At 31.8% G+C, this 288358-nt stretch overlaps 9 protein-coding genes across 12 annotated transcripts; 2 read left to right on the top strand and 7 right to left on the bottom strand.

Annotated features, from left to right (window-relative positions):
* Positions 1-12429: 12429 nt before the first annotated feature.
* LOC134706455 (uncharacterized) lies at positions 12430-15889 on the bottom strand. Its single transcript, XM_063565407.1, has 3 exons — positions 15758-15889; positions 13943-14262; positions 12430-12671 (listed from the first exon to the last, which is right to left on the bottom strand). The coding sequence occupies exons 2-3, from the start codon at positions 14260-14262 to the stop codon at positions 12524-12526; spliced, it is 468 nt and encodes a 155-aa protein (XP_063421477.1). The 5' UTR covers positions 15758-15889; the 3' UTR covers positions 12430-12523.
* Positions 15890-21520: 5631 nt separating this feature from the next.
* Positions 21521-33861, bottom strand: LOC134713350 (uncharacterized). Its single transcript, XM_063574935.1, has 8 exons — positions 33296-33861; positions 32322-32465; positions 31093-31295; positions 30464-30561; positions 27832-28048; positions 27001-27126; positions 24208-24394; positions 21521-22913 (listed from the first exon to the last, which is right to left on the bottom strand). Exons 1-8 carry the CDS (start codon positions 33579-33581, stop codon positions 22798-22800), a joined length of 1377 nt encoding a protein of 458 aa, XP_063431005.1. The 5' UTR covers positions 33582-33861; the 3' UTR covers positions 21521-22797.
* An 11877-nt stretch (positions 33862-45738) lies between these two features.
* Positions 45739-50352, top strand: LOC134713324 (small ribosomal subunit protein eS21-like). Of its 2 annotated transcripts, none has more exons than XM_063574933.1 (6): positions 45739-45791; positions 47063-47133; positions 47731-47794; positions 48545-48616; positions 49478-49533; positions 50290-50352. In XM_063574933.1, exons 2-6 carry the CDS (start codon positions 47084-47086, stop codon positions 50297-50299), a joined length of 252 nt encoding a protein of 83 aa, XP_063431003.1. In that variant the 5' UTR covers positions 45739-45791; positions 47063-47083; the 3' UTR covers positions 50300-50352. The 2 variants fall into 2 exon arrangements, with proteins under 2 accessions (XP_063431003.1, XP_063431004.1); XM_063574934.1 differs by having other exon boundaries at positions 45751-45795.
* Positions 50353-53804: 3452 nt separating this feature from the next.
* On the bottom strand, positions 53805-55720 carry LOC134699085 (uncharacterized). Its single transcript, XM_063560774.1, has one exon. The coding sequence runs from the start codon at positions 55718-55720 to the stop codon at positions 54482-54484; it is 1239 nt and encodes a 412-aa protein (XP_063416844.1). The 3' UTR covers positions 53805-54481.
* A 2005-nt stretch (positions 55721-57725) lies between these two features.
* On the bottom strand, positions 57726-59208 carry LOC134706447 (uncharacterized). Its single transcript, XM_063565399.1, has one exon. It carries the CDS (start codon positions 59171-59173, stop codon positions 57800-57802), a length of 1374 nt encoding a protein of 457 aa, XP_063421469.1. The 5' UTR covers positions 59174-59208; the 3' UTR covers positions 57726-57799.
* A 9641-nt stretch (positions 59209-68849) lies between these two features.
* On the bottom strand, positions 68850-102224 carry LOC134713298 (uncharacterized oxidoreductase YjmC-like). 2 transcript variants are annotated; one of them, XM_063574931.1, is made up of 11 exons: positions 101929-102224; positions 101539-101727; positions 97832-97893; positions 97119-97172; positions 89881-89979; positions 77345-77410; positions 74995-75064; positions 74200-74318; positions 72624-72719; positions 70522-70635; positions 68850-69399 (listed from the first exon to the last, which is right to left on the bottom strand). In XM_063574931.1, exons 1-11 carry the CDS (start codon positions 102179-102181, stop codon positions 69346-69348), a joined length of 1176 nt encoding a protein of 391 aa, XP_063431001.1. In that variant the 5' UTR covers positions 102182-102224; the 3' UTR covers positions 68850-69345. The 2 variants fall into 2 exon arrangements, with proteins under 2 accessions (XP_063431001.1, XP_063431002.1); XM_063574932.1 differs by lacking the exons at positions 68850-69399; positions 70522-70635 and adding an exon at positions 70660-70749.
* A 4988-nt stretch (positions 102225-107212) lies between these two features.
* Positions 107213-111642, bottom strand: LOC134706443 (C-type lectin BpLec-like). The gene is made up of 4 exons (XM_063565386.1): positions 111015-111642; positions 109578-109660; positions 108176-108284; positions 107213-107671 (listed from the first exon to the last, which is right to left on the bottom strand). Exons 1-4 carry the CDS (start codon positions 111313-111315, stop codon positions 107445-107447), a joined length of 720 nt encoding a protein of 239 aa, XP_063421456.1. The 5' UTR covers positions 111316-111642; the 3' UTR covers positions 107213-107444.
* A 1093-nt stretch (positions 111643-112735) lies between these two features.
* Positions 112736-114260, bottom strand: LOC134706439 (uncharacterized). The gene is made up of 4 exons (XM_063565372.1): positions 114121-114260; positions 113736-113853; positions 113159-113238; positions 112736-112841 (listed from the first exon to the last, which is right to left on the bottom strand). The coding sequence occupies exons 1-4, from the start codon at positions 114201-114203 to the stop codon at positions 112796-112798; spliced, it is 327 nt and encodes a 108-aa protein (XP_063421442.1). The 5' UTR covers positions 114204-114260; the 3' UTR covers positions 112736-112795.
* A 2424-nt stretch (positions 114261-116684) lies between these two features.
* LOC134713272 (tyrosine-protein phosphatase Lar-like) lies at positions 116685-284731 on the top strand. Of its 2 annotated transcripts, XM_063574929.1 has the most exons (41): positions 116685-116759; positions 122708-122739; positions 125668-125878; positions 152412-152634; positions 164832-164878; positions 194146-194191; positions 197534-197625; positions 212329-212370; positions 214500-214805; positions 218839-218853; positions 219458-219487; positions 220525-220716; positions 221757-221867; positions 228113-228382; positions 246821-246921; positions 247596-247803; positions 254238-254522; positions 255327-255356; positions 256676-256984; positions 260880-261191; positions 262422-262616; positions 263056-263148; positions 263873-264163; positions 267349-267630; positions 268056-268165; positions 269811-270027; positions 270925-271097; positions 271531-271719; positions 272805-273049; positions 274694-274812; positions 275317-275714; positions 275949-276068; positions 276461-276615; positions 277155-277440; positions 277756-277849; positions 278324-278400; positions 278848-278982; positions 279517-279642; positions 280232-280386; positions 280779-280914; positions 281305-284731. In XM_063574929.1, exons 7-41 carry the CDS (start codon positions 197559-197561, stop codon positions 281371-281373), a joined length of 5943 nt encoding a protein of 1980 aa, XP_063430999.1. In that variant the 5' UTR covers positions 116685-116759; positions 122708-122739; positions 125668-125878; positions 152412-152634; positions 164832-164878; positions 194146-194191; positions 197534-197558; the 3' UTR covers positions 281374-284731. The 2 variants fall into 2 exon arrangements, with proteins under 2 accessions (XP_063430999.1, XP_063431000.1); XM_063574930.1 differs by lacking the exons at positions 116685-116759; positions 122708-122739; positions 125668-125878; ... (9 more) ...; positions 221757-221867; positions 228113-228382 and adding an exon at positions 231256-231838.
* The last annotated feature ends 3627 nt before the right edge of the window (positions 284732-288358 follow it).

Below are 288358 nucleotides of genomic sequence, written 5' to 3'. Positions count from 1 at the left end.
GAACATTATCATTAAGATGTCTTGTCGACTTGATTCTATATTCATATGAGTCTGATTTCATACAGGAACTTATTAGGGGAAAAAATCAGTATCCTTTACTTCACTTTCCGCTATAAAAATGATGTTATCTCACTAAACATGTCAACATTTGGTGACTATGTTGAACGTATGTATGCCATCGATCTTCTAGAAATTGCCAATGAAGGTTTGGTGGAAAAATACTACGATAAAAAACAGTTGTTCAGCTTCCAAATTGTGATTTTCAATTTCTATGTAGCATCATTGCAGTATGCATGCGGCGGTTATATCTCCAAGTTGATACGATGTTCCATGGCTTGTATTTAAAGATGAATTAGCATTACTATATATCATTGATCCAATATCTGAACCATGTCGTATTCCATTAGTAAGATTTAAGTATTTTTCTATAAACGTAAGCCAATAGCAATCAAAACCAAGGATTAAACAAAGACTCAAAAAAAACACATTTACATTAACAGTTATAAATAATGAATAAGAAACAACACGAACTCCACAAAAAACGGGGAGCGAAATCAGGTGCTCCGGAAGGGTAAGCATTTCCTGCACCGTATACGGCACCCGTCGTGTTATTTTATTGTTCTGTTCGGTAATGATGGAAGGTTATTATGACTGAGAAAGAATATCAAATATGATTTCTGACACACTTTTGTCATAATGGTCAATCAGTTCATGATGGCGACCGTAATATTTCTTGAGTGATGACCTTGATTTGATTGTTTCATAGCCCTGTCTTAGCAACTTTTGAGAAAGTAGAATTTCTAGTTCAACAAAAATCAACGTACTGTGAGCTAGCTCTAGAGTAACGTTTCAATTGAGACACATATACTCCATATGCTGGTGCCGCTGGGAAGTTGCTACACAGAAAAGTAAAGTTGACTATAGGAAAATTAAAATCATCGGGTTTGTCAAAAAATTTGGTATTCAATCTACCATCAGTAGTTACTTCGAGAAAAAGGTCTAAATATGAAGCAGATTTATCTATGTCGGTAGTATCTTTAATTTTAAGTTCACTTGGATATATATGTATCTCCCTCATGCAAAGCTCTGATTCCTTTCATGGATTTGGCTATACTTTTTGGACCTTTCGGATTATAGCTCTTCATCTTTTATATAAGCTTTGGATTTCAAATATTTTGGCCACGAGCATCACTGAAGAGACATGTATTGTCGAAATGCGCATCTGGTGCAGGAAAATTGGTACCGTTAATGTTATTAAATGTAAGTGATCACTAAATCTATTATTATTAAGAGACAGTACATCATTTATATATCGAAAGGTGAAATTAAAAGACGGGGCTAATTTGTTTTCTCTTATCTGTACAAACCTTTCCATAAATTCTGCTTCATAGGAATACAAAAACAAGTCTGCAAGTAGAGGAGCGCAATTGATAGACATTGGGGTTCCAATAGTCTGTTGGAAGACCAAACCTCCAAATTCAACAAATATTTTGTCAATAAAAAGTCCAGCTTGGCAGTTATATCCTCTTCGGAGTATTTTTTCATTTACTCCTTAGGCTTTTTCACAAAGTAAGCTGACTTTCTGCCCAAAACAAGATATTGTTTGACTAAGATACTTTAGACACGTTTTAATATATCATCAAATCAATTAATTCAATTATTTCTACATTATTTTTTTTTTAAAATGATCCAGTTTTTCTTTGTTTATTTTCAAATGATGTGAAGCTGTTCATCATGAAAAAATACTCCATAAAAAAAACCTAAAATGTATTTCAATTCAATTTAATTATTCATTTATTTTTTTTAAACAATAAAACATTTAATTAATGTTCAATAAAGATATAACATAAAGAGGAATTCTTTATGGATTGGTGTGAGACAATGATATGACAGCATTACAGCTAATGTTTCTGCTATAAAACATGTAAATAACGGTAACAGTAGTATAACGCTGTTGAAGAGTCACGAATTGATCAAATGAAAACAAATCTAAAACCGAGAAGAAAACACAGGCAACTATAAATCATCGGGGAATAAAACATTTCTCCATGGTTTTTTTTATTAAAAGACTTCAAATTGTTATGAAAATGCGCATGCTCTTCTCCGAAAAATAAAGTTTGTCTAAAATCGTCATACGATCGGAGTTTAGTATTTTTGTGGTTTTACTCTTTTCTTAATGTACGTTTTTGAATTTCTCTGTTTTGAATTTAAAGGTTGCCATCCAAGATCGAAAGTTTTTTGCAATGATCAAGTCATGAATATTGCAGTTGTCAAGTTCTGTGAAGTGATACTGTTTGATTTCGTCAGTTTTTACGGACGGTCCTTATTTCTTATTTGCATGAAGAAATACCTGTACCAAAGGAGGAATATGACATTTGTTGTTTGATTCGTTTGATGTGTTTAAACTTTTCATTTCGTCATTTGATCAGTTAATTCTTGTTTTAAACCTTCCTTGGAGTGTTACTTCAGTTTTCAATACATTTGTTTAAATTTACATTAGTATTCCTCATTGTACTAAAAAAATGCTTCTCAAACAGTCTCTTTTTTATACACTTGATGGTTTTACTTTAATACATTTTTTTGGTTTACCGTGAAGACTTCAGTTGTTGAATTGGCATCATAATCGTATGAAACATTCATGTTATTTTTGAAAGATCAGAAATCAGACGATGTTTTACTACTGAAGTACAAAAGATCAACATTAAATTCCTAGTTATCGATATAAGTACCATTGATGTTTAAAACACGACTTGTCATTATTATTTTTTGCGATATAGTAAAAGTACTCCTGGAGATTGTAATTCCGGTTTTGCAATTAGTCTTGGACTACAACGTAACACTAAATCGAGTGAAAACTTGCAAAGTTTAAGTTGGGAAGCATTGGCTGTTTGTAGTAGGGAAGTTGAAATTTTTTGGCTTTTTTTATTTTTGTTTGAAGTTGTTTTTGTGTTACAAACATTAATTATCACTTAGGAAATAATGGCTCTATTAGTGTATTATTCTGAAATATTCTGTATGGTGCATTAAACTGAGTAGAACAAAACACGAAAGATACCATCCTTATATCATAATATTGAAAATATTGTATTTCTCATATTTCGCTGAGGGGGGTATTGTAATCCAGTTCGATCACATCAATATAAGCATTGTTTGCCTCATAAACGTCTATTATACGGAACATGTCGTGACCGGAAATGATACAGTATTTGTCATTTTTCTGAACAGTCTATAATCAAGCTTGTGCGAATTGACCAGTCGCATAGACACCTACATATATGCCATTTTAATAATTGAAAATGCAAGAAGGAATGGAAAATCACGATATAATATTTTTTTCTATGAAACGTCGCACGAAACTGGTGTCACCTAACGTTACACACTCAAAGACGTAAGACAAAATAAAAACGTTGGAATGCATGTTGTTTAGATGGGTTTTTACAATAAATTTTAAAGGATTGATTTGTTTTCCTAAGAAAGGATTTTTTCTTAGAGAAAAGAGGTTAAGCTTTAGTTTTATTAACAAATTAAAAATAAAAAAGTAACTTGAATTGGAACCATTTAATTCTATACATTTTAATTATACAGAAAGGGCAATCGATTTCTTTTTTTATGGATAAACTATGCAGTTGTAAATGCATTCATTTTTGCACTTCAGAATGTCAAGGCAAAGGGACTAAGGCATATCTAGCATGGAAGTTCTGCACAACTTGAATATATGCAAGGGAATTAGCGGGAACAATTATTATACCTGGGTTTTTTTCTATTAATTTGTTTTATAGCGGATCCGACTATTAAAGTCCGGAAAACACTTCAGTTCCGCGAGGAAATCTCTCTCCCCACCCTTTCTTTTTGAATCGGTAGAGCTTCAAAATAAAACATTTTTAAAATCTTAAAATTTTCTTATTAAGCAACAAAATAAAATAGCCGTATTCCAAATCGTCTGTGAAAACTGCAATCATGAAAATAAAACGGAACGTTAGAAGCATATTTTATTAAATAACGTCAAAATCGTATGTGGGGACATTGTATCGGACATTTTAGTTTTATCTGATATCTTGTATATTAGATTTAATTTATGGGAATTTAATATTAAAATAGAGATAAATGTTTGTACTTTTATCCATTATAAAAAAAAATGTAGCGAATGGCACTGTATTAAATAAATATCATGAAAACACAGAAAACGTAACCCTACGTTTAATTTGGTTTGAAGGTGACAGAGTGTCGGACATTGCGAATCAACTCGAATAAAAAGAATTTGTTTTAAAATTTCCTGATTATTGCATGAGGTAAAAGTGTGAACTTTGTACAAAATACTAGTATAAGAAATATTTACTTTCGACATGGGGATTGCTCTGGAATTCCCTTTTTGGGACAATTTCAAAAGAAAAGGCAATCTTTCTTGCATGGGACACATAATTTGTATCATCTTGATCCCTTTTTCTTATATTTTCGTCTTTTCGAGAGAGAAAAATCGACATTACGTCATCGCCCACTTATAAATTGCTTGTTCTAGACAAACTTTTATATCGTTTGGAAAAAAAGATTATATGTTTTTTACGGTATTCAGAAACTCACAAAGTAAAAGTGTAACGCGGGACAAGGAAATCATATTGCAAAATAAAGGTTTTATTGAGTTTAAATTAATGAAAATGGTCTGTTACATCTACAAAATTGCAATAATCTGAAAGAAGAGTTTAAGAGCTTTAAAATGATATACAGCACTTTATAATATCATTGTTTATGTTTAAAAATTAACAAGATGAATGTGTCTTGTCTGTGATTTCACCAAAGTAACACCAGTAGCGTGCGACGTTTCTATATATTCTCAACTTAAAAAACACAACATTTAAATAAAACAATTTTCAACTCAAGGTTTAACAGTAATACTTTGTATAATGCCTAATCATCATGTCTAAAAAAAAATTGCAATCTAATTCTCCTCAACAATATTTGTCATTTAAAGGCATGAATTAATTCAATATATCCCTTGAGATCTGATGCCTTGTGTGGGTTCTGCTAGTCTTTTTGACCTTTTTGGTATCATCTCATCAACGTTTGTTCGAACAGCGCATATACTACTGTTGCCTTTATGTATCATGTATTCCGAGTATAATTACACAGTTTTTTAGAAATGTATCTCGAGTATCCAGATAAAACAAAAATCATGACAAACATAATGTTCTCCGCTTTGGTTTTTTATGAAATATATTGTTGTACAGCGTATTTGATGCAAAGGTGATATGAAATATTAATATGTATTTTGTAAGATTTATGTATACATTGTACGACATTTCTCCTTTGGGTTTATAGAAGATCCCCGAGATGTTTAGATGAAATAAATATAAGGCGACAAGCCTATGAAGATAAGTTATACCCTTAATTCTGATTAGAACGTCATCTTTATAGAATTGATATACGTAGTGTACTCTTTTTCTGTTACAAATAATGGTCAGCAGTAATGCAACTGAAAGAGACAAACAGCTCTATGGTCAATAATTACCCTGATAATGGACGGAAAACAATAAATCTTTGACCATAATGGAATGTCAGTTTGATAAAATGTAATAGCCATCATTAATAACTAATACAGAAATTGATAATCGTAGATTAGTGATAAATATGAATAAATATGTTATGATAGCATTATAAGCCCAGTCATGATTCCTCTCAGCAACAAAGGACGATTTGGTATTAATAAGTAAAATCAAAAGCTCAAACACATCAAACGAAGGGATAGCAACTTTCATATTCCTGACTTGGTATAGACATTTTCAAAATAATTACAATATATTCTTCATTAAATTTATGAATATATGAAATTTGCTACTACGATTAAAACCATCATAACATGATCATTGGTAAGTTGTTCGATTTTTTTATATATATAATAGTGTTATTGGTCAGTCAACACCATTTTAAAATATTTAACAGTTCACGTCAACTGTAATATATAGTAGGGTTAGTTGTACTTAATAGCGTGACAGGAAACTGTATGTGTAAGAAAATGGGACGAACTTCCTGTTATATGGTGTGCCCCAGAAATCAATTACAGCTATTTGAAATTAAATGCTTTAGTATTTTGTGATAATAATTGACCTATGCTATGTCACACAACATTGCCATCGTAAAATGATTAATGTTTTTCTTTAGATCCTATTTTTTTGTCGTGATCATTAAGTATATCAAGAATTTTAGACAAAGTTATTGTTTTCTAAACACAATTAACAGCATGTTACTCTTATTACAAAAAAAGATCCCTCTAACAAAAAGTTATAGAATAATGAATAATGTATTTTTCAAAATGTTGCTTCAAATGTCTAAAACATGAACAACCATTTTGAGAAAGTTTAATTAGTAATATTAAGAAGGGTTATCAAAGCTACCAGTATTGCTATAAAAAGGAATTTAACCAGACTGTATTCAAATGATAAACAGTACTAATATCATTGACACTTTAGGAAAAAAATAAAAACAATCATAGCTTCGTTCTGGTAACTTTATTTTTATCACAAAGTTACTGTCCATATTTTTTAAAAAATACACATGTTTAAAATTTGACTTTGATATTGCTACTTAATATTGATAAGAATTCTGTTAACGTTTCGTTACGTCAACAAAGGATTGACAAAGTAGGTGAAACCGAAACCGCACTTAAACTTTAGAAAATATCTAAATTTTTGCCTGCGAAACAAAATTTAATACACCTATCAGTAAAATACCGCAGATTTACAATAACGTTTCTAAATGCTGTTCCGGAAATGAATGAAGCTGCTGCTAAAATTCTGTTTAACTCCGTTAAGTTTTTCCAAAGTTTTGGTTTAGTGAACCACAAAAAGTGTTATAAAAATACTAATTATCAAAATGTAATACAACATGTAAGCTGATAAAAATCAAACATTGGTTCAGCATGCTGTTAATTACAGCTGACAATCTACTGCTTTTCAAATGTGGCGCAGGTATATTATACCAAACAATGAGTAAATTGAATAATAAAACAAACTCGGCTAAAGAGTTTAAGAATCTGACGGTTTTTGTGTCAGTAATTCCATTATTCTATTGTTTATTCAATGCTCATCAATGTTGTTCGCCTTCTCAATATACATCTTTACTCTGTTCATATCATAATTCTTCTCAAAGGTGGCGAGTCTCTCACATCACGTTCATTCCGTCTTTGTACCGGAAAATATTGTCATAACCACAATGCCTCGTCAGCTCCAGCGGAAGCTACTACAAGAGATTGGTCATCCGAATTAAAACCTATTATAATGGAATGTTGTAACTTGACCACTGGGATGAAGTTAGCGTGGGCTAAATGATGTTTTCTGTTTGGACATTTTTGCGATTTACTATTGATATTAATGATTTTGTATATGTCTTATCAAATATGACGACAGCGTATTTAAATTAAGGAAAGGCGTGAAAAAAAGTCTGAAAAAATCCCTATTAACCTTACCATCAATTAGTTATCAATTACGCATCGTTTATGGTATTACAAATAACGCCAGTGCAAATTACCACACAGTTAGTACCTATATTTCTGTGTTGCAATTCATTTTGTCGTTTGAATAATATGAATTTTGATATACGAGTTTTAAAAAATCACACAAAAAACAATGTCATATTTGAGTAAACTCAGTAACAACGGAATCACGTTCCATCAATCAGTATTATAAACGAGAAAAAATCGACAATATAACCCCATATCCAAATTATTGATTGTTTAAAAGTAAAAGACCAAAAATACTCCGAGGAAAATTCAAAATGGAAAGTCCCTAATCATGTGGCAAAATCGAATTATAAAACACATCAAACGAATATTCTAGAGTTGTTACAAGCATTCTCAAATGTTGAAAATGGAGGATTGAACCTGGTTTTATAGCGCTAAACCTCCCACTTGAATGACAGTCGCATCAAATTTCTCTAAAACGATAGGTGACAAATCAGACATAATAGGTAAAGTTGTCAAAATAGAGATACAGCCATCCTCACCATGTCATAATCTCAATTAGAACCCCAAAAATTCGGTCCAAAATACACAGAAGAAGATATGCTTTAGATGTTCTGTTTGTTATATGAAGTTCAAAAACTTCCGTCCAATTTTGTCAGACTATCGGTTGAAATTGGCCAATAAAATCAGATTGCCTTCCTCAGCCATGTTAATCGTCAGATAAAAATGAAAATGGTAAAGACTAAAAAATATCATTCCTTCTCATAGGGATTCAAAATTGCTTTTTACGAATTGGATGATGTGGTTTGATTATCAACTATCAATATGAAGTCCATATTATGATCAACTACAGGTCAATAAGCGACGTGCAACAAAGAGCAAAATCGTACCATATGCAAAGCTATTAATAGCACCGATGTGAAAACCAATTTAAAAGACAAAACCAATTTTGTTTCTATACAACAATGAACGAAATCCACATATGACAGACATGGAATTATCATATACAAAGATTGAAGCTGGGTTGAACGTGCTTTTGAGACCCAAAGCCGATTGAATAAGTTTGACCCAATATATTCGAATTCAATATTATGCAACACCACCCATTCTTGCCACAAAATAAATATTTATAGAGAGTTACATAATCAATACGTTCCTTCACAAAAACATAGGTAGTTACAATGAATTTTTCGGAACATGTCAACATATCATCATCGTAGATTGCTTGTGGATACAAAGTGATACAAAATCATTATAAATAAAAAGTAAAATAACAAAATTACTGAACTTAGAGGAAAATCAATGCCCTTAATCGCATGGCAAAATCAAATGACAAAATACATCTAAAACGAATGGAGAACAACAGTCATATTCCTGACTTGGTACAGACATTCATTTTACATATGAGAAGTGTTCGGTAATAAGATAAATTTTAAAGCGCAGTAACTGTAAAAAGCTATCAAAGAGGGACAAATGTACCAATCTTATAATTTCATTTGCCAGACGCGCGTTTCTTTCATATAAGACTCATCAGTGACGCACAGATCAGAATAGTTAGAAAGCCAAAAAAGCACAAACAAGAACAAAATTGAAGAGCATTAATGACCCAAAATTCCAAAATGTTGTACCAAATACGGTTAAGGATATCTATTCCTGGGATAAGAACATCCTTAGTACATCGAAGAATTCCTATTTTTGCAAACAGTAAAGTTATAAAAAATGACCATATAATTGATATTCATGTCAACACCGAAGTGCTGGCTACTGGGCTGGTAAGATATGCTCTTCATCGTATCTTACCGATATGTTGTGAAACAAAAAGTAATTTTAAGAAATAATATCGACTTGACAATACAGTACATGTCACATATGGACAAAGGGGAACAACTACAACTTATATCATTTCTAAATACTGCTTTTAAATAGACAATATCTCTATTCAGTATAATTACCAATACAGTAATCATATATATCCCACAGTATTTAAAATAATCTATTATCATTAACATTTCCATATTCTTTGATTGTATCTTTTGTTTACATTTTTTGTTAACTATATTTATTTATAGTGGTTTGGAAACAAGTTCTTATGACTTATATCAATCCCTTTCTACTTTGCGGATGCGAGTGCTGCCTTGTAGCTCTTAAATCACGTTACTGTGAATTCATTTATTTTCGTGGCTACCAATTTTCGTGGATTAGGGAAAACTTGCATGTTCGTGGATATTTGATTTTGTGGTTTTGATGAAGTCTACATACAAGTCTTTAGAAAATTTGTCATTCGTTGAATATTTAATTTCGTGGTTCAACAGTAACCACGAAATCAATTAAAATTGGTATCCAACGAAAATTAATGAATCCACAGTATCTTTATCCTATTGATCAACTTACAACACTCATTTACAAAAGGTAATATTCAGATGAACAATCTCATTTTGATGAGGCATTGTCTTATATCTGTGTACTGTAAACCAACTTATTTTCGCGGATACTTTATTTTGCGTTTGTTCCCAGCTAGTCAACTTCACGGCGATTTAATTTCGCGATTTTCTTATTAACTTAATGTAGTTTGATAAGGAAAGATCCAAGTTATTCCTTTTTGCGACGATTTAATTTCGCGTTATTTTTCTACTCGCGAAAATAAATCGCTCGCGAAATTAAGTTGGTTTACAGTATTTGGCACAAAGGCGAAATGGACGTATTTGGAGAGACTCGTCACCGTGGGCATTAGGATAAAATTTAAGATAAACGGTGGATGGATATAAAGGAAAATAAAACAACCTTAGAGAGACATAAAGAAGAAATGGAAGAATGGAAATGTTGACAAGTTTATATAGTTGTTAATGTCTGTGTCATTTTGGTCTTTTGTGGATAGTTGTATCATTGGAAATCATACCAAATCTTTTTTTTAAATGAACTTGTATTTATATTCTTTTCCAGACGAATTATTTCCCTTTTCTTGGTTTTGCTGGGAAACAATTGTCTAGAAAAAAATATAATCTAAAATATCAATAATCAATACGCTGGTAAGTTTTTTCAAAATTGATGTTTTGGAAGATGACTAAATCCACTGTAAGAGCCAAGTACGAAAGTCTGATGTACTGGAAACAAGAAATGGTAAGGAAAATGATTGACTCACTCTATATTTATTCAGCCCCGTAAGTCTTCATTTGAAATCAAATGGGCCTGTCAAATTACCTTAGCTGTATTTGGCAAAACTTTTCGGATTTTTTGGTCTTCAATGCTCTTCAACCTTGTACTTTCTTTTTCTCATTTTTTTATTCGAGCGTCACTGATGAGTCTTTTGTAGATGAAACGTGCGTCTGACGTAAATATAAAATTTCACTCCTGGTATCTATGATGAGTTTATTTACAGATGGTTTTGCATTATGATGTCTCCATGTTTTCTAAGGGACATTCACAATCTGCTGTAGTGTATATTCAACAAAGATGGCACTTACGGAGCATGAATAATGAACCCTTCTTCAGGAGCATCTTAGTTTACTTTCGGTCTTGGTTGGGCTCTTGTTGATGTTTGTGGACTTCTGTTGTTTGTCTCCTGGACGAAGGGGTTGTATTTATTTTTTTTATTGGATTTTTGTTAGCGTATGCTAATATGTGTATCTTTTTTAAAATTTTCTTGTATATCAATGATTACACTGTGTGCCAATAAAATATGATAATTGTATGATTCTTAGAAACATTTTCTTGATATTGTATTATTATGTTTATTTATCTTGGCCTAATTTGTTTTGTTTGGCCTTATGGAAGTTTACAAAACAAAATTAATTCGGTTTTTGTATTCATAACTTCATCTGTATTTTGAAAACTTCCCTTCTCTTTCTTATGATCTCCCCTTCTATGGTGTTCTAGAGGTCATACATACCGAAACCGAAATTGGAGATATCAGACATTTCAAAATACACTTAGATTCTCATATCAGGCGTTCTCTGAGTGTGTTGAATTGACATTTTTTTTACGTTGACTACTAGATTGTCAACTAGTGGGCTTATTCGATTACAGTTTAAGAGTAAGTTTAAGATAGAGAAAATACATAGGATTGGACTTATGATTTATCAGTTAAGTTGACACTACAATATAAAGATTATTTATGATCGTAACAATATACACTTTGATTCCGTCTGATTTTTTATAGAACTTATCGTCAAAACAACAGTCGCACTCCCGACCTGGCGCAAGCATCCTCCCATAGCATGTACAAAATGGTTAGCATAACTTTGTTCCTCAGCCAGCAATCAACTTTTCCGCACGATATTCGCACAAAACTCTACCAGACCGGCTATGATGCGTCAACAAGAAATGCAGAAAAAAACAAATTATATCGGTCAAAACTTGGACACAACAGTCAAAATAAAGATTACAAAAATACCGAATGCCGATGACAATTGAACAATGAAAAACCGTATTCAAATGGTCCATACGCATCACACGAATGAATAACAACTGTCATATTCCTGTTTGGTAAAGTCATTTTCGAATGTAGATAATGATGGATTAAAACTGGTTTTATATTGAGTCGCAATCATAATCACTTCAAAAACAATTAAGTATGCATCAAAGACAGATTAAAAGGCACAACAACACAATACATAAGCAAAAACGAAAGAAAAGAATACAAAAAACTCACCACAGTCCATCAACACAACAACGAGACGTACAAGCACCGCGCCAGGTTGAATTAACAACACAAAAAACATACAAAACTTCTAAAGCAATGTTGAAAAAGATAAACAAAAGAATGCTGTAACTCGAAACTTAAATGGTAAAAATATCACGTACCCTGATTTTATACTTCTAGACCATCGTTTAAATATTTGTGAAGTTGACACGCAATATTTATCAACAAGATATTGGCAACTTCAAAATAGATTTTTTTAGAAAAATGACGAGACATTTGTTGACATACCGCTGGTTCATCAACTTTCTGCTTTAATACTATAATAATATATTTACACAGATCAATGCAGGTTTGTTTATTTTATTTTAAAATTGAATACATTCTGATTATGCAATCAGCACCTTTATCTGTTAATGAAATGTAATCAGAGTCAACTATTTTTCTTTGTCGAATTCTTCCAGAGTGATTATCCCATCTTTATCTTCGTCCATGATTGACCAATGATGAAACATCGTTGTGTTGTCCGTTATTTCAATCTGTTCCAAGGCTTTAATGAACTCAAACTGTTCAATCAATCCATCACTTGAAGGTAAAGAAATAGTAAGATAATTTATCTTGATATATTTTGCAATTATGAGGATAATAAAACTTTTCAGAACATTAATTATTTACATACACGAAGCATTTTTTAACCGTAGTCAAGGATCATTAATCTCCTCGAGGAATACGACCTAATATTCATTTTCGATCAAATGAACCAAACATAAAAGAAAAAAGATGTGGTATGATTGCCAATGAGACAACTGTCCTAAAGAGACCAAAATTACACAGAAATTAACTATAGGTCACCGTATGGCCTTCAACAACGAGCAAAGCCAATACCGCATTGTCAGTATAAAAGGACCAAACATAGGTAAACATAAAGTGATAAACATAAGTAAATATAATGTTGTGTACATTACGAGAAGTCATGATCCTACATCCCATACCTATAGTTTATATATTATTATTTTCCTTGTGATTACAGTTCAATTCTCCATGTTGTCAAAACCATTATCGTTATCTATATTTCAAGACACAATTTTACACACAAGTTCTTAAGGCTTATATTCTGTTTGTGAGTAAATACCCTAGTTTACACATCAATAATTTCTAGAAAGAGGTGTTTAATCTTATAATAAGTTTTTTTCTATTTTTTTTAAAAACCTAGGTAAATAACAAATGTACAAATTTTGCAAAAAGTGTACAACACATGATTTTTGAAACTCAACACACCAGCAACATAATTCCTACTACAAATTACCATTAAAATTCATCCTCTCTGGCTGTATAAGAAAACGAAATCTTGTTCATATACTTATGATTAAAAAAAATATTTATACAATTAATAAAACATTAGATGGACTTTCGAATATGAATTATTACATACTGCAGCTTTTGCATTTGAGTAAAACTTTCCTTTTCTTCGTATCATTTGACGACCGTGATCTCAATGTTAAGAAGTGTGGAGTAGGAGTTAATCTTTTATATATTTTATCATACTTGATGAGTAATTTAGGATATACATATAATGCAATGTTTGTTCTTGTTTATTTGTGAAATATATATGTAAATTGTGTATATCTATAATAGTTATGTTAAATGAATAATCATCAATATATATATACGCTTTAGTTTATTTGTAAAGCGTCCTTCGTATGAGTAAATGGAATTATGAGATAAATAAAAATGTGATAGCAAAAATCAACGACAAAAAAATATTGTAATTGTTTACGTTGTAGTCTTATCAATATATTTTTTCTTTGTGATTTTTCAAATTATTTAATCTAGAAATATTTGTAGTCAGTACTAACCTGTTGATATCTAGACTGGCAAACTTTATGTCTGCAGACGTCGATATGACGTCATCAAACGACACGCCACGGCGTTTCCTTTTGTCATTGTCACAATAACATCGTGCCCTCCATACATAACAATATTTACCAGATGGTTCTCTTCGGCAAGTGCAGTTACAACCGAATATGTTACATGAATAATATCCACATCTCGGTGTAGAAAGCGTGCAGTCTGCACAAAATCTTCCATGAGGTGGGTTACAGCAAGCCCCGTATGCCATTTCCATGATGATACAACATAGTACAAACGAAAGCGTCATTCGTATTATTAAAGACATCTACAATAAAAAAAAATAAAAAAAGTGAATTATTTTAAACACGTAATTTAGTTGACTTTTCTACTGCTGTTATTACTAGAAATGACATATATTTCCGTTATGCAAAATGTTTCTAAAATATCATAAAGAAAAGCAGAAGACAAAAGTAGAACGTCCGAATTATTAAAAATGATAAAAGATACCAGCCCTATAATTTGGTCAACATTTTAGTCCTACACACTTTTATGAAAAAATGGAATCGTCTGTAATGAAATATTGATTTTTTAAGAACAAAACACTCATCTAAGAAGAGATGTTTGTTCTTAACTACTCGAGTAGTTTCAGTGAAGAAATTAAACTATTTTAAGGAAAAAATATTTATTTACTTGTTGACCTAATTTTTTTCATTGTGATTTCATTATCAATGTGATTGGAAATACTAATATACATATCTGAAACTTAAATAAATCATTAGACGCAGCGGTCATGCTTTCGACTTATAAAAATGAGAAAATGTGAAAAAAATTAGACGTTGTATTATTCATATGATGTATTAGTTTACCTAAAGCCGAACGTTTTAACAGTAGATGAATAACAACGAATGTAAAGACAAACGCATTCCTGGCATTGACTGATATCAATAGCCAATATTGCCTTACATGAGTCACACGAAATAAACAAACTAAAAACTGATAGATACCATAAATAAAATGATTACATACATCTATACTTCTGAAATAACGAGGTCCAAATTGTTAGCCGGCATGACCTAAAAACGACGAATCAGGCATTTCATGCCTCTTTCGTTTTCTTCATAATTATTTTTTACAAATAATAATGAACAATGTTGAAAGCTTTTGTGATCAGCTTGACTTTATTTATTAGCCATACGAATACAGACCAAAACATGCGCAGATACTTGAATTCAGTCACGAACCAGCGAATGTGTTCCAGTCATACCTAAAGTACTAGTAATGATATTGAAAACTGGAACTTATTATCCCTTAATTGAATGGATTCGATAGAACTTTATATTAATAAAAAAAAACAATGCAGCGACTGTGAAAATATAACATATATTGACGATAACGTTATAGAATAAAGCCTTCAGTTTTAAAAAAATCAGCTTAGATCACAGATTTAAGACTGTATTTTCAGCATGGAGCATATAACGTTGCATGGTGTCATTATGCTTAAATCATGTTAGAATCAACAAACAAACAAATATTTTATTTGCCAATCATGCTGCTCAAAAATAGAAGAATTATAATTCTCAATATAAAGTAAATAAAACATAGGTTAAACACAGTATACAATATGGTTGATTTTGATTTAATTGATTAATATTAACTATCAAAGTAAATGAAGTAAGAAATTTGTAATAATAAAAATATATAATATGACCCATCGTCTGTTACCTGGACACTTTATTGTACAACACAGTATATGTTTAAATAGAAACTTTTCCTGGTCAATTCTTGTATGTTAATATAACAATGAAATATATTTCACTTACGTTTTCGATTCACTGGTTCAAGAAATGCGCAACAGTTAAAAATGAAAACTAGTATTTATACCGCTCTGTAGTAACTACAAGGTCAAAAGTTAATCATACACTTTGTATGCAAGTGGAAAATTTGAATCATATGCTCCCAACATTTTCTAATTGTTCTGTGCGTAGGTTTTGTCGTTAGTTGTTTATTTAATCATTGACCCAATTTACAAATTTAAGCTATTAGGTAACACTTTATAAAGATTTCTCAGAACTCTTCAAATACTTAGCTGTTGAGAAAATATTATAAATAAAATCAAACACTTTATGCTCTTCAACTTCGTACTTTATTTGGCCTTTTTAACTTTTTAGGATTCGAGCGTCACTGATGAGTCTTTTGTAGACGAAAAACGCGTCTGGCGAATATACAAAATTTAGTCCTGGTATCTATGATAAGTTTATTTACTACCACTGGGTCGATGCCACTGCTTGTGGAGATTTATTTCCCCGATGGTATCACCAGCCTAGTAGTCAGCACTTGTGTGCTGACATGAATTATCATTGATATGGTTATATTATATAGATGTTTACACAATGTACTATTTTACATGTTTTTAAAATTAATTAGTGAGAGTTGTTATCAATATGGATCTTCCAAAGTAAACTCAATGAATAGGAATTCTATGTGACTTTCATACAAGTGATAGTTTTAGCTAGCTTTTGAGCATGGTTTGATCAACCCATGTTTTCATGAGGTAATGCCTGGACCAACTCAGAAATATGATAGTTGGTTTCCATTTGCATGATGTGTTTTAATTTGATTTTGCCATGTGATAAGGGACTTTCCGTTTTGAATTTTTACTATGAGTTCGGTATATCTGTTATTTCACTTTTTTTGGTAGTCGGATATTTGCCTGATTTTATTTTTATCATATGTAACAATGGTTATTTGTTGATTTATATCTTAGACTGATAGATATTTTAATCTTTAATAAAACAAGAAAAGAATATTTAGTTGGAACGAATTATTTTTAATTTAAGGACAGCTTTTATAATTTTTTCATAAAGTTTTTTAATACTTAATGTAAACATACAGACTAGAGTCAAACCTAAGTGGAAGTAAAACAAGAGATGTTTCTTCGTATTCGAAATACAGTATTCAGAGAAAAAGTTAATTTGTTTAGTAAGTAACTAGTTTACCGTCAAGATTGCACGTATACACTGATATCAGTAATCGTGGAAAAGTCATTTGGTTTTGTTGAAACCATTACAAACTTATCTTTTCGGAAACATTCTGGAAACAGATCACTTAAAGCATACCACATCCTATTGAACATACCATTAAAAGGTTTTTGTTATGATAATTTGATCGATGACGTTAGGTGTCATTATATCATCACGTGCAATAATACTGAAGTAATTGATTTCAAATAACTGAAAATGATTTTTAGGCGCACCGTAACAACAGAAAATTTATCCCATTTTCGTACAGAAACTTCTTCTTATCATGCTCATAGTTACATACAAAACTTATATTATACCTGAGGTTAATGCCTAATGAAGTAATTTATTGGAATAAAAAATAACAAAAGTCGTCCATTGAATCAAGCCATTTTTTTCAATGGATAAGCAATACTAGTGGTTTTAATTGTAGTAAGTATCTTTCATATAATCTCTAATCAAAGAAAATTGGCTCCTTGTACCTAAGTAGCTGTAGAGAAAGGTATATTTAACATAACTGTCATTTAAATTTAAGACTTGTCATAAGGAATACATTTTTAGAATTCCAGAAACTGACCATAGAAAAAACAAAGCATCATCTCGTATTTCCGGTGTTGATTTTTTCCAAGAGTTTGGTATTTTTGTATTTTTGTAATTTTTATTTTGAATGTTGTGACCTAGTTTTCTTGTTTGCTATGTGCTTTGTCCATTCGTTTTTATGTTTCTTTGTTACATATCTGACGTGGCTCTGTACTTAAACATCAGTCATTGTGTTATTATGCTGTGGTAAAATTTGTGTATTTTTGTGTTAAATTTTGCTGATGTGCTTGGTTTATATTCCATTTTGGTCTTCTTTGTTACATATTTGTTTGCCTTATTTGATAAAAATTCTAATAGATAGATGGAAATTTTTTAAAAACAATTGATCTGATCTGAATTTTTTATTAGATTTATAATAATTCGTTGTTCTTGTTTTACTAAAAGTTAAAATACAAAGGGCAAACAAAATGTGTTAGTCTAAGACGACATATAACCATAGAGACATCAGCTAACACATACGAACAGGCAACTATCAGATTACAAAAAAGTTTTTAAAAAAATTGTAAGTCTCGGTGTTGACATGAATATCAATTATGTGGTCATTTTTATAAAATTTCCTGTATACAAAACTTTGAATTTTTCGAAAAACTAAGGATTTTCTTATCCCAGGCATAGATTCCCTTAGCAGTATTTGGCACAACTTTTTGGAATTTTGGATCCTCAATGCTCTTCAACTTTGTATTTGTTTGGTTTATAAATATTTCGATATGAGCGTCACTGATGAGTCTTATGTAGACGAAACGCGCGTCTGGCGTCCTAAATTATAATCCTGGTACCTTTGATAACTTTTCCAAGTAAAAGTGATGATTTTGTAATATACTCTTTACGACCTTTCATTTTTGAGAATTTACTTTTTGATATACGACAAGCATGCCTTCTGATTTTTTTTACTGTTTACCCTTATTGGCCCAAGCCACTTAAATGTTTGGAGATCGGAAGTATGATATATTTTTATATCGACTTGAGTACCATTCATTTGATATGCGACAACGCCATATTCCAGAAAGTTTGTTTTTTTGCACTTAATAACCCTATCCACCCTATTTTTGGAGGTCAAGAATGTTTGACCTTTTATTTGATAAACAAAAACCTTTACTTAGAAGTTTGGGGGACGTTAATTCGATATTTAAAATGTACGCTTGATAGACTTTCATTAGACATGCGACAACCTTATCATCTATAGAGTTTGGGTTTTTTGCACTAATGACCACAACTTTCCCACTGGGATGAAAAAGTTTTTTTGAATTTTCATTTTTGAGTAGAACTCATTAAAACATTAAAACCATTAATTTGATATATCAAATGATCCCATTTGACAAATGTAGAAAATGATGCAATAAATATAGAAATAGAACTTATGATATTAACAAAGTCAATGCAAAACATGAAAAAGTTGGGGTTGTTTTGTTTTCTATTAAATCTTTTTGGTATTTGATCAAACATATAACCATGTTAAACTCTTCAATGTCTGACAAATCAGGTGAAAATCTGACAAAGATTCAGAAATACACATGCGTCCGCTTTTCTCTTAAACGACAATATACATGTATATCTCAAATCTGTTTAAAATGGAAAATGATCTGAATGATCATTAGAAAAAAATGGAACAATTCGAAAGTTTATCAAGTGCACAATGACTAAATATATGATGCAATACCAAACTTGAAAACCGGACGTGATAGAGCATGGGACTACCACCAGTCAACTCAGGACAATTTGACCATTCAAATGTCACAAGGTCAAGGTTATAGTACACATTGAATGTAAAGATTAAATTTCGTCATGCATTGACCTCAAATTGAAGATATTGAAATACTTTTTTGCCATTCATAGTAGATTGATATCTGTTAAATGTATAAATGTAGAGTTCTTTACATTTTAGATATTCACTGTATGTATGCAGCATTTCTTTATCATTTAATAAATATGCAAGCAAACTAAAACATACAGCATGATTGTGTGGCACTCGGTGACCTTTGACCTTGGGTGCACATTAAATGTTATATACATGAAGGTTATTATCCCAAGTATCTACGACTTCCGGATATCGAAATTACATTTTTCAAAAATTGTTTAAAATTTTTAAAGAGGAATTACTCTTTTCACAAGGGTTGGTAACAAAGTAATTGATAATATATTTATTAACATTGCAATTTATGCTCGTACATGCTGCCATTTGCAAATAAACTCATCATAGATACCAGGACTAAGTTTAGTATATACGCCAGACGCGCGTTTCGTCTACAAAAGACTAATCAGTGACGCTTGAATCAAAAAAAAAATAAAAAGGCCAAATAAAGTACGAAATTGAAGAGCATTGAGGACCAAAATTTCTTAAAGTTTTGCCAAGTTCAGCTAAGGTAATCTATGCCTGACGTATAGAACCTTTGGGGTTTTTTTTAAATTAAAAAATTAGTAAACAGTAAATTTATAAACATAACCATATCAATGACAATTCATGTCAGCACAAAAAGTGCTGACTACTTGGCTTGTGATACCCTCGGGAATTAAATCTCCACCAGCAGTGGCATCGACCCACAGGTTGTAAATAAACTCATCATAGATACCAGGACTAAATTTAGTATATACGCCAGACGCGCGTTTCGTCTACAAAAGACTCATCAGTGACGCTTGAATCCAAAAAAGTTAAAAAGGCCAAATAAAGTACGAAGTTGAAGAGCATTAAGGACCAATATTCCAAAAAGTTTTGTCAAATACAGCTAAGGTTATATATGCCTGAGGTAGAAAAACCTTAGTTTTTCACAAAATTCAAAAATTTGTAAACAGTACATTTCTAAACATTACCATATCAATGAAACTTCATTTTTGTGCTGACTACTGCGCTTATCATCTACTTAAATGATAAGCCCAGTGGAGGGATGATAAGCCGAGTAGCTTAAATCGATTCTATTTCTTATACTTTTTAAGAAAAATGCAAATAAAAGAAATTGTTTTAAGGGGATATAACTTTCATTGGGGATGATGAAATCTTATGCAGTCTCATATGGTTATACATCATGAAAAGATATTTTTACATGTAAGCATGTGAATGCATCTCCAAAGTGTTGTTCTGACCTTGTTCATTGGAGGGATGATAATAAGTTACAAAGGTCACAAATAAATCATGAACTTTGAATAATGAAACTTGTAAAATAAAAGATACCAGATTGCTCTTAAAATTTTCTTTATACATGTATTTGAAGAGTATTTATTTCCGTTTTGCGTAGGTTATGTTGGTACACTTGCACGATTTACAAATTTAAGCCGCAACTTAACACTTTAAAAGGTTTTCTAAGAACTCTTCAAATTGTTAGATTTTTAGAAAGAAGAAAACAACACTTCATAAACTAGGTCATAATAATTCGTTGAACTTTATAGAAAGCCTCTGTTTCAGATAACACAGGATATGATACTCAAAAGACATTATTTTTAATCATTTAATGCAATTTGTAACCGATATGTTTCTCAAAAGAAAAAAAAACACGTAGATTTGGTACTGCTGATCAATCAACTGCACACAAATTGTATAAAAGGTTTTCAGTGTTTCGTATGTGCTTTGACTATATGGCATTTTGTTTTTCTTTGTTGACATATTTGTCCGTCTGTTTCCATTTCTAAATATGTTACTATTTAGGTTCTTTTTAGGGCATCGAGCTCTCTATCTGTTTCGATTCCTAACATCCTTGGTTTTCACCTATTGGCCTCGAGCGTTTCTGGTGAAGATATATCCAGAGAAAAAAGTGATTTCATGAGAAATCTGTGGAAAATTCTAAACGAAAAATTCTAATAAAATGGCAATATTAAAAGTTCAAACACATCATACGCATAAGAAAGCGCTTCGGACACATGAAATTTATATTGTCTTTTTTTCTTCTAACTTTTTTTTATTTCATGATTTGGCGAGACAAAGACAATAAAGTAATGCATTACTTTTAATATTTTTATTTCGAAAACGTATAGAAAAAGGAAACAGCCAACATAAAGTAAAAAAAATTACCACATAACAATTGTAAAATATACTTAGTAAATATATCATATATATAATCATTGAAACATTGCAAAATCAGTTGTAATGTTAATAAAATAACAGTATACATATAATTCTAAATAAATTACATGGTACTTGATTCGTTGGTTATTACTTGCTTAATGTCACGTGGCAAGATGATATACAGGATTTAAACAACGTATACTTTCTTCATATTTCTTTGTATGTATTAGGTAAGTATGCAACCTAAATACATTCCGTTGTAGAAATAACAGGTAGTAAGTGTCGACTGTAATACATAGTAGGTTTTTTTGGTACATATTCGAATGACAACAATTGGTATCTGTTAGAAAAATGGATAAACTTACTGTTGCTTGGTGTGCCTAAAAACATCATTTTAAGCTTTTTGAAATTATTTACTTCAGTATTATTGTATGTGATGATAATTTGCCCTAATTTTGGCACACAACGTCAACCGTCAAATATGAAATACAACGTGTAATTGTATATTTAATAAGATGTGGTGTGATTGATTCCAGTATTTTCCCGTAAGTTGAGCTCGTAATGGTGTCGACGAAACCCAATGACTCGCGCATGATTACTGGTTTTGGTGTAAAGTGTAATTTTGACTGTCAAAAAACAAGTCCACTTTGCACAAAAATATGAAACTGTGTTCTAGATACTGTTGTTTCATCATGAAGAAGCTTCATTTGGTAACGAAGGTTTGACTGTCATCGGATGTGTAAAATATATTAAACCTAGACTGTATGTTAACTGTTAAACAATTAAGTTAAATTATTATAGTAAGAATTAAAAGTGAAGACTAATATTTTTGTTCCAAATTTGGCTCTTAATACTGTCACGTGATAAAAAAAAAAGACGTTTCTCTCCAGGTTTGGGTAAAGTCCATGGGGTTTTTTTTCACAACGAAATTTGTGTCTAAAAAAAGGTAAGTTTACACTGTATCAAAAAGTCGGCTATCAATAAAAAAAATTAGTCCATTTATCAGTACAATACGGGAAAATTAGAAGTAACATTGTCAGTATTTGGAATAAGAACAGTTGTTGAACAGAATAAGCTTTTGTCAAAATTTCGTAAATAACATGAATGAGCAGGAAGGAAAAACATGTTTTAACAATAGAAGTATTAAAATTAACTCGAAATGAAAAACAATTCTTGTCAACATTTCCATTCTCCCATTTCTTCTTTGTGTCTCAAAAAGGTTGTTTTATTTCCATTTATATCTATACAAAGTTCATCTTATACTTCTTCCTAATGCCAATGGTGACGAGTCTCTCCCATCACGTCCATTCCGTCTTTGTGCCGGAAAACACTGCCATAAACACAATGCCTCGTCAGCTCCAGCAGAAGCTACAAAAAGAGATTAGTCATCAAGAATTAAACCTTGTTTTAAAGATAGCTTAACCTCTTACTTAAATGACAGTCGCACAGAATACAATCAAATTGACAACCAATGTGTAAGCAAAACAACCAGACGTAATAGGTAACACGTCAAAAAATGAAAACAACACGTTATAAATGATAAATGTATACGTTTTCTGGATTTTCCTTCACCAGGAATACTCAAAGCCTAATATATGATAGCCAATGATGTACAAAAAGTGAAACAGTTGAAGAGCTACTACACCTAAAAAGGACAGCAGCGGTCGTCTCAATACCATAATATTTTGGAAATTGGGATACAGCAGTTAACATTGTAATATTTTCAAAATTAAAATCGTCTTGTTTATCTTTAATTCTGGCATTGAGATGATCGTTGTTGTCAATTTCGAGGTAAAAGTTCAAAACTGAAGCGGAGTAAGCTCTGTCGGTTGTTTCCTTTAATCTCAAGTTCTGGAAGATATATTTATGGAGCCCAATCAGAAATGTTTGGATTGTTAATAAAAAGACAATCATACATATTTCTGAATGTGAAATTAAATTTTCTGTCTTCCTGGATTTTTTTGCGTTTGACAAGTGTCTGAAGGAAGTCCATCCATCTGAAAACAAGAAGAGGGCGACAAGGAGAGGCACCTATTCGTTCCTTAAAGAATGCCGACACCTTGTTGAAAAAAGTTAACCTCCAAATTTAAGAAGATATGCTGCCATTGAGAAGCTAGATCATTCTGGTCACTTTTTCCTATGTGTAAAGATATAAAATGCAGTATGAGTGCCAATGAGACAACTCTCTCGACTCTCATGTTTAACCCTTTTCTCACTATTGAAAAAATATGACGTATGGTATTCTAAAGCAATAAATTATGAGAATATACTACACATTTTATATTGAAAAGCATTGTGGAGTATCTATTGTAGATGACATTTATTTGTACTGTAGTCCTTTCATGTAATGTTTTCATGTTACTTTTATATTTAACAATGCCATAAAAGCGGGAGGTTTGGCTAGCCGCAAAACCAGGTTCATCACACCATGTTTTATTAAAATGTCATGTACCAAATCAGGAAAATGGCAGTTGTCATATTATAGTTCGTTTCTGTGTGTGTTGCTTTGTCGTTGTGGTTTTTTGTTGCACTTCAATGTATTATGCAATTTAATCATATAAATTATATGTTATGTAAGTATTCTTGTACTGATAAGTATAATGTGCTTAAATAAAAAAGTATTTAATTGAATTCTCACACAACTTTTTTATTCAAAACTCACCAACTGTTGTTTTGTCGGGACTCAGTGACATATGGAGGGGTCGTCCTAAGTGTTGACTCAATCTTGCCAAGGGAGAAAACTCAAACCGGTTCATTCTCCACAGAATTATATCATTATCATCGGCTTTCATTGACCCATGTCCTGATGCTAACTCCCTATAATTTTCTGACCACAACAGACTGCAAATCTTCAAAATTTACAAAAGATTTACGCATGGATAATCAATCGGTTTTATAAAGCGCCAGGTAAAAATCAAAACAAATACTATAGTACATGTATTTGGGGGTCAAGAGTTTTGAGTTATGTTCCGAATTGACATTAATATTTGTCTTTATATAAAGTATGTGAAGAATAAAATCTGTACTAATGAGTCGTTTACAAGATATAATTTTACCTTCTATTTTCAGAGATCGTTTTATTACAATTGACCAATGAGAATTTAAAGATTTTTATCTCTATTGGTCATGTTTTCTTTCCGACTGGAAACAACTATTGCAAACAAGATTATTTGAATGATTCAGTAGTGTTTAACAGCACTTCCGATACTATTGTGCTATTTCGTGGCGGACAGTTTTTACCTTAGTCAACCCAAGAGTGCACACTGAAATGTATCGCCTTCTTTAGTAACCATTGATTTTATGTTGATAGTCCAATACCAAATCACAAAAACATAACACTAAGCAATGAACCGTGAAAATGAGGTTAAGGTCAAATAAAACCTACGAGACTGTACTACATACAATATTTCCATACACCAAATATAGTTGACCTATTGCATGTATAGTGTTGAGGGGAAATCAAAACTCGAAAACTGAACTTTGACCACTGAACTATCAGAATGAGGTCAAGGTGATCATGACATTGTATACATCGATATTGATATAACAGCTAAAATCAACAAACCTGTAAAGAGAAAAATATTTATTTAGAAAAAGGCAGATGCCAAGGAACAAGTTGAAAAGGCTATGAAATTAGATGCAGACTTTAAGGAGAAATTCAACCTGGAAATCTCTATAACTGTAATGTGGGAATTCATTAAAACCAGCTTACTTACCATACTTGAACAAACAGTACCATCAAAAATGTCATCCTCAAGATTCAATCAACCCTGGATCCACCAGAAAATTTAAAAAAAAACTCACAAGACAGAAAAGGCAAGACTGATCTTGACAGATATCATCGATTAAAAGCCGCAACACAGAAATAATGTAGGAAAGCTTATAGAGACTTCATTAACGACAGCATTAATCCTGAAGTATCAGCAAACCCTAAAAGATTCTGGGGATTTATTAAAAGTAAGAAATGCGAATCTGTTGAAGTTTCATCTCTCAAAGATACAGATGGACTCACATATACTCAGAAAGTGAAAAGAAGGCAAAAATTCTGAATGATCAATTTGCATCTGTATTCAACACCAGTGAGGATATCAAAACCATACCGAATAAAGGAAAGAGTCCACATCCATCAATGAACAAAATACATGTAACTGAAAATGGCGTATAAAAACTGCTAAGCAACTTGAACATCCACAAAGCAGCTGTTCCAGATGTGACCCCAACAAGACGTACCAAAGAGCTTGCACTAGCAGAAACATTTACCAATTTCTCAATAATTTCTCAATAAATCAAGGCACCATACCACCTGAATGGAAAGAAGCCTTTGTTGTTCCAATTTTCAAGAAAGAAGATAAATCACGTGCCAGTAACTACCGTCCAGTTTTATTGACTGTTGTCGCATGCAAGATCCTAGACCACATAATATGCATAAGTATTGCAAAACATCTTGATACCCACGGCATCCTAAATGACGCTCAACATGGAGTCCGAAAGTTCCTGCGAGTCACAACTTATCCTTACAATACAGGACCTGACTAAAAACATAGATCTCTGTGAGCAAATTGACCTTTTCTTGCTTGATTTTTCCAAGGCATTCGACAAAGTCCCTCACGAGAGACCCAGAGTACTATGGTATAAGCGGGCCAACACTCCAATGGATCAGAGACTTCCTCAGCTCCAGAAATCAGAGAGTCGTTGTGGATGGTAAAACATCTCACACTGCATCAGTCAAATCAGGGGTACCACAGGGATCTAACAAGCTTCAACATTCATGGGCACAATTTAGAACTGTTTGACTCAGCAAAATATCTAGGCGTCACAATCCTCAAAACTATTAATTGGAACATCCACATAGAGAGTATAGCTAAAAGGCTAATTCAACCAGGACCTTCATCCAAAGAAATCTTCAGCACTGTCCCCAACAAACAAAAGCTGAGTCATGCTACACAACGCTAGTAATACCATTGCTTGAGTATGCATGCTCAGTCTGGGACCCGTTCACCAACCTTAACATACAGAAATTAGAAAGTGTGCAAAGAAGATCAGCCCGGTGTGTATTGAACAACTACCAACAAAACAGCAGTGTAACATCAATGCTATAAACTCTACAGTGGCAATCACTAGCCGAGAGGAGGGCCAACTGCAAAGCAGTAATGATGTACAGGATAGTAAAATGCCTCGTAGCATTACCAGCGCTAGAGCTACATACTACATCATCCGTAGCAAGAGGACACACAACACGATTTATCGTACATCAACTTACAGGCATTCCTTCTTCCAAGACAACATAAGGATATGGAACGGCTTCCCACCACTTTTGGTGGACAGTAGTGTGAGCTGCAGAATCCCTTAATTGCACAATTAGACTGTTTTTAACTTGGACCTGTAAATATTTTCTTGCACCTTTGTTGTCACAAAACTCTGAATAAATCGTATGTGAACATCTAACTTAACTTGCCTGTGATTTCGTGTATATTTCGGCCATTTTTTCTCCCGTATGCACATGCCACAATTTGATATACCCATCACTGGACCCACCGCCCGTAGCTATGACGCTTTTCCTCCATGGACACCAAGACAAAGCCTATAAATACATCTTTTTATAATATACAAGCAACCTCAAATTGTGTGTTTTGAGTGTTAGAGGTGCATTAGCTATGATTTATACCCCACCCTTAAAAATTGTTTCAAACATATATAAAAACAGAATTGTGAACAATATTTCGTCATTAACAGTCAGTTATGTTTAATTTCGGCAAAGTACCAGCACGATGAACCCAAAGAAATCTATAACATAAAGTCATGAACGTCGGAAGAGTATGACAGTTCTGTGCCACTTAATATACCAGTGGCTTCCATCATGCTGCTCAGTACATTAATCCAGTAATCAGTCGTATGTTAGGTCACCATAATTATCAAAATGCGTAAATGGCCTGCTCTTCACATAAATATCTAACTACTAAAATTGAAAGTAAGTGTATTAATGAATTGTTAGTATACGGAATTGTTCACAGCTTTTGAGTAGTTTTTGTCGTTAGATTTTTCGGTGAAACAAGGACAGGTCCAGTTGAATTGATACCATTAGTATTATTTGATAGGTAATGCATGAAAGGAGAAGGAATGTCATCTTTAAAGACAGCCATTCATAAAACATCCGAAGCAATTAATCAAAACTAAGTTATATGATCAGGAGTTCATTGTTTTCTAATATATAAAAGTAAATGTGTGCGAAGTGTAAGCGTTTTATCTTTGGGATTTTGTGAATTTATATCATCAAATATTAACTTACTTTTGAACATGCAGAATGAGCGTTGATTTCTCTGTAACATTTTATTGTTCTCAATTCCCAAATGTAAACTATTCCCTCATCGCCTCCGCTAGCCATGTAATTTGTACCGTCTGCTATTTCTAGTCCACAGACCTCTCTTTTATGTCCCAGAAATTCAGCCACCACCATATTGGGGGTTCGAGGATCCAGTAATACAATTGATCCGTTTCTGTTGCCACTGAAATATAAATTCAGGGGCGATAACTAGCATGGAAAAATTCTACCAACTTTTACAAAACATTTCCACCATTGATCTGGCAAAAATTTACAGAAATTAACATGAACATCAGTAAACTTATGTGAAATAGATTAGCTTAAAGGCACAAATGTTTTAATGGTTAAATTTTATATCTATCAAGAAAACGTGTACGATAATCCGATTCATTTTTTAGCTCACCTGGCCCAAAGGGCCAAGTGAGCTTTTCTCATCACTTGGCGTCCGTTGTCCTTCGTCGTCGTCGTCGTCCGTCGTAAGCTTTTACAAAAATCTTCTTCTCTGAAACTACAGGGCCAAATTAATCCAAACTTGGCCACAATCATCTTTGGGGTATCTAATTTGAAAAATGTGTCCGATGACCCGGCAATCCAACCAAGATGGCCGCCCTGGCTAAAAATAGAACATATGTGTAAAATGCGTTTTTTGGCTTATAACTCAAAAACCAAAGCATTTAGAGCAAATCTGGCTTAGGAAAATTGTTTATCAGGTGAATGTCTATCTGCCGTGAAATTTGGATCGGACAACCTGTTGTAAGGTTGCTGCCCCTGAATTGGTAATTTTAAGGAAATTTTGCAGTCTTTGGTTATTATTTTGAATACTATTATAGATAGAGATAAACTGTAAACAGCAATAATGTACAGCAAAGTGATACCTAAAAATAAGTCAACATGACCAAAATGGTCAATTGACCCCCTAAGGAGTTATTGTCCTTTATAGTCAACTTTTAACAATTTTCATAAAATTTGTAATTTTTTACTAACATTTTCCACTTAAAACTACTGGGCCAAGTTCATTATAGATAGAGATAATTGTTAGCAGCATGAATGTTCAGTAAAGTGACACCTTAAAATAAGTCAACATGACCAAAATGGTCAATTGACCCCCTAAGGAGTTCTTGTCCTTGATAGTCAGCTTTTAACAATTTTCATAAAATTTGTAAATTTTTACTAACATTTTCCACTTAAAAATACCAAGTTCATTATAGATCGAGATAATTGTTAGCAGCATGAATGTTCAGTAAAGTAAGATGTACAAACACACATTACCGGTACCATCACCAAAACACAAAGTTGTCATGAATCCATCTGCGTCCTTTGTTTAATATTCACATAGACCAAGGTGAGCGACACAGGCTCTTTAGAGCATCTAGTTTTAATCTTCTCCGTAAAATGAGAGCTTTTTCCTCATATTTTATTTCAGAATTGTATCATTTTGTTTTTTAATATGCCTGTGTTTTCCAAGTTTTATTCTTACAAATTATGAGATTTTAGCACATTCTATAGCTTAAAAGAAAAGAGCTGCAACCTAAGCTCTTGCTACTGGGCTACTTTCGAATGAAATTTTATGATAACTGCTAAAAATGTTTTTGGGTTATTGTGCGAAATACTCCCCCCATCTTTTTGGCGAATAAAGTCCCAATAATCAAAAACGTTAAAACATACTTTTTTAATTAAAAGTGATTAATTACAGTCAGAAAACTGGAAAATATTCAAAATCTTAAACTTATAAATACAAATCTAAAGACGTCAACAGATATAAACAACGAGCGTTTAAATCACGTTAAATCGGCAACACCAAAAGTTCAATTACCCCCCCCCCCCCCGGCCTTTTCTCCCTTCTTCAAGTAGGGTTAACCTTTAAAAATAGAAATACAGACCACCAAAATTACTAACTATTCGACCATTTTTTTCAATTGTCTAAGCTTTCTAAATATAAGTTTAACTTTAAAGAAACCAATCATATATCCAGAATTGTACATACATAACCTTTCTATACGCCATTAGTCAACCCGTTTCTAGTCTTGAACATGCTTGGCCAATACTACAAAAAAACTTATTTTCTGGAAATTTAAATTTGTCTATTTTGCAAACTCACGGACAAGTGGTTTGGGCTCAAAATGGTCTTAATATATTTCTTGTTCACCAAAAGCTGCATTTCTGCATATTTTATTGGTTTATTTAGGTAAATAATGACATAAAAAGCACCTTTTGTCACCTATCCTTCTAGCGCACGTAGGGATATAATTTATAAATGGAAAGTTTTTGAAGTCGAGTTGTCCTTCTTTAGAATCGACCGATTTGCTTATTAATGATAAGGTGATGTGATGTATAAATGTGTATGGATGGTGCTTACACAATAGAGAAAAATGTACAGAAAAATAGGGCACCATTAAAGACTGGACAAAAAAAAGACAAAAGATAAAATGTGGTGCTTAGATATAACGAATGAAGATTAATGGACAAAATAAAGAAAAAAAAGAAAAATTGCCCAAAATATTCAAGAATACTAAATGAATATCTGATTCAGACGCTCATGTTAAGGTAAATGCGTAATATTACACCTAATCAGATATTAACACTTCTTTAATGTACATACCAGAATATGCCATTCTGTGTCCACCGCATGACCCCAACAGGCGCGTTACATTTCAGTGGTGTTTGTTGTATTATTTTGGCTTGCTCTGGGTCACATATCTAGAAACACAAATATTGTTCATTTAAATATTCATTGCAATAATGTTCATGACAGACATGCACTGATATTTATTGCAACCACGTTGATAAGTGAAATTGTTTTCCATAAAATTCTTTTTACGTTTTGCATTTAAGAAAGATACAATATGTCAAAATTATGTAATATGGTATAGAACTTTTCCAATCTGGACTCTTCAGATTGCCATGAAGCACAAATTTTAACGAACAAAAGACATATGCTATGAACAATGTATGTATTTCTATCACAATGTACCAGCAAAACACAATGAAATCAAAATGACAACATATTTTAACAATGTAAACTCAGTTTAAAGATAGCAATATAAAAAGCGGAAGTTCGAGTAAAAAAACGTATATTGGATCAGCGATTTGAGGGTGAAAATAATTTTAAAAAAAGTCTTTCGGTTAGCTTTTTGGGGATTACTTAAAGGGAATTGATAAGCTTTTTTGTATTTATAAAAACGATATTGGTTAAATAATGGATCCTTTTACGACTAGTTTTAAACTTACCATGACTTCTCCACTGTTATCAGCTATCCCTACAAGTTTCCCTCCTGGGTTCCAGGAAAGAGAAGACACGTAATAATTGTCTACATCTCCGGACTTTACTTCTATCTGTATACACCGTTTAGTATCGGCGTTCCATATGTATGTTATGTGTTGCAACGCTACTGCTATCTGGTTTGTAGAACCCCAGTCTAACACATTTGTATCTGACAAAAAAATAAATACAAATAAAATTAAATATGTTAGTAATTGTAGTTAACAGACTAAAGGAAATCGGATACTACTCTAGTATATATCAAGAGTAACGCTGCACAAACAGGAAAATTGTATTTGCAAAAATCCGAGTTTGTTTGGTTTTTTTTGGGGGGAGGGGTGCGCGAGAAGAAAATTGATAATTTCCAAGACTGCAAGACGTATTAATCAAAAACAATTGAAAATAAGATCAAATAAAACAATATTCGAAGATCGTACTACAGTGTTTCATTGGTATCCTTTAAGAACAAAATGTATTCGAGGGATCAATAAGTTTATGTATCTATGAGTGAATCCAGAAAAAGCTGTAGGATAACGTAATCCTTGACTTAAACAATAACTTTCGTTGAAATCTAAAACATCACTACTGAAACAAGCATAGTGCACGAGTTGGAAAATGTAACCATCATATTGGAATGGCATAAAGAAACGCCGACGTCCAAAAAATGAAAATCAACATTAGGGAACTAAAAAATTGTCCCTTCTGTCATAATTTCTGTTTCAAATTTCCCTTGTGAAACTGAAATATCAAATCTATAAATTAAAGGACAATTATTGCTGTTAGAAATATGCATTCAAATTTAGCTCCCTCTGGAAAATTTACGCAGTTTAAATAATTAGATTATTTTTTTCTAATTTAAAGCAAAGATATCAAAGTAACGGTATTGTTATAAAATGAATTCATTGAATGAAATTTAGATGGTCATACACTGAGTATTTTGTATTTGATAGTGTATAGACTTAGTTTATTCGTATGCTTAGGAGTTTAGTATGACGTCAAAGTTCACTGAACTTGTACACTTTTTTTTTTATTAAGGGGCCAGCTGTATCCGAGTGCGGGATTTTCATGCTGTGTTGAAGACCCATTGGTGGCCTTCGGTCATTTATATTTTTCTCTCTTAGGTCGGGTTGTTGACACTTTGACAAGTTCCCCATTTCCATTCCCAATTTTTTTTAAGACAATTATTGGATATACTCACAAAAATCGTTCCTTAAACAAGGCATATCCATGATACATGATGGAGAGGTAACAACACGTCTTCTGTCTTCTTTACATTCAGGGGAACCAAACACTTTGTCCATTGTGGAATCAAAAAATGGGGAGTGTAGTGGTGTGGTTGGACCTAGAACAAGATAATAAATATGATACACAAAACATCAACATGCCAGTGGCGGTGTTGGACCTAGAACAAGATGGGACATAAGACATAAAGCTTTATTTAGAGTCTCTCTAAGCATTGCAAGTACAAACATAAGCTCTGAAGAGCTTTTAAAACCGACATAACAACAAGTAAAACAAAACATACATATTAAGTCATGCACACAAAATTAAACATATAAAGCAAGAGTTCGTATCAGTATATAAACAAGCAGCACAAAGGTTCTTTTAATAAGCACATTACAAGTTAAACATACACTGATGCGTGCAATTATGAATTAAAAACAAACTTTGAAAGCAAAACTAAAAGGGTTTGCACATAGAAAGCACATTAAAAACACATATAGATTAGTTAGTTACTAAATTAGCACAAAGCAACAGAAGCACTATATCAAAGATAACAAAATAGATTTGCCATGCTGAAAATAAAGCATTAAACAAAAAATTAATGAATATAAATTAACTGGTTTTGCAGGCAAAACATTGACAAGAGCTGCCAGACCAAGAAATTATCAAGTTCTTGAACTTATTTAAAGATACTTGCTTACGAATCTCACTGGCAGCTCATTCTAAAGCCTAGCATACCTTAAAGATTGTAGAGACGTATAATTTAAAAAGCATCAATCTACCAGTGGTGTTGGACCCAGACCAATATTCCTACTGTGACAGTTGAATCACAAGCCATATGTAATAATTATTATTTCGTAAAATGTCACAGTTAAAAAATGGACAATTCCTTTCTCGTTTATCAAATATAAGTAATTTATAACATGAATATAGAGTAATATTACTTACTTGAATATCCCGAATCATTTCTTTGTATCGTTGGTAGAATTCTAGGTTCCTCTGAATCGAATGCACCAGATAATAATTTGTTATAAAACACTTTTTGTTTATCCTTGTATTGTCCGGGTTCCTTCTGTGAATGTTTCACTGGAGACAGTAATTTTGTATGTGACGTGTTTATATCCAAATTCGGACGATACGGTATGAATCTGTCAAAATTACACTTTTTCGAACGGAAAGGTTGACCACTGCTGTAATATTTGCGTTGTCCTGTTTCATTTTCTGTCGCCTCCATATTTATTTACTCGATTGAGTAGCCTTTAAATATGATATAATGAGTGACTGATTGATAGAGAACAGTGACCACGCTATGCCCGTGAGCTAACCACATACATAGGTAATAACCTTTGGCAGTTTTCCAGAATTTCGAAAATAAGAAAAAAATGTCCGTACTGTGTTTTAAAATGATCCATTTATTTTTAATATACGACTCTTCTAACTGATATTTCTGTTTTTAGATTACAAAACTTTTCGTTAGAAATAAGCAATGTTTGGAAAATACGGCTATTCTGCTAGGTAACATTATGCTTGAAGATTTGTGAGTGCATGAATTAAGCAGTCGATAAAGATCTTTTGTACAAGCACATTTGGAACAGTAATTCTATCCCAAAAATCATTCTTTAATGAGTCGTGAAATGATTTGGGCGGGATTTTTTTTATTTTTCTCTTTTTATGTCTGTATAGTTTCTTCACTTTATATAACGTATAGCTATGATTGATACTTTTAAAATAAATGTTTCTGTTCATAGGATGATTTCATTTATTTCAAAATTCGTAAATACTAGTGAGTGAAAAATATTGTGTATAGAAAAAAATAAGTAAAAATCAGAAGCTTTGAGACAGAATGTGGCCACGCAGTGTGATAGAAACCATTACCTTATAATTTTAGGGGACATCGAAAAAAAATAGAAAAATTCAATCAAAGATTCAAAATTTCACGAAAAAGGGTCAGGATTAAAAAAATTGGATTGGAATAAAGTAGAAATTATTGTATGAAATAGTTTTACTTAAAAATTTTGCACCTAAAAAAAGATAATAAGTGTACACAGATGAAGAATCAAAAATTATTTCACCAAATTAGTTCCGAGGCCGGAACACCAACAAAAATTAATTGGAAAACTTATGATTCGGAAGATTCAATATTTCTTATGTATAACTACCTGTATTCGACACGAGTGGAATTGTCTGTGCTTTCGGAAGAATTTTCTACTTGTACATGTATAATTTTCTCTTTAACTTTGTAATTTGGTTTGTGAGAATAAAGATATACATGTTACTTGTACAGATGTAAACTAACTCATTACCACACCAGAAAAATAAACAAATTGAACAAGTAAATTTGTATTTAGAATGTATTAATTTGCACAGAGCATTCTAATACAGAAACTGGTTCCACTCTATATAGAAAAGCATTGTTTGATATGATTTTTAATTTATTATTTTGTTCTGAAACATTCAGCATTTATTTATTTCGAAAATGTTGATCCCGTGTTTATTTGTAAATGGCAGAGCAGACCGAAAATAGATGTGTGGACAATCTTTTGAAAATTAAAAACAAACTTTTCCGTTGACTACTAGAGAAGAAGTATAAATCTGAATATTTCAGAGATTGAATTAAAATTCATGATAAATTCATGATAGTCTTATTTCTAATGAATTATCTTTATTTTATCAAACGAAGGAGATGTGGTATGATTGCCAATGAGACAACTATCCACCAAAGTTAAAATTAAAGTGGATGTAAACAATTAACGGCAACTGTGCGACCTTCAACAATGAGAAAAAAAACTTACCATGTGGTCGGCTATAAAAGGCACCGACAAATGACAAAATATGAAACAATTAAAAAAAACTAACGACCTGATTCATAACTAAATAGTTTACGAAGATAAAATATGACAGACCTGAACCAACGGCAACCACTAAATAACAGGAGTCAGTTTTACAAAAAAAACTTATGACTAAGATGTATCGTAATTATACTGAATTGTTCATAACTTACTATCAATTTTCGTAAGCTTTTTTGTGAAATCAACTCCAGGCTCCTGACTTGGGAATTGCACAGTTAAGAATGTGGCGGTGTTAAACATGTTTGTGAGCGCTCAACCATCATCTAACCGGGGACAGTGATGTAACAGTTCAACATAAGAACAGAGTTAAAAACATCAGCTGAAATGGATATCATTAAATCATCATATAGATGCAAATAAAAATACATTTAAAGAAAACACAAAGTGGACGTGGCAGCGAACTTGAACACCCTCTCCCCTTTTCCAAAAAAAGAGACATTTAGTACAGTTCTGAGAGAATTCGCAGTTGCTGACAACAAATTCAAGGTTAATTTGCATGTTTTACCTATAAAATCGATGCTCGCAAATGTAATCAAAAGCTGCGCTTAAACGTAAAAATTTGTAATCCCAAAATTTGCTCAAATGATTAGCAATAACTTCGTATGCCAGACTCACGTTCTATTTTCAAAAGACTTATTAGTGACCCTCAAAAAAGATTTAGTTCGTAGTTAAAGAGTATTAGGGATAAAGAAAAATCCAAAATGGTTTGACACATACAGAGAAAATAAGCTTGTGTGTGCTAAGGTGGTTGCAAAATTCAACCTGTTCTTATATATTAGATACCGTTCTGATTAACAATGCAGGCTTCTTTGGGTATCCAAATTTCTATAAGATATGTGCATAAAATATTCTACATTATATTTATTTTGTTGGCATTGATTGCAGGATCTTGTTTTTTCAGAAATAAACTTATTTTAAGAAGTGAAAAAAATTGTTGTAAGCCATTTTCAAAGGAACGCAATTTGATGAAAAACGGGGACTTTATGGGATCAGGGCGAGTTAGTGGAAAGTCCTACTTTAGATTAAATTAGAGTTATCTCTCTTAATACATAAAACAAAAAAAACAAATAAGACACCTCCTGGCAAGAGACCTATACTAACGACACAGAAATTGACAACTATCGGTCACCGTATTCTATAGGCTTCAACAGTGAACAAAGCCTATACCACATAATCAGTTATAAAAGTTTCCGAAATTACAAACTTAAAACAATTCCATCGAAAAAAACTAACGGCCTATTACAGTAACACGTACAAAATATTAAACGAAACACAAGTATGTACACGTGACAGCAGTAATTTAAGAAATAATTCATGGGGGCTTGAATATATCGTGATTTTACCACGGGTTGGCCCTTTATGACAAATATTTTACCCTGAGCGATAGCGAGGGGTAAAATATCGGCATAAAGGGACAACCCGTGGTAAAATCTAGATATATTCAAGCCCCCATGAATTATTTCGATTCTAATAGAACAAATACGCCAATTGTTTTGGATCGAAGCGCTCTAGGTGGAGGCCATTATTTGCCGTTCCCATAAATTAACGCACTTTTAGATTGCCGTAAAAGAACGGAACAAACAGAATAAGTGACAAGCTAAAACTATTCACAAAACTTATTTAGATAGATTTGGATGAATTTCAATGATAATTTTCTTATATGTCTTCTATGTATATAAAAAATTGGCTTATACCACATTTTAGCATCATTTGTTTACGTTTCCTTGTTGTGATGATTTTCGGTATTAAAAGCGTGTATTTTCCCGTAAAATGCTTAAATTATAACGTCATCATTCTATGACGTCGGGTACTTCATTCAGAAAAAAACCATATGACGTGGGAGTACGATCGGAACAGCCAATGCAATATATTCATATTTTACCACGGGTGTGTACTCAAAGCGTTTGAAGGACGTCATGTTAGAATAAACGACAACCACTGAATTACCGGCTCCTAACTTGAGTCTGTTATAATGCTACTCTGTTGCAATCTGTCGATTCTTTACTCCAGTATTAGATTGCCTAAGCTGTTGACACTTATACTCCAATTTTTAACATTTTTACCTAGCATGTCTGTTTGTTTTGCTCACCTTTAAAATATATCATAATATTTTAACTCGTCAATTCTTGCTGACTAGTGTTTGAAATATTTCTAAGTACCAGACCTTCTGGCTCCTATACTTGGGATAGTTATATGCACTCATAAGCTCGAGATGTGTACTTTTGAAATTTCATGATAGCGAGTACCCGAAGTTATTTTTTTATTGAATATTTTTGACAAATTGTTAACAATCAATTAATTGTTTATAGCTGGTGTTGCAGTTCTAAGATACGTGTCCCATCGGATAGTTTATAAAACATTTACGATATTCATTTATATCTTTACTTTCTCCATATCACAATTCTGTAAATCTTATTTGTTTGAATTATTCCCAGGGTTTCTGTTCTGTTCTGTTCAGGTATATTCCTCCGTTATATATCGGAGCACTCCCACTTGGGGATATATGGTTTTAAAATATTTACAGATATTTACAGTGAGGTGTGGTGCTTAAGTTTTAAAAAACCTTATATACAGGTAAAACTGTAAATTTTAAGAACAATAGTTTAAAATTATGTGCTATTTACATCATTTATGATTCTACCTAGGTTAGAGTTTATGATTTTTAAAAACAGTTTTGATCCCTTTTTATGAGACGTTACTATCATATGTTTAAGGAATTAAAAGATTTAAATGTGACAGAAAAATGATAAAATCAAAGGGTAAAAGGTAAAAATAAGTAGTTCAAACAAAAAAGAATATAAATGGGATTAAAAATATGGCAGTATGGTAATTGCTTTTAATAGATAAGGTAACCAATTAAAAAATAAAAAAATATCTTTAGCTAGTAAAAGAACAAAAAACTGAAAACTTTCGTATATATCGTAAAATTTAAGTAAAAGGTGAACTTCTGCCAAGGTCTTAGCATATAATTAGATGTAAGCAGCTAATCTAGTCGTAGATGGGGGCAGTTAGCTTGGCATTCCATGCAGACTGCTTGGTCCATCTTTCCGTTTTGTATATATATATATGCAGTTTATATAGCTGGATACAATAACAGTGTTGTTGTTTAAATGTAAATTCACTTTGCTGAGGGTCTTGAAGAAAAGTACTTGGATGATTCAGCGGTTTCACTTCAGCCTCTACTTCATGTATCATCGTGTTTGTATTTTGGTGCGCTCCTTATGCATTTGGTGACAGAAAGTTTGAGATTGTTTTTCTATTTCTATCAGGTCAATTGCTTTTAGGTGGGATAGGCTAGTTGTTGATAGCTTCGAGCAGTCCATTATAATTTGAAGTACATCCTCCTCTTTATAAATAGCTTTATCACCTCCCCCTTTCAACTCGGTTAGAGATAAAAGTTTGTTCATCTGTTTTAGACGAACACTCTCCAGAGACTCACAATCCAGCAGAAAGTGCTTAATGTCCTCCTCAGCTTTGGTACATAGCTCACATATTCCTGAAATTTGATTTTTGCTAAATTTTGCTTTAGTTGTTTGTAGCATGTAGGTTCCAGTTATTAGTCTACTTTTGAATTCTGCTTTTCGAATGTCATTCTGATTGTTTCTGGCAGCTTTCCAGATATTATGTGGGTTTTCAGTAGGATTTTCCTGGATTGTCAAGTACTTAATCGTTGTTTTTATCAAGCATTCCTCTTTCCAGATATTTGACCAGTATGTATTTATGGCTTTTTTCAGCATGTTTTTCCATTTGTATTTTGATGGCGGGTTTTCTAAAATTTCTTTTGGATTTGGCAGACTGTATTTATTTAAAATTTTGTCTATTCTGTTTATGAAGGATTCTGTGAAGTCTTTTCCGATTTCAAGTTCCCATTTTAGGATTTTCTTTTCTATTGCATTATCTAGCCGAGAGATTGTAAGGAATAACGAAAGCATATTTCTGTCTAGTACAGTTTCAACTGGTTCAGCTCCTAGGAGAATATATAGGGCAGAGGATGCAGTCCTTTCAGGTAGACTGAGAAATTGTCTAAATATTTTCCTCTGTAGTTTTTCCAGCTCATATATATCAGCTTTTGTGCAGATTTGTACTTCCAGACCATAGAGATATCTTGGGACTACATATGTTTTCCAGATTTTGTAGAGTACTAACGGGCACATTCCTGTACGTGCATGTAGGCCAGATCCTAGAAGTGCATATATGGTTTGTCTACCAGTTTTTAGCCTTTCATCTGTGTTTACTTTGCTTTTGACGTTCCTTGTAATACCAAGATGTTTTAGCTTGTCTACTCTGTTGATTTGTTTTTCACCAAGGGTGTATGCTTTTTGTTGGTAATTCTTTCCTTTAGATGTGCATAGGACTTCTGATTTTTCTGGGTTTATTTTCACCATGTCTCTCTTTGTATGGAATTCAATAATATTGAGCATTGCTTGTATATCATGCGGTTCCCCTAGTAATGCGATGTCGTCCGCACAGGTTGGTGAGGCTACGCAGATGGTACCAATCTTTGCTCCAAGGTGACTGCCTGTGATTGCATTTAGGATAGTGTTGTTATACCTTTTGTACAGGAGAGTAGATAGTTTAGCTCCTTGACGTATTCCTTGTTGTATGTTGACATGTTGGGTTGTTTGGTCTCCCCATTTAACTTGCAGTGTCATATTGGTATAGATGTTTTTCAGTAATACCCACATATCTCCTCTAATCCCATCATGGAACATTTTGTTCAGCATTATTTCATGGGTAACAGTGTCAAAAGCTTTTTCTGCGTCTAATGTTAATAGCTCTAGTACAATCTTTAGGAACTTGTATAGCATAGTTGTTTCAGAGACTATAAAAGCTGTAAATAGGCTTGATGCGCCTTCTGTGAATCCCCTCTGTAGATTATTTTGTGATGGAAATAGCTCAGGTTCTAGTCTGTCTTTTATGATTGTTTCGAATATCTTGGAGAATATACTAGTGACAACAATACCTCTGTAGTTTCCAGGTATAGTTTTATCTTTTTTCTTTTTCAAAACAGGTGTCAAAATTCCATTTTTTAGACTCTGAGGTACGTCTAATTCTTCAAAAATTTGATTTATAATGTCAGTTATTTCATCAGTGATTACATCAATGGCATGTATGTAGTGTTCCGATACGATGCCGTTCTCATCGGAAGCTTTTCCTGTATTTAATTTTCTAATTGCAGATTCAATTTCTGTTGGTGTAGCTTTTGTTATTTCTTCTTTTTGAATGTCCAATTCCGGTATGATGTTATTTTGTAATTTTGATAATTCTAAACGCTCCAGGTCAAAAATATTTTCGTCAAAGTTTGGTGTTCCCAGTGTTTCAAAATGTGTTTGCCAGGCTGATAGAATCTTTTCTCCTTCGAACGCTTTGTTTCCAATATATAGTATATCTGTGTTGGTATCATGTTTAGATCTTTGTTGTTTCACAAGTTTATGAAAGGTTTTGCTGTCTTTCTGGGAGGCTTGCATGATATCGTTGATAATTTTTTCTTTCTTGGAGGCGTAGGCTTGTCTTTGTAGCTGCCTTAATTTTCGCTTTTTGATAGTCAGATTGATTTTTTCCATGTCAGCATTTTGATGACTATTCATTTTCCTTTTCCATACAGTGTGGGCATTCTTTGAGTCTCTAGATGCTTCGCTTATTTTTCTGTTCCAAATACCCTTGCCTACTGTTTTTAGACTTTTGAGTTGTCTATATTTGGGTATGGATTTTTTTCCTGCCTTGTGAATTGATTTTTCAAGAAGTTTGATACGTTCCTCCACACTACTTTCTTTTCCTCGGCTTTCGCATTCCAGCTCTTGTTTTAACGTTGATGTGTATATGTTCTTATCACATTTTGCCCAATTTGGTCTAGTGTAGATTTTGACTAGTTGAGTTGAGGTTTTGTCGATCTTCATGGGTATATTAGCCGTCACGATCTGAGGTGTTCGTAGGATGTCTGTCCTCTATGACTATATTGGAGTTTAGTATCCCAGTTGTAGTTTCGGGGAACATTATGTAGTCTATTTGGGAGGTGTACTTCCCATTGTGATGGAAAAATGTTGGAGCCTTTGGATATCTGTTGGCTAAAGATAGATTGTTGTTGCTCATGAACTCCTTTAAATTTTGGTCACGTCTTCTGTTATCTCTGTGTAATGAAGCATTCATGTCCCCACAAATAATTGTCTGGTAAGAGTCTTTGTATTTTTCTATTATTTCTGAGATCTGATCTAATGTGTCTTTATAGTCAAGATCTCCTGCTACTTGTAAGGATGGCATATAGGCATTGACTAGACATGTTTTCAGTGGACTGCTGTTGATTGTGATTACTTGGATGCGGTTGTTACCATCAGGCATTATATTTATTGATTTCTCTAGATCTTTATTCCAAAAAATTGCTGTTCCTCCATACCCTCTGATTGTTTTATGGTCTATTATGGGATCTTCATCATCAACGGATTTGACGTAAGATATAAAGTCTTTGTTGATATATTTTATGATATTCTTTTCCAGTGATAGGATCCAGTGTTCTTGGATACAGAGTATATCTATTGATTTCAAAATAGTTTGTAGGTAAATGGAGTTGCCTTTTATATTCTGGATGTTTAGAGTTCCTATTGTGATGTTGGCGTTTTGGTTAGCCAGTCCACTGTTGAGGCTCTGTCTACCCCTAAAAAATGCTGTTCAGTAGAGTGTTTATTTGTCTCCTGGGTTTGCTTCTCTTTTTGTTTTTCTCTATTGATGGTAGTTGTAGAGTGCTGGTGGTTTGGTTCATTAGCCGTTGTAGGGATGCCAATATCTGTTGAGTTATCTGTTTGAGTTGGTTTATAGGGAGGTTTATCTTGTACCTTTCTTTGTTCTTGCAGTGGTTTTTCTAGCGTGTTGATGACCTTCTGCTGTTGTTTTGTACCCTTGTTGTTCATTTGTGTTGGTATTTGTTCATGCATTGCCCTGTGCCTTTGATTATGTATATGACTATTCCCTGTATGTTGAGGATGATGTGACCTCTGGATAAATGATGGTATTGAAGGGTGTTGGAGATTTGTGGCTGGCATGGTTTGGTAAGGCTGTCTACCATACGGGTTGATGACTACTTGTGGTCTCATATGTTGATATACTGGCGGTGGAGTTGGCTGATAAGTAGCATGAGTATTATGTCCTGGCATTCCATACCAATTTGGTGGTGGATTTGTTTGTTGAGTATTGCGCATTGAAAATCCATACCAGTTATTACTTGGTATTGTGTAAGTATTGCTGTTTGTTCCAAGACTTGAGTTTTGCATAATATTGTTGCATTCTGTCTCCTTTAACTGGAGTTTCAATTTCAGTTCATTAATTTCTGAAGTATGTCTGAGTTCAAGACTCATAATCTGCATTTGATGTTGGAAATCCATCCTTAGTTTTTCAATTTGATGTTCCATTTTGGATTCTAGCGCACTGATACTAGTAGCATGTGTCATTGTTGGATGTGAATTGCTATATCCCACAGACGAAGGTATGCCTAGCTTGACTGATAGCATATCGATGGTGGTCCTATATTCTTTGTTTAGCTCTTCCAAGTTTGAGATTTTTGCTTTACTTTCAGCAAGTTGTAGCTCTATGATTTGCTCTGTATCTCTTTTCTTGGCTCTTTTTGGTTTAGTTTTTGCATCATAAATTAGAGGAGCCGTATTGCTTTGTTCAGAGTTTCTAGAGATCTGTGGAGCTGTTGGTACTTCATCTTCCTGGTGTTCAGATCTGTTGGTTACCCCTCCTTCTAGTTTGTTTTCTTTATGAATGTTGGTTTGGGGGGTAGTTAAATTTAGTTGTTCATTTGAGACTTCTATATGAGTGCTGTTCATAATTTGCTTTGGTAGAGTCTCTTCTTGGTATGGTCTATCTTCAAATGGTATTGTTAGATCTATTGTTTTGCAATAGGAGCATGTAAATGAGTCATATATGTGGTTTTCCATGTGATATTCAGTTAGCCCTTCACATGAAGTGTGAAACCAGAGTTTGCATGCTGAACACTCAATTGCTGATGTATTTGATATCGGTTGTTCACATCCTTGGCATTCACTGTTTTCCTCGGTCTTAGAGGTTTCTCGGCTCTCATCAATTGCTAGGATTTTGTCATTCTGTATTTTTTGATTAGTAGGTTCTTCTCCTTCCCTTGAGCATGTAGATATTTCTTCTATTGCCATCTGCTGTAATGTGTTGTCATTATGGTTTGGTCTATTTTTGAGCAGATTGTATTGGTTTGGGTTGATCTCACATGTTGTTGAAGTATGTACTGCAGTATCAGCTGGTTTGATTGTCCCTTTGTCTACAGTTTTTCCACTGTTGCTTAGACCATTTGCTTTATCTAACTGCTCTTTAGCACTTAAACAGATGTTCTTGATTTGCATGTTTATATTCTTGTAGGATTTGTCAGCTTTGAAGTCCTCACAGATGTTGAGCAAGTCTTTGGAAATAAAGTCCTGTAGCATATACCCATTAGCATCTATTTTGCATGTTGTGTTGAACATGTTGATACGGTATAGTTGTCGTTTGGATTTAGCTGTGTTCTTAAACTTGATTGATAACGACTCTTCAACAGTCATGATTTGATTGCTAGAGCTGCCTATATTGGCCTTACTTGTTTTTGTATGTAGTTTGTAACTTAGCTCTTTGGATTCGCTATAGTATTTGTATATGGCATGTTTGAGTGCTTCATATGTCCCTGCATTACAAGTGATGACTAAGGTTCCAGCTTTCAATGTTATTTCTATTTCCAGTTCCCTTTCAGCAGCGTCCATTTTCTTATCTAGCGCTTTTCTTGCATTTAAGTTGTACGACATTTGCTGTGATTTTCCTTGGTATATACTACTTGGCGTGTATATCACTGGAGGGTTTCTTAATCTTGACGGTCTCGCTACCTTATTTATTTCCATGCTTGAAATGGATTCGCCTGCTATTATATTAGTATACTGTTTTTAATTATTGTGCTAGTTAGCTTGGCATTCCAGGCAGACTGCACATATAATTTAGTATAATATAAATATTCGAGTGTAAGCGGTTGTTGTAATAGGTATTGGTGGTGTTAGGTAGATGGCTTGAATAAGCTGATATCAATAATGATTTAGGTTGACACTTGTAATTTGTTGTTGAATAGCTAGTTGCTGTGTAGGTTAGCTTGGCATTCCATGCAGACCACAGCAGCAACTATTTATCAATGGAGTTTTCAAGTTATTCCTATTCCCAGCAATCAATTTTGATACGTTTTGCAATTTCTCGTAGCCAGACTTGGGCTAGATGTTGGCTAGGGTGGATGCCGTCTCTATAAAGGTTGAAGTTAAAGTATTCCCAAGTATCTCTATGTGACCGAGTGCGGTGTTGTGATCTGGCTTTTAAAAATACTGAGAAATCTGGAGAGTGTGTATTTATTGACTGGTTTAGATTTCGAATCTCTTGGTTAACAATATGTATTTGCTCTGCTAATGCTTTGTCTTGATCTCTAAATATAAGGGGTTCAGTATGTCCTTGATGTTGGTTGTAGGCCTTGATCGAATATACTGGAATTTCTAGAAATGTAAGTTTAACCTGTGGATATTCAGCAATAAGTTTTTTGAAGTTTTCCAGATGTTTTGTTAAATGTTCAATGGAGCTTATTTCTTCTGATGTAAGGTTTATATATTTTGAGTCTGGAGTTTTTGTAGTAAGGTTGCATGTACCTAGCCAGATGTAGAGGGCAATATCTCCAAGCTGATATAATTTTGTTGGCAATATTCTTTTTAGCCAGCTATAACTTTGTTCAACTTTGACTGATTTCTTACACCACCATACAATATTATTGTCAAACTGTTCTACAATGTTATTTCGCAGGGAGAATCCTTTGCTGTCTGATAGGATAACGGGTATTCTTTTTCGTCTTCCAGTAGGCGGTTCGTGTTTAACTTTCTGTAGGTATTTAACAAGCTTAGCCTCTGACATGTGGATTTATTATGATGGTCTAGCAAATGTTAGTTCCAGATGAGAGTACTTATATATAATATAAATATATATAGCTTTCTAAAGTTTCTATGTGCAAAGCAGTTCAACGACCTTGACAGGAAGTGTACACCTAAATATTTGTATCGTACTAGTTTGCAATTATAAATAAAACTTTAAAAAGATGACACGATCTTAAGATGAGAATGTAAATGAACGGAGAGAACAAGAAAAAAGGTGCAAGTGTTTGCCAACAATGGCGTGAAAATACTGAGAGGGACGCAACCCTTATTTATCGGCACTAAAATTACAAATGCAGGGTAAAATCTTTAAAAGAGATACGTATTATTTAGTATTTGTCTTGTGATTCACAAAATAAATGTGTATTAAACCAAGTGGGGTGCTCAATGAGATAAAATTCTTCTCAACAAAATGTGCTGTCACTCCGCCATCTTTTCTCACTTTTCATGAAAACTTTGTATCGTCTAGTACTCTTGATGTAATGCGTAAGCTTTGTCGTCTGTTTAAACGTCAAACGCTTGATTGCAGACGGCAGCAAGGGTTTTCTCAAAGGGCCGAGAGGTAAGGGACGAAATATTACCCACTTATATTGCATTCTGGGTAATCTCACATGTGCTTCCTTTTTAACTTGCTTTGCGAACACACGAGTTGGTACTACTTATTATACACCCAATTCTCCTCAATTACATTAAAATGTTCATATATGTTGTACTAAATAAATATTGGGAACCCCCTCAACGTTTTGTCATCTGATTAATGCATTTAAAGAAGTGAAAAAAATGAAAAGTATTACCTGTCTTGCCAACTGGGAATTTGAGAAAATCGGAAATTAAATTCTAAAATATTACGTCTTCTTTACTAATCATCCTCAAAGCACATCTTAAATATTTTATCATAAGGCATACTTATTTATATCTATGTCAAATTTACAAGATGGATATGCAAATGATGTTCTGACATTTTAAAACTATGTTTTAATATAAATTTTGTGATTAGGGCTCTTCACGGTTAGTTCGGCCATGTTGGATAGGGGGCAGATTTTTTAGAAAGAGGTGGAAATAGTATGAAAGTATGGGAAATCCTATGTGTGTTTCCAAGCAACTGCTCTGTTTTTTCCTGTAGGAGAAATATTGAAAAGTCAATTCTATTGCCTGCCCCACGTCATTATTAGGAGCCTGTAATTCAGTTGTTGTCCTTTGTTTATATGTTACACATTTGTTTTTCATTCAAGTTTTGCATACAAATTTTATTAGGCTGTTATCTCATTTGAATTGTTAAACATTGTCATTGGGGTTTAAGTGTGACAAAGGATAACGTCAATACACCTTATGCTATTTGTCAGCCATTACTGGATATCACACAGGTTCCTGTAAAATTTTGAAGTAATGAAACAAAAGATCTGACACCACAATCGAAAAGTGATTGTTGTTTGTGTCAAAAGTTCAAGTAGCTGGGATTAGCGATAAGGTGTATTGTATAGTAAGCACAACTTGTGTAAGTAAAATCATTGTGCTGTGGAAATTAGAAAAAATAAGAATTGATATAAAAGTACATAGTGTAAGCGGGATATGGTAGGATGACCGTTTTGGCAGGTTCCCAACTCTCCCCTAACCTGGGACAGTGGTGTACATTTTAAATGTAACAGTACAACATAATAATTTTTGTATTACCTCTTTTCTCTAGTCTATAGATAAAATGTGTGTTCCCTCTGACATGATGTGTTATGAAAAATCATGTTCATTGTAACCAACAGGAACAGTTAAATGTAAAAGTAATTGAATTTTGAGGTTTGACGTCATAAAATAGACCCCATAACAATAAATTGGTTATCATACTTGTATCACCGAACTTGGTTAAGCTGTTATGCATTTACAGTTCTAGCTATTTAAAAAAAACTAATGAAATATTTTGATTGTAGGTGACTACCTTAGTTAACAAGATGCAGAACGAGCAAGGAGAATTCGTGGACATGTACATCCCAAGAAAATGGTAAGGCCATTAAAAAAAGATAACCTACACTGAAAATACCTGCCTAATCAAAATCTTATAATGTCCTTATGTGAAAAAGTATTTATCAAATAGGCATGAAGAATTCAAAAACATCTGACATTTTAATTTTTGATAAAAAAGGAAATGCTTACCTGTATGTACAAATGTACCTACCCATTGCCTAGATCTTTGAGTAGGGTTTGGGCAAACCAAAATATATTTTAGGGTAGCATAATGAATTTTTTCAGTAGTATATTTATTGCTGTAGGAGTTACATGGCACTTTCTACAAGGTTAAGGATGGGGACATCTGAAATGATTTATGGATTAAACCTTGCTTTTAGATATACATGTAGATTTGGATAGAATCATCACAAACTAATTGTCCAGAAACCACCATTAGAAACAATCAAATAATTATTTGTTTTGGCTTACCTAACTTTTCTAACAAAAGATATTATATCTTAACATTTAGATATAAGATATGTTAAATTGAAAATTTCATGTTTTTCAACAAGTTGGTTGTGGGTGGGGAAAAAACAATGTTTTTTTTTTTACAAAATGTTTACCTAATTTTATAAAATTTTACTTTTTACAGTTCTGCCAGCAACAGAATTATTTCTGCCAAGGATCATGCCTCAATCCAAATTAACTTTGCTGATGTAAGTAGTAGGAAGGTACACAACCAAAATGGACTTGCAAACTGTAGGATAATGTTTACATGTGTCAATAGGTATACATTGTAGAAAGATGTGGTATGAGAAATGAGACAACACTCCATCAAAGTCCCAATTTGTAAAAGTAAACCATTATAGGTCAAAGTACACTCTTCAACATGGAGCCTTGGCTCACACCAGAACCACCATGCTAAATTTCTATAGTGCCCTAAAAATGACAAGTGTAAAACCATTCATACAGGAAAACCAAGGTTCTGATCTATATGATTAAATAAGAAACAATTATGAACCACATAAAAAAAACAACAACCACCAAATCCTATGTCAATTTGTAATTTTTTAACTGTATCAAAAACTAGATATAATTTTCTCAATAAAAATATAAAGATAAATGTATAAAGCTGCATACTTTGTCAACAGATGTTTTTGTATGAAATGTCAAGAAAAAGGTGACCCCAGTCACTAGAATCAGATTAAATGATATATCACAATGTAAACCAACATCAATCATTAACATTGATTTATATGAAATAAGAAGACGTGATAGACAACATAAGGATTATCAATTTGACCAAAATTAGGGTCTAAATACAAGTATTATGATTATTATATATGTATATATTTCAAAATACAACTTTAAATCCTTTCTTCAACAATTAAAGATAAACCTTGAACAAATTTATTGTAGAAATTATTTTTTCTAAACTTACTTTAAAGCATTTAATCTATTTAAAGGTTGACACCACCACAGGAAGAATGACCGGAAGTTATACAACCTTTGCCATCTGTGGAGGAATCAGGAGAATGGTAAGTTATCGGGGGAGATAACCAAAATGTTGCCACTTCTTTCATCAGGTGTTGTCAAGTGATATAGTAGTCTCAGTATACTACATCACTAGCTCATCAGCACTTAGATCTAGTTCATATCCATAGTGGCGTGGCGAGCCTCCTCTATTCCAACCAAAGTTGACTACTCACTAGGATTGTCTGTTTTATACCGGCATTTTTGCTTCCTCGTCCATGAAATAGTGCTGGTAGTGGCATTAAACGCCAATTTATCTGAGTAATGGTATTTTATCAAGGGAGGCAACCTTATATAATTGCCGTTTTCATGCCTTGGCACATGCTCTCCTTCCCAGGCTTGTAATGTTTAAATTGGGTTTGTAAGATTTTATATACACACTGGTAGAAACTAAACAATTTTATTCATAATATGTGCATCAGCCTTATTGCTACACAAATTTATTGTGAAGACTACCTTTGGTTTTGATGACTCATCCAGGGTTGGTTTATCAGGACAGGCAACCAAGTTAAACCACTTGTTCAATCTGTGGTTGAATGCAGGGGTGGTAAAATATCAATGGAGACAACTCATTTGTCAACATTTGCTATTGCTATGTTTATATCTAAAATTGGTATCTCAAAATACTTCTAATTCATTTATTAAGGGTTGATCACAGGGATTTTTGATTAATGTTAGTTTGTAAATTAAAAAGTCGTGTTTGAATTGAAGGGGGAAATGCTTAAGTAATCGTAAATTTTAATTTAAAAAAATGATGCATCATTTACTTTGCATTTACATAATTCTATCATTTACTTGGCATTTACATAATTCTGTAATGTATACGATGTGAAACCATTTTGATAATTTGACATTGTGTATTGTAGGGAGAATCTGACGATTCATTGAACAGATTGGGCAAACGTGATGGTCTTATAGCCAAGTAAGTATTACACTATAGAACAAATGTCAGGATGTTAGTTAAGTTATAAAGGAAGTTGGATCCTAGGGCCTAAGGTACATTGTAGTCTCAACACACTCCTTCATGGCCAAAATATGTTTAAATGGCTGGTTTTAACAACCTGGCTTCCTTGAGGTGCTTAATATACATTTAGATAGTCAAGTGGTGAGTGTTTATATATACATTGCCCAGATTTAAAAAAGAAATAAGGTATGAAGTACAGTTTTCATGTTTGTCATAAAACATGTAAAATAGATTAATTTAAATTTGATAAAGAACAAAACAAGTGTATTAAATTCAAATATGATGAAATTGAGAACGGATATGGGGAATATGTCAAAGAGACAACAACCCAACCAGAAAACAGCAGACGGCAAAACCAACACAGCAAGAAAAACCCAGCACCCAGAGGCACGCTTCAGATGGCTTTGAAACAAAAAATATACTGGTACAGTAAAAAAAGACGTCGGTAAACACTTAAACATAAAAATGAACCCAAATTAAAAAAACATTCAACATTGACTAACAAAGGGCAGCTTGGGACAATTGCAATTAAACTGGTTCCTAAAAATATGCCATGTTAATATATATATATATAGTTATAAGGTATAGATTTTGTTTGTAAAGTCAATCATACTATCAAGTAAAAACCTATATACTGAATGTATAGAGCTTGCTATGAAATGGTGGCTTCTCTGGATAATCCTTCATCTAACCTTATGTTTTCTTTCATTGTAGGAATTTCTAAACTAGTAAGAGAGGAAGAAAATCAATGAAACATTAAAAAGACATTGATTATCACATGTTTTTTATTTTTGTTTCTATAGCTATTGATTCCAATTCTTTGTGAAACTCAAATACCAGTAAAGGTTGTTGCCCTCAGTGGTTGTACATTTATCTATTGATTAATTTTATCACATTTTTCAAGACATTCTTGAAATCTTTGAACAAATTTGACTTGAATAATTCTAGTGTAGGGTCTGCCATGACTCCTTTTAAGATTAAGATTTTCCACAAAAAAAGGATGAGTAAAACCCCTGTTTATCTCATCCTTCCCTATGGGCTAAGTGTATGATCATTTTGTATGCTTGTATGATAAGACAAAAAAATATTATACTGGTATACAAAAATGGACACTAAGATTACACAAAACCATCCATTCAAGTGTTCTCAACAATAGATAACCATCCAAAGAATCTTAACTAGAACAGGCATAAGGTTTTCAAACTCCAATGAGAGGGTATGGGTAATTCATGGTCTTTCTGAAAAGAGTTCTGTATCAATTTAGATAATACACAATGCAACTGCTCAAAAACTGAAAATTAATTCTTCGAAGTTACGGTCATGGTGATTCGTTAATTCCAGAAGCTGCAATTTTGTTGAAAATCCAAATGAAGTATTATTGCTGCTTAATAAAAATTGAGTTAATATGATTGCCATTGAAATAACTATCCAGAAGGGTTTTCAGGTCTAGGAATCAACATGTGAGGAACTAGTCACACATAACACAGCCTTTAATTATATAATAGTTCTTGAAAAACTGGTCATTATCGTGATATATGGACTGCCCACAAAAAATTAGGTCAAGGTCAAATAAAACCTGTGTAACAGACATATAGATCATAAAATATTTCCATACACCAAATATAGTTTACCTAATGCATTAAGAATTAGAAAAATAGACCAAAACTCAAAAACTTAATTTTGACCACTAAACCATGAAAATGAAGTCAAGGTCAGATTACACCTGTCAGCTAGACATGTTCACCTTACAATCATTAAAAACACCAAATATAGAAGACCTATTGCATATAGTATAAGAAAAACAGACCAAAACACAAAAACTTAACTATAACCACTGAACCATGAAAAGAAGTCGAGGTCAGATGACACCTGCCAGTTGAACATGTACACCTTGCAGTCCTTCCATACACCGAATATACTAGACCTATTGCTTATAGTATCTGAGATATGGACTTGACCACAAAAACTTAACCTTGTTCACTGATCCATGAATTGAGGTCAAGGTCAAGTGAAAACTGTCTGACGGGCATGAGGACCTTGCAAGGTATTACCAATGTTATTTCAACTGTTCGGGCGGAGCTAGGTTTTAATTTGCATAAGGACAGTCTATTTGAAGATGTGTGTGATAAGGATGATTTGCCGTTATAATTATTACTGATTTCTCATCACCTATCAGTGTCATCAAAGGAATTTACAAAAGAATTACTTGACACTTCATTGATGAGTTTATCCTAATACACCTATCTATAGATGGCCTGGTTTATTATGAGCGAACCGGTTAAACTCCGCCCAGTCAAGCGAAATAAATCGAGTAATACGCACATACCAAATATAGTTATCCAATTACTTATAATAAGAGAGAATTTAACATTACAAATAATCTTAACTTTATTTTCAAGTAGTCACTGAACCATGAAAATGAGGTCAAGGACATTGGACATGTGACTGACAGAAAGTTAGTAACATGAGGCATCTATATACAAAGTATAAAGCATCCAGGTCTTCTACCTTTTAAAATATAAAGCTTTTAAGAAGTTAGCTAATGCCGCCGCCGGATCACTATCCCTATGTCGATCTTTTTGCAACAAAAGTTGCAGGCTCGACAAAAAGAAGGCAAGACATTTCAGTGTGTGCACTCTTGTTGTTATTATCTTGAATAGTATTATTATGATTGATTGAAGTCCATGCAGTTGGGGCAGTTTTAAAAAGGTATTATTATAGGTCGTACACCAGATTATAGATACTTTAGATTTTTTTTAGTCAATTAGCCAAAAATCCGATAGAAAACTGTTTCCTTTTACAAAATAGAATTGAGAATGGAAATGGGTAATGTATCAAAGAGATTACACCATGATCGAAGAGAAGAACACAACCGCTAGCCCCCAGACCAAAATGTGTACTAATTCACTGATAATGGACGTCATACTTAACTCCGAAATATATAAAGAAACTTTTTAAAATCAATAAAGACTAACGAAGTCCAGAGGCTCCTGACTTAGGACAGCCGCAAAAATGCGGCGGGGTTGAACATGCATGGTTTAAGCCTATGTAGAAAAAACAAACAAACAAATACACACACTGTGACACTCAGTTTAAAAGAAGACCGAGTCCGTTTCTGGTCGCATTAATTATTCTACTTCCCAAATGAACATTATAGCGTCAACTTTTTATGTAAAGTTTTATATTTCAGTAGGTAGTAGACATGAATGTGCCATACCTTGTAGTAGATCACAGGCACTTGCCTCGGAAAACATTTCCTATATACATTAATATGTATATAGGGATTTTTTTTCTGATATACATCAATCTAATCAGTTGATAAGAATTTAGAAACTGTTTTATATGTAGTATCTCATACTTGTTGTAAGTTATTGAATAAAATTTGGATCAATATGAGTATTCATAATAAAATTTTGAATCTACTAGTCCGAAGCCAACTTTTACCAAAAAAATCGTTGAACTTTGTTGGTGTCTAGAAAAGTATTTTACAAGCCTAGGCTGGCGGTCTTATGGTTAAGCGTGAAAGTTAGTTCAGTGTATGATCAGACTTGTTCACCTGTTCGCTCAATATCAATATGTGTTGTAGTCCAGTCAATCTAGCATAAATTTGACCCTAACCTTAAAGTAATTGCAACAGAATATTTTAAAATTTTCAGTAATCTTTACAATTATACCTTAAATATACACAGAAAAATGTCCGATAAAATCTATCTTGAGGAAGACTAAAAGATCACGATTTAAAATTCCTACGTAGATTTGCCGTGATTTAAAAAGGGAGCCTATGAGAACTCCGCAAAAAAAGAAGAAATATTGATAAAAATTTATAATTAAAACTTTTCCGCTTCTATTTAACAGAATGATTCTTAGTATTTTAGCCGTCTTTAGAATGTAATAAACAACTCTAACGGCGTTTTCATATCTTTTCTCAAGCTGCAATCTAGATTTCATAATTCATTAGTTGACCATATTTTGAATTTTTCAACATGTCAAGGTAAAGAATCTCTTTAATAAAACTAATTAAGTATATATTCTTCTTTTTGTGGTTTAAAGTTTCTTTAAAAAGGTAAATGGTGAACAAATATAATATACAGATACAAACAATACAAAATTTTCACATCATAGTATTTTTTCGAATGGACACAAAGCCACAAATTTGCAATTTCTTTAATGAAAAATTCACAAATAAAAATAAAATACACATAAAACTTCGTTGTTGTACATTTCATGAGCAGAAAACTATATAATATAGCCAAATACGAACTTATAATCCCGTCAATGTATCATACTCAAATAAATTTTAAGAAAATCAACCAAAAACTGACAAAAAGAGACTCATTTTTGTGGAGTTACCTCCCCTTCCAATGTTAATTTCTATATAGGATATTAAAAATGCTGATCTTGAATTTTCTTTCCTCAAGTTAGATTGTATGGGACTTTTTCTGTGAATATTTAGGGCTTTATGCTATATATTTGAAATTAAACATTTTCTGTAGCAATTAATTTGGGGTTAAAACTTAGTTTGACTGGATTATTGGAAGTTACCATGATGCCAACATTTTTGTCACGAGGTGATGGACGCGACGTTGGATTCAACTAACTAAAGTATCATGGATTTGTCATGAAAGAACCATTTAATCACATATAGTACTACCAAATTTATTTTTCACAGACGCATCCGTCAATAAAGCTATAAAGTTTATAAGAAGTTGTTAGGACAGTATACGACGACAGCCAAAAAGGTTTTTAAGTGACGTTAAAAGCTTATATTTATCCGTAAAATCTAGGCAAATCAAATATGCAGATAATTGGTTTAATTACCTTCTTCTTTGATTATATTATGATTTATGAACTTATTTATATTATAATCCTTTTAATCACGATAAAACGTCCTCTATTTAATGTGAAATCAACCAAGAACTTTCTGTACTAATCTGTCGACTTGGTCAACACTTATTCCCGAATGAACAGCACTATATGTGTCCCCGGTACCGGAACCGGATCCTCCTGACCCTGTTAACGCTCCTGTTCCTGTTCCTGTAAACGTTCCTCCTGGAGCTTTATATCCTGGAGCAGCCGTTGGATAAAAAACTGCGTGTCCTGGAGCATAAGTTGGATAAAAAACGGGGTGTCCTGGAACATATGTTGGATACGTGTAAGGTTTTGCAGTTGCCATATGGAAATGGAGTCGTACTTCCGCCATAGATGTAGCCGATGCTATTTGTTTTGCGGCATCCGTTGTGCCTTCTAACGTCGCATTGTTTAATAACAAATGAGTCGATGTTGCTCCCGAATTAACTAGCTCGTTGTATACAGTTTGTGAAATTTTCTGTTTATCAACAGTGCCTCCTGCTGCAATAGTTTTCTGGACCTCAACCTGCACGAGCTTTTCAAATTTCTGAATCGACAGTTCTTCTTGTGCGCCACCTGTTATAACATCAACCAGAAGTTCTGGTCTCGACAGAGGTACATATTGCCCACCGGCCAAATAGTCAAGTGCCATGAAAAAGTCTTTATATGGAAGAATAGCTGGTTCACAACCAATGATATATAAGGTCACCCCCATTTGAGCTAAGTCACGAACTATCCTCATTGGATCGTGCCCAGTAGGAGATCCGTTGGGAAACGAACTGTCTTGTGACGGAACAAGTCCATGGGGAGGTGCATCAGAAATCAGAACAGTTATTTTGGTAGCCTCTGGACGCCATGACAGTTTTGTGGCTTTATACAAAGCTTCAGCCACTGCCTCGGGACCATCCCCACCTCCAGTGGCGCGCGCAGCATTTAGCCAAATTTTCATCATGAACACGGAATCTGTGAAATTATATGTTTTTGTAACAAAGGTATTATCCTCTGGAGGATGATCTCGATATTCAATCAAAGCTAAGCGAACGGTGGTGTTAGAAGAAGTCACAATTTCGTCAACAATAGCCTGAATATGTTTTCTGGCGGTATCTATATACGAGCCCATGCTTCCAGTACAGTCCATAACAAATGCTAAATCCAGTGCTTGTCCACCAGCGCTGGCCCCAATGTCCCTTTGTACTTGTTGATTTAAACCATTGACAGCCATTGATTCTACGAGCGGTACAAACAACAACAAAGCCATAACCATTTTACCAAGTGGATTCATAGTGTGGTGTACCATATCGGTTTGTATCATGTAATGACTTGCACAAGAATAGTATACTTATTTATATACAGATTTGTCATCAAAGATAATTCTACTGGCACCTGTTTTGTTTACACCAGTCCCAATAAAAGACGGTCAGTTCCTGTTTACCATGATTCCGATATCTTAGTAGGCGTGTTTCACATCAATCTTTATAAATCTGACCCACCTATTAACCTTACATAATTGTGTCCTTTGTTTTATTTGACTACATACCAGAGATGGCATAATATTGAGGAGTTGCGATTTTTATAGTTAAATCTCAAGTAACGATAGCACATTTCAGAAGGTAAATAGAAGGTGATTTCAAATTTGAGTGTATTTGTCTCAGACTCTGTAAGGACTATCTTGAGTGATTTTGTTTTATTTTATGTCTTTTGTTACACGACAGCGAAGGGCGAACGGTTCAGACATAGACATATTTTTTTCAAATTTCAAAAAGTGTGAACACTTACAAGTTCTACAGTGTTTTCTGACAAAAAAGAGTTTTTGTCCATAGGGTTCTATATTAAACTGTTTTGCACAATGGCAGTCAACCTGAACCCAATACTAACCATTCTATTTAATATTAGTTTTAATGTTCAAGACTGTCAGGGAGGAATACACTCAATGCAATGATTATGATTTTAAAAAAGCTAGGAGAGGAACACATAATGTGCATTTCTGGATAATGTGATATTAATATGGGCAATGGTATCTGAGAACCTGCATGCAAGTACTATTCGTATGGTGTTTATATATCTCAACTTGTTCGATTCGCTCGTGTATGTAACAACGTATAAGATTTTAGCGAGAAAAATTTATGTATATATTACTGAAAAAATATTACACCAGGGTTTTCGATATCACAAACGTGTCAAAACATTTACTAAATTTTATCATCGGTATTAGGAAATAATTCGTAAATATAACTCAAAATCCAGACATCTTATACTCTCAGGTATTTCACATCCAATCTTTTATGGTAATATTTTTTACAAAGCACAAAATGTCAGTTTTCACTTTAAAAGCTTACAAAACCTTTAAACATACTTATCAAGAAGGGATATAGTTATGATACTGTTGTCAGATCATTAAAGATTACATATTTTGGCTTTAATATTGATTCACTTAAAGGATCTTTGCATCGGAACTAAACACATTTATTTAAAAAAAAAACAGTTGTTGGCATGACACGGGTTATGTTCTTCTCATTTATTTTCTGATAATACTATACTAAACCCCTAACTGGTGAGCTTAATATTCATAGGATGAAGACATAATCATTCAATCAGTTTAATTGAGCTCTGGAGCTGGCATGTCACTAAACTGCTAGTAGTCTGTTGTTATTTATGTATAATTGTTATTGTTATTTATTTACTTTTGTTACATCTTCTGACATCGGACTCGGACTTCTTTTGAACTGAATTTAAATGTGCGTACTGTTATGCGTTAACTTTTCTACATTGGCTAAAGGTATAGAGGAGGGTTGAGATCTCATAAACATGTTTAACCTCGCCGCAATATTGCGCCTGTCCCAAGTCAGGAGACACTGGCCGTTATAAGTCTTGTATTATTTTTAATTTTAGTTTCTTGTGTATAATTCGGAGTTTAGTATGACCTCCATTATCACTGTACTAGTATGCATATTTTTAAGGGGCCAGCTGAAGACCGCCTACGGGTGCGGGAGTTTCTCGCTATATTGAAGACCCATTGGTGTGCTTCTGCTATTGTCTGCTCTATGGCCGGGTTGTTGTCGCTTTGACGCATTCCCCATTTCTTTTCTCAATTTTATTTGTCAATCACTAAATCATCTGACATACCATATCACCAAATAACTACAAACTTTGATTTACTGAGACGCAGCACTCAATAAACCAATACAATTGTAGAGAAAAAAACAGTTTACGACGTCGACAGACATATAGTCACGGTAAAAACTGACATGTACAGATTCCGTAATTTCTAGGCCAATCAAATATGCATAAATAATTTAATTACCTTATTCTTTGATATTTATTATGATTTATGAACTTATTGATATAATAATCCGTAATCCAACGGTTAGATGTGAAATCAACCAAAAGCTTTCTGTACTAATCTATCGACTTGATCGATACTAATTCCCGAATGAACAGCACTATATGTGTCCCCGGTACCGGAACCGGATCCTCCCGTTCCTGTTAAAGCTCCTGTGCCTGTTCCAGAACCGGAGCCTCCTGATCCTGTTAAAACAGCTGGTTTAAAAGGTGGATATGTGTATCCTGGACCTGGAGTAAGATATCGAGCGAAAGTTGGTAGTAGAGTTGGTGGAAAAGTCTTCCCCGTATATCCTGGCGGATAAGTGTATATTGGACCAAGTGTAGGACGAGGTGCAAACGTCCCTGAAAGATAAGCGTGTCCTGGAGCATACGTTGGATAAACGCCGTGTCCTGGAACATATGTTGGATAAAAGACAGGTTTTGCAGTGGCCATATGAAAATGAAGTCGCACTTCCGCCATAGATGTAGCCGATGCTATTTGTTTTGCAGCATCAGTTGTGCCTTCTAACGTTGCGTTGTTTAATAACAAATGAGTTGACGTTGCTCCCGTATTTACTAGCTGGTTATATATAGTTTGTGAAATTTTTTGTTTATCAACAGTGCCTCCTGCTGCAATAGCTTTCTGGACCTCAGCATTCACAAGTTTTTCGAATTTCTGAATCGATAGTTCTTCTTTAGCCCCGCCTGTTATAACATCTACTAGAAGCTCTGGTCTCGACAGAGGTACGTATTGCCCACCGGCCAAATAGTCAAGTGCCATGAAAAAGTCTTTATATGGAAGTATAGCGGGTTCACAACCAATAACATATAAGGTCACCCCCATTTGAGCTAAGTCACGAACTATCTTCATTGGATCGTGCCCAGTAGGAGATCCGTTGGGGAACGAACTGTCTTGTGACGGAACAAGTCCATGGGGAGGTGCATCAGAAATCAGAACAGTTATTTTGGTAGCCTCGGGACGCCATGACAGTTTCGTGGCTTTAAACAAAGCTTCAGCCACTGCCTCGGGACCATCACCACCTCCAGAGGCGCGCGCAGCATTTAGCCAAATTTTCATCATGAACACGGAATCTGTGAAATTATATGTTTTTGTAACAAAGGTATTATCCTCTGGAGGATGATCTCGATATTCAATCAAAGCTAAGCGAACGGTGGTGTTAGAAGAAGTCACAATTTCGTCAACAATAGCCTGAATATGTTTTCTGGCGGTATCTATATACGATCCCATGCTCCCAGTACAGTCCATAACAAAGGCTAAATCCAGTGCTTGTCCACCAGCGCCGATGGCCCCAATGTCCCGTTGTACTTGTTGATTTAAACCATTGACAGCCATTGATTCTACGGGGGTTACAAACAACAACAAAGCCATAACCATTTTACCAAGTGGATTCATAATGTTGTGTACCATATTGGTTTATATCATGTAATGACTTGCACAAGAATAGTATACTTATTTATATACAGATTTGTCACCAAAGATAATTCCACTGGCACCTGTTTTGTTTACACCAGTCCCAATAAAAGACGGTCAGTTCCTGTTTACTATGATTCCGATATCTTAGTAGGCGTGTTTCACAGCAATCTTTATAAATCTGACCCACCTATTAACCTTACATAATTGTGTCCTTTGTTTTATTTGACTATATACCAGAGGTGGCATAATGTTAAGGAGTTGCGATTTTCATAGTTAAATCTCAAGTAACGATAGCACATTTCAGAAGTTAAATAGAAGGCGATGTCAAATTTGAGTGTATTTGTCTCCGATTCTTTAAGGACTATGTTGAGTGATTTTGTTTTATTTTATGTCGTTTTTTACACGACAGCGAAGGGCGAACGGTTCAGACATAGACATATTTTATAAAATCCAAAAAGTGTGAACACTTATCAGTTTTACAGTGTTTTCTGACAAAAAGAGTTTTTGTCCATAGGGTTCTATATTAAACTGTTGTGCACAATGACAGTCAACCTGAACCCAATACTAACCATTTTATTTAATATTAGTTTTAATGTTCAAGACTGTCATGGAGGACACACTCATTGCAATAATTATGATGAATTAGGTTCCACATCTTTGATTTTGTGCATTTCTGGATAATGTGATATCACTATGGAAAATGGTATCTGAGAACCTGCATTCAAGTACTATTCGTATGGTTTTATTCATATTACTTTCTTACTTGAGTTTGTCCACACAAAAATGTTAATATCTAATTGTATTAAGAAATTATATAGCCTGACATGATGAAGTTGGGGCTAGAAAAATGAGCTATAAAAAAATCGTCTGTATTGTTTTTTTTTTATTAATTCTTCCTCCGAAAATGTCTTATCCAAGGACAGGTCGAAGTAGAAAAAAAATATCAAGTAAAGATCCTTTTTGAGCATGCTTCAAATACTCATAACTCCTACAAAAGTCAACTAATGAAAAGATTACTTCCTACATGTGCCAATTTCCATAAGATAGAGCATATCAATTTTACATTTGAAAATTTAATATAACGAAGCAGAATAAAAACTTAACTAACTGCAATAACAAATATTCTAGAAATTCTTTATTATGTAGGTGTCAAAACACCAATTAAAAATCCCTATCTGTTCATCCAAATTTACCAATTTTCACAGCTTTCTATTTTGTTTTGCCTTAAGTTTAAGGTATGTCCTGAGTTTTACATGTATCACCTTTCTACCTGCAAATTTTTAACCTGCCTTTAAGAAAAATCTTACCTTGGGAACACAGGTACTACCAAAATAACTCCTGGCTTTTGGGAAATCTTAAAATTAGCATACTTTGGAGCCATTAATCCTGAATTTTTAATGAAAACTCATATCGTGTGTATGTAGAAGACATCTAGGTAACCATTGAGGTGACCTCTGACGACTGCCTACGGTCATTTAACCCGATATAAACATATAGTTATGAATAGACTCGTTCAATTAAACTTTTCGATGTCTGTTTGATTTCATATTATAGGTTAAATCACGCCATCTTCGCTAGCCAAGGGTTACGATCCACTCCCGCTTTCTTAAAGAGAGCGGGCACTCCCGCGGGAGTGGATCGTAACCCTTGGCTAGCGAAGATGAAATCACGCATACTAATCATCGTTTTTACCTGAATAAAATTGAGGTTTTGTGGGTCGAATCAGCCAATTAAAGTGTTAACCCATCGTTGTTTCACATTCAATATTAACATTTGTTTTCCTTTTGATAACTGGACAGTCACGCATAAATTATACATAACCCATCTTTATATAAAGGGTTCTGCTTCTGCTTCTGCTGGTAAGGCAGGAACCATTTGATTTTCGGGAGGGGGGCTATGGTTTTTTTTGGGGAAAAAAAGTTTGTTTCCAGTTTTTTGTGAAAAAAATAATTTGTTTTTTGACCCTGAGAAAAAAAAAATGTTTGTTTCACCCTAAGCTGCCACTATATGTCATGCTAAAATTGAAAGAAAAAAATGTTTTCAGTTTGTCAGACCCCCCCCCCCCCTCTCCCCCCCCCCCCCCCCCCCCCCCCCCAAATTTGATAATTTAGATCAGCTTTGTCAGTGAGGGAGAGCGTTCCAATCCCTGATTGTTCTCGGGGAAAAATGAGTATTTCCTCTAATCACTTCTCCTTGCGGGAATTTGGAAACTTTTGTCGTGCATGTTCCTCGACAGTCGTGTTGGTTGCATAAGACGAACTTCCTTAGTTACAGCCACTTTGTCGTGTTCTATTTTATAGAGAATAGTTAGCCTAGCGTCGTTTCGCTTTTTTCTAGGGATGGCCATTCCAGGTGCTCAATCATTTTGCTGACACTTGAGTGATTATGGTGTTTGTTGGACACGTATCTTGCTGCTCTTCTCTGATCCATTTCTAAACGATCTATTTCGGGTTTAAATCATGGGTCCCATACTGGACTTGCATACTCTATTATTATTTGGCCTTTTTAACTTTTTTGGATTCGAGCGTCACTGATGAGTCTTTTGTAGACGAAACGCGCGTCTGGCGTATATACTAAATTTAGTCCTGGTATCTATGATGAGTTTATTTATTGGTCTTGCGAGGCTTTTGTATGCATTTTCATTTACTGAAGTTGCTCCTATGTTTAGATTTCACTTAAGGAAGCCTTTTGTCCTATTGGCTTTATTGCATATGTTATTGATATGATCATTCTATTTCAGTTCGGATTAAAATGAAGTGCCTTTGAATAAGTATTCAATGAGGTCGAATTATTCACTTGCAAGTGAATAATTCATCAGCGATGTTAACGTTGTTTCTTACATTATTTTGCCTGAATTGAACCAAACTGTCTTCTAACAAGTAATTAATGTTTCACTGTTTCACTTTCTTTGAAAAGTGAACAAAAAGGAATCTTTCTTCATTTTTTTCATTATTTCGTAGCTAATTCCCCTTCAAATGCTTCTGATTTTCTCTGTGATTTTCTTTTAGTTTAAAATAATCGTATTCATATTATACAATTCTGATTTTAGCTATTATACACACGATAATTTTTAGTGTGTAGGTTTTGTTGATCTTTAAAGACACGGACACCTTCAACTACAAAAACTACCATCAAGGCAAAACAAACAAATTATTAGTGAACATAACCCGGTCTGTGAACGAAAGTTGAACTAAACGAAAAATTACATGTGATCTCACTCAGGTATATGTACTGTAATCTAATCATTTGATAAACGCCGACCGTGCAAGGTCTGTATAGCCAGTCAAGGTCGTTAAAAACTCTCATTTGTCGTTGACAAATGTGTTAGCTTAGTCAAGTGGTTACTTCGTATTTGTAATAGCACAACAGTTCATTTCTTTGAATCTTAACGGGTTCGATTCCCGTATAAACCACTGACGCTCTCCAGCATTTTTGCCCCTCTTTTTTGTGCCGTTTTGATTTGTGTGTATATCGAGTCCAAGCTAACAATATGTAGTTTAAACAGGAACATATTATATGACATGGGTAATGTTCTTCTCATATATGTTATGATGGTATGATACTAAACCGCTAACGGGAAGGATTGTGCCTGATATTCATATGATGAAATCATGATCTTTCAATCAGTTTAATTGAAGCCTTGAGCTGGTATGTCAGTTAACTGCTAGTAGTCTGTTGTTATTTATGTATAATTGTCATTTTGTTAATTTTCTTTGGTTACATCTTCTAACAACAGACTCAGACTTCTCTTGAATTGAATTTTAAATGTACGTATTGTTTGCGTTTACTTTTCTACATGGGCTAGAGGTATAGGGGAGGGTTGAGATCTCATAAACATGTTTTACCCCGCCGCATTTTTTGCGCCTGTTCCAAGTCAGGAGCCTCTGGTCTTTGTTAGTCTTGTATTGTTTTAATTTTAGTTTCTTGTGTACAATTTGGAAATTAGTATGGAGTTCATTATCACTGAACTAGTATATATTTGTTTAGGGACCAGCTGAAGGACGCCTCAGGGTGCGGGAATTTCTCGTTACATTGAAGACCTGTTGGTGACTTTCTGCTGTTGTTTTTTCTATGGTCGGATTGTTGTCTCTTTGATACATTCCCCATTTCCATTCTCAATTTTATATACTATTTCTAGGCTTAAGATAATATAAAGATTTTGGTTTTGCTGTCTTGTATATCTTTATTTTCAAACATTACAACTAAAAAGTAAAATCACAAAAAAAATGAACTCCGATGAAAATTCAAAACGAAAAGTCCATAATCAAATGGCAAAATCAAAAGATAAAGCACATCAAACGAATGGACAGCAACCGCCATATTCCTGACTTGGTACAGGCATTTTCAAATGTAGAAAATGGTGGATTGAACCTGGTTTTATTACGCTTAACCTCTCACTTGTATGACAGTCGCATCAAATTAAATTATATTTACATCGACACGTGAACAAAACAGACATACTAGGTTAAATAGTCAATAGTTATCAAAGGTACCAGGGTTATAATTTAAAACGCCAGACGCGCATTTCGTCTACATAATACTCATCAGTAACGCTCAGATCAAACCAGTTTTAAAGCCGAACAAATCATGACAAAGTTGAAGAGCATTGAGGACCCAAAATATGGGTACAGCAGTCATCACTATGCCACAATATTCTCAAAACAAACAAATATTTAACAAACAGCACAAAAAGCATCTATCAAATTTAAAACCACATTCATTGCTTCGCATGCTTAACGTCAGAAAATGTAAACGTCACGTAGGAATAAATTTTGTGGTTCAGAGTATTTTCCAAAAACAATATAATTTGATTTTCACATGGCAAATGGTGGCACACAGGTTTAAAAAATCAAAAGTTATGTTAGAACTAATTTCAGAAACAGACCGAGATTTAAAATTATCCAGGAGTTCTTTAGAATTTTGAAGATTCCACATATGGTTATATAATACCCCTACGCGAGTAAATCGTTTCACAGTATTTCTAAAGACCCTCTTTCACTGCGGACAGAATTTGAGTCAATCTAATGGACAGTTCTTTATAACATGGTTATATACACAAATTTCTGAAAGTTACAAAATATAAACTTTTTATCTTAAACCACACTGTCGGCAACAACACGTGAGGCACGACCCATTTCAAGCTCATCTGACACGAATTAGTATCACTTGTTCGTCGTCGGTTAACCTTTACAAAAACCTTCCCCTCTAAAACTGTTTAGGGCTACTTAGTAACAAACTTTGCCACAAACACCATTTGAGATCTAGTTTTAAATAGTCCGAGATTCCTCTGACGTCCAACTGCTGTTTTGCTAGACAAGCTGGGGCCGTGGGATAGTCCCAGATTCCTCTGACGTCCAACGGCTGTTTTGCCAGACAAGCTGGGGCCGTGGGATAGTCAGAGATTCCTCTGACGTCCAACGGCTGTTTTGCCAGACAAGCTGGGGCCGTGGGATAGTCCGAGATTCCTCTGACGTCCAACGGCTGTTTTGCCAGACAAGCTGGGGCCGTGGGATAGTCCGAGATTCCTCTGACGTCCAACGGCTGTTTTGCCAGACAAGCTGGGGCCGTGGGATCATCTCGTCTGGCAAAATAGCCGTATAGAGAAATCTGACTGAAATGTTAAAATGTTGAGATATACTGTCCATATTTATCGAAACTGTCTGCGACATTTCCTTATGAAGTTAGATTTGCATTTTATCTTGGAAAACTATTACAGGCAGAAATTTCGCCAGCAATTTCAGTCGACTACTCAAAGGAGATAAATAGTTATCAAAGGTACCATGATTATAATTTAGTACACCCGACGAGCGTTTCGTCTACGAAAGACTCATCAGTGACGCTCATATCAAAATATATATAAAGCCAAACATGTACAAAGTTGAAGAGCATTTAATCCAAAATTCCAAAAAAGTTGTGCCAAATACGGGTAAGGTAATCTATGCCAGGGTTAAGAAAATCCTTCGTTTTATGAAAAATTCAAAGTTTTGTAAACAGAAAAATTATAAAAAAAAAAAGACCACATTATTGATATTCATGTCTAAAATTGCCATTTATTGGTGATTTTTACATAATAATTAAATACTATCTGCTTAAACTATCATAGTTAAGTCGTGCTTTTTGTCGAGCCTTCGACTTTAGTCGAAAAAGCGAGACTAAGCGATCCTGCATTCCGTCGTCGTCGGTGTCGTCGGCGGCGTCAACAAATATTCACTCTGTGGTTAAAGTTTTTGAAATTTTAATAACTTTCTTAAACTATACTGGATTTCTACCAAACTTGGACAGAAGCTTGTTTATGATCATAAGATAGTATCCAGAAGTAAATTTTGTAAAAAAAAATCCATTTTTTCCGTATTTGACTTTTAAATGGACTTGGTTTTTCTGCGGGGATACATTACATTCACTCTGTGGTTAAAGTTTTTAAAATTTTAGTAACTTTCTTAAACTATCCTGGGTTTGTACCAAATTTGGACAGAAGCTTATGATCATAAGATAGTATCCAGAAGTAAATTTTGTAAAAAGATAACTCCATTTTTTCTGTATTTTACTTTTAAATGGACTTAGATTTTCTTCCAGTTAACATTACATACAGTCTGCAGTTAAAGTTTTCAAAACATTTATTAGATTCATTAACTATCCTAGATTTTTATCAAACTTGGACAGAAGCTTCTTACAGTCATAAGATAGTATCAAGAGGAATATTTTTATTGATTTTTTTCCTCATTTTGGTTGAGCATGCAATTTACAGCAAAAGTAGGCGAGACACTGGGTTCCGCGGAACCCTTACAAATTTTTTATTCTAGTCTTCGATCAGGTTAATTTCGTACAATGTTGGCTCTATAAATGCCTGTTTAATACTACACTGTTTTATAGATAGAAGGAACCGGTAACAAAATCTTTTGTATAGATATTATAAATGTATAAATACTTTTCCTTGTCATGTAAAATAAAAAAAATAAAACCAGAGCATGATGAATTCAAAAAGAAAAGTACATGTGGCTTTTTTATACATTTTATTTCCAAATTACCCGTCCTCTGTCAAATCAAATTGTCGTTCCCTTATTAACAGATACCAACAGTCAAAGAGATGTCAAAGCTCCATGTTTATATGTACTGGAATATTTGAGTTGCTCAAGAATAAACAATAACCAACTATTTGTTGAAATAAAACAATAAGATTGTGGTTCAGACACAAATAATTAGTATTTGTAACTTCTTTGTCTGCCATCTTTCTCCTTGTTACTAGCTGTGTTTTTCTGAACCAATTTGCTCTTTTGAGATTTTGGTTGTCCATTTTTAAATTTAACAACACAACACACAAACAATATAGGACAGGTTACATTTTCACATAAAGGTATGCACTTTCAAAATCTAAAATATATGAAAAGGGTGGGCAAAAGAACCAAACGCATCTATCAATTAAGTATTGACACCCCTACTCGTTCAGTGTGAGCCAATGCTCCTTGTTAAAGACCATACTTTGACCTATAATTTTTTACTTTTTACACTTTGCAACTTGCACTGAAAGTTATATCATTTGGCACTCATACCACATCTCTTTTCACTTAGAAGAATTGATTTATTTTCGCTGCTAAACTAGTACAGAATAACAATTGAATCCATTCATCAGTAAAATAATTTTTTTAATCAAACTTTGTATTTACTGGAAGTTGACATTTCTTGGTCTTTTATATCAGCTTATACCTGGGAACTGTATACATTATATATATGCACCAGCTTATACCTGGGAAGTGTATACAATATATGTATATATGCTCCAGCTTATACCTGGGAACTGTATACAATATATATGCTCCAGCTTATACCTGGGAACTGTATACAATATATATGCTCCAGCTTATACCTGGGAAGTGTATACAATATATATATGCTCCAGCTTATACCTGGGAAGTGTATACAATATATATATGCTCCAGCTTATACCTGGGAAGTGTATACAATATATATATGCTCCAGCTTATACCTGGGAACTGTATACAATATATATATGCTCCCGCTTATACCTGGGAACTGTATACAAAATATATATTCTCCAGCTTATACCTGGGAACTGTATACAATATATATATGCTCCAGCTTATACCTGGGAAGTGTATACAATATATATATATATATGCTCCAGCTTATACCTGGGAAGTGTATACATTATATATATGCTCCAGCTTATACCTGGGAAGTGTATACAATATATATATATGCTCCAGCTTATACCTGGGAACTGTATACAATATATATATGCTCCAGCTTATACCTGGGAAGTGTATATAATATAAATATGCTCCAGCTTATACCTGGGAACTGTATACATCATATATATATGCTCCAGCTTATACCTGGGAAGTGTATACAATATATATATGCTCCAGCTTATACCTCGGAAGTGTATACAATATCTATATGCTCCAGCTTATACCTGGGAACTGTATACAATATATATGCTCCAGCTTATACCTGGGAAGTGTATACAATATATATATATGCTCTAGCTTATACCTGGGAAGTGTATACAATATATATATATGCTCCAGCTTATACCTGGGAACTGTAAACTATATATATTCTCAAGCTTATACTGAAACCATTAACAAAGTGGTGGATTTTTTTGTTGTTGTTTTGGTTTTTGGAGGGGGATATGGGGGGGGGGGGTCAGTTCCAATTCCTTATTGAAATAAGGAAGAACTTTAATGTCCACTAATACTTGTGTTTGTTTAGACTTTATGAAAATGAAATAAAAAGTTTCATCATTTTCTGGCCTATAATTGTGTTGTACTTTAAAGACCATCACAGAATCTTTCGTCTCTTATACATTAACTGAATTCTCTTTCCTTCTATATACTTCTGTATAAAAGCAACAACAATTTGTTTTTTATATAATCATTTATTTCAAGTTTCATACCTTCCAAAATGCATATGAAAATAAAATCATCTTTTGTATATAAATATCAAAATGTAACCAATAAAACTGTAACAAATAGAATGTAAATGAACAGAATTTTGTACATTTAAATCATTGAGTTAATTTTATCAAAGCAACAATATGCATACAATTTAATTTCTGTCATGTTTTCTTATATATATTTCAGCACAGATTTATCCACTATATTACTCTGATTGTTAGAAAACACACATTAGCCATCATACATATAATTGTCAGATTATTTTTTTTTTAATATTTTTACTGACAAAAATCTATCATATTATTGCAAACCCAATTGAACCTCTCCATAGATTCACCTGATAGTTACCTGTCCATTTAAACTTATCTACCAGAGTAAAAAATGTGTCTGCTAAATTAGATAAAAATAACATGTTTACTATTTAAAAAAAACTGTATATGAGTTAAAATGTATAATATTTTTAATCTGTTGAATGTAAACACTGATTCAAACATTAATAAAAGTTGGTTTCTGAAAAAAATCAACATTATTCCTATTTCCAAAAGAAAATTGAAACATGTAATTTCTATCAATTTAGCAGATAGATTTTTTACTCTGATAGATTAATGGACAGGTAACTATCAGGTGAATCTATGGAAAGGTTCAATTGGGTTTGCAATAACTACCTTAATAATAGACAGTAAGTTTGTCTCATAAAGGTCTTTGATACAAGACTTAGGCATGGATATTTATGGCAATATAATTGGCAACAACAATTGCTAAAGTTATTATTTATTTTGTCATGATTCATGATCATTTATAAAAATTATTGCTCCTCAGGATAAGTGTAAACAATATCTTAATTTGAAAATCTGAATTATACATTTAAATTCTATATACATATTCACAAGTAGGATTCAGAAACAAGCAACAAGTGTTTATGTTATTGCTTGTTTCTGAATCTTATTTGTGAATGTGTATATAAAATGTAATTGTATAATTCAGACTTCAGATCCCACTCAGGTTATAGATGGTGATGTCAGGTGTTAGGTGTATACTATACAAATACAACATCTTTTATAACATCATTTAGATTAAAATCTTACATAAAAAGTTTTAAAAAAAAACATAGATGTTGAGTTAACTATATTATAATTTTTGTAAACAATTACGTTATGAGCACATTATCACAGAAAATCAATTGCACAAATAATTATTTTAATCATAAAGTTGTCATTTTAATTCTTCATTTTCATTTTTAATCCAGCCCATTCATCCTGGTATAATTTTCATTGGTTCAACTTTCAAGGATTTAGCAAGTTCAACCTGTTAAAAGAAATCTTTAAAATAAATATCTGTTTAAAAATAGTTATTGCATGTCACAATACACAAAACATTTTAAGTCAATTGACATCATGATTTAAATAGAAGCTCTTAATTCCAAACCTCCCCCTTCCTCCAACCCTCTGGTCAGAAGGGGACATACAGAATGACAAACAGAAACAACAACAACAATATAATCAAATCCATAAATTATTCACATTTGTGTTTCCTGTTATTTATTCCAAATACAAAACACTGGCAATACAGGGGCCCTCATACTTTCAAGTGTTTGGGAAGGGTTTATCAGAAGGTTAATAGACAGGCAGTCATAAATGATTATACATGTAATTGAATATTTAATTTTATCAACAAAATAAATTAAAAAAAAAAATTATTTGTTCAGGGACTTTCTATTCCACATTCTAATATAAAAACATCATTAAATGTCTGTTAAAATATTTGTATAAAATTAAAATTATTGATGTTATAAAAATCTTGAACTACACTATAATGAACCTAAACATGAACACCAGCATATTTTAGACTTGCTTTTATCTGGCTTCCATGACATAAATGTGGCAGACTTGACAAAATGTATCAGGCAAAATGTAGCAGACTTGACAAAATGTGGCAGACTTGACAAAAATGTGGCAGACTTGACAAAAATGTGGCAGACTTGACAAAAATGTGGCAGACTTGACAAAATGTGGCAGACTTGACAATATGTGGCAGGCTTGACAAAATGTGTCAGGCAAAATGTAGCATGCTTGACAAAATGTGGCAGACTTGTCAAAATGTGGCAGACTTGACAAAATGTGGCAGACTTGACAAATGTGGCAGACTTGACAATATGTTGCAGCTTTGACAATACGTGGCAGGCTTGACAAATGTGGCAGACTTGACAATATGTTGCAGCTTTGACAAAATGTGACAGGCTTGACAAAATGTGTCAGGCTTGACAAAATGTGGCAGGCTTGACAATATGTGGCAGGCTTGAAAATATGTGTCAAGCTTGACAAAATGTGGTAGACTTGACAAAATGTGGCTGTTACTTTTAGTGGACAACTATACAGTCCTAAATTATGACATCTTTTGTAAGAGATTGTTGCTACCAAAAAATCCTACCCCAAATTTGATTTGATTAGGATGATAAGGTATTCCTCCTCTCTGATCACACATCTTCATATGTCTCCTTTCTGGATCACCAGCCACTAATACTACATCCTCTTCACCTTCTGCCTAAAAAACAATCATAGAATATAATTAACACAATTCCTCCTCTAGATCACACATCTTCATATGTCTCCTTTCTGGATCACCAGCCACTAATACTACATCCTCTTCACCTTCTGCCTAAAAAACAATCATAGAATATAATTAACACAATTCCTCCTCTAGATCACACATCTTCAGGCCACAGACCACAATTAATTCCTTAATTAGGGGCCTAAAACTTGACCAATTCAAATAAAACTTGGCATGATTCAAGCTTAGTATATTATAAAACAGGCAACAAAGTTTCAAAGCCATATGATACCAAATAAAAAAAATGTGGCATTTTTTATATCTAAACTTTGGGTGCTGAATTGTGGCGTTGAATTAGAACAATTAAAACTATCAAATTTGAGCTTCTAAAATCCAAAAGATACCAAAACTAACACTTTTTAGTGTCTCTATGTATAAGTTAACATCTGGATGTAACAAGACTGTCACTTTCAACTATATATGTAGACAGTATGGTCTGATGCAAAGTTTATTAACTTAACTGTTTAAAAACTGAATGTAATTTCAGCCTCAAAAGGCCTACATTTTAACCACTAGCTATCCAACAGAAGAAAGTAAAGGTAGTCTGTGAAACAGAAATGGTTAAGCAACCAGTAATAAGTGTTTTTGATGTAGGTTCAGTGCAATCTGTTTTGGAATACAACTTTTAAGTGCATAGAACTTCACATTTCACCTGCTGCGTATACTGACCGTTAGACTTAGACTATTACAACAGCACACTCTTTTCATGTTTTTATCTACTTTTTTTTGTGTTCAGAGTTCACAAATAAGTTAAACAACTGAAATAAATACCACAAACACATATAGATATCAGAAAAAAACTCTCACAGAGAAATTAAGCATGCTGTTTTTGAAAAAATAGTGAAAAAAGTGAAAAAGCTACATTTTGGGCATTTAACCTGAAAAGTTACTTTTTCACAAAATTTCTATCAAATGAAAGTGAAAATCATTTCTTCTCATATAGTTTGACAAATCAATACCAATAAATCATTCAGAAAAGATGCCAAAGTAAAAATTCAAAATTTGCTGAAATGCACCTCTTAGGCCACAGACCACAATTAATTCCTCTATCAGTTCTTTATGACCTTTTGCATCATTTAAAAAATTGCACCATGCACTTTTGTCAAATTTTTTGTGTATCTAATGTATAGTCCTAGTCCAAATATATATCCAAAATTCAGAAAGATTGAAGCAATCACTTTTACAAATTTAGCCAATACACATCCATACCCCTATTGACAAGTCAAGAGATGTTCCGAAAACTGTAAATATCCCCTTTTTGCACTTGGCCTAATCACTCATTCCATATCAAAATCAGTTAAAATACAACATCCAAACATTTATTTGACCTCTCTTCTTTCATTTCCACCCAAAAAGATTTAAGAAATGAGTGAGGAAAGGAAAGAAAAAAAAATAAGGAAAAATACACTCTAATTAAAAGGAACTATATTCGTGGACAACGAAAAGCGGGGTCATTAATTGTGGTCTTGGGCCTTCATATGTCTCCTTTCTGGATCACCAGCCACTAATACTACATCCTCTTCACCTTCTGCCTAAAAAACAATCATAGAATATAATTAACACAATTTCTCCTCTAGATCACACATTTTCATATGCTCCTTTCTGGATCACCAGCCACTAATACTACATCCTCTTCACCTCCTGCCTAAAAAACAATCATAGAATATAATTAACACAATTCCTCCTTTCATATGTCTCCTTTCTGGATCACCAGCCACTAACGATCTAATCTATATAAACGGGAAATGAGAAACACTTATGAACAACATCAGCAAATGACAACTACTGAACATCAGGTTTCCTTAAATTTACTTCACATTCTTCTATTTTCACTTTCATAAGGCCTGCCATTAAGCCACAAATCATGTGTAAAAAGTATCATACAATAACACTGACATTGTGATACCATTATAAATACTTACTGGTGTCAGATTTCTACAAGTATCCATTAAGTCTGACATTCTGTCTACAAATCCTGGAGCAAAACAATCTGGGTCAACAGCAATGAAACACTGACCCTAAAACATAAGTTATCTGGGTCAACAGCAATGAAACACAGACCCTTAAACATAAGTTCTCAGGAAATAAAGGTACCTTTAAAAGTGAAACATACACAAATAATCTTAAACATACTGTTTGATTTCTTTTAATAATCAAATTTTCATCTCTTGTTTGCTTTATCCAAAAATTTAAATTAGTATCAGAAATTTTTAAGACTTTTATGCCTGATATTAAGTTTTTAGAACTAGATATCATTTGCCTATTGTCTATTTTGTATAAGATCTATGCCTATGGTTTAGCTCAAAAGGCATTTGGAGATGGAGCTTCAATAAACACTTGGCTTCTGTTGTCTGATGTTAACTCTGCTCTTTGACCATTAAGCCAATCAACACTAAACATATCCACAAACAATCTTAAATTTGTCATCAAGTTCAAAAGGATGGATCTTGTTTAAGTACTGTATAGCTGGTTATTTTCGTAGGTGTAAAATTTCGCAATTTTCATTGAAAAAGGTATATGTTAGTGGTTATTATTTTGGCGGTTTCGAAACATTTATCAATAACTTTGCATTTTTTAATTGGTGGAAATTATTTTGGCGATTTTTTCTATCTGCAAAAATAAACGAAAATTAACACCCTGTAAAAAATAACCCAGTATACACCGGTTTATATCCAACTAAACACATCATAGATACCAGGCTTAATTTTGTATACGGGAGGCACATTTTGTCTACAAAAGACTCTTTATTGATATTAGAATAATAAAAATTAAAAAGTCAATATAAAGTACAAAGTTGAAGAGCAATGAAGAAGCTAGTGCTCTTAAGGGGGCTTCTGGGTATAAATCAATTATTTTTTTGAATATAGGATTTATAAATGAACTTTATCATATACTTATAAGAAAAATGAAATAAAAAAATGGGGTCACTGTTCATTTAAGCTCACAATCTGGCTTCGGAAGAAGCATACATTTTTGTTAATGTCCCTTTTTTCGGTTGAACTAATAAGAGAAATAGAGGTAATATCGAAATAAAAAATTAACCTAATTACAGAAATTGCTTGAATTTTACAATTATTTAGTTTATGTACAGCTTATTTGAAAACAATAATAAAAAATATAGGTCACCGATGAGTTAAAAAAGATATTTCAAATTTAATGCCAAAAATTGGCATTTTGATCCAAAGGGAGATAATTTGGAGCTTTTTCAATGATATAAACATTTTAAAGGTCATCTGTGGCCAAACCCAATCGATTTTTGGGTTGATTTTTGTATCATATCATAAAGTAATAACTAATAGTGTTATAAATAAAATTTGTAATGAAAAAAATGAAGGTTTAATTTTTTCCTGAAATTTTTGTACCCACGAGCCACCTTAAATAGAAACTTATGTTACTGGTATACAGGTTGAAGCTGTGTTCTGTAAAGATGCAATGTTAGAAATGCATGCTCCTCAGATCCACTACTTTAGGTAATATATGAGAGTACCGATTACAAACCAGATTGGCCACTCTTTCTGTACTTTTCCATCTTCTTATGTTTGGTCCATAATCAGATCCTGCCAATATCCCACAAAATATTTCTACCAACATGGCTAATCCATAACCTTTATAGCCACCTAGTAAAACGTTTGTATTGATATATTAGTTACTGCCTTGTAAAATCAAGTGGAACACAAATAATTTCATAAAAAGACAACAAATACTGTGCTTTAGATTGACCATGGAGAGAAGGCTGTAATCTTCTAGAATCATGTTACAGCATCAATGGTCTAGTGTCACCTCCTATGCTGAAGGTTGTCTGTTAAAAATCTGAAGCCATCAAACCAAAGACATTTAAAAACAGTTTTTACTGCTTCTCAGCTAAACAAACAGCAATCAGGAGTAAGACCAAAGACAAGTTTGCTTGGAGTCAGAATAATTCCTGTTAATTTTTTGTTTTGTGAAACTACAAAGTTAACATTCTTGCTCTATGTGCCAGTCCAGTACAAAGCAGGGTTAATATTCATATTGCAATGACATATTTTTTTGTTCAAAATATGCATTAAATTTGTGGCACTTACACCTATGTTCATTGCTATTTATCAAATGTTAAATTGAAATATTTCACATCATGATCAGTTTTCTTTAAATCTTTTAATGGCTTTATTCAAAATTGTTTTCCAGCTTGTTTCTTTGACAGCCTTTCATTTGTGTCCATCTGAGTTTAGAGCCTGAGAGCAATTGATCATTTTGCCATGATTTCTGAATAAACATTAATTTTTGGAATAAACACTATGTATATATGACACTGACCTGTCATTTCTGATCCTCCTAAAGGCATGAGTCCGCCAGCTTCTATCACTGGTTTAGCAACATTACACATCTGTTAAAAGAAAAAAACTTATCTGTCAAAAACTCAACAATAACAAAGGTCATAAAGGATGTACTTACTACTAAGGTGAGGTTTTGGAATACTTGTCAAATTTTCGAACTCCTTGGTGTTTTTCCAAACAAAACAAGGTAAAATATTTTGCCCCATAACACCTATTTATTTTTTCATATAACACTAAATAGCTCATGAAAGGTCATTTACCAAAATTTTAGAAGATTCTTAATTTTCTTTCTTTTGTTTTGGGACCCAAATGACACCAATGCAAACATAAGGTAAAAGTCTGACTCAGCCTTTTCCCGCCATATTTTAAATCTCAAATATCTGGAAAAGGAGTTCCAGGACCTATCAATATTTTTAGCTTATTTTTGTCCTTAAAGAATGCTCTACAAGCTTATAGTATCAATTATAAATTCATGATTTATTTATTTTCACTTAACCTCACCTAAATACATCCTTAAATGACAATAACTAATAGGATTTCTGTTATTCAGACTTTTTAGTAGATAATGGCAATCCTTATTTTTTGTTTACAGTTTTTCTGTTTTTAACAAAAGCACTTAAAATTGGATAATGATCATCATTGATAATCAAGATCATAGCATAAAATACAAAATCATTAGTACATGTTTATCCTCATTTTTAAATGAATTATTTCTCCTTTAAGAGGTTGTCTGACACTTTTGTTCAAAATTGACAGAAAGTAGATTTGAACTTTCAGAACATTTTAGCTATGCCAGATATTGTCCATTTATAACATTTATCAAGATATTAGACATTAATGGGACAGCAAATAAACAAGAAAACAACATCACAAAAGACTTTTTGAGGTCAACTAATGGTCTATATAAACATATATTGACAGCAAAATTTAGCATATGCAACTATTCCAGTCATAATGAGGTTCAATAACTCTGTATGTGACTGGTTTAATTATGATTATGTAAAATGTACTGGTTACCCAAGTTATGATTTCTAAATATATATATAGATATTGTATCTTTATTATAAATCATCTGTGGTTCCTTTCATTCATATAAAATATTATCATAAAATGATTTCATAAACAATTGTATAATACTAATATATTAGGTCTTGTCAAAACTTACATCATGATTAGGCCACGTAGCCATGTTTGTTTTCTTTGATCACGTTGATGGCTTAATTAATATCTCCACAATCTAGCTTTATCCTTAATTATCACACGAATTAAAATAACGTGTCATATGAAATTGCAATACAAACAGTTAAATTTTATTGAATTATTTGCATGTGCAAAATAAGTGTCGAATATCGTCTACGTTTGAAATTATTTGGTCGCCATTTTGTTATATGTAACTTCAAAATTTTATCAAAACAAATAGCATGTACCCACTTTCACAGAGGGAAACGATGTTAAAATATATGCTGCATTAAGGTAAGACAATTATTGAAAAGACATGCATCTAACATTTTTTAATTTTCATCGTACAAATCTTCAAAAATATATATTCCCATGTCGCCCCACACTATCAATGTTCATGTTAACTGCATGGTCGGTGCATGTAAATCTTTATTTTTAGTGTGAGAGACTGTTTCTAATAAATAAATTGAAGAACATGTGAAAAAAGAAATTTCTTAAGTACAAAAAGACACACTTTGATAAATATTTGAAATATTACTTTTTGATTTATAAATAAATGAATACCAGCATGTCGTGTCGTTGTGAACCTTCAACAGTGGCCACCATTTTGAAAATATTGCTGACGACTGCCAAATTATGAACTTTTTAAACAAATTTCGAAGCAAACAGTTTAATACCTGAACTGATATAGTTTGCGATTTACTTTAAATAGATATGTTGTCGAACTGTTTAGGGGTTGGTAGGATATAAACAACAATAAATTAGTTGAGGAAATTGATTTTACAAAAAGGTTCCATTGCAATTTTATCGAGTTTAAATGAAGATTTCAACGGAGGCTGTGTGGCTATGTCACCTCAATTTTCAAACTTATTTCGTAGCACGAAATTATATTTCTGAACTGAAACTTAAAACATATTCAATTGTAGAAATTTATAAACTGTAAAACGCGGGGTTGGTAGGAAAAATATAAATTATAACAAAAAAGTTAATACCGTTTTAAATATGTACCCGATCACTTTCATTGATAATATATCGGCCATTAATGATATAGAACTTAAGTGTAAAAGTCACGTGATGACGGAGATAGTTGGATATGCCAGTTCAGAAGAAGAATGAATACTGCCACCTAGAAAATGAAATGTATAAATTACCTTTCCTTGACAGTCAACACCCCAACCATCTGGTATTGAGATCTGTTTCCTGTCATGTAACTCAATCTACAAGGAAAACCACAAATTATTGAAATTTTCAAAATATAATTTTTTCATGGTAAACTTTTTCTTTATACACAAGATTGTCTGTTATATGATATATGAAACTCTGCAAAGAGTCAATTATTAATATCTAATTCTTATAAATTTTCTCAACTACAAAATTGTTAGTCAATAATTAAGTTAGGCAATTAAATTAAAATAAAGTCTATAGCAACTGTCTCCATCTGAAATCCAATGTTTAACAAGAGTCTATTAGAAAATATTCAATGAAACAGTGGTTTTAAAAAGGTTATTAATCATGCAAAAGATATGGTATTATTTTATTTGTGTAAACAGGATTGAAAGTAAATTCCACGCATGTTTTCAGTAGGGAAATCCTGAAACTAATCTGACAACATATCAATAAAGTAATACAATGTATTGACTCCTTGAAGCTTCTTTAATGAGTGTCAGTATTTTTAAATATAGAAAAACAAGAATGCATGAATATCAAAAGATAAAACTAATGATAAAAAGAATTATTAAAAGTATATTCATCCTCCACTGCATTACAAGGATGCAAATTAGGTTGGAAGCACACATTTCTTATGTGATGAATATTCATAAATAAAAGGATAAATAATAATCAATCAGGCTACTAGTTTTCTCTTTTGAATTCATTGCTCTACATTTATCCTTTTGAGGTTGTACACTACAGTGGCCTTTAGTTGGTAATGTTAATGTGACTTTATTTGGTCTCTGGTAGAGAGTTGTCTCATTGGCAATCATACCACATCTTCTTATTTTTATATTAACAGAAATAAACAAAGACATTGGACAACAAACAACAACCTGGACACTCTTAGAAATGGCCTTTTATAAGCTGTTTATGCAGTATGGACATTGCTCATTTTTGAAGGCTGTACAATGGTTAATTTCTGTGTTATTTTGGGCTCTTGTGGACAGTTGTCTATTTGGCAATCATACCACATCTTCTTTTTTTTATGTATAAACAACAACATATGGTCCAGTATAAACAACTAAGTACAACATATGGTCCAGTATAAACAACAAAGAACAAAATATGGTCCAGTATAAACAACTAAGTACAACATATGGTCCAGTATAAACAACAAAGAACAGAATATGGTCCAGTATAAACAACTAAGAACAAAATATGGTCCAGTATAAACAACTAAGAACAAAATATGGTTCAGTATAAACAACAAAGAACAACATATAGTCCAGTATAAACAACTAAGAACAACATATGGTCCAGTATAAACAACTAAGAACAACATATGGTCAAGTATAAACAATGTAGTACAACATATGGTCCAGTATAAACAACTAAGGACAACATATGGTCCAGTATAAACAACTAAGAACAACATATGGTCCAGTATAAACAACTAAGAACAACATATGGTCCAGTATAAACAACAAAGAACAACATATGGTCCAGCATTAATAACAAAGAACAACATATGGTCCAGTATAAACAACTAAGGACAACATATGGTCCAGTATAAACAACTAAGAACAACATATGGTCCAGTATAAACAACTAAGAACAACATATGGTCCAGTATAAACAACTAAGAACAACACATGGTCCAGTATAAACAACTAAGAACAACATATGGTCCAGTATAAACAACAAAGAACAACATATGGTCCAGCATTAATAACAAAGAACAACATATGGTCCAGTATAAACAACTAAGGACAACATATAGTCCAGTATAAACAACTAAGAACAACATATGGTCCAGTATAAACAACTAAGAACAACATATGGTCCAGCATTAATAACAAAGAACAACATATGGTCCAGCATTAATAACAAAGAACAACATATGGTCCAGTATAAACAACTAAGGACAACATATGGTCCAGTATAAACAACTAAGAACAACATATGGTCCAGTATAAACAACTAAGAACAACACATGGTCCAGTATAAACAACTAAGAACAACATATGGTCCAGTATAAACAACAAAGAACAACATATGGTCCAGCATTAATAACAAAGAACAACATATGGTCCAGTATAAACAACTAAGGACAACATATAGTCCAGTATAAACAACTAAGAACAACATATGGTCCAGTATAAACAACTAAGAACAACATATGGTCAAGTATAAACAATGTAGTATAACATATGGTCCAGTATAAACAACTAAGAACAACATATGGTCCAGTATAAACAATAAAGAACAACATATGGTCCAGTATAAACAACAAAGAACAACATATGGTCCAGTATAAACAACTAAGAACAACATATAGTCCAGTATACACAACTAAGTACAACATATGGTCCAGTATAAACAACTAAGAACAACACATGGTCCAGTATAAACAACTAAGAACAACACATGGTCCAGTATAAACAACTAAGAACAAAATATGGTCCAGTATAAACAATAAAGAACAACATATGGTCCAGTATAAACAACTAAGAACAACATATGGTCCAGTATAAACAGCTAAGAACAACATATGGTCCAGTATAAACAACAAAGAACAACATATAGTCCAGTATAAACAACTAAGTACAACATATGGTCCATTATAAACAACTAAGAACAACACATGGTCCAGTATAAACAACTAAGAACAACATATGGTCCAGTATAAACAACTAAGAACAACATATGGTCCAGTATAAACAATAAAGAACAACATATAGTCCAGTATAAACAACTAAGAACAACATATGGTCCAGTATAAACAACAAAGAACAACATATAGTCCAGTATAAACAACTAATTACAACATATGGTCCATTATAAACAACTAAGAACAACACATGGTCCAGTATAAACAACTAAGAACAACATATGGTCCAGTATAAACAACTAAGAACAACATATGGTCCAGTATAAACAATAAAGAACAACATATAGTCCAGTATAAACAACTAAGAACAACATATGGTCCATTATAAACAACTAAGAACAACACATGGTCCAGTATAAACAACTAAGAACAACATATGGTCCAGTATAAACAACTAAGAACAACACATGGTCCAGTATAAACAACTAAGAACAACATATGGTCCAGTATAAACAACTAAGAACAACACATGGTCCATTATAAACAACTAAGAACAACACATGGTCCAGTATAAACAACTAAGAACAACATATGGTCCAGTATAAACAATAAAGAACAACATATAGTCCAGTATAAACAACTAAGTACAACATATGGTCCATTATAAACAACTAAGAACAACACATGGTCCAGTATAAACAACTAAGAACAACATATGGTCCAGTATAAACAACTAAGAACAACATATGGTCCAGTATAAACAATAAAGAACAACATATAGTCCAGTATAAACAACTAAGAACAACACATGGTCCAGCATTAATAACAAAGAACAACATATGGTCCAGTATAAACAACTAAGAACAACATATGGTCCAGTATAAACAACTAAGAACAACATATGGTCCAGTATAAACAACTAAGAACAACATATAGTCCAGTATAAACAACTAAGAACAACATATGGTCCAGTATAAACAACAAAGAACAACATATAGTCCAGTATAAACAACTAAGTACAACATATGGTCCATTATAAACAACTAAGAACAACACATGGTCCAGTATAAACAACTAAGAACAACATATGGTCCAGTATAAACAACAAAGAACAACATATAGTCCAGTATAAACAACTAAGAACAACATATGGTCCAGTATAAACAACAAAGAACAACATATGGTCCAGTATAAACAACAAAGAACAACATATGGTCCAGTATAAACAACTAAGAACAACATATGGTCCAGTATAAACAACAAAGAACAACATATAGTCCAGTATAAACAACTAAGAACAACACATGGTCCAGTATAAACAACTAAGAACAACATATGGTCCAGTATAAACAACAAAGAACAACATATAGTCCAGTATAAACAACTAAGAACAACATATGGTCCAGTATAAACAACAAAGAACAACACATGGTCCAGTATAAACAACTAAGAACAACATATGGTCCAGTATAAACAACAAAGAACAACATATAGTCCAGTATAAACAACAAAGAACAACATATAGTCCAGTATAAACAACAAAGAACAACATATGGTCCAGTATAAACAATAAAGAACAACATATAGTCCAGTATAAACAACTAAGAACAACATATGGTCCAGTATAAACAACTAAGTACAACATATGGTCCAGTATAAACAACTAAGAACAACATATGGTCCAGTATAAACAACTAAGAACAACATATGGTCCAGTATAAACAACTAAGAACAACACATGGTCCAGTATAAACAACTAAGAACAAAATATAGTCCAGTATAAAGAACTAAGGACAACATATGGTCCAGTATAAACAACTAAGTACAAAATATAGTCCAGTATAAAGAACTAAGGACAACATATGGTCCAGTATAAACAACTAAGGACAACATATGGTCCAGTATAAACAACTAAGTACAACATATGGTCCAGCATTAATAACAAAGAACAACATATGGTCCAGTATAAACAACTAAGAACAACATATAGTCCAGTATACACAACTAAGAACAACATATGGTCCAGTATAAACAACTAAGAACAACACATGATCCAGTATAAACAACTAAGAACAACATATGGTCCAGTATAAACAACTAAGAACAACACATGGTCCAGTATAAACAACTAAGAACAACATATGGTCCAGTATAAACAACGTAGTACAACACATGGTCCAGCATTAATAACAAAGAACAACATATAGTCCAGTATAAACAACGTAGTACAACATATGGTCCAGTATAAACAACGTAGTACAACATATGGTCCAGTATAAACAACTAAGAACAACACATGGTCCAGTATAAACAACTAAGTACAACATATAGTCCAGTATAAACAACTAAGAACAACATATAGTCCAGTATAAACAACTAAGAACAAAATATAGTCCAGTATAAACAACTAAGAACAACATACGGTCCAGTATAAACAACAAAGAACAAAATATGGTCCAGTATAAACAACTAAGAACAACATATAGTCCAGTATAAACAACTAAGAACAACATATAGTCCAGTATAAAGAACTAAGAACAACATATGGTCCAGTATAAACAACTAAGAACAACACATGGTCCAGTATAAACAACAAAGAACAACATATAGTCCAGTATAAACAACGTAGTACAACATATGGTCCAGTATAAAGAACTAAGGACAACAAATGGTCCAGTATAAACAACTAAGAACAAAATATAGTCCAGTATAAACAACTAAGAACAACATACGGTCCAGTATAAACAACAAAGAACAAAATATGGTCCAGTATAAACAACTAAGAACAACATATAGTCCAGTATAAACAACGTAGTACAACATATGGTCCAGTATAAAGAACTAAGGACAACATATAGTCCAGTATAAACAACTAAGAACAACATATGGTCCAGTATAAACAACTAAGAACAACACATGGTCCAGTATAAACAACTAAGAACAACATATGGTCCAGTATAAACAACTAAGAACAACACATGGTCCAGCATTAATAACAAAGAACAACATATAGTCCAGTATAAACAACGTAGTACAACATATGGTCCAGTATAAACAACTAAGAACAACATATGGTCCAGTATAAACAACTAAGAACAACATATGGTCCAGTATAAACAACTAAGAACAACATATGGTCCAGTATAAACAAGGTAGTACAACATATGGTCCAGTATAAACAACGTAGTACAACATATGGTCCAGTTTAAACAAGGTAGTACAACATATGGTCCAGTATAAACAACTAAGGACAACATATGGTCCAGTATAAACAACTAAGAACAACATATGGTCCAGTATAAACAACTAAGAACAACATATGGTCCAGTATAAACAACTAAGGACAACATATGGTCCAGTATAAACAACTAAGGACAACATATGGTCCAGTATAAACAACTAAGAACAACATATGGTCCAGTATAAACAACTAAGAACAACATATGGTCCAGTATAAACAACTAAGAACAACACATGATCCAGTATAAACAACTAAGAACAACATATGGTCCAGTATAAACAAATAAGAACAACACATGGTCCAGTATAAACAACTAAGAACAACATACGGTCCAGTATAAACAACTAAGAACAACATATGGTCCAGTATAAACAACTAAGAACAACACATGGTCCAGCATTAATAACAAAGAACAACATATGGTCCAGTATAAACAACTAAGAACAACATATAGTCCAGTATAAACAACTAAGAACAACACATGGTCCAGTATAAACAACTAAGAACAACACATGGTCCAGTATAAACAACTAAGGACAACATATGGTCCAGTATAAACAACTAAGAACAACATATGGTCCAGTATAAACAACTAAGAACAACAAATGGTCCAGTATAAACAACTAAGAACAACATATAGTCCAGTATAAACAACTAAGAACAACATATGGTCCAGTATAAACAACTAAGAACAACATATGGTCCAGTATAAACAACTAAGAACAACACATGGTCCAGCATTTATAACAAAGAACAACATATAGTCCAGTATAAACAACTAAGAACAACATATGGTCCAGTATAAACAACTAAGTACAAAATATAGTCCAGTATAAAGAACTAAGGACAACATATGGTCCAGTATAAACAACTAAGAACAACATATGGTCCAGTATAAACAAGGTAGTACAACATATGGTCCAGTATAAACAACTAAGTACAACATATGGTCCAGTATAAACAACTAAGAACAACATATGGTCCAGTATAAACAACGTAGTACAACATATGGTCCAGTATAAACAACTAAGAACAACACATGATCCAGCATTTATACCAAAGAACAACATATAGTCCAGTATAAACAACTAAGAACAACATATGGTCCAGTATAAACAACTAAGAACAACACATGGTCCAGCATTTATAACAAAGAACAACATATAGTCCAGTATAAACAACTAAGAACAACATATAGTCCAGTATAAACAAATAAGAACAACACATGGTCCAGCATTAATAACAAAGAACAACATATAGTCCAGTATAAACAACTAAGAACAACATATGGTCCAGTATAAACAACTAGGAACAGAATATGGCCCAGTATAAACAACTAAGAACAACATATGGTCCAGTATAAACAACTAAGAACAACATATGGTCCGGTATAAACAACTAAGAACAACACATGGTCCAGTATAAACACCTAAGAACAACACATGGTCCAGTATAAACAACTAAGAACAACATATGGTCCAGTATAAACAACTAAGAACAACACATGGTCCAGTATAAACACCTAAGAACAACACATGGTCCAGTATAAACAACTAAGAACAACATATGGTCCAGTATAAACAACAAAGAACAACATATAGTCCAGTATAAACAACAAAGAACAACATATGGTCCAGTATAAACAACTAAGAACAACATATGGTCCAGTATAAACAACAAAGAACAACATATAGTCCAGTATAAACAACTAAGAACAACACATGGTCCAGTATAAACAACTAAGGACAACACATGGTCCAGTATAAACAACTAAGAACAACACATGGTCCAGTATAAACAACTAAGAACAACACATGGTCCAGTATAAACAACTAAGAACAACATATGGTCCAGTATAAACAACTAAGAACAACATATGGTCCAGTATAAACAACTAAGAACAACACATGGTCCAGTATAAACAACTAAGAACAACACATAGTCCAGTATAAACAACTAAGAACAACACATAGTCCAGTATAAACAACTAAGGACAACACATGGTCCAGTATAAACAACTAAGAACAACACATGGTCCAGTATAAACAACTAAGAACAACACATGGTCCAGTATAAACAACTAAGAACAACATATGGTCCAGTATAAACAACTAAGAACAACACATGGTCCAGTATAAACAACTAAGAACAACACATGGTCCAGTATAAACAACTAAGAACAACATATAGTCCAGTATAAACAACTAAGAACAACATATAGTCCAGTATAAACAACAAAGAACAACATATAGTCCAGTATAAACAACTAAGAACAACATATGGTCCAGTATAAACAACTAAGAACAACATATGGTCCAGTATAAACAACTAAGAACAACATATAGTCCAGTATAAACAACTAAGAACAACATATAGTCCAGTATAAACAACAAAGAACAACATATAGTCCAGTATAAACAACTAAGAACAACACATGGTCCAGTATAAACAACTAAGGACAACACATGGTCCAGTATAAACAACTAAGAACAACACATGGTCCAGTATAAACAACTAAGAACAACACATGGTCCAGTATAAACAACTAAGAACAACATATGGTCCAGTATAAACAACTAAGAACAACATATGGTCCAGTATAAACAACTAAGAACAACATATGGTCCAGTATAAACAACAAAGAACAACATATAGTCCAGTATAAACAACTAAGAACAACACATGGTCCAGTATAAACAACAAAGAACAACATATAGTCCAGTATAAACAACTAAGAACAACACATGGTCCAGTATAAACAACTAAGAACAACATATGGTCCAGTATAAACAACTAAGAACAACACATGGTCCAGTATAAACAACTAAGAACAACACATGGTCCAGCATTAATAACAAAGAACAACATATAGTCCAGTATAAACAACTAAGAACAACATATAGTCCAGTATAAACAAATAAGAACAACACATGGTCCAGCATTAATAACAAAGAACAACATATAGTCCAGTATAAACAACTAAGAACAAAATATAGTCCAGTATAAAGAACTAAGGACAACATATGGTCCAGTATAAACAACTAAGAACAACACATGGTCCAGCATTAATAACAAAGAACAACATATAGTCAAGTATAAACAACTAAGAACAAAATATAGTCCAGTATAAAGAACTAAGGACAACATATGGTCCAGTATAAACAACTAAGAACAACATATGGTCCAGTATAAACAACTAAGAACAACACATGGTCCAGCATTAATAACAAAGAACAACATATAGTCCAGTATAAACAACTAAGAACAACATATGGTCCAGTATAAACAACTAAGAACAACATATGGTCCAGCATTAATAACAAAGAACAACATATAGTCCAGTATAAACAACTAAGAACAACATATGGTCCAGTATAAACAACTAAGAACAACATATGGTCCAGTATAAACAACTAAGAACAACATATGGTCCAGTATAAACAACTAAGAACAACACATGGTCCAGTATAAACAACTAAGAACAACACATGGTCCAGCATTAATAACAAAGAACAACATATAGTCCAGTATAAACAACTAAGAACAAAATATAGTCCAGTATAAAGAACTAAGGACAACATATGGTCCAGTATAAACAACTAAGAACAACACATGGTCCAGCATTAATAACAAAGAACAACATATAGTCCAGTATAAACAACTAAGAACAACATATAGTCCAGTATAAACAACTAAGGACAACATATGGTCCAGTATAAACAACTAAGAACAACATATGGTGCAGTATAAACAACTAAGAACAACACATGGTCCAGTATAAACAACTAAGTACAACATATGGTCCAGTATAAACAACGTAGTACAACATATGGTCCAGTATAAACAACTAAGAACAACAAATGGTCCAGTATAAACAACGTAGTACAACATATGGTCCAGTATAAACAACTAAGAACAACACATGGTCCAGCATTAATAACAAAGAACAACATATGGTCCAGTATAAACAACTAAGAACAAAATATAGTCCAGTATAAAGAACTAAGGACAACATATGGTCCAGTATAAACAACTAAGAACAACACATGGTCCAGCATTAATAACAAAGAACAACATATGGTCCAGTATAAACAACTAAGAACAAAATATAGTCCAGTATAAAGAACTAAGGACAACATATGGTCCAGTATAAAGAACTAAGGACAACATATGGTCCAGTATAAACAACTAAGAACAACACATGGTCCAGTATAAACAACTGAGAACAACACATGGTCCAGCATTTATAACAAAGAACAACATATGGTCCAGTATAAACAACTAAGAACAAAATATAGTCCAGTATAAAGAACTAAGGACAACATATGGTCCAGTATAAACAACTAAGAACAACATATGGTCCAGCATTAATAACAAAGAACAACATATGGTCCAGTATAAACAACTAAGAACAAAATATAGTCCAGTATAAAGAACTAAGGACAACATATGGTCCAGTATAAACAACGTAGTACAACATATGGTCCAGTATAAACAACTAAGAACAACACATGGTCCAGTATAAACAACTAAGAACAACATATGGTCCAGTATAAACAACTAAGAACAACACATGGTCCAGCATTTATAACAAAGAACAACATATAGTCCAGTATAAACAACTAAGAACAACACATGGTCCAGTATAAACAACTAAGAACAAAATATGGTCCAGTATAAACAACTAAGTACAAAATATAGTCCAGTATAAAGAACTAAGGACAACATATGGTCCAGTATAAACAACTAAGAACAACATATGGTCCAGTATAAACAACTAAGAACAAAATATAGTCCAGTATAAAGAACTAAGGACAACATATGGTCCAGTATAAACAACTAAGAACAACATATGGTCCAGTATAAACAACTAAGAACAACACATGGTCCAGCATTAATAACAAAGAACAACATATGGTCCAGTATAAACAACTAAGAACAACATATGGTCCAGTATAAACAATAAAGAACAACATATAGTCCAGTATAAACAACTAAGTACAAAATATGGTCCAGTATAAACAACTAAGAACAACATATGGTCCAGTATAAACAACTAAGAACAAAATATAGTCCAGTATAAAGAACTAAGGACAACATATGGTCCAGTATAAACAACGTAGTACAACACTCAGTTCATGACAAAATTGTGTTTAGGTGATTGTGATGTGTTTGTACATCTTACTTTACTGAACATTCTTGCTGCTTACAATTACCTCTAACTATAATGAACTTGTCCGTGTAGTTTCAGTGGAAAATGTTAGTAAAAATTTACAAATTTTATGAAAATTGTTAAAAATTGATTATAAAGGACAATAACTTCTTAGGGGGTCAATTGACCATTTTGATCATTTTGACTTATTTTTGAGTCGTAAATTGCTGTACATTATTGCTGTTTACAGTTTATCTCTATCTATAATAATATTCAAGATAATAACCCAAAACAGTAAAATTTCCTTAAAATTATCAATTTAGGGGCAGCAACCTAACAACGAGTTGTCAGATTCATAAAAAAATTTCAGGGCAGATAGATCTTAACCAGATAAACAATTTTACCCCTGTCAGATTTGCTCTAAATGCTTTGGTTTTTGAGTTATAAGCCAAAAACTGCATTTTACCCCTATGTTCTATTTTTAGCCGTAGCGGCCATCTTGGTTGGTTTGCCTGGTCACAAAACACTATTTTTAAACTAGATAGCCTATTAATAATGATTCAGGCTATGTTTGGTAAAATTTGGCCAAGTAGTTTCCGAGGAGAAGATTTTTGTAAAAATGGATAAAAATTGACTATAAAGGGCAATAACTCCTAAAGGGATCAACTGACCATTTTGGTCCTGTTGACTTATTTGTAAATCTTACTTTGCTGAACATTTTTGCTGTTTACAGTTTATCTCTATCCATAATAATATTCAAGATAATATCCAAAAACAGCAAAATTTCCTTAAAATCACCAATTCAGGGGCAGCAACCCAACAACAGGTTGTCCTATTCATCTTAAAATTTCAGGGCAGATAGATCTCGACCAGATGATCAATTTTACCCCTTGGCAGATTTGCTCTAAATGCATTGGTTTTTGAGTAATAACCAAAAAACTGCATTTAACCTCCATGTTCTATTTTAGCCGTGGCGGCCATCTTGGTTGGTTGGCTGAGTCAAAAAACACAAATTTTAAACTAGATACATCAATGATGATTGTGGCCAAGTTTGGTTAAATTTGGCCCAGTAGTTTCAGAGGAGAAGATTTTTGTAAAATTTAACGCCGGACGACGGACGCCAAGTGATGAGATTTAGCATCATGGTAAAGTCATGCTTTTATTTCATGAATGTGATATTGGAATAGATTTTCTTATAGGTTGTGTTATGGATGTGATGCTATAATTTTCAGAAACAAGATGGTATATCAATTTTTACTGTTTAAGAAGATGCTATAAGACATATATTTGGAGAACATTTACAGTATTAGGTTTGCAAGAATAAATTTAAGTAATTCTTTTTCTTTTTTCTTCATAGAATTGACTTGTAATGGCATTAATTACATTTTAGTAGTCTTTGGATGAAAATGAATCAACTGTTACATCCTGCCTTCACTTGCAAACATCTTTACTTATTCATCAAGAAAAGGAATGAGGTAGAATCAAACAAAGTAAAGGATAACACCAAAACATGCAAACAAAACCAACATACTTTACCAAGAGCTACAGTAGTGGTGGCCATATCTAGCACAAAACTATCCTTGTCTTTAGCAGGTACAGCCAAACTTAAAGGATTTGTTCCTAGTGTTGGCTGAAAGTACAATAGTTTAAAAAATAAGGTATGACTCAAATCAAATAAAACATAATTTTAGTTGTTACATTTAACTATCTTCAAAGAAAATCTTTGCTACTTTATTATTGACCAGTCAAATACAACATATAAATTTAAAAAAAAACTTATCCCTGAGCTTAAAGCCACTAAGAAATGATTTAACTCAACCTTTGAACAATCTCTGTGTTGTTGCACCAATAGAGCAAATGAATCATATATATTTTTTAAATGTTGTCTATACTGTACAGGACTGAAGATTTTCTTAAATAAATTAAACAGGTATTCAGTTCAACATTCCTATGTTGCTTGCTCTATGTTTTACATTGTCATTTTATCAAACTTTTAAGCAAAATAAAAAACAGACAATTTTCTACAAAAAACAGACAGATTTTCATGAATGTTTACAAGCAGTATGAACATCTCATGACAATAAAGACTTAAATGATTGTATACCTTTCTTGCTCTGGCTGGAACTTCTCAAGAAAATAAACAGACTTAAATGATTGTATACCTTTCTTGCTCTGGCTGGAACTTCTCAAGAAAATAAACAGACTTAAATGATTGTATACCTTTCTTGCTCTGGTTGTAACTTCTCATGACAATAAACAGACTTAAATGATTGTATACCTTTCTTGCTCTGGCTGGAACTTCTCAAGAAAATAAACAGACTTAAATGATTGTATACCTTTCTTGTTCTGGTTGGAACTTCTCAAGAAAATAAACAGACTTAAATGATTGTATACCTTTCTTGCTCTGGCTGGAACTTCTCAAGAAAATAAACAGGCTTAAATGATTGTATACCTTTCTTGCTCTGGTTGTAACTTCTCATGACAATAAACAGACTTAAATGATTGTATACCTTTCTTGCTCTGGCTGGAACTTCTCAAGAAAATAAACAGACTTAAATGATTGTATACCTTTCTTGTTCTGGTTGGAACTTCTCAAGAAAATAAACAGACTTAAATGATTGTATACCTTTCTTGTTCTGGTTGGAACTTCTCATGACAATAAAGACTTAAATGATTGTATACCTTTCTTGCTCTGGCTGGAACTTCTCAAGAAAATAAACAGGCTTAAATGATTGTATACCTTTCTTGCTCTGGTTGTAACTTCTCATGACAATAAACAGACTTAAATGATTGTATACCTTTCTTGCTCTGGCTGGAACTTCTCAAGAAAATAAACAGACTTAAATGATTGTATACCTTTCTTGTTCTGGTTGGAACTTCTCAAGAAAATAAACAGACTTAAATGATTGTATACCTTTCTTGCTCTGGCTGGAACTTCTCAAGAAAATAAACAGACTTAAATGATTGTATACCTTTCTTGCTCTGGTTGGAACTTCTCAAGAAAATAAACAGACTTAAATGATTGTATACCTTTCTTGCTCTGGTTGGAACTTCTCAAGAAAATAAACAGGCTTAAATGATTGTATACCTTTCTTGTTCTGGTTGGAACTTCTCAAGAAAATAAACAGACTTAAATGATTGTATACCTTTCTTGCTCTGGCTGGAACTTCTCAAGAAAATAAACAGACTTAAATGATTGTATACCTTTCTTGCTCTGGTTGGAACTTCTCAAGAAAATAAACAGACTTAAATGATTGTATACCTTTCTTGCTCTGGTTGGAACTTCTCAAGAAAATAAACAGGCTTAAATGATTGTATACCTTTCTTGCTCTGGTTGGAACTTCTCAAGAAAATAAATAGGCTTAAATGATTGTATACCTTTCTTGTTCTGGTTGTAACTTCTCAAGAAAATAAACAGACTTAAATGATTGTATACCTTTCTTGCTCTGGTTGTAACTTCTCAAGAAAATAAACAGACTTAAATGATTGTATACCTTTCTTGTTCTGGTTGGAACTTCTCAAGAAAATAAACAGACTTAAATGATTGTATACCTTTCTTGTTCTGGTTGTAACTTCTCAAGAAAATAAACAGACTTAAATGATTGTATACCTTTCTTGCTCTGGTTGTAACTTCTCAAGAAAATAAACAGACTTAAATGATTGTATACCTTTCTTGTTCTGGTTGGAACTTCTCAAGAAAATAAACAGACTTAAATGATTGTATACCTTTCTTGTTCTGGTTGGAACTTCTCAAGAAAATAAACAGACTTAAATGATTATATACCTTTCTTGTTCTGGTTGGAACTTCTCAAGAAAATAAACAGACTTAAATGATTGTATACCTTTCTTGTTCTGGTTGGAACTTCTCAAGAAAATAAACAGACTTAAATGATTGTATACCTTTCTTGTTCTGGTTGGAACTTCTCAAAAAATAAACAGACTTAAATGATTGTATACCTTTCTTGTTCTGGTTGGAACTTCTCAAGAAAATAAACAGACTTAAATGATTGTATACCTTTCTTGTTCTGGTTGGAACTTCTCAAAAAATAAACAGACTTAAATGATTGTATACCTTTCTTGTTCTGGTTGGAACTTCTCAAGAAAATAAACAGACTTAAATGATTGTATACCTTTCTTGCTCTGGTTGGAACTTCTCAAGAAAATAAACAGACTTAAATGATTGTATACCTTTCTTGCTCTGGCTGGAACTTCTCAAGAAAATAAACAGACTTAAATGATTGTATACCTTTCTTGCTCTGGTTGGAACTTCTCAAGAAAATAAACAGACTTAAATGATTGTATACCTTTCTTGCTCTGGTTGGAACTTCTCAAGAAAATAAACAGGCTTAAATGATTGTATACCTTTCTTGCTCTGGTTGGAACTTCTCAAGAAAATAAATAGGCTTAAATGATTGTATACCTTTCTTGTTCTGGTTGTAACTTCTCAAGAAAATAAACAGACTTAAATGATTGTATACCTTTCTTGCTCTGGTTGTAACTTCTCAAGAAAATAAACAGACTTAAATGATTGTATACCTTTCTTGTTCTGGTTGGAACTTCTCAAGAAAATAAACAGACTTAAATGATTGTATACCTTTCTTGTTCTGGTTGTAACTTCTCAAGAAAATAAACAGACTTAAATGATTGTATACCTTTCTTGCTCTGGTTGTAACTTCTCAAGAAAATAAACAGACTTAAATGATTGTATACCTTTCTTGTTCTGGTTGGAACTTCTCAAGAAAATAAACAGACTTAAATGATTGTATACCTTTCTTGTTCTGGTTGGAACTTCTCAAGAAAATAAACAGACTTAAATGATTATATACCTTTCTTGTTCTGGTTGGAACTTCTCAAGAAAATAAACAGACTTAAATGATTGTATACCTTTCTTGTTCTGGTTGGAACTTCTCAAGAAAATAAACAGACTTAAATGATTGTATACCTTTCTTGTTCTGGTTGGAACTTCTCAAAAAATAAACAGACTTAAATGATTGTATACCTTTCTTGTTCTGGTTGGAACTTCTCAAGAAAATAAACAGACTTAAATGATTGTATACCTTTCTTGTTCTGGTTGGAACTTCTCAAGAAAATAAACAGACTTAAATGATTGTATACCTTTCTTGTTCTGGTTGGAACTTCTCAAGAAAATAAACAGACTTAAATGATTGTATACCTTTCTTGCTCTGGTTGGAACTTCTCAAGAAAATAAACAGGCTTAAATGATTGTATACCTTTCTTGTTCTGGTTGGAACTTCTCAAGAAAATAAACAGACTTAAATGATTATATACCTTTCTTGCTCTGGTTGGAACTTCTCAAGAAAATAAACAGGCTTAAATGATAGTATACCTTTCTTGCTCTGGTTGGAACTTCTCATGATAATAAACAGGCTTAAATGATTGTATACCTTTCTTGCTCTGGTTGGAACTTCTCAAGAAAATAAACAGGCTTAAATGATAGTATACCTTTCTTGCTCTGGTTGGAACTTCTCATGACAATAAACAGACTTAAATGATTGTATACCTTTCTTGCTCTGGTTGTAACTTCTCAAGAAAATAAACAGACTTAAATGATTGTATACCTTTCTTGTTCTGGTTGGAACTTCTCAAGAAAATAAACAGACTTAAATGATTGTATACCTTTCTTGTTCTGGTTGGAACTTCTCAAGAAAATAAACAGACTTAAATGATTGTATACCTTTCTTGTTCTGGTTGGAACTTCTCAAGAAAATAAACAGACTTAAATGATTGTATACCTTTCTTGCTCTGGTTGGAACTTCTCAAGAAAATAAACAGACTTAAATGATTGTATACCTTTCTTGCTCTGGTTGGAACTTCTCAAGAAAATAAACAGGCTTAAATGATTGTATACCTTTCTTGTTCTGGTTGGAACTTCTCAAGAAAATAAACAGACTTAAATGATTGTATACCTTTCTTGTTCTGGTTGGAACTTCTCAAGAAAATAAACAGACTTAAATGATTGTATACCTTTCTTGCTCTGGTTGGAACTTCTCAAGAAAATAAACAGACTTAAATGATTGTATACCTTTCTTGCTCTGGTTGGAACTTCTCAAGAAAATAAACAGGCTTAAATGATTGTATACCTTTCTTGTTCTGGTTGGAACTTCTCAAGAAAATAAACAGACTTAAATGATTGTATACCTTTCTTGCTCTGGTTGGAACTTCTCAAGAAAATAAACAGGCTTAAATGATTGTATACCTTTCTTGCTCTGGTTGGAACTTCTCAAGAAAATAAACAGACTTAAATGATTGTATACCTTTCTTGCTCTGGTTGTAACTTCTCATGACAATAAACAGACTTAAATGATTGTATACCTTTCTTGCTCTGGTTGTAACTTCTCATGACAATAAACAGACTTAAATGATTGTATACCTTTCTTGCTCTGGTTGTAACTTCTCATGACAATAAACAGACTTAAATGATTGTATACCTTTCTTGCTCTGGTTGTAACTTCTCAAGAAAATAAACAGACTTAAATGATTGTATACCTTTCTTGCTCTGGTTGGAACTTCTCAAGAAAATAAACAGACTTAAATGATAGTATACCTTTCTTGCTCTGGTTGTAACTTCTCAAGAAAATAAACAGACTTAAATGATTGTATACCTTTCTTGCTCTGGTTGGAACTTCTCAAGAAAATAAACAGACTTAAATGATTGTATACCTTTCTTGCTCTCGTTGGAACTTCTCAAGAAAATAAACAGACTTAAATGATTGTATACCTTTCTTGCTCTGGTTGGAACTTCTCAAGAAAATAAACAGGCTTAAATGATTGTATACCTTTCTTGCTCTGGTTGTAACTTCTCATGACAATAAACAGACTTAAATGATTGTATACCTTTCTTGCTCTGGTTGTAACTTCTCAAGAAAATAAACAGACTTAAATGATTGTATACCTTTCTTGCTCTGGTTGTAACTTCTCAAGAAAATAAACACACTTAAATGATTGTATACCTTTCTTGCTCTGGTTGGAACTTCTCAAGAAAATAAACAGACTTAAATGATTGAATACCTTTCTTGCTCTGGTTGTAACTTCTCAAGAAAATAAACAGACTTAAATGATTGTATACCTTTCTTGCTCTGGTTGTAACTTCTCAAGAAAATAAACACACTTAAATGATTGTATACCTTTCTTGCTCTGGTTGTAACTTCTCAAGAAAATAAACAGACTTAAATGATTGTATACCTTTCTTGCTCTGGTTGTAACTTCTCATGACAATAAACAGACTTAAATGATTGTATACCTTTCTTGCTCTGGTTGTAACTTCTCATGACAATAAACAGACTTAAATGATTGTATACCTTTCTTGCTCTGGTTGTAACTTCTCAAGAAAATAAACAGACTTAAATGATTGTATACCTTTCTTGCTCTGGTTGGAACTTCTCAAGAAAATAAACAGGCTTAAATGATTGTATACCTTTCTTGCTCTGGTTGGAACTTCTCAAGAAAATAAACAGGCTTAAATGATTGTATACCTTTCTTGTTCTGGTTGTAACTTCTCATGACAATAAACAGACTTAAATGATTGTATACCTTTCTTGCTCTGGTTGTAACTTCTCATGACAATAAACAGACTTAAATGATTGTATACCTTTCTTGCTCTGGTTGTAACTTCTCATGACAATAAACAGACTTAAATGATTGTATACCTTTCTTGCTCTGGTTGTAACTTCTCAAGAAAATAAACAGACTTAAATGATTGTATACCTTTCTTGCTCTGGTTGGAACTTCTCAAGAAAATAAACAGGCTTAAATGATTGTATACCTTTCTTGCTCTGGTTGGAACTTCTCAAGAAAATAAACAGGCTTAAATGATTGTATACCTTTCTTGTTCTGGTTGTAACTTCTCATGACAATAAACAGACTTAAATGATTGTATACCTTTCTTGCTCTGGTTGTAACTTCTCATGACAATAAACAGACTTAAATGATTGTATACCTTTCTTGCTCTGGTTGTAACTTCTCATGACAATAAACAGACTTAAATGATTGTATACCTTTCTTGCTCTGGTTGTAACTTCTCAAGAAAATAAACAGACTTAAATGATTGTATACCTTTCTTGCTCTGGTTGGAACTTCTCAAGAAAATAAACAGGCTTAAATGATTGTATACCTTTCTTGCTCTGGTTGGAACTTCTCAAGAAAATAAACAGGCTTAAATGATTGTATACCTTTCTTGTTCTGGTTGGAACTTCTCAAGAAAATAAACAGACTTAAATGATTGTATACCTTTCTTGTTCTGGTTGGAACTTCTCAAGAAAATAAACAGACTTAAATGATTGTATACCTTTCTTGCTCTGGTTGTAACTTCTCATGACAATAAACAGACTTAAATGATTGTATACCTTTCTTGCTCTGGTTGTAACTTCTCAAGAAAATAAACAGACTTAAATGATTGTATACCTTTCTTGCTCTGGTTGGAACTTCTCAATAAAATAAACAGACTTAAATGATTGTATACCTTTCTTGCTCTGGTTGGAACTTCTCAAGAAAATAAATAGGCTTAAATGATTGTATACCTTTCTTGCTCTGGTTGGAACTTCTCATGACAATAAACAGGCTTAAATGATTGTATACCTTTCTTGCTCTGGTTGGAACTTCTCATGACAATAAACAGACTTAAATGATTGTATACCTTTCTTGCTCTGGTTGTAACTTCTCATGACAATAAACAGACTTAAATGATTGTATACCTTTCTTGCTCTGGTTGGAACTTCTCAAGAAAATAAACAGGCTTAAATGATAGTATACCTTTCTTGCTCTGGTTGGAACTTCAAGTGGTGATGTGTTTGTGAATGATAAACCCTGAAATCAAAAATAAATTAATCAATTGGACTGAATAGGTTTAATATTATCATGGACCACAGCATTTGTTTCAGCTCTAAGATTTACTCTCTTTATTTTCCTTATTTTCTTATGGTTGAGTGCAGTGCATTTTAATAACTTCATTCCTAAAAAATATATAGGAATACATATGTAATTTTCATAATATTGCAGCTTCAATATGTTTGTGAGCCCTCAACCCTCCCCTTATCTGCTACAGTGGTGCTACAGCACAACATAAGAATCTTTATTGGTTTTTAGTAGAAGAAACAATTTTCAGTTTGGGGTACTGTTTGTTTTTATTGTTTGTTCTTTTTATTTGTCTGTTTGATTTTATTGTTTTTTTTTATTGAGTTAAAAGGGATAAATATTGTACTCAGCTGTTAATTTGTGTCAAAAGATAGAAAACTCAAAAACCGCTCAAATTATTGATTGTTATAATATAGACCAGTGTGGCCAAATATTCAGGCTTTTTTTGGTTCAAAAAACTGATATCATGCAAAAATCGATAACATCTGATTTATGGCTCAAAATGTATTGTTCAAAAACAGATGTTTTCTCATTTTGTAATCTTAACTGTTGTGATTTGGGGTAAATAATGAGATAGGTCAATATTTGATTTTTGATTACTTTTTACTTACCAGAAGACCATGGTCTACAGCTTTCATGGCATACCATCCAGCAATTCCATAATGATTTGAACCTAGGAAAAATGTAGGCATAATTTATATATATATATATATATATATGTAGTCAGAATTTCAGAATAAAAGCCTTATAACACAAATACAATGTATCCATATCATATAGTGTCTAAGTACCAAACAAACTAACATACATGACATAGGCTTTACTATAAAATAGAGAAAACATTGTAAACCAATGAATTATCACAGTTTTATATTGCAATCCTCTTTCATCATCATCATTTTCTTTGTCCCAATTTTCTAACAAATTTAACAATTTTTTTTAATTTTTTGGCTCTGAATTACTAAGATGAAGTTGTAATTATATGTAGTATTGTGTAATTATATGTAGTATATAGAGAATAAAACATGGCAAAATCCGTATCATATATTGTATCATCCCAAGACACCAAAATCAGCCAAAGGGCATTTAGGCCTGAGGGATGATATTGGTCGAGGGTGAAACAGCATGTGATACGGAATTTGCCATGTTTTATACGCTTTATCATATATTTCAACAGAAGAGTATTATATTATATAAACTGTTTTCTGATCCATAGCACTGGGTTACCTTCAGTTCTACATTTGTCTTATTTCAGAGGCATTAAAAGAACTGCTCAATTACTAATCCGAAGCACCTGGGTTACCTTACAATTTGCGTGCTCTTGTTTTAAAAATATTTTGTTTATTATTGTATTTTTTTGTGTGTTTTGTATTTTTTATGGTTCCATTTTAGTGTGCCAAAAAATATGAAAACTAGACATTCGTGACATCACATACCAAGTAATGACATCATTCAATAAATTGTGTCACGCCTGAATGATCGTTCTATTGGACCTGTTTTGATGAAATTTTTTCTTAAGAAAAAAAACCAAAACTGACTTTATGTCAAAAAAAAAGAAGAAAAAAAGTAGGGGTGTGATAAAGGGTATGGGATAAACAGAGGCAGATTTAGGGGGGCCCAGGGCCCTCCCTTTTTGGGAAAAAATTTGGTTGCTTACATAGGGAATCACTGAAGCGTGACTAGAGCGGGCCCCATCTTAGGTCAGTCAGTGGGCCCCCACTTATGAAAATTCCTGGATCTGCCACTGGTTTATGGGTGTGCATCAAAGTTGCGCGATATGGATTAAACACAGCAGGCTATTTATCAGACTACTGTATTTACTACTAAACATGTGATAAATTGTGTTACTATATGTAGTATTGTGTAATCATATGTAGTACAATGTATTGTGTTATTATATGTTGTATTAATATGTTATTATTTTATCATGGTCTGATCATGGTGTAATTATATATTGTATTGTGTAATTATATGTAGTATATTGTGTTACTATATGTAGTATAGTGTAATCATATGTACATGATGTAGGACAATGTATTGTATATTTATATGTTGTATTATGTTATAATTTGTATCATTGTGTAATTATATATGGACCATAATTTGCTATTGGGCTCGTTTCCTATAACTATAGAAAAGTGATAAAAATGTGTATTACTGTAAGAAAAGTCGTAACTACATCTAAGAAGCCTTTATTTTTATCAACATACAAGTGTATTCTACTCTTCCCTAGAAAAAAAATTGAAATTAATAAATTTCAAAGATTATACGACCGTATTTTTGTGTCGTTTCTCGCGTTACTTTTCGCTTCCGAAGTGCATAACGCGGACTGATTTATAGATAATCGTCACCGGCAAATTCATAACTTTTGCTTTCAAATAATAAAGAACATCGACCAATAAGAATAGTCAGAAGAAAATGCCGAGAATTATAAGTATTTCTGTAGCAGATGTAAGAACAGTGGCGTTACTTTTGAGTCCGATTTGGTAACGCAAATTTTAGATGATGTAATCTGCTTTGTTGTAATAGAATTCTTTATAACAATATGCAAATATGAACTCTCGCGAGATGTTCAAACAGGTAAATCAGAGAGGATTTACATTCTAGTTCTGTTCTTTGTAATAATTAAGTTACAAAATGAGGTTATCGTTATGCGTTACATTTCACACGAAACAGAAGTCCAGTTATTTCCTTTTTTTTTAATAAAAATTGTTTGTCTATATATTTCCTGTCATACGTGAAACATGTGACTAACATGTGATCACGCCATTACGGCCGGATTTACGAAATACTAGGTCTAAACATTGTTTTTGTTTCCAACGGGATATTAGCAAACATAACCTGTAGACTTGTTTCGTCTTGTTTAAAAGAGGAAAATATAATTTTCAAAGAGATTGCGTCGGGGGTCTATTGTTTTTCCTATGTGCATAGTATTACATACGATCCTGTGTGAAAATAAATGCCCAATGACTTGACAAAATCGATTTCAGATTTGACAGACGTTAGAACACATCTCGTTTCCCGATAACGATGTAAAAAGTCCTTGGAAAATTCAATCGAAATTACGTCTCTTATCATTGTACCAATGCTCGTTGGATTTGTTTTACCTCAGCAGTAAATATTACTGGATATTTTAGGTGAATAAATATAATTTAATAAAAAAAACATGTTAATATACCGTTACACTTGGAATGTATAAAGTTGGTATCTTGTCACAATTTTTAATTATTTTTTTTTATTCATGTTCTGCAAATACTTATCAGAAACGCAATAAACTTGTCAAAGGAGAAGTAAACTTTTACCATGCATGACTTAAAAGGAAGTACTTTATTGATTTTAGCCCACTAAAGTAGGTTAAAATGTGGAAACCATGTAGATGGTGTACAGGTCGCAAATATCACATGGTGCCTATTTTAAAGACTTTAATTCCAAGTTAAAAGTTTTTTTCTTTACTGGATTTAAAGAATTTTACATTGCCAATGATTTGGAATCAATTGTATATTACTGGAATTTCAAAACCAAATATAAATACATTTTTTTGGCTTAAACATCAAGATACAACGATTATGGTATCCTGTATCAATGAAGAAAAAATGGAAATTTCTGAATAAATTGTACTAATTGTTTTCAAAACAAGCACATATTTAAGAGTTTTATAATACTGTTACATTAAAGATGGATTTTAAGAAAAAGTATACTGTTCAGATTATTTTAAGCAGATTTTGCAATAAAAATAAAACTTAAATAATGCTTTCTGTTTCTTATGGTTTCCTGTCGCGTTTAAAAAAAACTTTAATTTATCATTGAAAATAGATTTTAAATATTAACATGAAGAAAGTAACACTAGTAATGGTGTTCATTTATGTCTTTTGAAATATATTGTGCAAAATAAAGAAAATAAAGATTGGTGTCCTGTTTGGTTTCCTGTCATGTAAACGGTGAATCAAAATGTATTATTTTTTTCTTGAAAAACTGAATTGTTCCATTAATACTGTTCTAACACCAACACAACCCACAGAATAAAAGTTAAAGTTTTAGAACTTATAAAAAAGGATACCAAAAGAAACCAAAGGCCGAATACCAAATTATGGTCCATATTGTATTGTGTAATTATATGTAGTATTGTGTAGTTATATGTAGTATTGTGTAATTATATATTGTATTGTGTTATTTATATTATATGTAGTATTCTGTTTTAATTAAGAAAAATATTAGAAACAGATAAAGGGAGACTGCCTTAACCACATTCATGTTCTTGATGGATAGTACTCCATGATGTTATTAGGTTTAAATTAATATCATTATATTTAATAAAAACCTTTTGCAGCTACCCAACCAACTCCTGTTTGTTTTGCTTTCTGTATAGCTATCTCCATGCTGTAGTCACCCACAACTGGACCAAGCACATTCTGACCATCTACTAAAGCTGTAGCTTGGCTCTCCTTTATTGTGGTAGGATCTCCATCTCTCTCTGTTATACCAGAATCTATATCTCTAACATACATATCTATAAAAATAATGACCTTGAGTGAAACATCTTATCCAAGTACAAATAATGTCTGTCTGGACTGAAGCACTATTTGACATAAAAATTATAATTTATATAAAGAACACAAAGCTAATGATGGGCCAATTTTACAATTTTTGAAAATGCAACACTTAATTTATCAATGAAAAGAAATAAATAGAATTTTAGTTCAAGTTTTACCGAGTCTATTCAATCCATGACTATAATGTCCTCTGTAGTCTGCTGTGGATAAATTGTCTGCCAATTTTTCTGCATGATCTTGGCGTGTTTTGACTGATGACATGCATTCAATTATAAATCTTTTCACTTCTTTTCGAGGGACAATGTCCCATGATTCGGTTGATTCGGTTGATGAGTGTCTTTTGCATTTGTATTTAGTCAAATTATTGATAATTCTTAAGAAAATACGACGTTCTGCTAGTCTGCCAACCATTTTCTTTTGCTCTTTGACTCTTCGTAGAAACGTAAGAAAAACATAGAAAGCTCCGAATGACAAGCACAAACATAATAATAAAACCGAATTGAATTGTATCCGGAACTTGAAACTCTAACTTTAAGGTTTTTAATTCGAAATTTGATTGTAAAATTAGATTAAACATAAGATATGATAAGATAATAACATTTTTTTATAATTAGGCTATATAATGCAATCTTCAGAGATTTTTTTAACTGAATAAAAAAACATTTACAACATAAAACAAATTATAACATCAACATTCATTATAATTAAATACGAAACTGCTATAAACATTACGAAAATTTAAGAAATAGGTAAAATTCGTGATAAAATTTCATATTTCAAACGTCAAAGAAATTCATTTCCATTCAGTTAGCGGCAAGTAAAAAAGAAAGAAAAAGTAAAGTATATAAAAAGAATTCTTCAAAACTTATATGTTGCTATTCAAGAAGTTTTAATATAAAATTACAACTGTTAATCGTGCATTTGTCAAAATTTGCTTTGAAGTTTACCGTCAGTCCAACTTTATTTAGTTATAGTAAATTATGTTCCTTTCTTATCCATTTTTTTTAAAGCCAAATAAACAACATTTAGTTTGTCAAAAAAAGGAAAAATTGAGGTTTCTGTCTTTTTTCAGTCGTTCCGGCATATTTTTTTAATCTGTTTTGGAATAAGCAATTACATACAGAGCTGTGCCGGACACCATGAATTTTAGAAACTTTTTAAACAGGCTTTGTGAAAAAGCTTCACTGCTTCTTATTTGTTGTTGAATGAAATTACATACATTCAAGTGGGCATAGGACATTTGAGCAAAAATATAAAATGTACATAGGGATTTTCGCGGAACACTGTTTCTCGACTACGTTTGCTGCTGTCAATGTGGAATGTTTTTTTTTATACTTTATATTCGAGCGTCACTGATGGGTCTTTTGTAGACGAGACGCGAGTCTGGCACAAATACCAGTACAATCTCCTGGTATCTAATATGAGTTTATCTAATCTACTAGTATCCACTTGAAATTTTCAATGAAACGCTTTATAAATTTTTTGCACCCGAACCACGTATCCGGATTTTTTTTTATCCTGAACTACCACTAAAATGAAAGCCAAGATTCTTTTTTGTTCAGAACAACCCCTTTTTAAAAAACTGACTTTTCCCACGGCTCTATTATTTTATAAAATTGAGAATGGAAATGGGGAATGTGTCAAAGAGACAAAAACCCGACCAAATAATAAAAAAAACAGCAGAAGGTCACCAACAGGTCTTCAATGTAGCGATAATCAGGATGCTAATCCAAGATCAATCAAAATATATTCTCTAAATGTGTGTGGTATCATTTCGAAATTAAAATTCCCAGATTTGGAAGAAAAATGTGCAGATTATGATATATTGTGTTTTTGTGAGTCAAAGCTTGACAACCTAGACGAGGTTGAGTTCTCAAATTTTGTTAAATTACCACCTTTAAATAGAAAAGGTGCAAAGCATAAATCTGGTGGCATAGTGGTCTTTGTTAAAGAGTTTTTATATTCAAATATTGAAGTTCTTGAATGTTCTAGTGAAAATGCATTGTGGTTTATTGTTAATAATATTTTATATGAACCTGTTTTATTTGGTGCATGTTATATACCACATGAGAGAAGTGACTATAGCTCTATTGACATTTTCGATGTTATTGAAACTGAACTTTTAAAGTATGCAGTCGACAAAAACTGTAAAGTCTGCCTTCTTGGCGACTTTAACGCGCATACCGGAAAGAAAGATGACTTTGTTGAAATGAATCACTATGTTAGTGAATCAGCTTAACTTGACAAGGAGATTAAGCAGAATTTTGACTTTGTAGACTTAGATGCATTAGGTATTTGTAAAAAACGTTCTAGTCTGGATAAATCTGTAGATAATTATGGAAATAGATTATTATTGTTATGCAAAGACTTAAATTTATTGATTGCAAATGGCAGATTGTTCAAAGATAAAAATATTGGGGCACTTACTTGTAAAGAATCGACTGTTGTTGACTATTGTATTATGTCTCCTGAATTGTTTACAAATATTTTAGATTTTGAAATTCTTCCTTATGATCCAATGCTAAGTGATGTGCATAATGCAATTTATATTGAAATGTCAAGTAAAGATACATGTATGCCTGTTGTTGAAAATATAAATGTTGATATTGATGATTCCTCTGTTGTTACTAAATGTAAGTGGGAAAATGACAAATATCAGGAATTTAATGATTGTATTGATGAAGCTGTTATTCACTCAATTGTTGTTAAACTTGAAGAAATAGATACTGATCTGATAGATAATATTGTTGTTAATTCAATAGTTGATGAATGTAATTCTTTAATTTTACAAGCTGCCTCAAAATGTGATTTGTTATTGGAAAAAAAGGTCATTAGAAAGGTTGATAATTCTTTAAAAAAAAGAAAGGTTAAGAAACCATGGTTCAATAGAGAATGTGCTGAAAAACGCAAATTGTATCATAGAGAAAAAAGTTATAACTGGAGAGTTAAAACTGCTGAAAGCAAGACAAATTTAACAGTGTGTAGTAAAGAGTACAAAAAGGTTTTATGTAATCAATATAGATTGTATAATAAGAATTTCATTAAGAAGTTAAAAAATCTTAGACAAAATGATTGTAAATCATACTGGAACTTACTGAACAGAGCATGTAGCTCTCAGACTAAACAGAATATTGTCAATAAAGTGTCTCTTGATTGTTTTTATAAACATTTTAAGAAATTGAACTCTGCTCAAGATGAAAATGATGATACATTTGAAAATATTGATGTTGATAATATTACTAGTTTAAATACTGAAGTGAATAGAGCTATTTCAGAAAATGAGGTGAGACAGGCTATTAAAGGGTTGAAAAATAATAAAGCCTGTGGAAATGATTTGATTATTAATGAATTTTTGAAGCATTCTGCTGATAAAATGTTACCAGTTTTTATTGCTTTGTTTAATATTGTTTTTGAATCTGGTTGTATACCAGACTCATGGTCTGAAGGTATTATTGTACCAATATATAAATGTAAAGGAGACCCTGCAAATCCTGATAACTACAGGGGCATTACGGTTCTTAGCTGTTTTGGTAAATTATTCACATGTGTGCTGAATAATAGGCTTAATTGTTATTTAGATAATTTTAATGTTCTCTGCGAAGAGCAAGCAGGCTTTAGAAAGCATTATGGTACTACTGATCACATTTTTAATATGAACTGTCTGATTGATCTTTACTTGCGATGTAACAAACCTTTATTTTGTGCTTTTGTTGACTACCGGAAAGCCTTTGACTCGGTGGATAGATGTGCATTATGGCACAAGTTACTACAACAATGTATTGATGGTAAAATGTTTAAAGTTATTCACAGTATGTATAAAAATGCCAAATCTTGTGTACGATTAGGTTGTAACACCTTAAGTTTCTTTTTTAGCAATGTTGGCGTACGCCAAGGAGAAAATTTGTCTCCTGTACTATTTTCATTGTTTTTAAATGATCTAGTTGAATTTTTGTCACATTCTTATGAAGGTTTGTCAAATGTTTACAATGCTGCTCATATTTTTCTTGATAATGATGAAATTGCTGTATACTTTAGATTGTATCTATTACTTTATGCTGATGACACTGTAATTCTAGCAGAGTCTGAATCTGAATTGCAAGCTGCCTTGAATGCCATGTATTTGTATTGCAAATGTTGGAAATTAGAAGTAAATGTTGCTAAGACTAAGATAGTAATTTTTAGAAAACGTACTTTTGAACTGAATAATAACCTTGCTTTCACTTATGATGGTCAAAATATAGATATTGTTGATGATTTTACATATCTTGGAATAATTTTTGCTTCAAATGGTTCATTTTGTAAAAATAAAGAAAGATTAGTTTGTCAAGCTAGAAAGGCTATGTTTAGTATAATGAAAAAAAGTAGAAAACTAAATTTACCTATTGATATACAGCTTGAGATGTTTGATGTAATGGTTTTACCTATATTAATGTATGGTTGTGAGATTTGGGGTTCTACTAATAACAGTATACTAGAATCATTTTGTCTGCAATTTTATAAATATATACTAAGTCTGAAGAAATGTACACCAAATTGTATCATGTATGGTGAACTAGGAAGATTTCCTATTGATATTTTTATCAAAAGTAGAATGGTTGCATTCTGGAAAAGAATTATTTGTAATAAGCAAGATAAAATTGCTGCTACTTTGTACAAGTTATTATATAACATGCATATCAAGAATTTTTTCCATTCTAAATGGATTGTTTGTATTGAAAAAACCCTTAATAATTGTGGTCTCTCAGAGTACTGGCTGTCACAGAGTGTACCAAAAAATGTAGTCATATCAAATCTAGTCAAACAATGTCTCTGTGATCAGTTCAAACAAACATGGGTTACTACTGTTTATGATTCTGCTAAATGTTTAAATTATAGAATTATCAAAACCATTCATAATTTTGAAAGATATATTGTTGATCTACCATATGATCTTCGAAAGGCATATTGTAATTTTAGATGTATGAACCATAAATTGCCAATAGAACAAGGTCGTTTTTGGGGTGTTGATCGTGATGATCGCATTTGTGATTTATGCAATTTATGTGAAATTGGTGATGAATTTCATTATCTATTTAAATGTACTTTTTTTTCAAATGAAAGAAAAAGGCTTTTGCCCTGTAATGTGTATAAAAAGCCAAATGCTATAAAATATTGTGAACTTTTTTGTTCTGATGACTACAATTTAATTGTCAAACTTGCCAAATTTTGTAAAATTGTTCTGTCTGTTATAAATTAGATTTGCCTTCCACTGCAAATTCCTTAAATCATGTACTTTATGTATACCATTGAATATGTAACCATGTCATTCTATGATCTCATTATTTTGTATATATGTTATTGTTTGTTATTATTGTTTATATTCACATACCCCTGATGGGGTCTTGAGAAATAAAAAGTTTCAAGTTTCAAGTTTCAAGATTATTATTTTATTATGTCCACTTGGTACACTTGATATCATGTTTATAATGCAATTTGAATCAAAGATGAACGTATTTAATGATAATTTCAATACATCTTAAAATACTACAACTTAAAATGTTTATTATATTCGGTTCACGATTCAGACAAACTTTTGTCCTCGTTCATTATGAAGAGCACCCAGTCTCTAACTCAATGAATAAATAAGAGTATGTATTATACTGTCGTCAGTGAAGGGATAACTCAATGAAGGTTGTCAGTTCTTTTTGCGTTCACACACAAACGGGTTAGTGACATTACAGAGAGCATAGTTCCATTTAAAATCACTACTCTGAACCATTTCTAAACACAATTCTCCATAATTTCCACCAGGAACTGGTAATGTGTTCCCTTTATTCCAGTTTTGGAAAGTGATAAGGGATCCAGTAGACTTCCATATGAAATCACCATCGTGTCCATAACCTCCAATCCAAAAGAATTTATCTACAAAAAAAATCAAATCAAGTAGTCACAGTTGTAAGATTGTCTCTCTCTCTTTCTCATTATAATAAAAATACTTTGAAGTCGTTTGAATTAAAGAAAACAGGCTGAAAGAGAAAAAAATATAAATGTAATGGTGCCCATTTGAGTAAATGAGTAAAAGTTAAAACGCCTTGTTATGAATTAAAATAAGCGATATATCATTTATTAACTCAGTAAATTCCGAACTCTCTATGCAATGTCTATTTTCTGTCCGTGAGTTTTTAAAGTTTCAAGTACTAGTAAAAACAAAATTGAACAAATTCGACCTGTAACAAGACGTTCCCATAATAAATTTTAGCTTTAGGTCTTTTGAATTTGAACTAGAGACTTCAAGGAGCATGTGTTGCTTATGTGGGTAATTTCTTATAAACAAAGAAACAATATGGGTTGTTTTTCTTTAGCTTTTTTTTTTTTGGGGGGGGGGGGCAGTACATATGATACTCTTATACATGCATGGGAGCTTACCGACTGTTGTATGGTTCGTGTATTGGCTTTCCAGCAAGGATTTTAAAGCATCTGACTTGTTTGTGTCGGGTACTTCTACTAAACTACTGGCATAACGATGACAGTGTTCCTGAAATATTTGTAAAGCATTATGCAGGGTGTATATCTCACATTTTTATGGAAGATCCATTTCAAAGAGATTGAAATATTGATTTAGGTCTACAATTTTTTATCTCCCTCTAAAACGAAAAATTATAAATTCGTAAGCAAGAGTATTTGATACGTCATCTCGCTTCAGATTCTATCATTTTTATATATCAAGGCTGACAGGTTGACTTTATAACATCAACCATTTATAGTTATAAAAGATGAAATATAAAGGTCAAGTGAAAAAACTTTCTGATGAATCACAAAACAGAATAGGTGTGTTCGAATAACCAATTTTTACTAAAAGTTCTTGAAGACAGTCTTTTAAAAATGAATATCTTCGACATAAAAAAAATCGTTTTTTGTGTGTGATAATTAGGGTTTATACTCTTCAACCTCGAAAGAGTTTCAGTCTGCCCTTTCACGAAATATTTAACTACGTAGATTTTTTTTTAAATGTTTATGAATTTTCGAAAATTCCACCTGACAACCAATCAGACAATAGTTTTAAGTTGACTCAATGCAGAAAGAACATCAACTGATGCTCATTTGTCTTTTAAAATACAAATGACATATAAGGATCGTAATGGTGCTATGTGGATAAAATCGGTTTTCTAGAGCTTAATTGGCAGCGCGTCATCCATACAATGGCTTCCATTTCTACGATTGTAAAAAGGACTGGCGTAATGGGAAGCTAATTTTGACGAAATAGAATCCTGACTGGTAAGATACGTCTTCAAATCTTCGATTGCATACCGTGACACCAAGCACTACAATTCCATTAATATTGAAACTTTTTGCGTTTAAAAGGGAATATCGCAAAATTAAGAAAATTAAACGGCGATTAAAAAGACGAAAACCAAAAAAACGTTAAAGCACTAACTATCCTATTTTCACAACTACACAAGTACTAAATATAGTATAATTGAAACTGTAGTAAGCATTACGTAAGTTGTGTGATCTTCTACGATTTAGTTCTACTACTGTACAGTATAAAATTCCTCTAAAGTTTGTTTCATTATATAGTCTGGTGGATTGACAGAAACTCTCTCACAGTGGACAAATACCATTGTGTGTATACTTTTTTTCAAGAAATAACTCTGTGATTTGCTACTTTGTTCCTTCAAAAATTTTCTTAATTTTCTCGCTGCAACTTTTACCAATTTTTTTTAGGGTAAATGTTAACTTGCACTTTGACCCTTTTCAATAATGTATTTACACCACCCTCCAAAATTAAAAAAATATATATAAAATAATTATAATGATAATAACACACCTCGGCTTCTTTCCATGTCACACCGACGTCACTAACCAAATAGCAGCTATCCCCGTCTGGTATCCATTTGTCATAACACTCGACTGAAATAGTACATTTAATTATTGTACAAAGTTTTAATTTGTATCTGAATTTGGTCAGTATTGATAAATAAATAAATTTGGTGTTTTTACTGTCTTCTGATTGGTTAAAATTATTAGTTTTATTTTCAATGTTGTCAATTTTGATGGCGACACGCCCACTCTGACGTTGTGTATTCATGCGCCAACATGTGTGTACATTGTTATTGTTAATATAAATAATATAGAAAGGTCTTTGAGCCTTATTTTTGACAGAAATTTATTTATAATAAATGGCAATAATTTATTTTGATTTTATTGAACCATAAAACTAATTTTTGACTCTTCACATTTTACATAATCCGCTTCGCGGATTATTCAATGTGAAGAGTCAAAAATTAGTTTTATGGTTCAATAAATTCAAAATAAATAATAGCCGTTTATTAAATGAATAGTACCGTAAATGACGTTTGAAAAAAAAAGGTAGAACGCTATCAGAAAAGACAAAAGGGAAACTGTTTTTTTCTAGAGATTGTTTCCTTTTTTTTTGGAAAAAATCTAAATATGTCCCCCCTTTGTTCAAATGTCTGCCTGTCTGTAAATATAAACATAAGAATATGTGGTATGACTGTCAACTAGCTAGTCTCGATTATCCAGACGCTGCATGTGCATATTGTTGGCGATAAAAACGATAACTCTGGTGCGTCGAGACTATCAACTAGCATACTCTTCACAAGAAAGTCTTTAGGCAGCAACCATTTGATTTTCGGGGGGGGGGGGGGGGGGGGGGGGCTATGGATTTTTTTGGAAAAAAAGTTTGTTTCCAGTTTTTGGAGAAAAAAATAACTTTTTTTTACCCTGAGAAAAAAAAAATGTTTGTTTCACCCACAGCTGCCACTATATTTAATGCTAAAATTGAAAGAAAATAATTGTTTTGACTTGTCGCCAAAAAAAATTGATTGTCTTTCGCCAAAGGCGAAAGAAAAAGTTTGTCCAGAAAAAAAGTCTGCCTGTTCGTTCAGCTTTCTTTTTTTAGGCAACATCGACAATTAAATGTAAGCATGGTCGCCTTTCTTTCTAAATGTTTAGATAAAATTGAGAATATAATATTTCAAAGAGACAACAACCCATCCAAAGGATGATAATAGCCAATAGCGACAATTAAATGTGTATCTGTTTGGCATCAAATAAATCAAACAAATTTAGTAAATTATTATTTTAACCTTACCAAATAAGTTTTCGTAAGTGGAGCACCTAGTTTTGATGTTAATGTTTTGTGCTTATAATTGTTTGTATTTGTGAAACACGTCCAGTGTTTACCTTTTTATTACCTTCGTAAACTGGCATTGATCATATACTTGAAAAACTGTACCCTTACCGTTTCTGTTTATAATTATCCACTCAGGGTCGTATTGTGTAGTGTTTGGTTCAGATCTTGCACTCCTACTTGTTGGTTCACATTCTCCCGTACTACTGCGATAGCTCGCAGACCAGCATGTCAAAGTGTTTAAACATAAGATCGCACATTCTTCTTTAGAACTTAAATAAAATGTCCTGTGCATTTGATTGTTTGATGAAATTTTCTGATTTTTGTAAACGTCGAAAAACATTAACTGCATGTCAGCAACAGATGTTATAACATTGATAAAAAGAAAATTCAACACGTAAAACTCGTCCATGGTGATTTTTCTCCAAACTAAATATACAAAGTCTCAGTGACTTATATATGGTGAGACTAAGTGATATGTGTTAGTCCCATGCATAACATAGCATAAAATGACAGTTAGTTTTTCAAGTGTTCTTTATTGGATCAGTTTATTAATCTAAGAATTAATTAATTTATTAATTTCAGCTCTGGCATTCTTTGTTACTGAGATATTTCCAAAACCAATCGATTACTTTTGCGTTTTTATTTAAAATAAGGATTACTTGGACTGATAAAGCATTATAAAATTAATTCTTAATTTCCTCTGTGTTGAAGTAGGAGTGTGACAAGCAGAATTAAAACAAATGTCTCTTCAATGTTAGATGATAATGGAATAACTAAGATACAGAGCTAATTACTTTTCTTGGGGGAGATGTTTTACTAGTCCGTTGTTTGGTTTGCTTTTCATGTTATGTGTATACACTTATGAATGAAGTATTTTATTTCAATGCGACAGCTGATTTACCAATACACGGTATGCGATTGTTTTTTGTATAATGATACAAAATGCAATTTGGTAAACTAAATTTTACTCAAAAGAGAAAAAAGTACCTTATATAAACATAATTCCAAATGCAGGTTTAACTTTTCAATAAGACCTTGTATATTATGGAAGCCCCTTGCATATTTTCAATGGTAAATGAAAGTATAAAGTAAAATAAAATTGAGAATTGAAATGGCCTGAGAATGTGTTAAAGAGACAACAACCCTACCATAGAAGAACAGACAACAGCAGAAAGTCACCAACAGGTCTTCAATGCAGCAAAAAAAAAGCCGCACCCGGAGGCGTCCTTAAGCTGGTCCCTAAACAAATATATATAATGAACGCCATACTTAACTCCAAATTGTACACAAGAAACTCAAATTAGAAATAATACAAGGCTAACAAATGCCAAAGGCTCCTGACTTGGGACAGGCGAAAAAATGCATATCGCTAGTCTTGTTTTAGATTTCAGTTTTTTTAGTTATTCGGAATGCCTGGTTTTTCTTCTTCACATATAGTTTAAACTGAAACCAATTTTGGAATCTTTAGAAATCCGGGCTCTGTGAACGTCAAGAACAGCCCCTGCAACATGTAGTTAAAGGCCGATTCCAACCAAAAAATAAATCATGGTTTCCAGTTTCAAAAAAAAATTGATTTAGTGTAAAGGGGTCATAAACAGTCTGAGAAGCCGTTTTTTTTATAGCTGACAATGCGGTATTGGCTTTGCTCATTGTTGAAGGCCGAACGGTCTCTATAGTTGTTAATTTCTGTGTTAATTGGTCTCTTCTTGCGAGTTGTCTCATTGGCAATCATACCACATCTTCTTTTTATATCTACTGTGGTGTTTTGCTAAAATTTAAGTATGGACAGATGATGTGGGACCAGAAGTGTTTACAACATTTTAAGTTAATATGAGAAATTATTTTATTAAAAACAAAAGTTACATTCACATGGTACACGATTACAGAGTTTATGGCAAGCACGTGCATTCGTGGCTGGCTCTGACAACTATCCATCTGAAAAGATAAAATATGTGAAAAACTGTTAGTACATAAAACAGATTACCAAAATACTGGACAATACCCCAGAAGAAAACTTGCAACCCTTTAAGTACATAAAAAGGACTATAAAAAATCTGGACAATACAACAGACTTTTACATGTATATACTTAGTATAATAATTTTTTTCAACTGAGAATACGCAATAATATAAATATACATTTTAAATTCAAAATAATAAAAAGTTTAAAGACCAAAGAAAAGGCTATTTAGGTTTGGTGAGTTGCATATTTGAATACTTTTATATATACGTGTGTAAAGCGTAAATACTTACTCAAGAAAAATAACTCCTAGAGTAACCACAAGGGTACAAGTGTAGGCAAACACTATTCTGATCAATAGCATCAAGGGGAACTGAAATAACAATAATATGAATGTACTTCGTCATATATAAGATTGAAGAACTATAAAACTAGGAGTATTTATATATATAAGTTGTGGAATGATTGCCAATGAGACAAATCTCCACAAGAGACCAAATGACACAGAAATTAACAACTATATGTAACCGTACGACCATACCGCATAGTCATCTGTAAAAGGCCCCTAAATAAAAATAATTCAAACGAGAAAGCCTTAATAATGTATTACCCATTAAAAGGTTTCCATTTTGTTTTCACTTGATAGAGTTCAATTGTAAATCTAGATCACTCAGCCTCTTGACTTGTTGTAAGTATTAATTTGTCTTGTTTTGTCTTTGTCGATTTACGAAAACACCAAACCGCATATTTGGCCGTCAATATTTCATGAGTTTATATTTAATAAAAAAAAAAAAGATACCAGTTCATGATCATTGAAATCTCTTTATCTGTATCTTTATGAAATAGTAACTTTTTCTATTTGTTACTTACTTCTAGAGCTTCGTGTAGTAAACACGGATACGGGACTGTGTAGTATGAACTATTGAATAAAGTTAGTATCTTCCTCAGTAACAGTGTAAAATAACTCACATCCTCCAGTGCAGACTGACTAAAAACAGAACAATTATTTAGCAATTGGTGATTATGTGCAGTCAATGGTTATACCAACAGTTTATTCTAAATGTCTGTTTGATTTTTGATTTTATTGCTTTTTTGAAGTATTGTTCGCTTAAATATATAACTCAAAAGACAGAGAAAGAGAGAAACAGCTAAATCATTTTTTTAACAGATAAATGTGCAATAATTAAGAAAAATAATGACAGCATTGTATAAAGAAATTCAGACTATGTAAACATATGTAGTCTGTATCACTTACCACAAATAATCGGCCGCTTCCCTAGTAAAGAAAACAAAACAGGAAAGAAAAAGTAGGTACTGAAATAAAAAGAAAAGCCGCATCTTGCAACTGCCGCCGTTTGACCAGACGTAAACCAGTCACTGAGCAACGTGTTCACCAACGACAACGTTCGTCCATCATTTCATTATGACGTGAAGAATTTCTGTTTCAATGCCTTCCCATTGTAAAATTGGTCCTTGTTTAACAGTCACGCCTATCATTGAATAATATATATCTGTTTGTAACGGTCCCACGGCCCATCAAGTCATATCAAGGCCGCCATACTCTATATATATTAATGGAAGATTGTCATAGAATATTTGTTTCAACAGGAACAGCTATATGAGGATGCCTGTATGGCATTGTATAATAACATATTTTGTAGTGGAACATCTGTTTTGCGGCCGGAACAAATAAACGTTTACAAGAGTATTTATATCATTATGTTTTGAACAAACGAGAAAAACAAAAAAAATCATATAAAAAAAAAGAAGGAAAAAAAATTGCATCAAGAAATCGATTTCGATGAAATAATTTATTTTTAATTTTCTAACCTTTTTAAAACAGACTTTTTTTTAGTAGAGATATAGTTGCGATACTGATGTCAGGTCATTGAAGATGTCTTTTTTTAGTTTTAATATTGATTCTATCATAGTTTTTTTTGCATCGGAAATAAACACATTATTCTAAGAATCTTCTAAAAAAAACAGTTGTTGGCATGATACGGGCATTGACATTATGTAATCATCTCAAATATTTAACATACTATATAATAAAATTAACATACTAACATCTTTGATCACTCTAGTTTTGAACAAACCGTAGAACACACAAAAAAAAGCTCATATGAAACTGCATCTTCGCTAGAAGAGAGGAGGGAAGTGGATCGTAACCCTCACTATGGTTTAAAGATTGGCTTATTAAATTATATTAACCCTAATAAGACAAAGGCTTTGATATTCTCCTGCCATACTTCCCCAGATGATATTGAAATAGAATTTCAAAACCAATCAGTAGAATTTGTCTCCTGTCATAAACCGACTTCGGGATTACTTGTGATTCCAATGGTAAATTCCATACGCATATAGAAAACATTTTAACGTGTGCAAGCACAAGATTAAATGTTCTTAAAAAATGAAATATGTATTGAATAGAAATTGTCTTGCTCGTATATATTTAACTTTTATAAAACCTGTTATGGAATATGCATGTGCGTTATGGGATGGTTGTACTCAACAAGAAGCCGACAATTTAGAACATGTTCAGTTAGAACAAGGGAGGTTAGTAACTAGGTTGCCCGTGTTTGCTAGTCGGGAAGCTATATATTTTGAAACTGGCTGGCAATTGCTTGTGGACAGAAGAAAATCCAGAAAGCTCGATATGTTCTATTCTTTACATAATGGGACTGCACCTGATTATCTCTGTGATTTAATGCCTCCGCTTGTTGGTCAAGTATCTAACTACGATTTGTGAAACAGTAATAATTATGTAGTACCCGGTTATAGACTAGACATAACTAGAAAATCCTTTTCCCATCCACTACTTTTGAATGGAATAGCCTTAACCCCGACATACGTACGTCAAAAAATATAAATATTTTTAAACGAAAGATGAAGTCCAAATTGATACAGCCACCTTCCTATTTTAGTTGTGGGGATAGAAAACTTAATATCATTCACACACGTTTGAGAAAGATGTGCAGTTCTTAAAATTCAGATTTACTTCGTGTTAATAATAAACCCAGTCCCGTATGCAGTTGTGGACACCCTGCTTAGGATAGTATACACTATTTTTTAGAGTGCGCTTTTCACAACGAAGCAAGAGAAATACTGTTTTCAAAATTAGAAAGATATGCTATATCCATTGAGCGTCTATTAGCTGGTGATGGCCAGTAACCTTTATTTTCAGCAAAACAAAGACATTTTTTGAGTCCGTACAATCTTATATCAGAATAACACAAAGATTTAAAACACTCAATTAACATTCTAAATTTCTACTTTACAACCTTTCACTCCAGTCCAGTTGTTTCATTATTATTCCTTATCATATTGTATTTTTTATTTTTATTTCTAATTCTCGTTTGTAGTATGTACATGCATTCCTACTATGTTTTTTTTCCGTCATTATCTAATGTACTTTGTGTTTATATTTATATTGGGAGAGGACGTCTCTAATGTTGTTATTACTTGTGTCCAATCCCTTTTGCTAATTTTGCAAATAAAATATGTTTAAACTAAGTGGAGAGGGATATGAGGAAGAAGTGTGTATTTCAGATCATTTCAGTGTATGATAGGTATTGAAATCCTTAGGTTGAATCATAAAGAATTTCAAAATATAGTATACAAATATGAAAAAGTAGGATAAATATTTTAAAAGATTTTTTTCTTGTGTTTATATTTGATTTAATCTCTTGCTCAGATCTTTTGTCCACGTGCTGTGTCGTAATTTTGGTTTAACACTTACGAGATCTTTTTCATCTCATCCGGAATGTTACGCATGACGCCTTTATTCCAAATTTAGAAAACATAATTTTTGGCGGGAAATCAAGAACCATGGAATAATGTTGAAGATAAAAGTTTGAAAAGACTTCTACTACTCTGAGTAGCTTAACTGTTTATGTAAATCGTTTAAAAAGAATGATGAGAAAACATTTTGCCATCATCAAACTGATTTATTGAATTAGGCATCGATACTTAAAATCTGTATCCCCCCTTTTTATTTTTGCCAATTTTGGGTTATTTTTCCTTTTCTTTGGAAAATGTTTGACTTTGACTTCAAATGAATACCCTAACCTGACCCATATTCTGTTAACAGTCTACATTTTACAATGTATAATACAATTATTGATGTTTTGGGAGGTGGCTCAGAGGCCGATTTAGGGGGGAGGGGAGGTGGGCCCCACCTTTTTGGGAAATCATTTGGTTGCTTATATAGGGAATCATTGAAGCGTGACTGGAGCAGGCTCCCTCTTAGGTCAGTCAGTGGGCCCCACTTGTGAAAATTTCTGGATCCACCATAGTCCAAATAATTATGACGTCTTGAAAGCCTTTCAAGACATCATAATTATTTGGACTAGATCCACCACTGCGGCTTTCCTAATCCAGAGGCGGATTTAGGGAAAAAATTTGGTTGCTTATATAGGGAATCACTGAAGCGTGACTGGAGCGGCCCCCCACTTATGAAAATTTCTGGATCCGCCACTGTGATGGACCTATGTCCATTAGCCTATGGAAAAAAAAGTTCTGTATCAGCCACTAAAACTTTAGAACAGTATTAACTTTAGATAAAAAATAATTTAAATATGCTTCTTTGATAGATATCAACCCGATAGAGCAATCAAGTTTAAACAAAATTGATGTACACTTGTAACATGGTAAAAAAGAGGATTATAATAGGCTTTGACAGTACATTGATGATCAACTAATATAATGGAGTAATGCCCACCTGGTAATAAAATTGAATTTAACACATTGTAAAGCCTGTATGACTTTTTTTAGTAACCCCAAAAAGTCCCTCTGAAATATACCGTAAGTTATATGGACAATTGCAATGTAGGCGACATGAAACCTTTTTTTTTTGTATGAATTTGATTGGACATGATGGAAAAGATGGAGGACGTGATGGACAATGATGGAGGACATGTAGGAACTCTAATCTTCTGTAATACTTAAGTTATACCTCAATTTAAAATTAAATATACTTAAAAACAATTTCTTTTTACTGGGCCTTAATTACTGTTACATTTTAAGCCTTCTATTTATATTTTATTAATTACTTTTAATTGCAATATAAAAAAAAAGAAGAATTCTTTTTATAAAGTACTGGTAATAGACTAAATCACTTACATGTTGATAATCAAAATAAACTGCTGATTCTTGTCTTCAAAGCTAGTTTCAAAACAATTCCCATTTGAATTATTTCCCTTTTATCACTTTAGCCTACTTACTAAAATTTAGTAAACAATAGTTTGGCTTTGGTGTAATTCTCGATAAGGATCACAAGTTTACTTTATACTAATGGCAATATTCAATATATAAAATCATATTTTCTAACAAAGCATGTATTTTAGTAGTTTTACATATTTGGAATATAAATTATAATATCTCATATAAACAAAGATGTGGACTGGGCAACAACGGGCTTCAGGTTGTTTGATAATTGATTCAAAACACATTTTAAATTGAATCTTAAAAACAAAATGGCATTTGTTCTTCCATTTGTATATAGACCTGTGTGTTCCTCTTATTTTCTTTGATCAGCTTGGGTTTGGAATGGAGTAAAGCATTACAAATTTGTGACAGAAGTTTCAAAAGTATTCTAATGCTTGTTTGAGTTATTGCTCTTATGCTCTCACAATTTTATTTACATGTTCAAACCTAATTCTTAACGAACAATGAAACATTTTTTTTAACCTCAGTAGATAATGTATATAATGACTTGTATGAATCACTAATGTTTACTTTTCTAGTAATTCTTGGTCTTTCAATGTAAAAAAATTAAAACAACAATAAGGTTGTTCTTTTGTCAGTTTAAAGCCCCACTTATGAGCATTATGTTTTTTGGTATGTGGGTCTGTCTGATCTTCTGTCTGTAAGTCTGTGTGTCTGGCTTCAGGTTAAAGTTTTTGATCATGGTAAGTTTTTGATGAAGTTGAAGTCCAATTAGCTTAAAAATTAGTACACATGTTCCCTATGATATATTCTTTCTAATTTTACTGCCAAATAAGAGTTTTGACCCCAATTTCAAGGTCCACTAAACATAGAAAATGTCTTTAAATAATTGTGCGAGTGAGTTTAGTGAGGCAACAATGCCAGGATATATTCTTCTTTTAGATTTTTGTTGTTTTTTTCTGCATAAATGTCCAAGACAAAACAGTAGATAAAACCAGGTTTAATCCACTATTTTCTAAAATCGGTGATTTTGTTTTTTTACTTTTTACTGTACTTGATAATTGAGAATTTAGAGGGTACTAAGAGAACTTGTTTGATGCTGTAATAATTGTTTACATTGCTCTTTTGACATTTACATCTATATATTGGTCTTTTAACTTTTTTGTTTCTAGTCAATCCAACTCAAGATTTTGTGTCAATTCAATTTAAACGAAATGTTACTCTGACTGTAATAAAATTTTCTTGTCAAGTCATTCAACAGCCATTTGTCATGAATGTACCATATAAATTTAACATTCATTCAAGAGCATGTTTTAAGACAGGAAAACTCATTAAAGTGAAAAGCTATCAATTAAAATTTTATATTTCTTTTTATTGTTCTTCATTAAGTATTCCATTAAAAAAAGGTTTGATTTAGTAACACATTAACCAATCAAAACAATGAAATCAAAGAGTACATTTGCACTGATATATTGAATTAAATTTAGATGTCCCTTAAGGGGGCTCGCGGGTCTAAATCATTTTGTTTAATTTAATATAGAATTTCTCTATATTTTTCTATAAACAAACTTTATCTTATTCTTAATAAAAAAATGAACTAAAAAAATGGGGTCACCGTTCATTTACGCTCACAATCTGCCATCGAAAGAAGCATACATTTTTGGTAATGTCCTTTTTTTCTGTTGAACTAATAGGAGAAATATCGGTAATATCAAAATAAAAAAAGAACTAAATTACAGAAATCGCTTAAATTTTACATGTATTTAGTTGATGTACAGCTTATTCGAAAACAACAATAAAAAATATAGGTCACCGATGAGTTAAAAAAGATATTTCAATTTTAATGCCAAAAAATGGCATTTTTGCACCAAAGGGAGATAATTTGGAGCTTTTTCAGTGATATCAACATTTTAAAAGTCACCTGGGGCCAACATGAATTAAATTTTTGGAATGATTTTTGGATCATATGATAAAGTAACAACTACTTAAGGTAGTTAATTAAATTTGTAATGAAAAATTAAAGTTTATTTTTTTCGAAAAATCTTATACCCGCGAGCCTCCTTAAAAAAGAACTAGATGTGGTCTTTTTGCATATTTTCACTTTCAGCTGTAGTACTGAAAAAATTATATATATATTTAAAAAAAAAAGTTTTATTAGAATTGATATGTATCTCATTTCCATGGACTCTGTGGAGAGTGTTTTGCTTTGTACCTTTAGTCATGGTTCATTTGAATAAATTACATATAAACTTACATGTTAATGTATTGCTATTTTAATTTTAACATTTGCATTTTCAAAATAAGAATTAAGGCATGGCATATCTCTGTGTTAACAATTAATGACTGTTGGACCAATTGATATTTGACTAATCACAAAGACACACTTCTGCTCTGCCTAAGAGGTTGCATTTGACAGCTTATATCAGTAATTGGAGTAACAGAAAAAATAAATTATGAAAAAAAATTTATATTTTTAGCTGAAGTCATGATTCCCATCAAGTACCTTTATGACTGAAATACCCAACTATGAATGTAAATCAATATTTTATCACAACATCTACAGAAAAATAAATATCAGTTTGATATCTCCTACAAAAATCATACTTGTTATTTAGATTTAACTGATAACCCCTCACTTTTCTGCAATTTTTAATATAAAGTCATTGATAACACAAATCTGCTTGTCTGCTGTTTTACCAGAACTTTATGAGTTATATTATTATTTCCCCTTATTAATTGTTATCTCCCCTTTAGAAGAGATCAGACTATGGTCCCCATACTGAAGTTGGTATTTCAACTAGACTCCTATTGATTTTATCTTTGGTTTCTGGTAAAGGCTTCACCAAATATCCTGTATAGATACATTTGTAAAATACCTTTCTAAGCTGGTTTGCTTGACTGTTTAGTCTATGGTTAAAGGTAGTTTGACCCATTATAAAATAATTATTTTGAAAAACTCAATTGAATATCCAGTTAAATTCAGAAGACTTTTATTGACATAAGGTCAAGAAAAAATGTACCAACACATTTTATTGACTTCTGGTTGAGCAGCATTTAAGTCCAGTTCATTTCCTTTTTATCATTATGGTTTAACATGAATATTTAGAAGAATGAAATCAATTAACCTGTCTAGTAATACCTTATTTTTTTTCAGACAGGAGGCATGAAACGATTATATTTTTGTTGCCTAAACAGTGCTATAAAATAAATTTCTATCTCTTATATATGAATCAGTTGAGTGAAATTTAAATTGTTTCATGTTAAAAGTTGTAAATTAATCATTTAGAATTAATAAAAAAACGAAACTCTCTCCCAATGCTGTATCATTTACTTGAGAGTATCATTGGGATCATGTTCATGAAATTGTCTGTGAGAACGTCTGGCACCTTAGAATGATAATGTGATAAGTGAAGAATCTTAATTTATGGATTGAACATAATCACGATTGACAGTGATTCATGATTAAAATAATCACTTCAGTTGGTTTATATATCTTGTCAAGTACTATAACTAATTTTTAGGGCATTAATATCACTGTAAAGTTAAATACCAGCAAAGTGGTGGTTCCTGGGATAATTAAGATAATGTTTACATAGTTTTACAAAAAACTTTGGGTATTATTTACAAATATTGTTGTGCAGACTGATATCCTTTAGATAAGATGACACATTAAAGCAGACAAAACGGAATTTCTGTTATACAAGACAACTTATCAAATATATATTCTTGTAACAAGTTTTATTTTGTGGAATATCTATGCTAGGATTGCCAAGTGGGGTGGTTCCCTACTGGTACATCATGACTGGTATTATAGCTTTCTCAACCAATATTATCAAAACCCAGACTGTCATCATACAGCCAGGTGTACTGGAAGTGGCGTTAAACTTCAACCAATCAAAACTGACTCTCATCACAGAGGTTCAAATAAGCAGTGTCCAAGACCTTCCACTGTTGCAATCTGACTGTCATCAACAACTTTGTGAACATATTATTATTTTTTTTAATTTTCGTTAGAAATATTAATTTCCTTTTTTGCCTAATTGGTGCATGCAATAATCCTAATTTATATATGGAAATTAAAATTTGAAACTACTTTTTTTTTTTTACATTTTTGTCATCTAGGAATTGTAAACAATTCACTAATCTACAGCTTCTATTAAGTATAATTTTTGACATTAAATTGGACTGGATGAATAGGGCATGCATGGAATTTTAAAAATAACATACAAATGATATTCTCTATGAATAGCTGTATAAATGCAGTGGCAGATCCAGAAGTTTTCAAAAGGGGGGGGGGGGGCACTGACTGCCTACATGAAAGAGGGGACACAGTCTAGTCATAATACATTGATTCCCTTAATAATCAATCAGTAATTTTCCCTCTGCAGTCTGGTCCCTTCTTAATCAACCTCAGAACTGATATACTATAAGAATAGTTGTTATTGCAGATGACCTGGTAACTAAATTATTTTGCACTGAATTTCTTTAACTACTATTGTTATGTAAAGATTTTAGAAACAACAGAATGACACTTGTCCTTGAAACTTGTCTTAGAGGTTAATGAGGAAAACATCATGCAGGAATTTAAATCAATTGAAATAGAAATTATGGCTCTTTCTTCTCTAACTTTATTTCATGTTTCAGGAACTTAATTTGCATTATTTCTTTTCATCTAGGTATTGTTGACTGTGACAACCCTACCTGAAAGGTATGTTCAATTAGATGTCAGGTAAGCACAGGTAAACACAGGTAGATTAAGTACAGATGATCCAGATTGATTCCACAGTAAGCACATAAATATTGATTGGAATTGCAAAGAGACTGGAAACATTGTATTGAAATAAATCAAAACATACATCTAGATCAATCAAATAAATGGCTTCTTTAATTCTTAGTCTGTCTGCAGTTAAATCCAATATTTGAAACTAGTTATGTCCAATATTTGAAACAAGTTATATCCAATATTTGAAACAACCACAAATGCAGTTTTGCTGATTCATAAAACCCAAATGTCAAAAGAGGGAAAAAAACCCCCAAAAAACACCAACTATTACCTAGTATAAGTACTGTATACATATATGCATGCATGCTACTTCTGGATTGAAATGATCAATTTTATGCCAGGGGTGGATCTAGAATTTTCAGCAGTAGGGTCCACTGACTGCCTAAGATGGGGCCAGCTCCGGTCATGCTTCAGTGATTCCTGAATCTGTTACTAAAATTGCAGACTGGTAACAGTGTATTGAAATAGATAAAAACTCATATCTAGCTCAATCAAATCAAATAAATGGCCCCTGCAATTCTTAGTTTTTAGGAGTGATAATCAATATTTTAAAACACCTTCAGGATATTCAAACTGATAAGTTGAAATCAAACTGACAATGCCACAGAAAAAATTAAAAAAAAAACCAATCAAAGGACAAACAAAATTATACAAAACACAAAATAGAAGATTTAAGAAAAGGTTGAGCAACATAGCCAACCAATGCTACTGGATTGTAATGGTCAATTCTATAACAACATAGCCAACCAATGCTACTGAATTATAATGGTCACTTCTATGCCAACCAATGCTACTGGATTGTAATGGTCAATTCTAACATAGCCAACCAATGCTACTGGATTGTAATGGTCACTTCTATAACAACATAGCCAACCAATGCTACTGGATTGTAATGGTCAATTCTATAACAACATAGCCAACCAATGCTACTGGATTGTAATGGTCACTTCTATGCCAACCAATGCTACTGGATTGTAATGGTCAATTCTAACATAGCCAACCAATGCTACTGGATTGTAATGGTCACTTCTTTAACAACATAGCCAACCAATGCTACTGGATTGTAATGGTCAATTCTATAACAACATAGTCAACCAATGCTACTGGATTGTAATGGTCACTTCTATGCCAACCAATGCTACTGGATTGTAATGGTCAATTCTAACATAGCCAACCAATGCTACTGGATTGTAATGGTCACTTCTATGCCAACCAATGCTACTGGATTGTAATGGTCAATTCTATACATAGCCAACCAATGCTACTGGATTGTAATGGTCACTTCTATACATAGCCAACCAATGCTACTGGATTGTAATGGTCAATTCTATACATAGCCAACCAATGCTACTGGATTGTAATGGTCAATTCTATACATAGCCAACCAATGCTACTGGATTGTAATGGTCACTTCTATAACAACATAGCCAACCAATGCTACTGGATTGTAATGGTCAATTCTATAACAACATAGTCAACCAATGCTACTGGATTGTAATGGTCACTTCTATGCCAACCAATGCTACTGGATTGTAATGGTCAATTCTAACATAGCCAACCAATGCTACTGGATTGTAATGGTCACTTCTATGCCAACCAATGCTACTGGATTGTAATGGTCAATTCTATACATAGCCAACCAATGCTACTGGATTGTAATGGTCACTTCTATACATAGCCAACCAATGCTACTGGATTGTAATGGTCAATTCTATACATAGCCAACCAATGCTACTGGATTGTAATGGTCAATTCTATACATAGCCAACCAATGCTACTGGATTGTAATGGTCAATTCTATGCTGGAAAAAATAGATTTGATAGGTGTGGAGGGGTAAAACCTTCTTTGCTTCCACCTGAAGCTGATAGGTGTGGAGGGGTAAAACCTTCTTTGCTTCCACCTGAAGCTGATAGGTGTGGAGGGGTAAAACCTTCTTTGCTTCCACCTGAAGCTGATAGGTGTGGAGGGGTAAAACCTTCTTTGCTTCCACCTGAAGCTGATAGGTGTGGAGGGGTAAAACCTTCTTTGCTTCCACCTGGAGCTGATAGGTGTGGAGGGGTAAAACCTTCTTTGTTTTCCACCTGAAGCTGATAGGTGTGGAGGGGTAAAACCTTCTTTGCTTCCACCTGAAGCTGATAGGTGTGGAGGGGTAAAACCTTCTTTGCTGCCACCTGAAGCTGATAGGTGTGGAGGGGTAAAACCTTCTTTGCTTCCACCTGAAGCTGATAGGTGTGGAGGGGTAAAACCTTCTTTGCTTCCACCTGAAGCTGATAGGTGTGGAGGGGTAAAACCTTCTTTGCTTCCACCTGAAGCTGATAGGTGTGGAGGGGTAAAACCTTCTTTGCTTCCACCTGAAGCTGATAGGTGTGGAGGGGTAAAACCTTCTTTGCTTCCACCTGGAGCTGATAGGTGTGGAGGGGTAAAACCTTCTTTGCTTCCACCTGAAGCTGCCATTTAAGTGTTGTATATAAGCAAATATCTATTCTCAAAACATTTAAAAATTCGCATAGAATCAATCCTTTTCTCTCCCAACCAAACGTTCTATTGAAGTACCAGATTAAATGAGACTGGGACATGAGTTTACATTATTAACTGGAGGTAAATGTACCTTCATTACAATGTTTCAGTAATTCTCAGTGAAGTACCAGATTAAATAAGACTGGGACATGAGTTTACATTATTAACTGGAGGTAAATGTATTTTCATTACAATGTTTCAGTAATTCTCGGTGTGTTTTAGATTTGATTTTAATGACTTGTTGGTAAAGATCTATTGAATTTACTGCTGTGCATTCATTACTCAATTACAGAATCAAAATTTAAAATGTTGTTTTTATTTGATTTAAATTGCAGGTGTAAAGTGAAGCCAGCATCTGCGGAGATTTACAGATAAGATTTGTCGGTGGTTTCTACTTCATTTAAATATCAACATGGTGCATGATAAAGATTAGTACTATCAGCGTAGAAGACTGTGACACAAGCCGGTTAAATCACGGTTTTTGAAGTTAATATACCAGAGGTTTAATTTGGCACCAGAATGACAGGACTGATCAGCTGATTCAAGGTATAATACACCAGGTTTATACACTCGTTAGGGGTAAAAGAGGGTTCTGATATTTTGAAATTTAAAAAAGGTCAATTGAAAGTTTTGATGAGATTGACCAACCAATGGCTATATAAGCTTTATCCAAAATTAAAGTTAATTCTTTTTTTCCAGACAACTTTTTAAATATGTAAAAAGAAAGGTTAATTGCTATAGGTTCATATTGATATTTTGGATATAGTCAGTGTTCAGAGCAAGCCATATCAATTGAATAATAGTGCATGGTTTAATGGATAGCTGGGTTCTGTAGCTAGAGGTAATAATTGTGTACCTAAGTTAATCCATAGTTCTTCATTTATATATCTTAAAAACATTAGATTATTCAGGAATCTGTTAACAGGGTGTTTTAAACTTTGCTGTATACTTTCTCCCTCTCATATCTTCTTGATGCCCTATTTTTCACTTTAGTATATTCTTTCATTTCTTTTCTTGTCATATCATTCTATAAATTTTCTTTCTCTCTTCTTTCTTTCTTTTCTTAGATCTTCTAAACATGTCTTTCTTTATCTACATTCACAGTAATAAAATCTTTAGAATGCACCTCCTTAGATAAAAAAGTATAATCATTTCCAGAAAATTATGAAAGCCATTGTTTTACACTACAAGCTATGTGATAATAAAAGATGAACTAATAGCTACAGTTTACCCCCTCTCTAATACCAAGAGGGCCTAATGCCAGATTGTGATTAGAGGCAACGCTAGTAACAGAATCATTACAGACGAAACGTTTTGTTTATTTTCCTTCTAAATGTACATGAGAAATCCATTTTGTATCTGATTGGAATATTTTAATTGACATTTTTATATTTTTTATTTTGGATTAGTATTGATTTGAGAGATTTTCCTTCTCTATTTTATTGATTAGTGTAAGAAGGAACTTTTAACAGTAGTAATTGATTTGAGGAATTATTTTCTGAGAATTGAGAAGACTGCTGCTCACACAGGTAATTTTCATTGTTTTCAAATCTTTTTTGTATACTGTATAAGTACAGAAATGTTTGTATGTCATTATTATTATGGCAGTTGTTGAAGAATGGACAAAAACTGAAATAATTAATAATTATATAGGGAATACTGCTATCAAAAATAAAAAATGCATGTTTGAATTTTGTATAAAATCTGTCCTGTCTCAATTTTTGCAGAACAAAAGAACATATTATGCTCCATTAATTCAATAATTATTTGCTAAATTCTAGATTTTTAGTTCCCAGTGACACTGCATCTAATATTTTATTTTTAGCTCACCTTGTGATAGTTCCAGGGGGTGGGGTGTTTGGGGGCGGGGTTCTGGTGGTTGGAACTCCCCCTATTTTTTTATGATCAATTCCTTAAACTTTTATGGGAGACATTTAGTAAAAAGCCCCTTTATCCTGGGTTAGGAACCCCCACCCTGTCCACCTCCTTTTATAAATGGCTGGATCTACCCCTGTGAAACAAGTGATTACAACTGGAATTAAAAAACAAGATTAATCCACCTGGACCTTTTTTCTCAATACCATTATAATTTTTTGCTTTTAGAACTGGGGTCCAATCAGAGTAACTTTCAATTTTAAAGGGGCTTGGGTCAATCAAGGTAATAAATGGGACACTATCTAGGTTTATATAAATCTTTGTTCTATCTCATTGCTTCAAGAGTAAAAACTGACTGCCCAAAATAATCCAAAATTGTCATTAAAACACTAATAATCAATCAATCAATCAATCAAGAGTAGACCTGGTCACTTGCTTGTTAGACTAGTTTTCTTGCAAAATGAAGATCTTTGACCTTCAGAAATGTGTGTGAAAGTCTTGTAAATTAGATATAATTGATATAAAGAGGATTGTGTGAGAAGTCTAACTTACATGCTTCAAGATATGGCACCACATGTCTTTATGTAACTGTGATTCTAAGTAGCTCTATTTTATTTCTAGAAGTGTAATATTTTAATGTACTTATAGTTTAAAAGAATTTCTAAAGGAGTTTGAAACTCAATTCTTAATAGTGCATTTTTTGTGACTTCATTTGAAGACTTGAAGTTTATTGACATTGCACAATTTCTTTGAAGATCTGCTTACTTTATGTGAATAGTATTACAGCTAAATGGTGAGAATAATGCATTTTCCCATGTCAGAGGAAAGTACTTGTATCAAATAGAGTCTGCTAATTACTTCAGTCACATGACTTGTTAAGGTCAAGTATTTGAGTGTAGTCAAAGAGAGACAAGCACGAAGATGGAATGGACCAACCATTGATTTATATAAAAGAGGATTTTTTTTCAGTCATTTCATTATTCTGACCCAAAAGGCGGATTCAGGGTGTGGGGTGTTTGGGGTGGAGGCCCCCCTTTTATGGGAAAATTTGGTTGATTATATAGGAAATCACTGAAGCTTGACTGGAGCGGCCCTTGCCCCTCTTAGGTCAGTCAGTGGGCCCCCCTTACAAAATGTTTTGGATCCGCCACTGGACCCTCTTTTTATGGTCGTTTGATAAGTTAGAGGGCATTTGTTTCTAACCCGAAATTTTGTCATCGATGACTATCATTAGTTAACCTAAAGGGGGCTTGCGGGTCTAAACCCAAATTTTTATTTAATATAGGATTTCGCTATATTTTTCTATAAATGAACTTTATCTTATACTTAATAGAAAAATGAAATAAAAAAATGGGGTCCATTTACGCTCACAATCTGCCTTTGAAAGAAGCATACATTTTTGTTTATGTCCATTTTTTCTGTTGAACTAAAAGGAGAAAAAGCGGTAATATCGAAATAAAAAAAGAACTAAATTACAGAAATCGCTTAAATTTTACAACTATTTAGTTTATGTATAAATTATTAGAAAACAACAAAAAAAAATATAGGTCACCGATGAGTTAAAAAAGATATTTCAATTTCAATGCCAAAAAATGGCATTTTTGCATCAAAGGGAGATAATTTGACGCATTTTCGATGATATCTACATTTTAAAAGTCACATGGGGCCAACACGAATTGAATTTTTGGAATGATTTTTGTTCCATATGATAAAGTAACAACACCTAAAGGTAATTAATAAATTTTGTAATGAAAAACAAATGTTTAATTTTTTTCTGAAAATCTTATACCTGCGAGCCTCCTTAAGCTGCTAGAAACAAATACATCGTTTGATAAAAGTTATCGACACCGCGTAGTCAGTCAGAAATAGATTATATTCATGCACTGTAAACAAACAGGTAAAAGTGCGGGAAATAAATAACCAGGACTTTGCGAAACAAACACCTGCTCGTAATTATTTAAACGACAGATGCAGAAACAAATTTATCGTTTACAGTCTCAACGATAAACGATCAACGACTACACGACTATTTTGCGCGTACATTGTTTACGTAAACGATGTCAACGTTGACCAAAAAATGTTAGAAACAAATGGATTAAACGATTACACGCGTAATCGTTTACATCGTTTAGGTTAGAAACAAATGCGCTTTTATTCTCATTACAGGAGTTAATGTTCCTACTTATGATCTACTTTTACAGAATTATTGATTCCTTCTATCATTATGTATTGTCTTGACACATCTAGTTTAATGTTCTTTTGAAATTTGATACCATTTCAAAAATATTTTTTAAGGAGTATGTCAGCTCAAAATAACAAACTTGTCCACAATTGTTGAGTTTCTTTTATAGCTCTAGTTTCCTGTAAAAGGTTAATTAAACTGCTATAAATGGTAGAATAAGACTTTTAGACTATAAATTTTGTTGAATGTTATTTTACAGCTGATATTGGAGCTCCTTTTGATGATAAGTGTGTTTGACATGTGTAGAAAAATATATTGAAAAAGTGAAAACAAATTAATATTTGAAACCAATATGTATAACTTATTTAAGGTTAAATTGTTTGTAGACCAAGTTCTTTCTTTGTAGTGTTTTATTAGGAGTCAAATTGCCTGCTATTATAATGGGAAATTTACCAGAAAATAATTGATAAATTATGTATTTAATATCATAAACAGTAGGTCCCACCAGGTTTTAAGTGTGAACACAGTCTTTGATATAGAAATAATTAAAAGTCATCTAACCTTCCATCATAACATGTAAAAAATTGTTTATAAGACAAAAACAAAATGTGAATATCTATTTTTTAATGTTTAAGCAAATTGCATTTTGGCATGAGATGTTAATTGAATATGAAGGAAGTTCATGCTTTATAATAATGTATTTAAAATTATAAAAACGATAAGGTCTTTCCTAACCTAGGGGAAAGACTTTAATAATAAACTCAAAGCAGCTGAAGCATAATCATTATGATGCATTAATAATGCATCAAATTTAGTCAAATTTCAGATTCTGTTTATTTTATAAAAAAAAGTACATATCTTTTTTTTAAACTTCCAACTTCTTCACAATGGTGGTATTCTTAATGGAAAATAATATTTTGAAAAATTCAGTGATGCCATTAGGAATATAAAAAAGAAGATGTGGTATGATTGCCAATGAGACAACTCTCCACAAGAGACCAAAGGAGTCTTCTTAATGCAAATTTCATTTAGAAACTGACCAGTCCATTCAGTGGTTACGATTCCCATGTTTGTAATAAAAGGAAGTTATAAGAATTGAGTGCACTATTGGGAACAATGAATATTAATCAAGCTTTAATACTGCAGTATATATGTATATAGATATGACTAATAAGTGCAATGATTTATTACATGTACTGTAAAAGGATTGTCTGATGACCAACAAATTATGACCAATCTTAGACGTCTCTCTAGACAAAAATCATGTATCATTTAATTTTAAGATGAAAAACTTAGCAAAGTTGCTTGGGGAATAATGGTTACCTCTAAGATTGAGTAACAATAGCCTGACTGAGTTGCTACAGGTAACTGAACTGTGTGATGCCCCTGACCACACAATGAACATACTCTCTGAATGACAATGATGCACTTGGTGACTGACTAAGTTGGGTACCTTGAACTCTGAATATGAAACCCTGGTTTAACTAACACTTGCTGCTCTGGAAGACATGACAACAAAATCAACAATTCAGCATGCCATACTTTTATTTTGGATGAACTGTGATTAGTATACGGTGCCCATCAAAATACAAAATTTCTCATTTAAAGAAGTTCATTTACTGTGTGTTATGTCAAGTGCATGTATGGATGTTTTGTACCATTGTAACCCTCCTTTCCATTAGAGATATTCTTCTAATGAGTTCTGAATTATTTTTTTATACAATTTTAAGCTTTCAAAACATAAATTAATAAAGTGAAATTATTTATTGAAAGTAGTTCTTCTAATTAACTCCATGCTGACAACAAAATGAGCTGTTTTAAATTTAGTGAATTTGTGATTAATTTGTTGTTGGTTTTTAGTTAAATCCTGACAGAAAGCATCTGTATATGATACAGGATTACTTCACAATAATCTTAACATTTCAATTCAGAAGATCTTTATTTTGTTCTACAGAACAATAATTCAGCTGTCAGATACAGAATATTGTCTACTGTACTGTTAATTGCTGTGAAAATACATGGTCAACAATGTTACAACTTAGGGTTTTAATAAGATAAACAACTTTCCTGTCTCCTATTAGCAAAATAAGGATCTTTAGGTTAAGATAGAAAGATTTAAAAAAAATAATGTTTACATACAGACTAAATAAGGATACTTTTACAATGGTTAACTAAATATCTGTCAATTTTGCCATTGGTCTAACAGATATTTTTACATTAAGTGTTTTTGGATGTTGGCGAAAAATGCTATTTTGTTAAAAAGACGAAAGACTAAAACTTATTAAATGCAGAAAGATTAAATATATGCAATAATACGTTAAATATATGAAATATTCTTTAAAATGAGGTTTAGGCTTCAAAGCAGCAACTCAAATAAATTATATAACTTTATATGTTAACTACTTGTACAAGTCTATTAAGAAACTTGAGTTTTATAGCGGTTTGTTAGATTAGCACTCAATGGTTATATTTTGATGCATTGTAAAACCATTCTTTGAAGAAGTTGCATTAGTTTGTTTCTATCTGTCATCGTATGCAGATTTTATTTGTTAAGTAAGATAAAGAAATGTGCATTGATTTTAGTTTACGTTTTATGTTGATAAGACATCCCCTATATCTGGCTCTTAATCTGCTTAATCTGTAGATTATGGTTTGTACTGGGTGTGTGTTTACTTTGATACTACACTCCTCCTGGATTAATGAGATGACCCCACTTAGATGTGCCAATGTTACTGTTAATAATCTCTGGTAGAAACACAATGGCTAGCTTGTATTCTATTATAAATATATTCAGATTACCACCCTACATCATTTTATTTGCATATACATGTAATGTTCAGTAAAACATCATGTATTAACAAAAAAGTAGCTCAACTTTAAATTACAATTGACTAAGCAGTAAAGTGTGGCTTCAAAACCATCTTAAAACAATGAGGGTAAGCTGTTATGTATTTATTTATTGATTTCAGTTGATTTAATTGAAAAACTTGAAGACTAGCCATTAATTGTTTGATGACATGTAACTTCTTACAGGGAGTCTGGTTGACAGACTAATAGCTTACATAGACAGGAATACATATTCAGTAAGACTTGAAGGCTGTCTGATAGTTTATGTGGCTAATGATGGACAAGAATCATTTTGATGACAAACATCTACTTAATAAGACATAAAAGATACCATAGAAGTCTGTCTTTTCTTTAGGTGATAAATTACTTTAGCCTTGGGAAAACATGATGCCTCTACTGGTAGTCTTCACCTTGGGAAAAAACCATGATGCCTCTACTGGTAGTCTTCATCTTGGGAAAAAAAACATGATGCCTCTACTGGTAGTCTTCATCTTGGGAAAAAACATGATGCCTCTACTGGTAGTCTTCATTTTGGGATAAAACATGATGCCTGTACTGGTAGTCTTCATCTTGGGAAAAAACATGATGCCTCTACTGGTAGTCTTCACCTTGGGAAAAAACATGATGCCTCTACTGGTAGTCTTCACCTTGGGAAAAAACCATGATGCCTCTACTGGTAGTCTTCATCTTGGGAAAAAAATCATGATGCCTCTACTGGTAGTCTTCACCTTGGGAAAAAACATGATGCCTCTACTGGTAGTCTTGCCATTAGGGTTTTGGAAAGAACATTGTCGCTAGCTAGATGTCCTTAAACCTTATGAACACATGATGTCTCTACTAGTAGTCTTGCCATTAGGGTTTTGGAAAGAACATTGTCGCTAGCTATACATCCTTAAACCTTGTGAACACATGATGTCTCTACTGGTAGTCTTGCCATTAGGGTTTTGGAAAGAACATTGTCGTAGCTAGACGTCCTTAGACCTTGGGAATACATGATGGGATCATGTTTCTACTGGTAGTCTTGCTATTAAGGTTTTTGAAAGAACATTGTCACTAGCTAGACGTCCTTAGACCTTGTGAACACATGATGTCTACCAGTAGTCTTGCCATTAGGGTTTTGGTAAGAACATTGTCGTAACTAGACGTCCTTAGGCCTTGGGAACACATGATGGGATCATGTCTCTACTGGTAGTCTTGCCATTAAGGTTTTGGAAAGAACATTGTCACTAGCTAGATGTTCATATACCTTAGGAACACATGATATCTCTACTGGTAGTCTTGCCATTAGGGTTTTGAAAGAATATTGTCGTAGCTAGACGTCCTTAGGCCTTGGGAACACATGATGGGATCATGTCTCTACTGGTAGTCTTGCCATTAAGGTTTTGGAAAGAACATTGTCACTAGCTAGACGTCCTTATACCTTGGGAACACATGATGGGATCAAATCTTTACTGGTAGTCTTGCTATTATGGTTTTGGAAAGGACATTGTCACTAGCTAGACGTCCTTAGACCTTGTGAACACATGATGTCTCTACTGGTAGTCTTGCCATTAAGGTTTTGGAAAGAACATTGTCACTAGCTAGACGTCCTTAGACCTTGTGAACACATGATGTCTCTATTGGTAGTCTTGCCATTAAGGTTTTGGAAAGAACATTGTCACTAGCTAGACGTCCTTAGACCTTGTGAACACATGATGTCTCTACCAGTAGTCTTGCCATTAGTGTTTTGGAAAGAACATTGTCGTAGCTAGACTTTCTTAGACCTTGGGAACACATGATGGGATCAAATCTTTACTGGTAGTCTTGTCATTAGGGTTACGGAAAGAAAATTGTCCCTTTCTACAAACAATTTTTTGCTAGTACAGCAAGATTATCACCTGTTTAGGGTTTGATGATGTTTTGTGGAATACAAATGATCACACAAGGGTCATGTTTTCTGCCTGGTCTGTCCGTCTTTTCCTCCATTTGTTCCAGCATCTGTTTGTTCTCTTTATACAATTCTGGTTTCTGGATGATTTAAAGTACCGCTTGACCAATCATTTGAAATTTGACAAGTAACATACCTTGAAATACAGCTCAAGTTCAATACTTGAGGTTTTGACATTTACAAAATTATGCCCCTCGAGTTGCTTCAGATATTCATTTTCTGGATGAAAAAGTACTGCAGTACTTGACCAAATCTGTTGACATTTGAACACGATGTCATAAATCATAAACAACAGGTCAAGTATGATTTTTATCGTTTTGACATTTATTCATGAAGATTTGAGCTTAAAAATCAGAACTTGTTTTTTGGGATGAGAATTTATTGAGGTACCACTAATACAGCTCGTTTGTTTTTGATATGTTTTTATATTTAGTTTCAAAAGATTTCCTGCTCTGTAACTAAAACTTTGATTTTTGTGAAAGAACCATTTTATGAAGAAATCTAGATAGTAGTAACCCAATGCTATGAAATATAAAACACAGGTCATATTTAATTTTGGTTTCAGCATTAAACAGTTTCCACAAGTGGAGGTATCAGTGATCTCATAATTCTAGTTATTCTTGTGTCAGATATTAAGCCATTTATTTATAGTTTTAAAGAAATGATATACATAGTTTATTCAGAGGTTAATACTAATAGAAAAATTGAAATTGAACTGATATAAGTACAATGGTCTTCTTCAAAGGAAAATTGATATCTTAAAAGTTAAGAGTTAAGTTTTTTGTAGCCTTTCAGACAGATAACTGTAGCACCTGACCACTCTATAGAAAGCTTTTTGTTCAGATGTTAGTGCATCTATTTTCATTGATTTTAACTGAGGGGTATGAGGAGGGAGATGTTAAAAAAGTTTGAACTTTGTGAAGAGAAGAGGTGTCACAGAATAGAAGTTCCTTCATAATATAAGTTCCAAAGGGAAAAACTATTCTGGAATATTATTTCCACAGGAATAAATATTACAGTAGATGTTCCTAACAGAAAATTTTGTTAGAGAGCCGTGGTGTAGTGGTTAGCGCATCGGACTACTAACACAAAGGTTCCTGGTTCGATTCCCGTCTGGGATGAAAATTTCAGGGACTTTATTTTCGGCTCTCCCTTGACACCATTTGCGAGTATGGTCTTGAGGTAAAGATGATAGTCCGTCGGACGGGGACGATAAATGGCTGACCCGTGTTAAGAGAGAGCCATATCACTTGCACGTTAAAGATACCCTTGTAGATTTCGAAAAAGAGCAGGCTAATGCCGCTACAAGGCAGCACTCGCACCCGCAAAGTGGAAAGGGATTAATATAAGTTGCAAAACTTGTTTCCCAATCCACTATAAATAAATATGTTTAAACTAAAACTAGAATAAATAGTATAGAATATTTGTTCCCACAGGTACAGGTATTATGACATTGTTTATAATAAAGTTTCCACTGGAACTTCTGTTAGGTGGAACAAATATACGTTGACAGAGGAAGGATTTAGAAATAATGATTGCATTGAGACATCACAACTGAAATTAAGCAAATTGTTGAGGGTAAATTTTTCTGTTTTTTTATACTCTAGTATTATAAAAACTCAAATATTCTTATAAATGATCTCTGAAATATTACTTGTGAATCAGTTTTAAAATATCAAAATATCAAAACAAAAAAACCAGCAATTTTACAAACAGTATTCTATCTATAGATAGCCTGACAAGATAAGTAAAATGAACTGTTTGAAAAATGCAATGCTCTCTAGCTGCATATTATCAACTTTCACTTCTTTTTTGTTTGTTTGTGGTATTTATGCTTGTTATTAAATAACTTTGTCTAAATTTCTAGTGCATTCGATTTATAATGTGTGATATGGTAATTTTTCAATTTTGATACAAATTTTAATGATTTTGTCAAGTTCAATAGAAAATTAGCCATTTCAATGTTTCCATCTTGAGCCCCTGACAGTGGCACTTACAGAGCAGATCATTGCTGTAGACAGTGTGACTGGACCAATACTATCTTATCTCTAACACTTGTATTTCTATCAAAGCCAGAATCCTAGAATATTTTACCTGCAATATAAATATACATATAAATATACAAAGTTGTGAAGATGATTCATTATCTGTTTGATGGTCATTTATCTGATTGAGTGGTGAAAGATAGTTAAATACTTTCTCAGGTTAATGATCTATCAGTAATTAAGCTTGTACTGTTAAAATAGTGGTCAATTATCTAGTTGGTCAAGAAATGGATATTTTGAAATATACAAATATTTGAAAGGAGAATAATTGTCTTTTACTGATTTTTGTAAATCAGGGTGAGGCTAAGGGAATTGTGATTTCTTTTTTTTAAAAATATTATTTTAAAGTAATCTCTACTCTGTCAGATATTTATTAACTTATATATATAAACTGTTGACAGTTTATTTTTGCCAGAAAGATTATTTTGTTTTTCTATTATTTTCATTATCTAAACACAAATCATGATGTATGTCGGGTGTAATCTTAAAAATATACATCAAAAGAATAAGATCAGGTATGGTAATAAATTGACAAATTTACTTTTTCTCTCTTTACCACTGTAATTAAGTTCCACAATAAATTTGTTCTTTGGCATAGTTTTTGAAGGACAAGTTAATTTTCAGTTTTTACTTTACTTTGAAAAAAGTCTTTATTTCAATTAACTCTTGAAATGCTTAATTGACAGTTTTGAAATTAGATTGATAACAAGTTATTAACAAGCAGTAGTCATGGTATTTTTAAAGGGAGGTAAATCACTCTAGCAAATTTTAGATAATGTGTTAAGTATAAACATGGCAGTTTCTGACAGAATAGTAAATTATAATTCTGACATTGGTTATAGATTATCTTGCCATGGGTGCTATACATGATTCGTTGGTATCTATAATTTAAATTATTGCTTTGCTATAGTACATCTGTAATTTTACTCTCTGTAATGTAAATTTACTTCCAAATTCTAGTGTGCTCTACATCTGGTATTGTTCAAACTAAAAAAATAGAAAAAACTAATTTTTGTTGTTGTATGATGGCACCTGGAAACAACTCAAACATTTAATGATTTCAATTATCCAAACAGCAGCAAATTTTGACCTTTTTATAACTTCGAATATAAAAAGCACTTTATGATTAAAAGAATCTGGTCTTGTTGACCTCACCAAAAAAGTTGGGTTCAAATATAACAAATTATAAAAATATAAAGTATTGTAAAATGTGTGCCTTCCATACATGTATTGTATTGATACCATATGATTTTATTGACATTTTAACCTAAAATAAGACATTCTAACATAAAAAAAAAGACTGTATTGATCATGGTTATTTTACAGATTATATCAAATACACAGAGACACAACCAGGACCCCCCCCCAAAAAAAAAAATAGGAATGGGGATCCAAAATTCCCAAAATGTGTGCTAAAAATTCCCAAAATTATGATGCCTACCCATGTTAGAATGAGCATAGAGCATAGAGCATCACATGTAAAAATAATTTCTTGAAAACTTGTGAAATTCAGGGAAAAGACCAATGTACATTTATTATCAATTTTGGGTTATAGGACAGACATGTTAATATATCTCCTTTAATAGTTTCTCTTCATCATGATGATATTACATAAGGATTGCAAGAGACAGTCATTAAACAAAATTTACATTCTTCTCTGATGTCTATCAGGATACAAGTAAATTTCTGTGACATTTATCAACTTGTAGATAATAGGTGTATAAGATGCATTATGACTGCTGTACTGAATGGTACTTACATGGCACTTACTAAGTACTGTCTAGGGGAATAACTAATGACTCACTAATTACTCTCTACTACTCTCTACTACTCCTCAAGTTAAATTATTCACTTATTGTCTAGTATGGGTTACTTTCATGCTTTTGAATTTTTGGGATTTTTTTGTGACAGATATTATTTTTGAAAGATCAGGTATATTCAAGCTTCACAAGGGAAAAATTGTCATGAGCATGATGGCTTTGATATGTTGAAGTGGTCTCATTTGGTAATTCGAATTGCTAAATGACATTATGATTAGACTACCCATTTTCGTGTTGTTGCCCCTGAAAAAAGTGACAGGGTTTTAGAAAATGAGCTGCCATTGTGTTTCAAGTCACTACTTTAGGAATAATATACCATCATTGATTTTCCTCTGTTAACTTTTGTTTAATTGGCACTTTAAAAATTGTGCAGAATTTATCTTTCTTTCAAATAAAGAAATACTTGGAATGAGTAAAGTTTTAATCTATCCATTACTACAGTTCTAGTAATATTTTTTCTCATAATTTGTCTTTTGACAATATCTTTCATTAACTACTGTTACATACATTTGATATGTCAAAAGTATATATATACATTGTATATCTATAGTTAATTCTTTTATTTGGAACAAGGTTTATGTTCATAGTGTTAGTAATTCATCAATTATTATTTTGATAAACTTTCTCTAGAAGTGAGAAACATTGATGAATTCCCAATACTAAAGTTACTAGACAATACATGAAGTGAAGAATCTAAGAAATTCATCTTTCTGTCTGCTCGTTAAACAATAAAATAGCAGGCATATAAAATGGTTGTAATATTTATAAGTTGGTATGCTGCTGCTTGTTACAATCAATGTTTTGTTACTGAACGAAAATATTTATATTTCCTGGTCTTAATATAAATCTGAATGTAAAATAGTAGAAAGCTATACACTTGATTATTAAGAAGTTTGATTCACTTGTAGAATGGAAATGTTTTGTCATATAATAGGTACAAAAGTATATTGGAATAGTTTTTTGTGAAGAAATAAAAAAAAACATTGTTGTAAAGTTTATATTTAATGCACTTATATCAATTGAAGTAATATTGAAAGGTGCATATATTTTAATGCAAGAAGTTCATGATATATTATGGTATATAGAACCTTCTCTAATTTCATGACTTCTTTAAAAGCATGTTCATTTTAGCACAGTTGGGATTGTCAGTGTGAGGATTGTTAAACATTCTTTTGTTAAAAGGATTGAATAAGGAACATATTGGATTCATAAATGTCAATTTTGAGAATTTATAAAAAAAAAATGCTGACATCAACTTAGCTTGCTGGTTATTTTAAAATGTAGCTAAATGTATATACTATTGTAAAAATCTTTTATGCTGCCATGTTTCCCTTGAATGGTTGAGCCAAAACTTACTTGTCCATGATTATGCATTAAATTTGAAGATTGTCTTGAATTAGTTTAAACATATTTGTTTATAGTGGATTGGGAAACAAGTTTTGCAACTTATATTAATCCCTTTCCACTTTACGGGTGCGAGTGCTGCCTTGTAGCGGCATTAGCCTACTCTTTTTCGAAATCTACAAGGGTGTCTTTAACGTGCAAGAGATATGGCTCTCTCTTGACACGGTCAGCCATTTATCGTCCCCTTCCGACGGACTATCATCATTTCCTCAAGACCATACTCGCAAATGATGTCAAGGTAGAGCCGAAAATTAAGTTCCTGAAATTTTCATCCCGAACGGGAATCGAACCAGGAACCTTTGTATTAGTAGTCCGATGCACTAACCACTACACCACGGATTGTCCTGAATACCCAGGGATGCTGAAAGATGTGTTCAACACCAACAATCAATTATTCATTGTCATGAAAATTGGATTTATTGCAGTAATTGATAAAAAAAAGTGTATTATTGTCCACTGACATCAATGCTAACAAACACATTATGGTTCTCTTATTCTAATAGACTATATTTATCTTTGAGTCCTTGAAAACCAATATCCAATATACATTATGTACTTGGCATGAAGTTGTATTGTTACATTGAGTAGAAGACTTTGTGATTAAGAGGTTCACCAATACAACAGAAGTAGGAACATTTATTGTTGTCAAGAAGTTTATAGGCCAGTTCCAATACATTATTTATTTGTGTTTTATAAACCTGTATCGATCTTCCAGTAAAAACATTTTATAACCCACTTCTGTTTCTTCTCTTTTGTTCTTTAACGTCCTAATTTCAGGATGTTAGATCATATGTATGTCTTCAACTAAAAATTATTATATTCTTTGAAAAAAAAATAATCTGAAAATTAAGTTTGAGTGAGTGAGTTAACCTCTAATAATTTCTAGATTGTTCCTTGTATGTGATTCATATAGAAATGAGAAGTTAGGTTTAATTGCCAATGAGACAATTCTCCACCCGAGACTAAATCATGAATGATGACGTAGCATATAGCCTTGAACAGTGAGCAGAACCCAAAGATGTACCCCTAAGTCAGCTTTAAAAGGCCCAGAAATTACAAATGAATCATTGTGGACACATGACTTAAGGTTTCTGATTTGATTGAGCTTTTGGGGTAATAATAGAAACTATTTACAAAATATAAATGATAGACACCTAGGTTTAGTTTGATTGATACTGCAGAAGATGTAGACATGGCTGATACTAATCCTACCTTACTGTCAGAACATGTGTTATCTGATCATCTCCACTGAAGATTAAATGAGCTGAAAGGTAAATAGGCATACATCACAAACCCCTACATGACAGGGGTGACATTGACGGTAAGACGTCTGACCTAATGACTCGTACTCGTTAAGACAACTCATCTAATGAGTTGTACATCCTTAAAGAAGGTTGAATGAAACAGTTGTAATATATTGACGCTGTGTGATTACTTTAGTTTATCAAGTTTAACACAATAGTTGGCCTTTTTTTTTCATCAACAGTAATTGGAATAATTGGATTATACAACAGATATTTTTTATTAGTTCTAAGATTCAAAGATGAATGGTTTATAGTGTTCTATGTTTTTGTACTTTTTGTAAGTAAACTGGAGTTATAACATTATTGTTTAACTTTTATTACCCGTAGCTCTTGACATGGATGATAGTATAAGGATATGTATCAAGGGAGACAATTCTGCAAGGTGATGATACATATACATGTCGCATATAACAAGTAGTAGATCCCAGGTCACTTTATCTAAGGTCAAGGTCATGGTCACATATACTTAGCAAAAGATCCCTTTGGATTTTGAATGCCGCTGCCAAAGGTCATTTTCATACTAAAAACCGACTAATTTCATATGGGATGGCAACTTTACTTTATCAAAAGGTCACATAAAATGAAAAGTTCCATATTGATATTGAGATCATCTATCAAAGGTGAAGGTCAAAGCTTCTAAATAAGACTGAAATTTCTGTAAAGTCATTTCTAGATTTATGTGAAGTATAATGTATATGAGTTTGCAACCATTACTTGTATATATGGTCTCATATAATAAGAAGATTATTATTGATCACAAAGTCTTTTTTTTTTATTCGACAACAATATTATTGCACAATGCACATATACTGTTAACATATTTCTTCACAGGTACAGCTATTTCTATGATCACAAAGTCACTATGTCAAAGGTTAAGGTCATAGTTAATTAAAAAAAAGATTTTTGAACTATGTGACACACTATGTTGATGGCCAAAATCATGAATGAAAACAACCATATCTTAAAGTAATAACAAAAGCAAGATAATTTGTAATTTTACATAAACCAAAATGACTTTTTAGGCTCCTTGTTATAACCTAGAGTAGTAAGATTAACTCTCAGATTGACAGAAGGCAAACAAGCAAATAATGCTGAGAAAGCAATGTCCTAGAAATAATGAACATAGCTGACATTTACAGGAAAATGTCCTCCAGTTATGAAGAAAAATCACTTAATTTCCTGTAGATGTTAGATAGATCCAAAGATTATATTGGTAATGAATTGGAAACTGTAATAGTGTAGGATAATCAGGCATTATATTGATAAACAATGTTATTGTGAGGGTCTTTGGGGAAAGGGATAGAAGAACATCAATTCTAAATATTATTTTTTATTGGACATTTTATCCCATATTCTAATCCATTACTGGACCAAACAGTTTTAATGAACTTATTTAACAGATGGCAGTGGCCAATCCAAAAGTAGGAACCCGCTCCAGTCATGTTTCAGCGATTCCCTGTATAATCAACCAAATGTTTCACACAAAAGAGGGGGCTCACAGAGGCGGATTTAGGGGGGCAGGGGGCCTGCCCCCCCCCCTTTTTAAGAAAAATTTTGTTGCTTATATAGGGAATCACTGAAGCGTGACTGGAGTGGGTCCCCTCTTAGGTCAGTCAGTGGCCCTCCACTTGTGAAAATTTCTGGATCCGCCACTGGCTCAGGTCCCTTGTTCCCCGCCTCCTTCTTAATCCCCCTCTGGATGATATGCAGAAGACTGTCTTTTCTTTTAAATAGATTGATTTACTGATCCAAATGAATCTGAATGGGGTTGGTTATATAGATTTATATGTCAGTCCTAACTCAAATATTTCATATCAGATTCATACCTGAAGTAGGTAGACAAAAACTAAGCAAGCAGGTTACTATGAATAATTCCTATTCTTATGTGTAGGTGTGGGATACATGCACTTGCTCACCAAAGGTTCTTTAAATTGTTAGTTTATTCTTGTAAACTTAGCGACTGCATTAAGTATGCACAAAATTGGTGAAACTGAAATACAAGGAAAGTAGTTGTATTTCTATTATTGGTTTGCTTTCTTCTATTTGACCTCGATTGCACCACTATACAAATTCAACTCATCAATGATGACACTTGCTTGATGCTATCAGACTGACTTTGGGCAAGTAATGAAATTTTGTCATGTCTGATCTTTCTTTAGAATATGTACAGAGGTTAACATGAATTGCCAAATAATCAAGTGCACCCAATCCCTCTGATGTTTAGCTTGGTACAAATTATAGTGGACTTGTTTCGTTCTAGAAGTGCAAATTATATAATTCATACCTGTCAACCTCTGAAAATGAAAAGTCAGGTCATGACCTGCATTGAGAAAAAAAATCTCAGGTCATAACGCGTACGACATTTTGCGGGCTCAATTGAAGAACAAAAATATGTTTACATATAATTTATATAGTCAATATGTATATGAAACAGTAAGAACATGTATACAAGTTTATTTCAGACTATTGTTATATTCCATAGTAGCAGACTTGGCATTCTTTAAAAGAACTGCACTTGGTTTCAGTTCATAGCAATGCAAATGTGTATTCATTTTACAAGAAAGAAGAGCACACAGTGTATCCTTATTAAGATCAGCCCTTAACTCTGTAGCTATTTTCTTTACTAAAGAAAATGCCCTCTCACTGTCTGCATTGCTGTTTGGCAAAACCAGTAATGTTTTAGCAAGTTTTGACAAAACAAAAAATCTTGGCTTGTTAAGAAAAATGTCATGCAACTTGGACATTTCTCCCCAAAATGTACCAATGTCAGTTACAGGGGAAGTGCAAAGTGGAAGTTCATCTAATGGGGTCAACTGATAGTCACTGAACTCATCTTGTAGCTTGTTGAAAATATCGTTACGTAGCTCAGGTAAACAGTCCTACATTTTGATTTTTGGTTACATTGAAAAAGACCGATAAAACCGAAGGTCGTATTACTTCTAAATACCGGAAACAATTCCGGTCAGAAATCCGGGTGAAACGGGTTATGTTAGAAATTCCCGGGACCCGCCGGGTAAAGAAAAACTCCCGGGTGAGAGGTGAAAATAACGGGTGTCACCCGCAAAAAACGGGTGAGTTGACAGGTATGATAATTTTATAATTAATTTTTTTAATTGATCAAGAAAATTTCATTTCATCTTACTTGCAGATATTTACAATATGTGTGTACATAGTATGAAATAACAAAAAACTAATCAAGCTAATAAATACCAACATGGCTTCAATTACCACGGAGATATTTATGTACATAGTAACTTATGTTTCTGTTTGATTGAGGATTAAATGGAAGTGAAATGTTTTGTGGCAGCTTTTACAGCCTAGGAGATGCTTTATGTTGACTTTCCATAACTTAAATTTGTTTGTAATTAACAATGCTGCTAATGCAAATTGAATAAACATTCTTTGCCAAGTGCAGATATGTCTCAAAGTTTACAGTTAAGTCCTCATTTGTAATGCAATAATACTTATTTTTAAATTGATCACACTGTACACATTAAAAGTACTGGTGCCTGTTTTTTTTTACCTTTAATTATAAATCAATACAATTTTTTTACCCACTTCATTTTAAGTGTTTAAAAAGCCTAATTTTATCTTTTCATAAAATTGTGAATGGAAATGGGGAATATGTCAAGGAGACAACAATATGACCAAAGAGCAGAAAACAGCAGACGGCAACCAATTGGTCTTCAATGCATAAAAAATCTAATCAGAAAATAGGATTTTACAATTTTAGCATTTCTTTGCTTTAATCCTAGAGACTTTTCCTTTTCTTATATGAAAAATAATATTGAAAATAATGATTTAAATATAAATGTTTCCTTGGGTGTTCTTTTGTTTTTTAAGATACTACATGTTCGTTTGAAAATTTTGTTGTTTTGTAATTAAAATTACATTGACTTTTTGTGTGAAGCTGGTAAAATTGAAGATTGTATAGTATATTATGATGTTTTGAAGGATAGAGTAATTAAAGGCTGATCATGGGTTCTCTCTGATTCTTTTTCATTCACAATTTTAGCTTGACATCCATACCATTGTGTTGCTCTTTTTGACTTTCTGTGTTTTAACGCCACTTTGAAGCACCACTTTTGGGCTATTACTAGTTTTTATTGGTGGATCTAAGGGAGCCAGAGTGCCCAGAGAAAAACACCGACCTTCATTAGGAAATACTTCTCGTCTTTGTTTACTATATATTTCTGGGTTGCTGTCTTATTCCAGTACTTCCTATTTGATATAATCAGCAGATGGTATTTTAATCCTATCCTCTTGGTAGTTATTTTTTGAAATCTTGTGAAATAAAAGGTTGTGTGATGTATAATAATGGCCTGTGAAGAATAGAAGGCAAACATTTCACTGAACTATTTCTCTTGTAGCATGGTGAATAATGTCTTTGATAATAAAATATTGATAGGGTTTTGAGTTTTTAATGTTTTTTTACAAGGACTTTTAATAAAAAGAACAAAACCTTCTAAAAGCATAAAACCAATATTTGATGTTTGGTTAGGCATGAAAATGATTTCAAAGATAAAATTTCCTGATATGGAACTATTTAAACAATAATTGTATGATTCCCAATAGCAGAATAATTGATCAGAAAATTAGTTATAGAAGTTTGTATTGATATTTTACCCTGTTCATATAACATTATGCATAAATGAAGCCGAAGAGAGAAATCTTACTTATTGATTCAATTATCACTGATGATAGAAATCAGTCATTGTAAAAAAAAGTCTTCCACCTTAGGCTGCCAATGGGGCATTATTGATTTCGGATCAAAACTCATGTAGAAATAAATAAGTTGAATTTTCTCTGGTACCATTAGAGATTCATAATTATTTTCCCTTGATTTAAGTTCACAGAGTTTATAAATTTGGAAGATAATATTAAAATGGCATCAGAGTATTTTGTATTATTATGAAACTATCTCTTTATGGTAGCTTAAGGTTATAATTGTATGTTTATAAATAATTTTTGAATGATTGATAGTTTTACCAGAGGTTACACAATGTATAGCATAAATAACTTTGATTGATTTGTGGCATGTGGAGTCCAGGATTAATAGAATTTATTAAGTTTACTTCATTTGAACTCTGATTGAAATTTGTTTCATTGGCAATCATGCCAAATCTCCTGATTTTTATATTGTGACCTATTCAAGCTTAGGTATTGTCATTATACAAATGCATGTGAATTAATTTGAGTTATATTGCATGAACTCGCTCAGATTCAAATGATTCTGTGTTTACAGAAACCTTTACTCAGATATTATCATTTGTGGGACATTTGACTTAACATTTTTATTCATTTTCAAAAGACCTACTGTGTATAGAAACAACCATCTACCTGAATGAATTTAACCGATTTATTCAGTGACTTGCACAAATTTGCTGTGGTAAAATATAATCAAAATTTAATATGCTTTTTGACATAAAAAAGCATATGAAAGTTATAGAAAAATCTGCTTATATTCATAAACTTGCTTACAAATGGCTTTTCTTTAAATCTTCTGATGTAGTTCCATGGCTTCTGCAGGACATGATTGTTGTTACCTATTTAGTCTAAAGCAGACTTATAAATAATAAGTGCAAACCATGGAAACTAGGTCAATGTCACTTTGTCACACCTTCTTTGTACAGGTAAGCCTGAATCATGGCTATTAACACTATTGATGTATGAATAATAATCTGTTTATGTCTTCTTTACCAGAAACTTGAAGGGTCAAGTTCAAAAGAAGGGCCTCAGTGGCCAAGTGGTCTATGGAGTTCTACTACTATATTCACTAGCCAGTTAACACTGAGGTTATGAGTTCAAACCAAGCTTGTGAGAGTGCACTCGACTCCAATCTTAATTGACAAAGATAGTCATTTGTCCTATCAAAAGTCAGTGATTTTCTCTGGGGAACATTGGCTTCCCACATCAATAAAAAAACTGGCCACCACCAAATAGCCCAAAAGGGGCTCTTGAAAGTCTCCCTAAAATATTAACAATAAATCAATCAAGTTCTAAAGCTTATATGCAAATATTAATATACAGAAAACATAAGCTCTATGTTTGAAGCAACACAAAGCATACCAATCGCATAAGAACTACATTGTCAAAACAAAGCATGAAATAATTATAAGCATAGATATACATTACTGTATAAATTACATTGAAATGGTAATTGAGTTATTATGACTATAAACACAGACATATTTAAAGTACAGTAAGCTATTCTTACTAACATTGCATTAAGCCGTTTAAAAGATATTATCACTGTCACAGTTATAGAACATTAAACAGAAAAAAGCTTTAAAGCATTAAAACTTTAATTGGCATAGAAATTCAGTCTGATTTTTAATCTTTTATTCCTTAATGTCTGATGAGGAAATAAGCTGGTCCACTTCAGAAATAGTTTCAGAAAACTTTGTTGATTAATCAACATATAAAAATGGGCATAGATTTATATGATTACTGTAAATTCAGAAATTATTGCGAATAATGCGACTGAGTTGTAAACGCAATAATAAAAACTCGCATTTTGTAATATTTTAACTGAATTAAGCATGACTTTTCTAAAAATCGTAAAAATTAAAATCGCATTCAAGTGTAAAATGCACGCAATAATTTCTGAATTTACAGTATATTTGCTATTAAAATCTTTCTTTTCTGTCAGACTGCTTCTCTATTTTTATATATACTTGTCCAGTATCTCAGAGTTCTAGATAAGTCCTGGTCTGAAGCTTTTGACCATATGGCATCAAAATTTTGCAAAGACTGACACAATCTTGGTATTTCTTAATAGAAATATTAGTGAGGACCAAATATCTTGTTCTTTATGGCCGCCTGTGGGAAAATAAGATTTTGAGAACTAGGCATCTTCATTATACAATTCTGGTGTAAACTTTTTCATTTTTTTACACTGCACAGGGATCTAGTAAAGTATAGACAAAAAACGATAAGTTTCGTGTCTTTGTACATGCATTTGTATTGATTCACAGGGAAGTAGCTTTGTAAGTGCATGCCATGATCAATTATACTTATTCCAACATGCTGGTTTAAATTTAACATGGGGTATATGTCAAATGTAATTTACATGTAACTTATTGAATTATTGGATTCATATCGTTGGTTATACTTTTTTGAAGTGTTGGTATAGGTCATCATCATGTTCCAATTAGCAACAATTAACATTGACCAACTGTAAATCGATGCCACTAATCGGCTTATAAAAAATCATTACGTCGGACTAGCCTCCCTTATGGAAGTCAAATTGATTCCGTTATCAAACACACAGTCAATATTCATATGGGGTTATAAATTGCATTTGGTTTTTCGCTAAAAGAGATGTTTACGAATGATTTAACACGAAAGATTTTCCCAGAAATCAATAGTTTTGTTAGGTTTGTATAATATTTCTCGTCACTGAATTTACGGCTTACGGTATCTATAATTCATGTTGTGTTGTGATCAGATGATCAATCAAAGAAGATCCTGTTTCTCTTTATATTTATTTGATTGTAAAACACTGAAACTTACATATGATAAAGTATTACTTCATGATCAGTTATAATGTCGTTGGGGTCTTTATATTGATAATATTGGTACATTTCATTTACTGGATAATAGTTCACATCATCTTTAACATTATTTTAACCTTTACCAACACTAAATGTCCATTATGGACCCTCATTTTGTTTTCTTTTTGCATGCATCAATATTGTATAACAAAATTATCAGAATTTTTGCATAACAACTCAATTATAGGGGTCAATGTTTTGCTCTGCACTACATCATCACATGTTTTCCAATCTTAGGGCTTACCATTTTTAAAAGTTGTTGTTTCTGAAATTGTTCTGATTGTGCAGTATATATCATTGTGATTTTTTGAACATCAGTTGACGTACTGTTACTTTATTTATGCAGTAGTATATAATGATACAATGGGACTTCCTCTTCTAGACAGATATGGCACAATTGATTTTAGAAACACATTTTAGTCCCCTTAAAATGCAAAATAATATGCTTACCCATTGGTGGCCTTCAGCTGTTATCAGTGCTCTATGGTTGGGTTGTTGTCGCTTTGACACATTCCCCATTTCCTTTCTCAATTTTATTTTTACTAGGACAATATTTACATAAACTGTTATTTGGATATTTTTATACTGTATTTTATGGAATAGAATCAAAGGACTTTTTAACTTGATATTATGTAGTAAAATAATTGAGTTTTCCAAGTAAAAAAAGTAACAAGTTGATTGGATGATATGAAACACAAAAAATGTCCAATTAACCCGAACCAGGAAGAAAATTGATAGAAGAGTTAATTAATGTTTTTGATCAGTCAATATTTGATAAAGTTATTTAGGTCAGTTTAAACAGATGACTTCTGAAAACAAATGCCATCTCCTTATTTTTCATAAAAATAGAAATTCAAAGACTTATAAGGGTATTTTTCAATGTAACAATATAAAACACACCACTAACAACATAATCTGTAGTCTCTCTCTTGGTAATATGAGACTTTAGAAGCAGATGAGTCATGACAAATGTACTTTTAGTTTCTATTGTCTAAAACACTGTAAATAGCATTCAGAACTCCAGCTTCATATGCCCTTATAGTGATTAAAATTTAATGAAACATGATGAAAGGTTTTCATATACTTTGTTCAATAGATATTGTTAGTTTATATTGTTCATTTAAATATTAAAAGTAGCAGTTATTGACCTTATAGTAATGAATTCATGCATTAAACTTGCTTAGAATAATTGATGAAGAGTATTAAAGTGTTAATTTAACTTGAATAAAGAAGAGATGGCTGATATTTCATACTGAAATTCACAAGAGACAAGTCTTCAAATATAAAACCTCATCCATTCTAAAGAATTAAATACAGCTGTCAGGGATTTTCATTTCAATGTTCAATTGATTGCTAAACAGAACTTTATTTTTTATTTAAGAGAAGAAGTTGAAATAAAAAATTGTCTTAATTTCAAGTTAATAATTTAAACACCAACTTGTATGTTGAGCTTGTTTGCTTGTGTTTTTACTATCAGTACAGAAACTCAGCAGCTGTAGCAAGATGACCTATGTTCTTGTAAAATATGTGAGGTTATTACATGAATAATGAGTTTCAAAATGAATCCTTTTTGGACAAGAAATTGTCAGTTTATTTGGTATAAAGATCAAGAAAAAGAACTTTCAAAAATTTTATCTAAAAAAAAAACTGCTGATGTTCTCCATGGAGAAATTAATTGTTATTTTGACTGCCTGCTGACAATCCATGTTTTGAAGACTATAAAGATAATATTTATAGGTATCCTGATATTTATGATAATCTGATTTCTGAGGATATTTACTGAACATAGCTTAATCTTTTGGTCAATCTAACATGTTGGCAACAAATTCCTATACTTGTTCTATCCTTCTTTGCAACAGGAAGCTGCTTAACTTATTCTTGATGTTTTGTAAGTAAAGAATACGAACTTATTTAAGCTGATAGTTTTTCACCTCTTTTGCCTTTTATGACATGGCTGACTTCTTTATAATTTTCTAACTGTTTTGTTGATGTCCTCTTATATGAAGTGGATATCCAAGTTAAGACACGTTTTAAATGAACTATATTTGAAGGCCGTACTTTAACCTATAATGGTTTAATTTTTAAATTGTTATTTGGATGGAGAGTTGTCTCATTGGCACTCACACCACATCTTCCTATATCTATATATTTGCAATATTTTTGTCCTATAAAAAAAGTTGCAAAAATATGTGTTAAGGTGGCTCGTGGGTACAAAAATTTTAGCAAAAAATTAAACCTTTATTTTTTCATTACAAATTTCATTTTTTACACTATAAGTTGTTAGTTTATGATATGGTACAAAAAACAACCCAAAACAAATATTTGGTTTGGCCCCAGATGACTTTAAAAATTAAAAAAGGTCCAAATTATCTCCCTTTGGTGCAAAAATGCCATTTGTTGGCCTTAAAGGAGCACTAGCTACGATATATATAAAAAAATAAAGTATATTTTTTTTAGATTAATCATTAATTAAATTGGAATGATGAAATAATAATTTGCTTTTAGCAATCAATTTGCTTTAATTTTGTTGAAATAAGCGATTATACATAATTTTTGACTGATTCACTTGCAAGTGAAAACGTCATCATCATTCTAACCGGTATTCATGTGAACTTAACTTAACCCCCTAGCTAGAGACTGACAACGCATGCATTGTACGTGAACTGGTTATTTAAAGAAAAAAATGTCAACAATGAAAGTGAAACTACGGTAAATCATTTGATTACTAATTTGATCCACATAAATCATTTCTTATACGGTTAAAAACAATGAGTAACTTATATTTTTAATCTATAAATTCAAATCAAACAGACCTATAAAAATCCAATTGCACGTGCTGGTTAACCTATTCATATCTTTATTTGTGTTTACATCGCTTATATGGTCATCTGAGGTCAAATTGATAGTTAATTAGATGGCGTCTGGATTTAAATACACACGAAACGAACCTACATATCATCTACCCCATGCTCTGTAAACTGTTTATTTTAAACGTTTGATAGATTGGATAAATGTTTTACATTGTTATTAATCAAATATGAGAATTTGAGTCAAATTGGTGACCATGAATTTGACAGCTAGTGCCCCTTTAAATTTGAAATATCTTTTTTAACTCATCGGTGAACTATATTTTTTATTATTGTTTTCAAATAAGCTGTACATAAACTAAATAATTGTAAAATTTAAGCAATTTCTTATATTAGGTTATTTTTTTATTTCGATATTTCCTCTTTTTCTCCTATTAGTTTAACAGAAAAAAAAGGACATTAACAAAAATGTATGCTTCTTCCAGAGGCAGATTTTAGCTTAAATGAACGGTGACCCAATTTTTTTATTTCATTTTTCTTTTAAGTATATGATAAAGTTCATTTATGAAAAAATATAGCTAAATCCTATATTAGAAAAAAAAAATCATTTATACCCAGGAGCCCCCTTAACAGTATTGTTTATGCCATAATTGAGCAACCAATGATGTATTTACACTTTTGGGTATTTAGCTGAATTTGCTAATATTAACATTAAATTTGTCTCCCAAACCTTCGAGTGTCCATGCAAAAATCACTTTTTTATTATGACTTTAGATGTTTTAAATTGTGATGCAACATTTTACACAACCTTGTTTGACTTTTAGTAATGGCGGACACTTGAAATACAAGTGTAAATATGTCTATTTCAGTAAGAAGCATTGAGAGCATTGTCTTCATTTCTTGCACCCCCCCTTTTACTGTCAGAAAGAAATGTCTAAGACTTGTGAATTACTTGTTTCTTTATAAGACTCGATTTTGAAGCCATTGTTTACATTAGAAGTTCGATCTAGAGAGCCAGTGGTTACGGCAGTTTTATATCTCATGTACATTGATTTTCTTCTGCTGCTATTGAAGGACTTGTGTTTCATGGTATATATCGACTCAGGCTAAAAAATGTAAGATCTTAGCTTGTTTTGTATTCATAAGAGATTTAATATGGACAATCAAATTGTGATAGTTCAGACAATATCTGATAGGGGATTGTTATTGATAATTAACTGACTAAAAAAGATAAAGTCAGATACTTTTCACATATTATGTCTAATGCAATGAAATATATTAAGCGATGAATAAGTATTACTATTTTCTTCAGGTGTCTGCAGATGGCTTAACAACTTGACATGCAGCGTAGATCATGACTTACAGTGGAGTCAGAGATTGGGGGAGAACTAATGCCAGATAACTTAAAGTGGAGTCAGAGATTGGTGGAGAACTAATGCCAGATAACTATTTACATTCCACAAGATTTACAAATATTATTTACAACATAAAAGTTTAACAGTCACAAACATTTAATGATTTGATTAAAATAAAAGGTAAGTGAACAAAAATTATGTAAATTTGACATTTTGATATAGGATTAACATGCCACATTTTAATACTTAATATTTCTATCCCTATGACATAGCTTTTGAAAATTTTATTTAAGTATGAAAAAAAGATGTGGTATGCTTGCCAAAGAGACCAAATAACACAGAAAGTAACAGCTATAGGTCACTGTATGGTCTTCAACAATGAGCAAAGCCCATATGGCATAGTTGCTATAAAAGGCCCTGAAACAACAAATGTAAAACAATTCAAACAAGATAACTTATGGCCTAATTAATGTACAAAAGAATGAATGAAAACAAATATGTAACACAGCAACAAAAACCCTTTTTTTTTTACATTAGTTCATCAGTCAGTATTTCTCAAAGAATAAATGGTTTTCAATTATCATTTTAATGTCACCACTGTTACCACTTTTATTCCCCTTTAAAAGTGTCCTGTACCAAGTCAGGAAGATGGCCATTGCATACCTGTCAACCTCTGAAAATGAAAAGTCAGGTCATGACCTGCATTGAGAAAAAAAATCTCAGGTCATAACGCGTACGACATTTTGCGGGCTCAATTGAAGAACAAAAATATGTTTACATATAATTTATATAGTCAATATGTATATGAAACAGTTAGAACATGTATACAAGTTTATTTCAGACTATTGTTATATTCCATAGTAGCAGACAGTTAGAACATGTATACAAGTTTATTTCAGACTATTGTTATATTCTATAGTAGCAGACTTGGCATTCTTTAAAAGAACTGCACTTGGTTTCAGTTCATAGCAATGCAAATGTGTATTCATTTTACAAGAAAGAAGAGCATACAGTGTATCCTTATTAAGATCAGCCCTAAACTCTGTAGCTATTTTCTTTACTAAAGAAAATGCCCTCTCACTGTCTGCATTGCTGTTTGTCAAAACCAGTAATGTTTTAGCAAGTTTTGACAAAACAAAAAATCTTGGCTTTCTTTCGGACATAATTTTGAAATGACAAACTATTTTTTAATTTAATTAACTGAATAATACTCACTAAAAAACTAATCTTACCTTGAAAATATCGTTACGTAGCTCAGGTAAACAGTCCTACATTTTGACTTTTGGTTACATTGAAAAAGACGGATAAAACCGAATGGTCGTATTACTTCTAAATACCGGAAACAATTCCGGTCAGAAATGCGGGTGAAACGGGTAATGTTAGAAATTCCCGGGACCCACCGGGTAAAGAAAAACTCCCGGGTGAGAGGTGAAAATAACAGGTGTCACCCGCAAAAAACGGGTGAGTTGACAGGTATGCCATTGTTATATTATTGTTCGTTTATGTGTGTGTTGCATTTTAACGTTGAGTCGTTTGTGTTTTCTCTTATTTTTGAGATATTGAGATAAGACGTGGCACGGTACTTGTCTATCCCAAATTCATGTATTTGGTTTTCATGTTATATTTGTTATACTTGTGGTGTTTTGTCTGATGCTTGGTCCGTTTCTGTGTGTGTTACGTTTCGGTGTTATGTCGTTGTTCTCCTCTTATATTCAATGCGTTTCCCTTGGTTTTAGTTTGATACCCCGATTTTGTTTTTTGTCCATGGATTTATGAGTTTTAAACAGCGGTATACTACTGTTGCCTTTATTTACAAATGTGACTTGCATTGTATATCCTTTGCACATATATAGAAATGGCTGAGCATTTATATGAATATAAATTAACCCAGGCAATGGTTTTATAATTATATCTTTTGGGCAATACAGTTATTGAAATAAATCCTTATAAGTAAAATTTATGCTATTACTAACCATAAATCAGATATGCTAATGACATTCATGTCTTAAACTTTCACAATATATGGAAATATTCAGGTCACTACAACAAAAATTTGTAAGGGTTCCGCGGAACCCAGTGTCTCGCCTACTTTTGCTGTAACTCTCAGGCTCAACAAAAATGAGGAAAACAATCAGTAAAAATATTCCTCTTGATACTATCTTTTGATTGTAAGAAGCCTCTGTCCAAGTTTGGTAAAATTTTCGGGATAGTTTATGAATTGAATAAATGTTTTAAAAACTGCAGACTGTATGTAATGTTAACTGGAAGATAAACTAAGTCCATTTATAAGTAAAATACAGATACACAGGTACCAAATATTAACAAAATTTTCTTTCCATATACTAGCTTTAGATCATAAATAAGCTTCTGTCCATGTTTGGTACAAATTTAAAATAGTATAAGAAAGTTATTAAATTCAAAAAAAATTTAACCACAAAGTGAATGTGTTGTTTCCTGGCAGAAAACCTATGTCCATTTAAAAGTATAATACGGAAAAAATGGATTTATTTTTTTACAAAATTTACTTCTGGATACTATCTTATGATCATAAACAAACTTCTGTCCAAGTTTGGTACAAACACAGGATAGTTAAAGAAAGTTATTAAAATTTTAAAAACTTGTTACAGAGTGGATGTAATGTTTCCCTGCAGAAAAACTAAGTCCATTTATAAGTAAAAAACAGAAAAAATGGAATATTATTTTTGCAAACTTTACTTCTGGATACTATCTTATGATCATAAACAAGCTTCCACGTTTGGTAGAAATCCAGTATAGTTTAAGAAAGATATTCAAATTTTAAAAACTTTAACCACAGAGTGAATATTTGTGGACGCCGCCGACGATGGAATGTAGGATCGCTTAGTCTCGCTTTTTCGACAATATCCGAAGGCTCGCCAAAAATCACTATAGCAAAACTTCTAAAGGAAACTTAGACACTGAACAAGTATTACTAAACAGAACACCTCAAAAACTAACACCAAAAGTCAAGCATTACTAAACAGGACACCAAAATCCAAACATTTTATAAATATGATGCCAAAATCCAAGCATTATCTCAACACAACACAAAATTCCAAGCATTGTCTTTAGAGAACACCAAAATCCAAGCATAACCTCAACAGAACACTAAATTCCAAGCATTGTCTTTAGAGAACACCAAAATTCAAGCATAACCTCAACAGAACACTAAAATGCAAACATTGTGGATTGCTTAAATACAACACCAACAAAAGATGAATCATTATGTACATGCAAATATAACACAAATGTCAATAGCCAAACATTACCTAGATATAACACTCGCAACATTTCATGAACATAACACCAATATCCAAGCATCATCTCAAAAGAACACCAAAATCCAAGCATTGTCTCAACAAAACTCCAAAACCCAAGTAATATTTCAAAAGGAAAACTAAATCCAACATTATCTCAATAAAAAACTTAAATCCAAGCACTATCTCAATAGAAACCAAAAGCCAAGCATTGTGGATTGCCTAAATAAAACACCATAGGTGGATCATTATGTGCATGTAAACATAGCGCAAATGTCAATAGCCAAACATTACCTAGATATAACACAAAAGGATTACCTAAACAGAACACCTAGGCCTTAATCCAAGCACTGCTTCAACAAAACATAAAAAACCCATACATTACCTTAAGCCAAGCATTACCTACATATAGCACCAAAGGCTAAAGCAATACCTAAACACCATAAAGTAAAGTTTGATCCCTATAGAGTTCCTCCTCATCTTAATAGACAAAAAATCCCTATTCTATGATTTTTTTATTTAAATCAGATTTATAAATTGTTTTTTACCTCACTTGATGATAAATAATGAAATTGAAAGTACAAAATGGGATTTAATTAAATTTTATCAATGACTTCATGTTTTTCCACTATGGTGCTTTATCTTGCTGAGGCTGTTTGGAATTAAAATGAAATTTGTTGCAGAATTGATTCCCAAGTTGCACTTTATAATTAAATTTGCAATCAGTTTTCAAATTTAGGTTATGAGGTTGCTTTTAAGTAATTAGATTTAAAACTTGTCTGTTTAGATTTCAAATGATGTACGTATTTCACTGATATTTATGTAGATATTTCATCTGATTAGTTAGTACTATTGGAAACACAACAATCTAATTGTACACATGGTATGATTAGTTAGTACTATTGGAAACACAACAATCTAATTGTACAAATCTAATTGTACACATGGTATGATTAGTTAGTACTATTGGAAACACAACAATCTAATTGTACACATGGTATGATTAGTAAGTACTATGGGAAACACAACAATCTAATTGTACACATGGTATGATTAGTTAGTACTATTGGAAACACAACAATCTAATTGTACACATGGTATGATTAGTTAGTACTATTGGAAACACAACAATCTAATTGTACACATGGTATCTTTTATAAAAGTATTTTTTTGTGGTATCACCGTATGTGTGGCACTGTTTTCTGTATTTCATCATTGTCTTTAGATGCTTGTTCTTGAGACATTATTAAAGGTTGTTTTTTTAAAGATATAATAGGATGATTTTCATGACAATACTTTGAAATTTTGTAATTGATATTTGAGAAAGTTTGCTGTTAAACTAAACCGGATGAATATTCTGTGGAATACGTGCCTCCATGCCTATCTGTGTTTCAATATCTTGGTTCATTGAAAGTTTACTTTGAAAAGGGAGATTAACACAAGCGCTGAACAAAATATATTTGCTACAGTTTTACCACTTCTAGATAAAAATGTCATACTTTTCATAAGTTGTTAATTTGTAGGTTTCCTTTCATTATTTTTATTATGTGGCTCTGGATGTTTCAACTTTTTTTAGGTCACCATCTTAAGAGTTTTCTGAGAGCCTTTAACAACCTAACACAATTAACTGGATGTAATATCTGTAAGACAGAACAAGATTATTTTAATGATAAAATCAGTATTGTGATGTTTAATACTTGCAGTATTGATTTTTGTACTAGACAGAAGAAATAATTAACTTTAAAGGGCTACAGAGACCTAATAGTTTCTTTTTGTTTTATAAAAAAAAAAGGTTTAATCTACAATTTTATATGTAGGCATAGTTTAGTCCAAAATAAAGTTCTATAAAATATGTTTATAGCAATAGTTACAAAGATGCAATTATTACTTTACCAATAAGAAATTAAATAAAGATAATTGAACCAATGTTAATTCTGAATCAATTTTCCTCACAGATGATCAAAGGGATAGGTTTGTCTGATCACCAAGAAAATAAGGAAAACAAATGTGAGGAATGTTCAGGTGTGATGTTCATTTATAATTTCAGTTTGATAATGTCCATTATTGTTAGGAAGATAATGTTAATAACCTTGGAATTAATGATATTTGTGAATATTTAAGAAAAAAATGAAACACACTTGGTACTATATAATTATATTCTTTGATGACTCTTATCTTCTTTCCCAGCTGAGTGATGTCATTGATTTTGTTTTAATGTCTGGTAGGTTTAGGTCATAAAACTTTCGACTCAGACTCGAGAATCAACCAATCAAAATGCTGGATTTCATGTTTCGAGCATGATTTTTGTGCTCTGAGTACTGAGCAAAGTTTTATGACTTCAACCCCTGGGATCTGAACAACGGAAAACTGATGTTTTTAAGTTCATTGACTGGATTTTCCCTCTGTATTGAAGTCCCATTTGTGGTTGTCTCTTTGACATATTCCCCGTTTCCACTCTCAGTTTATTGTCTGGTACAGAGTGTCCCTACCAAATGTTGATAATCAAACACAGATTAAAAGGGAGGAAGGAGCTGGTCCAATTGTTTGTATGGTTAAAAATATTTGCTGCTCTATTTCTGAATAACAAGCTTTTAGAAAAGACTGATAAATTGATAATATAGAAATAACAGAACTTTGAAAGATTTTGACCACTTTTTAAACACTTAAGTGTCTATTTCACATGATTCAATTAATTTATGTGAAAGATTTTAACTTATTCAGTCATTAAAAACGATCCGATTCAAGCTAAAATATGAAAAATCTACCAAACATGCGAAAAAATGTAATTTTTCAGATGGTTTTTGTCAAAAACGAAAGTGGCCGCATCCGTGTTCATCCTCAATCTTTATGTTATGTATTATCATAAAATACAACTTCCATTTCAATATTTTGGATGAACACGGATGCAGCCACTTTCGTTTTACACAAAAACCGTCTAAAATTTAAGTAAAATGCTGGAATCTTTAAGATTTCAGTAATTTGGCATGACTTAATGGTGCTAGTACTCAATATATGTGCATTGTATTGACAAAAACAGCCCATATTTATGTAGCAGAACCATACTCCTATCCAATAAATAACTAAAAGTTAACATTATAACAATTTTGTAAAATTGCTATATTTTGGGGCCAAAAAGGGGTCTTAATGAACCTACTCCTTTGGTTGAATATGATTCTCTCTAGATTTTCTATAAATTTTACATTGGGACCTTTATTATTTGAAAAACTATAAAACAGAAACAAAAAAAGAACTTGTCGATAGTACATAGATGCCCTAAAGGCACTACCATTTTCTATGTTTAGTGGACTGTGAAATTTGGGTTAAAACTCTTAATTTGGCATAAGAATTATAAAGATCATAGCATAGGAAACATGTGTGCTCAGTTTGAAATTGATTGGACTTCAACTTCATATAAGACTATGTTCTTGACCAAAAACTTTAACCTAAAGAGTTACAAATGAATCAGCACTCGCACCCGCAAAGTGGAAAGGGATTAATATAGGTTGCAAAACTTGTTTCCCAATCCACTAAACAAATTTGTTTAAACAAAACTAAACTACAGATGAATGGACGAATTGTTGAATTAAAAACAATGAACAGACAAACTTATGCCCTTATAAATATAACAAGTGTATAATGAGACTTTCAAAAGTGAAAACTATATATACAGTAAAATGATAACGAGAAAATTATATTTGAAACAAAATTAAAGTTATCTAATTTGTAAATTTATCATTGTAGCTGAATTATGTTTGACATGACCATTTCTCTTATATGTATATTAAAAGGTGCCAGTGTTCTGCCCATAATCAAGATTATACCAGGAGAAAAAATTGAAAGCAATATGGCTGCCACAGTTATCATGCTTCCATTTTACTTTTATGTATTGCTATTTTATGCAGAAAACGAAAAAAATTTAGTTTTCATTGCAACTGAAATCATGCTATTAATGTATTTTAACACGGAATTCAATATGAGAGATCTAAAAGTTTCTCTAGTGACTATATTATTGACTCTGAAATATCTATGCAGATACAGATTGGTATATTGTTTGGTCAATTCTGACACTTATCTCCATATCAATATTTACAGACAATTTAAATTGGCGATTATGAACAAACACTTTCATTGGTCATTATAGTAACTAGATGTAATAAACGTTTTAATGTGTTGAAACAGTTAGATATTTTATTGTTTAATGGGTTGTTACACTATATTGTATGGAAGTGTTTACAAATTATTCTCTGGTAAAATTACTGGTAAATATTTGCTATTGTTTTGCACAACTTCTTTGTTTATATTCCTATATAAGTAAATTATCCAAGCATTATTGATTGAAGATGGGCATATATTTTTCAAAGGTTTTTTTCCCCAAAAACTTTTTTCATTCATTTTTCTCTTGAGAATTGGTAGCAACCCTAATGTTTAGTTCACCTGACCCAAAAGGTAAAGTTAGCTTTCCTACTACTGACTTGGCATGTCTTTTTCTTATCAAACATTAGAAAAAAATAAACATACTCTGAAAAAATGAATCAAATTTCAACTTAATCTTCCTTATTTGGACTGGTCTGTTTTAAAGGGGCATTAAGTTTTCTGTCTGCATCTGTTCGTTTGTCTGTCAATCCATATGTTTCTGTCTGTCTTTCTTTTGTCTGTCCCGAGACTGTCCAGCTTCAGGTTAAAGATTTTGGTTAAGGTAGTTTTTAACCGGATTTTTGTGACAAAAATGTCGGTTATTGATTTAGGGATGTACGGCGGGGGGTCGGGCGGCAATAAAATGTTGTCCGTGCATTAACTCATGAACCATTCACCCAAAGCTTTTAAAATTTTAATATGTTGTTACTGACAACTAAATGAAGGTCAAGATCAATAATGGCGATTTTGACTTTTACCGTTCAGGAGTTATGGTTCTTGAAAGATTGAAAAATGGAGTTTCCAGTGGTGTCCGTGCATTTACGCATGAACTGTTCTACCAAAGCTCCCCAAATTTTAATATGTTGTTACCTATGACAAAATGGAGGTCAAGTTTAATAATGACAATTTTGACTTTTACCGTTCAGGAGTTATGGTTCTTGAAAGATTGAAAAATGGAGTTTCCAGTCGTGTCCGTGCATTTAAGCATGAACTATTCTACCAAGGCTTCCCAAATTTTAATATATTGTTACTGATGACAAAATGGAGATCAAGTTCAAAAATGACGATTTTGACTTTTACCGTTCAGGAGTTATGGTTCTTGAAAGATTGAAAAATGGTGTTTCCAGTCGTGTCTGTGCATTTTCTCATGAACCATTCCAGCAAAGCTTTTCAAATTTTTATATGTTGTTACTGATGACAAAATAGAGGTCAAGTTTAATAATGACGATTTTGAATTTTACTGTTCAGGAGTTATGGTTCTTGAAAGATCGTAAAATGGCGTTTCCATTCATGTTGTGCATTTACTCATGAACCATTCAATCTAAGCTTTTCAAATTTTAATATGTTGATACTGAATACAAAATGGAGGTCAAATTTGATATTGACAATATTCACTTTCACCATTCATCAGTAATGGTTCTTGTGATATTGCCAGGACACAAATAAATGTTAACAAATCCAGATTGCTGTCGTTGTGACAGCCTCTTGTTATAAAGTTGAAGTCCAATTAACTTGAAAGTTAGTACACATGTTCCTTATGATATGATCTTTCTAATTTTAATGCCAAATTAGAGTTTTGACACAATTTCTAGTCCACTGAACATAAAGATGTTAGTGCTATTGGGGCATCATTGTTCTATGGACACAATTAATTTCTTGTTTTTTATACATGTGTTTGGTTATTATCAGTACATGAATATACTTCAATGAAATATTGGTAATAGGTGAAAACGTGCTGTTTTTGGTACATTTGTATGGGTTAATAGTACGCTCGTAAATCATTACTATTTTCATTGTTAGAGATAAAGCTATAACAGACTCCTGCTTTTAAAATGAGTTAATAATCCAGAGAAAAACAGCTCTGCATAGTTAATAATATCTGATGCAGATCACAAAGATAGATCACTTTACAGTTGATTATAAAAACAGGATCAATTATTGTCTGTTGTAGTAAGCAGTGTAGGAATAAACTTTCTTGAAAATTTTTAAGATTTGATCTATACAAGGGAAAAAGGATAGGGGAAGTAGACACTTTTTATCAAGACCTTGTTGCACCCCCTTGATTTTATAAAATATCAAAATATATTGATACATGTATCATTAAAACTGTTCTGAACCCTATCACTGAATGATTATATAAAGTACCTCATAATTATCTCACCGAACAAAGATAGTGCATTCTTGCTTGAAATTGCTGTCTGTCTTTTCAACTACTTGTATCTTTACCGATTGACTTCAAACTTTATAGAATAATTGAACATGATATACAAACAATATAAAACTACGACCATTTAAGGAGGGAATATCAAAAATTGTTAACCCTGCTTAGGGTTATTTCCCCCAATGACCTTAGCCCAAAGGTTACAAATGATAACCCTTACAAGGGTTGAATTTTTGTAAAATTTTCTCTAAGGTTTGTAACTGTTTTATCATTTAAAACAAATATGGGAAGTGAATTACAGGGTTATCCAACAAATGGTACGTTTTGTTAAGGTTTTTCACTGGCCCTGCCCAAAATATCTGAATCAATTTCTCGCCTCATGGATGATTTTTTTAGCCAATATATTTGTTCAAGTATACCGTGAGGTACAATAATGGTCAAAATTTTTGGTTCTATTGAATTAATTCAGAATTGTGGATTTGATTCAACTTATCTTAAGAGATAAAGAGGATTTAAAAGTAATGCTTACTGGACTAGAGATGGCATTATTTTATCGCCATGGTTTCTAAAATATTCTCATAATAACCATATTGTTTGCCTTCTGGTCTACTTTTATATATTCTCTTCTGGTTTAGGGTTTGGTCCATTTTCCCTGTGATTGCTGTTTAAATCATGCGCAACATTTGTAAAATAAGTCATGTCACAATGGTTCTAAGGTAATAATTGGAAAAATTGTAGTTCTGACTGTTATATAGTTCCGTTGCATCTCTTTGTACTGATTGATTGCACTTTCAGTGAAAGAGAAATGATATATTGAATTTTTTGGTTTATTGATGTAGAAAATTAAACATTTGATCTATAGATTCATTAAACGTTACATTGGCTTCCTTATGACTGACTTTGATGTGATATAAAGGACAAAGTCTGTAGTGTTTTAGTTTGCTTGATTTGAACTATTTTGGTTTTTCTTCTTATATAATTAAATGATTTCCTGACAAATTAACTATTCAAACAACTATTCTACAATAAAAGCACTTTGCATTTGGGTAAATGGCATCGATTGGATTTCTTTTTCAAAATGAAACGGAAGACACATTTATGAAATATTTGTTGAAGGACTCTTTGTCTTCACTGAAATGATATTTGCCTAAAACCAACACACACATATATATAAAATGAAAATTCTGCACCTGGAGGTGTGCTTCAGCTGACCCCTAAACAAAAATGTGTACTTAAGTTCAGTGAAAATGGACTTCATACTAAGAATTTCATGGTATTTGCAAACAAATAGTGAAGAAACAATTATTTTATCCCTGTTTTGGCAGGTATGCACAGAATACAAAATCTATGTTACTGTATGGTGAATGGACATGTTGAAAACAGAGGATACACTTTTCAATCCAAATACTGTAGATGAAAAAAAAACAAATAAAAAAACAATTCTGCCTGCAGACCAGAGTTTCTTTTACAAATATTTCCACTAAAATTGGTCATGACTTAAATTTTCATGTCTTATAATTTTCTCTAAAGATTTTTAGTATTATTGATTTTTGATACTTAAAAGGGTTAATCAATTGAACATGATTTTATACATATTAAATTATTTTTTTATATGATTTTAGGTATTGTATTTGTGTAATTATTGACGATGATCAAATTCTGTAGAATCAATGTGTTTCTTTTAGGCCAGTAGGGAAGTCATTCATGTTAACATTCATACTTAGTGTGTATCAAGAATAATGCATTGAAACTATGGCTAAAATCAATGTTTTGTCATAAATCTCGTCAAGAAGTTCATACATTTTGTCATAGAATTATACACAAGTTCAATGTTTGCATTTTAAAATTTGAAAACTCGAAAATGCACTCACCAATACTAACTGAAAAATTTTGAAAATGCACGGATTTATGCATCAGCTCAGAACTGTTGGAACTGAGTTTTAGATATATGCATCTTTATTGTTTAAAGAAACAACCTATGTAACCTTTCTATTTGACCTAGTTCATCATCTTATGAGAAATAATCCGTCAAAACAGTTTGAAATAACAATGCAGAACAAGATTTATGAAGAAAAAAATTCAATAAAAAATTAATTAAAAATTGATTGATGGAATCCTATCCTCATGTAAATTATTAATAAACTGTCAGGTAAAGATTTCCATACTGGTTGGACATTTCCCATATAAAGTCTTCTTAAAGAACAAAAAAAAAAATCCATTTTATTGAATTATTTCTGCTCAATCACACCTCGTTATAATTGTCATTCTGATCATTTAACATTACTGAATAGAAAGAATTCTCTTGTCTCGGGTTCTATATTGACTTGGCTTTAAATAATGCTTGGATCCAGTATGTCAATAAATCTGGATTTCTTTTGAAGGAACAATTGTATTGCGATGTTGTTTCTTTGTCTTACAAATTTTTAGCCCTGAGTTATGTACCGAAGTTAATAAAGTGAAGTAAAGTAAAGCTAACGTTGATTAGCCAGTGGTTTTTATAGAACAATTGTATCTGGAGTTTATTGAGATCTGCGTCACTTGTAAAATGAATGTAATGTTGTATTGATCGGAAAAGCTTTTCTCGTTCCGATAAGGTTCCAGCTCAGATTGACATCCAATTCTTCCCTAATTCAAATGACGGCTTCGTAATTCCCCGAGCATCAAACGGCAAAGTTGATTCCATCATTTCTACACAGTATCAATAGAGAGAAAGTCGTCAGTAAACCAAAAGGATTAGGTGGAATTGGTGGAGGATAACTTTATAAGACACTAGTGGATTTAATAAGAAAATTAATTGTTTATTGTAGAGAAAGAAGAGGAATATATTTCACCATATTACAAGCAATAGATTCTGGTGAGTAACAATCTAAAATGGAATTAGTTAAAGTTAAATATCTTTTAAAATATTGAGTCTTTTTTCCACTCCTAACTGGAAATTGACTGAAAATATTATAACAAGAAAACAATGTTTATGAGGAAAACAGAAGTTAAATGGTTGAAAGAAATAATTTAGAAAATTGAATTATTATACATATTGGCATAAAAAAACAGTTTTCAAATAGGACATACAAACTAACCTATACATTGTATATGGTTGGAGAACATATTTTTTATAGATGTTTATTATACATAAAAATTGAGAGTCATTGTATATATATCTTCTAGAACATATAGCATTTAACTTGAATAATTTATAGTACTAGTATTATTAAAAATTAATCTTTTTATTTGATCCATACAGATATTTGATATAAATTGTTGAATTGTTACGAGATCTAGATAAAATGTATTTTAAGAAACAAAACCTTTAAATATGAGCAGGACTCCTTTAGAGTAGAAACTGAATTAGTCTGTCACCGTACTTTAATGGTTATAATATGTTAGAACACTTTTGAAGTGATTTCTTAAGTCAAATAACTTAGAACCCAAAAAAAATCTTGCCAAGAGCTGCAAACTAGAAAAACAAAATTTTCTTTTTTTCTTGGATTTGCATTCATTTGAAGGTCCAAATAAGATCAGCTGGCTTTGAGTTAAGTAAGGTTGCCTTTAATTGGTATCAATTAGTTTAATTTACATTTGGAGACTGCTGTACTCTATCTATCTGTTAACATGAAATATTCGCCACTGGATGTACTATGTTAATCTGGTAGCTAATTTTACCAAAATTTGTCCATTACTTGTTCAGAGATAATGATTGAATCAGATATTGTTCAAAGGTAAAAAAAATAAGAGTTCAAGGCCACAATGCAAGTAAGATAGTGAAAGGTTTAAGGCACCACAAAGCAACATTATTGCACCTCATCATTGCCAGACATCACCCAATGTTTGCCAATCAACAAAACTGGCACAGATTTAAGGTTCAAGGTCATAGTCAAAGGTTAAGGTCACCTGATAGCAAAATTGAAAAACACTTCAAATTATACCATATTTTAAGGGGATGCTATGCTTTATGGGATACAATTTGATATTGACATAAAAATATAAAATTTCTTGTCCTGTACATGCAATAAAATATTTTCCCTTGGATGTTTTAAGCCACTACCAATGTGTGAACCTGGAATGAACCTAGAATGAACCAGGTAATTGCAATTCTGTCAGAATACTTTAATCTTGACCATTATTCTAAAATCAATATGGAAATTCTATCCCAGGAGTATGCTTTTAGCTTTAGCAGCTGATTGTTAAAAAATCACATAGAAGAATCATATTTCAACCAAGCAAATGATGTCAAAAGTTCCAGTGAGTAACCCAATCAATAGACTATTTCATTCCACCATTAACCTTTGTCTACCTGAAACCAAGCATGAAAACTCACAACCACCGCAGGGATTAGGCTGATCAAAAAGTATATGATTAATTAGATAGCTTGTCATTTGCAAAAAGTTCCATGTATTGAAGTTTGTGACATAGTAATCTAACAGATATAGATTTGTATAATCTGGGATTGATTACTAAATCCCAGCCCTGTAGGGAAATATATATATATATCATGTGCATAAAGCATCATCTGATATGCACAGTTTTCAGTTATTTGAAAGGATGGAAAGTGACACACCAAAGTTTTAAATGTTGAATTTTCAGATAAAAAAAACTTTTATAAAGATTCATTCTTATTATGCCCCACCTATGATAGTAGAGGGGCATTATGTTTACTGGTCTGTGCCTCAGTTTGTCCGTGCGTCTGTTCGCTTCAGGTTGAAGTTTTTGGTCAAGGTAGTTTTTGAAGAAGTTGAAGTCCAATCAACTTGAAACTTAGTACCCATGTTTCCCATGATATGATCTTTCTAATTTGAATGCCAAATTATAGTTTTTACCCCAATTTCATAGTCCACTGAACATAGAAAATGATAGTGCAAAGTTCAGGTTAAAGTTTTTGGTCAAGGTAGTTTTTGATGAAGTTAAAGTTGTATCAACTTAAAACTTAGTACACATGTTCCCTATTATATGATCTTTCTAATTCTAATTCCAAATTAATGTTTTGACCCCAATTTCACAGTCTACTGAACATAGAAAATGAAAGTGTGAGTGGGGCATCCGTGTACGATGGACATATTCTTGTTTGACTTAAATTGAGCATCTTATATGTATGTATATAATATATTTTATGAAAACCCCATGTTCATCTTTAGTTGCAATTTGATGAGATAACCTTGTAAGATAGAGGAATGAGTCACAGGTTTGTCAACAAATCCAAAAGATAAGCTACCTTCTCCATCTCAGGTTCCATATGAAGATCAGATAATCAAATTTCATGTTATGAAATCCAATGATTTATATTCCAGAAAATATGCAATCATCAAATATAGGCAGTAACCTATTTTTGTTATGGCAGATTTGTTTTTTTAATAGGTTTCATTTCTAAATCATGCAGTTGATATTGTTTGATCTGATACATAAATAAAAAATCTCTGCACTTTTAAGTCTTCTACATCTTTCTAATAGATACTAGTTGCTAGCTGTTCAAATTTCTCTGGAGATGGTGAACATACATTGAATGTAACATTGATTCACACTAACATCCTGAGGTCTTTTATAGCTGACGTTAACTGTATCGGTTTTGCTTACTGTTGAAGGCTGTATGGTGGGTGACCTATTTTTGCATAACTTAGATTGTTGTTTCATTAAGAATCAAAAACATCTCTATATTGAGCATGAGGAGTTGTAGAGTTATATTAAATGTACTTTAGTATAGAGTGATGACAGAAGAATTGGTTTGTATTATACAATTCACTACCATTGTTTCTGGAATATACATTTACCAGGCTGTACTTGGCTTTTGTTCACATCTTATCTGATTGTTTTTGTCATTATCGTTGACTGACATATACTTCAAAGCTTAGAAGTCAGCCACTGTAGTCTGTTGACAATTTGTGTGGTTGGGAAGGTTTGGTATTAAACTGAGTAAATAAGATTCACAAATGGTACTGAGTTACATGTTTTATTAAAGCTACAAGCATATTTAATTCCACTCAATTTCCATCCTGTTTAAGTTAATAAATGTGTATTACACTGTATGAAAGAAAGGCATTTACAAAACATTAATAGACCAATGCATTGTTTTAACAAAGAATTTTATAAACAAGCGGCAGTAAATGGGCTTATATATATTTGAAAAACTATTGGTGGCATTCAGCTATTATTTGTTCTTTAGTCTGGTTGTTTTCTCTTTGACATATATTCCAAATTTCCATTCCATTTTAAGCACACATTTACATAAACAATGTTGATGTAAACATAAGAATCATATTTGATTCAAACTGAAAGATATACAGTTAAGATTGTGCAGGTTCTTCTTGCATTTAGCATGTTACTATTGCAAGTATAATACTCTGTTGCATTTATAAACAAATGCATTTTGTATGCACTGTAGAAAATTAAATCCTCCAAAACTTAGAGGCATACCCACCCATACTCACCCATACCCTGTTCTGTTTTTCCATAGTCTCAAATTACACCTTTCCATATTCTTTTGCTTCTGTGAAATCAATAATTATAGACAATTTAATTGAGGGGTTTGTTTTCAGAAAGAAGGCTTCTCATGTTTTAGTATTGTCTGGACCCTTCACATTGACCCAGTTTTCAAATATATACTGGTGCCCTGGTGGGAAATTCAATTTCCGGGGTATAATCTATCAATAGTTTTTGATGAGCTCTAATTTTTTTAGGATGGTTGATTTACTTGTCATTTTTTTTAAACTGAAATTAAGGAAAAATAAAGAATGACTGAGTTAAGCATTCACAAATGTCTATGTGTCCTTTATATTACCTAGTGTTCTAAGAAAACAAATTAGTTGATTTTGCTTATTTTTTCTTTGACTTGAGTTTCTTTATTTTTTTATGTAAAAGATAAAACAGAGTTAGCATTCCTTATGATGTAGATCATTATAGAATTGTTATATAAAGTTTACAACCTCCAGGCCTGCAATTGTTTTGAAAGAAAACAGCTGAGCAAACTTTATGTATAAATCAAGTTATTTGATAGGAGAAAATACAAATAAAGATGGTTTGACTGGAATGTACACTTCATATTGGTAAGTTAAAGTTGCTTTTATTTAATTATCTGACTCTATAATATCCTTTTATATGATAAGGTCCATTTAGACAAGGTCTTCAACTAATAGGTCCATATCTATAATATTTGCAATGCTTTGGATGTAATTGTTTCCAGTTATAAACGGTTCTGCATATTTTCTCCGAACTTGTTATCTTATTTAGTAAATATATTTTACAATTTTTCAATATTAAAGCACTGACATAAAAAGTGTCAAACAAACTAAATTACCAACCTGAATAAGCCAATCTTATTTTAGACTTATCTTTGACTTGGATATGTGAACAGCAAACAGTGACCTATCATTGGCTGATCCAGGGGGAGAGGCTTCTGGGAGTTGAAACCCCACTATTTTTGGACGATCAATGCATTTGAAGGGGGACATATAGTTGAAACCACCCTTTGTGCTGGGTTGGGACCCCCCCCCCCTTTTAAAATGGCTGGATCCTCCCCTGCCTATAGTTGTTAATTTCTGTGTCATTTTGGTCTCTTGTGGAGAGTTGGCTCATTGGCAATCATACCACATCATCTTTTTTTTATAGCAACAGAGAATTGTTCCTTTGGAGTGTACCTAGTGCATATAAGGATTATGTGTCATGAATATATATAAAACTTTTTTTAATAAAACATGTTAAATGTTTAAAACATTAGACAAAAAACTGAGGTTGGCCTTTGATGGTGATAAACAATTTCTCAACATATTTATATATTATATCTGCTCAGCTTTTGAAGGTTAAGTGAGATGTATTTGTCAAGTTGCACCTAATTTCTATCAGAGACTTATTGTTTCGATCCAAGACTTATTGAAAAGCTGAATGAAGTTAATATGAATGAACTATATACACGGAAAGATTACAATCCCACTCCCAGCCTTGTTTTGTGATCCTCTCTGAATTCCACAAAGAATTAATACCAGTCTATAGGAAGGTGAAGTCAGAATCAATCTATGGATTGCTATATAAAATCTTTGATGGAAGCTTGATTACTTTTGCAATTACTGGTTATTCTGTTAACTATTCACTCAACCGTGAAGAACGGAATCTTGGAACATAAAAGACATTGCTGCAAAAAGCTAATTAAAGTTCTATAAATTAAGGAAGTCGCAGTATTTATCAGAGTTATGGTTGATGAGATAATTAGACTTTGGTCATCAGTTAAAATAATCACTTAAATAGGACTTTATACAGTTTTATAGATTTGTTTTTCAGCTTTAAGCAACCCAAAAAAGACTAAGTAATGAATGATAAAATTCTTTTGAGATATTTACACACATTTTTTTACTTGTCCAGCAAAAGTTATTTTGTTAGACTTAATTACAAAAACTGCTGATGTAAGCATATTTGAATCAGAATCATGTACACAGGTATCTTGTAGTCCGAGAACCTTTGTTTGGTAACAATCAACTTCTCAACATATCCAAGTAGTAGTCAGAAGATGTCAAACTTAATATAGTAAACCACCTTTTAAATTATTTTTTTTAACAAAAGTGTCTATTTATCAAGTATGCAAATGAAAATGAAAATTAAAATGAACAGCATGTAACATTCTATAATAAATTAAAAATTCTCAATTCTCCAGCTGAAATTGAAAAGTAATACAATAAAAAAAACCCTGCAGATGATTAGCTGATTAAAACCTACATATGGGTGATGGATCAATTTCTGGATATCTCTTGTGCCTACTGTTATATTTGTATAGTTGAAAATAGTCACGATTAACTATGAGAATTTTACTTAGTCAAACATTTGTGTGTTGTACAATGTAGGAAGCGCCCTCCCCCACAAACTGACAAATTATCATTCACTTCAGTTCTAAATGGATAGTTCCCTACATATTTGATTCAATGCATCTGTATCTATTGATTAGAAGTTGATTCACAGAAAGTTTAGTTGTAGTAAAATAGATTAAACTTTTGATTTATTGCAGTACTGGTATATGTTCAAAATCAACATTTTCAATTGTTACTTATCATTTTACAGTCTGTAATCAGTTGCTGAAAGCACAGTTTTAAGTCTTCATGATACAGGCATTTCAAATTATATTAAAAGGAGGAATCTCTGGCCTATCCCAGCCCACAATAAATTTATAATTCTATTCATCGACTTGATAAAACAGTGGAAAAACTGATGAAAAAAATTGTCTCCCTTCCGAATAGAACTCTCAGTATTTAGTATATTCTCATTAAGAGTTTTATTGATAAAAAAAACTTTCTGGCAATTATCATTATGAAAACAAATAACAATAAAACACAGATATCATACAATTTTATCTTTTCCTCCTATTATTAGAAACAAAGGAAACAACAGGTTTATATATTTTATATTATGAGTTTTATGTAAAACTAGTGTAGAAATGTTACTATGTCAACAATTTTGTTCCAACTTCAATCTTGCTTTTTTCATAATCATGCCAGTCTGAAGATAGACCTCCAATTTGAATTCTAAAAACAGAGTAAAATCTATTCTAGCATAGTTTTCACCAACTCTATAACATTTAGAATTTTGTTCCATGTTCAGAATCTAACATGATATTGTTTAACCTCAAAGTTTTGATGAAGCTGCAAAGGTTTAGTAAAATATAAAGAAACTCGTAGAAAAATGGCACAAGTGTGTGAAGTAGAATCAGGAATAACTGATTCCTCTTTTGTGTTAAAAACTTGGTTGATTATATGTATAGGGAATCACTGAAACATTACTGGAGGGGCTCCCTCTTAGTTAGTTTGTGGTCCTGGCATCTTTATGACAAATTCTGGATCCACCACTGATATTCTGAACTTCATTAAGTTTAATCTGATCATTCTTTATATTTGTTAAATTGATAATTGAGACTGGTAACCAATCTACTGTTGTCTGCTATTTGGTCTCTTTGCATATTTCCTATATTCCCAATTTCCCTTCTCAATTTTACTCTAGATGGTTTTATCCTGTGCTATCATCATGTGATTCCATTTTGACCTTGGTCATGGAAGTTTTGAACGACCTGGACTGGCTATACAGCCCTTACACGGTCAGTTTATGAGCTTGGTCAACCATGGTCAGATGCATGACCATGGTCAAAAAGGTCGAAAATCATTGTTGTCGAATTGACCATGGTCAACTACTTGTGATTTAAGTTTGGTAACCATTCATTTTGGTCTCTTGTGGAGAGCTGTCTCATTGGCAATCTTACCCCATCTTCTTTTTTATATGAACAGATGTATGTCCATGGTCAACCATGGTCACAAAAGTGGAAAACCAAAGTTGACAATGATTTAAAGCACATCCAACCATGGTTTGAACTTTGACCATTGTTATCAATAGTCAGCGATGATAACCATTGCAACCATGGTTGCAGTTTGACAGGGTTACCAAGATCCTTTAGCTGATTTTGTCCTTTGCTATCATCATAGATTCCACTTTGTTCTTTAAACCCAATGAAGACGTATCTGTTAAGTTTTCAATATCTATTTATCTATTTATCAATCAAGTTTCTGAGAAGTTTCATCCCTGTTCATTCTCTCTTTGTTATAATAGATTATATAACATCACTGGTGCAGGTTTGTTATACATAGAAACTAATGACTATGGACTAAAATTACTGCATCTCTTACATCCTAAGAAAATTAATCGAAGAGAATTAATCAAGAGATATCATTTTGCTGGAGTCTAATGACAGAGTGATTAAAGGATTAGCCATTTTAATTAATAGATGTCTAAAATAGTCATGATGCTGTGTAATCTAAAGTTTATTTACAGTAAAGACGAATTAATAATTTTCTTTTATATTTACCATGAAATGAACATTCATTAATACAATTATAGATAGAACGCCTTCGATTTATTTTTCAATTTTCAAAAAAGCAGCAGAATTTAAAAAGGCTGCACTCAGAGGTTCTTGTTTTTGAAGCAGACAATTTTAAGGCATTTAACCTTTTTTGTCTCTAGTGCCCCTACCTCATTAACTCTAAACTAAGGCAGACATATTTGGTTGTCTTTCTTGCTTAAGACAATGAAAGGCAAAATCTACAGATGCACGACAAGGCTGCTATTAATTTCACACCCAACTGGTATGAATAAGAGAATTTTGAAACAAGTAGTTTTCTTTATATGTGTTTCTTGAGTAATTTTCTTTAGATGTATTTCTTGAAGTTTATAAAACTTGAACATCTGTAGAAACAAACAATGGCAGCTTCTGTTTCTACCTAGTGTAAAGTTGTCTGGCGATGGACAACAATTAGCCAAGTAAGTCAAGTGGAATCATTAACTTCTGTAACAGACAAACTTCAGGATGCAGACTTTGTATCACTTCCTGTTGTGTTGTAGAAACTTGTTTGGAATGTTTTTGTAATCATACATTCTATTTATTTTTGCAACAAAAATTTAAAAAAAAGTTCTCCAGCACTACTGAAATGATCTGAAGGTTTAAACTGTATAAGGGTGAACATTTTACTGTATTGAAAAAATGCTAATGCATTAAATCAAAACCAGTTCAGAAAATACAGTTTGTTTGAAGTGACTGAAGTTGAGATATTGATTTCCTGCATTCGTATATCAGTAGCTATACTTCCAAGAAGATTTCATTTAGCAACAACATTATAGAACTGGAAGATGTGACCTTGTGCAATGCTCAATATAGATTTGTGCATAACTTAGGTACAAGAAAAAATGACATAAAACTGAATTCTTTTTTTATGCTTTAGAAAAAGTAATTCAACAAAATTATTAAACAAATCATTATCAAAGTTTATTAATTTAAGCTTAAAAGATTAGGAAGTTTTGTTGACAAAGTAATTATTGGAAGACCACAATATTTTAAATAATGTCCCTGCATTGAATTACTTTCCAGAATAATCAATAGAAAGTTTCTACACCAATTGAAAAAGCATTTCATAGTCCCAGGTTCTTGTAGCTTTACTTTGGTTTTTGTGAACGTTTTTGAAGTAAAATGAGTTGTTATGGCATCTAGTGTAATGAAGTTGTAGAATTATCTCTGTTTGTTTATTTATATAGTATACCATAAAATGTAGCTTCCAATAATATTAAATATTATTTTAATCTCATGTTCCACACTCTCAGTATGGAGTTTCTATGACAAATTATAGAATTATTAGACACGAGGAACGGGTCGTTAAACATAACACAAATCTTATCAACTTGAGAGTTTGTCTAACATGTTTTCACCAGCTTCTCTGTTTACTTTATATTAACAGGAGAAGACTAATTACAAAATAACTTTTCCCTCTTTTCATGCATTTTGGCACTTGTGTCTTAATAGTTTTTGCAAAATGCCTTTTGTTCAATATGTGTGACGAAGTTGATGGGACTGATATATTGGTATTCAATTGTTTTTATGGCAAATTACAAGCTTGTCAATGGAATAGGCATACAACGTCACAATTTTGGGGTAAGATTATTTTTAATACACCTATATTTCATTCACAATCTTTGTCATAGAAAGACTCCTCTAATGTTTTGGTTGACAATTGATCAAACATGTTTCTGAGTTTTGAATTTTTTATCAGGAAATGTCCGTAATGCTATTAAACTAACTTTATTCATAGTTCTGAAAGGTTACCATGTTTTGCAATATAATGACAACATAAAATATGAGTTGTCACATTGAGGGATGAACAAAGACGCTTGGTTTACTTTGTCTCTTCTCATTAAATAGCCTCTTTTATCTTTTCTCTATTTGCAGTTGATTTGCATTTATAGAATTTTTCTCTGATACTTGCAGTTTATGTGACGTCATTTGCTTTTGTGAGCTTTCTAAAAAATATTTAAGCAATCTAGTGGCTTGAAAATTAGATCTCAACAAATTCTATAAAATAACAATACCAGTAGTTGTAAAACCTCTTGTATGAAACTTAGTAATTTGAGCCTTAACTTTATCCCTTCAGTTGAAGCCTGGACCGGAATCTTGAATACTATGTTTTTTAACAAGTTTTAATATTTCTTAAAATCAATTATGAATGGTTGTCTGACTTGTTCAATTTTGAATTTTTTGACCATTTTATATTAGTGGAAATTGGTCAGAATTGACTTATCAAAATGTTATTTTTAAATAAAATTTTGAAATGATAATGCCATTGAAGACAGGTTTTAGCCACATTACCAGATTCTGCAATATATCAATATTTAAGTTTCACCTCTTTGTACTCTTTAAAATCAGATTGCTTATAAAAGTTAAAACTGTGAATCAGCAAAATTAACTTTATATATAAAGTATCTGAAAAATGCATTAGAATGAAAACGCGTAGTTTATTGGTTGTTTTTATGCAGTATACGTGTCAATTTCCTATTTGCTTTTTACTTCTGAAGTGTAGAACTTCATTAATTCCATTAAAATGTTCATTTCAGAAAATATATTTCATAGTAGCCACTGAGAACACAGATCAATTAAACCTCGGAGCAAAAAATAAAATAAGTTCAATTTAAAAATGTTGACATCTGAAGATTTCCTTTTGAGTTACCATGGAAATGAAAAATATGTCCTGCACTTATCCATTTGTAAGTCTAGGTTTGTAAAGTTTGAAATCAATAGTTGCTGTTCCCTGGAATTATTACCTAGTTATAAATCACTTTGTGTTCTCCTTGAGTTAGTCTATGTGGCATGTTGGACAGTAATTACGTTATTGGAACTTCTTTTGATTTATTATGTGACATTACTAAAGCTTACTTTGCAGAATAAAGAAGCAATTAGTATTATTTCCTTTCTCTATAGGCTTATATAATTCTTCACGCACTTACATTTTAAGTACATTAAAATAGGCCTCAATGGAATGAGTCCATGATCAAATATTACAAAGTCTTGTACTCACCTGAACTCACCTGACTTGAAATGACCTATATTCATGCAGATATCTGACATTTGACCTAAATAATATTGTGCACTTTCTATTATGAATATTAATTTAAAAAATTGTCAGATATACATCAATAAGATTAAGTCTCATTGCCATGCTCAGACTTTCAAACACTTGGTAAACAGTTTCAAAACTGTTAAAAGTCACATGTTATTATTTCTTATTGGTTTATGATAGTTTTTGCAATGTCTGTACTAAGTGTTGTCACCATCAAAGAAAGAAGAAACCAATTAAATTGCATATTGATGAAACTGGTGAAAATGAAGGCAAGGTACTACATTAATAAGTCAATTAAAGTACTAATGAACTTTAACTTTTGAAGACTGTAATGTACTGAAGAATTATAGTTTTTCTAAGCATTTTACCATTTTTATGCCCATGCTGTGCAGAGGGGGCATTAAGTTTTACCCTTGTCCCTCTCAGTACGTCCATACATATCAAATTTGGTTTCTGTTCTTTAACTTTAGTTTGCCTTAACCAATTGTTATAATTGAAACTGAAACACAATGCTTATTACCACAAAACACAGATCAAGTGTAAATTATGGTGGCATCACTTATACCATTATAGAGTTATGCCCCTTTATAAATGGAACTAATGCTTGAATTATTATTCGTTTCCTTTGTGTTGACCAAATTTTTAAAGTCTTTTGCACAATGGTGAATGCTTATGACAACAAAAATGACAAAACACAGATCAAGTTTGAATTTTGATGGCATCATTTTTTACTGTTCTAGGGTTATGCCCTAATAGTATCTTGAAATTGCTGAATTTTTCGCTTCTATTTTCTAACTTTTGCTTGCTTCAACTAAATGTTATGAAAAGTATGCACAATTCTTATTACCAAAAATCTCAGATTAATTGCAAATTTGGGTAGACAGTCACTTTTAAAGTTCAATAGTAATGTCCCTTTAACACATTATATGCTATCAAGGGCACCTTGTGTGTTCCATGGACACCTTCCCCATTATTTTAGTCAGATTGAAGACAAAATGCTTAAGTTGATTGTATTGTACAGAGTGTTTTGGCAAGTTTGATTGCTAACATTTTTTGTGATTTTTGGTATGTAAAAATGAAAAGAGAATGGATTTTTTTTTGTAAGTTTTCTCTTTACATGAGAAATAACCATGATAACCTGATTGTGATGAAAGTTGAAGGGATGGTATTTAAAACAACAATTACTCACTTGTTATTTTAATCTATCAGATCATCTTAAATTGTTAACTTCATTTTCATTTCTATACCTATCTTATCTTTTTAAAGAAATCCATAAAAAAACTGAAAAAAACATCTTCTGAAGTAGTTTTTTTTTCACCCAAAGTAACATTCAGCAGAGATCATGATGAGTGAGGAGCTTGATAAGATAGTGGCTTTTTGATATTATACAAATCATTCAATGGATGCAGAATTGTGCAGACAGCACTAGATTTAAATCAGATTTTGTGACTACAAAAGGTTTCATTAATGTGGTTATTGATTCATTGAAGCCTGATTGGTTGGCTAATAGATTAACTTTTAGTCTGATTTTCAGACCCACTGACTATGGAGACTACAGAGACTTTGAAATAAAACTGAATGTTAAATTGTATTCTGCTTTATTGTGGGAAAGAGAACGAACTGAATTTAATTGTGCGTATTGTTATGCGTTTACTTTTCTACATTGGCTAGAGCTATAGGGGGAGGGTTGAGATCTCACAAACATGTTTAACCCTGCCATATTTTTGCTCCTGTCCCAAGTCAGGAGCCTCTGGCCTTTGTTAGTCTTGTATTATTTTAATTTTAGTTTCTTGTGTACAATTTCGAAATTAGTATGGCGTTCATTATCACTGAACTAGTATATATTTGTTATGGGGCAAGCTGAATGACGCCTCCGGGTGCGGGAATTTCTCGCTACATTGAAGACCTGTTGGTGACCTTCTGCTGTTGTTTTTTTCTTTGGTCGGGTTGTTGTCTCTTTGACACATTCCCCATTTCCATTCTCAATTTTATAAGTGAAAGGGAAAATTCAGGAATGGGTCTTTTTAATGTGACTTAAAATATAAGGGTGGTTAATGTTGAAATTATTTATATTAGTGATCAACGGCTAATCGATCTATATATCTATTGATTCTTATCATTTAATAAACAATATCATTAAATTTCAATTTCTATTATTCATAAGACGATAAGTGATTACATTGAATCCTGTTAGATTGCTATTAATATGTTCATATTTATACAGTGAGACCAGCTGAGTTCAGAATTAACTGATTTAAATTTAAGTGCTACTGCATTGTGGAAAATAGGGATTTCCCCAATGAAAAATATATGTATCTTATAGATATACTACAAGTGCAAAATAATAGAACTTTATTTTTTTCACATGATAGAATGAAATGTCTAATTTCCATTTGTATGCAAATTTGGTTGCCATTATTTAAAGGCACACATTTTGTTTCCCCAAATTATTACATTATAATATAAAAAATTGTCGTCATTATAAAAGTGACTGTTTTTTGTGTTGGAAGATCATTTCAAGTCAGATCCAAGGGTCATTATAAGAGAAAATTCAGCTAAAAACCAAGCTTGAATATATTTATGGCAAAGAATAAGATTGATATTCTTACATCCGTTGTTGTATGAATGACTTTACCAGACCAGAATTAAGTGTTGCCGTGTAATTGACCTGAGCAGAGAGGTTGTCTTTCAAATGACTTGAGTGAAACACATGCTGTATATGCATGTGGTTTTATTGTCTGATTTTTTGTTCGTCTGTTTACATCAGTAAAACAAATGTATCCGTCAGAGATGACAAAACAGAAGCTAGGAAATAATAGTTAATTATGTTATTAGGCAAGTAATGAGTACAAATAACGTCTGTAAATTGAATTGTTGATACAGATATGGAGGAAAAACTACTTGACGTTGACACAATATGACTGATTTACTCTGCCTGTTATGTAACTGGCATAACAAATAATTCTGATCTCTAGAAAAAAACTATGCCACTGATTATTATAAGTAACACTTATGTAAGCTTATGTTAAAATTACCAGCTAAGTGGCATACAACTTTTTAAGATGCATTCACACGTAGCGTAGAAAACGATATAAAGAGATATGCAGGCACATTGGGGAGGGCCCATCCCCCCCTTTTGTGAATTTTGTTGTTGATTATATAGGAAAGCACTGCAGCATGACTGGAGTGCGGCCCCTCTTAGGCAGTTAGACTGGACCCCCCTCTAATGAATATTTCTGGATACATCACTGACAGTTACTAAAAATGATCAGGACTCTGACTGTGTTGAATACACAACATTGAATCTTATTTCCATTGGGGAGCAGGGGCGGATCCAGCCATTTTAAAAAGGGGGTTTCCCAACCCAGGACAAAGGGGGGTTTCTACTATATGTCCCCATTCAAATGCATTGATCGTCCAAAAAAAGGGGGAGGGTTCCAACCATAACTCTTGCTGCATCCCTTCAGGAGGGTTGATAAGTCCATCATATATACCAGGACTAATATTTGGTTAGCCAGACATACGTTTCATATACAAAGGACTCATCAATGGGGCGCATAGAAAGTATGAAGTTGAAGAGCATTTAGGAGCCAAAATTTCTATCTATCAGGGGGCCTATTCTCAACTATTTAACATGCCCTTAATCCTGTTGACTGTAAAATGTCCATATTAAATTCCAAGTCAATAATCATGCCAAGCCTATTTACCTTTCTAAATAAAAATGGTTCTAATGTTTTGAATATTCATGAAATAATTATTCAATTAAACGACAGGCAAACATCCATGAATCATGAGTTGCCGATTTATATATTACAACTCTTTAATGCCGGCAGCAGTTGGTTTTACACTACAAAATAGCTAAATTAGTTCTATTTTTGCTACTCTTTTTTCATATATAATTCATTTTGTACTACACTAATTTGAAAATTATAAGGATCATCAATATCAAAAATATATGAATTAGTTTCTCAAAAACTAATGAAAGCTGAAATGAATATAATTTCCTAAATTAAAGAAGTATCAGACATCATAAAAGAAAATTATTGCAGAAAACATTTGTGTTTATTGTGATTTTACGACTGAAATGATTTTTACTTATCATTTTATGAATCGTTTATCTTCAGACAGTTTACAATAGCTGTTCCTATACTGCTATAAACAATGAGGCACTCCAATACAGATTGAAGTATAATCATCTACAAGATGACATCATTTCTCATATATCATTGTAACGTTTTGACCTTGTATAAACAGTATGACCTCTATATCTATAACAGGGTGTAAGTCTTAACATACATAGGTTGTTGGCGTCAGTAGCAATGTGTAGAAGATTATCCAAGCTGCTCTATTATTATATGCTATGATTTCTTCAATCAATTTCCTGAATGCATTTTGTATGGTACTTATATGCCACTTTGTTCTGCATCTGTCTACCTGTTCTCTGACAAATGATAATTTTCCTGATAATTTAAAGTCATATGAAACGGGTGAGTGGTGAAAAATAATGTTTGTCCAATTCTTGAACCAATGCATGTATACATCATGAACTTAGTCCTCTGTGCACGATTTTATCATTATTTTCACAAATATATCATATACATGTAATCATCAATTTTTTTTCTCTCTGTTTGTTATGATTTAACTAATATGGCTGCTCATTAAATGCTGTGTTTTGAAGCCGAGTTTTACCGATTGTTACCTTATAGTAAACAAATCACAAAAAGCATGGGTATTGAGCACGTTTTTAACATGTATAATCAGATATTTGTTTATTTCAATGACAGATCCATGCGTATTGTGGTCACCAGATTTTTACGAGGAGGGTTACGCTCGGGTCACTATGCATATGGAAAATATGTCGGTGAATTGCTTCCTGGAAGCAAGCAATTAAAAATAAGTAAACTTCTTCTAAATGTGGACAAATTAAAGAATTTTCCTCAGAAAAAAGTATATGTACATAAGTTGTTTAAATGAAAACTATCCATTTAGTTATAAAAAACATGCATATTTTTTTTTTAATTTGAGGTTTCTTATGACTTTAAACTTTATGATACATGTATTATGAACTGCTATCTTTTTACATGCATTGAATTTTGACAGAAGATCATTTATGTAAGGATACAGAAACATGTTTTATAGATACCATACAGATCCAGTATTTTATCCAATCTCCTTCAAGCTTGTTTGTTGCTATAGTTAGAGTCAGGAGTACTATATAGTTTCAAGGTCAAGTTCAAGGTCATGTGTATCATAGATTTATGAAAAAAACATGTTGGAGGTCAGTAGAGCTCTAGTATTATACATGCTATTTTTAGGTTAAAAGTCAAGGTCATCTTGTAGCCATATCAGGCAAAAAATGTGTTTTATTGTGTTGAAATTACATGGTTTATTGACTTTTGTTGACCTTACATTACATTTGATTTTAATGCAAAGTTTTTTGACAATATACATGTTTATGTAGAACTGATGTTTTCATATTGTTATATATAATATATAGAAATATGACCACAAACTTATAAATGAAATTTCAATTTTGAAAAACAAAGGGAAACAAAGCACTGATTTATAAAAAGATAAAGGAAAATGGTCTCCCATTTGAATTGGTTTTAATCTAGTATTTTTAGGGCCCTTCATAGCTTGCTGTTTGGGGTGAGCCAATTTATCTCTGTGTTGAAGGTCACACCTTGATCTATAATGGTTTACTTTTATAAATTGTTACTTGGATGGAGAGTTGTCTTATTGGTACTCATACCACATCTTCCTATATCTATTTCAAGGTTCACTGTTCAAATGTAAGTCAGTTATTGATTACTAACAATGGAGGACGAGACAAATGTAACTTATGTTTGTATGTTGTTGTTTTAATCCAGATAAAAGGATTAACTGTATAGAAATCTGTTAAGACGTGGTATATACATAATACAGCTCTGTCCCCTTGAGTGTAGTAAGAGAAGTATAAATTGAATTAGTATATCTATCTACAAGGCATCCCACTAAAATGGTCATGAAAGTTTGATGAGTTTGTGAGGGTTTTCATGGCAGTCAGCTAGAAGTTTGTTTCCCCTTTAGGACATGTCAGAAACGATAAGGAGATACATGGATGCTGTAAAACAATTAAATATTAAAACAGTTTTGTTGTTGTATATTAAAGTACTGTTCAGTAATCAATTCTAAATGGTCTTCTGATGAAAGCTTTCTTACTAGTAAATGGACTAATGATTAACTCAAAGTTAAATTGTGACATGACATCTCACTTAAAACATGTCTAGCTGAAACATGCAAGAACCATAGACATGTCTAAACTAAATTCTTGTTTTGGCATTTGTTTGGCTACATTTCAGACTTTAAGTCTTGAGCATATCTTAGCTAAGGGTTATGATTTCAAACTAAAATGACAAAATAACAATCATCAATTGAAGCACTGCTTCTATACTTACTGGTTTTTGTGACTCTTATCAAAATGTGTTTATTGATACAGTCACATCTTGAGGTATGGAGATGCTAAGTTGTGTTAAAACTATTGGCTCCACAATATAAAGGTTTAAAAGAAACAGAGTTGTTATCAGAAATTAAAAGATGTGCTGCACATCATTAAAGGTTTAAAAGAAATAGTGTTGTTATCAAAAATTAAAAGTAAAAACTATTGACTCCACTGTATTAAAGGTTTAAAAGTAAAAACTATTGACTCCACTGTATTAAAGGTTTAAAAGTAAAAACTATTGACTCCACTGTATTAAAGGTTTAAAAGTAAAAACTATTGACTCCACTGTATTAAAGGTTTAAAAGAAACACAGTTATTATCAGAAATTAAAATTATTGGCTGCATTATAGATTTTCTTCTGTTGTTTGTTTGGAAAGATCGGGACAGGAGGAATGAGTCACTCTTTTCCAGACATGACGTAATTAAACATATCTGTCAAAAGTCTTCACTCTTTCCTAAAGGGCTGATTTACTTTATTACTCTGCTGCAACTTTGTAAAGATTATTGGATTTGGTATGGTATAAGGAATGTGGGCGCCATATTTACATACGATTAAAGCAATGATTTAAGACAGAAAGGAGGCTATACAAACTATTTAGGAGATGGATATTACGGAATGAATTTAGTCATTTTCCAATTTTATGTACAAATGTACCATTTTATTAAAGTTGTAGGTGTCTTATAGCATTTTTATTGGTAGTCGGACCTGGGGGATTTCCCTTTGATATTAAAAGTTCACCACTGTATTATTGTTGTCTGATTGTTTCGTATAAATTGTTCCCCTTATTCCTTTAAATTATGGTCGATGTCATGATATTCAAATTCCACTTTAATAAAATAAAAAGCATTGGGAATTATTTTATCAAGACTATTCTCCTTTTTCCTGTGGTAGGTTAACTTTTTATCTTCAGAGTTTGACAGGTCAGATTATTTCTAGCCAGATCTATACTATTAATAGGTAAACTGTAATTCATTTTTCAAATCCATTCTGATCCATTCTGACTTCTGTAATCAGTTAAATGCAATGTAAAACATTTCAAAGGGAGATAAAAACTTTTTTTTAATCATCACTAGTTAATGAGAAATCAATCATTTGTTGATGGTTTCATGAGATTTTTGGAGCAATATAACTTTTTATTATCAAGTTTTTTTACACCTTCAATAATTAAAGATACTTAAATAACCTGGTATTATATTTAGATTCATTCAATATTGAAGAATATGAAAGTCATGTCCTTGTTGCTTTTTCCCCGGAAAAAGCTCTTGGGGCAAAGGTCAGGGCGTGCCGAAAAATATTAGAGGCACATTCAAACTCATAGATCGTAAAGTAAATTGACAACGCCATGGTTAAAAAAGTAAAAGACAGACATGAAAAGTACACTAGACTCAACATAGAAAACGAAAATACTAAAAACCTTGCATTTAGGTTACAATGAACAATTGAGTAACATTATGGGCACAGCCATTAAAAGGAACCTGCTTTTCAGAATCATGAGTGGTAGCTGCATGAACTCTGCCAAATACCAAAGTTGATACAACATATAATAATTTCCTCCTTTGTTCAAATGGCTATGAGATTTCTTTTCATGTATTTTTGAAGTGCTGAATTGATAGGCAAGGGAGATAAGTGAAAGTTGCATTAAAAAAAAAGCAAAAGAAACCTTATTTTTTTCCTTCTAAAATTAAATTTTGACAAGGCTTGGTTCTAAAAATCAACTCTCTGAATTCAGTATCGTGAAAGATGCTACTATTATTGCCTATGGGAAATAACAACAATAGTATTTGGCAATGTTAATGCTTCCAAGTGAGTTATTAACATTTTAATCAGATAGCACTTGATCTTGTGGAAGGTGGTGATGTTCTACTTCACAGAACACATTGTAATTAGCATCTTACAAAGTTTTTCTTTCAATCTTCATTTCCTGGTTTTTTGTTGGTTTAATTACAAAGAATTGTAATATTGTTTCTCTTTGATGTTTGTATCATACATCTGTACTGCTTAGCATTTTAATGGCTACTCTTTAAAATTAATTTCTGCTATCTCTAAATTTATATTAATTAAAGATTTTTTTTATAGAATTACTTAAATACATAAAGTCAGTCAAAATACTTAGCACATGCAAGAAGTTTATGTAAGGCATTTCCAAAGTATTTCAGTTAATGTTAGGTGGGCAAGTGCGGGACAATTTAGAAGTCAACCATGGAAACTGAAAGAAAAATATATGTAAGTGCAATGGTTAAAAAAATCAAAATTAATGAGTTTAAACAAATGCATGGGAAGTATTTTTGGTACAAAATGAACTTATAAAGCCTGTTAATGAGTGGTTCGTTATAGGTCGCTACCTACTATAATTGTTTTTCATTTATTTTTTGCAGTTTCTAGAAGAAAATCAATATTTATATTCCAATCTAAGGCGCCCAGTAAAGGGCTTTATTAAACATTTGACATGACAATAAACATCAATGAATTCTGATTTCAATTAACAGATATGAATTAAGCCAAAATTTATTGTTTTGTTCAGCAGTTTCATATTTAGTCATCTAAGGGCTTTTTATAACTCCCTGAAAGACCAAATGTGATTTGCTTATTGTTTTAAAGGCTTTATAGTGACCTGTAATTGTTCACATCTCCGTCCTAAGAACTTATATAGATTGAGTTGTCGAATGCATCTAATCATACCACTGTCATTGTTTATGTTAAAAGTGGGGAAAAGTTGAAGAGAACCCACAAAATATCTGGGCCAAAAAAAATTGAAAAGACCGTGAAGCAGTTTTCCGCCAAACATTTTTTTTTTAATTGACTCGAGCAAATTAAAATTATATTAAAACAATAATTGAATACTTTTTTAATTGAGATATATATATATGAACTAGTTTTGAGATGTCTTTTGGTCAGATATAAATGGAGAAGAAAATGGATCTGATGATTATGATGGAAGAGAAGTCTTTAGTTTGACATATGTGAAGAAAACTAGAAATGACTTTTACATGTGCTGGCACTTTTAGAATTCACTTGACATATGTATAAATAGTTAATTTGATTGAGGAATGTGTTAATGATTAACACTAACTTTCAGGTTAAAAGGGGTTAAATCATACATTTCCCCATCAGAAATGTTCTAAATGTGCCATAAATTCTCTAGAAAAAACTGTCCATATCAGATCTGTTAATTGACAGTGAAAATCCATTTTCCATTTGTAATGGAACATATGTCAGTCAGTCAATAATATAATGTGTCAATGATACATTAATTAAAGCTTTCTATAGTAATTATACAATCACAGAAAGATGGAGTCTTATTTCACATTATGAAATTTTATATTATTGATTTGGGAAATTATTGGAATATTAATTTTTATCTGGCATGTATTTGTGGATTTTGAAGGAACTATATTTCAGATCAGTTTTATAAAAGTTAATTAAAATACATCACTCAACAAAGAAAGGTAATGCTATTTGTTTCATTTTGAAAGGAAAGAATTTCATGAAAAGAGGTAATATATTATACATTTCTTGACTTCTATACAAAAAGAGTTATTTATAAAAAGGAGAATAGCACTGGTTTCATATAAAAGATATTTTTTATTTAAATTTTTTATTTTTATTTCATTTTTAAATATTTTTTGCTTTTATTTTTTTTTACATCACAATAATCAAAACCCTCACTTTTTTTGCTGTTATACTAAAAAATACACTTTTACTGTAATTTGCATGCAGTAATTTTGGAATTTAGCAATAATGATTCAAAACGCATTAAAACCTAGATATTTTTGTCATGATTTTTTTTATATTTTTGGAAATTTTTCTCTTTATAGTACATGTTCTTTCAAACATTCTGCCATCTTTTCTTTTAAGATCAACTGATTATTTTTGTTGAAGTTCAAAAGTGCTCCAAGAATTCAGAATGTCTTTAAAATGTTATATTAGAAGTTTGAGTCTGAAGTTTGTTTTTATAATATAAATTGTGTATATTGATTTTTAGGGTGTAATAACAGTTGTATAGTGATATTTTTGTGTTTTAAGTGAAAACACCTGTAAAAAAACACACAAAATCAATCAGTGACACTTTGAATGGGAAATTGATTGAGATTTATCCTGATAACATGGTTACCTAGTTGTAGCAGGTCAAACTCATCAAAATTAATAAGAAAATCTTTTTTCTTCAATCATTCTTGAAAGAAAAATGATGCAAGATGCATGCTTTATTGTAACAAACATTCAAATAAAAGATATGAAACTGTAGCAACTCAGAGCATACTCTTTAAAAAGGAATAATTTTGAATTATTTTGCTAATACTTCTACATTTTGTTACTGTATTTTGTGGAATGATATCAATTCTTTCTGATGATGTAAAAAAATAATATATAGTTCTGTTCATTGACTCCATTAAATTTCCATGCCTGACCCAACACATTTTATGACCTTTTTTGCTTGCAAGCACGACTAGACATTTTTTGTTGAGATAATATCCTTATAGAATTTATGGACTATACTTTAAAGTTAGAATTATTTTACTGACATAACCTTTTTTTCGGCCAGGAGATGCGAAACAATTATGAATAAAATTAAGAAAGGAAATGAGGAATGTGTCAAAGAGACAACAACCCGACCAAAGTGCAACTAACAGCTGAAGGCCACCAATTGGTCTTTAGGACAGCAAGAAAATCTTGCAGCAGGAGACGTGCTTCAGCTGGCCTCTAAACAAATATATATATATTAGTTCAGTGATCATGAACGTCATACTTAACTCCAAAATATGTAAATGAACTTAAATTAAAAATCATTCAAACTGACATAAAGGACAGGGGCTCCTGACTTGGGACAGACACAAAAATATGGTGGGTTTAAACCTTTATTTTAAGGCCTGATCAGATCATTAAAGTACAGAAGTACTTTGCATATTTTAAGGCCAGATCATAAATACAGAAGTTCGAGCATATTTGACTTTAAGATGTGTAAATAATACATATTATGTAAATAATGTCAGGCATCAATTCAAAATGCATGTTTTTAATTTTACAAAGAAAATGCTTGATGTACAAGAGTTCAGAAATGGAGGAATTAATTTACATTTCTTCTAGGAAATAAATTACCCTCCTTACAGTTTTTACAAGAGTTTAAATTGGCAACACAGTACAGTCTTCACACAAAAATCTCACAAATGTCCATCACTCTAGGAGAGAGAAAATTGACAGCTAGCTGTAGAACATCTGCCACTGATTCTTGATGCACATTTTATGTGTCTAGAAATAATAAATGGATACAAGTGTCCATTATTGACAACAAGTATTCCCTTCCTCTTTACAGAAATTTAACAGATACAGATTAATATAGGTGGTAGAAGCGCTTCAAGTAGATTGAGCCACTTTTAAAATTTAGTAGAGTAAGGAAAAGGTTTTTCTGTTGTCACCCACTAGTACCACCCATTGTTTTTCCTCTAGCTTTTCAAGCATATTAAAATCTTTACACATTGGAAAGAATTTGTTCTCTCTTCTGTTTTAGATTTTTGTTATTTCTTAAGAGCCCTGTATACAGTAATTGGAGAGTCAGTCTGTTTGTTTGTTTGTTTGTTTGTCCTTCTGTCCATCTTTTGTATTCCCCAACTTCTCTGTCAAAGGTAAAGTAAAATAGGAATTTTGTTCTTAGATTATAGGTCGATGTGACCATGATTTGTATGATTATAAAACAGAGTTAAATCAGATTGTAAATTATTATATAAATGAGATATAACAAGTCTCCCAAGACCATTGACATAGTTAATGAGACATCTATTGTTTATTATATGATGTCATTTGATGCCAATTAACTTTAATCAATGAATATTACAAATCAATTGGAACCATTTTATTCTGTGTTTGTACATAATGCAGAAAATTTAAAAAAAATAAAATAAATGATTAAACTGCTAGGAACTTGACAGAAAGTTTATTAAAAATTCAAAAAGTCAAAATTGCATATAAATGTCAAATTAATTAGAGTTTCATTTTAAGTAATTATTACGACTAAGAATATATTGCTGCTACTGTCAGAAGTAAAAGGAAGAAATGACGAGTATAAAGACTTTAAGTCTTAAATTTAGTACCATTCATTAAAAAGTATTGTGAATTAACTCTGTCACAAAACTTAGACAATAGAAAAAACAATGTTATATTCTTGGTTAATTGTACTTTAAAATCTGTCTCCTTTTGACTTGATATTTAGGATTATTGATGGGAAATAATGGATTTGATTGTGTTGCTATGACTACAAAAGTTGTTAGGAGAAGGAATAAAAAATGTGATAATTATGGATTTTGAATAATTGAGAGCTGTGACTCATCTTTCTGGTTTGCTTCAGTATTGAAATCCGATTTTAGTTCTCAAGGCAAAGCTATTTATAAATCATTTATTCTTTGAATTTGAATCTTAAAATTTGATTGATTATCAAAATGAGATCTTAGAATGCAAATTTTGATTAAAACTTTTGTGTGTCGACAAGATATAGGATTTTGCATTTGTATTACTATTATTTACTTCAATATATATACATGAAATATGACAAATTAGACAGTTGATGAGGATAAAAATATTAAAAATAATTTTAAACATGTAGAGATTTTTCAAAAAATTGATAAATATTTGACAACTTTAAAAACACTCAACTTTGATTTGGACTTCTGTATAAATGGTTTGAATACATAAGTACCTAGTGTTATATTTTGTCTAAATTTTAGCCATTTCATAAAAGATTGATCTGAGATATTTGAGTGTAAATTGTTCCCAATTAACCAAGCTACAATAAGTAGAAAGGTTATAAGATTGTTTTTGTGTGTGAGGCCAGTGTTTTAATGACTCTATTAATAATTAAGTCTCAGACTATTGAGGGATCTTAACACAATCAGATGGGACAGATGTTATCATAATCATTCATTCTTATCTATTGATTTCTATAGAATAAAGGCCAAACAAAAAAAGGGGGAAAAAGATATTATAGGGTTGTCTCTTTGGCATCCATACCATATCTTCTCATATCTATGGACAGAAAATTAAAGATTAAAAAAAAGGGGTGAAAACAATTTCTGAGAATATATACACAATGAATGAGGTAAAACTTGTGTATTTCCTAAACAGTGAATTTGATAAGGTTCTTTCTAATAGAATGAACATCAGAAATCACATGATATGAACTTGTATATCAATAATCTAATTATGGTGGAAAATTGATATTTATTTCTTTCTCTGGAGTCAACCAAGAAATAAGACATTCTTTACTATAGAACAGCATTAACATCTATAATTAGAGAAGTAATAATAAACTTAAAGTGTATTCAATTAAAGGGGACTTGAGAATTAATAAAATGAAGCTTCCCAAGTAAGGAATTACATCTGTGGACGTCTTATGTCAAGTTATGATGTTTTTTTATCAGGAGGATTTTATTATGAAGGGCTTTTAAATTGTTTTTGACAATTTCATATTTTTTAATATGTAAATTAATTATGGTGTGAAATCTAATAAAAGCATCAATAATTTCGTTGATAGTGTATTACTATTTAAAAGATTTGTCCATCCATTATTGATCTGTTATGTGTTTCCATCAGAAATATAGATTTTTTAATTAAAGCTGTTTTTTCTTCTTAAAATCTTGGTAATTGATTTTGTTTTACAAATTATTTAATATAATCAATGTACAACTTATTGCATCAATTAAGCCATTAATATAAAAAAAAAAAGCATGTGCAAAAAGTTTTTGCATTCCAGAATGCTAATTTAACATCTTGGGGAAAATATTGAAAAATGACGGAAGAGAATATTTGTAACGATAATGTTGTATGGGAGATAACTCTATATATTTATGTTATGAAGTTAAGATTGAGTTGGATTTACTGCCCTTTAGCTTTGAGAGCACAAGATTTTGAATCTAAATTAATGCAAATATAAATGTCATTTAATCAGTCTGCCCTTGCAGATTGCAATGTAGGCCAGAGATCCTGGACCTATTTATTTATATTGGCAATGATCAGTTCTATAAATAGAACAGTACGATGGACCTTAGTGATTATCTGTATGTTTATAGTATGATAATGCATAATCTAGCATACATTTTACATTAACTCTTTAAGTTCAGAGTGAGGACTGAATTTTTTCAAAAGAATAAAAAAACATTACTCTAAAGGTTGGCTAGGTTTTTTTATTGAAATGCTTTACATTAGTGCTGCTAATTGTTGAAGACCGTATTGTGATATATTGTGATATTTGGTGTCTGGTGCAGACTTGTCACATTGGTTATAAATATATATCATACCAAATCTTCTAACTTTTATATTGGCTCTTTTTAAAAAAAAATGTATTACATGACATAACCGCTGCGTGGGGTCCATAAGCTGTAGGGAATATTTCAAGACATAGATACATTCAACGCCTCTTTATAATACTGATGACAAATATCCATAAACAAGAAAAATATAAACCTGATGAAATTAAAATGTTATGTCAACATGCATACAAAATGATTTTATCAAAGTTGACTTATGTACATTTGATTGTTGACAGTGATTGGGTGTGTCCTATCCATTACATAATCAGACATGCTCATTTGTGAACTTGTAAAGTGAAAAATTGTCTAACATTCTAGGGGAATATTTAGGTGTATTTAACTAGACAACTATGTTTAAATAACTGATGTTAAAAAGACTTGAAATATGAGTAGTGTATAATTTTTTTTGAAAACATTTGTAACTTTCCCATTTCCACATGCTGGATATAATTTATTTTATGATTCTCTCAAATGGTTAATATAACACACATCAGGCCATCAGTGTTCTCTTTTTGATTTATTTTACATTTGTCTTTTCAGGACCTTTTAAAAATTTTAAACTATGCAGTTCAAGTTTTGCTCATTGTTGAATGCAATTATAGTGGCCTAAACAGTTGGTCATTTGATCTCTGACGCAGAGTTTTCTCATCAACAATCTCGTTTGAATTGTTTTACATTGTCTTATCGGGGCCTTTTAAAGCCGACTATGCATTATGGGCTTTGCTCATTGTTGAAGGCTGTACAGTGACCTATAGTTGTTAATGTTTGGGTCATTTTGGTCTTTTGCGGATAGTTGTCTCATTGGCAATCATATCGCATCTTCTTTTTTTATATTACCACATCATTTTATTACTATTCAAATCAGTGCCTTTTGATGGTGCAATGTAACATTAACATTATGTAAACCTGCATACCTAATTTTGATGGTGCAATGTAACATTAACATTATGTAAACCTGCATACCTAATTTTGATGGTGCAATGTAACATTAACATTATGTAAACCTGCATACCTAATTTTGATGGTACAATGTAACATTAACATTATGTAAACCTGCATACCTAATTTTGATGGTACAATGTAACATTAACATTATGTAAACCTGCATACCTAATTTTGATGGTGCAATGTAACATTAACATTATGTAAACCTGCATACCTAATTTTGATGGTTCAATGTAACATTAACATTATGTAAACCTGCATACCTAATTTTGATGGTACAATGTAACATTAACATTATGTAAACCTGCATACCTAATTTTGATGGTGCAATGTAACATTAACATTATGTAAACCTGCATACCTAATTTTGATGGTACAATGTAACATTAACATTATGTAAACCTGCATACCTAATTTTGATGGTACAATGTAACATTAACATTATGTAAACCTGCATACCTAATTTTGATGGTGCAATGTAACATTAACATTATGTAAACCTGCATACCTAATTTTGATGGTTCAATGTAACATTAACATTATGTAAACCTGCATACCTAATTTTCTGTCAGATGGTTTGATGTCTTCCCATAGTCTTTTGATGGGAAATTAATGATCACTTAATTTTTCTTTATGTCAGCATATGGTAAGTTTCATGCAATCCCTCACTTTTTGAATTAAGTTGAGAGATGTTAGACTGATTCTATCAATCCCCTTCATTTTCCTCCCCCCCGCCCCTGTCTTGCCTTGCAACTTTCATTCTCTTCTTCCAATCCCCCCTTTTCCCTTTAAGTTGAGAGATTTTAGACTTTTATTCTCTCCATTTACTCCCCCTTTTAAATTTTCATTAAATCAAAAGATGTTACACTTTCTTTCTCTCCAACTTACTCCCCTTCCCCCTCTCCCCCTATTTCAATAAAGTAAACCGCTGTAAGACTCTTTCTCTCCATCCAATCCCTCCTTTTCTCATTAAGTTATGAGTTATGAGATTGCTTTGTCACTCCATAGCTATGATAAATTCTTTTGAAGGGTCTAGTTTCTGATCCCACCTTTGCCTCCTCTCTCTCTTCCTCACAACTTTCTTTCTCTCCATCCAATCCCTCCTTTTCTCATTTAGTTATGAGTTATGAGATTGCTGTGTCACCCCATAGCTATGATAAATTCTTTTTAAGGGTCTAATTTCTTATCTCCCCTCTGCCTTCTCTCTCTCCCTCAACTTTCTTTCTCTCCATCCAATCCCTCCTTTTCTCATTAAGTTTTGAGTTATGAGATTGCTGTGTCACTCCATAGCTATGATAAATTCTTTTTAAGGGTCTAGTTTCAGTCAGAATTGTTATCCTCAAGTGTCAAAATACATTTTAATGTAGTCCAAAATACTTTAGTCTGGTGGGTTGCATTTGAATTTGTTCAGGCCTGAAATTTATATCTGAAATAAATTAAAAAGATATGGTTATCAATAAGTGATAAGAAAAATGTTAATTTATTTTGCATAAATCATATTGCATAACACACAGGATTTAAATCACTTTTTAAAATCTTCAAATTTTGAATAGTTTAAATTCCATGTAATACCCTTATCCAAAGAACTTAAGACTGGTTACCTTTTGAAAAGGTCCAGTTAACTTTTTTTCTGCAGTGTAGAGTGAAGAAAAATAATCTTACATTTTTTGGTATCTAGAATCAAGTTTAAATAAAGTTCTATTGTTTGCCTTGAGGACGGAGTATGAGTCACACGAAAAATTCTCCTAGCTCTCCTAAGATCAATACTATTGTATTAAGGCTTTTACATTTGGTCACGATTTATAACTAAAAAATATTTGGAGTACCTTCACAGTTTACAGGTATAGATCTACAGTCAGCAATTTTATCAAATATTTACTTTTCAAATGCTTTTTAAATTTATTGTCAATATTTCTCATTGTATAAATTTTATTCATTTTTTTCTTTGTTCAGAAAATGACTTATGCATGATTATGAATTCATGTTTAATAGAGATATAAAAATTATATTTGCTTTTGAAAAATGTTTTTTTTCTTCTTTAAATGATGAAGCGTATTATATGTTTAAAGACTTATGTTGATAAAAGAGGATTTAAACAGTGGGGTTTGTTTTTAATCTGTGTGGTGATTCACATGGGTAATTAATGTCTTGACAATATATTTAAATGTTAATACGTATGCACAATAAAGTGCAAACTATTTACAGATTTTCAGACACACCACTATTGAATTACCATGTTTGTAAACTGAAAGGGTTGGTGATTTTTCAGATATTGTTTACATTGTTAAATCATGGATGTATTATTCTTGGTGTTAACTGTGAGGTCCTTTGTGTTCAACCCTTTGATTGGTAAAAATGCAACCTTTAAGAACAAATTAGGAGTTCTAAGTCTTGGAGAATAATAAACAAATGTTTATGGTTTAATTCATGCTGTTGTTTGCAATTTTTATTGTTGTTGTTGCTTATGTCCATTTAACTGTTTTTAACACCTTTTTTGTCTATTTTCAGCATGATGTAACAGTTTGGATGATTTACTGACAAAATCCATGTCCTGGTAAGATAGAGTTAAGTCCCCTTTCATTACAAAAATCATACAAATATTGCTGCAGCAGTCAGTTCACATCATATAAAAACTTGTAATCTATCAAATGCTTACTCAAATCAGATTTGTACCAGAAATATTACCAAAAGTATAAAAAACCAAAGGAGATAAATGGGTCAAATGTCATTAGGACAGCAACCCCACATAGTATGATAAAAAAAGAAGCAGTATGATTTCCAAACAGACCGCTCTCCATCAGTAACCAAATGACATACAAGTTAGCAACTATAGGTCACTGCACCTTCTTCAACAATGCCAAAAACCAAGACCCTATAGTGAGCTATGAATGATCACTGAAATGGCTGTTACACATAAATGTAGCAATCAAGTATACTTCACCATTCGTGCGTTATGAATATGAGTGAATTTGTGCGTTAGCATTACTGTGGATTCATTATTATTGTTGGATACCAACTTTATTGGGTTTCAAAGTTACCCTTGATCTACAAATTCCAATGTACAATGAATAACAAATTTTCTATATGAATTCTGCAGACGTTGGCAATAAAACAAAATCAAATATTCACGAAAATGGAATTTTCCTCAATCCTTGAAAATTGGTACACAAGAAAATAAATGAATCCACAGTAACCTTACAAGATAAAATTAACAGTCTTTTAAGATTTAGATAAAATATGCACTAAGTAATAATTTAACAAACTCAAACACCCTGTGCTAAACAAATGAAGGAAAGGTGGGTGTGTAATATGTCAATAAGACAAAAACACAAATAATTAAAATACATATTTACAGCACATTTCAGTCAGTATGTAGCTAATGGTAATATCTTTGGTTAGCTTGCTTGTTAGCTGAACCGTGAAGTCATTGTTAGTCAAGGTAAACTTCCCTCCTTTTAAAGTAGCTTAGTCCTACAGAGAGATAGATTTTTTATCTGTTGGGCTAGTCTACTATTAAAGGAGGGAAGTTTACCTTACCTAACAATGACTTCACGGTTCAGCTAACATGCAAGCTAACCAAAGATATTACCATTAGCAACATACTGACTGAAATGTGCTGTAAAGGTCAATATTTGATGATATTAATAGAATACAGGGGTTATTACAATATATACCACAGCTTTTATTTAGGTTTACATAAAGGGTTGATTAATTGTTACTTGCACAATGTCCAGTGGCAAACATATTAAATATTATGAACAATGAATAAAATAGATGCAGGGTAAACATCAATGAACAGCAACCCAACAACACAAAGAACAAATACACATCTGAAGAACAACATACAGTCTTTAACAATTATACATGTAACAAATAACTTGTTCTTAGAAATATAAGTTTCTTAGAGCACCATATTATTCAAAGTATAGCATTAATTTGTATCGTTTTGTTTGTCTATTTATTTAGAATTATGTCAACCTTCTTTATAGATAGATACTTTATTCTCCATAACCAATTAACACAGATACAGAGAGGGAACATAAATACTTAACAAACTGCTTAAGGTGATACATGGACTAAAATGTATACAAAACACAACACACAAAAAAATAGAGAATAAAAATAAACATACAAAAATATAAGTTAGGGATAGATAATTTCAATTTAAAGTCAGGTTTTTTACAGTATAGAAAACATTATTTCTCAAAAAAAGATTCTTTTTCCTGTCATAAAAAAGTTTTTCATCCTCAGTAAAGCAATGCATGCAAAGTTAATAACAGAAACAATATCATCTCAAAATTTATTCATTTTGAATTATTTTATTTACAATTTAGAATTGCAATGAATTATGTGCACATATTATGCCATTGATAATTATCGTTATTTACAATTTAGAATTGAAATGAATTATGTGCACATATTATGCCATTGATAAATTCAGAAATTAATTAGATTACTATTTGTCTAGTAACTTATGTAAATTAAATGATATTTGTATTGTTCTTGAAGGTTTGTTGACAAATTGTAGATTAGATTTAATTTCAATTGGATTACAAATTCCTATTTTTCACAAGTCAATTAATTGATTTTCACCTTTATTGATCTTTTGTACCTGACTGAATTGTCAACTTAATTTCACACCTGGACAAAATCTGTACTAGAGCAAATGATTTTTACCTGAGGGGCACAAGTTCTCTCCCTTTGTCCACATGTACAGTACAAGATGACAGATGACAAGGACAGACTGGTATTTACATGCACTGTTTTGATTGGCTGATCAGATAAAGTAAAGTTGGTTCTACTATACAAGGATTGACTTAATGCAAAATTCAACCATGAGCTAAAATTGTCACCGGAACATTGTTTTGTGTGGAATAGTTTCAGAAAAAGGAGAAATATGGACTAAAAGTTATTAGGAAAATCATGTGATTTGGAAATTTTAATATAAAAAAAGGGATTTAAAACTCAGGTGTAGTTAAATCAGGTAAATAAAAGTAAATAAAGTAATATACCTGTGTGAGTGACCTATATATATATATAAACCCTGTGGGACATATGAGTATTAATTCATTCATGAAGAATTTAGTGTGTACACAGTGAATTAGATCCTATTATCATCTACAATAAAATCATCAAAATGATAAAATTCTCAAACATTTGACAACCTTGAGATAAAGGTAATTCTTGAGACAGAACTTGGACCTGGTTTGACTGACTGTTTGTCACCTTAATTTAGATATTCAACAGTTTGTGTCATTGGCTGTCTGGCTGTTCCAGACTTTATTCAATAGGACAGACAACAAGCTGGGAGGAAGCGAACAGACTGACTCTGCCAATGTTTCTTTTAGTATTGATGTCATAGTGAAATAAAGGATTATTACATGTGCGGTTGACAATTCAAGGATTACATGAATGCACGTATAATTGTACATCAGCAAAATTTTTCATTTATTATAGAAATATAGTTTCATAATTTTTTGACAATTAAAACTTCAAAAGAATTTGTCATAAAACGTGCGACACTACAACAGTTATGGAGAATTTTATGGAAATTATTTCATAAATTAATTGGAAGTCGGCTGCAGTGGATATTTTCATTTCATTTATTTTGGATTTACAATTATTCAGAATTTATAATGAACGGATGAATACCTACTGCGAATTATATATACAGGAACAATTGTTTTGGCACGGAATATAAAAACAAAGGATTACAGAATACATATTTTGCTTCATTACAGATTTTGTTCAGTCTAAAAGTACTACTTAAACTACTTACCACTAATACAACATAGGAACTACTAATTTGTCAACTTACTAACCCCATTGTGGTGGATGGGTATTTGGGTAAAAACTTTGATGTTGTGAATTTTTTTTTATTTTCTCATTTTTACAGATAATACGACTGTAGCTCTGTCACCATGTGGTTTTTACTCATCGTCGCTACAGTCCTGATGGCATCAGACCAATCCATTGCCGCTGAAGGAAGTAAGTACACCACTAGTTTTAGATATAAAGCATGCAATGATATACAGTCAATTCTTATGAAGATGCACTTTTCTTTTTGTTTTGTCCAAAAAATCTTTCAAAACTAAAGCAAAGATACCACAATGAAATGAACATACCCCAGTATTTATTTGACTCTTTAAAAAAAAATATCTTCAATTTATACTAGAATATAAAGGGGAAAAGAAACCATCTATATTCTTTTATTTACAACCAATTGATAAGAAAAATGCATTTTCAAGTTTATTACATATATTATTAAAATGATAGTATTTCCCTTAGGGACAATGCAGTTTCTGACTATAAGTCCACATATTTTTTTTCTATAATCAGCAAATTTTATGACCGCATCCTTTGTACAAAAAATGAAATATAGCAATGTACTAAACTTGACCTGAATTTTAATAATGACTTGTCTCTCTATATAGAAAATGACTACCTATATTGTACACCCTTGTCTGAAGACTGTTCAAAGGGCACCTGTTCATATAACGGACATTTTTCTTTTCATATATAGGACTCTTTAAATAAAGATACGAAATATTAAGGACAATGGTTATTCTGACACTAAAAAAGACAATTTTGATATAATAACTTATTGAGTGAAAATATATAATGATATATACTTATTTTGTCACCTTAGTTCCAAAGACAATATTCTTTTTCAACTTTTTTACCTTTTACCATAACATACATCTTTTTTAAACCAAAAAATAAAACTCTCTGGACACCTACAGACAATGTGACAATATGGCCCTTATTTGTCAAAATTTTCTATCTTTTACTGTAAAAAATCTACATTTGTACTTATATATACATGGGACTTAAATAATAGGTTTTAAAGGAGAAAGCACCATCACAGAAAAATGCTTGGCAATATTGATTCAGTTGACAATTTTCCCCAACTTTCTTGTCAAAGTTTGGCTATGTCCTTCCAGATATTGACAGGGTTGAGAAAGTAGATAGATGTCAATTTACAAGTTAATATTTATATGTCTATTGTTCTTTAGACCCTATGGAAGATCAGAAACTGTGGTTCCAATTGAAACATTCATGGTATGATCATGATGATTCTATCTTTACAAATATTCAGCAAAGTACAAACCTCAAATATGTTTTAAAAAACATTCCTTGGACAATATCTTTAGGCCATATTAGAATAAAGCTGTGAAGATCGTATGATTTCTAAAACAGAAACGTAATATGTTTGTTAATATTGATGGCTCACGCTGATAAATGATTTGCAATTTTATAAACTACATATTATCATTTTACAAGGGTCTGACCCCAGGGGGTCATCAAATATACTTCCTTATAAAGTAAATTGGTTTTCTGTTGTTTCACTGTTTTTTAGTTGTTTTTCTTCTCCATAAATGTAAACTTGATGTAAAAGAGAAATTACAAACATTTTACAGTTTATTTTGGCTTATATCTTCATTTATAATTTAAATAAAGTTGTAACACAATACTAATAAGACACAAGTTTAAATCATATGTAAAAAGGATTTCAGAAAATTTAAGTGCAAACTATGTCTTTCTGACAAAATCCAACATTGGTTCTGTTAGGACATATATTTTTTTTTATAAGTTAACAGTCACAGGCAAGATGGAATGACTATTTATTAGTAGAACATTCTCCGTTTTCTGACCATCATTTCATTCTGTGATTGATTAAATATATCTATATGGCCATCAAGGACCCTTCATTTCTACCTCTATGGCTATTTTCTTCATTTGTAATTCTGTTACCATAATGGATCAATATCTATTCATTTGTTTTATAAAACGGTTTTAGATTGTTGACTTATTTGGAGTATGATAAAACTGTCATTGGTAGGTCTGATTCAATTAGCTGCTGGTATTGAAATCCGAGTCGTCACCGCTCTAACTGTCATCCTATGTCAGTGTCAGGGAAAAGTATGGGTGATTGGCTTAAAAGACCAACATAGGCTACAATTTAATATGAAAAACTGGGATATTTCAACGTAAAAGATGGAAAAAGAAGTCCTGTATTTGCCAGATATTAATCCTTTCTTTCAAATAATGATTATGTTTGTGTTAGTCATAGAATACATTGATGAAACCAATGTCAATTTAACAAAGAATAATGAATTTTATATTTGTCTTTCTCCAATTCTATTAACAAACTGCATAACCAGCAGAATGACAAAAAAAAATCTATGGTTCTGGTTACCATGACATATTTTCATTTTGTCTACCACAGAAAATCCTTATTACAGAATAAACTGCATTACTCAGGCGTGACAGTTTTCTTTTAATTAATAAATGATCAAGGACCAGTGAAAACTTTGTATGAAAGGTTCTCTTTTTAATTTAAAAAGATGTTCCCTCCAAGAAAAAACCTAGGACCCACACTAATTTGAACCCTGATTGATTATTTTGACAATATTATACAGTTTTTCTTATATTTTATGTAAGATATATCAACAGTAGAACACGAAGACTATGATATCTTGTATAAAGATATTATGACCTGTTATTAATGAAGATTACATGACATCAATGATAAAATAGTCATCAAGTTAATGAAATTCATTAGAGTAGGAGGCATGAACTAAGTGGACAATTAAATTCAGTAGGTTTTACACACATTTTATAGCCAATATAACAATCTTCCCACAATTCAAAGTTTACAAATGGCCTAAACGAAATTCCTTTGAAGTTCGCTTGAAGCCACAATGGATCGAATAATGCTTGTTCATCAATTGCCTTCAAAAGCCATAATCAATTGTAAAAAAAAAAAACATTCATTTTTTAAATGGCTGTCTACAATAGCGTGAATTTTTACAATTCATTGGATTAAGGATAGCTAGAAGTGGCTGGTACCAGACCTTTAAAAGCCATCGTATGAATTACCAGCTTCGTCATAGCAACATTATTCCCTCCGGACATATATTAATATGAATATAATCAATATAAGTCATAAACTACACTCATCACTAAATAAACACAGGGTAGAATTATCATTGCTCAATAGAGTCCTCAACCAAGTCAATAATATATCCAGGAACAATTCTTCACATTTCTTTATTTTACACAAATGATTGACAGTTTGAGAAAGCTTTTATATTGTTTAACTTCTACAAATGCATTTCAAAAACAAATTTCATGTATAGGATCTTATATTAGATGTTGATAGGAAACTTAAACAGCTGAGGAAATTTGTCCATTAGATTAGTCCGTTGAATGGCAGTATTTGGAACAAGATATGGGGGCTTTTCAAAGCATATATTACACTGTTTTGGTACCTAAAGCAACTTCAGGACCTTTAGTTTGTATTAAAAGAAAGATTGACATAGTTATATCTACTCTATATTACTCTGTGAGTAATCTCTCTATATTACTGTGTGAGTAATCTAATGCTATTCAAGTGCATCATGTGTAAACATACATGTACTTGACATAAATATTACGTGAGTATAAACTCTTGCTGTGAATATTTACTACGTGAGTAGAATCATGCTATGGCGTTACATCATGATTGTGTAAACATACCTGACATAAACACTATGCCAGTAAATTCTTGCTGTAAATAATTACTACTTGAGTAAAGTCTTGCTGTAGATATTTACTACGTGAGTAAAGTCTTGCTGTAAATATTTACTACGTGAGTAAACTCATGGTATGGCGTTACATCATGATTGTGGTATGTGTCTTTATTCACGCTTCTCTTCGAAACAACTGTTACATCAAATGTGTCACCACAATGTCAAAAAGTCAATGGAACAACTCACACTTTTTTTTATTAGATTTGGATTATGATATTGTAATTGATTCACTTACTGTTATGTATATACGGTTTTTATAGAGGGTTTTTTTAACACCTGGGTCATAGTTTTTTTCCCGACTTTTTCCAAGGTCTAGATCTTTGAAACTAGTTTAAAAAAATGGCGTCATGTGTATAACATTAATGCTCCTAGTAGAACCAAACCACCTCAAAATGAATACGTTCTTTGTAAATACTGCAGATAATTCCATCATTGGCAAATTAAGACTAAAAAAGGGCATATGAAATAGAATGACTACATTTAGGTCTGATGACTAATTATAAACCAGTGTGTACCTATTACCCTGAATCCTGATGTATTTTTTGACACGTTGGTTATAGTTAGATGGGAAATGTTTATAAATTGGTATACATGCATAAATATGGTTATAGTTAAGTCAAAAATGTTTATAAATTGGTATATTATTAATATGTACTGCAATATTAAACATTGTCATTGTTCATATACAAATGTATGTAGTGGGATGTCTTAATTTAGATTATTAAAAAAAAACGTACACAACTTTTCAAAAACATGAACTAGTGGCATATATTTATTTTTCGTATTCTTCGTAAAAGGCACTTTTTTATTGCCATTCCCTATCTTAAGCTTAGCAAATATGGATTTTTTCAAAAATATATACAGAGAATTATTCATAACAACAATGACTTCTTTCATCAACAATAAAATATTCACAAAACAATCAATATGCATGTAAGTGCAGAATAAAACAAAAGTGAATGCATAGATGAACATAACAGCTGGGCATTAAAAAGACAACGAATAAAACAAAAGTGAATGCATAGATGAACATAACAGCTGGGCATTAAAAAGACAACATTGAAAAACTTCAGCACAACGGCAGCATAATATTACCACAATGAAAGCATTTATATTGAATAAAACAAAAAGCATAGATACAGACAAAACATGACAACTGACAATAGCACTGACAGTATGTATAATATATGTGCTGAGCATCACTAAACAACATTGATAACTTTCAACAAAAGGCCAGCATAACACAACATTAAAAAATTTCAGCATAAGGGCACCATAATACCACATTAAAAGCAATTATTGGCATTCATAAGCATTTTTAATTCTTCTGCACAGAAAATATTGAAAACATTCTTATTAGTATTGAAAACATTCTTATTAGGGCTAAGTAAAAAGACATTGAAAACATTCTTATTAGAGCAGCATTTAATTCATAGAAAACATAAGTTGAGGGCAGCATGAAATGACACTGAAAACAATCAGTAATAGGCCAGCATAAACGTCTGATAAAGTGAAGAAAAATTGCTGTTTAAATAAAAGTGTTTTGTATTATGGTATTAAATGCACGTAAGCCGTAGTCGTGTATTGCATCATAATGAGCATGACGCCCGTGACTTTATACTTTTACAACCATCTGTTACATAAAAATGTGTCGCCAAATCAAAATGTTGTAAAAACTTAATGTAACAATAAGAATTTTTATAATCATCAAAATATGATGAAATATTTGATTTGTATAAATATAAAAAAAAAAAAACTGAATGCACATGTTGTTATGTAAAGTGGATTGATGACTTATACCCTTGTCATTTTGAAAGTGGTATTAAAACCTGTTACCATTGTATAGGGTAAAATATAAGTGATTTTAATAAATATAATTGATTTACGATACATTTTAATTTGTAAATATAAATTTTATCCAGGAAACAAAAGATTTCTGGAGCCAAAGTTTGATATTTAGTAGTTTAATTTCAATTAAATCCAGATTAATTGGTGATAATTCTAGTTTTGAACATTCATTTCTTTGTTATGATGAATAAATTTCGAAAAATAATAGCGTTGTAACAAAAAGGAATCTGTAGGCATTAGGTGCAGATTTGTTTTTCGCTGATAATCATTAATGAGTCTTATTTTTTTAAATTTAACCAATTAAAATGAAAATTCAAGGTCATGGCTGCAAACTCTTGACCCTAGAATTCAGCCTTTACAATGTCAATTTAAAGTCAGCAATAGAATTTATAAGTAATGAAAAGGAGGCCTAGACAATGAACTCTATCAAAATGTCACCAATACATATACAATTTTCATTTTGCAAATAAGGCAGTTTCTTAACATGGCCAGAGTGACTAAAATATTTTAAAAAATTAGAGTCATGCCACATCTTTTTATTAAATTGAAAAAACTCATAAAACCAAAGGTGACATAGAAACAGTGTAAATTGAAGACAGATAATTATTAATATAGTCATTAAAACATTAGCCTGGAGGGGGATGTTTAACTTGTTGTTATGTCACCTTAGTGTGTGTTTGATTTGTCATCTTGTGTAATTAGTACATAACAATAAAACACAGTACGATTTGTTTGTTTATAACTGATTATTTGTTTGTTTGGCTCTCAAACTTATTTTTATTGTTAAGAACCAATTGACAGAACTTGGTGAGACAGTTAAACCATGTACTTACTACTACCAATTCTTGTCAATAGCAAAAAATGACTATAATGTACATGTATGCTATTAATTGTATTATTCACTTTACGGTTGTGGATATTTTTTTTTTATTAAAATAAGCAGTTAAAGGTTTGAAATTTGACAAATTACTGATTAAAAGATAAAAAAAAAACCATTGCAAACTAGTTTACAACCATGTAAATAAGGAGTGGTCTTTTAAAATAAGTTAAACATTAAAGAAAAAAACAACTTTAAATTTACATACTTTTTATGCTTTTTTTGTCATTGCCAGATAATAAAAAAAAAATCATCAGCAAATTTGTTGTTCTCTACTTGATTAAAAGTTAGATAAGAAATTGCAACCAAATATTTTGGGAGATAATGAACCCCAGTTTGAATTATGATGTATGATACCTTCAGCCCTCCATAGTTTTTAACTTTGTAAATTAAGGGACATCTTTCAAAATACTAAGCCTGCTGTTGCCTAACCTTGTTGAATTCACTTCAATTGAAGTTTAAGAAGTAAATAGGGAGGAAGTTGTTTCTTTAATGGTTGATTGTTTTCCAAATAAATTATGATAATAAAGCTTAAAAGCTGAAATGATTTAAAGATGTGCAATAGCCAAATGAACAATACAATCTTCTAGCAGACTCTTTTCTAGCAATTTAACTAGATACTTATGACATTCAATGACTTTAGAATTGCCCATATAAAGCAATTGCGAGTTTACCTGAAAATTATTGAATTCTACGTGTTTGTAGTAAAAATAAAAATAGCAATAAATAATAGTCCTAGATAATTCATTGATATGAAGTTCATTCCCCTAGGGGGCTAACAACTATTATAGTCTACTACTATAGTGAATGTATTATGAAAACTATACAATGATTGTAACACTCGTGTTTTACTAGGCAGACTTATAATATATATTTGTATGTATTATGAAAACTATCCAATGATTGTAACACTCGTGTTTTACTAGGCAGACTTATAATATATATTTGATCAATTTGTTTTCTGATCCGATGAATCATCAACCGGAATTCTGTTCAATGATAATGAAAATATTTATTGGCGTAACATTTTTGAAATGAGAAACTCAGGGGGGTAACAGATAGTTTTGCTACTGTATAGATCAGATATTTGCATTGTTGTTTAAATATTAATAATACAGAATCAAAATGCCTTTGATTTTTTGTAGAGAAAATAATTGAAAATTCACTAGGATGAGTTCCTTTTCAAAAATATGAAACAGAAATATTAAAATGTAATCTCCATGAATTTGTGTCTGGTTTGTTTGTTCACTTCTAATAGATTAAAATCAATTTATTATTGTAATTCTTTGCAAAGGTCTTTGTTCTAACCTATATAGCTAGTATATCACATTTCCAAAGGTCTTTGTTCTATGGTATAGCTATTTGTTTTCAAATGTCTTGTGGGTGGGGGTTTAAACAAAAATATGATAATTTTGGAACATAAACTAGTGAATTTAGTCGATAATTTGGAAATTCTTCATGATTTTAAATTATTTTTCATCCAAAATTGTTTCTTTTTTTCAAAACCAAATGGAAGCTTTAACGACCTTGACTGGCTATGCAGCCCTCTCATGGTCGGTATTCAAAACCATGAATTGTGGTGACTATTTTTATCTTCCCAATTCTTATTTACTGGACAGTATTACTTGGTGTCTGTTCAATTGCCAGTTCAGGTTTCTAGTAGTATAATTTCTCCATTCACTGGATAATGACGTCCATAGCCGTAAGATATTTGAGTCATCCCAGCCGCTAGTAATGTTTATGTATGCATCAGAAGGTTTTCTCTCTATATCAAGTTTTTCATCAAATTGATTCGGTAAAACGTTGATAGGTATTTGATATCAGATGTTTAAGCCCTAAGACATCGATTACAGATCCACTATAATTTGTGTAGTCAGGAAGGATGAATATTGAAGATCAAAATGACTTCACTACAGATAGACATGTTCTGCATAATTCACATTTTTTCTTAACGATTGTTTACTATCTATTTATTCAAATCTATGATATTTTGATTTTTTTTGATAATTTGAAAAATTGTAGAAAAATAAGAAGATTTGGTATGATTACTATGAAAGCCAATGAGACATCTCTGTTTTACTTGTTTTTTAATGAAAAGAAAGTTGATGCCTATGCATTAGAAAAATTGGGTGAAAACACAAGACAAAGCAAATCCTGCTCCACTACTGGCTCCTGTCGGGTTTCTCATTATAAGTAAAAATCTGGTTATAAAGTCATAATCATGGATGTGTTTATCAAGGATAAGAGGATTGGACCATGGCTACAACAATTGGATTATATACATAGATCACTGTTGACAAAAATGTTCCATTGCTTAAACCAAATCATAAAACATTAGACCCATATAATTTGTAAAGAGCTTTGGTACTGTCGGTTCAATAGATTCTTTGTAAGCAGCAGCCCTCTTTCAGACTTTATATTGCTTAGATTCTATTAAGTATGGGTTATATTCTAACGTTTTCTAACTTTTTCATTAATAATCAATGCTGTCTAAGAGAATGTTCACATAAATTACGCTCAGAGTATATGGCTTAAAACAATATAACCACTATCTGTTAAAACTATGTATATTTGCTGTATCCAGGAATCAATGAATTTAGGTACAAGTGATCTATGTTAATTGGAAGAATATTGACTTTTAAGTTTTGACGATTTCTCTATCGATAAGAGATACTTGCAACATTATGCACTGGGTGATATTGTCATCAATAATTTAAAAGAATGATAATTAATTGATAACTTGTTATAAGGGGGAATGAAATAGAAATAATAATTTTAAAAGCATTTGTATCCGGATTCACTTGTTTTGAAGAAAATTGACTATTTTCAATAATTTGATTGCAACTATTATGAGATAGCACTCCGAGATGTGTGAATAATAGATGTAGAGTTGTCAGACATTTCTATAATTTAGTCTTTGGGGAATGGCGGCAAAATTGGAAGGTAGAATGTATAAAAAATGTTTGTGTTTTATCTCTGATGTGTAGATTGAATTTTAATGAGTTATAATTGATTTTGATTTTTAAGAGTTTAATAGATATATGATGCAGCATTGATGAGTCATACACAAGATCCATGCATATAAATGAGAAGGGATGGGGGTTCAAAATGACATAGTCGTTAATGTCAGGCGTCTATGGTCTGTTGTAATATCAATAATGTTCTAAATGATATTTCGAGGGATTTAGGAATTAGGCCACACCAATTTAATTTCTTGTTATACGGATTTTTGGACTCCAAAAATTGGGGCGAGCGAGCGATTTGAAAATTTTAATAAAAAAATATTTAATTTGCAAATTTTTGAGGCGAAGCTTAAAAAGTAAAGGCGAGCGATTATAATTTTTTTTGGTAAACATAAAATAGTAGGTTTTGACTATATAAAAACTTGATTAATCACTTATACCTTGACATTTCTTTAATTTATGAAGTATTTTTCCCTGTTCAACAAGAAATAATTGAATAATAAAATCTGCTCTATGTATGTGTGACTGACAATGAGACAATTCTCAATCCAAGTCATAATCAGGTTCAGAACAACCCCTTAATGTTATGAATATCCCTTTTATGAGGGGTCAAAATAAGTTATAATATATTTTTTTTGTAAAAACACTTCAAGTACAAAAGGGCTTATATTTTCCCAAAGAACTATAATATTTGGTATTAAATGGTCAAAACATGTCCAAGAATTTTGTAATATTCCTGGACTTTAACCATGTTAACACATTTACTTTAGCAGTTTAATATTTTTCAAAATAAGTGGACCCATCCCTTCTTTAGAAAAGTTGTTTAAAATATAATGTATTTCTCCTCTTTTTGAGTAAAAAATTCTAAGTTGTCAAAGGTTTTGTATAGTAGCACTGTACAAATCCTTAGTATTTCTATTTTCTTTTCTACAACAGTAAACATGGTGAAATGACCTCTTCAAGGCCCTTGGCCTTGTCTGAGGGAGGGTTGGTCCCAACCTGATAATAACAAACATAGGTCAAAGTACGGCCTTTTACACAGAGCTTTGATCAAGACCAACCAGCAAGCTGTAAGGGACCACAACTTAGTATTGTACACAATTTAAAGAGGAAAACCAACGATCTAAATTATATTTCCAAACGGGAAAATACCAATGAACCACATCAACAAACGATAACTGCTGAACGACAGGTCTGTGAATCAACAATGACAGGTGCACAAACCTGCAGCGGGTATGACCGTAACCATACATTATAATTGCAGTTGAAGGCAAATCCTTCAGAAGTTCTTTGTACTTTATTTTAACAACGAACATTTATTTAAAGGGAATATAAGTTAGGGGGAAAGAAACCAACGTTTTGTTCTGTACTGGTATTTCTATCTATATCGGAGCACTCCCGCTTGGAATAAATTGGTTTCATGCTGAAACAAATATTCTCGCAGATATTTACAGTGTTGTGGGGTGCTGATTGGTTTAAAATCCTTATATAAATGCTAGACTGTGATTTTAAAAAACAAATGTTGAGATCTTTATATAATATTTACAAAAAAACGGCGCGGGAAATGGACATGATTTCATTTCCGGATGCGGGAAGCGGGAATATAATAAAAATAAAAAAAATCTGTTTTGAAAAAAATAGGTGCGGGCGGATCCGTCGAACAAGGAATCAAATTGGTGTGGCCTTAGCTGATCTTGTTTGGAAGAAATGTGCATTTGACATTGACCATTTCAACGTTATTGTTCTCTAACACAATAAACGCACAAAAAATGTCTATTAATATGAAAACAGAAAGACAACAATTTCAACCTATACTGCGCATCACAAAGCTTACAGGCACTTTAAGGATTATAAATCAGTTCAGTTAAGGCAAATATCAATACATATAATTACTTTTGTCATTAAATTATAATTGTCCATCCATTAATTATAATGACCATCAGTAAAGCTTCAGTGGTCACCAAAGGGCATTGTGTAGATTGAACTCTGATAACAAATGTTGGCTTATAGCCCATCCAATTATTTATATTCCTCCTCAAAAGTTTACAATTGTAGTGGATATTTAGTATGTTGAATTTGCATGATTATACATGAACAAAATGTTTGATAAAAGTTTTTTTTCACTCTTTCATTTGGCGTTTCAATCAGGCCAATTTTTACAAAATCCAATCTTTCATTTGTGCAACAAGGTTATATTTCATTTGCGCTAAAAATGAAAACTTCATTTACAACATTTTGAATGGCTTCACTTTCATGATTCTTCATCTATATCTCTTTATAAATTTAAAAAAAAAATGCCATGGACATGCTTCTTGTCTTTTTTTTATTTAATTATATATTCAGGAAATTCCGTCTTTCAAACAATTTTTCACTTTTTAGTGTAAACAATGAAAATTTGTGTTGATCAAGTGACAATTTATATGCTTTGACCTTTTCCTTTGGTTACTGACTGGTTATTGCATCAGTATATTCAGAAACTGCATAGTCTTTTTAGGGTTATACGATTTTTTTTTTAATCAAATTCATATGAGTATTGGGGTATAGGCGTTATAGCCATTTTTGTTGAGCCTGCGACTAAAGCCGCAGAAAGCTCATCATTAGGATAGTGATCGGGTAGCAGCAGCGTTAGTTAGCTTCTTAAAGATTTATATTTTATAAGGTGGAGGACCTAGATGCTTCATACTTTGTATATAGATGCCTTATGTTATGAAGTTTTTGTCTGTCACATGTCCATTGTCCTTGATCTAATTTCATGGTTCAGTGACTACTTGAAAAAATATATAAGATTTTCAGTAATTTTATTTTCTCTCTTAGTATTTTTAACAGGATATCTTATTCTATAGTTGGTATTTGCGTACCTTGCTAGGTCGTCATGCTTCATGGATTAGTGAACAAGGTTAAGTTTTTGTGGTTTGGTTTGTATCTCAGATACTATAAGCAATACTAAGGTCTACAATATTTGGTGTATGGAAGGTTTGTAAGGTGTACATGTCCAACTGACAGATGTCATCTGACCTTGACCTCTATTTCATTGTTCATTGGTCAATCTAAAGTTTTCCTGGTTTAGTTCTATATGCAAAATGTGTTAATGTCTGTGTCATTTTGATCTCTTGTGGACAGTTGTGTCTCATTGGCAATTATACTACATCTTCTTTTTTATATTTACATTTAGAAAGTCATTGAAAGGAGGTGTAACATAAAAATGGGGGTCATTGAAAGGAGGATTAGGTCTGAATATTTTTGAAATTGCCTTCAAGTCTTTACTAGGGAAGTGCTTCTTTCATACTTTATGTTAATCTATCCCTATTTGATTTCTATATAGCAGATATTTTATTTATTTTATAAATATTTCAGATTTCAATGAATTCCCTTACCTTTCGTTATTATTCAGTAAGTTTTGACCAGGGACAGGCATGGCTTAATTTAACAATTTTATAATAACCAGTAACAGTTATCTTAAATCATAAATTGCTTTGCTTTGTTAACATTGCTTTTTATGACATAGAAATGGAGGTCATTGGTGGGAGAAAGGTCTGAAAAATTTTGAAATTGTCTTCAAGCCTTGACCTAAAAGAGGGTCTAAACCAGGGGGTGCTTTCATAAATAATGTTAACCTTAATTGATTTCTTTAAAGATGTCTTTTTTGTTTAAGTTATAAAATTATTAGATCATACATTAAAACTTTTTCAGATAGGACAGATTCAGGTTTCTTTGGTTCTGAGAAATTTGACTTAGTTTTTAGTAAGTTTTATGCTGACCAGGTACAGGCATTACTTATCTCTTAATTTTACAGTTTTATAATTACTAGTAACTTTTATCTTAAATCATAATATCTCTTGCTTTGTTAAGGCCATAAAAAAGATTATGTTTGTTTGCCCTAACCCTACCTTACCAAAAAATAGCTGCCTACTCAAAATCTTTTATTGTCCTGATGTGAAAAAGTTTTTTTTTAATCAGATTGGAATAGACATTTGACACTTTAATTTCTCTTTGTCAAAAAAAAAAGAAGAAGAAAATGCTTCAGCCTTTGGGTAGGGTTTGGACAAACCAAAATATTGTTTAAGTGTGGCCTAACCTTCTTTTTTTGATTTACATCACTGTAGCCAGTCTTGAGGTTTTTCATTATAACACATTCTTACACACCTTGACTTAAAGTCACCACATAATGTATTCACATTGTACAAACCCACGATATTGACAAAAACAAAATACTGGGAGTTACTTTTTTTATTTTAATTATCAATAGAATCTGCAAAGTTAATGTACAGACTGAAAGTCCCAAGATATAAGAAATGGAGAAAAATTAATAGGTACATTAATCCTTCCTTAATTCTTTGATTTTGAACAGTTGAATATATCCTTTGTGAGATAAAAAAAAACAAAAAACAAAGGTTTAATTGTGATGGTTAAAGTAATGTGTAGCAATCACAAAATTCATTATATCTTTATATATATATATATCACAAAAATTGGTGGACCTTAATCTATTGATTCTTGTAGCCCCTAACTTATATATACAATCAATTATTTCAGAACTGATGGTCTTTTGTTTTTTGTTAGTATCAATGCTTAATAAAAACTAATGTACTTTTATATGCTTTGCCAGATCACAGTCGATATACCAGTATTTTTTTGTATTTTTTTTTCTTCATATATATATATCACTAAAATTCAAGGGCTTGTTGTCAGATTAAATACAAATATACCAAAAAAAGGATAGAAGCTTATTAACTCATTAATTTACAACCACTGGGTCGATGCCACTGCTGGTGGAGATTTATTTCCTGGAGGGTATCACAAGCCCAGTAGTCAGCACTTTTGTGCTGACATGAATTGTCATTGATATGGTTATATTTATAAATTTACTGTTTACAAAATTTGAATTTTTTGAAATACTAAGGCTCTTCTACCTCAGGCATAGATTACCTTAGCTGTATTTGGCAAAAGTTTTAGGAATTTTGATTCTCAATGCTCTTCAACTTCGTACTTCATTTGGCCTTTTTAACTTTTTTGGATTTGAGCGTCACTGATGAATCTTTTGTAGACCTAAAGTGCGACTGGCGTATATACAAAATTTAGTCCTGGTATCTATGATGAGTTAATTTGCATGGTTCTTGATAAACCAAAAGCATACTAACACATCTGAGTTATAATGTTTTAGGAACAGCAATAAGTTACTTATAAGAGAAATTTCAAAGAGTACCAAATTTCATGGAAATCTGATTTTTGAGCCAGTAAGCTATATAATTTTGAATACTATGGGTGATTCTGTAATTACTAAAATTAAATAATTATTGTGCTGATTAAGTCTGTGCAAGGAAGTCATATAACCTCCTTAGTCTTTGTAATATGTATTTTGTAAAATATGATCATTATTATAATCATTGAATTTACATAAAATTATAATGTATTTTGAATGATTTTACAGCAAGCATCGCCCCATTCTTCAGATATGTAGAATTAATAAATTGTAAGTCCCATTTCAAACCAAATGTAGGCATGCATTATTTATGTGATGACAAAAATACTCTAAATGTCCAAAAGAATCAACAGAAATGTTCACAAAATCTGCATGCATGCCTAGTCTAGAATATTACTGGAAACCTTTTTCGAGGCACATACTTTCTTTTTTGTCTCACATATTCCAATTTTTATAGACTCACTTTTGAAACCTAATAATTAAGTTTAAGTTAACAATAAGTAATGCCTGTCTATTGGTATGAAAACAGACAGGAAATGTTTCTTAAATGAGTTACTTCCCTTTATTCAAAAAAAAAATCATAGTTTTAAAATGTTTTATTTTGAACTTAAGATAATGTTATGCATGAAATTTCTCAATGCCTTTATTTACTAGAGAATATTAAATGTCATTTTTTTAAGCCAGATAATTATCTTGTTTATATGTTCATTGGTTTAATGAATGAAGTTATACATATAATAACAAAATGTCTGGCCATGGTTGTCAAACTTTTATAATATTAAAATCAGATAAAATTTAAGTTGACATCACATTTTCTAAGGTAAGGTGACCTGTAGGTAACATTAAGTCATTTTGAATAAGGAGGACCATTAATGACATAATTTTTAACCCTTTAGGAAAATAAATGTATAGAATTAACAAACATGGAATTAAAAATAAGGAGACATTCGTCTGTAGCAATTGATGTAGAGAAATATTGCTGTCCACGCTTAAGTAATCTAGTATTGGTGTCCACCCGGCAAGAATCCAAGATTTATTTCTGACCTTTATTGTTCTCTATTAAGTGAAAGAAAACCCCATATGATACACACCACAATGAAATTAAATAAATAAGCTTATCTTGGTTAATAATTTGAGTTATTTTTTTCTCTCTTCAAAATATTATTTTTTCAGTTAGGAATTAGATGTAAAGGGAGGTCACTCATTTCATTTCCTGTTTGAATTTTTAACAAATATGAATGTTAAATTTATTGTTGTATTGTAATTCTTATATCTTTAATTATTTGTTGGAATCATCATAGCTGTGACTTTTAGAAGAGATAAAGTGCCCAGCCTCTACCCAACATACCTTTGTCCAAGTAGCAGTCCATATTATTGACTACCCTTTATGTCATTTAGTCATGACATGAATATTCAAGAAATATTTGCCACTGGACTTTAAGCAAAGAATAAGCAATCAATGATTTACTATGCAGGGCTTACTTTTCATTGATTTGTTGTTGTCTTTATCAAGTTGCCTGTACCAAGTCAGGAAAATGACGTTATCCATTCATTTGATGTATTTGGACTTTTGATTTTGCCTTTTGATTAAGGGACTTTCCCTTTTGAATTTTCCTTGGAGTTCAGTATTTTTGTGTTTTTACAAATGAGTGAATCAATGAAAATCTGACATATTGAAAATTAACTTATCTTCATTTTCTTGTAGTTTTTAGATTACTGGTTCCAACAAATAATTCTGGATATAAGTGTTGTATACAATTTTAAATTTTTAATAAAATGCTTTTAAGTCATATTTGTAAAAGATTTTATGGGTTTATTTCTAAGTTTAAAATGTATATTTGTCCTTAAAACTTTTTGCAGTAAATTGAACATAGATAAAGAATGTACTTATCTACATGAAATAAGAAAACAGGCAAAAAATTTCAATAAAAGCACAAAACACATCTCTTAATTCATAATATGCAAATGTTGAATGAAACGAGATAGTGTGTGGTTAATGTCTAAAACTTGGGTTCTCTCCAAAAAAATTCTTTGACCATTTTTTCATATGTTGACCGCAACGTCTTTTTAGGTCTAAGTGTTAATTTTAATTTTTACAAAACAAGACTTATGGAGTTGAAAGGTCTTTATATGGTTGTTGTCTCATTGGCGTACACTTAGAAACATTTTTTTTGTTGACTGAATTTGAAAACCTTTTTTTGTTGACTGAATTTGAAAACCTATTTAATGAACACACGAATAATCTTATTACATGCATTATATGTACATTCTTTTTCTGTACTTAAAGACAATTTATGTTAATAAAGAAAATAGTTGTAGTGTGTATACTGTTGTTAGTTTTCTATCTTTATACTGAAATGTTCAAATTTTAAAGAATATTTTTTTTTCTGTCTTTTTAGCTGAACCAGCCATTACACTATTTCTCCGTAACATGTCGGTAGCTGAGGAACAGACTATAAGCTTTGTTTGTAAAGCCTCAGGAAGTCCAATGCCAAAATTTACATGGTATAGAGACGATAAAAGAATAAAAGCTGTCAATAGACAACGATATGAAATTAAACCAATGCCACATGGAAGTGTTCTCCGAATAGAACCCGTCAAGGCGAGGCGAGATTCTGGAAAATTTACTTGTGAAGCAGAAAATGATTATGGAAGTAAAGTACAAACTAGTGCTTTTTTACATGTATACCCAGTTGATCAAAAAGGTAGGTTACTCTGCAAATTATCTCCCTTTCTTTAAAAAAAAAGAAACTAATTCAGACATTATTTACAAAAGATGAGTGATATAATGTTTAGTGTGTTTATATTAACTGGGTTGTATGTTAATTGAGTGAAGGAATGCACACAATTTCCATTAGTTTATCCATTGTTTTATAGCTATTTTTATACCTACGGATTCATTTTCACACACACACAAAAATAGGACTAAAACTGGTCATAAGTACTGAATTGTTCATGACTTATACTTAAGTTATATTGTGTAACAAACTACTGCTTCTAAGTAGACATATAAGGTTACCCTCTTTGTCTTATCCTTTAGATCAGTCTGAAACATAACAGATGTTCCAAATCCATAGATTTTGGACAGATTTTTTTATTATAATTACATAATGATAAGATACAGATCAAGCTGGAGATGACATTCTTATCCTGGAATTATCTCCCTTGGTACTTAGTAGCAAATCACTTGAGTTAACTCCCTTTTTAAGAAGGGGTAATTATCTAAACCTTATTGTGTGTTAAAGTATTTAGCATCATCATCAGTTAATTCTGAGTATCATAAAATTTCTCAATTGTATAATTATAAAGTAAAATTGCATTTGTGCATGCCTTGTCAATGTTAAATGTTATTTATTATACAATTAATCGTTGACTCATACCTGATATTTTTATGGTATATTTAAAACAATGAAGGTTACTTGTAGGTTTAAGGGGCACCTGTTATATAGTTTGATTGAGGTTAAACAAATACCATTTGACTATTTTAAATAGTAAATCAATATTGGTGCACTGTATACCTCCACTTAAGTATCATATAGTATACCTGCAGGAGAAAGGCAATTACATATTGAATGCCTTTATTACCAACTATCAGGAGCTATGTAAATTACATTCATATTGACAATGCTATACATTTAAGGGCATTTTATCATTCTAAGAGTTTCAGACCAGTGAATTGTGTGAAGTTTTGAAGATATTGAACTACATTAGTTTAACAAATGAAAAAAACCTCTTGTTTGTCAAGCAGTAGAACTGTGGGAAGCATCAACTGATAATTTTCCCAACATTGTTTATCATATTATTTTTGATACAGATAATTCAGTTTAATAATTATTGGGATTAAGAATCATACGCTTATATAATATTTTTAATGATAATTAGAATATCAGTTTTGATAAATGTAATGGGTGCTCTATCCCATTTATAGCAATGATTAAAACGTTGCCATAAATTCGGAAAAAAACAGTGTATTACAAAAAGTATAGTGCACTTCTAGCCATATATAGAATTAAAAAAAAACTATGGTGCCTTTATATCACTCCATGGATCCTGTTTTATGGGAAACCAGTGACGAAAACACATTGCCCATTAATTAAACTTACATCTCTAAACTTTCTATCGGAAATTAATTTAAAAAAAGAGTGTTTTATTTCTTTTGTACTCCCTCAAACAATTGTCATATGCAGAAGTTTTACTTTGTATTGTTGTAGAAATAGTCCTTAGCCTTCTATTGTAATTTGAATGATTCAAAAAAAGAAATCTATCGAGGAGAACAATTTGTGGGTAAAAATAGAGTTTATTTTTGGTAGAATTATAATTATGTTGTCAGATACATGCAGACTTAAGACATACTAATTATTATACAAATAGACCTAAAGCATTCTTATTCTGATACAAATGTATAATTTAGTGGTCAGTATTTCTCTAAATTCCATCAGAAAACCAGCCAAAATTGATAAGACTCAGCTAATTATTGATTCAAAGGCTAAGAACAATACATTTATAGGAAACTTTTGTCTCATCCTTAACAATGCATCTCTGACATTCTGTCCATTTTAGACTGGGGCCACTTACAAATAATAGAGGAATTAAAATTCTCCAAAATAAAAATATTTGCTGATTTGATACCTGATCTTCAATTATCACCTTCTACATGACAGTATTTGGAGAACTTCCTTTCATAATTGTCTTTATTTAGAAAGTTAGGCTTGTTTCTTAGAAATTAGATTTCCGTTCTTGTGATGGAATATCTTTACGAGGGATTAACTGATGACGATATCTTGTACTATTGGGCAATATCTTGATTCCTTGTCATTCGTTCTGTCTTCAAGGAGGCAGACGTTTCACAGAGAATATGCTTTATGTAGCGTTATACAGGACGATGATGCATATTGATTTTATGCAAGAACAAATGTTGCCATGGAAATAGAATTGAGCTTTCTAAAATTGTTTTTACTTCCTTTCATGAATATTTTGGAGATTTTGGTGAAATTGGTTTTTTATATTGACATCTGAGCTGGTTTCTTTGTTGGAATAATTGAAATTTAAAAGTCATCGAGGATTTCTGGTGACATCTCCTGTAAGAATGTTTGGAGGTTTCTTAAAAAAAAATGGAATTTATAAAGTTAATATTAAAATTATATCTAAAAGCATTTAAAAGTTGACTGTCTGATCCGTTATTTTATTATGACTTAAATCAAGCAAAAATTACAGATTCCTATTAAAGTGCTATCAAATTATCACAAATGAGTCAAAATGATTTTTGGGGAATGAAAAATCTTTCATAATGCTATGGCTTTTGTAAACAAAATGAACTTTATGAAGGGGGGGGGGAGGGGATTTAACCATAAGAATCCTTGATTTCCTGAAGCTAGGTTTTACTGTTGAGATGAATTATGTCCCTTGATTGATATCCTACTGCTAGCCTATGTTTTACAATGAGAACAATAGTCTTACCTGAATAACAATGAATGATTTTTTTTTAAATTGACAGGTGACATTGTCATTGAAGGTGTACAATTTCATTGACATATTTACATATACAGTGCTTTAACATGATATGTTATTGGTAGAGGACCAAATTTAGTTCACATTCCATTAACTTTGAGGACATACCATCTAAACAGCTGGGTTTTTTATAAGAAGAAAAAAAAAAAAAAATTAGAAGTGGTAAACCTGTAAATGATTGATTAGTTAAGGCAAGAGTGAATTATTCACTATATAAAACTAGAAATTTTGCAAGAATTTTTTTGATTTGGAAGCAAACCCTTATTCCCTCCATCACCCACAAAAAATTAAAAAAAAACCAACAACAAAATGATTGTGACATATTTGTAAAAATGATAAAGATTTCTTTAATGAGATCAAAATGAGAACTATTTTCCAAACGAGAAGTTTTTGTGTTTTTGGAAAGGGGGGACGATCTGCTTTGTAAGATATTTGTTTGTCAATGATTGTATATAGCACCTGTAACACATAAAGTCATCATCATGATTACATTGCAGTTCATTCATTCAATAAAAGTTTGACAAACTTCCAAATAGTCAGATGTGGGAGATTGGCTTTACAATTATCACATGAATCAGCGATCTTACAACAATGAATTTAAAAAACCTTTAATTATTTAAGTATTTATTTATGAATGGGTTTGAGACATAAGATTGTCTAGGATGTGTTGTACCCAGAGTTTAAACCATCGCAGGAGGTGTACTCCAGTAAACTGTTAATGTCATATTTTGACAATAATAAAATAAGAGGTACATTTTTTATAAGCTACTTAGCCTTACAGAACACCCCCAGCAGTTTACGGTCTCCAAAGTCACTGTACATTTTTGACTAAGTGATAATCTTCTCAACCTTACTCAACACCCCAAGTATTTTACAGCCACCAAAGTCACTATAGTCTGTACCCATCTACTCTTACACTTATTTGATTTAGGATCCAAACATTTATGGCATTATTAATAGGATAATAATGTACGAATATTGAGGTCATGTCAAATTGAAATATAAGTAATTTATTATGTAAATACTTCTGAAATATACCATGAAAAGTTAGTGCAAAACCATCTCATCATGAATAGTGATTTTCATTTTCTTCTAAATATGAAAAAATAAATAATAAATTGTTCAGTTAATATGCTGCAAGTTCTGTAAAATGTTTCATAGGTTTGTGTGATGTATTATAGTTACCTCCCTTTCATCCTTTAGTAATTGTTTTACTGTACAAATTTGTAGATTGGCCAGAAAAAGGTAAAGAGCCAGTTATCAATGGTGAAGGGTGTTATGCTTTAGACATTATAATAATGTAAAATCATAATCTTAAAACAAATGCTTTCAATGAAACCATTTTAACTTGGCAAAGGGTAGATAATTCCACAGTATATCTTGCCTTGAAACCTAGAATGCTTTATAAGAACTAACACAATATTAACAGTTTTATTAGACTAACTTGGGCTAAAAAATAAAGAACATGTATATTTGGTGTTTGCCTCCTTGCAGAAAATATATGTTAGGTAGGTAGTTAAAATTATTTTATTTTGAAAAGTATTTTACACTGACTATTGGGAAATTTTCTGGACAGTGCTTAATGTATAAAAAAGAAGATGTGGTATGATTGCCAATGAGACAGCTATCCACAAAAGACCAAAATGACACAAACATTAACAACTATAGGTCACCATACAGCCTTCAACAATGAGCAAAGCCCATACTGCATAGTCACCTATATAATGTGTATGGGTTAGGCCTTAACATTTAGAGTATTTAGGGAGGTAGTAAACAAAACTACTTTTTATATGGCCTTAATATTAACAATATATATACAGTAACAATACTAACAGAGTAATATTTACAGGTAATCCAAACTGGAAAAAAATGTATAAAGGTAAAAATACATGCTTAAAACTGTGCTATCCTAATTCCTAAAGATTTATAGCCATTTTGTTGTAAACATGGAGGAGAAATATTGCTTCACGCATTCTTGATATTGTTACCCGACAAACCACCCTTATACCTTAACAGTATACTGAAAGATGAGACCATAGTGAAAGATTTGTTTGGTTCAAATTTCTTACATCAAGTCCTTTTAAATAGATTTGTTAAACTTTTTGATACATTTTAAAGGAGAGTGGAACAATTGTGAGTTTTGTCGGCTCTGCTTTTAAGCTAATGCAAAAATTATGATCACATAAATTTAATATTGTAGTTTGTTTGATTTATTACCCCGAAAAAGGGTTGAAGATAATATCAAATTTATCTCGGATCAATCTCATCTTTCTTTTACAATAGATGTGAAAACTTTAATGCAAAAAAAGTTAGCTTATATTCTTTTGTAATGTTAAATATCTACCTGTTTAAAGTTCTAAAGCAAAAGACTTGATGGTTTTAGTACATTTATATATATTTATTGTCAATCTCAAGTTAAAAAATAAAGCTTTTAAAACATCTTTGACTGTAGGTGCTCTTCTGTCATCAAATCTTTTGTTTCCATTCCTTTATACTATTTTATGTTGTAATTTGTTTCCCCTATGAGCAAAGATAGATAACTCTAGTTGTTTTTATTTCCTAGTTAAAAATTTCTTTTTTCCTTCATTATTCTTTTTAACTGGTTGCTGATTCTTCTTAACATAATAAGTGCTGATTTGTTTTTCACATTGATATTATTTTAACAAGGAGAGGTACTGTTTTCATGTTTGAGAGAAATTCAAAAGTAAGACTTTATATTTTTGATAGTTCATTTGATATGACAAATATGAAGATTTTGTACCAAAGAACTAACTGTCTACATTTGTATAACATCACTGAAATTATTAATTTCTTTATTTTAGTGAATTATTTCAAAATTAATTAAGACCCTTGAAAAATTAAGATTGACTAAATTAAGATTCTCAATTAAAAAAATAATAATTCTTTTTATTCCAGATATACCACAAGGCTATCCTAGAATAACAGTTAACCCTAAACTTAAATCTATAGAGAAAGGAAGGAATGCAATCATGAAATGTGAAGCTGAGGCTCCAGGGATCTACAACCAAGAACCTATCCAAATAGAATGGTTTAAAGATAAGATTCCTGTAGACTTAACTGATACAAGGTTAACTAAAGTTGACCCAGGTAAAGATAGAATCAGCAAAGCACACCGATTCAAAATTAACAAAAGTTGATCCAGGTAGTTCAGGAGGTCATAATGATCTATTTGACACACACACACACCTTGAATATTATTGACATGGAGAAACTTAAGTGAAATGAATGATACTATCAAGGGGAAGGTTATTCAAAGATTAACTTAAGTCAAATTAGGTAGTGTTCTAATTCCAGTAGGTGTCAAACACTTTGAATATTAATGTTATGGAAAAAAAACCTTTGTCATACATACCAAAATCTCGGACTGAAGGTTATTCTATTACTTGTATGCTTTGAATTCTTAATATCATCCATAAAAATGGAATTTTGAGTTTGTTTCCAAACAGTAGGGTCACTGATCATAGAGCAGTGAAATGGAAAATAACGGAGTTCAACTTTTTAAATTTGAAGAAAATATTTTAGAAGAAAAAAGTTGGTTTTTAGATGGAAACTGAAAGGAATGTAACAAGAGGAATTCACGAATTTCTATTTTGACTTCAAATACTGAACACATACATTATCAGGCCTCAAGATTATATTGGTAGTTAAAAACATTCAAATTACTTTGGGTAAAATTTGAAATTATTTGAGAATTGAATGCTTCTTTTTGTAACTTCATGAGATAACAGTTATAGCCGGTTTGACTGAAAAAGTATTAAACACATTTCTTTAAAAAAAAAAAAAAAAAAGTTATTAATGAGTCAATTGGACAGTAGATAGCTTTACATAAAAGTCTGAAATTATTAGTTCCCATTTTACACATCAATAAGTGTTCAGCTAAATGCTTATTTCCTATATTTGCACTATTTGTCAATACTATGAAACAAAGTTTTCAGTAGAATACATTTTTTTTACATAATATTATGGAATCTGTTCATGGTCGATTACGTCAATATGAATGTGTGGCGTCTAACAGTTTTACTTTATTTTACAGGATATTTACAGATACATAATAGTATGGAATCTGATCATGGTCGATTACGTCAATATGAATGTGTGTCGTCTAACAGTTTTACTTTATTTTACAGGATATCTACAGATACAAAATAGTATGGAATCTGATCATGGTCGATATGAATGTGTGGCGTCTAACAGTAAAGGGGTAGCTTATTCTTTTGCTGCCATGCTGTATGTTAAAGGTAAGTTACTGAAAACGTGTAATGGGCATTTTTGTTTTCATATAAACCACATACATTTCGCACTGAAAATTGCAGTCACAAGATGGAAAATTGCAGTCACATGTTGAAAAGTGGAATTTTCCCTGCATTGCTGTATCTAAAAGACAATAGTTGATTAAAATGTCTAACATGTGTTAAAAGATGCACCAAATGAACTTAATACTTTGTTAATTGTGTGAATATTAAGAATGGGGATAACTTTTTCAGTTTATAATTTATTGTATTTCATACAAAGGGAGATAATTCAAATTTATCTGAACCAAAAATGTTGTAATCTGTAAAAAAGACTGTCTATATTTTTTCCCATATCTGCCTTAAATTTCTTTTATCAGATCTTCAGAAAATCATTATTTATTGAGGAACAGAAAACTGAACTTTGAATGAAATCTATGCTTATTGATAAAAGGAAACTATTTTGAAAAAATGTTTTTTAAGCTGGTCAGTATGATCTGTTGATATCACTTTAACTTTAAGTCATTCACGGCTTTTCAAAACTATCTGCACTCACAGGGCCATGTGAAGCAAACGATAAATGTAATGATCTGTGGTGTTTAGGTTTAAATATGTTCCTAATGATACTACAAATTAATAAACGTGGCTGTCATAACCAAGGGTAGTGCATGGAAATTGAAAGTGTTCAACAGCTCTATGTAAAGTTTTATATTTGTTTGAATATTTGTAACATATATGCTGTGAATATTGTTCCAGTTTTAGTTTAACTTTGGTTGACCAAATCTGGGCTAAATAATTTATATTAGACTTAGAAAGTGAAACGATCATTAAAAGCATATTTCTTCTCCATTTTGATCACTTTTTGAAAATAATGAGCTGATATTTGCTTTCTAATTGTGAAAGGAGTAATTCTAAATAAATAAACACAATGTATCTGTTTTATTATTATAACATGTAGATATTTATTAAGGCTACCATCAATGTCATATATCCAAGAGTGCTGAGTGGCATTTTTATGCCATTCATCAAATTTTCAATCAATTTAGAAGCAAAATTGTCTGGTAAATTTAACTAAGTATATTATATCCTGGTTAAACAATTTCTTACTATATTACGTAAATGTCAAAATAATAAAATAATGAAGAATTCTACAGAAATCTGGATTTGATGGAGTCTCTATGCATGTAAAATTGTTACATTGAATATAATTCCTTCTGTTTCAAGATATTTTCTCAGGTTTTAATACATACAAACAATATTTATGACACTGAATGTTAAAGATCTAATTACCCAGAATTTGGATATTGTTTTAACTTGATATTTGATGGTTAAAAAACAAATTTCTTTAAATTAATGAAACATATGTTAGAAGAAGTCATTTAATATATTTTCAGCGGAATAAGTTTCATCCTGGTTTTACATTAGATGGAACTGTAGATTAGATCTTGTGTTAAATCTTCGTTGAAGGAAAATGTAAACATTACCTTGTATTTAAGTTAACTAACTGTGTAATAGGTATACCATTCACAAACATAAGTAATGACTATTACTTTAACAGTTTTTTGTGAACTCTGACTTGAAAATTAGTTAGAGTTTTATGAAACACTCAGCTGGAAGATGTTGATAGGAATTTTAATCATCATAACTTATTTAAAGTTGCATGATTTTAATGAATTTTCTTTCCATAAGGAGATGTGATGTGATTGACTTTGAGATAGATATTAGATGATGTGGTATGAGTGTTTAAGAGACAAATCTCCATCCAAGTCACAATTTGTAAAAGGAAGCCATAATAGGTAAAAATATAGTCTTTAACATAGAGCCTTGGATCACACTGAACAGCAAACTATAAAGGGTCCAAAAAATGACTAAGTTTAAAACTCTACCAGTGGCCAAAGGACTAGTTGGTAATAAACTACACTACCTTCAACAATGAGCTTTTTGTCATTTGTTTGTCATTAGAAAAAAAATCCAAATCCCTTCTGTGAAAGTCTGGAAGAAGTTTTGAACCTGTGAAAAATCTAGGGAACATCACATAAAAAAAAAATTTCATGTTTTCTGGTAACTTTGATTTGTCTTCCCCAGTTTTGTTTTTCTTTCTTAACCCTATAGAGATCAAAGTTGCATAAAAAACATATAATAATAAACAAACCTAGAAAAATGCTTAAGTAGTTTTCACCAACACATTTCAAATCATAACTGAGTGAATGTTGTAGGAAAGTGTAATATTGAAGTCCTACAGCTTTCAAAGCCATTATGGAAATAGAAAAATGATGTTCAGATAAAACTTTGATATAGTAAGGGTGGAACGTTTCAACAATGTTCCTATTTATTTAGATTGATACGTAAGGTAACTTTTTTCATAAGTTTGAAGATTGAAATTTCTTTCAATGAAGTATTTTAAACTAAATGTTGATAAGATGAAAGACCCCCCATAAACTGATATATATCTGTCTTCATGTTAACATTGCTTACTTATCCCAGCTAATATTTTTATAAATAATTTTTTTAAATGTTAAAATATTTGACCTATAGTATTTTTGAAGGTCTAGATTGAGATATTGCATTGTTCTTTGTCCCCCTTTCATGTCTAAGAAAGTTTTTGTTCTTTTTATTGTTTTTTTTTTTTCTTCTCTTTTATAAGAAAAATAAAACTTGTTTATCTCTTATATGAAAACTTTCATTTTTTGTTTCCAATAGTATAAAAAAAAATTGAAAAAAGACAGTTGTATAAAATGATTTTTGCATAATAATATATTGCCAACAATGCCACTGGTTCCTGTTGAAACAAATATGAAACCAAACTAGATCTGCTTAAAATTAAAGGATGACCCACAAACATAGAAACTAATAAAAGTCAGAATAGTCTAGCTTGGCATAGATACCCAATGTGAATATCATCATTACAACTAATTGTCTCATTTTCAATTCGTTCAAAACAAAAACTTAGAAAAAAAAAAAAAATATTGCGTACATGATAGGCTAACCATAAATAAATTGATATTATTCCACCTTGATAAGAATTGATTAAAACTGTAGATTTTGATTTACAAGTGCACACCTGTTGTTAATTTGTCTTTGATGTTTTATATCTTCGTTAGTAGACAGGTGTATCTCACTGAGTTTTGATAACCTGTTCAACCTACCTATGTGGAAGTAACAAGAGATGTACTTTTTGTTTAGGAAAACGTGATCCAAAATTGTGCATGAACTTTTGATGTTCAAAATCATATAACATGTCATAATAAAAAGCCTCTGTAAAATAAATCATGTTTGATTTTCAAAGTAATAAGAATACTACTTTCTGAGTCAACCAAATGAAAGCACTTTATTTTTGGTGACATTCATAGAATATAGTCTCAGCCAATAGCATCCTATAAATTCTGTTTATATTGTCATTTATTCCATTTACAGTACTATAGACTGTTGATCGTGTTTTTCACTCTGTTTTTTTTTGGTCAGGTTTGACAAAGCTTACAACAAACATTACTAATTTTGTGTATTCAACTTCTATTTTCAAAAAAGTTCCCTGAAACTTCACAGAGATTTCACACATGTGTAAAGTTGGGTTATTATGTTATAGTTTAAGAAATTTACCCAATTATTCCAGTCTAGTGATTTTTTGATTTTTTTTCAGCTAAATTTATAGCAAACATTACCAATAATAAGGCATAATAAGTCCTTTTTCAGCAAAGTTAACAACACACAAAACCTTTTTTGTGAAACTCTTACAGTTTTTTAACCAAGATCCATAAAACTTCCCAAGAAGATTGCACACGTGTTGAAGTTGTGCACCTGCAATCAATGAATTGTTTGAGTTAATTTACTCTGTTTTTGCAGACTTGAGAACTAAGTCTTTTTTCAGTTTTTACAAAATTTATAACCATTTTTGTATAACCAACAACTCTTACTGTTATCAACCCAGGAAGACTTCCCTTTGATTTGAAATAGTAATTAGACCACGGACATTGACAGTAGCCAGATAATCTTGATCAGATTTTGATATTGTGCAACCGAGTTATAAAAAAATGAGATAGGATAAAGACCTTTATAGATATTACATTTAAATTTGAACATCTTTTTATGTTAAAATATAATGAGGAACATTTCTGTTACTTCACTCTTGTCCTGACATTTGGTAATTAGACAAATTTTCACAGTATGATTTTATCAGGCATGTAATCTAGAAGAACTTTTTTAAGTCCTATCAAGTTCGTTTGGCAGCTGTCTAAATCATTTTCAAATCCACAAATATCAGATATATCAATTGTAACAATGATCAGAACATTGAATTCTGTCTCACTTCAGTGACACTCATTTTTTTGACATTTTGAGGAAGTTTTTCGACAGACTTGAAACTGTTATATGTTGAAAGCCTTCTGGTAAAAAATGACATTGATTAAAAAACAGTAAACGGTTTAGGAAGAAAAAATACAGCTGTTAGATCTAACCCAACTTGTATGAACATTCAAAATACAACAAACTAACAATAAAATGTTGTTCTAGAAATCTAAATTTAAACAAAATTTGATAGTAGGTAAATCAGTACCAATTATGTATTTCAAGTGAAAGAAAAATATACTTATGTTAACAAATTACATCTCACACAGTATAGAATATTTAGAATATTTTTATTCACCAAATTAGTGTATAATCAAACCAAAGTACTGATTTTTATCCATTTTTCTAATCAATCCAAATGATGGCTATCAATAATTATCTCCCTTTGACAATAGTCTAGAATATTGTCAGCAAACTTTTATTGATAAAATCAATTGAAAGCATTATTCTTATTTTGTATAAAATGATTAAAAAATAAGTATTTTTTGATGCAAATGATTTTTGGCAGAATTTATAAATAGGAATCCATCTTGTATTCAATAAAAAAACATGTTTTTTTACTGATATTAAAGATTAAGCATATCTCATCATTGAAGTGTTATTTTTTTAAACATGTGATCAGATACCAAATAGTCAATCAGGCCTGCCACATCTTCTTATTTATACGAACTTCCATGTTCCTGTTAATGGTTCAATTGTGATAAGTGATGAGTAAAATATTTAATATTTTTAAAGAGCAAATAAATTTTTAGCAGAAAAATTCAAGAAACAAATAAAAGAACATGCCCATCTTTTCATGTTAAGGTAATTTTCCTTATCACATCAGTTATAATTTTTTGGCAAAGAAGCCCTCCATTATATCAGTGTGTTACCATCTCTATATCTCTCCTGAGAGATGTATATATTTTTCTAGTCTTATCATAAGATTTTGATGTAGAGAGTCTGTACAATCCTATCCAAAAGATGTACTAGATACTATCTGACAGTGCAGGGATTCTTTTAGTTTTATAGCTCAACATGATTGAAAAAATAAAATATAAAAAGATAGGTGGTTTTGTACTTCAGAAAACTTAAACACATGCAAAAAGAACAGATAAATATCCACTACTACTTTGTGACTATTACTTTGTGAAGGATAAATTCTGTAGTGTGAATTCAATATTTTGCTTTCCAATTTATTAAGCTAAATTATTTTAACTTTGATACTGAAATAAAAATGTTATGCCTCCGCTGCTACTATCTATTTGTTCCTAGACAAGATAAAGTTATGTCAGTTAATCATGTAAATAGTACAGAAGCAAAGGATGGATGCTTCTTATACAAATGAATTGAAATTGTATCATTTCCCATAGATCTCACTTTAAAGCATGAAGTCAAATCTCATCTAGTGTGTTTACTTTCTGTACAATATTAAGATCACTAGTCAATACAAATCAATGTTCTTATTTGCTCCTACAGCTTGTAATATCGTTTTAATATGAATTTGTTGTTATGGTTATTGACTTATTATAACAATACACACCATGGGCTATCATATTTGTGTGTTCAAATTATTATGTAAATTACAAGAGATGAAGTGGTCAACCAAAGTTGAAAATTTAGCTAAAATTTTATAATTGTTATGAACTAAAAACAAAACCTGTTAAAGTGTTGTTTTTTTGGTGTAAATGTTGGTTATGGTCTTGAAATCGGCATTGCTCATGTGAAACAGCTTGAAGCACAGAAATTTACCTTAGTATTGTAGGATTTCAGAATGAGGAATTTTTGTTTCAACACAGGAACATTTTGTTATCTTCAAGTTTATTCTGCCATCTGATTTTGAATTTACAAAAAAGCTGGGGTCAAATCAAGTAAAATTGTATAAATAAGTCTAACTCTATACCCTTACATTTACTATCTTTTGTTTTTTATAGTGAGAAGAGTGCCTCCTCATTTTACAATGCCACCAAAGAATGTCGAGATCAGTCCCTACACAAATGTCAACCTGACCTGTGTGGCTGTGGGGTCACCAATGCCAAAGGTCAAGTTCCGTGCTGGACCAATAGAGTTGACCCCAGAAGACGAGGAGCACATAGGAACCAATACATTAGTACTGATCAACGTTACAGAAAGCAAGAACTACACATGTGTTGCTTCATCTGAGCTGGGAAATATTGAACATGTGGTTCAAGTCAAAGTTAAAGGTAAGGCTATGGTTACAGAAAGCAAGAACTACACATGTGTTGCTTCATCTGAACTGGGAAATATTGAACATGTGGTTCAAGTCAAACTTAAAGTTAAGGCTATTGTTACAGAAAGCAAGAAGTGCACATGTGTTGCTTCATCTGAACTGGGAAATATTGAACATGTGGTTCAAGTCAAACTTAAAGTTAAGGCTATTGTTACAGAAAGCAAGAAGTGCACATGTGGTACAAGTTAAAGTTAAAGGTAAGGCTATTGTTACAGAGAGCAACATGTGCACATGTGTCTCTTCATCTGATCTTTGAAATATTGAACATCATGTTCAGTGGAAGTTAGACTATTAACATACAAAGCAAGTGCTAGACATGTGCAGTATTGTATGGAATATACAGTAGAAGTCCAAGTAAAAAGGTAGGACAATCAACTAAATATTTTTTTCTTTGTCAATTATTGAGTGTTGTATCTCTTCGAAAAGCAAATGATATACAGATATCAGACTGGAGTCAGAATCACAACATCCCAAGTTATTACAAAATAGAAATAGCACTTATATCTCATTGACCCCATGCTGGTATTTTATGAACCTTTATCCCTAATCTGTTTCTTTGATGAAAGTTATAATGGAAGTTTTCAATATTTATCTCTATAATTTATCATTACATAAATTGACAGATAAATAACTATGATAACCAATACTAATCTCTTCTTATGATTTTCTTATCTTCTTTCTTTCTTAAGTCCATCTCTCTATCATGATTTACAAATGTATCATATAATTGTAAATGCATGTTTATGAAGTTACTCCTTGTTTGAAATGATGTAAACAGACAAAGGAGGGGGGCTTTTATTTTGGTTTAATAGTATTATTTTTTTCTTTTGTGTAATACAGACGGGTTGTATTTCTAACTAAATTGTAAATCAATCTTGGATTTATCTATAAAAAGCAAATTATTTCTTAAGATATCTTTAAAATTGAAAATAGGTTGTATAATTAAGGATGGTATGGTTGTTTCAAGCTGTCTTATTGTCATCCTTTTGTCCCTCTTGGATTATATTTGGTATGTTGGTGTCTACATCAAATTGTGTTTCAATTTTCCAACTGTTACAAGTCTATGATACATTTCAAACAAAGCAAATTGTCATGTTTTTTAGTTCTGTGTTTTAGTTCCATCAGTTTCTCCACCTACATGTTGATCAAAGATCACCTTTGATCACATTTATTTCTCAGATATAATAGATAGGATATCAATATCAAATGAATAAAAAAATCTACTTATTTACATCAATGAAAAATAACAGGGCATGTGACAAATTACCATATAATCATCACTAGCAACTCACGAACAATCATTGTATTGAAGGTCACAAGAGAGTCGTTTTTGTCACTTATGGAAACAAAGTTAAAAAGATGAGGTTTAACTGTTTACAAATAGTTAGTTTTGTTGTGGGAAGAAAGTTTGATTTAAGCAAATAGCAAAAAAGTAAATGTTGCTTTTGCATGTAGGAAAAACCCAATTATATGTTTGATACCATCTTATGTTATTGTTTGAACACACCCTCAACTTTTTGTTATTTCTATACATAAATAGTGTCTTTTAGATTGGTTCAATTGAAGTGTACTAATATACTTTTATAGCTTGTCATGATTAGGGGATTTTTTTTCATTGTTGAAGGCTATTTTGTTACCTGTGTTTGTTAATATTGATGTCATTTGGTCTCTTGTGAAGAATTGTCAACTTATTGGCAATCATACCACATCTCTTTATTTATATCATTACTCCTTTTTTCTATAAATACAAATATAATTCTCTTTCTTCCTCTTTGAAAAATGCCAGTGTTTGTTCACATTATTTAATCTATTTCCATCCAATACACTCCTTGATTTAAAAAATGATTTCGAAACGTACAGTGGAAAATACCTAGAACTGATTACTGAAGATAATTATGTAATTTGTAAAATTATCATCCCTATACTAGACTGTCAATAATTGGAAATTATAGTTTAGATTGATCTGGTTCTCAGCAGTGTTTTAGAATTAATGTTCTAGCTTCAGGTACTCAAGTTTATTCCGAAGTGGATTTTGTTTAAACTAATCCATTGCCATTAGGGAATGTTGTTCTCTATATAAATATCGGTAGATTTCAATGAAGCAGATATATTCCAATCAGTTCGGAAAGGTTTCTATTTTCATATTGGAGGATATTTTCTTAATCATTTTTTTGTTTTTATTGGTTGGGAAATGCATCAATGAATATATCCATAATATAATGCTTTAGATTTTAATTTTTGTAATTTTATGGAATAATTGTCAGTTTAATTTGAATAATTTATAGCTTTTTTAAGCTTGGTGTTTCCATTGCTTTGTGTACTTGCTATGGATTTACAATTATAGTTAGAGAATGTTATGAATTAAATTTATCATTCTGGAAGAAGACACTACTTTTGATTAGCATCAAAACCCAATCTTTGAACTGTGCTTTAGAACATGTACCTAGCATTGCTTATCAGTATAAAAACTTGGATAAAGATATTTTCAACCTTAATGTGAATGTTGTTCATTAAAATTCTCAGTAAGTGGTAGAGTTTCATCCTACAGAATTTTATACTTCTTTATCAGTGAAACAGGTTCTTTTTTGAATCCTTATCTACAAGATCCCATAGATAGTACTGGTAGCTTTAACATACTTAGGCTAAATTAGCCTGCTTGCAAAAACAAAGATTTCCTCAGTTTTAAACTCTGTGTAGATTAAGACAGTTAGAAGCATGGTGTGTTGTTATGGAAACACTGATTAGGGATGATGGAGTAACCTACTGACCCACCAATCAACACCAGGGATTTTGTCACATGATAAGATTCTAGTTTGAGACAGAAATAGCATCCACACATAGGAAGTGCATGTAGTAGATGGACAATCTATGATTGAATACACATACTGGAATTTTAATTGATATTCACCACTCAGAAAAGGATAATTACAATTCTTTAATTAATTGGATGTTTAATTAAAAAGATGTGATAGTTATATTCAATGATGGGTGATTGTATACTATCAGGATAAAGTATTTGTGAAGTTTTGTTATTCTTCCGTCTTTTGTTCAAACATGAAGTTTCATAGAACTTTTCTGGCTTTCTATTCACTTTTGACTTTGTTGGCCACTGGAAATCTGGCTGAGATTCCCAATCCTCCTGTGAATTTTAATGTTGTGGATGCAGGTCCAGGCTTTGTCAAATTGTCATGGACACCAGTACCAGGGGACAAAATTAATTTCTACAAACTACAGTATAGACAAAAGGGGGATAGTAGCAGTATATTTTCTGAGGAGAGAATGCGTGATCCTGCTCATAAGGTCCGTAGATTGACACCTTTTACTGATTATGAATTTCAAGTGATTGCAGTAAATGATGTAGGTGACAGTCGACCAACAGACATTATAGAAAAGAGAACGGGTTCGTTAGGTAGGTATATATGTTCTTCTAATAGGGGGAAGTCTCAATCTTTTAAACATATTGTAACAAGATTATTCTTTCCCCATTTTTTCAAGGCGACAATATTTAACTAATTGCTCTTGACTAGTTTGTTTTAAATGGTTATAGTCTCTAGTCTGCATTTCTATTAGATTCAAGTATGTTAATGTATAATGCTTCTTAGACTTTGATTCTTTGTCTGTATTTTTTCTTCTGACTTTCCTAAATTTGTTTTAAAATATTGGTTGGAATATTGTTTTGAAGTTCATGTTTATTTACTGAATGGTTGCAAGACCACATGTTGCAAAAAACTAAACAAAAGAATTTCTTCAGTTTTAAAGTCTGCAATGCATAATTAATTAACTGTTTACACTAATTATTCATGTAAGTAAAAAATAAAAGCAAAAGTATTAAATTTGATAAAACCTTCTTTGCAATATTCCTGATATTTAAGTAGAAAACAGTTTCTATACCTTTCTAATTGAACAGGAGAAGTAAATTATTAAAATACTTCTAAAGATTGGAACTACTCACTTCTCCTTAGCTTCAAATATTGTCTGATATTTATAACTCAATAATATCAGAAATAATAAATGTTGCACTCTTAACCTGACAAAATTTATTAGTCAATTTATTTCATAAAGTATATGTAAAATTAATTTCTTGTGAATCTTGCCACTTAACACAAGCACTTTCTAACTGAAAACATATGGCTGGCTTTCCTGTACAAGCAAAAAAACAATCAGATTTTTTTCTTTTACTTCTGTTTGTGTATGTAGTAATTTTCTTCTGTAATAAACTGGGTTTTCTTAATTAACGCACAATTTTCAAGATAATATTATTATCATCAGCATAATGAATTTCACATTTTTGTCAATAATTGTGTATAATTAGATGGAGGTATGCTATTGTTGGTAGTTCTGCCTGACAAGGTTCACAATTATTTGTTGCAAAATGGTTCTAAATAATACATTAGTGTCTCCATCATTAAGATGACATCAGCAATTCACAATTCGATTTCACTTCATTCTTTGCTTTGTTCTTTGGTTAATGAAGAGTGAATGTTTACTTTTCTCATGGAACATTGAACCCAATGAAATTAAGTGTTAGACAATTCTGTCTTTTATTGGGGAAAAAATGCACAACTGCATAAAAAGTCAACGTACCACTGAAACCAAGGGTTAGACAATTCTGTCTTTTATTGGGGAAAAAATGCAAAGTTGCATAAAAAGTAAACATAATTTACACCTGCTTTTACCAAACTATTTAGAAAATTTGGATGAAAATAAATTTATTATTACTTTAATAGATTTTGCAGTGAAGCTGTAAATTATGTTAAATTTATTTGATAAATTATGAGGAATCTGACAGGAAACTTTGGTGTTTGTTTGGGGGATTAGTTGATTACATAATTATATTCCCATCTGTTTTGTCTGGAGGGAGACCATGTGGTGAGTCCATGTGGGGGAGTTCATTAGGAATATGTAGAGTAACCCATTCTGCTAAGGGGGGCATGCTGGTTTATTGGGTTTGGGGTTATCTAATTGGAGAAGATCCCCTTAATTTTATCATAAAGTGGTCTTAAGAAAAGTTTGTTTACATGTATAATACACAGATTAAATACCTAACCTAACTGTTTCTAAGAAATATGAAACATAAATGAGAAAAAAAGGATGGACAATGTTCATTGAATTTTTTTTTTCCACTGAAATAATTTTTTGTTATTAATAAACCGTTATAAATAAGATCAAAAGAATTAAAAACCGTTGCATATATTTGTAAATTTATTTGTATTAAAGGTATCTCCAGTCAATTCAATTGCAGTCCATATTCAGAAACAAAACATGCATACATCATTAATGAAACTTTGAATCCCTTGCAAACATCTGAAACGGAAATTTTGTTTTACTGCAATAAACATCCTGTTGCTTAAAGTAATTGGAAATGAAAAATGAAGTAATGCAACAACTAAATAATGAACTTATCAATAATTCTTTTTATTCCATCTTATTGTATATTGTATTCCATCTTATTGTATATCACAGTAAACAGAAAAAACACATCGAGGAACAGTTTCAATATTGACTGTATGCACATCAAAATATAAATTTACACTTTTTTTAAGAAAATTAATTTTCGAATTTTGATAAGCAAAAGTAAGATTTTGTCAATATCTTTACCACAGAGACCATGTGCCCTTCACACTGATTTTTTTTCTTCAATATTTGTTGAGTTTAGTTTTTGGTAGATTAGGGGAAACATTGATTTACATTTTCAAAAAATCCAGACTTTGGTATCAGATTGGGAGTGTGCTAGACTTTGGATCAGATTGAGAACCCTTAAAGTACAAAAATTATCCAAGACTTTGAAATGTAATTTTGCTGACCTAAAAGTACTTCTATCTTTCAATAACAAGCAGATGTTTATAAATCTATGTTGATCTCCCCAACATGGTTAATAGGTGTTAATTAACATAATCTACATATGTCCAATGGATAATGATATATTAAAACATTGTCAATATTTCATTAAGATAAGTGTTAAGTGAGAGGAGATTAAAGCTGTTGTATGATTACTTTCTCTCCATAGACATACTGTGGTACTGTACCATATTTCATTGATATCTTGATTATATGAGGCAGACTTGAAAGAGGTAATTTGTTACCTGTAGATAAGAGGAGGTCATCAATGCTATTGTCTAGATATCAGGGTGATAAACACTAATAATGAAGGGTCATAACTTTCTGTGCTACCCTGATCTGAAGTGAGAGGAGGTCATGTCTAGATGTTGTAGTGATAGCATGGTATTGTGACTCTATTAATTTCACCCCCTGCTGAAAACGTTCTTTTATCTGCAGTTTTGGATCCCTTGATATGTGTGTCCATCATTGGTCAAGTTGCTGAGGACTTTCTACAGATCCTGTTGTTATTTGTATTCATCATTTATCATGCTGGTCACTGTTGATAAAGTTCTTTTTGATGTGGTTATACTAGACAATTTGTCAAAACACTTTTGAAAAAAAAGATGGACAAAAACTTTTACGACAATGGAAGCCAGGATGCATTGTGTGTAGACCATGCTGTATCTGACAAATTTTGTTATTTTTTTCAGTTAACTTCAGCTAACAAAATCAAGCTTCTTTGTTGCAAGCAAAAATAATTGTGATAGAAAAAATATGTTTTTATGATCAGTTTGAGTTGATCCATGCTTTAAATAAAACTGTACATGTAAAAAAAAAACATACAACAAGAGCTATTTAAGAATTTATTAGTTATGAAAATAAGGAGCATTTCCTGTTTAAGATGTTTCTGATGATTTTTATCTTTGAAGATAAGCTTAGATTCTGGCTGTCTGATAGTTTCCACCTATTCTCCTTAGATAAGCTGTAGACACTTTATGATACTTCGATACCTCTCTAGGATTATCTTACAGCCGTATTAATAAACTTATTATGTCATACTATTACCCACAAAGTGATTATTTCATAACCAAATGTACATGTGTTGTCAGTCTTACTGATAGATTACAATGTGGTTGAGCTCAGTTCCGGTATCTTGGAAATCATTGTTCAGGTCTGAGAACGGCGTGGGTTGGTATATTGTCATTGAAGGCTATTTGTGAGCAAACTGATAAATGCCTAGCATAAATATTGTGACTGGTTTTAGAATTCTTGCAAATTTATATCTAATTTAGCAAATTCAAATTGTATTATTGGAAATTTTGTAGGATGAGATGATTGTGTTAATTATGGCATTTTGATGATAAATTTGGCATAAAATTCTATTTTCAATACATTTATTATTGATAATGGCCCAGTAGTTGGCCACTCAGGTAACAATAGGTGCTTCAATTTCTAATGAATGGAAATTTTCCCTTGGTGGTGCATAAATTATTCTTAGAACATTGGTGACACTCAAGTGACTGTAAAAAAAATAGCACTGATCACACCATCAACTGACCACATGGAAAGAAAGTGCTATTCTGTACTCTGTTATATAACTCCTAAGTTGGTGTCCACAATGTTTTATGAAGCACAGCCTGTTTGATTTGAGTTTTCCCAGCATAGCATAAAAGATATAAGTCCTTTCAATTCCTTACTGAGAGGTTGTTTAATCTTTAAGGATACCAATGGCAATGAATGGGTTAATATTTAACTGGTTTGAGAGGTTGTTTTATCTTTAAGGATACCAATGGCAATGAATGGGTTAATATTTAACTGATTTGAGAGGTTGTTTTATCTTTAAGGATACCAATGGCAATGAATGGGTTAATATTTAACTGATTTGAGAGGTTGTTTGATCTTTAAGGATACCAATGGCAATGAATGGGTTAATATTTAACTGATTTGAGAGGTTGTTTGATCTTTAAGGATACCAATGGCAATGAATAATAAATACAATCAGACATCAAAGTTTCTTAACATTGATAAAGTTTAAAACTGGTTTTTGTCAGTAAATCTTTTTGCACATGTCTTATTTCAACAATACATCTGGTTTTATAAGCAGCTAATCGGTGGCTCGCTGATTTATAGTCAGTTTATAATGGCTATAAAATTTTCAATGAAATATTTGTATTATTTGAGGAGCACTGACACTGTGCAGGATATTTTTCCAAGTAGATATAAGGTTTGTGCTTCTGGTAGAATGCTCCTAAGTAAACAATCATGGTATGATGAAAAAGTTTTGACAAAGTTTGGCAAATGGCAGACTGTTTGTTCTAGCTATAGTTTCAAGTCTGGAGATGTGTTTCAAATTCTAATGAAATTTTCTCAGCCTTCTTGATGTGTTCTGTATCATATAAAAGTTTTTTGGTTTCTCACCCTTCTGTTTATGTGTTGTATCATATTCAAGTTTTTTTGGTATTTAGGTAAATGATTTGAAGGTGTCATGAAAATAGTATAAACATGTCATGTAAAATATGTAAAGTGAAATAAAACTTAGTGAAAATTTAAAATTGTTATGAAACACATGCAAATATAAAGCTCTGATGAATGTAGAAAAGGTGCATTGTAATAAGACACAATTTCTATCCTTGTAACAAGGCATGATTTCTATCCTTGTAATAAGGCATGATTTCTATCCTTGTAATAAAGCATGATTTCTATCCTTGTAATAAGGCATGATTTCTATCCTTGTAATAAGGCATGATTTCTATCCTTGTAATAAGGCATGATTTCTATCCTTGTAATAAGGCATGATTTCTATCCTTGTAATAAGGCATGATTTCTATTTCCTTGTTATAAGGCATGATTTCTATCCTGCCTATTTTCTATATGATTAATTCTTTTTTTGTGTCTTTTAAAATTGGTGCCAAAGCTTTTTTTTAGCCCAAAAGTCTTGCAGACGAACTAATGGATGATACATGGTTAAATCTGTAACATACATCATGTACTTGGAACATTTCTCCAAAGGAACTAGAAAACTCAACTAATATATGATGGCTTTGCTCATTGTTGAAGGTCATACAGTACCCTATAGTTGTTAATTTCTGTCGTTTGGTCTCTTGTGGAGTCAGTTGGCATTCATACCCCATCTAATTTTTTAAAATAAATAAACTAGGTTGGTGCAACACTAAATGTAGATTTTAAAATGTTTGAAACCACAGGAGCTTGATACTATGTATTTTGTACCTAACTAATCCAAATTTAATAGAAATTCTGAAAACATGATTGTTGTGATTGAACCTAATCATGTACAAAAAAGATGTATAGAACATTGTGAAATATGGCAAGTTTTATTTTTCTTCATTTGTCCCATCAGCATTAAATAAAATTAAATGACAAAAGTTATTTTTGGATGTTCCTGATAACAAATGATTTGGAGATTTGTTGATATTCCGTGTAGAAATTTTCATGGCATTTTACAGGAACATATTGCCTCTTCATTTGAATAGAAAACCTGATGGACCCTGGAGACTAAGGATAACCATATTCCTGACAAATTTACAGAACAGATAAAGATCTTTTTACTGACTTGAACTTTTACTTTCTAAAATAAATCAAATTTTCTAATACCAGTAGACATTTTATCCAAGTAATAGCTATACAATCCCTCCTTTGTGTATTAGAAGATTTTAATTGGAGGAGACAATGTCACATGACACTGACAAATTTGTAACATCTGATTTCCTCATCATGTTCAAGATCTGTTTTTACACAAGAGGCTGTATTTACCTTGTTGACCTCTTTCAAGAAATGAAGAAGAAAAATCATATATATTTACATCTTTCTCATAAATGACACAATGTTTTCCAAAAAAGAAAATAAAAAAAATACTTGTGGTATTAGGTTTTACCAACTATCCTTAAATGTATATCTTGAAGTTTTATTGTAAATCATTGGTAGCGAATCTTGACAATATTGTAGGTCTCCCTATATCAACATTTTGTAAAATAAGAGGGAAATCTTACCAATTTACCCTATTTTTCTTAAATGGGAAACCCTGAGTACTCATATATTTTTGCCTGACCTGAATGACAAAAATTGTTCTGAAAATAAAAGACCTTTACTTGAACTTCTTTTGTAGTAATTTAAAAAAAAAAATCAAAGCTGTGAGCCACAAATAAATCTTGTAACATGGAAGACCATGTGCAGTTTACCATGAACTAAATGAATTGTTTTTACAAAAGAAGTTTGATCTGCCAGCTGTAATTAACATTCCCCAGAATCTTGTTATAAACCTTGTAGTATTTCTGAAATCTACAATAGTTTGGCATGAGAGAAACCTGCCAATGGCCACTCTATAGTAATGTATCTGACATCAGTTGTGATTGACATTTGATGTGCTTTTCATAGAGTACTTGGTTTTTGTGGGAAAATGAAGTGTTCTTTCTATGGCAGGTCAGTGCTGCAAACTTTATTCTATGGCATTTGATCCTTCAAAAGCAGGTGAACATGATGAACGATGCCCTGGAATATTAAAATATTCCCCAGACTTCTAGTCAGTTATTATTCCTGGTCAAAAATATTTGCATATTCAGATTATCTGTGAAATGTGTCCCAATTTCATGCTACTCAAACCATGGTTTATGAACAGAATCAAGGAAAGCCAATGGGCACATGATGGTATCCATCAACTGATGCAATGGACAACTTATTCAGTTTTAGGTCCTTTTTGGTCTTATTGGTGTTTCAGTTTCAATCTGAAAGGAAAACCCCTTTAACAGTTAACACCATGGATTTCTACTGGTTCAGATGAATCTTCTATGCCATTGCTCCATCAAACAAATTTTACTGATTTATTTTGGAGGTCCAGAAGAATTCTGTTATCCATTATTTGTCTATCTCTGTATAAAAACTTGACATGAATGTGTTTAGATTTACTGTTATATTTTATCATAACTAATGGTTATGAGTAAAGCCAGCAGCTGTTGTTTTAGATGGTGAGATACTGGTGCTATATTGACATCAGTAATCATTTAAAAATGTCAACACTACTTCAAATAGCTCTATATATCAATTAGTTTATACTTGGCTTCTAAGTTTTTTATGAGGACAGGTGACAGTAAAGAGATATTAATATCACATGGATCTTGAGTGAAAACAAAAATGATATACACACTTTTTTCATATTTTCTGACACAATCTGCAGTTCTTCAAACATTTTGTTGAGATTTTAAATATGAATGCCATTTGCAAGAGGTGGAAACTTTGGACATCTGTTAATGTTGCAGATTGATAAATTGGAGAAGTTAACCCTTCATATATTTAAGATTGTAAATACAAGGGTTGATAATTCCTTTGAAATAGTTCTTTAGCAGTTTTCTGTCATGCTGATTTAAAGGACCAGAGTTTGTGAGGCAGATGTTTGGGTCTTGCTGAGTTTCAAGATAGTTCTCTCTATATACACCAGTTTTATGATTTCATATATCAACAATGTGTTTTGTAGTCTATTTGCACTCATACTACATCTTTTTATATCTATTTATTCTTGGGATTCTGTGACCTTTGGCAAAATTGTGAAATTTAATTGATGCAAATGTAAAATCTCTTCTTTCATTTTGTATTATTGTGAACCTGTTATAACTGTTGCATTTTATGCATTAATAAAAATCCTCAATCGCAGATCGGTGTTGATTTAAACTGTCAACCATAATGTCCTTAATTTTACTGACAATAATCCTCTTTCTGCTGTTTACCATGGAACTATTAATGCTACACAGTTAAATTGATGATTCTCTTTAGAATTATGGAATATTTCAGAATGACATTTTAACAAATGGATGACTCAGATCAGCACTTTCAATTGATCGCTTGATTTTTTATTTAACTTCAGGTATATGTAAATAAGAATGATTATATTGCTCCTGTTTAGAAACAAATGTGATTTAGCTTCAACGTTAGACCAGGTATGGTTTCCTTCCAAAAGACCAATAATTAGATTTAACAGCTGTAGGTTAGGTATTGATTTGGAGGAAACCTCATTAGGTATACCATTGTTTACTGATTAAGCAAACCTTTTTTATGACATATATGGTGTCTGTCAAAATGAGACAGATCTCATACTGTTGTAGTCCTGTGGTCTTTGATGAATAATTGATGGAGAAAATTAACGAGTTTTAAATTTGATTCTGCTGAACGTGTCTATGTCTAAATTACCCGTTATGGAATATTTATTTTAACATGATTATGTAGACAAAAGGAGAAGTTTCTACTTATTATACTACAGTGAACTATTTTTATATTACAAAAAGGTGGTTTTCTTTGAAAAGCTTTTATTTTGCCAGAGCTCAGAAATATTTGCAGCTTTATGTATTTTTGACTTGGAAAACATGGTTGTGTGTTGGTTTGTCGAAGATTTAGATTTTTTATTCTAAGTCACCACATTCCCCTCCCCCTTTAAAACCAAAAAATTCTTCATTTTATGCTGGAAACTAACTTATCGGACGGTATTTATGTACAAAACATGATTTTTCATTGAACTTCAATATTTGTTCAGTACAGGGAGTAATTTGGTATTTAGTTTATTCTTGGAACAAAGTCTTGTTTTTTCCGCTGCTTATATTTCTCTTTTTTTATTGGCATCTGAGCATATAAAATAAGATATAAAATGAAATATTAGGAACAAAGTCAAAAGAAACTAATAAATCTAAGGTCAATTACTTTATAGGTGTTGAGTGTATATCATTAATGCAAACAATTTTTGTGAGAAATGTTGTATATATCTCAGTATGTTGTCTTCATTCTGTTCCTATGTTAAACATCACAATCTATTTGTAACTACAAATTACCAGGGATGTTTGTATATTATAACAAATAATCAAATGTGTTATGTACAAATCTCCTGCCCACTCCAACAGCTGCAGCTTTTGACGAGGTGCTCCTGATGAGGTACTCCTGATGAGGCACACTCCATCCCTCAGCTGTGTTCTATCTTGGTTTATCTCCCAGGAAATATTATTGCATTTTTTCGTTAAATCCAGATGCAGTCATTACATCCAACATAAAATTTACACCACACCTGAGAATAATTTTACAACACACCTGGGAATAGTTTATTTGCAAGCATTTGTATCTTTTGTATCTTTCATGAATACTATAAGAAATTGTAGATCAATTGCAAGATTAAGGGAAAACACTGGTAACAAAAAACAAAATTCCACATGGAAAAATAAGGAGGTTTCAACAACAGTAGTTACTTAGTCATTTACTTTAGATACTGATAATCTGATAAAGACTGATACCTACACATACATGTGAAATATCCACTGAATTTCAACAGCAGCAGTTACTCCTTTACTTTATAAAAACTGACAATGATAAAGCCTACAGACATGTCTTGTCAACCTAATATTCTTCCACAAAGAAGATTGATCTTTTCTAGGCCAAGGAAAAAAAACATCATTTGTATGTCTTCGGGTTTTATCTTTGAAATATAACTGTCTGCCAATTGCAAGATTATTTCTTTTTTAATTTATATCACAATGTTTGAAAGGCTTCTAGCAAAACCGGATAGTTTAACTCCACTTTTTTGCTGACATCAGATTCTGTATGTGAATGGCAATGGTTTGAATCTGGAGATCTTGATTATTAGTAAGGCTAAAGTTTCTTTAGGGCAAAAACTGATAAAAATAAGTTAAGAGTTGACAACACCTCAAAGTACTGGGGTCAATCCAGTAACCCAAAAGAACTATACATTACAACTTTTGGCTTTGATTAGATAAATCCTGAGGGTGTAAGCCAATTTATACCCATGATATTATGCCATATGTATGGTAATAGAAAATGATAGCATTCAATCATTTAGAAAAGAGAAGGGGGGTCTTTCAGGAATTATAAATGCAGATGGTATCCTATTTCATTAAATGGCATCATAGTGTAAATACTTATAAGTGTAGAAAAAAAGTATCACAGTTTTTAGCCCTAATTTCTCATTAGTGTCTTTATCTATTTTCATGGGTCATAGAATTACTTCACTGGAGTATAAGTACGGTAATTACGGGTAATTACGCAGTCAAAAAAACATGCTACTTTTATGTTTTATATAACTACTGATGTATACTTGAATACTAAGTACCATTTGTAAATAGATAAAATGTATTAATTTGCTACAAAAAGGTAACATTCATGTTCTACTTTAAGCAATGGCAGAAATTTAAAATTATAATCCTATGTAAATAGCAACTCCCTGAGGTGTGTCTGACAGAGGGGAACATACAGATTAGGTAACAGTTAATTCAATACTGTTCCATGAGCCTTACCAATAAAATGCATCCAATTCATAAAACTTTCACTATTGGAATATTTTGATTATTAAAGAATAGAATTATAAAATAGAAATAAAAAATTGAGGATACAAATTCAGTGATATTTTTTAAATGATTTTTAATTGTCAACAAAATTATCTTCAATTTTGAGGAATTATTGTAAGTTGACATTTAAGGAAAAAAATAAATCTTTTTCTCTTTGCGAAACTTGTTTTTTTGCTCTGCGGGATGAATTTTAGATTGCCAATAAATTATTATGATAACAATTTGCTACATGATAATGAGGAATAATTAGATGTTTTTTTGATGTTCGTGGTATGTGATTCCGTTAATGAATTTTCTAAGTTTTTGTTCTATTGATTGTACGAGATGATGTAATGATAGTTGTTAATAAATGTAATAATAGCATCTACAATTCAAGCTATGTAGAATTACTTGGTGCAGCCAGCTTACAATGTATTCAACCTTACACAAATAGCAAAGCAATCCAGCAATCGATATAACACAAGTATAAAAACATTTCCTCCTTGCCTGATTTTGTAGTATTGAACGTAGAAACACCTGCCATAACTACTATATCTCATCTCTAACGTCAAATCCCAGGTCTATAGGAAATATATCTGATGTCTTTGGCTATAGAATTATTTTATAAACCTGGTTATTGAACCTATTTAATAAGATTATAGACACTTCTGTTTCCGGTTCAGTGCACATGATAACAGTCAGAGATACACCAAAGTCGTCATCCAAATTTTCACTTGTTTTTGCATACATGTGTTCAAAGACTACCAATCCAGTCATTAGATATTCTGTACTTAATAACCCATGTTTGATATACAAGGGGGAATTCTAGTCTATCCTAAGCTTTCATTCAATCTGAGACATAAATTGTTCTTTAGAAATAAGAGTATGTGGTATGACTACTAATATGACAACAATCCACTGGAGACCAAACAACAAGGATGTAAACAACATCTCTCATTGTTTCTGTGCATGAAGCCATTCAATGGTCTCTATCCACTTGAGACCGAAGAACAAGGTGGTAAACAACATCTCTCATTGTTTCTGTGCATGAAGCCATTCAATAGATATACGAAGATGTGGTGTGAGTGCCAATGAGACAACTCTCCATCCAAATCACAATTTAAAATGGTCTCTATCCACTTGAGACCGAAGAACAAGGTGGTAAACAACATCTCTCATTGTTACTGGGATGAAGCCATTCAAGGTTCTAACACCAAAATATGAATACTGTCACTGATGTTTTGAACTTTTTTAAGGGATCATATTTTAGTTGCCACTTTAGTGTGCCTTTTGAAAAAAAGATTTGCTGACATGAGGAATTTTGGTTTCAATACCAAACATTTTTAAGATGGGTTTTGTTTAAACAGAATAGTCTTTGCAAAAATGTTTGTTATTAACTGATTAAGGTTATAGCTGAACCATAATATCTTGTGCGTGAGTGTCTTTTAATTTGTTATGACTTTGGTCCATGCATAACCCAAAAATATCCTAAGGATCATATTAGTTCTGGTTTATCTATGTATTTCTGCTGTATTTCATACTTGTATAGTTTCTTACTTTTACAACTAAATTTGATAAATTATCTGTACACTGATACTGAGCTGCAAAAAATATAAACTGATGTTTTTTCAGCCTTCAGACTTTGTATAACATAAGTATTGAAATGTACCAAGTTGGACAAGGGTCACAGTATCTACACCATTTTATCAGTAGATACGCAGATATTCTGTCTGTTTTCTCCAGAAATACTCTACAGTCAGTGAACCATGTTATCCCTTGCTTTAAACAAGTAAACAGAATTAATTAGGTATTCAATCTTTGTCTACAATCCAATTAATGTGCACTACAACCTTACACCAAGTGCATCCAGGTACATGATAGTGATCAGGTTTTAGAGGAAGATTTCAAACTTTTTTGGATACAACATATGTAGTCAATTGATTGACGGAAATTGTGGTCTGATAGAATTAAAGATTGAGTGAAATAGTGGTCTGATAGAATTTAAGATATTTTGTTATGAAGACTTTATGTCTTTATTCTGATCTTTCTAATGGGTTTTTAGTCAGATCCTATGATAAACTTATTTTGTTTTTAGAAAATTTTATCTGTATAATTTGATTTTGATTGAATTATCTGGTTGTGTTCTCTAGGTTATTGATGTGTTTACCCCAAACTCCCAGACTAAAATATGTCTTGTATCTGTAATGTATATGCTTTCAATGGAAGACCTTTCTTCAGATAATTTGTTTTGTCCAGAAGGTGTGATAGGGATCCTGTATCTGTATGTTATACAGTGCAGGATCTGATCATAGGTATATGTGCACTGGAAGGGTATCTTGTTGGTTAGTCTGGCTGTTGAAGGGAAGCCCTGAAGCATGAGATGTTCTTGTCCAGATGGTTCCAGGCTAGCTTGTTGGTTAGTCTGGCTGTTGAAGGGAAGCCCTGAAGCATGAGATGTTCTTGTCCAGATGGTTCCAGGCTAGCTTGTTGGTTAGTCTGGCTGTTGAAGGGAAGCCCTGAAGCATGAGATGTTCTTATGCAGATGGTTCCAGGCTATCTTGTTGGTTAGTCTGGCTGTTGAAGGGAAGCCCTGAAGCATGAGATGTTCTTGTCCAGATGGTTCCAGGCTAGCTTGTTGGTTAGTCTGGCTGTTGAAGGGAAGCCCTGAAGCATGAGATGTTCTTGTCCAGATGGTTCCAGGCTAGCTTGTTGGTTAGTCTGACTGTTGAGGGGAAGCCCTGAAGCATGAGATGTTCTTATCCAGATGATTCCACAGCACTATTCTTTTAGGGTAAAAAAGAGTTCTTTCAGATTGTGAATCCAACCGTGAGAATATATATATGATATCGAAGATCTAGTTTCAAGTCATTGACTTATGAGAGTGATGTTGTAAATTGTATACCCAGTTTTTCGCTGATATACTTTTTAGTACTGTTTGTATACAATGTATCTATGATTTATTATTCTCACAATATAGATCATGGTCATTTTCCTTAAGTTTATTAATTATGAGTCATAAGGTTGCCAAATATCAGTCAGTTTTTATTATCACCAATATAGTTAATTGTTATGATACACTATTTATTACTATGAGGGGGTTTGCTATGAAATGTGGTCAGACAACAAGTTTGTTTATATTCAATGGCTAGCAAGCAGATGTTGAAAGTTGAGTTTACAATGATCTCAATTGCAGACTCAACAAAAGAAAAGATTTATTATAAGCTTGTAACCATTACACATATTTGTTAAGATTTCATTACAAAGAACATCTAGTACAGTATGTTCCCTAATACATTGTATCAATTTGCATATTTTTGGACATATTTCATTGTTGATATATAATTTTGTGTATTGTGCTAAAGTTTGTAAATGGAGAATGGAGAATGCAAGTTTTTGCCCTAGTCTGATTAAGAGATTAATAAGAATTTTCTTTTACAATTTTCTTGGAATATACAAATTGAGAATTATTGTACAATATGTTATGAGGTATTTATTAACCTCGACCATACCTTTACCAAACACCTGAGTCATTTTACATACAGATTCATATCAATATATCTGATAGTTTCAAGCATCTATGAGACCTCCTGTTGTGATTCTGACATCATTTGTATGTTTTGTTGTCGTATCTTGTGATGCCATAGATACATCAGGGAACAGTAAGTTTGCCAAATTCTCTGCTCTACAACTGATATTACTAAGTACTACAGGGATTGACTACTTGTTTCTATCAGTAGTTTATTTGATTGCAATTTATATTGCTAATTCAGTTTGAAGTAAATGATTGCTTCTTAGTTTCTTTATCTACATAAAATAAACAAAAAGTAGAAATATTTTACATTTTCCATGAAGTTATTTTGTTATACATACTTTTTGTTGGCAGTTTTCTTTAGAAAAAAACAAATGTATGTTAATTCTTACTGATATCAATTGTAGGTTTTACTTACCGGTACCGTAAATTGAGAGGAAAACAGTTTTTTTTTGGGACTGTAAAATCTATGATTGATGTCTTTAAGTATTAGAATATATCTGGTAATTTCTAATTAAATGCACTAGCTAAATCCTGCCTGTTAAATGTAGTTTTTAGATAAACAAAAATGTCATTTGTGATGATGCAAAACATTCTTGAAGGCAAACCAAAGATTTTTCCGTCCTCAAAATATATGTCTTCCAATCAAAACTTATAGTTGGGTTGTTCTTTTTATAAAATCTAGTTTTAAAGTCTTGATAATTTATCATTTCAGCTCCTGGAACGCCACCCAAGAATGTGCGAGCTCAAGCACTCAGTCCTGCAACAGTATTGGTCAAATGGGATGAACCAGCTAAACCAAATGGAATCATTAAGGTTTGATATAGTTGTGGTCAAGTTTTGTCAATCATTATTGTGTCATATTAAATCACTAGGAAACACAAAACAAAGGCAAATACAGAAACTTGTCATACAGACATCAAATAAATTCCAAATAAATCATGAAAAGTGAATAAATATGAAAAAAATACTATGATGAAATGATAATTAAGACAATGATGACCTATAGATGTTTTTTTTAATTTCATTGGTTGCTTTCTCATTGAGACGTGCTGAAGTCAAAAACAAAATCCAATGAAGACAGAGACATCAATCATTACTAACAGTAATTGGTGCATTTCATTGAACATCAAAAATACAGAATTTTAAAAAAAACAAGGAAAAAACATCCACTTTAGCATAACAAAAATTAAATATCGTTTTACATAGATGTACCAGTATATGAATTAAAAAAAAATGTATGGGTTTACATAATGAAACAGCAACTTAATAATACAAATAACCAAAACAAATCTAAAAATCTGCAAACAGTCTTCAAATATGGACAGGTGTCTTGATAGGTAGAGCTCTATCTTGCCCCATACATGACAAAGACGTATTAAACAGAAACAGTTTTAAAAGTTCTGCAACTAGTACTCCTATAGTCTGTAGTTACATTCATGTGATGAAAATATTTCTGTTGTAAGAAAATCAAAGTTTGTTATTTGTAGGGATACAAGATATTTTATACATTAGAACCTGACCTACCAATAACACTATGGACCACTCTAGATGTACCTCTACCTCAGGCTGAACAACGTCAGGCTACGATCTCAACACTAATACCCAACAAGACCTACAGCCTGTGTGTACTGGCCTACTCCACGTTAGGAGAAGGACCAATATCAGACCTGGAACAAGTGATGACCAAGCCTGGAGGTATACTTTGTTAGATTGGCCTCTTGTTTCAGTTGTAGACTGTCCAATAAACAGAAATGTAGAAAGCATACTTAGCAAGTAGCACGCAGAAATGAATGCTGGCATGAGCTAAACCATGTTTTATAGTCAACATTATTTAATATGAACCTTTACTTAATAGCTTTCTTCTGTCTTCACCCTTTTTGGGATAAACTTTAACAGTTTCATTTAAAAAATAAATAAATAAAAGTATTTTGATTTTTCAAAAAAGTAAATAAAACCTGGTTTTGTATTGTAGCGCATGCTGTCCTAATACACAACATACAATAATCGCATTAACATGCATGTTAACATCATTTGTATCGTCCACCGTGCGCCATATTGCATGATCAAATGTTAACATGCGAGTCAACCCTCCAAGAAAAATATTCTCCTTATTACCATAAATTCCTTTAAATCATTTAAATCATTGAAAAATCTCAAATTTCTTATCTTTCTCACTTTGTCTTTTATTTCTAACTTTAATTCAGAAAAAAAACAGGACACATTTAGTGTACTATGGGGTCATTTATTTTCATTTGCTATTTCAAAGAAAATTGTTTTGGGGGTTGGGCATCTAAAAAAATGTTTGTTTAATTTTAAAATTCTTGGGGAAGTCCACTTAAATTGCTTTCCAATGAATGTCAAGGTCATTTATTCAAGAATTAATTCATTCCTCCATTTTTTGGGGGGCAGGGAGGTGTGGGGGGGAGGTTTCTAAGGGGACTTACGTCTGTGCTACTTCATAATCATTGGGTGATACAATTTTTATGTTATAACTAATGTTTGTTGTGTGTGTATCTTGTGCATCATGTTAAAATAAAAAGAGACATCTTTTTCTGTCAATACTAACCAAGCTTTGGAAGAAGTTTGATCAGCATTATTTATTGTTCAAAAATGTACTAAAACTCTTTTATCCTGAATATTTCAAACTATCAACCCCCATTTTTATCTCATTATTTTTGTAAATTAAAAAAATGGAAATTAAGATACCTGCTTTATGTTTTTGTAGGATCCATTAGTTTTTACTTAAATTTTCATTTAAAATATTTACTGGTTATAAATTAAATTCTTTCTAAAGTGCAAGAAAGCTTGACAGAGGAAGAATAATTCATGGGAAGGAATGTCAATTCAGATATGCTATTCCATGAAAATCAAGAGAAATGTGTTAGGGGAGGACACATTCCATCGGAAGGATTTTTTTATCATTTAAGAATTAGACATATTAATGCATACAAGATGTGCATGTGTTTGAATATTTGTGTGATATGTCTAAAACTTCAATTTTAATGAATAAAATATTGAATGTGTAGACAAATATCCTGTGTGTTAATGTGACTGATTTGTAAGGCTCCAGAAGTTTTCTCTGCGGAACACAATGTTTCATCCTCATTGTTCCCACGGCATTGCCAAATTCACATAGATAGATGAAAGATGAAAAAAATATATATATTTGAAAGCGTCTTGTATTGTAGAAAAATTTAGCATCTAAAATGGAACCCTCAACAATAAACCACATAATGCAAAATTATTACTTTTCTTTTCAATATTTTTTGTCAACTAATTCCTTGTCATATAGTAAGATTCAAAACTTAGAATGAAAATCGATATTTCTTCTAAAATAAATTTGTGAATAGAGATAACATGAAGGACTTCTGGAGTCTTGTACAAGTGTATTGTGGGAATGCTATATGTTTTGACCAATGAAAATTATGTAATTACAGTATTTTATCCTGGTAAGTAAGTACACCGGTATTGCTCACTAATTTAGAGAAAAAAGGTGAAAAAATATATCTGCTAAGCTGGCAATTTTTCTATCAGATTCGTTACGTGACAATCAGCATCAGAGCTACGGTAAAAATAATACAAAAACGTTAAAAATGTTACATTTGATAAAAGGTTACTTCTGATTCATAAAGTATTGCTTTATATAATTATAGATTTGTTTGTTTGAATAAAAGCTTTAAATAACATTTTCTTAAAATAATTTCCCTGATGATAAGGTGTTGAAACCTGAGAAAGTAACTGCTGTCTCTGAATTGTTAATAGTAATATTAATTTATTTGTGACAAATTGAAAGCACATTGAAGAACATGTATTAAATCAACTGACAAGCCAAAACTTCTTGCATGTTAATACATGTAATGAATAAATGCAATAATGAAAAATTAAAAATTTTATTTAAAACAGCAGTTTTAAAACATTATTCCATGACTTTTTAGAGTGTGATTTTGTTTTTTGCTGAGAACACACCAGGATTTATTTTTTTGAATAACAGAATGATAAAAATATTATATAAGGTTTATCTAACTCCAAACCGTCAACTGAAATAAGTTAAATGCTAAAAAGATTTTTTTTAATGAATTTGTCAAACCGCTTTGTTAAGAAACCTTTTTAAAATTTATAGAGAAAGTATTTACGCTCGTATATTGTCAGCTTAGCAGATTTTAAATTAGTGACAATTCGAAGTAAGTGTTCTAAAATATTTTCGTCACAGTACATGTCTTTTTTCTAGTTCTGCATGTCTTTTATTCCAATTTTGGAAATAACTTCTTAAATCTATGAATGAATGAAATCTGATAAATTTTGAAGAAATAATGTTTCCAATGTTAACTATACTGTCTTGTATGTTACCCTTTGTCCTATCACAAAACTATGTGTACTCTGAATGGCTCGCATTTATGCGTATGTGTTTTGCGTGTGTGATGATGCGTCCTACTATATATACCTAGCGAGCATGCTCTATTTGATATTAGTATAGATCACTCTCAATCAGTTTTTCATTGATTTGTTTTGCGCGTCTTTCAGTGTTGCCTTTTTTAAGTAAAACTTCTACTCATATTTCTCTCTTGTCAAAACTTTTTTTTTGTGTTGTAATTTTTCAATTTTACAATTTTTATATAATTCATTTTCATTTAAATTGTTTTGATTTATTGATTTCAAATTTGTAAAAAGAAAAGTAACATAAGAGAAAAGAGAGAATAATTTTTAATTGTTCAAGACTTGCACAAATTTGATTTAATAGAAATAATTTTTAAAATATTAAATTGAATGCGCTGAGAGCGCCAGCGAATTATAGAGATGAACAATTGCTAATAATTTGCATTGAAATATATGTGATTGACTTATGCGTTGTTTTTTTATCTGCTGCCTTGCACACTTACAGGAATATACGGTGAGCTGCGTTGATGTATTTTTACTTTCCAGCACATGTTTGGACAGCTGAGTCTGAACACGTCTCCTTTAGTTATTTACTGTCCACAAGTTTTTATTTACCATTTCATTTGTGATATTAGAATCTCAACACAAAGTGTTCGTATGAAACTGTACATCATTATTTGAAAGCTTATTTTAGTTTATATTTATTATTTAGTTAGAGTGGAACTTTTGTATATGTTATAGATTGATTTTCACTGTAAAATTTGGCACTTGTATAATTACTGGAGGGTTGTCACCATCAAAGTTTTCTTGGTATGAGTTTTTGATGGACTTTCAAAATTTGATTTTGAATTTAATTTTGAATTTTATTTCTGGTAAACGAAATTTGACATTTCAGTTAAGTGACTTATCATACTTAAATATTTATATTTTCTCTATTTCACTGTATTTGTCACACTATCAACCACCCACGACCACATTGTCATGATTGTTGCCAGTGTTTGTCCTGTATTAAGTTGACTCACTCTACATCACGAGACGAAAATCTTCCATGCTGACTATCTTTGATTGAACTTTATGTCTCATAGGATCTGCCCTTTAATAATAATCATATTCCAGGAATGATTTTGATTTCAAACATTATTCAAATACGTGTATTCCATATATTATATAGTTTTAAAAAACTCTTGAAAATAACTGAGCTTTTGACTGGTCTTGTCAGTCTTCTTCAGCAGAACTTCTGCATAACTGTTAGAAGCTGTGAATTATATGAAAGACTTTTTTGTTTTGAGAGATTTCGATTATTATATATATATTTATCTAACAATGGAAAAAAGCATTGTCTTATTTATCTGACAGATAAAATCCCAGAGCATGCTTTTGTTGTTTTATTTTTCTATCAGTATAATTATATCTATAAGATTTTATTATACTAAAACCAGAATTTCTACACATGGTTAGATTGTACAATACCTTGGCAAAAATGATAATATGAATTATCTCCCTTTTCAGCTAATATTGGTAAGAAAATACTGTTCTTGGCTTGCTCATGCCTGTTTACTGTTAATAGAATAGTCACAGAATGTTAAACAGCCAAGAGATTGTCTCCCTTATTGATTAAATTAGAAAAAGAGTGTTTGATTTGTCCAGATTTGCATGACACAATATAGGGTCCTATTTATCTCACACTAATAAAACAGATTACAAACTCCTTGCTAACTGGAACCTAAGTCCTTACAGTAGAGTATTTAGAATTTAAATAACAATTAATCACATCAGTTGTAATTTTCTACATTGTGGTATATATAATCACTGCAATTGTAGGATATTAGTAAGAAACTACTAAAAATAGGAGAACTTTCAAAAAATAATTGTCCTTTGTTTTGAAATGTCTATGTGTACTGATAATGCGCCATACTCATAAATTATTTCTGGATCCAATTCAGTTTTTATTTTTTATTCTTTTTTTTAAATATCTAAAAAAAAAAATATGCTGAAATCAATGGGTTTGCATGCTTTGTATGTAAAAAAAAACCAACACCATTATTTCAGGACTATATTGGGTGCGACATTTACCTTTTTTTTATTTTTATTTCAAAACAATTATCTTTTCCTTAGTCCTTTAGATTCTGGAATGGTCAACAATATTATGATCCAGAAATTTAGTATAAATAAAATAATAATTTGTTTGAATGAATTAAAATTGAAGAAAAAGAAAGAAAAAAGCAGTTTTTTTCTCCTCTTTCCCTGAAAGAAAATTACATATTTTGTTTTGAAATTTACGAATTACATGCATGTCTTTACTGTCCCAAATTGAAATAAAAAAATATATATATATGCATGTGAAAGATTTTAAATTGTTTGTTTTGTTTATTTGTAAAAGCTGATGTATTCTGATTAGCCAATACCTAGAAACTGATTCATATAACCCCAACAGATAGCTACGGCAAAACTAATAATTGCATGTAATTTTCCAGTTGCTGTGTAATTCTAATCATAATTTGGTAATTTTTGAATATAGTTTGTTAAGATTAAGGACTTTGCCTTTTCTATAGATGTGGGGGGGGGGGGGGGGGGGGAGTACTGTAAAATAGAAAGTCCATGGTGCTTTTACCTTTCACTTTGACAGTCAGTCATGATTATTATACTGTTTGAATGTGTTTTTATTTGATAAATAATATCTTTGCAAACATAATTTTTGTTACTGATATATGGTCAAACCTACTCAGTGGTGTAAAAATCACCTCTATATTAGGGTCTACCTCTCATTGACCTGTATATTGGAATTTTGTATTTTTAACCTCACTATAGAATTGTTATGTCTTGAAATGACCATTTTCTCTTGTTCCAAAGGTCAGCTCACTAGGGTCCCACAGGTGACCATTATATGAAGGTTAAAGGTCAGCTCACTAGGGTCCCACAGGTGACCATTATATGAAGGTTAAAGGTCAGCTCACTAGGGTCCCACAGGTGACCATTATATGAAGGTTAAAGGTCAGCTCACTAGGGTCCCACAGGTGACCATTATATGAAGGTTAAAGGTCAGCTCACTAGGGTCCCACAGGTGACCATTATATGAAGGTTAAAGGTCAGCTCACTAGGGTCCCAAAGGTGACCATTATATGCAGGTTTGGCTATATATTTTATATTAAGAAATTTGGTACATTTTAAGGTTAACAAAGAAAATTTATGTCTTGACAGTCCAAAATTTAAACCATTTTTTTGTTTAGACGGAATAAATTTAATAGTTTAATTACCAGGTAGTATTTTGTTTATTTTTGAAATGCTGCTACAGATAGACTTTTGGTCAAACTTATATGAAATGTGTTTTTATGTAGTATATGTTATATGGAAATTTTATATAATAAGTTGCTGTGTATGAACAAGATGAAAATCTATTGCAAATGCCTGCTTGCAAAATAGAGAAGGGTAATGCTTGCAGCATAGAGAAGGTCAACGGTGCTTTGTTGCTCATGTCAAGCAGCGTCTCCTGCAGTAGCAAGCAAGCTGCGATGGCACAGCCAGACAACAGTTAATTAAACATTCTATCTCCCTAGGAACTCAATACAGGTTTTGTGTAATAATCCCTAGAATATTATTTTTTTACCTTTTTTTTGCTTAATAACCTTATGTAAAGAGCTAACATTTCATCAATATCTCATTTTTGAAAAGAGTAAAGGATAATAAAAGTGAAAAGAGTTGGTTTTTTTAAATATAGTGACCTAATATTTATTTTCTTGACTTTCATTGCTTTTCAGTTCCTGGTCAACCAAGAAATTTACATGCTAACGAGAAGGGGCCAAATAGAATAGAAGTTATATGGTCTCCACCAGATGACTACCAACATATACAGAGCTATGTATTATACTATAATGATTCCACGGCCAGACAGGCAGCTCATGTTGTCATTCAGCCACCAACCAACAACTATTTACTGGAAGAACTCATTCCCGATACTATTTATCATATTCAGGTGTCGGCTACTTCAATAACCGGTGAAGGGCCAAAATCTACTATAATTCAGATGAAAACTCCTCAATTTGGTATGTATCAATTCGATGTTTGTAAAAGTTTGTAAAATGAGTAATCATCAAATTTTGTTTTAATTTTCCGTAGTATTGTATTGTCAAGATGTTACATTATTATTTTGAATGGAATTTGTTACTTATAAAAAAAAAATGGTAAATATTAACTTTAAAAGAAAGCAAGGGCGTCAATTAATAGCATTATTCACAACTATAAACCTCACCAAGAAAAGTAAAATATTTGTTCAGTAAAAAAAACCATGAACAAGATTTTAGTAAGCCATATAAGATCAAGAAATTCTATGAAAAACTTATTTTTAGCTTGTAAATCAAAATGTTATTATGAAGACATTAAGTATACTTTAAAGTAAAAGCATTTGTTATGAAAGTAAAATTATATAGAATTTTCACAAATTAATGAAGTTATTTCCCTTTGACTCTTCCTGTAAATAACAGATTCCATTCTATGTGACCTTCACTATGACCTTTGTATATAACTGCTTAGTGACAGTGGTTGGCAAGTGTGTCTCTATCACAAATCCTTAGTTAAATGTTGTCATAGATTTACAGAATAAGATATTTATACACACTGACCTTTTAGGAATGTTCCTCTGTGTATGACCTTGAATAATGATTTCACAGAATGTATCTTTTTACAATATGACAGCCGTCATGGAATGTTACTCTATAATGCTTCTTTCTCTTATTATATATGTTTTCTTTTATATCTGACTACCTAGGAATGCTTGTAAAATATTCTTATTAGAATTTTGGAATGTTTTGTTGATAAATTTTGTAATTTTTCGTAAAATGAACATGTAGATACAAAATGGATTAACGATCGTACAGGAAGTAAGTAAATGTCACCTGTTTCTTATATTGAATGAAAAGTTTGAATATCCACAAGTAAAATGTCATGCACAAAAACACTCAATTTTTTATAAATTTAAATTTCATCTTGAACACACTTATTTTTTACAACTTTCTTTCGGACAATTTTTGTTTAATATTGATATTTTAAGAGTTAATGTAGATGAAATAGTTTTTTGGAGAATTTATACAGGGACTTTTCATTCAAATAATTTCCAGTTGGGGTTGGTAATTTTATTAATTTATGTTCTTTTAGTTATATTTTGGTCCAAGGGTTTTATTTTCGTTTATTTCATGAACAGAAATATAAGACTGATATGAAAAGGTTTAACCCAGAGATGGCCTTACTGAATTCATACTTTATTGCAACTGTTCAATTTAATTCTATCTATGGCTATTTAATGTTTTATTGTTGTTCAACTATATTGCACCAATGGATCTCCCGTTAACGGCTAATTAACGTGAACAACAAATAACAATTCTTTAAATAGCTTGTGATAGAATTCAACTGGTCTGAGCGAGCAGTAACAAGATTATATGGAAAAGGTTTACATATTTGGCAATAAATACATCATTTATTTTTATTTGCAATGCCATAATTTTTGTTACTCAATATTTAATTTGAGCAAGCTTTTTTATCATCAGCTTTTTTGTATGGTTATTTTTAAAAACATTTGATCATCATCTATAATTTAAAGTTTTTTTGAGATTTAATTTATTCAACAGACAATCGATCATCAGATTCATCATCTATTTTATTTTCTCATATTTTTTGTAACATATAGCTGCATTATGGAAATCGTAACATGCAAAAATTGAAAAAAAATTTAGGAAGTTACTTAGCTGTACCTTTTAGAAGATCCCATTTGTAATTTTAATGGCAGCTTACTTTGTAATGAGCCTTCAGATTAGATGCCAGTAGATAAAATACCACTGTATCCGATGGAAATCTAAGAAATGTGATTCTGCCCTTGAGTAATTGTTAAGACATTTTATAAAATTATACGGTAATGCTACAGGACTTGTAACATTCAGCTGCTTTTTAAATGAATATAACATGTGAAATCATGCTATACTACGCTTTGTAATTTAATAGAGTTCTGTGCAGTTTATGCTTTTGGATTACAACCATTAGAAAAGCCCTCCCATAGGATGCAGTGGAAATTAGTTTCTAATCCCAAAACTTAGAAAAAGTTTTCATTTTTGCATGTTGATTCCACTCAATGCATGTATCAATTTCTGTTCATTTATATTCAAAGCTTTTGTTTCTTTATTGTTTTACCCATATTTTTCTTAAAAAGTTCCGAGTGCTGCACCCCAAGCTGTTACCGGGCAACCTGTCAGTAAAAACAGTATCAAGGTCACATGGAAACCACCTCCAGTTGAAAAACATAATGGTGAAATAGAAGGTTATAGAATCTATTTCCGTAAAAATGACAGTGACTTGACTGACGAGGACGCTACTACTGTCAAGGTCGGCAAAGATGCTAGGATGTTGATGCTTGGTGAACTGAACATTTGGACCGATTATATGATATGGGTCCTGTCCTTCACGTCTGTGGGGGATGGTCCACCATCTCCTACCATTATTGTACGGACCCAAGAAGATGGTAGGTAGTCATGGCAACATATAGCTGGAGTTATCCCCCCGTTGGAATGATTTTGTTGTATTTACTGATTTTAATAACAAAATTGGTTAAATGGCTGGATTTCTGTCAACGCTTTAATCATCTGTGTGTGTTTGCTATGGGAGGGGAGGGGATTTATCATTTAGCTTTTCACATGTCATTCACATTGTTTTTATTTTTGAGTTTTCATTATTCATCATTCCAAATGCATGCTGTAAACAGCATGGTCGAACCATGACATTATCATTGTCAACCAAATCCATTTTACACATTAGCATTGTCAACCAAATTCAGTTTCCACTCTATTAATTGTCAACCAAACCCCACATCATGGTCTGACCATGACATTATCATTGTCAACCAAATACATTTTACACATTAGCATTGTCAACCAAATTCAGTTTACACTCTATTAATTGTCAACCAAACCCCACATCATGGTCTGACCATGACATTATCATTGTCAACCAAATTCAGTTTCCACTCTATTAGTTGTCAACCAAACCCCACATCATGGTCTAACCATGACATTATCATTGTCAACCAAATACATTTTACACATTAGCATTGTCAACCAAATTCAGTTTCCACTCTATTAATTGTCAACCAAACCCCACATCATGGTCTGACCATGACATTATCATTGTCAACCAAATTCAGTTTCCACTCTATTAGTTGTCAACCAAACCCCACATCATGGTCTAACCATGACATTATCATTGTCAACCAAATACATTTTACAAGTTTCCTATCATTGGTTGGTGTTGTTTAACCCGTATCCAAGGCAAAACAAAAGATTGATACTACTTTAAACCAGGATGCCATCAATAAACTAATGAGCATACTTAGGAATCATTTTCATTTCCAACTAATGTACCAACATTAATTTTGAAAGGCCCAGGACATCAGTTTCATTTTACATATCTATATCATAAGAATGTTAAACAAAATACATAGATATGCACTGGACATTTTATCATTGAAAATTCACAAGAAATTACCAGTTTGCACAAATGGTAACTAAAGAACCCTGAATATGTAATTAGCCATAATCTTACACCTGCACTCTCATCAATTTCTTATTTTGATAAATGGAAAACTCACACATTTTTAATAAAAAAATTGAACCATTTCCCCTTATCTAACGTTCTGTATATCAAACAAATAGTTGGTAAATCTAACCACCCATCTGTGACTTGTTTCAAGTGTTCTTAACCTCATCATCATACAAGAACATGAAGGGGGCTTTGATCCTATCTCTTTGTTTAACTTTCTGTGATGTGAAATTTGTTATGGCTTCTTAAATAAATGGTGTGTAGAGAGATACATCACTGATCATGCAATCATAGTAGAGGCATTACAATACATTTTGTACTTATTGTGATGTGTCAGGAAACCCCAGTACATATCATGTAAAAATATTTTACTAAGGTCCTGCATTTTGATGTTTGCATTAATTGTGTTGAGAACCCTTTTCTTTCAAAATAAAATTTCATTTCCTTTTGAAATTTTTAAAGAGTTTTCTTTGAAAAATGAATTTAGAATTTACAGCAGTGTCTTTCCTTTATAAAATCAAAGTTACTACTGATTGGGATATTCTTTGTACTCTAACCACAAGGATAATACCTTCAATTTACTTAAGTGTTACTCATCATAGCTTCTTTTACTTTGGAACAAAGGTTAGACCTTCACTCATCATCATGTAAAAATCATTCAATTCAGTTTCATTCATGGAAAATAATAAATTGCCCTTTTAAAATTTTACTGTGATTTGTTAGTTATCACCATTATCATGATCAACATTATCATCATAATTACCATAATCATGATTAACATCATCATCATCAACATCATATTTATCATTACTAACATCAGCATCATCATAAACATTATGATTTAGCTATCATCTATAATTATATGTTTAGCTTGACAGAAATCCTTCAGAAAGTTATAATTCTTTATTTTGTTGTCTTCATTGATATTCCTGTTCTGATTCCCAGAAATAAAGATTGTAAAAAAAATCAAAACTCAGAATCATTCAAGCAAAGAAATAAGGGATACTAACTTGATAATATTGGATATGGTGTTGCCCCCCATATATACGACCCACATATTTATAAGTTTGGTGTTCTTTTTGCTTAGAAACAACAGGTAAAAGGTCAAATTATCAAAATACTTGACTGTCTTTCATTACCCCTTTACCTGTTGTCTGGATGGCAGACTATTGGGGAACCAGTTTTACATGTTAGAACTAATATTAGAGTTATCTCTCTTTGACTGTAAGTATGTTGATGTTTGATGTTAGATGTTGCATGATGCATGTGTGTTTGATCTCCAGAAATTATTCTGTATGAGTTTTATAGTGCATTCAAATATTGTTTCTACAAAAATATAATTTTTAGTTATTTGTTTCCAGTTATGAAATGATATTCTATTTATAAAAGCATGGTTACTAAAGAATTTCATATCTAACCATTGTAAGATGTTTAACTTTCAATTTAAACATCTTCTTAATAAGCAAAGTTGGATAAAAACAAGATCAATTCTCTTTAAAAAAAAATGTTTTAGGAAATACATGAATCTAATAATTAGAATGAAGAAATCAATGGATGAAAATGATAATACAAGAATATGCCCATTGTAGACTGGGCTTGTATGGTATACCATAATCTTTCTTTTATAAAATTTCTTAAACTAGTGCTTACATTTGAATCAGTGAAAGCAAATTTCCATTTGATTTTTTTTTTAAACACACAAAAAAACTTTATTTTAAATGAAATTACTTCAAACTTTTATACTTGTGTTGATAGTCAAGAAATGAAGCTCTCTTTTAATCTTGGATATTTTTATATTTTCTTTGAGAGTTGTACTTTAAACATAAGATTGTAAGGCAATTTATATATGCCTTTTGGTTTCTTCTTGCAATTTTTCTGCTGGACTTTTTTTCACACTTCCTATTCAATGCCATTAGCAATATTCCTTTTTATTCTTACAATAATTTTAATATGTGTTCGATATGCACATATGCTAATTCAGTTAAAACAGAGATATCTTTGTATTAACCAAATCATGCCAATTTTACAAGATAAATTTAAGTATGATTCATTTAATAGGAGGTCATGAGTCATTACCTGAGCTTGCACCTTTAACATTGTTAAATAATCATAATTGAACTAGATTTCATCATAAGTAAATATCTATTTGATTGCTTTTATCATCCCAATGAGCAATTAGGATGCCTTGAAGGTTTTGTAATTTTGTTATTGAGGTCTCTTGAACTTTAGTAATTTGAACCTCTCAAATCACTACTAAAGGTCCCACACAAAAAATACAAAAAAATACTTAATACTACTGTCAAGTCCAGTGGTTTTGTTTTTTCGACAAGTCAATAATGTTGGTTGGCATAACTTTAAACGAAAGGTCTTGTAAGATGGCCAACATTGTAGACACAAAAATGTCGGATTTCAAAAACTGACCCGTGTACTTTGCTTCACAAGAGAAGCCAGTTCAGACACAGGACAGTTTTTCCATAATGTACCTTTTAATAAAGTGTTTTGAAGAGCTGCTATACATCATTTGGTATGACAGGAAGGTGTTTTATGAGGATATTGCAGATTGATTCAAATTAGTCAAGCTTGACATTGTACCCTTTATTGAATTCATAGAAAAAGTCACAAAATATATATGCATGTATAAAAAATACTCACAAAAGATATCAAAATTATAATTTGGTACCCCAGACACTCATTTGGTCTGTATAAGACTTTTAAGGTGGTGTCCAAATTTTTCAAATGGATTGAAAATTAATAATGAAGTTGAAGAGCATTAAAAATGTTATTTTTATATTAATAACACCTTACATATTTATAAACTTCAGTCCCAGGTGAACCTAAAAGTGTTAAGGTGGATGTTGTCAACTCGACCTGCTTATTTGTGGAATGGAAGCCTCCTGTATCGCGGAGAAGAAATGGAATCATCCGAGGATACTATGTATATTTTATACCTTTGGACGAAAACGATAATCCTAAAGGGCAGGAGAAATATTATGATACCAAAGATGGCAGTATTGTCGAGGCTGTGATCACTGAACTGGATCCTAATACATTCTACAGGATAACAGTCGCAGGTTATACACGGAAGGGGGATGGTGAAAGGAGTGAAGAGAGGAAAATAAAAACATCTGGTCCAGGTATGTATTGAAGACCCATTGATGGCCTTCAACTGTTTTCTGCTCTTTAGTCGGGTTGTTGTCTCTTTGACACATTCCCCATTTTTCTTCTCAATTTAATGAAAATAAGGATATGCATTAATAAAACAGCAGCCCACCATCAAGAAAAGCACAAAAGATATATCCCAGTCAATGTTCAGCTTTTAACATTATAGACAAATATCTAAACATGATCAATATAGAAGTTCTAGGTCAACCATTGTCTTTTAAAAAATAGAAACTCGGTGTCCTTTAGAATAATTTCAGCATCTATACCGGTGGGCTAAAAGGATTATTTGGACATATGCATGAGTGTTCCAAAATGATAATTCAGTATGAATGAGTTTAGGGAAACCGTCCACTGAAAAAAATGACTGCCCCAATATAGCCAAAGTGTTGAAAGTAGCAATAAACCCCTATCATCAATCAATGTCGATAATGTCTACAATCAATGTCGACAATGTCTACAATCAATGTCGACAATGTCTACAATCAATGTCGACAATGTCTACAATCAATGTCGACAATGTCTACAATCAATGTCGACAATGTCTACAATCAATGTCGACAATGTCTACAATCAATGTCTACAATGTCTACAATCAATGTCTACAATCAATGTCGACAATGTCTACAATCAATGTCGACAATGTCTACAATCAATGTCTACAATCAATGTCGACAATGTCTACAATCAATGTCTACAATGTCTACAATCAATGTCTACAATCAATGTCGACAATGTCTACAATCAATGTCGACAATGTCTACAATCAATGTCGACAATGTCTACAATCAATGTCGACAATGTCTACAATCAATGTCGACAATGTCTACAATCAATGTCTACAATGTCTACAATCAATGTCTACAATCAATGTCGACAATGTCTACAATCAATGTCTACAATGTCTACAATCAATGTCTACAATCAATGTCGACAATGTCTACAATCAATGTCGACAATGTCTACAATCAATGTCGACAATGTCTACAATCAATGTCCTATTTACCCCAAACTAAAAAATGACACAGTCACTGAAGAGATACAGGATTTGGACAAATCGCTGTGTTACCTACTTATTTGAGCACTTTCTAAAAGGGTTATTACAATGATCTGTTAAAAAAACTGTTAATTGAATTTAAATGATGAATCACCATCTTAAATATAATTGTGTGAACTGATGAAGTGATGACATGTTTCCATTGTAGTTCCTTCAGAACCAAGAAATTTTGATGTAGAATTAGTGAATGCAGAGAATCCTTCTGTCAGCTTGACTTGGCAAAAACCAGCTCACGTTCCAGGTACACTGAAGCACTTCAAAGTGTCGTGGGGACGGAAGGGAGAGCTGATATATACTAAAACCTTGTCCTATAGTAGATACAGTTTTGGTACAGACAAATTAGGTATGTAAATCTCTAGAAGGAAACTGTTAGAACAGGAATTAAGGTATAATTGTTTTATAGTTCCAATTTTATAACAGATAAGTGCATACTATTTTGTGTAATTTGTCTATAAAGGCAGGTTGTAACTTTTTATTTAACATAATGAAATGCATGGAAATAAGCTCATCATAGATGCCAGGAATGAAATTAAGTATTTAAGCCAGACCACCGTTTGGTCTACTAAAGACTCGTCAGTGCTACTTGAGTAGAAAAAAGTTACAAGGTCAAATTAAGTACAAAGTTGAAGAGCATTGAGGACCACATCAGAAATTGTTCTCAATGCTCAGATTATGGGTTGTTTAAATATGGAATTCTATTTTTCTCAAATCAAGTATAGGAATAACGGAGTATTAGTAAATTTTCTTATTTGAAGAAAAATGCTTGACCTATTTATTTTCAGACAAAGGAGCAACCTATGAATTCCGTGTACAAGCTGTGAATGAGAATGGCATTGGACATCGTGCTGTTAAAACACTGGACATTCCAGATGGAGGTAATTAATATAATAGAATACTAAAATTCATACTCCTTTCTTATAAAATAGGGCTAGCCACTCGAGCAATTTCTATGTGTAAACAGATTTTGTTAAAACTTCATTGAATATAAAGAAATTTGGACAAGCTTTTCCAGGATACAGAACAAATTGCAAAAGAAACTTTAAAAACATAAACTTTTTCTTTAGTAAATGTTATCTCCTGAATTTAAACCAAAGCATCATTATGAAAAAGGAATACCATCCAGACTTTTAATTGAGATAAATTTGAAGGAGAAAATAATATAGTGGAATGGAAACTAAAAAACCTTTTTCTTATTATTGAAGCAATGAAAGTGAAAGACAGTCCTTGGCTTAAAGGTTAATTTTGCACATGTTTCCTAGTTTTTGTAGATTGTTAGGAGTGGTGTCATACTTTTTTCTCTCTATTATTTTTTTAATGCTCTATCTACCGTAGTTGTGGGCATTATTTGTTCTGTCTGTGCATCTGTCTCTTCTTTAGTCAGTTTGACACAAAGCTGGTGAAAGTTTGGTTTTAAGGTAGTCTTATATTATGAAGTAGTGGTCATATTAACTTTTAAACTTGGTACACTTGATCATAATGACATTGAGACTTTTGCACAGTTTTTCTTTTCTTTTTGTAATCATTTTATTTCTATGTTGTGATTATTTAAGAATTTGTTATTTTTTTTATTTTGACAACTTGTGTTATATTATTACATAGTACCTGCTGGTGCCCCTCAAAACTTTACGGTAACGGGTGTTAGTGAAACAACTATTAAATTAGAATGGGATTTACCCGCCAAACATCTACAAAATGGTGAAATTGTCATGTACCAGATGATTTACCACAAGCTGGCGGAAATAGATGTGGAAGATTTAAATCTGACGTCGACGGAGTTTACCATCAGGGGATTAGACATGAACACGGATTATGTGTTCCAGATTAGAGCATTTACCAGTAAAGGTGCTGGGCCCTGGACAACAAAGTTGATCTTCCACACTTATGGACGAAGTAGGCCTTTATTTAAAACTTTGGAATGCAGTCTGAAATTAGAATACTAACAAAAATATTACGACAAACTAATTGACCAAGCTACAAGCAAGATGTTAGAAAAAGAGGAATTAATGTACTAACATCACCAGATTATACTCGCACGACATTATATCTAGTGTGAAACCAGCCTCTTTGCATGCACATCACTATATATACTTTGATTTTACAAGTGTACATGATCATGCACACATTTCTTTATTTAGTGTGTGTTTTACAATTGTACAGGCACTCATTTCTGTATTAGTGTGTGTTTTACAAGTGTATATGCACATATTTCTGTATAAGTGTGTTTTACAAGTGTATATGCACATATTTCTGTATTAGTGTGAGTTTTAAACCAGCATGGTAGTATCTATTAAATTCTGGTAGATGTAGAAAAAAACTAGCAGATTTATTGTTATTCACTATTTAGTTATAAATGCATTTATTTATTAATATCTTTGTTTTTAAACTTTTCTTTTGTTATGAAGGAGTCTGATAACTAAATAATTAAAATATTTTTATGCCCCACCTACGTCCGTTCGTCTGTTCGTCCGTCTGTCAGTCTGTTCGTCTGTCTGTCCCGCTTCAGGTTAAAGTTTTTGGTCAAGGTAGTTTTTGATGAAGTTGAAGTCCAATCAACTTGAAATTAAGTATACATGTGCCCTATGATATCATATGATCTTTCTAATTTAAATGCCAAATTAGAGTTTTGACCCCAATTTTATGGTTCACTGAACATAGAAAATGATAGTGGAAATTTCAGGTTAAAGTTTTTGGTCAAGGTAGTTTTTGATAAAGTAGAAGACCAACTTGAAACTTAGTATACATGTTCCCTTTGATAAGATCATTCTAATTTTAATGCCAAATTAGAAAATTTATTCCAATTTAATGGTCCACTAAACATAGAAAATTATAGTGCGAGTGGGGCATCGGTGTACTGTGGACACATTCTTGTTTATAACTTGTCACAATGAGTAGATCAATCTAAGAAAAATTCCTATGGTATATTAAAAAGCCAATACATCATCAGTAAATGAAAATAACAACTGATAAATTTTGTCTGGGGTGCTTTTCTGAGTTTACCTTCATAAGGAATGCTTCAAGCTAAAGAAAATAAACCTTTGATAATTTAAATATTTTTTATGCCCCACCTACAATAGTTTATTCATCCCTCTGCGTTCATTCGTCTGTCCCGCTTCAGGTAAAAGTTTTTGGTCAAGGTAGTTTTTGATGAAGCTGCAGTCCAATCAACTTGAAACTTAGTACACATGTTCCTTATGATGTGATCTTTTTGGGGAAAATCCTTTCATTATCTGATGGTCAGTAATGCTGAGTTGAAAGTATGTGTTTTCCTGTCAATTAGTTTTCATGTGCAGTTGAAATTTTAAATTGAAACTAAATGATACCAAATTATATATCCTATATCGATAATTTCATAATATACTCTAAATTCAGAAATTGTTTTCAATGAGTCTCACAAAATTAGAATTTGCATTCTGTTATCCTATTCATATACATGTATCTGTAAGCATATTATTTTTTTCCTGAAAAAAGCAATTACAAAAATGTATTAATATGCTTGTTTCTGATCATTCTTCAAAATTTTGATAATGAATGCTCACAATCATTTCTGAATTTATAGTATATTTATTAAATATGTTAGTCAGTGCCAAGTTAATGCCCTAACAAATGCATTTTTATTTTATACATAAGGTTATAACAAGTATTTAACTGATATGTACATTATTGCATGGCCAATAATAGCCGGAAGTCAAGGTTGGTTATCAGTCCTCGGGCCAATATCGATATTAGCCCTCGAAATCCATATCAAGCCCCCGAGTTTAACTTCCGGTAACCTGTCAATCAAAGACTATTTGTAAACAAGTTGCTTAAAAATATGTGATAAATAGATTATTACATGTCATTTTTGATATGGTCCATGGTATCAGCCCACGACCCCTATCAAGCCCTCTGGCTTGATATGGGAGTCTAGGGCTGATACCTGGGCCATATGAAAAATGACATGTAATAATCTATAAATATTGTTACACATTGTACTAGGATGTGACTGTGATAAGATGGACAGCTTGGCACAATATGTATTAAAATGAGATATGAACCCATTGTAATATTGTACCAGGGCAGATATTTTATCTTGTTACAATTGAAACCTTACAAGACATTATAAGCACTCTTTCAAACTGCTTTGCATCAGTTCTTTACAGACTAACAGATTGGGACAAAGGGCAATTGTAGGCATGTAGATCCTCAAGGCAAGGGGCAATATAGGCATATAGATGTCCAGGGCAAGGGGCAATGTAGGCATATAGATTTTCATGGCAAGTGGAAATGTAATCATGTGGATGTTCATGGTAAGGGGAAATGTGGGCTAATTATGTTGGGTAAGAGAACGGGGCGATATAGGTATATAAATGTTCAGGGCAAGGGGCAATGTAGGCATTTAAATGTTCAAGGCAAGGGACAATATAGGCTTAGTTTAAGGCAAGGGGCAATGTAGGCATATGTTCAAGGCAAGGTGTAATGTAGGCATACAGAAGTCGAGGACAAGGGGCCATGTAGGCATTTATCTTCTTATATCTATATAGATGTTTTTCAGCATGTGATATTTTGTTTTAAATCCAGAAATGCTTGATTTTTATGTATCATACCCATAAACAAGTTAAATATTGACTATTTAGAGATGGGAAATGTTTTGTAATAAATCAATGTGTATGATATATAGTATAAATTAAAAGTAAACCTCCACCTAGCATAGTGCATTTGGAGAAGTATATATATGTATATGTACTTTGGTTCTCAGTGGAAAGCATTAAGGATAATTTATTTTTAACTATTATCCTACTGTATCTCACTTTATTATTTAATGAACACTGTTTAATATTTTTGCCTATATGCATGATATGTGTGATACTTTTTTTGTCAAGAAAATCACGACATTAGTTACAGATGGTTATCAAATATAAATCTGAACATAACTTCTATAAATTACAGTTTTTGCTTCATATTAAAGCTACTAGCAAGCAAAGGGTCCATTGATTGTAATATTATTCATTTCAGTGTAGCTTCTGTTTTAAAAAGATTATATAAAAGACTTTGATAACTCTGACTTTTTGTAAAATAAGTTTACTTTTGTTTTTCAGTGCCCCCTGCACCACAAGATGTTGTTGTTAGTAGGACGAGTTGGAAGACCATCCAGGTCACATGGAATGAACCCAAAGTGCCTGTATCTGGCTATAAGGTCTCCTACAACCAGTTTGACGTAGAGAATTTAGACAGCTGGCCTTCTATTGAAATAGGTCCTTACACAGTGGCAGAGATAACAGGATTAGAGAAACAGTCCTATGCCATCAGAGTGGCAGCTAAATCATTAGATGGAAGGTTTGGGAATGCTTCTGCTGCTGTTCTGGCTAATGTACCTACAAGTAAGTTAAACAATGGCTGTTCTGGCAAATGTACCTACCATTAAAAAAAAGAAGTGTTCCAGCTTATCTTGGACATTAGAATTATTTTAATAAAAGCAAAAAAATGTTACAAGCGGTTTAGATGGCATAGCTGAAAGTGGTTGAAAAGATTATAGTCTGTTATATAATTGAACGAAATAAGTCCTATTTTGTATTTTTCATTTGATAACTTGAGTTCTGTCCAAGTGGGTTGGATATTCTATCTTCTGACACATAAGAACTTGTATTTTTCTCAAGGGGGCTAATGTTTGAAATGACCCATACAGGTTTGAACTTTCAAAATTTATTCTTATTTTGGGACTAATGTGCAAATAATAGACTTCACTAAATGAGAAAAATGACAAAAAAGTAACATGAAATTAGAGAGGATTTATCATCTATTGCAGGACCTGAAAGAGATGATATTGTGACTAATTTCCGTGTGACACTTAGGACATCGACAACTATTAACCTGGCATGGGATCCCCCTAAACAGATTGGTATCAATAACTACCTAGTAAGTATTAAAGAGATGATATCGTGACTAATTTCCGTGTGACACTTGTGACACTTAGGACATCAACAACCATTAACCTGGTATGGGATCCCCCAAAACAGATTGGTATCAATAACTACCTAGTAAGTATTAAAGAGATGATATTGTGACTAATTTCCATTGACACTTAGGACATCAACAACTATTAACCTGGCATGGGATCCCCCTAAACAGATTGGTATCAATAACTACCTAGTAAGTATTAAAGAGATGATATCGTGACTAACTTCCGTGTGACACTGAGGACATCGACAACTATTAACCTGGCATGGGATCCCCCTAAACAGATTGGTATCAATAACTACCTAGTAAGTATTAAAGAGATGATATCGTGACTAATTTCCGTGTGACACTTAGGACATCAACAACTATTAACCTGGCATGGGATCCCCCAAAACAGATTGGTATCAATAACTACCTAGTAAGTATTAAAGAGATGATATCGTGACTAATTTCTGTGTGACACTTAGGACATCGACAACCATTAACCTGGCATGGGATCCCCCTAAACAGATTGGTATCAATAACTACCTAGTAAGTATTAAAGAGATGATATCATGACTAATTTCCGTGTGACACTTAGGACATCGACAACCATTAACCTGGCATGGGATCCCCCAAAACAGATTGGTATCAATAACTACCTAGTAAGTATTTAAGAGATGATATCATGACTAATTTCCGTGTGACACTTAGGACATCGACAACCATTAACCTGGCATGGGATCCCCCAAAACAGATTGGTATCAATAACTACCTAGTAAGTATTAAAGAGATGATATCGTGACTAATTTCCGTGTGACACTTAGGACATCAACAACTATTAACCTGGCATGGGATCCCCCAAAACAGATTGGTATCAATAACTACCTAGTAAGTATTAAAGAGATGATATCGTGACTAATTTCCGTGTGACACTTAGGACATCGACAACTATTAACCTGGCATGGGATCCCCCAAAACAGATTGGTATCAATAACTACTTAGTAAGTATTAAAGAGATGATATCGTGACTAATTTCCGTGTGACACTTAGGACATCGACAACCATTAACCTGGCATGGGATCCCCCAAAACAGATTGGTATCAATAACTACCTAGTAAGTATTACAGAAGTTTAGTGTATAAGTCCGAAGTCATGATGGTATGGCTGTGGAGACATAATATACATTATAGGCTACATGACACATGATAGTCTAATCTAAAAATAGCTTTGGAAAATAACATGTAATTCTTCATTCTAATATTTAATGATATACATTATAGGCTACATGACACCTATTTAGCTACTTTCATGATAGTCTAATCTAAAACTAGCTTTGGAAAATCACATGTAATTCTTCATTCTAATATTTAATGATATACATTATAGGCTACATGACACCTATTAAGCTACTTTCATGATGGTCTAATCTAAAACTAGCTTTGGAAAATCACATGTAATTCTTCATTCTAATATTTAGGAATAAAGAAATAACACTTCAAATGAACTGATAATGTATAGAATAAAATTATTAGTAAGATTTACGAAAGTTCAGTGGTTTTAAGTAATACATGGTTTTTAAAAAAAGATCTTTACTTTAATCTAATTTTTATGTGTTTTACAGTTGGAGATTGCAGGAATGAAGTTTCATCGTGTTAAAGGTCAGGTAAATAAGCAGAATGAGCCTCCGATTCAACCAATCAATATACCTGGTCAGTCAACAACATTTGTGGTCCCTAATCTGAAACCCAAGGCTAGATACACCTTCAATATTACTTCCTTGTTTAGAAATGGCAAAAGAGGACCAGAACAATATTTAACGGCAGAAACCAGACTGGAAGGTAAATAATTTTTATATTCCAAATTGATTAAACTTGAGTAGGTTTTTATACGGCCACAAAATATGGCCACAAAATATTTTGTGGTCATATATTGGTATCATGCTGTCATGGTGTCCAAAGACATTTGGTTTCCGGACTTTAACTTAAGTATAACTAGATAGAAATCTATGATATTATAACACAAGGTTAATAACCACAGAAAGAAGGTTGGGATTGATTTTGGGGGTTATGATCCCAACAGTTTAGCAATAGGGGTCCAAATAAGCATTTGTCTAGTTTCCAGACAATAACTTGTGAAACAGTGTAGGAATCTCTCTGAAATTATACCACAAATTTCCATACCACAAAAGGCTGGTTAGAATTAGCTTTGCAGGGTTATTGTTCAAACCGTTAAGAAAAAAGGGGAAAACAAGGGTTTTCTGTATAATGGACAATTACAGAACTTTTGAACTACCTCCCTTACACTGATTCTAAATTATGTATAAAAAAAATGTTGCATTGTCTTGAGGTGATTAGCTGTCAGTTTATTTTTAGAAGCATGATTATGTATGCCATTTTCTATTTTAAGACTTTTATGATGTATTAAAATGGGTAATTATGGTTGAAAACTCCATTGGAAATTTGAACTAAGATTGGCCCAAGTGAATATCTGTTTTTCAAAAGTCAATAAAGCCATAGCTTTACCTCATCTAAAAACAAAATTTATATTATTTCCCTGTACAAAATTCAACATTTATAAATAAGAAAATAATGTAATGGATATTTTGTCAAATTGAAAGCTGTATTGGTTTAATGATTTAAAAAAAATCATCAATAAGCATTCAGCCTCAACATTGTCTTAAATCATGAGTTCTTCATCGTAGATGTATATTGAACTGGTTCCTTTTTGTTTTACAGCACCTAGTAAAGTAGATAGACCAGAAATAGAAAAGATTGAGAAAGGCAACATAAAGTTTAGTCTAAAGGCTGCCTCTGAAGTCAATGGAGGTATAAGTCATTATTATCTCATAGTCGTTCCAATACTAAACAGCACAGTCCTCAGAAGACCTCAGGATTATCAATTTGATGAGGTATTTATCATTATCAGATATTATTATCTAATTGCATATATTAAAGACATTTATGCCCCTTTTCAAAGGAGGCGGATACACAAGTTAATGTCTGTCGAATGAAATTTTGTTGCATTTTTTCTCAGATTCTACAACTAAGATCTTCCAAAAATTTGGTATCTAGCAGCGTTATCTTTTCTATACTCTGTGAAGTATTTACACACCCGCCCAACATCTACTTCCTGTTAAAACCTAATTATTCATCACATTTGATGTATGTGTTAACGCTCCATATAGTTGGATATTTGTTTCTGAAAGAAAAAAAGAAACTTTAGTCTACTTTTGGACAGAGATAATAGATTTTGAAAAAAGCAATATAACAGAACTTAATTATTTTATGATTTTATAACCTTTGACCTTTATAGTATTGATGTTTTTTATGATTTACTTTTAGCTGTTTGATGACCCCCTCCCTCCGACTTTCTCTGCCAGTAAACCTTACATAGCAGCCAAGTTCTCCTCCAATCGACTGCCATCACTATTTACATTGGGGGATGGGGATGAGTACGAGGGATTCACGAACAGACCTTTAAACAAGGACTGGAGATACAGGGTGTTCCTCAGAGCACACACAGTAGAACAGGTAAAGGCAACACATATTTGCACAAGAATTTACAAAAGCAATTAAATACTGTAAAGTAAAAATTTTCATGGAGGATTAAATTTCGTTTATTTCTTGGAAAAATTTAACCTGCATATAATATCACTTCCATTTAATGGAAACCATGAAATTAAATCCCAATGAAATCTTATATAGAGACAAAACATGAAAATGAGTGTGTCTACAGTATGTACACATCTCTTTTATATAAAGGTTTGAGATTGAGGTAAACAGTCTGATTTAATTGAAACATGTTTACACACAAGACTTCATAAACATACAAATTAAATGTGAATCTTCTCTTTCATTTGAGGTTTTGAGATTGTTGCAGAGCTTTTTTTAAGAACACCTCATTTAAATTATATTCAAGTACACCACTGAATTAACTTGAATAATGACCCATTCTGCTCGATACACTTTAAAATTATCTTGAATTATTACAAATTATGTTCCTGAACAGTTTTGAAACCATTTTGAAAGTGAGCCATTCTGTTTAATTTAATTCCTTACTCAAGTGGAAGACTGCATGGTTCTATTAAGATAACTATGTGAACACTGTGTTATTCTACGTCATGTACAGGGGTCATTTTCTGAACTGACTGAACATAAGATAGGATTGAAGTTTATTTCACAACAGATTTTCTAAGCAATTAAATTCACTTTCTTTGTAAATGGAAACCAAAATTGCTCCGGTAATGATGAGTCAATGTGAGGAAAAAAACACCCGATGGAGTTGTCTAATCAAGCAAGCCATTTGTAATGATTTCAATATCTAACAGTTGTCAATAGTGAATGACTGGTATGCACAACTGAATTTGATAGCTCTAGGTGAAATTAAAACTAACCTCAACTGTTAAAAAGACAGGTCAATGAATATGTGGATCTGGTTGTAAGAGTTGTCTTTCTAAGTTACAATAACATAAGTGCACAACCAGAATTATTATTTGCACAAGTGTAGATAAAGTTGACTGATCTCAGATAAAAACTAGTATAGTTAAAAAAAGAAATTGCATTTATTTGTGTCGGGTAAGGAAGAAATATGAGTTTTATCATTTATCTTTATACAGGGACTGTACAAGTCTAGTGATTTATCTAGTCCAGTTACATACTCCGGATCCAAACCACCTTACCGATATAATCCAAACTTATCTAAAAACCCACTAGTACCTTCTGTCGTCAAAAACACTAACGAGGATCAGGAACAGGAGCTAGACAGAACAGATCCTAATTACACTATGATATTAATCGTAGCACCTGTGTGTGCAGGTGTGGCCCTGCTCATCGTGGGCTGTATTGTTATCGTGTATTTGAGGTATAACAACCTGTCTTTGTTGTTGTTCCTTCTAAATAGCCACTGTTGTTTGACCTTATTATTTCTCATTTTTCTTTCATTGATGTTGTTTTTCATTTTTATTTGCATATTTAGGGTCTTTACAAAAGCAGCGACTTTTCAGCAGACTTCATAGGCAAAATGGAACCTTATGGAAGTGCACAGCCCGACTTTACAATCCTCTTAATCGTGGCCCCTATTTGTGCTTGTGTAGCCCTGTTCGTTGGGGGTGGTATAGTCTGGATAAGGTACCTTAGCCATTGTCACGCAAACTCTGCTGCTTTTATTGTTATAACGTATATTTGTGTCTTTATTTCTTGATGTTGTCATGTTTATATTTTTGTTATTCATTTGCTTTATTTAGGACCTTTACACAACCAGTGACTACTCAGCACCGATAACTTTAGGACCATACATACGTCAGTTACCTCGTCCTATCGCACCCAGTCCAGGAGACACTGACACCGTAGACCAGGCATCACCAAATGTCCCTAATTCCAAAAGTCTGATGATAATTATGATTGTGGCCCCTGTTTGTGCAGGTGTCGCTCTGATCATAATCGGCTGTATTCTCCTCGTTTGGTACATGAGGTAAACATCAGCATGTCAGGGTTAAATACTAAACACTTATTAATATTTAATACCAGCGTTCAAGTGCTAATATTTATATACCAGCGTTCATGTACTAATATTTGATATACCAGCGGTCATGTACTAATATTTGATATATATTGTACCAGCGGTCAGGAACTAATATTAAATACCAACAGTCATTAACTAATATTTGATACTAGGGGTCATGTACTAATATTTGATACTAGGGGTCATGTACTAATATTTGATACTAGGGGTCATGTACTAATATTTGATACTAGGGGTCATATACTAATATTAAATACCAGCGGTAATGCACAAATGAAACCAACCCATTAATCTGTTACATATATTTCAAGTCATATTATGTGGTCACATTTTGCATCTAAATGTGCTAGAATTAATAGCAGGGGAAAAAAAGTGAGACAAGATATAGATTTTTATGAACAATAACAATTGTGAAAGCAATGAATGTATAAGCAGAAAATCCCAGAATGTTAAAGGGCTTAAAAGATTGCATAGTTAATTCAACAGCCCACATGTACACAATTTTCACATCAATTAACGTTGATGGTAAAACCTTGTAATAATCAATTAAAATATTAATATTTAATAATACTCAATACGGAGAACCTGTTGAAGCAGTAATGAGTATGTATGTATGCCTAGATCATCAGAGGGTTATTTTCTTATTGTGAACTTCCCCTGCTTGTCATTTTATTGTTGTAATTTTGTTGTCTAATATATCTATGTGGAATTGATGTCAAATTTCTTCAAAAAGAGTTTTAAAAAGATGGATAAATGGAAAAACAGTAATAAGTTAAATTGCTACTTTGTTGTATAGTTTATGAATTAGTAGATAAAAGTAATAATTGTAGAAAAATAGTTTCAATTCAATTTCTATAGAGCAGTTATAATGGATAAAAGTTATTTTTAGAAACAAATACAAATAATAGTATATTTATTAGGGTATCAAGCAGTACACCTGAATATCATTAGAACATTATTATAATATATATGTATATATTTCAGACGTAAATCCCATCGTAAGAGTAAAACCCCTGAGCCTCTTCCTGGTAAAGTGTTTGTTGATGTCCCCCCTCATCCAAGTGATCCAGTAGAACTAAGACGTCAACATTACCAGACTCCAGGTATTATATACTTATTAATAGATTATCTTATTTTAATACATATATACATATTGTTTTGCAGAGGATATCCTCTCTCACTTCTTATTAAACCATCTCATAATAAACATTAAAATATTTTTTTGTTGGATTTTTTTTAAATGAAAGCATGTGGCGAATGATATTTTGTATGAATATGAGAATTAAAATAACTGTGGTATGATTGTCATTAAGACAACCCCACCAGTGACCAAATGACCTGACATGCTTCTGCTAAAAATTTGATTTGTTATTTCTCTTAGTTGAAAGAAACAACAACAAAAAGCAGCATTCAATTCACTTATTTACTTGTGATTGATTAAATGTTTATTTACAGGTATGATCAGCCATCCCCCTATACCTGTTTATATGTTAGCTGACAACATTGACATTTAATATGTGTTTATTTACAGGTATGATCAGCCATCCCCCTATACCTGTTCATATGTTAGCTGACCACATTGACATTTAATATGTGTTTATTTTCAGGTATGATCAGCCATCCCCCTATACCTGTTCATATGTTAGCTGACCACATAGACAACTTAAAGGCCAGTGACAATATGAGATTCTCTCAGGAGTATGAATCCATTGAACCAGGTCAGCAGTTCACATGGGACAATTCTAATTATGAAATCAACAAACCTAAAAATAGATACGCAAATGTGATAGCGTACGACCATTCAAGAGTGATTTTACAGCCAATTGATGGTATACCAGGCAGTGATTATATCAATGCAAATTATATGGATGGATATCGTAAACAAAATGCATATATTGCCACGCAAGGTCCGTTACCGGAAACATTTGGAGATTTCTGGAGAGGAGTGTGGGAACAAAGGTCAAACACCATCGTCATGATGACCAAATTAGAGGAAAGGTCAAGGGTAAGTTAACATTACACGAAAGAATTGATCATGCAAATATTTATTTTAATATAGAAACTATCTTCTTGAAAGTGTTGTGCTATTCAGGCCAACTTGTCAAATGTGAAATTTATACCATACAAATGGCCAAAAAAAAATGGTTTATTATAATAGATGACTTATTAAATTTGATTGCAGTGCAATAACCCTTGGTAATGTTGAAATGTTTTATCATTATAAGTATATTATTTACAGATTAAATGTGACCAGTACTGGCCCCATAGAGGTGGAGAAACCTATGGCATCATGCAGGTTTTGTTAGTGGATGTCACTGAACTCTCAACTTATACCATCAGAACGTTCCACGTCTCAAGGGTCAGTAATCTTAGGATAACACACTAGTGTGCATATAATACTGTATATGGATTCAATATTGCTTAAAGATCCTAAAATCATTAAGTTTGTTTTAAGTTTTCAGATTCTATAATGAGGAACTATTAAATACATGGTAAATGTAAAAAACTTTTTTAATAGAAATCAGGAAAAGATAAATACAAAAGTGTAAAAAACAATTCTGATATAAATTGTTTTATTCAAGTAATTGTAAAGAAATATTTGATTAAATCACACTTTAGGAATCGAGGCAAGTTTGCACCAAATCATCTAATGCTTTTATTTACAAATATTGTATGTACTTCTTTATCAGATGAAATAATCATCAATATATTGCCATGTGTATTGAACTTGTTGCCTGTTTCTGTTTATAGTATGGTTATCCAGAGAAACGTGAAGTGAGACAGTTCCAGTTTACAGCATGGCCTGACCACGGTGTCCCAGATCATCCTACCCCATTGTTGATGTTTATGAAGCGTGTAAAAGCCTGTAATCCCCAGGACGCTGGACCTATGATAGTACATTGCAGGTAAGGCTCAGTTTTTGTCTGACATGTCATAGAATTAATTGTAAACATAAGTAAATGATGCTGTTTCAGGCTTCTGCTGTGTCAAGAATTGTTATATTTTATGGTCAGGTTACATGGACAAAATATATATATGTTTATAAGTTATTACATCTGTATCATTTTATATTATTTCTTTTTATTGACATCTGTTGTACATTTAGAAAAAAGAATTACCAAAAATAGAAATAGGTTTTGAAAAAGCAAATGCCTTTTAGCCACTAACTTGCATAAATCAATATATAAATAAGTATTGTTAAAATTAATTTCTTGTTATAAATATGTTATATTTACAAAATCCACATGCATTTCTATTTATTTTCACTTGTTTGTCAGCAAGTTGAAGACACATTGTTGTTTAAGATATGACATTCATTAAATATAAGGTTGATATAAAAAAGAAGATGTGGTATGATTGACAATGAGACAACTCTCCACAAGACAGTTTAAGTTACTATATTTTGTATTTGGACTAAGTTACAATGATATTGAATGCATTGTAGTGCTGGAGTTGGTAGAACAGGAGCATTCATAGTAATAGACGCCATGTTGGAACGTGTCAAACACGAGAAGACGGTTGATATTTATGGTCATGTGACTTGTCTGAGAGCACAGCGTAATTACATGGTACAAACAGAAGACCAGTATATATTCATCCACGATGCTTTATTGGAAGCCGTAACCTGTGGCAATACAGAAATCCCAGCTCGTAATTTATCCGCACATATACAGAAATTATTACAACCAGAACCAGGTGAAACTTCTACAGGGATGGAGTTAGAATTTAAGGTAAGAGATACTGTAGTTGTGTCGAAACTATTCCAGGGGGGAAATTGTTTTGAATTATTGAAATTCACAGCCCTTTATTTTCATACAATTGAAGAACCATAAGGACATCATAATTTTCTTGAAAAGCTGAATTTGTTTTCATATTTGAAAAAAAAATCATTTGACTAAAGAAATGTTTTATTCCAAATTTTCATTATCTAGCTATATCTAAATCATGTTTTTAAAATATTAAAAATAAAATACCCCAGAATCAAGTAAAACAATGTCAAAATCTTTAGTGTTTTATTTATTAATTTAATTGTTTTTGTATTACAGAGATTAGCCAATATGAAAGCCAGTCCTAATAGATTTATTAGTGCCAATCTTCCAGTTAACAAATTTAAGAATAGATTGGTCAATATACTGCCATGTAAGTTAATACAATTTATATTTTACTGGATTATCTCCCTTAGCCTTACAGATCGATCAATATACTGCCATGTTAGTCAATACAATTTATATTTTACTGAATTATATCCCTTAGCCTTACAGAACAGTTAATATACTGCCATGTAAGTCTAAAGTATTTTAAAATATCTTTAAGCTGAAGTTTATAAAGTTGTTCTGTTCATTAGATACAGCAGGTCGATTTATGTAGTAGTAAAACTAGGATGTTGATGTTCAATATGTTTATCTTCAACACTAAATATTGTTGAACTGAATATATTCAAAAGATGAACAACTTTCTGTTAAAGACCAGATATAACAAAACAGTTCTGTTTACATGATACATATCTAACATATTTAGTTGTCTTCACATGGGACTTTCGCCACAAGAATTTCTTTATATTTATTTGTCCATAAAACTTGGAAAAAGATGTGCTAATAAATATTATTTTTGCAGATGAATCCACGAGAGTATCATTACATCCGATCAGAGGAGTGGATGGGTCAGATTATATTAATGCAAGCTTTATTGATGTAAGTAGATATTATATATTAAAGAAGATGCGGTATGACTACCAATGAGACAACTATCAACCAGAGTCAAAATGAAGTGGATTTAAGCAACTACAGGTCACTGTACAGCCTTCAACAATGAGCAAAACTTTTACTGCAAAATTAGCTTTCGAAGGTCCAGAAATGATTAATGTGAAGCAAAATATTGATTGTCACGTCATTTGGTCTGATGGAGATTTGTCTAATTGGCAAGTACCTCATCATTTCGTCAAGCTTCTTTGTATGTTGATCATGAATATGCATGAAATAATTGCCACTAGACATTAAGCAAATAACAGTCAATATATGTTGGTATTTACAAATTTTAATAGGATCAATTTAGATATGCTTGCTTATTTATGCTTAATTTTATTGTTCAGAGAAATGAATGAAGTAAAAGTTGACATTTTGACCTTTGTATGATTATAGGGTTATAGATACAGACAGGCTTACGTAGCTACACAAGGACCATTGGCGGAGACGGCAGAAGATTTCTGGAGAATGTTATGGGAACATAATTCTACAATCATAGTCATGCTCACAAAGCTCAGAGAAATGGGCAGAGTAAGTTCAAAGGGCAATTATTGGAAAATGATGTTGTTTCATAAAAAAAAAAAGAAGAGGAAAAGTTATAGTTTCAAGTTGTTATAAAAAATCTTGTTACCTGTATGATGTTGATAGTTTTCATTGTAAAAAAAAATACATTTCTTAAAATCCTATCCCAGAACTCTAGTTATGAAGGATTTCCCCCCCAATATTTCAATCACAGATATGTCACACAATATTATAATATACATGACATTGGGTTAGATCCATTTGTAGAATTTTTTTTGAAAAAAAACATCAGTAAAAATGGTTTGAGATGAATTTTTATTAATGTTTAGCAAAACGACAGTTAGACCATGAAGAAAGGGAAAAAAGGGATTAACAAATAATACTTAAAAAGTATAGATATAGATAGATGTATTTATTTGATCCAATATCAGCATAAATACCGTCCTCTTCATGATATTAATTGCACCAATAAATGTTTATTTAACATTGTGTTCTGTCATTAATTATTTTAAAAATAATATTGTTGTATTTGTTTTATTTCAGGAGAAATGTCATCAGTATTGGCCAAGTGAACGATCAGCAAGATACCAATATTTTGTTGTTGATCCAATGGCTGAATATGATATGCCATCATATATGTTACGAGAATTCAAAGTCACAGACGCCAGGGTAAATATTTTATTTATAAAGGGGGTCTTAAAAAGTCCCAACATATTTGTATAAATCATTATAGAAACTAATTCTACCACCAAATCTAGTGCAATGAGAAATTTCTGAAATCACCACAGTCAAATTTTAAATATTGGTGGTGGAATCTGTTACTTAATTTGTTTTGTAGATGATACTTAGACAAACTTAATTCTTCATGTGCAATGATCTGCAAAGAGATGTGTTCTTTCTACTTTTATTGTCATCAGACATGGGTTGTTTTTTTGTGATGTCTCGATTGGGAAATCAGAGTAGAAGAAAACAAGATAATTGGATGTTGCTATGGAATGAACAATTTTAATTTTTAAAAAATATTGAAAAATATAAATCCACTGAGAATTATAAGAAATTTGATTAAATCAATTACCGAAATGTTTTTAATTATTACAATATGATGTTTAAGAGCAATTCAATTTATTTCGAAACAACAAAATTCATAAACATATCAAAGGTAATATATGTCCTTTGTATTGATTTTGTTTAGAGATTGTTTACCCATTGTTTTTGTTTAGAGATTACTTTACCCATATTCTCTCACATTTATTAACAGGATGGTCAATCCCGTACAATCAGACAGTTCCAGTTTACTGATTGGCCAGAACAAGGTGTTCCCAAATCAGGAGAGGGATTCATAGATTTCATAGGACAAGTTCATAAAACAAAAGAACAGTTTGGTCAGGAGGGACCCATATGTGTTCACTGCAGGTAAGTTACTGATGGACTAATGCATGTGTCAAAGATTTATTACTTTTTCAATAATTAAAAACCAGTGGAAAAGATAAAAATGGGGCAAAAGTTCCAATGTTCTGTGGATAGACTTCTCAATCATCAAAAACTGTAGTTCTTTACTTACATGATAAACAGCCATCAATCATATCCAATTTTCATCAGACTTCTAAAATACACTCAATGTATTTTTGCATACATTAAAATGACTGAAAAAACCATTAATGACCTATGTTTAGGAGAAAATCTTCCTTAACTTTCCCGCATTCATTTTAATGGAATCACCATATCTTGTAAGGTTTGGTTATTAACTTCAAATTCAAATATCAAGTACTTAAAAGTGATGACTAACATGTTTTCTTTCCTTTCAGTGCTGGAGTTGGACGAACTGGTGTATTTATAACCCTGAGCATTGTATTAGAGAGAATGAGATACGAGGGAGTTGTAGATATGTTCCAAACTGTTAAAATGTTGAGAACACAAAGACCTGCCATGGTGCAAACTGAGGTATGTATTGTAAAACTTTCAAAACTAAGATTGTTGTATTGAAAGGAATATAATACAATATTTATATATTTCCTGCTCTGTTGTGATGAAGGAAAAATTGAGGAGTTTAAGAAAACTCATATTTTATCTGTTTCTAGAAAATTTAAGAATTTTGTATCCATGTATTGAAAATATGATGAATACCGATACATTGTTTTCAGTATTGTACATTATGATATCATTGTAAGGATATCAGCCAAAGATTTATGATATCACTGTAAAATATTAATCTCTAAAATGAATTTGATGGATTTCCTCTCCTTTGACTTGTACTATCATCATGTTGTGGTATCACCCACATTTTCATTTATCTTTTCTTCTTGTAACAACTGATGATTTGTTGTTTTTCAGGACCAATACCAGTTCTGTTACAGAGCTGCATTAGAATACCTAGGATCATTTGATCATTATGCAACATAGACCAGCGATGGAGAGAAAGACAATATTAGTGGGACCCAAATAAACTATGGGCAATCATGGACCTCTGTAGAACATGTTAAACATTTATTTATTTAACAAACATTTGTTACGCTTGTAGATTGTTAATGAGTTTCTAGCATGTTTGTGAGGATAATTTGCCCTACATTTTGTACAGGTTGAATTTTGTTTGCTTCAGAGCTATTATTCCTGGTCAAAAGACAACTTGTTCAGATGTGGAAAGTTTTTAAACAGGAGTATCTTCTACTTATTCATTTAACGGAGGAAAGTGCAATACAGTTTTATTGTAAATACGTACTAACATGAAAAAGTGCTTCATACACATATATTAGTGTGAGAATCTTGGTTGTATAAATGTTTGTGAAATCAAGGTCAGATGAATGCTTTCACAGTGAAATCCACTATGATATGATGCATAATTAACGAGAGGAAACATTTGGACAGTGTGACGACCTATTTGTGCTGCCAAAGAACAATAACTCCGCCCAGATTTGAGGGACGGCATTATTTACATCATGTGATTTTGTTGTTTTATTATTACTATGATTATGTTGGAGGTGCTCGTGCAGTGTTGTGATAAAAAAGTTCATTGGAAAAATCTGAAGAAAAAAAGGAAACTTTTAACTTCTTAAGATTTAATATTTCTTTTTTTAAATAAGATTGGAAAAATTCTTTGTTTGACACCAAAAAACTACTTTATTTTAGAGTAATTTCCCCATGAAGAAAAAGATTGGATCATGTGTTTGCTAAAACATTCCAAGCTTATAACATAGTCCTAAATCTTAACCTGCAGAGATGTCTTATTAATTGAACTATATCTCAAAACCATTGAACTGTTAATTTTTTTTAGAATTTTTCATTGAACGTGTGTGTAAGTGTTATTATGTACATTATTAATTGTACTTCAAAAGTACACTCTATTTATAGATGTTAGCATTTTCTATGTGTGACCGATCACATAGTTCGGACAGCTGTGGTCAGTAGGTGGGCAGTGGATGTGAAGTTATATTTCAAAAAAATGTGCAGAAAGTTCAGTGAATTGAGGTTGACAAAATATGATGAATTAACCAACTTTTTCTAAGATAATATTGATCTGAAAAAGTAATAGGTTGATAATTTGGACAATTTTTTTTATCTATGGATGATAATATATTTCTGAATTAACTTCAAATTGTTATCAGTCCTTTTGAAAAAAAAATAAAGTTCTAATATTTTTTTTGGCTCACAGGTACACTTGAAATTTGAAGCAAAACTATTTTGAAGAAACCATTAATTTAAGACAAGGGGAAGGTAAAAAGCAACATTGCACCTGCCTATTTTAAATTTCTTTTTAATAGGGGTCTAATGAAGTGTACAAATATTGTTGAAATGTTTTAATTTTTCACCAAGTTCAACTGAATTTACAATGAAGGTAATGATGTGAGTTTGTCTGTTGAAAGGAACTGTAAAGATGGTTTAAAATGTATGACTGATCAGATAGAACTATAATGCTACAATGTTGTCAGATGTTATATATATTAATGTCGCAATGCAATATCATTCTGTCCTCATTGGTGTGCTCTCTAGAGTTCACACTTTGTGGTGTTATCTAAAGTTTACACATTCTGTGTTTTCTCTTTAGTTAATATATAATGTGTTCTCTAAGTTAACACATTCTGTGTTCTGTGAAGTTTACACATTGTGTTTTTTCTCTAAAATTAACACACTGTGTGTTCTCTGAAGTTTACACGACTGTGTGTGATCTCCAAAGTTTACACATTGTATTGTCTTCATCATTACAATCTATAAGATGTTTCTTCCTGCAGTAAGTCCCATCTAACTTGTTGTAAGTAGATTGGATAACTTTCTGTATATTTAATTAGATCTTCCAGGAGAATATATTGTAATTGACTATCCATATTTTCTATCGAAATACAATCATATTTTATTATAGTCTTAAGAAAATTCAAATCGCTTTCTTTATTTAATTAATTTGAATTAAATTTATATAAATTATTGGAGAATCTTTTAAAAAAATATGTGTTTTTCTGTTTACTTATTGATCTAAGGAGATATTTTTTCATACTTAAATAGAAGTTGTATATTTCATAAGCAAGTATTTGTTATTGTACAAAAGCTTACTGTATATACAATATGTGTACTTTACGGTGAGTTCAGCATTTAATAGAAATTTGCATAAAATCAAGAGTTATTTCTTCAATGAAGTATTTAGAAAGGTAGCCAAGTTGTATGAGAAAAGTCTGTCAGTTTATCTTCCTTTTAATTTGAGTAACATGATGCCCATTGTTTGTCTTTAAATTTTCAAAATTGTTTCTAGTTATAAAATCTCTTATAAGTATTATTCAATGACCATTTCCACAAAAATATTTAAATGATGGTTCAGCTATAAAAGTTGTTGTGGTTTCTATTAAATGCTGGTACTCATTATAATGTGATGAAAATTCTAGTCCATTATAATAGTTGTACTAAATCGCTACTGTTTTTTATTGTGAACATGGGCCATTTCATTTCATTATTGACAAACAAAAAAGTATTTTAATCATTTTGTTTTCATCATTAATTTTGTGATATTCTTGTATTAGATTCATTTTAAAACAATTAGTTCACAAACAAGGAAACAAACTTGCCAAATTCTTTTTTATAATTTTGTACATCATTTTATTGAAGAAAATCTATTGAGTTCATTATTGTACCACCGACTCCTGCCATTACAGTCCATAGAATCTGTGGTCCATATTTGTTGTAAGTCAAGTATTGCTTACAGTTTCCCTATCAACAAGACCACTTAAAAAGTGGGTCTTTCAAATAGATCATATGATCATTGATGTACCAAGAACAAATTTTGGAAAAAATCAATTCCTAGATAAATTTTTAATTTTGTGAGGTTTAGAAAACAATAATGTCATTTTTTTTCCATTAATTGGAAAGAGTTAAAATTTTATATAAGAGAAGAGAAATATTAAATAGATAAAAACAATCTCATTTAATTAAACACTTTTTGCTGAAATAGGTTATTACTAACCTAAACTGAAAAATATTTCTTACTAGTATGCTACCACAACTGAACTCATGTTCTGAAATCTGAATATATGAATTTTAGAAATTTATTCTCCAATTATTGTTTTTATTTCTACTCTGAAAGAAAATTAGACTCAAAATAAAAAAGAAGACAAAATCTGTTATGCGGTTGTGTTAAAGAATTAATTTTATTTATTTTGACATAAGTAAATGTTAGTTCAGTTGTAAGCTTTAATATCATTTTTGTTACATTTCATTTACTGGAATATAATGTTCGTCATCCATCATAAAATAGTACTTTAATAAAAGTCATAGTGATGTACTCTTTGTTATTCACTTGTATTAATAACTAGACTTCCATGAATATGTCAAAACCAGAAGATGTGGTATGATTGCCAATGAGAAAGCTATCCACAATAGACCAAAGACACAGAAATTAACAGCTATTGGTCACCGTATGACCTTCAATCATGAGCAAAGCCCATGCTGCATAATCAGCTTTAAAAGGCTCTGAAATGAAAATTGTAATGCAATTTATAAGGCTTCATTAATGTACAAAAAAATGAACAAAAAACAAACGACAACCATTAAATTGCAGTCTCCTGACTTCAGACAGGCAGATACATACAGAATCTGACTGTTTCTTAAAAGTATTAATGTTTCATATAAAGGCAGAGTTGAAGATGCTAGTGACCTAGTGTTTATTTACCTTTGTCAAATGCTAGGTGATGTGAAATGAAATGTTATTGCAAAAAATTGTAGACAATAAAAGTTCAATCTTTCAAACAATCTTATCAAACATCTTCTTATCATTGGTCATCTTCAAGGTCAAGGAGATTAAAGCTTCTATCTTGTATCCTACATTATTTATTACAGTCAATTTTTTGGTTATCGGGAAAGCTTGAATACTTTGATTTTATTGTAAATTTGTATGGTTGAAATATTAATTCAAGTAAGATATATTGCATGCATATCAGGACAAGGTGAACTTTGTATTATACAAATATACTGGATTTTGTTTAACAGTCTTCCAACCCATCTGCTCTTAAGCTGTGTGAAGCAGAGAATCAGAAATACACAATTTTCAATATCTATCCATGGCCTAAAAACTACAGTACTTGATGTCAGCATTATGGTTGATTACAGCTTGTATGCTCAGACACTGAAAATCATTGAACACGTTCTGCTACCCAATATGTTTTTAGACCACCGCAAAAATTGAAAATTATTTGGTCGTATAATGATATCACTTTGGAGTCATCATCCGAAGACTTTTGGTTTTTGCAATCTAACTTTAGTAAAAGTATATAGAAATCTATGAAATTTTAACACCAGGTTTATAACCATAAAATGAAGGTTAGGATTGATTTTGGTTGTTTTGGTACCAACAGTTTAGGAATAAGGGGCCAAAAAAGGCCCAAATAAGCATCTTGGTTTCACACAATAACTTTAGTAGAAGTAAACAGAAATATATGAAGTTTCAACATAAGGTCTATGACCACAAAAAGTAGGTCGGTATTGATTTTGGGAGTTTTAGTCCCAACAGTTTAGGAATTAGGGGCCAAAAACAGGTCCAAAATAAGCTTTTTCTTGGTTTTTGCACATTAATGTTAGTATAAGTTTATAATAGAAATCTATGAAATTTTAACACAAGGTTTATGATCACAAAAGGAAGGTTTGGCTCCATTTTGGGAGTTTTGGTCCCAACGAATTAGGGGCCAAAAGGGTCAAACTTTGTTTGATTTCATAAAAAAATGAATTATTGGGGTTCTTTGACATGCCAAATCTAACCATGTATTCAGATTCTTAATTTTTGGTCCTGTTTTCAAATTGGTCTACATTTAGGTCCAAAAGGTCCTAATTAAACTTAGCTGAATTTTAACAAACATTGAATTCTTGGGGTTCTTTGATATGCTGAATCTAAACATGTATTTTTGGTTTTTATACGACCGCAAAATTTTAAAAAATTTTCGTCGTATATTGCTATCACGTTGGCGTCGTCGTCGTCGTCGGCGTCCGAATACTTTTAGTTTTCGCACTCTAACTTTAGTAAAAGTGTATAGAAATCTATGAAATTTTGAAACAAGGTTTATGACCACAAATGAAAGGTTGGGATTGATTTTGGGAGTTTTGGTTTCAACAGTTTAGGAATTAGGGGCCAAAAAAGGGCCCAAATAAGCATTATTCTTGGTTTTCGCACAATAACTTTAGTTTAAGTAAATAGAAATCAATGAAATTTAAACACAATGTTTATGACCACAAAAGGAAGGTTGGTATTGATTTTGGAAGTTTAGGTCCCAACAGTTTAAGAATTAGGGGCCAAAAAGGGACCCAAAAAAGCATTTTTCTTGGTTTTCGCACCATAACGTTAGTATTAGTAAATAGAAATCTATGAAATTAAAACACAAGGTTTATGACCATAAAAGGAAGGTTGGTATTGATTTTGGGAGTTTTGGTCCCAACAGTTTAGGAATAAAGAGCCCAAAGGGTCCAAAATTAAACTTTGTTTGATTTCATCAAAATTGAATAATTGGGGTTCTTTGATATGCCAAATCTAACTGTGTATGTAGATTCTTAACTTTTGGTCCCGTTTTCAAATTGGTCTACATTAAGGTCCAAAGGGTCCAAAATTAAACTTAGTTTGATTTTGACAAAAAATGAATCGATTGGGTTCTTTGCTATGCTGAATCTAAAAATGTACTTAGATTCTTGATTATTGGCCCAGTTTTCAAGTTGGTCCAAATCGGGGTCCAAAATTAAACTTTGTTTGATTTCATCAAAAATTGAATAAATGGGGTTCTGTGATATGCCAAATCTAACTGTGTATGTAGATTCTTCATTTTTGGTCCTGTTTTCAAATTGGTCTACATTAAAGTCCAAAGGGTCCAGAATTAAACTTAGTTTGATTTTAACAAAAATTGAAATCTTGGGGTTCTTTGATATGCTGAATCCAAACATGTACTTAGATTTTTGATTATGGGCCCAGTTTTCAAGTTGGTCCAAATCAGGATCTAAAATTATTATATTAAATATTGTGCAACAGCAAGTCTTTTCAATTGCACAGTGTTGCTCAATGGCAAGAAATATCTAATTGCACAATATTGTGAAATAGCAAAAAAAAAATTAATAAGAGTTATCTTTCTTGGTCCAGAATAGTAAGCAAGAAATATCTAATTACACAATATTGTGCAATGGCAAAAAAAATTTTAATTGGAGTTATCTTTCTTTGTCCAGAATCAACTTAAATCTTTGTTATATACAATATACAATGTATATTCACTTTTTACTACCAACTGATAAATTAGAATAATCTTTACCATTCAGTGATAACAAGCAGTCTTTTACATCTTAATATTTTATGATGTATTTAAATGAGTTGTTATTGTTGCAAACTCCATTAGAAATTTTAATTGAGATTAGTTTTGGAATAAGGGAAAGGGGAATGTGATTAAAAAAATTGGGTTCAATTTTTCTCATTTGAAGTTTCATAAATAAAAAGAAAATTTCTTCAAACATTTTTTTGAGAGGATTAACATTCAACAGCATAGTGAATTGCTCTAAGAGAAAACAAAAATTTTAAGTTCATTAGAACACATTCATTCTGTGTCAAAAGCCTATGCTGTGTCAACTATTTAATCACAATCCAAATTTAGAGCTGAATCCAGCTTGAATGTTGTGTCCATACTTGCCCCAACCGTTCAGGGTTCAACCTCTGCGGTCGTATAAAGCTACGCCCTGCTGAGCATCTGGTTGATTATGGGCCCAGTTTTCAAGTTGGTCCAAATCGGGGTCCAAAATTATAATATTAAGTATTGTGCAATAGCAAGAAATTTTCAATTGCACAATATTCTGCAATAGCAAAAATCTTCAATTGCACAGTATTGTGCAATAGCAAGAAATTTTCAATTGCACAGTATTCCGCAATAGCAAGAAATTTTTAATTGCACAG

This window comes from Mytilus trossulus, chromosome 1, assembly GCF_036588685.1.
Source record: "Mytilus trossulus isolate FHL-02 chromosome 1, PNRI_Mtr1.1.1.hap1, whole genome shotgun sequence".
Classification (NCBI taxonomy): Eukaryota; Metazoa; Mollusca; class Bivalvia; order Mytilida; family Mytilidae; genus Mytilus; species Mytilus trossulus.
The sequence above is the reverse complement of the archived record's forward strand: the minus strand, read 5'-3'. Positions and strand labels throughout refer to the sequence as shown.

Bases quoted from the DNA above. Each gene is read 5' to 3' on its own strand.
- LOC134706447 (XM_063565399.1), bottom strand. From the start codon at position 59,173: ATGGTACACAACATTATGAATCCACTTGGTAAAATGGTTATGGCTTTG.
- LOC134706455 (XM_063565407.1), bottom strand. From the start codon at position 14,262: ATGTCTTTAATAATACGAATGACGCTTTCGTTTGTACTATGTTGTATC. The intron at 12,672-13,942 runs GTTAGTACTGAC...TTTACCTTCAAG, and splicing joins GCCAGTCTAGATATCAACAG to TGATGGATTGATTGAACAGT.
- LOC134713272 (XM_063574929.1), top strand. From the start codon at position 197,559: ATGTGGTTTTTACTCATCGTCGCTACAGTCCTGATGGCATCAGACCAA. The intron at 255,357-256,675 runs GTAAGTAAATGT...TTTCTTAAAAAG, and splicing joins GATTAACGATCGTACAGGAA to TTCCGAGTGCTGCACCCCAA. The intron at 280,387-280,778 runs GTAAGTTACTGA...CTTTCCTTTCAG, and splicing joins CCCATATGTGTTCACTGCAG to TGCTGGAGTTGGACGAACTG.
- LOC134699085 (XM_063560774.1), bottom strand. From the start codon at position 55,720: ATGGTACACCACACTATGAATCCACTTGGTAAAATGGTTATGGCTTTG.
- LOC134713298 (XM_063574931.1), bottom strand. From the start codon at position 102,181: ATGGTTGGCAGACTAGCAGAACGTCGTATTTTCTTAAGAATTATCAAT. The intron at 77,411-89,880 runs GTATGTTGGTTT...TTTTCCTTGTAG, and splicing joins CTACTGTAGCTCTTGGTAAA to ATTGAGTTACATGACAGGAA. The intron at 69,400-70,521 runs GTAGGATTTTTT...TTCTTTTAACAG, and splicing joins CTAATCAAATCAAATTTGGG to GTTGAACTTGCTAAATCCTT.
- LOC134713350 (XM_063574935.1), bottom strand. From the start codon at position 33,581: ATGGAGGCGACAGAAAATGAAACAGGACAACGCAAATATTACAGCAGT. The intron at 31,296-32,321 runs GTGAGTATATCC...TTTTTTTGTCAG, and splicing joins TTGTTTAAGGAACGATTTTT to ATACAAATGTGTTAGACTGG. The intron at 30,562-31,092 runs GTAAGTTTAAAA...TTGTGTTTCTAG, and splicing joins ATAACAGTGGAGAAGTCATG to ATATGTGACCCAGAGCAAGC.
- LOC134706439 (XM_063565372.1), bottom strand. From the start codon at position 114,203: ATGCGGCTTTTCTTTTTATTTCAGTACCTACTTTTTCTTTCCTGTTTT. The intron at 113,854-114,120 runs GTAAGTGATACA...TTCTGTTTTTAG, and splicing joins GAAGCGGCCGATTATTTGTG to TCAGTCTGCACTGGAGGATG. The intron at 113,239-113,735 runs GTAAGTAACAAA...TTGTTATTTCAG, and splicing joins TACTACACGAAGCTCTAGAA to TTCCCCTTGATGCTATTGAT.
- LOC134706443 (XM_063565386.1), bottom strand. From the start codon at position 111,315: ATGGACGAGTTTTACGTGTTGAATTTTCTTTTTATCAATGTTATAACA. The intron at 108,285-109,577 runs GTGTGTTATTAT...CAAATATTTCAG, and splicing joins TGACATGGAAAGAAGCCGAG to GAACACTGTCATCGTTATGC. The intron at 107,672-108,175 runs GTAAGCTCCCAT...TTTTTTTTGTAG, and splicing joins CACGAACCATACAACAGTCG to ATAAATTCTTTTGGATTGGA.
- LOC134713324 (XM_063574933.1), top strand. From the start codon at position 47,084: ATGCAGAACGAGCAAGGAGAATTCGTGGACATGTACATCCCAAGAAAA. The intron at 47,795-48,544 runs GTAAGTAGTAGG...ATCTATTTAAAG, and splicing joins TCCAAATTAACTTTGCTGAT to GTTGACACCACCACAGGAAG. The intron at 48,617-49,477 runs GTAAGTTATCGG...TGTGTATTGTAG, and splicing joins GTGGAGGAATCAGGAGAATG to GGAGAATCTGACGATTCATT.